Genomic DNA, 278,734 nt, shown 5'->3' with positions numbered 1-278,734 from the left:
AAGGAATAAACCATCAGAAAACTAGTGAAAACAAAAATACAGGAAAAAAAAAAGAACGTGCATAATTAATAATTTCTGAAGCTTATCAGTGTAAAAAGTTTAACAGTCTGATGGCATTGGCGCTACTAATTAGTCGAAGGACGAAAGGAACAATATTTTAAACAATAGACTTAGTCGTCGATACGGTATACTCATTTACTCAATCTGCTGGATTGCTACTAATAATTTTCTTCGTAATATGGAAGGTTTTCTCTTAACACTCTACTGTAGACTGTAGGCTGATTGTTTTTGTTGCTACGCTTTTTTCAAAACGGAGTACAACGTTCCATGGATAATCCTGTGAAAGTCCAATTCCAGTGCGTTTTAGATTCTTAACGTATGACCAAATGAACTCTTTATCTTAGTAACAGCTAAACGTGCCCATAACAGGCCTTGGTTTCGTAGATGTCTGGTTTTCCTTCCGTGCTGGTATGCGGTGAACTCGTTCAAATGTAATGTCTTCAACATCTTTCTTTGACATCTTCATCTTCTCCTAAAGCAAATAACTGGCTATTTCTTCAGTGTCCTGATACATCTCATTTTGATCTTCTTGCAGATAAAAGATTTTAACACTTTCTCCTCTTATCTGCGCCTCGAGCTTTAGTGGTTGTCTTCCTAAGATCGTCATAACCAAAATTGGTCACGAAGTAAATCAGATTCGCTTGAAATCTTGCACGTGAATTAAAATTTGTCCAGTTGCTTAATAAAAAACACCATATTTTGGTTAAAACTTTCTCGAAAATGTACAGAGCTGCGTTATAAATAACAGTGTTTCTCAGGTATGTGCGGCTGCAAAGGGATATGGTTTTTGATCCATTTTACTCTGATATAGGGTAGAGATTTTAACCATTTTGGTCCGAAAGTATGAAAATGGGTATGGCTTTTACAGAAACGGGTATGGATTCTAGAAACCAAGTCTGTAAATGGGTGCTGAAAAATTACATATTTTGGTCTTAAATAGAGTCAGGGTTTAGAGAACCTAGCCGCACACTTTGACCAAAATTTCTGAGCAGCATCCACAACCTCACCCCCCCCCCCCCCCACCCTACCAGAGAATACCATCTAGGGGAATTTAAGTAATACGGTGCATAAACTCCTCAAGCCTCTCGTTATCTCAACAGAAACCAGCTTCCATGAACTAATTGGTTGAAACTTTACAGTTTAAGACGACCTCTGACTTTGCGCCCAAGTTGGTGGTGATTAGAGCACAACTGCTTTTAATGTCAACCTCGTCAAACAGCACTGATGTTAAAACATCACTCGTGTTTACCTACAACATCTTCACCAATGATATTCCCATAGTAAGGCATACTATTGCATCTGTGAACGTGCCCGGTCCAGTGGAGTGTTTCAGCCATTGCGCCAAAGCTTGTGGCTGCGTTGCGTTTCAGTTGACTGGGACGAGTTGTGAACTGTTGGATACAGACAAGGATGACGCGGATAGGGATCTGGTGACTAAAAAAAGGCACCTTTCTGTATACAATGCAAGGGGCTGGTATTGAGGTGAGATCGTGAACAATTGTTTCATGAAATCTAGTCATAAACTAACATTTTAATGTAAAGACCAGTCCCGAGGGAAACGTATAGATTGCAGTGAGAGACTAGTGTAACGTCACTGTCACGTGTATCACACGTGACACGTCAAGTTTGGTCTTGCGCAGTATGTTAAGCTATACTTATCTTCCGGATGTGCTCGCATGTGCTCGCTGATCTTGTAATGGCTGAGATGTATTAAACCGGCGGTTCGTCTCCATAATCTCGTCTGTAGTCGGCTTCACTTAACGTTATATAGTGTCAGAAGTGGGATTTGAAAACAACAGTTCGACAGACTGTCAAACATTGGAATGATCCAGAAGGTTAATACAAAGTAAGACGGTGTATTGATTCCAAACAACTAAATGAGGCCCTATACAGGAATCACTACCCCTTGCCTACAATAGATGACGTGCTCCCGCTGCTATCCAAGGCCCGTGTGTTTACAGTTCTTGATTCGAAAAACGGGTTCTGGCACATACAACTAGATATGAGCCAAGCAGTTATGCGACCACCTTTGGAACACCATGGGGTAGATACCGGTGGCTTCAATGCCATTTGGACTTTCTCCTGCTCCAGAGGAGTTCCAGAGGAGAATTGATATCGATCTTGAAGGTCTATCCGGCCAGAGGGCCATTGCTGATGACATAATGGTGTTTGGATCGGGAGACAGACGAAGAAGCTTTCAGAGATCATGATCGTCACCCCCGAAGGGGGTGTTCAACCTGTACCAGCAGAAGGGCATCAAACTGAATGCTAAAAAGATGCAGTTCAGACAAAAGCAAGTGACCTACATGGGTCATGTGATATCATCTGAGGGTCTTGGAGTGGATCCAGACAAACTGAGGTCCATCATCGAAATGTCACCCCCCACTGAAAAGCATGGTGTCATGAGAATCCTACGGATGGTGAACTGTGTACAAACGAAACCTGGCAGATGCGGCTAAGCCACTTCGAGATCTTGTGAAGGAAGATAATGAGTTTCTTTGGGAGGAAGAAGTCCATGGAAAGTGCCCGGAGGATGTAAAACAGGTTCTAATGCAAGCGCCAGTACTCACGTTCTTTGATCCACAAAAAAAGACAGTACTACAATGTGACCCCTCCATGAGCTGTCTTGGAGCAAGTCATTTACAGGATGGACACCCTCTCGCGTACACATCCAGGGCCCTTAAACTCCAGGTGAGACTAACTATGCTCAGATAGAGAAAGAGTTGCTGTCTATTGTCTTTGGTGTTGAGCGGTTTGAGAGCTACGTCCATGATAGAAAGGTCTTCGTTGATACTGACCACAAACCTCTGGAATCTATTGTGAAAAAAGTTTACTGGGTGCACCAAAGCTTCTGCAGAGGATGTTGTTGCATCTTCAGAAAGTTGACCTCAAAGTCGCTCACAGAAAGGGCATTGAGATGCACATGGCAGATCCGCTTAGTCGGGCGTATCACCCACTGGTCAAGCAAGAGGAAGATACCAAGGAAGATTTGTGGGGTGTTGCTTATAAAAAATCACCAACAGAGATCGAGACTGAGTATGTGACCATTCGATAAACGACCCTATGTGACAACAAGTCTGAAACTGAAGTGGCTGCTGATCTGAGTGCATTAGCCACTATGATCAAACAAGGCTGGCTAGATAGCAAGACAAATGTGTCCCCAGGTTGTAGAACTATTTCCCTTTTAGAGAAGAGTTGTCACTACAGAACAGGGTTGTATTCAAGGGTGAACGAATTGTGGTTCCACTTACCTCACGGGATTACATTATAGTCACCTGGGCGTTCAGGGATGTCTTAGAAGAGCTCGAGACGCTTTTTTCTGGCTTAGCATGACCAAGCAAATCATCGATTTTATCTCAAAGTGCAGTATCTGTATCAGTTACAAACCAGACCAACAGTAGGAGCCCTTAGTATCCTATGAAATACCGTCGAGACCTTGGCAAAGCATCTCGACTGACCTGTTTGAGCTCCATGGCCTTGATTACCTGCTTACCACTGACCGTTATTCTAACTTCTTCGAAGTGGATGTGCCGACGTCTAAGACTTCTAAAGGAGTTATTGATAAACTTAAGCCCCATCTAGCTAGTGACGGGCTTCCAGACCGAATAACCACAGACAAGGACCACAGTTTGACTGCAGAGAGTTCCAGCAGTTTGCAGAGCAGTACCAGTTTGAACACATTAGGACCTCACCGCGGTATCCCCGGTCCAATGGCAAGACAGAGAACAGTGTTAAAACAGCAAAGCAAATCCTAAAGAAAGCTATTGACGCGGGACGTGACCCACAGTTGTCGCTACTGGACTTTAGGAACACACCATCGAAAGGAATGGACAGCTCCCCTGCACTGCTGAAAATCTAATGCCCGATTCACACCAAGTCTTAAACACGTTTAAAAGCTGTTAAGATAGCACAGTTTAAAATATTGTTTCCTTCATAAAAACTGATTTCGGATTTTTGTCACCTACAGGCGTACCACAAGGGAAAGCATAAAGATAAAATCCTATGTTAAAGCCATTTTTTAAAACCTGGTTTAATTAAACATGCTTTGTTGGTGTGAATGGGGCTTAAGTAATTCTATGAGGATTACACAACATCTCCATTTATCACATTTTGGAGACGGGATCTTTACACCTGAAAGGAACTTTTCAATTCTGGAGGTGGGCAGATACAAGTTGGCGCTTGTAAATACAGCAATATAAACAGTTAACAATTTTGTTGGCAAACCCGGTTGTTGGAAACAAATAAAACGTGATGATTAGCTTGAACAAGAAATAACAATTGAGGATTCAGGGAAATGTCTTAAAGTTCTCGGAGGTTTGCCATGTGAAATAACACTTTTCCCACCATTTTTTATTTGCTAGTATTGCGAAACACTGCTTGGGAGCAAAAAGTTTGTAATTCTTAGTATACCGTATTGATTTTACCTTTTTCAGATATATTTACCCATATTTTCCGATTGAATAGATATCTCAGCGACTTTATCTCTTTTGCGTGGACACATGCCCAGCGAAGAGATGCTAAGTGAAGCTGCATATCCGTGTAAGCTCTTGAAAAGATTCATGCTTTTGACGACTACAAATAATCACACCAGAGTGTAATAATTTCAAATCTAATTTTAAAGTTTGTTGGAAAACATGAAACAATATTTATGTGTCGAACAAAACAGAATTGATTATCGCCTTTTTTTTTCGCTTTTAAATTTCTCGGAAACGGCTATGTTTGCAAAACGCGTCTACAGAAGTGATTATGAAAAAAGTCTTTACAACAACGTGATACTGACATTTGCAAACAAATATATTTTTCTAAACTCTTTCCTACTTCCATTTTGTTTAATTGACTAAGAAAGAGTTCGTGTTTCTTGACAAGTTTAACGTGCTGTAATAAAGGTAAACGCTGAAAAGGTAAATTAAAATTCAGTTTTAAATTTTTTACTGTGACAACGCTGTATTTGCTGACTAATGTTTAGAAAGTAATATATTTTTTGTTCTTTTTTTGTTTCAATTTGGTAACGAAGGTATAAATTTATTTACGTTTTGTAATCCAAAAATAGATTACAAGGAAACATCACTTACTGAAGAAAGGATTTTGTTGAAAGATTTGTGGCAAAAATTCAATTGGCTTGGTCTATCAGTTTCTGGCTCTAGATATTAAAGCTAGGCTTGGATTTTTTTCTTCAATATCTGATTTCTTTACAGGTTCCCATTTTTTTGCATCCTGCAGAGATATTTACCTGAAAAACAAGTAAGTTAGATGGCTTTTAGACGGCTGCTAATAAGACTCTGCAAGAGGATGATACATTGTTTATTTGGACTTGTCCACTATGCCAACAACGCCTTCTTTGACTCCCCAAAAAGGAGAGAAAGAGATGTCCCCGTAATTCAAATGTTTGACCTCGTCACTCCCGTTTTCAGTGTCAAACTGGTTTTTATAGTGCATGCGTCAATTTCTTTTTACATTGAAACTCCCTCCTTTTTGACAATCCGCCACTTCCATCCCTATATATAGTGCTTGATCAATTCTGTTGACCTTGACACTCCCTACCCCTTGACTGCTTGACAACCCGCCACCCAACTCGACGTGACGAACCTTATTGGCTATCTATCATCTTCTATCCAAAGAGCGCTCATGTAATAATTGTTAATTGAACATAAATATGAAACATTGAATCAACTATGGAGTTGATAAAGGACGTTACGTCAGGCTCAACAGTTTTTAAAGATGCAAATTTTAAGAGAAAGTGGAGGGATCGAGTTAACTATATCAGTCATCATCAAAGGAATTAAAATACTTAATCATTACTTTATCACTGAAGAGTAATCAAAGTGAAAAATATTAATTTAAAAAAACAATAAAAATAATTACAATACCATAATTTAATATTTAAGAGGTAAATCTGTAACTAACTTTCATTTCAATCTTCGATTCAGAACTCAAGAGAATAAAGCTTACATGCTGCAAACTGACATTGGAAGAATCCCTGTTTACTGTCACATGACCGGAATTGATGGATGCGGAGATGGAGGATGGGCGCTGGTCATGAAAATTGATGGTAACAAGGTAAAATCAACAACAGGTTGTGGTTTTCACCAATCCACCCTTGGTCCGTCACTGATTTCGCAATCGGATTGCTTGTCCGTATGATACGGGCCATCGTGACGTCACTTCCTTTAAAACCCGGGAAGTTTAAATGATTGATAAACTACAACCTCGCCTAATTTTTTTATTGGACGATCAGTCAAATAATTCTACGCAAGGCCATTAAAGAATCATTGCTATGATTGAGCCTATTACCATAATACATGAAAACAGCATCATCGCTCATGAAGTTAATATTTCAAGTATGAAAATACGCAAAAGTTTGACACTGGTTGATAGCAAATGCGACAAAACAGTGACGGCCTGCGCATCTTTGAAGAAAAATAACTTGAGAATCCAAAATAATTTAACAAGGAAGGAAAAGTGAGATCTTACTGTGGTTAAGAGCTTTTGATTGGCCATTAAAAACAATTATCTAACAACTTAATAAAAATGATCAGTGGGTTTAAACGCATTTCTCCAGTATTGTCTGGTCGAGCGCTCGCGAAAAGAAAAACGAAAACATTTTTTTCTCAAGCTATCGGAAAAGCTACGTTGCAATTGACCCTTTAGTACTAAGTAATTTGCCAGTTGGTAATCGTTAATGGTCAATGGGGTTTGCATTTTTTTGTTTAATTATCTCACAAAAACAGGAAAATATGACAAGACTTTTCCTTGCGAGGCCGAGCGGCTGACGCCAGCTTCAAGGCAAAATAGTCCAAACATTCTGTATCTAAACATCAAAATTCTAGGGGCAATGCACAAGTTTTTCTCTCACAGGTTTGGAATACATAACGAGGATTCAATTACTCTCTGGACTAGTACTTAAGTTTAACGTCTCCTTGCTCATTTGTTTTGTGGATCATTTCAGGTGATAAGTTTATTTCTATGACAAGATGTTTCCTCATCAGGAGCTCTAGAGAAAGCTGAAGATATTGTGAGTATGTTCGGCCAGAAAACTGAGTCCGGAGTTCGCGATTTGGAGTGAAATTTCGAGAAATTTCTCGCAAAATGAAAACTAATGATCAGTTCAGAAGAAAGACGGTTTCCTCGGGCGTCCGTATATTTTTTCAAAATTCTAGGTTGCTCAGCAAAAGTCTTCTTTACAAAGGTAAAATAGCATGGGTAAATTAAAATAAACTCATTTGAATCATCAATTTGTATCTATCAATTATTTTAATAATGTTAGAGGCAAATTCTATAACTTCAGGTCAAGTTTTACCAATAAACACAAACTTATAACAAACAACGTTTTTTCACTCGGCGAAACAAACGTACTGATCACTTTTACATTTGAATATAACCTACTAATCTCAACTGGAACGATTACATTAAGATTTGACCTCGTCTCGAGCCAAATGTCAGTTTCACCAGTACTTTGTGTTATTAATAAGATCAGCGCAAGTACACGTAACTCTTCACTGCAATATTTTCAGCATAATTCATGGTTGAAAATAAATGAACACTTACCTATATCGAGAAAAGAAGATTAAAAGTCTACTCAGCGAGAAAACAAACCCCATCCGGAGCCTGGCTGGAAAAAAAGTCGTTTGATGCAACAAAATCACCAGCACCATTTTCGAAACTGGACAAAATCCCGCACTTCACAGGAAATGACGTCACGATGGCCCGTATCATCCGGACAGCCGAGCCCACGAGTTGACCTCTCCCTCCTGCTCGGAACTCATCAGCGTGGCATAGCCCCAGGCCCAAGGTATGGTGACCACTGCTTTAATAACCCCAACTCCACACTGTCAATAGAACTTCTTGAACTTGAGCTGACGTTCAGTTTAGCGCCATTGATGTAACAAGTAACTGGATTCAGCAAATAAATTAATAAGGTTTTCTGAAACATTTCTAAGCGGTGACTTTGTGTTTTCTTTTGTAGTCAATGTTTCACTACGATTCCCAATTCTGGAGCAACAAAACCGAGTTCAATCGTCCTGGAGGTGAAACGGGGTTTGACAACCAGGAAACCAAGTTACCGACTTACTGGAACATGAACTTCTCCAAGATCTGTCTTGGCATGAGGATTGGCAATCAATCTGTCAAGTTTTTGGTCATCAGCAAGAATGGCACTTCACTGTACTCTCTGATCGCTGACGGTCACTATCGAACAACCTATCTGGGTAGAAAAACGTGGAAGACATTGATTGGCCCTCGGCCTCAGGCATCTTTGCAGATCAACTGTAACAAAGAAGGGTTCAACGCAGTGGGTGACAGGTACGAGAATTCGAAAGCAAGAAACGGTATTATTGGCAACAATGAAAAAAATTGCGGTAGCTGCAACTCCAGAATTGGTTTTGGTGCTGGAGGATACCCTGATGACACCAACACGTGTGGTAATAAGGCTTCACACACTGCCGATAACGGAAACAAGGACATTAAAACCATGGAATACATATTAGTGAAATAAAACGGGATTTAGACTAAGCAGGATAAGGACTTTTGTTTGAATGCAGAGATAGGAATATAAACTGTTTATGTTTACAATAAGTTTGTGGGTCGATCAACAAAGAAGGCCCAGCCCCAGAACAAGAGAGCCAACACCTCCCACCCCTCCCCCAGGAAAAATCCTTTAGAATCATCGACGATGATCACCTTCAGCTCCGCCATTGGCCTTTGTTCAGGCTCGAACGGGATTCTAACTCATAACTCTACGGTTTGCTCTACCCACTGAGCTATCAAGCCAACCGGAACTGGCCATGGTCATTCCGCACCCGTAGATAGTGAATATATAAGTGGCTGTGCCAAAAGGTCAAAAGTTTGAATCCCATAGCAATTTTTTTTTTTTTTGCAATTGACTTGCGTATCTTACCGCGTGATGTTGAATGAAGGTGAGAGTGAGTAGCGAAGCCCCGAAACGAATGGGGAAAAGGCAAATTGCGGCTTACGTCCTTCTTTGTCACGGCGCACGCCGCTCATGGTGGTTCTCCCAGCAAAATTTTATTTTTGCGCGCGGACAATATCCCCAGCTACGCAAGCTAGTTTTCTGAGTTAAATCAGTTAAATGCGAGAACATTTCGCTCATAAGAAATTGCGTTACTCTAATTCGGAGGTGGTAAACAGAACGTACCTTAATTAGCTTTTGCAGCTGGAAATGTCTTAGAAAAGCATCATAAGATAATTAACTTAAAAGTTACAGTAAATCCATTTACCTTGAACCATCTCGACACACAGCAAGCGCTTAAATTACTACAACTACAGCGTCCTGGGATGGATTTATTTGCAGCAAACAATCTGGTCTTGGATCGTAGAAACGCACCCCAGATTTCCTTAACTCATCCTCTTACGGAAAATTTACATTGCTTTGTATTCTTCCTTTTCCTCTTGGGAACAAAGCACCTTTGTACTCTACCATAATTAAAAAAAGAACAGCTCTCGCATTATTATACTCTGGTGTGATTATTCGTAGCAGTTAAGAGCATGAATGTTTTCAAGAGCTTACACAGTCATACAACCTCACTTAGAATTTCATATCTGTGTTCATACAAAATAGATTAAGTTACTGAGATTTTTTTCATTAAATCAGAAAAATGTGGTCAGCTTTTGTTTGGGCATAATATATATATTAGAAAAAGGTAGAGTCAATGCGGTAACCTTAACAATTATTCCACGAGCGCGCGTTGGATATAGATAGTCAACTAGGCGCGAAGCACCGAGTTAGCTACAATCATTTCCAACAACCGCGAGTGGAATAATTGTTTTATTAAAGACAATCAAGAATTATTGCTTGTTCTTGCTGATTTCGCTTTGCAAGAAAAACCAGAAGACAATTTGATGGTCGCTATTTCTCGGGCATGGTATAATGGCTCATATACTATGGCCGCTAAGCCAATCAAGTCCCTTGGAATAGCATTATATAATAATCCGAGATTATAAACATTCTGCTGCCAGCAGGTATTCCGTAACGATAGTTCATATGGTTACTAAACGATGGCTTCAACCTGCAAATAATACTGTTGTTAGACACTCACTTCGTTTACCATTTCAACCTTTAGCAGCTTTTCTTTTCCTTTTCATTTCCTGCAAATCAGACGTACGAACAAGTGAAAGGAGACAGAGATATGACAGGAGCACCAACAAGAATATTTGAGCAAACTAATTGAAAAGTTGTCCTGTGTTGCCATGTATAAGCTAATATTGTTCTATCTATTCGGAAGTTTTAGCTGAAAATTTAATTTGCACAAAGTGGTAGGGAAGGGAATCTTATTACTGGTCAACAAACTACCCTACTAGCTCAGCTCACAGGTGCGGGGTAGCAAGCTACGCCATTCTTAGCAATTTAAATAATCTGCCACGGAAACCAGGAAGGGAAAACTTAAAAGAAAAAAGAAAAGAAAGAAAAAACAAAAGATCTTCCCGTACATACCTATCATCTAACGGAAGATACATTCATACATACATACATACATACATACATACATACATACATACATACATACATACATACATACATACATACATACATACATACATACATACATACATACATGCATGCATGCATGCATGCATACATACATACATACATACATGCATACATACATACATACATACATACATACATACATACATACATACATACATACATACATGCATGCATACATACATACATACATACACTTTATTTAGACACGGTAAAAACATCAGTTACAAGATAAAAATTTAGAATTAAAACTGATTTACATGTTTACCGTGTGGGAGTACGAGGAGGACAAATGGCGATCTATCTCATTTCTAAAATTAGTAAGAGATGTAATGGCTCTGACGTTAGATGGAAGGCTGTTCCACAAATGTGCCCCACTGTAGCAGAAACTACGTTTTTAAAAATCGGTACGAGGCTTAAGCAGATTTGCGGAGAGAATAATCATTTGTGATATCCGTCTTGGTAAGGGTAATTAATAATGGTAATTGAACTGAGTGGAGTGCAATTTGGTCTGAAATCATACGCGTGATTTCAAAATCGAATGAGCACGCAGCGCGAGTGCGATTTGAAGTCACATGCATGATTTCAGACCAAAATTGCATGACACAAAGTTCAATTACCACTTATTACACCTATTTTGAAATCACAGAGTTTTATTGGCAATGTTACATTCTACTATGATTTTTGTTACTTCATTTCCATTTTGATGGGCTAAAGAAAGGATGCGATTTAGATAAAAAAAATGGTGCAATGTGTTTTTTGTTTTTTCGTATTTTTCATAAAGAATACAATCACTTATCTCAAAAAATGATAACCGATAGAAATCCCTTGAAATTTCCAAAAACGCACAGACTTTCCTAATTTAAGCCTTTTTCTCTGATAAGTCTCGTCATATCATCGAGTACAAGTTTGCGAATCAATATGCACGTTAACAGTTTGTTTTGTAAACTGAACCACCTGTCTTGTTTAAGGCGATCGACTTCGGATTCGTGACCGTTTACACTTCTGCACACGGTCGGTCATCTTTCTCGTCGTGAAAAATAATTTGTTCTCACAACTTTATCAACGCGGTATAGGTGGCAATTATTTCCCATGAAAAACAAAACAATACGCAGAACAGCGCTAGATTGCTATAAAAAACTAATTAAACATAAAACTGAATATTTAACTATTAGATTACGAACTCAAGATTTCTATCGCGTGATAGCTGATGAGGGCGCAGCCCCTATCAGTTATCACGCATAGAAATCGAGAGCGAATAATCTAATTGTTTTAGTATGAATCTACTAGTCGTTCAAAACTAAGCAAGTAAATTATCTATATCCTCATCGCAGATACTTCGAAAACGGGACAAAGCGGCCGCTTTTTTGTTGAAAACCGCTACTCACTATCTATCACAGAATAGATAGCGAGTAGCGTAGCCAATCAGAGAACGGCATTCCTGATAGAACACTAGTAGATTTATACTAAAAATATATAGACGAAATCCCAGTGGAATTCCCTCATGGTAGACTCACGTTAACAGAAGTATCCACACAAACGTATGAAGAGATCTAACTGGAAGTTTCTCCCCGAAATTCTATGTTCAGAAGGCGTTAGTCGTGTCAAATATTCGGTTTTAAGTGTAATCAAAACCAGACTTAGAAATTAATATCTTTTTTTTTCGGAGATACAAAATTGATGTCCTGAACGCGAAAAAAAACTAACAAATATTATTATTTTCAAAACGCCAAAAGTAGCTTGGAATATGGGAATAAAATCTCGTTCCTAAATTTGTTTTGCCCGTTTATTTAAAAGCATCCGAGCTAATAACGTATGAGCTTGTGTAAACAATCCTTTACTTCGTTTGAATACAATTAAGTGAAAACTAGAAAAAGATATTCGTTTTTTCCTTAACTTTTTTGTTGATTGCCCCGAATGTAAGGTACGATACTGCCCAATCGCCCAATCGGCAATAAATGTCGATGGTAACACATGTTTGCATGGGTTTGTCGAATACATGGTGAATCCATCCAGTGGCTCTGATAAGATTGTTACCCGCCTCACACTGGTTATCATAGCCAGTAATTCAGCTCAGATTTTTTCAGGAGGAAAATAGTTGTAGGAAATGCACTCGTCATGTTTGTGGCACTCCTCAACACACTGAAGCCAGTCAATGGATTCAACAGTCTTAAACACATGGCCTGTGAGTAAGCTGTTGTGAACATTCGAAGACCAAATGATGGTCATCACGATGGATATTATGGTCAACGAGAAAAATAAGCGAATCATTGTGCAATGTAGTACAAATGAAGCGATGAAAGTTTTAGAAGATGCAAAAAACTGAGAACGAACACTTAACATGCGCTTCCAAAAAACTTTAATAATGTCTAGCGCTTTGTAAGTAGGTTGAAAGTTATTTAACAGCCCGGCTTCTTTTTCATTGGTTAACTATGAGTCAGCAAGCTGCTCATCTGAAAGACTGTCATTAGGTTTTGTACCGCACAAACTACGAACTGTCAAGGATCATCACTCCGCCCTTACAATCAACTGTGTACAAACACTTTGATAACTGTAAATGGAGACTGCGGACGAGTAATTGCTAAACTGAACACTCTTACTATTATTATTATTATTATTATTATTATTATTATTATTATTATTAATTATTATTATTATTATTATTATTATTATTATTATTATTATTATTATTATTTATATAATTCTTTCCATGAAAAGTCGGTAAGAAACATGGCCAACCGGTCAATTTTTCTTTTATGTACGGAATATTTCCTTAAACAATATTTGTCTTTCTTGTCACTCGTTAAGTGTGCAAAAGTGTAGACGGTCTCGAATCCGAAGTCGATTGTCTAATACAACGAACGAATTTAACAGGACAGGTGGTTCAGTTTACAAAACAAACTGTTAACGTGCATATTGATTTGCAAACTTGTACTTGATGATATGACGAGACTTATCAGAAAAAGGCTAAATTTGCGAAAGTTTGTGCGCTTTTGGAAATTTCAAGGGGATCTCTATCGGTTATCATTTTTTTAAGATTAGTGATTGTATTCTTCTATGACATATATAAACTGAAAAAACAAACTTTAGCGCGACACGAGCCGATTACCTTTTACTAAGAAGGATGTCACAAATGATTATTCTCTCAGCAAATCTCCCTGTAAATCTTCCGGTAGATAACGGGTGCGTGCGGAAGTTCTTTTGCTTTTTCTTTCTTTTCTTTTTTCTTTTCATTTTTCCCTTCCTGGTTTCCGTGGTAAATTATTAAAATTCCTAAAAATGGTGTAGTTTGCTACCCTGCACGTGCTAGCAGAGCTCTCAGTAGAGTAGTTTGCCGACTAGTAATATTCAGTGTTTTCATAATCAGTCTCGATTTTATTTTTGTCACGACAAGCAGGTAGTCTCTTCGACCCGTTTTCGCCAGTTTTCACACAAAAGAAAATCTTGCACTGCTGAATACATAGGTAATTCTATGAGGATTACACAACATCTCCATTTATCACATTTTGGAGACGGGGTCTTTACACGGGAAACGAACTTTTCAATTCGGGAGGTGGGCAAATACAAGTTGGCGCTTGTCATTGTCGCAATATAAACAGCCGGTTAGCAAATATTTTGGCAAAGTGTTGTTGGAAAAAAATAAAACGTGAGGGTTACTTTAAACAACAAATAACAATTGTGGATTTAGGAAAATGTCTAAAAGTTTTCGTAGGTTTGCCATGTGAAATTAAACGTTTTCGACCGCTTTTTGTTTGTCAAGACAAGTTTGCCAAATTCAATTTCTCGTTTGCTCCCTGAAGGCGCCTTAACAGTAGGTATTGCTGTAAAAGCAGAGGCACAGAACAGTTTATTTCGGTGGATATCTGTTCAGAAGGTCTTTATCGTCTCAGAATTTCGGATTTAGTTTTTTAAGAAAATCTAGTTTCTTTGGAGAAATGTCACTGGGAGGGTCTTTCCTCTATTTAAGCTGTCACCCGCAGTTCAAGTATATGCATATATTTATATTGAAAGTTAAGAGCATTAAGTCACTTCCACGTACGATCATACAGAGGAAAGAAATTTGAGAGGTAAGTAGAATCCTTGAACTCTTTTTTCTTTATTGTTTATTTCTCAAGTTGCATTCTAGTGATACACTTCCCAGTTTAGCGACTTAAAAGAAGTAATGTTCGCGCGACAATATCTTCTAGTGTAGATAAGTTTCAAAATATCGTTGAAGTGGGCTTTTCCGGTTGTGTCAATGTAGTCTGAATAATTCTTGGAGTAGGCCGGGAACAAAAATTCAGTTATGTCTTTATCAGAGTTTACTGGTTTGTCAGTGATTGTGATAAATTTTTCACTCCCAAATTTAAAGTAACATTTGCCAGCGAACTGTATAAAGAATAAAGTTTACGAAAGTCTGTTGGCAAAAACGTGTTGAAGTTTATGTGCAAATAGAGAGATTCGCCGTCATGCTTCGTGGCTAGCTAAACAAAGAAGTTAAACGTTGCAGGAACAACGTGTTGGCACAAACGGCAGAAATCACTAAATGGTCTTGATCTATCCGCCATTTTCCACACTTTCGAGTTGCCGTTTGCTTACAAAGAAAATTTGAGCAAATACACAACAGAACCACAAACGGAAGGTAAACGTGCTCCCGTTCGCGTTTAAAGTAGAACACCAGCTTATCTCTCAACAGTTGGCAGATGTTCTGGAGAAGCTCTCACATGTACCAACTTGTATTTGCTAAATAAACGAGTTTCCCACATCATGGAACTTGAAAGGGAAAGCTAACGCGAAATATGTCCAGAAATGCACGTAATACCGAAGTGGCAAATTTGGCGAAATTTTGCCAATTTCGATAACATCAGTGAGTAAGAGAATTCGGTAAAAATGGCAAATTTGAGCTCAAGAGAAGAGTACCAGTGAAGTGGCGAATTCGACGAATACTGCGAATTTGGCGAAGCTGGCAACTTTGACAATATTTTGCCAAAGGTTAACATTCAAGCGAATGAGCTGAAGAGAAGGGTACAAGCAAAGTGACGAATTCAACGAAGTTGGCGAAAATGGCGAAGTTGATAATATATTTCGCCAAAGGCCGAGATTCTGGCGTCATAGACTCTGCGGCTGAAAAGGTTTAATGTTTTTTAGTTTTTGTTTTATTTCTTTATTTAAAATAACAATTGGCGTACTTAAGTTCTAGAATGTTACTGTCGACTCACGTCTGGAGAACGAGGTACATATGCATTTGTTTTTTTTTTTGGGGGGGGGAAGTTTTTTCAACGTGATGAAACTTCCTTTAGGTTTTCAGAGTTGTCATATTCCCCAAAACTGCCATATCATTCCATCAACATGGCAGGCTCTTATGTAACACTTATATCAAAAGCCAATTTGAATAAGTTGACTGTTCGACTAATTTGCCCAAAATTTATTCAGGTAAGCAGTTTGGTGAGTTTGACGAGATGTTGCAAATTTGTCAACATAACTGCCGGCTTCTATGCTTTTTTAGCTAATTTACATAATTTTCACAATAGACCAATTCCGAGTTTCTTTGAACCTAGTAATGGAAGCGAGGATAAGTGCAAAGTTTTTATTATGAAAATACGGCGTCATAGACTCTGCGGCTGAAAAGGTTTAATGTTTTTTAGTTTTTGTTTTATTTCTTTATTTTAAAAGAACAATTGGCGTACTTAAGTTCTAGAATGTTACTGTCGACTCACGTCTGGAGAACGAGGTACACATGCATTTTTTTTTGGGGGGGGGGGGGGGAAAGTTTTTTCAACGTGATGAAACTTCCTTTAGGTTTTCAGAGTTGTCATATTCCCCAAAACTGTCATATCATTCCATCAACATGGCAGGCTCTTATGTAACACTTATATCAAAAGCCAATTTGAATAAGTTGACTGTTCGACTAATTTGCCCAAAATTTATTCAGGTAAGCAGTTTGGTGAGTTTGACGAGATGTTGCAAATTTGTCAACATGACTGCCGGCTTCTATGCTTTTTTAGCTAATTTACATAATTTTCACAATAGACCAATTCCGAGTTTCTTTGAACCTAGTAATGGAAGCGAGGATAAGTGCAAAGTTTTTATTATGAAAATACGGCGTCATAGACTCTGCGGCTGAAAAGGTTTAATGTTTTTTAGTTTTTGTTTTATTTCTTTATTTTAAAATAACAATTGGCGTACTTAAGTTCTAGAATGTTACTGTCGACTCACGTCTGGAGAACGAGGTACACATGCATTTTTTTTTCTGGGGGGGGGGGGGGGAAAGTTTTTTCAACGTGATGAAACTTCCTTTAGGTTTTCAGAGTTGTCATATTCCCCAAAACTGTCATATCATTCCATCAACATGGCAGGCTCTTATGTAACACTTATATCAAAAGCCAATTTGAATAAGTTGACTGTTCGACTTATTTGCCCAAAATGTATTCAGGTAAGCAGTTTGGTGAGTTTGACGAGATGTTGCAAATTTGTCAACATGACTGCCGGCTTCTATGCTTTTCTAGCTAATTTACATAATTTTCACAATAGACCAATTCCGAGTTTCTTTGAACCTAGTAATGAAAGCGAGGATAAGTGCAAAGTTTTTTATTATGAAAATACTTTTCATTCATATGAAAACAAAGCTAACTCTCGTATGAAAAACTTTGCACTTAGCCTTGCTTTCGTAATGAGGTTCGCAGCAATTCGAAAATGGTCTATTTGATGAAATTTGCGAAATTCATCGTATTCCCCAAATTCGCCAAAATTATCAAATTTGTCACCATGGCTGGCTTCTTGGTGCTTAGCTAATTTTCATAACTTTGCCAATTTGATCAAATTCGTCAACATGGCTGGCTTTTATGTGTTGAACTATTTTGTATAAGCTTGACGATTTGACAAAATTTTGCGAACATCGTTACATTCACCTACATAAGCTATATATAGGTATTCTGGTGCAAAAGGGTATGGTTTTTGAGTCGTTTAACTCTGAAATAGGGTATAGATTTTAACCATTTTGGTCCGAAAGTCTAATCAAAGTGACACTATCGTTAACTCGTGGATATGGCGATGGAAGTGGCCATTGATGCCATGGGCTTAACTAAAAGGTGGCTTTAATTTATAATAGTCTGGAATGGTCTTTGACATGTAATAGTGACGATGACTCTTAGGGCTCTTCACGCGTTTCCCCCCCCCCCCCCCCCCCATGGAGGGTGGGTGGGGGAAGGAATGCGTCTATTTTTCTCTGATTACCTACAAATTGTTAAAACGGATTGGCAAGTAAAAAATTTATATATTTTTCTCTTTTTCGTAAAATTAATTCATGTCATAAACAAGGTAAGAGAAGTGCAAATATTTTTGTCATAAAAAGGGTCACACAGCCTGGGCAGCAGATTTCCACTTAGACTTGAGTTAGCCTCACAAAAATTTGAGGTATTTGGGTAAAGGAGGAATCAAACAAGGAAGGCAAATTTTGGGTATGTCCTTGGGGGAGGCGTCACCATTTTTTTCTTTTTGGTTTTGAGGATTCAAATGTTATGCAGCTGTTTGTGGCTGCCTCCTATCTTCCAATTTTTTCCTTGGGGTGGATGTTCCCAGTCCCTCACCTAATAAAAGACTTTTAATACTGGTGGAATTATTTCCTTGCCCCATATGACCAGATATAAAGGTAAGCAATTTTAATTCTGGATTTTTTAAGGGCGGGATTACGGTAAACAGAATGTGTAGTTCCAAAAAATATCCATACCCCTCCTCCCACGGAAGAGATTTGATTTTCCAGGGGGAAGGTGGTCAGTTTGCCCAAACTAGTTTTCAGTGGGGAGGGGGGTGACCTAAGAGACATATTTCCAGAGGGGGTATAGTGGAAAAATTCGAGGCCCACCGAGACTCTCGTTTAAATTCCGAAGCCGAGACTTTAACTAGTTTTTCAAACGTGGCACTTCAAAACTCCGAGCCCGAGATGGCGTGATCTAGAAATCCGAGCCCGACACATCACTCTGTGCTTGGTGCTTATTATCCCTTGATATTCCTTCGTTCAACCTCCAAGGGCTGGTAATCGTCCTCGAAGGATGATTCTGTTCTTCCACGATGTCGATGGAGTTGTAAGTGCATTTTTACAGTTTTAAGAAACAGAACTTTCCATCAACTTTATTTTCACTTCTTTGTTTTCGACTTACCCGACGGCTGATCGATGGAAGGGGCAATGTTTTCTTCGTTATCAAAGCAAACACCTTGAGGAAAGAATTCTTAAGCATGTGGGGTGAAGTAAGGCGGAAACACATTTCATTTGTAAATAATGTTGATCACTGCTGGAGTAGCTAGAGCCGAGTGTCTGATCGAAATGAAATGCCAAAAGATTTCGTAACGAACTGACTTTTTTGAATATTGCCGTTCCATTTTGATTTTGTACCAGAATTTTCGGATATTTTTGGTCGAATGCATCGGTTTGAGTTTAAAGAGTTGGCGTTTCAGGCCTCGATCACACAAGGCACAAGGCCCTATTTGTCAAGGAGATTCAAATTATTATTCTTACATCTAAATGGCTTTCCGACAACCGTAGCATTAATTTTTCATATCTTGGTCATTTTAAAGCAGCAACAGAACACTTCCTGAATTATATCAGTTTATAAAAAGCTTGCCATGTTTTTGTAGAACACAATGAAAAGAAATAAATAAATTCATGACGGGAAAAGACTCATGAATTAAACGTTAAATTGTGACTTCACGTTTGCACATGATTTTTGGCCCTTAAGAGCAAATCACCGTTTTAAACTTAAGTTTGCATCTGCAACTTTGAATAGTTTTAAACATTCCTTTTTCATACGCATAATCGATAAGTGGAATAATCTGCCAAAGGAAATTTCTGAGGCGGAAGATTTGACAACCTTTAAGAACAGACTGTGATGTCATCTTGCAAATTTTTCTAGTGAACACTAAGTTCTTCTATTGTGTGATGTGCTATATATTTTATGTTAAGTACTTTAAATAGTACAAGTATTGCCCAACGGTGTTGAAAGGCAACTGTGATCCTCAAATCTCTTTGGCTTTTCTACGGGAAAATGAAGCAGAAAGTGAGGGATAATTACATCGCTGATTTAAATGGTCAACAATTATATTTCTGTAGCCCGACGCGACCCGCGTGCGGCAAAGAAAATTTTCAATTATTTCGTCTTAAGCGTAGCGGAATTATTCGTATGTGCCTTTAGTTAACGGAAATTCAACGGATAATTCAACAATACATGAAAGGTCACAAACTTCTGTCTTCTTACCTACCGTCGATTCGACTTTGATATCAAGATTTACGCCTCGGTGAGTGGAGGCGGTGCACAATCGCTATTAATTGTATCAATGTGCATTTGTTGAGAAACTTTTGCTTCACCTTAGAAGAACACCATTTTGTCACTTCTTCAGACACTTGCTTCTAATGTTGGAGAATGCAGCGAGAATGCGTTCAAAGCACTATTTCCGGCTGTCGCTTCTTTCCGACGTGGGATTGGCTATTATTCCACTTTTGGTTACACCGGAGTGAGTGATTCATTTGCATACGGAATGCCCCTAACACTCGAGAATGCTAAAGCATATCCACGAGTAAAAACGGGTAAGTGCTTCACAGAAACGGGTATGGATTCTAGAAACCAAGTCTGAAAATGGTTATGAATTTTAGAGGCCAGGTCTGAAAGAGTATACCGGAAAATTACATGTTTTGGTCTGAAAAACAGTCAGGTTTTGAAGAACCACACATCCAGGGGGAGCGTCTCCTTATCTCAACAGAAACCAACTCCCCTGAACTAATTCTTTGAATCTTTACAGTTTAACATGACTCCTCACTTTACCCCCAAGTTGGTGGTGATTGGTGTACTGCTGCTTTCAATGACAGCCTCATCAAACAGTACCGAAGTTAAAACATCACTCGTGTACACCTACAACATCTTCACCAAGGATATCGCCATAGTAAGGCATACTATTGCCTCTGTGAACGTGCCCAGCCCAGTGGAGTGTTTCCGCCATTGCGCCAAAGTTTGTGGCTGCGTAGCGTTTCAGTTGACTGGGACGAGTTGGGAACTGTTGGATACAGACAAGGATGACGCGGAAGGGGATCTGGTGACTAGAGGAGGCACTTTTCTGTATACAATGCAAGGGGCTGGTATTGAGGTGAAATCGTGAACAATTGTTTCATGAAATCAAGTCATAAACTGATATTTATATGTTAAGACCAGTCCCGAGGAAAACGTGTAGATTGCAGTGAGAGATAAGTGTTTATGAGTTAGCCTGAAGTCCTTGTTCGGAGAATAACACACACAAAAAGCGAGACTAATATTTTTGCAAACGGACCCAACAAGCTTTTTAGTATTGAATTCATGGTTTCCGGGCTGAATTATTAAAATTGTTAGAATCTCTAAAATAAAGTGAGTCAAGTCCAAGCAACAACCGTGGACGATAATCCTGCTGGTATACGTTGGATCAATTACTGATCTGATCGGCTTAAAAAATACAAATGATAAAAGAAGCAGAGACCGATTCAACGTAGAATTACGATTTAAAGGTTACTATATTTCGGCTGGCCAAACCAGCCTTCTTCAGGTATAATGAAAATTTACATTGGGACATACGCTTATATAGCTGACAAATATTTGCGCAATAGCGGAACTACGTTAAACTAAATTGATTGACAGTATAAAATATGAAGCAAATGAAATAATAACAACAAAAAATAAAAAATAATAAAAGGAAAAAAGCTAGTACATTTCTTTGCGAATATTAAGGCCATGTGGAAAAAGTGTTCTGCCTTTTGAGATTAAAAAGGCTTCCATGGCCTTACGGATTGAGTCTCGGTTAGAGTACACTTTTTCTATGGGGATTAATTGCATGTCGTTAGCGGTGTGGTTAGGAGCGGTGAGAAGTGTTCTGCGGCTGTTTTAGTGTTAGGGTTATCTATGGTGCGGCGGTGTTCATTAAAGCGGTCTTTTAAGCGTCGTTTAGTCTCTCCTATGTATTGGAAGTTGCAGCGGTTACATTGGATCATGTAGATTATATTTTTAGTTTCACAGGTCAGGTTAGATTTGATAGGGCGCGTTTCACCAGTGGAAAAGAAAGTGTAGTTAGTGAGACCATCGGAAATGTATGGGCAAGTGGCGCAATTTTTACCGCAACGATAGGAGCCGGAAGGGAGTTGTGGGTGGGGATTAGTCGAGTTAGAAGAAAGTTTAACCGCGACCAGTAAGTCGCGTAGGTTAGGAGATCGTCTGAAGGCTACAACAGGCAAATTTGGAAAAACCTTTTTGCAGCGGTCAGACGAGCGCAGTAAATGATAATGTTTTTTAATGATGTTGGAGATGTGAGGAAGCGATGGGTTAAAAGTCGTAATAAAAGGTACACGCGTAGGTTTGTTCATGTCTTTAGTTGTAAAGCGAGTCTGCGTGGGATGTTGGCGGCACGTTGTATTTGTTTAGTGACAAAGTTTCGTAACATAAAACTGACTGAACCTTTGAGCAGAGGTGCTCTTCATTATGTCGGAACGATGAAGGAAACTCTGCTCGGCTCTGAAGGCGACTTCTTAAAATTAGGCATTGTTTTTACATTCCCGTCTCCTTTCACTTTTCATTCGTCTGATTTACAGGAAATGAAAAGGAAAAGGAAGCCAGGTGAGTATAAATTTATCATAATTACTTTAGTAATAAATTAACTATTTAGATTTCTGTAAGCCATTTAAGGTAGTTAATCGTATATTTGTAAAGCGCAATAGGGCATTTTATTGGATACAACCCTACACGAGTCTGGTAAATAAACATCAGATCATCATCATCATCATCATCATCATCATCATTGTTATTATTATTATTATTATTATTATTATTATTATTATTATTATTATTATTATTATTATTATTAGGTGTTAAAACGTACAGGAAGTGAGTGTCTTATTTTAGTATTATTTGCAGGAAGAGCTATCCTGTTTTATGGGTTGAGTATCCCATTGCAGAACACCTGCTGCAAGCGGAAGGTTTATATCGTTAGTAATTAACAATTAAATTATGAGCTCGAGATTTCTATCGCGTGATAGCTGATGAGGGCGCAGCCCGAATCAGCTATCACGCATAGAAATCGAGAGCGAATAATCTAATTGTTTTAGTATAAATCTACTAGTCGTTCAAACCTTAACAAGTAAATTATGCAAATCCTCCTCACAGACACTTCGAAAACGTGAAGAAGCGGGCTGAATTTTGTTGACAACCGCTTCTCACTATCTATCACAGAATAGATAGCGGGTAGCGTAGCCAACCAGAGAACGGCATTCGTAATAGAACGCTAGTAGATTTATACTAATACTGAATAGAACAGAGACCTTCGCATTTACTAAATCTTTCATCCAAAGTTCAAACATATGTTTCATATATTCATATTGACTTAGTAATACTGCTTTTTGTGAGTTTTTTTTAGATATATTTATATATATTGGCCCGGTTTACGAGTCTCTGACTTAAGATATTCAAGCTAATCTTGGATTTAATCATTGAATGTGTGATGACTTCACAGGTGACGATTCGTTTGCATCGTGCAGAGATATTTATCGGAAGAATAAGTAAGTGACATGGCTTTTTATAGAGCTCTGTTCGTAGACGTTTGAAGGACAGTGGTCTTGGGCATATTTATCGTCAGTTGTGATTTGCCATATGTGAAAAGTGAAATGGCTGTTGTCCTCGTAAAGCGCGGTGATCAGGGTAATTAACGATTAGCCACGTAATGTTCCATCAATATTACCGGAGAAGCGAAAACTGATGTTTGAAACTTCGCATGAAAGACTTAGATCTCAAAATCTGCGTGAACTGTCTACGTTTCCGTGACACGTGACCTCTTCCTCCCTCCCCTCCCCTCACCAAACCGGCTTCCACACTAACACCATCACCTTTTTAAAGTATAAAGTATACAAATTTTCCAAAAAGACAGCTCTGAGGCTGGCAAATACTCTTGTCAAATGGTAAAAATTTCTGCCATAATCTGCTTAATACAATGGCTGCAATGTTTACCATGAACACCGATCGATAACCTCCTTTCTGAGCTTTCTCATTCTTATTTCTACTTCGTTCGTATATTTTTGTCGATTTGTTATCTTTTAAAACGGACACGAAAAAACAATAAATAGAAAACAAAAATTACAAAGGGAAAACTCTCCTAGGAGACTAACCAAGAATGAATTTTCAATCATTTCTTTATAGAAGAGTAATCAAGCTTTAAAGAAATTAAAATAAGATAAATGTAAATAAAAGAAAACTAATGCAATGTTTAATTACTAATTCGTAGTTATCTTTAATCTCAATCAATCTTCGATTCAGATTTAAGAGGGTAATCTGTAACTAACTTTCGATTCAGATCTCAAGAGAATAAAGCTTACATGCTGCAAACTGACATAGGAAGAATCCCTGTTTACTGTCACATGACCAGAATTGATGGATGCGGAGATGGAGGATGGACTCTGGTCATGAAAATTGATGGTCACAAGGTAAAATCAATAACAGGTTGTGGTTTCCATCAATCCATCCTTGGTCCGTAACTGATATTGTTTGTTGTAAGTCAACGGAACAAAAACAACAACAACAAAACGCTAGAGATGATAAGGAGCATGCTACAGCTCCACGGTAAGAACAATAACCTGGGACCATAGCCAGGCCCCAGGTATGGTGACCACTGCTTTAATAACCCCATCTCCACACTGTCAAAAGAACTCCTTAACAAACTGACGTTCAATTTAGTGGGTTTGATGCAGCAAGTAACGGGATTCAGTAAATTAATAAGGTTTTTGGAAATATTTCTAAGCGGCGACTTCATGTTTTCTTTTGTAGTCAACGTTTCACTACGATTCCAAATTATGGAGCAACAAAACCGAGTTCAGTCTTCCTGGAGGTGAGACGGGGTTTGACAACCAGGAAACCAAGCTACCAACTTACTGGAATACGAACTTCTCCAAGATCTGTCTCGGCATGAGGATCGGCAATCAACCTGTCAAGTTCCTGGTCATCAGCAAGAGTGGCGCTTCATTGTACTCTCTGATCGCTGATGGCCGCAATCGATCAACCTCTCTGGGTCGAGACAAGTGGAAGGCATTGATTGGCTCTGAAGCATCTTTGCAGACCAACTGTAGCAAAGAAGGGTTCAACGCAGTGAGTGACAATTACCATCATTCAAAAGCAAGGATCGGTATTATTGGCAACCAGCAAAATGACTGTGATACCTGCAACTCCAGAATTGGTTTTGGTACCGGAGGAAAACCTGATGACACCAACACGTGCGGTAATGAGGCGGCTAAATATGAGCCCGATAACGGAGAGAAGCACATTAAAACCATGGGATACATATTAGTGAAATAAAAAGGAAAACGGTGAAGGTTCCTCCTAAAAAAACTGAGAAGAGAAAAAGTAAACCATAAATCTAGCAACTGTTGTAGTTAGATTTAGACTGAACAGGATAAGGACTTTTGTTTGTTTGTTTGTTGTAGTACAAACATGACATAAAAATAAAATGCAGAGATATGAATATACACTGTTTATGTTAAATTTTTGCTGTAAGTTTGTGCTCGGCCTGAAAGAAAAAGCCAACTCCAAGAAGACAACCCCCTCCCCCCTCCCCAGGATATCGCCATTAACGTCGTGTTGACGATGCTCGCTTTCAGGTTTGCTATCAGCCTTTATTCAGGCTCGAATTTATCTGCTTGACTATGTTGTTCAAAACATCAAAACATCTCAACCCCTTTTTTTTTTAAGTTTTACTGACTGATCTTCATTCACCGGTCATTGTGTGAGTTCGTAACAATATACACTTGGATGGTGAATAATTCAGAAACGATTATCTCAACGCTTGATGCCAGGTCATAAGTTCAGCTTAAAAAAAACTCCGCCTGTAGATCTAATAACGTACATACAAATCAGGTCTGACTAACCTGCAATGAGGATTACTAATCGACAAAAAGCATTAAATAGTCCCATAAAATGCCCTGCTCTGATCTCGCCCTTAGCCAAGCAGTCCTGCGTTATATCGGCCTTAGCCTAGAGAGCAAAAGGTAAATGTTAAATACAGAACTAATTCCACTCGAGCTTTGCTTATATCCTTCCCATGAAAATAACATGCAGAGATAGGAATATACACTGGTTTTGTTTATTAAATGTTCCTGCAAGTAACCGTGGACGACAATTCTGTTGTAAATTGTATAAGTTATGTTTTAAAATGTTTACAGTAAGTTTGTGCTCATCCAGAAAAGGAGAACCAACTCTAGGGCAAGCAGCAACTCGGGAAATACCCATTGAAAGCGCGCTGACTATGACCACTTTCAGCTTTTCCAAATATGTACCAGTGCTGCGCTCTACCAACTGAGCTATCAAGCCAACTGGTAGCCAGTCATTGTGTGAGTTCGTAACAATATACACTTGGATGGGGAATAATTCAGAAACGATTATCTCAACGGTTGCCGCCAGGTCATAAGTTCAGCTTAAAAAAAACTCCGCCTGTAGATCTAATAACGTACATACAAATCAGGTCTGACTAGCCTGCAATGAGGATTACTAATCGACAAAAAGCATTAAATGGTCCCATAGAATGCCCTGCTCTGATCTCGCCCTTAGCCACATAATAATAATAATAATAATGATAATGATAATGATAATGATAATGATAATGATAATGATAATGATAATGATAATGATAATGATAATGATAATGATAATGATAATAAAAATAATAATAATAATAATAATAATAATAATTCCTTATTAAAATATTTCACACAAATTGCTATTTACAAGTTAAAGGTATAAAAAAAGAGCTATTAAAAACATATTTACAATTCATTTCGATTAAAAAAAAGATAATATTTTCAAGCAAAATTTCATAATAATTTTTTTTAAAATATTCGATTGCGAAAAAAGAACTGAGACTACTTTCAAGCATAATGTTTTTGTAAACAAAAAGAAAAACAATAATAATAATAATAATAATAATAATAATAATGATTATGATAATGATAATAATAATAATAATAATAATAATAATAATAATTATAAAATTGGTACAAAGTCTAGAGAGATTCGGTATTCCCTCAAGTAGTTTGGGCCACGTTTAACGCCCCAGTCTGTGTATAATCTTATGGCATACATAATTTTTTTTACAACTGTCATGATAATAATAATAATAATAATAATAATAATAATAATAATAATAATAATGATAATGATAATGATAATGATAATAATAATAATTGCACGAATTCAGTCGAAGTGGCGTCGTATACTGCCAAGTTTAACTTAATTTCATACCATGAAACCACTCGGAAAAGAAGTTGGAGTATTAAAATGACTAGTTCTTTACACAAGGATTCTAAAACGAATTGAAAAGACTCTAATAATAATAACAATAATAATAAGATAAGCTCTAAGATCTAGATCGATGCTGATGTCCATCCTGTCTACACAAGTCAGAAGATTAAGAGCAAAATCAAACCAAAGGAACATAAACCTCCCATTGTGAATCAACAAAACGTTGTTTATTATTTCAAATGTGGTCTGTGCGATGCAGACTATGTTGGCTTCACGAGTCGACACTTGCATCAACGTGTGGAGGAACACAAACGATCTGCAATTGGCAATCATGTAAAGGACGAGCATGGACAGGATCCAGAGACCATTAAAAGCAACTTCAGAATCCTGAGAAAGTGTCAGAGAGAACTCGACTGCTTGATCTTCGAGATGTTGTTTATTCGCGACCTAAAGCCTACACTGAACAAACAATGCGACTCGATCCGCGCGAAGTTATTTGTTTAATTATTTCACTTTTAAATACCTTTTATCGTTTTTAGCGTTCCTTTGTATTTATCTTTCACGCTATTATTTTTGATATTGTTTAGATGTGAATATCTTAGAGCTTTTTAAGTCAGCATTTCATTAGTTTTTTTCACAATTGTATATAAACAGATATTTTACTTCTCATTTTGAACTTGAAAATGACCGTCGGACGATCGAAACGTCGTTCTCTTTTAACGTTAACTTTTATAGTTAAAAATACCAAGCTTATAAAAATACAACGCCATATTCTTCTTCTCTCCTCTTCTGCTCTAATAATAATAACAATAATAAAAAAATAACAATAACTACTACTTTCGTAAAGAAAAAGAAAAAAATAATTATAATAATAATTATAAAATTGGTACAAAGTCTAGAGAGATTCGCTATTCCTACACGTAGTTTGGGCCACGTTTAACGCCCCAGTCTGTGTATAATCTTATGGCATACATAATTTTTTTTACAACTGTCATGATAATAATAATAATAATAATAATAATAATAATAATAATAATAATAATAATTGCACGAATTCAGTCGAAGTGGCGTAGTATACTGCCAAGTTTAACTTAATTTCATACCATGAAACCACTCGGAAAAGAAGTTGGAGTATTAAAATGACTAGTTCTTTACACAAGGATTCTAAAACGAATTGAAAAGACTCCCTCCGTTCCCTGTGTAAATAACTACTGAACTAACTAATCAAAAAATTTACATTTGGAGCCACTGAAGAGCCTTTTGTGCAGTCTTTTTTATAGGGTTGCGGTGGAATCGACATTTGCAGACCAGACCCTGGTCAGTAAAGGATTTTGTTTGGCTGGCACCAGTTGTGTAAAGAGCAGATAAATTTATCCAACGAATAAGTCGCTACTCAGTGGATACAATTATTAGTTGGAGCGTATCTTGACAGCTAGATAATGATTTACCCACTGGATGAAGGTTACTTATTTTTTTCGAAAATTTTATCATGGCTTGCTTTGTGTAAATTTTTGTTTCTTTTGTCCTGGCAACGAGTGACGTCACGAGCCACAAGTCCCCTGTAGCTCAGTGGTAGAGCATCCGAACTAGTAATCCGAAGGTCTTTAACAGGTTCGACTCTTGCTGGGAGAACTCGTATTATTTTTCGAATCTGTCTGTGCCGATCACTGACTAACGAAATACATGACATACATCCACAAGAACTTTTTAAAAGGAGCTAACAATGTCTGTTAATTAAACCTGTCAGACGAATGATCAAAGCTGGCAGACACAAATTAAGAGGCATTAATATTTTAAACTCAAGTCGTTGTTTGGTTGTTTGGTCTTTAATTTTGCTGTGTGACATGTAGAAGGTTAAAAGCGTCTATGTTTGTTATCAATATGCATAGAATAATAAACTGGGAACTTTTTCATAAGAAAATATTAAAGTTCATAATTACCAGTAAAATGATACTTTTGTCATTTTAATCGCGTTGACGATGCTCACGATGACGATGTTTGTCAATCAGTACTAGCCTTCCGAGTCATGTCTTGTATATCCAGTGGTAATTTTTGCTAAACTTTAGAACATCTGTCACAGACACATAAGATCATACAAAGAAAAGAAGTTCGAGAGGTAAGTAGAATCCTTGAACTATTTTTTTCTTCATTGCTTATTTCTCAGTCAAAACTTTGCAACTTCTCTTTCTCTAATGTAATTTATGCATGGCAGTGAAACACTTCCCGGCTCAGTGACCTAAAAAGAAGCCGAGTATTCGCGAGACAATTTCTGTTTGTGTGATAAACATCAAAATATCATGGGCTTTTTCTATCAAGTCTGGCCTGTTGCTTCAGTGTAATTTGGATGATTACTGGGGTAGGTTAGGCGCAAAAATTCAGTTACGTTTTGAGCAAAGTTGTCAGTTTGTCAGTGACTGTCAAAACCTTTGACTTCCAAATCAACTGTTACTCGCAACCTGTTCATTGTTCTTAAGGTAGAAAAACGTTTTCGGTCGTCTGTTGATAAGTACAAGGTGTAGTATGTACGCGACTAAAGAGATTTGCCTTCATGCTTAGGATCTAGCTAAACTAGGAAATAAAACGTTTCGGAAACATTTTTATTGCTACAAATGTAAATATTAAACTTCCTGTTTAACCGCACGAGAAACAGAATCAAGTAAAAACATCATTACGTCAAGGACGAAGATTTTGTTTCTGCGACATTCACTTTGTAGTGCTGCAACTTAAAAGAAACATTGTGTCGGCTTAGCCTGAAAATGGCAAGCACAAAAGGGTAGAAATAGCCAAGTGACTTCGATCTTTCCGCCATTTGCAACACTTGCGATTTGCCGTTTGCGATTTCACTTTAGGAAGAATTTTCTTTTTTTGAGCTTACCGTAAACTGGCCTAAGTAGAAAATTTAAGGGAATGCACAACAGACCCAAAAACAGAAAGTAAACGTGCTACTGTTCGTCTTTAAAGTCAAACTTCCGCTAATCTCTCAAAAACAATTTTGGCAGATGTTCTGGTGACACTCGCACACGCCTCAATTTTTATTCGCTAAATAAACGAGTTTTCCACATCATAAAGCTGACTCGCTTAAAATTTTCCTTTAACCTAAATATTGAAGCAGTTCAAGTAACAAACCATCGCAAAACTAGTGAAAAGAAAAATACAGGAAAAAAAAAGCGCATAATTAATAATTTCTGAAGCTCATCAGTGTAAAAAGGTTTAACAGTCTGATGACATTGGCGCTACTAATTAGTCGAAGGACAAAAGAAACAATATTTTAAACAATAGACTTAGTCATCGATATGTATACTCATTTACTCAATCTGCTGGGTTGCTACTAATAATTGTTTTCGTAATATGGAAGGTTTTCTCTTAACACTCCACTGTAGACTGGACCATTAGTTATTAGTTCATTTGCCTTAAAAAAGGCTAATTGTTTTTGTTGCTACCCTTTTATCAAAACGAGGTACAACTTTCCATGGATAATCCTGTAAAAGTCTAATTCCAGTCCGTTTTAGATTCTTAACGTATGACCAAATGAACTCTTTATCTTGGTAACAGCTAAACGTGACCATAACAGGCCTTGGTTTCGTAGATCTCTGATTTTTCTTCCGAGCTGGTATGCGGTGAACTCGTTCAAATCTAATGTCTTCAACATCTTCCTTTGACATCTTCATCTTCTCCTACAGCAAATAACTGGCTATTTCTTCAGGTTCCTGAGAGATCTCATTTTGATCTTCTTGCAGATAAAAGATTTTAACATTTTCTCCTCTTATCTACGCCTCGAGCTAAAGTGGTTGTCTTCCTAAGATCGTCATAACCAAAATTGGTCACAATGTAAATTCGCTTGAAATCTTGCACGTGAATTACAATTTGTCCAGTTGCTTAATAAAAAACACCTTATTTTGATTAAAACTTTCTCGAAAATGTACAGAGCTGCGTTATAAATAACAGTGTTTCTCAGGTATGGGCGGCTACAAAGAGATATGGTTTTTGATCCATTTTACTCTGATATGGGGTAGAGATTTTAACCATTTTGGTCCGAAAGTATGAAAATGGGTATGGCGTTTACAGAAACGGGTATGGATTCTAGAAACCAAGTCTGTAAATGGGTATGAATTTAAGAGGCAACATCTAAAAAAGGGTGTTGGAAAATTACATATTTTGGTACTAAATAGAGTCAGGGTTTAGAGACCAAGCCGAACACTCTGACCAAAATTTCTGAGCAGCAGTCACCACCCCACCCCCACCCGAGAATCCTATCTAAAAAATTTAAGTAATACGGTGCATAAACTCCCCAAGCCTCTCGTTATCTCAACAGAAAGCAGCTTCCATGAACTAATTAGTTGAAACTTTACAGTTTAAGATGACCTCTGACTTTGCGCCCAAGGTGGTAGTGATTGGAGCACTACTGCTTTTAATGACAACCTCGTCAAACAGCACTGAAGTTAAAACATCACTCGTGTACACCTACAACATCTTCACCAAGGATATTGCCATAGTAAGGCATACTATTGCATCTGTGAACGTGCCCGGCCCAGTGGAGTGTTTCCGCCAGTGCGCCAAAGCTTATGGCTGCGTTGCGTTTCAGTTGACCGGGTCGAGTTGTGAACTGTTGGATACGGACAAGGATGACGCGGATGGGGATCTGATGACTAGAAAAGGCACTTTTCTGTATACAATGCAAGGGGCTGGTATTGAGGTGAGATCGTGAACAATTGTTTCATGAAATCAAGTCATAAACTAATATTTCTATGTAAAGACAAGTCCCCAGGGAAACGTATAGATTGCAGTGAGAGACTAGTGTAACGACACTGTCACGTGTATCACACTTGACACGTCAAGTTTGGTCTTGCGCAGTATGTTAAGTTATACCTATCTCCCGGATGTGCTCGCATGTGCTCGCTGATCTTGTAATGGCTGAGATGTATTAAACCGGCGGTTCGTCTCCATAATCTCGTTTGTAGTTGACTTCACTTAACGTTTTATAGTGTCAGAAGTGGGATTTTAAAACAAGACTTGGACAGACTGTCAAACATTGGAATGATCCAGAAGGTTGATACAAAGTAAGACGGTGTATTGATCCCAAACCACTGAATGAGGCCCTACACAGGAATCACTACCCCTTGCCTACAATAGATGACGTGCTCCCGCTGCTATCTAAAAGACCGTGTGTTCACAGTACTTGATGCGAAAAACGGGTTCTGGCACATACAACTAGATATGAGCCAAGCAGTTATACGACCACCTTTGGAACACCATGGGGTAGATACCGGTGGCTTCAAATGCCATTTGGACTCTCTCCTACTCCAGAGGAGTTCCAGAGGAGAATTGATATCGCTTTTGAAGGTCTATCCGGCCAGAAGGCCATTGCTGATGACATAATGGTGTTTGGATCGGGAGACACAGACGAAGAAGCTTTCAGAGATCATGATCGTCACCCCTGAAGGGGGTTTTCAATTAGTGCCAGCAGAAGAGCGTCAAACTGAATGCTAAAAAGATGCAGTTCTGACAAAAGCAAGTGACCGACGCGGGACGTGACCCACAGTTGTCGCTACTGGAATTAAGGAACACAACGACGGAAGGAATGGACAGCTCCCCTGCACTGCTGAAAATCTAATGCCCGATTGACACCAAGTCTTAAACACGTTTAAAAGTTGTTTAGATAGCACAGTTTAAAATATTCTTTCCTTCATGAAAAACTGATTTCGGATTTTTGTCACCTACAGACTAACCACAAGGGAAAGCATAAGATAAAATCCTATGTTAAAGCCATTTTTTTAAAACCTGGGGTCAATTCAATAAAGAAATTACATTTGTAGTTTTTACACGTGTAATTTACACGTGTAAAGTCCGACTTGTAAATACAAGGATTCAATAAAAGAATTTTCCACACTGGAATTTACACGTGTATCCCTTAGCAGAGTACACGTGTAAATTACAATTGTAGCCTTACAATTGTAAACTCTGTTTGAATACATGTGTGTTTTTTTGAATGCAAAATTAAATATCTCTTCTGTCCTTTAATATATACGCGGTTCTCCTTCCTTCGTTCTCAGTTATATATTCTTGAGACCATTGTTGAGCATGTTATCCAAGCAACAAAAGTTACTCTTAGCCCAGCTTGTGAGGGACCACAAAATGATAGTTTTAGCGCCATTTTCGTCGACAGTGACGAAGAAGGCAAAACAAGACGTGTCAGTGAGGTGCAAGTTTCTACCGCGGAAACTGGCAATGGCAGGGGGCGGTTCACCAAAAATGCTACCCAAGCAGGCAGTCTTAAAAGCAAAAGGCCAAGAAAAATCAGACGTGAGGCTCTGCCATCAGTTAGAAAGGATAAGGGGATATCATCAACTGCACATAACAAGGCAGCAGATCTAGAAGACGACATACTGCACCTTAGAAAAAGAAAACTCCAACTGGAAAAGATCGAGCTGAGATTGGACATAAAAAAGCTCAGAAAAGATCTTGACAATTAAATAATTTTATTAAACAGCGGCATTTAACAAGACGATATCAGTAATTGTTTGGACAGTTGCTGAACTTATTACATTTATATCATAATACTTTGAATATTGAGTGGAAAAACTGTCAATTGCAACCTGTGAAAGGTTTTTGCACTTATCCTTAAAATAAGACCATGGTTACCAATTAAACTAGCATAATTGTGACATACAGTTTCTTTTTCTTTTCCAAGTAAGGTAGATGTGCACTTTTTGCAAAATACATGTAATGAATATCGTCATTGAGTAACAGATGACACATTAATTTGTCCCTTCCAAAACGTATGGCGTATTTCGTCGTGGACTGTTCTCTTTTCATGATATTGAAACAGTTTAGGTTTTGAAGTGTCATTGGTATTATTTTCCGCACTCATAGGAAGTGCTGGAGCAACTGCTGTTGCCTGTCCTCTTGTTCCTCTATTGTCGATATCTAGCTCATCGTCGTCAATGTCGAGATCTGCATCGTCAAGAGGATCATCACCGTTATCACTAAACAGAATGCAGAGATTGTGCAGTATAACAGCACACTTGATAAGCTCGGCAGCTCTTTTCATGTTTCTCACTCTCATTCTCCTTTGTAGAGCATAGAACCTTTTCTTAAGAATGCCATAGAACGCGATGAATGATATTCCATACTGTTGATATGGAGATACCATGACAAGAGTGCATTACGTGATAGAAGGAATTTGTACCAAAGATGTGGCAATGCTAAAGATTGCTGTCTTGCCGTTAGTGCTCGGTTACATCTCGTTTTGTTCCAAACGGGGGCCTATTAATTGCAAAAGATGGCCGAAGGCGTCGACAGGGAGACGAAACTTCTCTCGAAATTCCCTTGGCTTTTTGGACCTCAAACAGCCGTCTTTCCTCAAACTTCCTAGGTCGACGGATTATCTGACGTCTCAGGAGCTCGTCAAGTTCCTTTTCTCTCGAAGACGACATCTTTTTACATTACAATTTGTTTTTCTGAAGTCTTTCTCAGTGTGTTTACAAGTGACAAGCGACTTGTATTTTGCACTTGTGATTTACAAGTTGGACTCTTGTAAAAATACAAGCCGGACTCTTGTAAAAGTTTTATTAAATTGGATTCTTACCATATTTTACACGTGTAGCGCTACACCTGTAATTACAAGTCGGACTCCTGTAATCTGGACTTGTAACGATTTTTATTAAACTCGTCTCCGGCTGCGCTTGTAAATACAATGGTCCGACTTGTAGATTACAAGTGTAAAAGTTTTATTGAATTGACCCCTGGTTTAATTAAACACGATTTGTTGGTGTGAATGGGGCTTAAGTAATTCTATGAGGATTACCCAACATCTGCGTTTATCACATTTTGGAGACGGGATCTTTACACGGGAAAGGAACGTTTTAATTCTGGAGGTAGACAGATACAAGTTGGCGCTTGTAAATACGGCAATATAAACAGTTAACAAATTTATTTGCAAAGCCGGTTGTTGGAAACAAATAAAACGTGATAATTAGCTTGAGCAACAAATAACAATTGAGAATTCAGGGAAATGTCTTAAAGTTCTCAGAGGTTTGCCATGTGACATAACACTTTTCCTATCATTTTTTATTTGCCAAGACGAGTTTGCCAAATTCAATTTCTAGTGTGCTCCCTGAAGGTGCCTTAACAGTAGGTATTGCTGTAAAAGCAGAGGCACAGAACATCAGAAAAGATGAAATTATATTAGCTTACAAATGGGAACACATGAGACAACATTTTAAGTATTTTACTCTAATTTTCTTGTTGCTGCCCCTGTCAAATCCCTGTCTCCTCTCTTTTTTCCATTCGTCTGATTTGCAGGAAAAGGATAGGAAAAGAAAAGCTGGTGAAGGGTCAAATGGTAAAGAAAGTGAGTGCCTGACAACAGTATTGTCTGCAGAAACCTTTCCTGTTGTAATTGTATGACCTAGTATTGCGGAACATTGGTTGGGAGCAAAACGTTTATAATTCCTAGTATACCGTATTGATTTTACCTTTTTCTAATATATTTACCCATATTTTCCGATTGAATAGATATCTCAGCGACTTTATCTCTTTTGCATGGACACAGCGAAGAGATACTAGGTGAGACTGCATATCCGTGTAAGCTCTTGAAAAGATTCTTACTTTTGACGACTATAAATAGTCACACCGGAGTATAATAATTTCAAATCAACTTTTAAAGTTTGTTGAAAAACATGAAATAATATTTGTGTCATGTTTGCAAAACACGTATACAGAAATGATTAAGAAAACAGTCTTTACAATAACGTGATACTGAGATTTGCAAACAAAGATATTTTTCTAAACTCTTACCTACTTCCATTTTGTTTAATTGACTGAGAAAGAGTTCGTGTTTCTCGACAAGTTTAACGTGCTGTAATAAACATAAACGCTGAAAAAGTAAATTAAAATTCAGTTTTAAATTTTTTACTGTGACAAAGCTATAGTTGCAGACTAATGTTTATATTGGTAATTGAACTGAGTGGAGTGCAATTTGGTCTGAAATCATACGCGTGATTTAAAAATCAAACGAGCGCGCAGCGCGAGTTTGATTTGAAATCACAAGTATGATTTCAGACCAAAATTGCACGACACGAAGTTCAATTACCACTTAATTACATCCATTTTGAAATCACAGAGTATCATCGTCAATATTAATATTCTATTTGTGTTACTTCATTTCCATTTTGATGGGCTAAAGAAAGGATGCGATTTAGAGCAAAAAATGGTGCAATTTGGGAATAAATTGCACCATTTTGGACCAATCAGATTCCAAGGATCACCAGTGATTTCAAAATGGATGTAATTAAGAAAGTAATATATTTTTAGTTCTTTTCTTTCCAATTTGGTATCGAAGGTATATATTTATTTACGTTTTCTAATCCCACAATAGATTTCAAGGAAACACCACTTACTGAGGAAAGGATTTTGTTGAAATGATTTGTGGCAAAAATTCAATTGGCTCGGTCAATCAGTTTCCGGCTCTAGATGTCAAAGCTAGGCTTGCATTTTTTTCCTCAATATCTGATTTCTTTACAGGTTTCGATTCTTTTGCATCCTGCAGAGATATCTACCTGAAAAACAAGTAAGTTAGATGACTTTTGTAAGAGGATGATACAGTGTTTATTTGGACTTGTCCACTCTGCCAACAACGCCTCTTTTGACTTCCCAAAAAAGAAGAGAAAGAGATGTCCCCGTTATTCAAATGTTTGACCTCGTCACTCCTGTTTTCAGTGTCAAACTGGTTTTTATAGCGCATGCATCAATTTTTTTACCTTGACACTCCCTCCTTCTTGGCAATCCGCCACTTCCATCCCTATAGCGCTTGATCAATTCTGTTGACCTTGACACTCCCTACCCCTTGACTTCTTGACAACCCGCCACCCAACTCGACGTGACGAGCCTTGTTGGCTATCTATCATCTTATATCCAACGAGCCCTCGTGGAATAATTGTTAATTGAACATAAACATGACATGTTTCATTAACTATGGAGTTGATAAAGGACGTTACGGCAGGCTCAACAGTTTTTAAAAATGCAAATTTTAAGAGAAAGTGGAAAGATCGAGTTAACTATATCAGTCATCGTCAAAGGAATTAAAATACTTAATCATTACTTTATCGCTAAAGAGAAATCAAAGTGAAAAATTAATTGAATTTAATAATAATAATAATAATAATAATAATAATAATAAAAATAATGATAATGATATAATGATATACCATAATTTAATATTTAAGAGGTAAATCTGTTACTAACTTTCATTTCAATCTTCGATTCAGAACTCAAGAGAATAAAGCTTACATGCTGCAAACTGACATTGGAAGAATCCCTGTTTACTGTCACATGACCGTAATTGATGGATGCGGAGATGGAGGATGGACGCTGGTCATGAAAATTGATGGTAACAAGGTAAAATCAACAACAGTTTGTGGTTTTCACCAATCCACCCTTGGTCTGTAATTGATATTATTTCTTTCTCAGTGCACGACCGGACGAAATCTGTAAATCATGCTGTCTAATTGGTTCCGGGAGCGGGCGGAATTTTTCGATCTTGCCTTGTTACAAGACCTAAGCGTTGTTTTCTTACAGAAAAAATACAACTGTTATTCACAGCCCTAGCTAGGCCGCCCCGAATTGGGAAATAACTGTGCCCTCTTCCGGACTGCCGGAGGCCGCACTCAAGACCTCGGGCACAGTTTTTGTTTTCAGTGCGGACCTTCCGGCATGTAAATAACATATATTAAGTAACTGAAACAACTGCACGGCTGATCTGACTGCTTTTTCTAAGTCAAAGGAACAACAACAACAACAACAACAACAACAACAAAAAACATCACGTATGATAAGAAGCATGCTACAGCTTCACGGTAAGAATAATAACCTGGGGCCATGGGGCAGACAACATGTCGTTCCCACTACCCACGGTTTTCTTGGTCAGTGGTTTAATGAATAAACCGCCAGGGTTCTGGGAACTCATCAGTATGGCATAGCCCCAGGCCACAGATATGGTCACCACTACTTCAATAACCCCAACTCGACACTGTCAAAAGAACTCCTCAGCAAACTTAAACTGACGTTCAATTTAGCGCGATTGACGCAACATATAACGGGATTCAGCAAATTAATAACGTTTTTTGAAACATTTCTAAGCAGTGACTTCGTGTTTTCTTTTGTAGTCAACGTTTCACTACGATTCCCAATTCTGGAGCAACAAAACCGAGTTCAATCGTCCTGGAGGTGAGACTGGGTTTGACAACCAGGAAACCAAGTTACCGACTTACTGGAACATGAACTTCTCCAAGATCTGTCTTGGCATGAGAATTGGCAATCAACCTGCCAAGTTCCTGGTCATCAACAAGAATGGGGCTTCACTGTACTCTCTGATCGCTGACGGTCACTATCGAACAACCTCTCTAAGTAGGAAGACGTGGAAGACATTAATTGGACCTCGGCCTCAAGCATCTTTGCAGATCAACTGTAACAAAGAAGGGTTTAACGCAGTGGGTGACAGGTACCAGAATTCCAAAGCAAGAATCGGTATTATTGGCAACAATGAAATAGACTGCGGTAGCTGCGACTCCAGAATTGGTTTTGGTGCTGGGGGATACCCTGATGATAACAACACGTGTGGTAATGAGGCTTCATACGGAGGCGATCAAGGAGGGAAACACATTAAAACCATGGGATACATATTAGTGAAATAAAACGGAAAACGATGGAGGTTCCTCCTAAAAAAAACCTGAGGAGAGAAAAATAAGCCATAAATGTTGCAACTGTTGTAGTTAGGTTTAGAATGAACTGGATAAGGACTTTTGTTTGTTGTAGTATATTCATGACATAAAAATAAAACACAGAGATAATAATATAAACTGTTTATGTTTACAGTAAGTTCATGGAGTCAGTCAACAAAGAAGGCCGAGCCCCAGAATAAGAGAGCCAAGCACCTCCCACCCCTCACCCAGGAAATATCCTTTAGAATCATCCACGATGATCACCTTCAGCTCCGCCATTGGCCTTCGTTCGGGTTCGAACGGGATTCTTACTTATAACCCTGCAGTTTGCTCTACCCACTGAGCTATCAAGCCAACCGGAACTGGCCATGGTCGTTCCGCATCCGTATATAGTGAATATATGAATGGCTGTGTCAAAAGGTCAAAAGTTTGAATCCCATAGCATTTTTTTTCTTTTCTGTTTTTTTTTTTTTTTTGCAATTGACTTGCGTATCTTACCGCGTGATGTTGGATGAAGGCGAGAGTGAGTAGCGAAGCCCCGAAGGGAATTGGGAAAAGGCAAATTGCGGCTTACGTCCGTCGTTGTCACGGTGCACGCCACTCATGGTGGTTATCCCGCCAAAACTTTATATTCGCGCGCGGCCAAGATCGCCAGCTACGCAAGCCAATAGTTTCCTGAGTTGAATAAATTAAATGCGAGAACTTTGGTTTTACTTATGTAAATTTTCTTCATTTTCTTGATAATGATGACAGGATGTCATCGAAACGTCGAAATCTCTCCGCGTTAGTTTTTCTGCTAAATTTAATAACAAAAGTCAATCTTATACGAGAAAATTCGGGTTGAAAAATCAGTCATTTTGAAGCAACCCACTAGCCCTAATGATAGAACTAGACGACATCTATTTGTTATCAGCTTGTTCTTCAACCTTTCAGGTTTTATCTTTTTATTCCCATCAAGATCGATCAAGCTTGTAACACTGAGACTGACCAGAAAAAAAGGGACCCGTTAAGTTATAGAAATCGCTTGCTAAATTGAAAACATAATTTATCCTAGTATCTTTATCACAAATCAAATGAAACTGTAAGAGTGAAGTAAGGAGGAAATGGGCTTTCAACTAAAATCAAAATTTTGGGGGGAAACTTAATCGTGCTCTGTGGAAGAGCGCTCAAAATCTGACAAAATCGCAAAATCAAACCGAGATTGCGTGACGCACCGTGACAGATATTGCAAGCGTATTCCGAGAAACATTCAGACCTAACCGGATGAAAATACATTAATGGCCCTGTTATTGTGGCTCATTTTTATTATTCATTATTTTGTTTGATAAACAAAATGTTTAACAGCATATTTGTTTCATTCAAGCTTTCCCTCGCTCCCTCGCCAATTTTCAGGTAGCCAGTAGTGCACATACTTGCCTCTTTACTTGGATGATTACGAGTTTCTTCACGAGTTGAAAAAAACCGAATGCTGATGATCACAAATTATAGAAAGCTGGCAAAACAGAGACTTCAAAATTTAAGGTCTCTAGTTTTTGCTTAATATTAGACTTGGAAATAATTATTTTTCTGACTCTTGAAATGAACTATTTGAACGTGTTGCTATACCGATTGCCAATTATAAACGAGTTCCACGCAAAAGTCATGGAATTTTCCCACGGAACTTCCTTACTCAGAGTGACGCGCTTTGTAAAGCTACAATAGCTAGTTTTCTTGTATTGTGCAGCACTGCAATGGCGTTTTCGCAGTTTTCGTGCTCTTTCCTTTTATTTATCCAGCACTGAACTGATCAGTGACGATTTAAGCCAAATTGATTCAATATCCAAGGATATTGACACTGAAAATTAATCAAGGAACCAAATTGAAAACTCTTTAAAAGCCTATTTTCATTTTACTATTATGCGATTCAGGTTCCTGATCGGTTTAATAATAAAACAAAATATGTAGGGCACAAATTCTAGACAGCAATCTTTGAAATAATCGTCTCCCTCGAATAATCGCCTTCGCTCGAATAATTGCCCTCTTTTAATTTGGTGTGGAAAAAAATCGTCCCGGCTATTGTTCGAGGAAATGCAGCATTTATACACAATTAGCTGAAATTTTGTTACCAATAAACAATGTCACAAGGAGACAATAAAAGCATTCATTTTCATGATCAGATCTCATGCTTAATGAAACGAGTGAGTTAGTAGTTCAGTTCTCATAACCGAATAGAATAAAGAGAAATTATCTCACACGCAACAACGAAATATATAAACTTCGAAAGGAAACTACAGTTAAAGCATTGAGGGGTCTGAGACAAGAACACCTCCCGATGTCTCGCGTTGTCATAACATTTTTTTTTCTAGGGAGTCATGAATTTGTTTACACAAGGTACGAACGAAGTTTCATTTTATAGGGGAAAACCATTACATTCTCAAAAGAGAATGTTGTTTTATGAACAGCATTAAATATCCGTAAAACATATTTGTAACCTCTGTCACGATCTGTCACGCAATATCTTATTTGCCTGTATTTTAGCGGTTTTTAGCGCTCTCAGGTCATAGACAACGATTTAATTTTCCCAGAACAAAAGTTACAGCAATTAAGAGCCCATTTCTTCGTAATTTTACTGTTGAAATTTCTTTTCTTTCGTGATTAAGGTAGTATGGCAAACAATCTTTTAAATTTAGCTCGTAATTTCCATAGAGAAACAGTGTGATTTCGTTCACTGAGTCCCTCTCGATGTCATGGTTTTTTCAAACTTCATAGTTTAAATAAAATCAAATCGGGAAGAGATGTAGAGTAAACTGATAATAAGTGGATGTCTTCTTGCTCTAAAGTTAAGGCGAGCGGCTTGCTTAAAAACCGTTAATTTTCAAGTCGAAATTTCTGGTGACTAGCACCGAAATTTATTATGGTCATTTTCCGCCAAAAAAAAAGTTATTTGACAAATTAATTACACTGTGATAAATAACTCAGTGTGGTCTACTGATAGCCAAAGTTTGAGCTATTTTGAGTTTTTACACTTTTGCTGCTATTTTTTGATTTTGTTTGATTCCTGTGGGCTTTCGCTCTTAATACCTAAAACGTCTCGTGTCGCGATTAAATTTGTTTTTTCGTATTTTTCTTAAAGAATACCATCACTTATCTTAAAAAAGGTTAACCGATAGAAATCCCTTGACATTTCCAAAAACACACAGACTTTCGCAATTTTAGCCTTTTTTCTGATAAGTTTGAAAATCAATATGCACGTTAACAGTTTGTTTTGTAAACTGAACCACCTGTCCTGTTAAACCCCTTCCTTGTTTTAGGCGATCGACTTCGGATTCGAGACCGTTTACACTTTCAAATCCCTGTCTCCTCTCACTTTTTCATACGTCTAATTTACAAGAAAAGAAAAGCTACCGACAGCCTGCAGAACAGGCGTTATTCCTTTTTTTTTTTTTTTTTGCATTTTTCAGGGGAGCGAAGGGACGCACGACACCCGTTCAAGCTTAAAATCTTTTCAGGCTCACTGTTTTCTTAACAAGGGTCTTTACTCTATTTAATCTGTCACCCGCAGTTCAAATATATGCATATATTCATATTCAAAGTTAACAGCATTAAGTCACTTCCACGCACATTCATAGAGAGGAAAGAAATTTGAGAGGTAAGTAGAATCCTTGAGTTCTTTTTTCTTTATTGCTTATTTCTCACGTTGCATACCAGTGATACACTTCCCAGATTAGCGACTAAAAAGAAGTAATCTTCGCGCGACAATATCTTCTACTGTAGCTAAGTTTCAAAATAAAATGTCGTTGAAGTAGGCTTTTCCTACCAAGTCCACTTGCGTCAATGTAGTCTGAATAATTCTCGGAGTAGGCCGGGAACAAAAATTCAGTTATGTCTTTATCAGAGTTTACTGCGAACTGTATATAGAATAAAGTTTACGAATGTCTGTTGACAAAAACGTGTTGAAGTTTATGTGCAAATAGGGAGATTCGCCGTCATGCTTCGTGCCTAACTAAACAAAGAAGTTAAACGTTGCGGGAACAACGTGTTGGCTCAGCCGGCTTACCCTGAAAATGGCAAGCACAAACAGCAGAAACAACTTAATCAAATGGCCTTGATATTTCCGCCATTTTCCACACTTGCGAGTTGCCGTTTGCTTACAAAGAAAATTTGAGCAAATACACAACAGAACCACAAACAGAAGGTAAAGTAGGACGCCAGCTTATCTCTCAACAGTTGGCAGATGTTCTAAAGAAGCTCTCACACGCAGCAACTTGTATTTGCTAAATAAACGAGTTTCCCACATCATGGGAGTTGAAAGGGAAGGCTAACCCGAAATATATCCAGAAATGCAGGTAATAACGAAGTGACAAATTTGACGAAATTTCGCCATCAGTTTCGATTAAATCACAACATGGGGAATTAGGCAAAAATGGCAAATTTGATGCTATAAAAATTAAAAATAACATAAATAAATGGGGATTTCAGTGGATTCCACAGGGTGACCCTTCCTTTCCAGGTCGAATTGGTATTTGGAATTGTTTGTTTTTACGGAGGGAGTAAAACAGGAGTATCCGGAGAAAAACCCTCGGAGCAGGGACGAGAACCAACAACAAACTCAACCTACATATGACGCCGAGTCCGGGAATCGAACCCGAGCCACATTGGTGGGAGACGAGTGCTCTCACCACTGCGCTATCTCTGTTCCCCTATATTTTGCCAAAGGCCTAGAGTTGAACGAATGAGCTCAAGAGAAGGGTACCAGTGAAGTGGCGAATTCGACGAATACGGCGAATTGGCGAACAGGGCAAATTTGACAACATTTTGCCAAAGGTTAAGATTCAAGCGAATGAGCTCAAGAGATGAGAACAAGGGAAGAGGGGAATTCAACGAAGTTGGCGAAAATAGCGAATTTGACGATATTTCGCCAAAGGCCGAGATTCTAGCGTCATAGACTCTGCGGATGAAATGGTTATTTTTTTTTTTCGCTTTTAATAACTTTTCTATATTTTCTTTTTAAAGTTACAATTGGCGTACTTTAAAAGTACTAGAATGTTACTGTGGACTCACGTTTAGAAAATGAGGTATACATGCATTCTTTGTTTATTCGGGGGAAGTTTTCTCAACGTGATATTTCCCAATTTGAATAATTTGAACAAGTTAAATGTTTGACTAATTCGCCCAAACTTTATTCAGGCAAGCAGTTTGATTTATAGTATGACGAAATGTTGCCAAGTCTGTCAACATGGCTTGCTTCTATGCAAACTTAGTTTGCATTGGTAATTAACTCTCTTGGGATTATTTGAATATGCTATATAATAGATTGCATTGTGTCACACTTTGTCACTCAACTTGAGGCCGCGAGCTCAAATCATGTTTAGCGAGGGGTGTTCAAGGTTCTACCCAACTGACCTCATGGCTGATGCCGAACAAGTACCTCAAGCTGTCACGGTTGAAGTTGTTCAACAAGTTGTGAACCCTCCTCAAGCGGTTGCCCCGGCGGTTGCTCCAGCAGTTTTCCAGCTGTCGCCCCAGCAGTTGTCCCAGCGGTGGAGGCGCAACAACTTTTCGCTGGTCAAGAGCAGGATGAGTTACGTTAAGTTCTCACCTTCGTTTAGTCTTTTCGGAGCTTTAGCTCGTTTCGTGGCGCAGACTAGTTAAATTCCTCCTGTTTGTTCTTAGTTTGCATTTAGTGGCGAGATACCCTAAGTTGTGCTTGTTCATTTTTGCATGAATAGTAAGGTATCTAGAATTTGTTTGACTGTCTGGCGGAATAGTTTCTAGTCGGCTAGTCTTACCTGTGGGGTAAAATTTGGTTATTTGCCGTATTGCCTGGGGCGGCGTTGGAAATTACTTAAATTGCCTTAAGTGGTGGCAGTATTACCTGTGGGGTAAAATTTGCCTGTGTGGTGTTGCCTGAGGTAGCGTTGGAAATTGCGTGAATTGCCTGTGTGGTTTTTTGCCTGAAGTGGCGGCAGTATTTTCCGGTGTGATTTTTTATTTGCCTGTGGCGGCGTCGGGAATTGTGAGATTTTTGCCTGTGTGGTTTTGCCTGAAGTGGCTGAAGTATTTTTACGTGTTCACTAGCCTTGCCTGTGTGGTGTCGTTTGCACATGGCAGCGTGGCAATTGTTTTTTAAATAAGCAAAGGCTGATATTGACTATGATTGCGAATATTTTTGCATGTGGTTTTGTCGTATTGGCGAGATTTTTCCACGTGTTAAACTTACCTGTGATGTGTATTGCTGCCTGGCGCGTTATTGAAAAAAATAATTTTTTTATACCTTTTATTGAGAATTGTTCTGGCAAGTCTTTGCGTCTAGACTCCTTTTTCTTGTGTTATACTGTAATTTACCGAAACGCGGTGTCTTGGATTGTTTTGAATTTGTTCGTTGAAATGCCGAAAGCAGTGAGAGGTGTTTATGTATTTGCTTGTAAGGTTCTTGTTCGGTGATATTTGTTTAGTTCTAATTGCCTCTTGTACTTAGCTCCCAGTGGGGTTTGCCTCAGGTGGCTGTAACTCCGTAACTATTCATGCTTTGCCGTTGCCTAATGGGGCCGGTTTTTGTCTTATTGATTTTTTTTTTTTTTTTTTTTTTTTTTTTTTTTTTTTTTAATGAAGAAGAACTTTATTTCACTACATAAATACTTATTACACTTTTCAAATAGTTAAAGAAAAGAAAAAAAAAATAATAATACAACAACTACAATGCTACTATTATTACAAAGTTGTGATAATATATTACCGTATTACAATTCTTAGCCTGCGAGCAAGCTCTCTAGCTTGGGGGTGGGGGGCTTGCTCGCAGGCTATACTATTCTATATAACAGAAGTTTATTTTAAACGCAGATACTAAACACACGTACACACAAAATCAAAACTGCATAAGCCGTTGCATTAGCGCGGCAGCTATTACTTAAGAAATTAGCTGAAGCTAATGTAGGTAAAAGAAGGAGCATATTGTTTTTCGACAGCAAAAATTAACTTTGAAATTTTTCAACGCGGTATTTAAATTTAATTTTTTTTATAAAGTCGGAGAGAAGCAATGCTTCTTCGTTAAGTTTCCTGGTGTATATATGTCGCTTGATGAATAAGAGTGTGTAATTAAATTTCTTTAATAATGGCATGGAGTTATTAAAGATTCCAAATAAGAGTTCTTCTTTGTTTGGAGTAAAGTTTGTGTTATTGTTATCATTAAACCAAGACAAACAAGTTCTAGTGAAGCGCTGAGTGAAGTGGCATTCAAGGAAAGTATGGTCAATAGAGTCTTGATCCCCGCAGTAAATACATTCATTATCTGTTTTAATTCCGAATTTGTGAAGTTCTTTCTTCGTAACGATAATTCTGTGTATAAACTTGAAGTGAAATTCTTTCAGTTTATTTTCCTTGCTGATATCCCGAACGGAACTGAAAATGTCACTCCATTTTTCTTCATCTAAATTGAGAGTAGTGTCCCAACGTTGGGGACCAGAATGCTTGTCGTTATACGTTTTATTAATTATGAGCCAATAGAAATCTTTCGCCTTCGCTTCCATAAGGTTGATTCGTACCTCATTTCCAAGATGAAAAGAAGTTACATCGTTGATATGAGCCAAGGCGGAATATTGCATTGATATTGATTTTGAGACCAGGTGTTTTGGTATAGCGTGAACGACCTGATAGAATTGGAGAAAGTTAGTGTTAGTTAAGCCATATTTCCTTCGAAAGTCATTGAAAGATAAGAAACTACCATCGCTTCTCAGTAGGTCTTTGATTTCTCGTACTCCTTTCAAGAACCACTCTTTAATAAAAAAGGGTTCACCACCAATTAGGATATCCTTGTTGTTGAACAAAATTGTATCATGAAAGTCCCTGGTAGAATAAAGAGTTCTTAGCTCCCTAAAAAACTCGAGCATTTCTCTGTAGAACCTTGGTAGATCGAGTAAATACTTGACATTGTAATTGCAGTTAAGAAGGAATCTCAGACCTCCTCTCTTTCTAAAACAATAGTCTGGTAACGTCTTCCAATTCTGATTTTGACAGTTTAAAAGCCTAGGAATCCAAGCTAAACGTAACGATTTTATCATTGTCTCAACATCAACCATACGTAGTCCACCTTTGACATATTCCTGGTAAAGTCCAGCTCTTCTAATTTTGTCACGCTTATTTTTCCACAAGAACCAGAAAAGGCGTCTTTTAACATTATCTATGACATCGTTTGGAACGTCTATATTGGATATAGAGTAAACAAGAGACGAGATCCCTAGTGCTTTAATTATTAGAACCCTTCCAAACAGTGATAAGTCTCTGGATCTCCAAATATCAAGATTCGTTTGGAGTTTTTGGATTTTAATTTTAAAATTTAGTTCATCATTACCTTTAGAATCATACGATAAATATATTCCAAGGAATCTGGTCGGGCAATGAACCCACTTAAGACTTAATGGTTTATTACGATTATTAGCCCACTTGCCTAACCACATAGCCTTTGTTTTTTCAATGTTTAAACGTAAGCCAGATATTTTCCCAAATTCTCCTAAAATAATCAATGCCTCCTCAACCGAACCCACGTCTGCACAGAAAAGATTAGTGTCGTCTGCAAACTGGCTCAATTTAACTTCGTGATTACAAAGGTTGATGCCTTTCACATTGTCAGACTGTCTAATTTTGTTGGACATTAGTTCTGCCGTCAGAATAAAGAGAAAAGGAGATAAAGGGCAGCCTTGCCTCACACCCACGGAGGGTTTAATCCAGTTAGTAGCGAAACCATTGTTTAGGATTGCGCTTTCAATGTCTTTGTAGAAGACCTCTACCCACTTCCTTAAGTTTGTCCCAAAGTTATAAATCCTGAGAGCATGTTGTATCAGTGACCATTCTAAAGTATCAAAGGCTTTGCGAAAGTCTAATGAAAGGAGAATCCCTGTAGTTTGATCCCTTTTTGTTTGTTCCATTAAATCACTAATAAGTCTTATATTTTCTCCGATGTATCGACCTTTTACAAACCCTGTTTGGTCCGAGTGTATCAACTTAGGTAATAAAGGTTCAATTCTCTTAGCTATAGCCTTTGCTGCTACTTTATAATCCACATTTAAGAGGGTGATTGGTCTCCAATTTTTAAGATTTGCCAAGGATTCCTCCTCTTTTGGAATTAAAATTATCACACCTCTACGCTGGGAAATGGATAATTGACCTTTCTCATGAGCAGTGTTCAAAGAATCCACCAGATCGTTTCCTAAGATATCAAAAAAGCATCTGTAAAATTCGACTGTAAATCCATCTTCACCAGGCGATTTTCCGTTGCTAAAGGACTTTAATGTATCTTTACATTCTTCAAATGTTAGGATTCCTTCCAGTTCATCTCGTTCATCATTCAGTAATTGGGGTGTCGTTAAATTTTGAGTGAAGTGATCGAACTCAGACTGCGCTCCCGATATCTTTGATGTGTAAAGGTCTCTGTAGAAATCTTCTATTGCCGACAAAATCTCTTTCTCGTTGTATATAAATTCTCCGTTTTCCAATTCAAGTTCGGAGATTGTCTTCTTGTTATAATTTGTTTTCTCCAGATTGAAGAAATAAGAAGTCGGACGTTCTCCTTTTTCTAACCACCGGCATTTGGACCGAAACATTGCCGCTTTACCTTTGTTTTCGTATATCGTTTGGAGTTCCTTTTTTAAGTCCTCATATATTTTTAATTCACTATCTATGTTTTGTAGGTCATTGCTTTGGCAAATTTTCACGTCTAAATCATCTAATAGTTTCGTTACTTCAGATTCTCGCTTATTTATTAATTTACACTTTCCTTTTGTGAACGCAATGGTGACCGATCTGATCTCCATTTTTAACAGTTCCCAGAATAACCGTTTGTCTTCCACGTTTTTAAGTTTCTCTCGTAACTTCGGGTATATCTTCCGTATGTTTTCAACATATTCCTTGTCGTCCAGCAGTGTGTTATTAAATTTCCAAAACCCCGGCCCCCTCGAGGTGTTTTTTGGCAGATCTAGTGACAAGTAAACTGTTTTGTGATCTGGAGCGATTGAAGCCTGGATATCTACTGTTTTAACGTACTTTTTCAGCTCTTTCGATATTAAAAAGAAATCAATCCTTGATTTTACATTCAAAGCTTTTGATGTATAAGAAAATTTGTTTGTGTTGGGATATCGTTCCCTTTGAATATCAATGAGATCAAACATATCCATTGTTATTAAAATTGCATTTCTAAAGTTCGTAGCTTTCCATGCCAATCCACCTTTTTTGTCTTTTTTTGTCAAGGTACAGTTCCAGTCTCCCCCTATAATTAGCGTTGTAAGTTCTGATTTGTCGATCAAACAATTATTAAGCTCTTGTATAAATTGCAATTGCTCGTTTGGATTGTTTGGGGCATAAATGTTACACAATGACAGCCTAAAACATGTGAAGCTCACTGTAATTAAGGCTATTCTACCATGGGTGTCAGAAAAAGAAAACTCTATTTGTGTGTTCACTGATGGGTTAATCAAAATGCACACTCCTTTGCTATGACGGCTCCCATGAGAAAAAACAATTTGCCCTCCCCATTCATTTTTCCAAACAGATTCATCGTTAACCTCTGAATAGGTTTCTTGTAAAAAAAATTGAAAGAGGCTCCCTGATCTTTTAAATAAGAGAATATGCTCCTTCTCTTTGTTGGGTCCCTAAGACCACGAACATTGAGCGACAAACATTTGCATTTTTTCATGCTCAATCGGATTCATAAATACCAAAGCTGCAGCAATGAATAAAAAAAAAAAAAATAAATAAATAAAATTTCGATTTACGACCACTGACCTTAGGAAAACAAACAAATAGAAAAAAAAAAAAAAAAAAGATAATCAATTCTAATTAGGAGTGTCCCTCTGCGTCCTTATAGCAAGATCTTCCCTCCATAAAATCTAAAGATTATCCAAGTCCTCTACACAGTAAATTCTTACCGGTGCTCCTGAGGGTGACGTTTTTACAAATACCTTTCCGTCCATAGTCCACACACTAAGTAATAGTCCCTCCTTTCTCATGTCATTAGCTCTCTTCACGATACCTCGACGATATGCTGTAAGATTTTCATTTAGAAAAAGACGATTCCCTCCGCCGATTGAGGAGGCGTAACTCGTTGTTGGAAAGAGATCAGATACTTTCAGATTCTTTAACTTGACACGCTCCTTGTATAAATTAGATTTCACCTTGTGGCTGACGAATTTAGCGATTATTGGAGAGTTACGAGCCTTTAGCTTGTGCGAAATCTCGATGTCCTCCGCTTTAATCGGCACATGTAGGGCTTCACCTAGCTTTAAAAATACCTCTTCGGTGCTGCTATAAGCGTTCGCAGGAACTCCATGAATTTCAAGCGAGTTTTTTCTTGTATATTGTTCTAGGTCATCCAGTTCTTCGCTTAATCGTTTCGACTCTTCGATTTCATCTTTCAGCTTTTTCTTCGTGGCATCAAGTTCTTTTTTAAGCGCTAGATTTGCATTCATGGAAGCTTCAAGTGTAGATTTCATCTTCTCCAGATCCCGTTTCTGCGATTGAAAAGCCGCCTTAAATTGGGCGATTTCTTCCTTCAGGTTTAGGTTCTCGTGCTGTATTCCAGTTACTTTAACTTGTATATCGGCCAATATGTCCTTTAACTCGGCCAGACTAGGCTCAGGAGGTGCGTTGTTTGGTGATTTCGTTTCATTGTTTGCCACCATGTTGACTCGCTTCGCCTCGTTCAAGACGCCTTCGTCTTCGAGTGATCCTCGAGCACCACGTTTATTTTTGCGACCGTTTCTAGTCATCAGCTTGGAAAAACTACGGATACATACCAGTAGAGGACGAAAAACAGTTCATAATATCAACGATGTTGTTTTGAAGGGAGGATTTTTGCTCCGCCTCAAAATGTGCGTCCGACCAGGTCGGATCCACGCATGCTCTCAGGATTGATGTCTTTCAGGATCTTAAGCGTCCGCAGATACCTGTATAGGGGTCATCTTTTCGTGAGACTTATCGTGGTCTTCACGGTTTTTATTTTATTTTTAGCTGTGTTATTGCGGGTTATATGTGGTCCTTCGGTCCTTATGTTTTATATTTATTTACGCTTTAATGTTAATGGTCTATATTGTAATTTTCTAACGCCAATAGATTAAATTGACAATATAATAATTGTAATAATAATAATAATAATAATAATAATAATAATAATAATAATAATGATGATGATGATGATGATGATGATGATGATGATGATGATGATAATAATAATAATAATAATGATCGTTTATTCAACCTCCTCGTGTTTAAGGCCCCTTCGATGATAAACAATAATAGGCCATTTTACAGTTGTATGCTTTGTGACCTGGCCTTGCGTTGGAAGCGAGGCTGGGGGTGACCTTGTTTTGATACAAACCTCACTGCTTTTTATATGTAAATGAAAACTAGTTAGCATAAGAACAGCATGATCTACATATGAAAAGCAGTCAGGTTTGTATCAAAACAAGGTAACCCCCAGCCTCGCTTCCAATGCAAGGCCAGGTCACTTAGTACACAACTGTAAAATGGCCTTTTTTGTGAAATTTAGCTTTAGATTGTGAGTAGGAGGTATTGTTCTACCAATAGGAGATGGGCTGATTCAGCTAGTGTTCGCGTAGTTTTTTCTTGCTTCAGTTCTTCTTTCAGTTACCTTAGTTCAATTTTGTGTGATGAATTGTCTCGATTCTCAAGTAAATCTATTAATAAGTATTGCATTGGTTGCCAATCCCCGGTATGTCATTCGCGTTTTATTTAATTTCATTTAGCTATTTTCCCTTGCACCTTGTAGCTCTTTTCGGTTGGGTATAGGTTCCTTTTACCCTTTTCTTGGTCGGGGTGAGTGACTCCTGTTGGTTTACCGTACCTCTCGGTGACCACCAGATGTTCTGTTTTAGACGTGTTGAAGTTGCTCCCTCCTGATCGGGAACCCCAGGATTTGCTTTCTTGTAGTCACTGGTTTGGTGCTCTTCCATTTTTTTGTGTTGCGTGATCCCTGTTTAAACTCTATTTTTTCTTCACCTCTCGTTAGATGGTGGGACATAAGAGAAAGATAATCCTGCTTGATGAAAATGGAAATGTTTTACGTTCAGATCCGTGGATGGAGTTTCGAAATTGTGCACTTGAAATTGAACAGCGACGGTCGTTCAAGTGGGTGAATATTTCCGGGGTTCCCGATCTGGAGGGGCTAGCAGCACTGTCCGATTGGAAATATGTAATTTGGTCGGGTGTATCTCCAGTTCTTCAGAATTTACGTTTAAGAGACCCCGATAATTTGTTGGTTGGCGGCCTGCATCAGAATGTTGGTGCGTGGGAAAATATTCTAAAAGGCCATCCCCTGGAAGAACGGATTGGAGACTGGATACGGAATAAAGTTAACATCTTGGACTTCTCTATTCTAGGATTTTGTATAAGAAATATTCTTCTTTTGGTTATGTTAAGTAAGGATTGGGAAAAAGTAGTGTTTGTATGCGGGCCGAGTTTGTAGTTAATGGCAAGGACTGGAATAAACATTTGTTGGCCCTGATACCGTTTGTGTGTTACTTGGGGTTAAAGTATGGAGGTAGGCTAGGGGAAGGCCAGAGCGATTCCCCATACCTTATCTACACCTTATAAATAATAATACCTAGGGAGGAAATATTACACTATGCAAACTTAGTTTGCATTAGTAATTAACTACCTTAGGATTATTTGAATATGCTATATAATAGATTGCATTGTGTCACACTCTGTCACTCAACTTGAGGCCGCCAGCTGAAATCATGTTTAGCTGCCCACCCTTCCCTCCCTTCGAGTCAGTTGGGTTGAACCTTGCCTTGCCACATTTACCTTCGTCTGGTCTGGGCTAGTCCCAGGCCATACCTTATCTGCACCTTATGAATAATAATACCTAGGGAGGAAATATTAAACTATGCATTATTAGCTAATTTGCATACGTTTCACATTTTGACGAAATTTGCGAAATTCATTGTAATACCAAAATTCGCCAAAATTGTCAAATTTGTCACCATAGCTGGCTTCTTGGTATTTAGCTAATTTTTTCATAAGTTTGGCAATTTGACAAAATTTTGCCAAATTCGTCCCTTTCGCCAAATACGTCAACAAGGCTGGCTTTTCAGTGTTGAACTATTTTGTATAAGCTTGACTATTTGACAAAATTTTATGGAAATCGTTACATGCACTACAATCGTCAAATCTGACAACATGGTTGGCTTCTATGTGTTAAGCTCATTTGGACAATTTTGTCACTTTGAAGAAATATTGCCAAATCGTCAAGTCTGTCAACACGGCTAACTTCTATGAGTTTAGTTAATTTGCTTAAGTTTGTTAATTTGATAAAATTTAACCAAATTTGTCGCAGTTGCCAAATCTGCCACAATCGTCAGCTCTGTAGCAAGATTTCCTCAAAATTGCAAAAATTGCCATTAGGTGCATTTCTGAACATAAGTGGGTAACGAAATAATGGAGAATTATCCCATCCCTGGAGATATACATTCCTGTATAAGCTATATAGGTATGTCTGGCCAAAAGGGCATGGCTTTTGAGTCCTTTTACTCTGAAATAGGGTAAAGATTTTAACCATTTTGTTCCGAGCGTCTTAAAATGGGTATGGGCTTCACAGAAACGGGTATGGATTCTAGAAAACAAGTCTGAAAAGGTTATGCATTTTATAGGCCAGGTCTGAAAGAGAGTACCGAAAAATGGCATGTTTTGGTCTGAAAAACAGTCAGGTTTTAAACAACCAAGGTACACACCCACACCAAACATTCTGAGCAGTAACAACCCCATCCCCTCACCACCCTGAATCCCATCCAATGGAGAGCGTCTCGTTATCTCAACAGAAACCCACTCCCCTGAACTAATTCTTTGAATCTTTACAGTTTAACATGACTCCTCACTTTACACCCAAGCTGGTGATTGGTATACTGCTGCTTTCAATGACAACCTCATCAAACAGCACCGAAGTTAAAACATCACTCGTGTACACCTACAACATCTTTGCCAAGGATATTGCCATAGTAAGGCATACTATTACCTCTGTGAACGTGCCCAGCCCAGTGGAGTGTTTCCGCCATTGCGCCAAAGTTTGTGGCTGCATAGCGTTTCAGTTGACTGAGACGAGTTGTGAACTGTTGGATACAGACGCGGATGACGCGAATGGGGATCTGATGACTAGAAAAGGCACTTTTCTGTATACAATGCAAGGGGCTGGTATTGAGGTGAGATCGTGAACAATTGTTTCATGAAATCAAGTCATAAACTGATATTTATATGTTAAGACCAGTCCCGAGGGAAATTTCTAAATTGCAGTGACCGACTAGTCCTCAAGACTTAGTGTTTATGAGTAGCCTGGAGTCCTTGTTGGGAAAATAACACACATAAAAAACGAGACTAATACCAGTTTACCCCAACGGACCCATCAAGCTTGTAACTTTTGAATTCATGGTTTCCAGGCTAAATTAAATCTGTCGGAAGGTTGAGGGAAACTCTGCTCGGCTCTGAAGGCGACATCTTAAAATTAGACTTATTGTTCTTACATTTCTGTCTCTTTTCACTTTTTCATTCGTCTGATTTGCAGGAAATGAAAAGGAAAAGGAAGCCAGGTGAGTATATATTTGTCATAATTACTTAAGTAATAAATTAACTATTTAGATTTCTGTAAGCCATTAGTTGATCGTATATTTGTAAAGCACAATAGCGCATTTGTTTGGATACAAAATTAACCCTACACGAGTTTAGTAAATAAACATCAGATCATCATCGTTATCGTCATTATTTTAATTGTTATTATTATTATTATTATTATTATTATTATTATTATTATTATTATTATTATTATTATTATTATTATTATTATTATTATTATTAGTTGTCAAAACGTACAGGAAGTGAGTGCCTGGTATAAGTATTATTTGCAGAAGGAGCTATCTTGTTTTATGGGTTGAGTATCTCATTGCAGAACTGCTGCGAGCGGAAGGTTTATATTCTTAGTAAAACTGAATAGAACAAAGACCTTCGCATTTACTTCATCTTTCATCCAAAGTTAAAACATGTTTCATATACTCATATTCACTTAGTAATACTTCTTTATGTGAGTTTGTTTAGATATATTTATATATATTGGCTCGGTCTCTGACTCAGAGATTCAAGCTAGGCTTGGATTTAATGATTGAATGTGTGATGTCTCCACAGGTGCCGATTCTTTTGCATCGTGCAGAGATATCTATCTGAAGAATGAGTAAGTGACAAGGCTTTTTATAGACCTCTGTTCGTAGACGTTTGAGGGAGGGTGGTCTTGAGTATATTTATCGTCAGTTGTGATTTTCCATATTTTGATGTGAAACGTGAAATGATTGTTGTCCTCGTAAAACGCGATGATCAGGGTAATTAGCGATTAGCCACGCCGTAATGTTCCATTAATATTGCTGGAGAAACGAGAAATGATGTTTGTAACTTGTCATGAAAGAGGTTGATCTCAAATCTGCGTGAACTGTTTACGTTTCCGTGACACGTGACCTCTCCCTTCCCCCCGCCCCCACCCCAAACCGACTTCCACACTAACACCATCACCTTTTTAAGGTATAAAGTATAAAAATTTTCTCGAAAAAGACAGCTCTGAGGCAGGCCAATTCTCTTGTCAAATGGTAAAAATTTCTGCCATAATCTGTTTAATACAATGGATGTAATATTTTCCATTAACGCAGATCGATAAACTCCTTTCTGACCTTTCTCATTCTTATTTCTGCTTCGTTCGTATATTTTTGTCGATTTGTTATCTTTCAAAACGGACACGAAAAAACAATAAGTAGAAAACAAAAATTACAAAGAGAAAACTCTGCTAGGAGACTAACCAAGAATGAATTTTCAACAATTTCTTTATAGGAGAGTAATCAAGCTTTTAAGAAATTAAAATAAGATAAATTTAAATAAAAGAAAACTAATGCAATGTTTAATAACTAATTCGTAGTTATCTTTGATCTCAACGAATCATCGATTCAGATTTAAGAGGGTAATCTGTAGCTAGCTTTCATTTCAATCTTTGATTCAGAACTCAACAGAATAAAGCTTACATGCTGCAAACTGACATTGGAAGAATCCCTGTTTACTGTCACATGACCGGAATTGATGGATGCGGAGATGGAGGATGGACGCTGGTCATGAAAATTGATGGTCACAAGGTATAATCAACAACAGGTTGTGGTTTTCACCAACCCATCCTCGTCCGCAACTGATATTATTTTTTTCTCAGTGCGCGAGCTGGTGAAATTCTGTATATCATCGTTACATAAATCATTGGTTCCGGGAGTTGAAAAAAGTTAAAATCGTACTCACACCTAGATCGGACCGTATTGGGAAATAACTGTGCTCTTTATTTTGAGGACCGCCCAAGGCCGCACTCAAGACCTCAAAGTCCCACTATAGACCTCCCTGCCGGTGAATAACATTATTTTTTGTAAGTCAAAGGAAGTAACAACAATAAAACCACTGCAGATTATAAGTAACACGTACCACTGCCCTTTACTCCTACAGTGACCAATGCTTTAATTAACCCCAACTCCACACTGTCAAAAGAACTCCTTAACAAACATAAACTGACCTTCAAGTAACGGGACTCAGCAAATTAATAAGGTACGTCTTTTTAAAAAAATTTTTAAGCGGTGACCTCGTGTTTTCTTTTGTAGTCAACGTTTCACTACGATTCGGAATTCTGGAGCAACAAAACCGAGTTCAATCGTCCTGGAGGGGAGACGGGGTTTGACAACCAGGAAACTAAGTTACCGACTTATTGGAACACGAACTTCTCCAAGATCTGTCTCGGCATGAGGATCGACAATCAACCGGCCAAGTTCTTGGTCATCAGCAAGAATGGCACTTCACTGCACTCTCTGATCGCTGATAGCCGCTATCGACCAACCTCTCTGGGTCGAGACAAGTGGAAGGCATTGATTGGCTCTGAAGCATCTTTGCAGCCCAACTGTAACAAAGAAGGGTTCAACGCAGTGGGTGACCAGAACTATTATTCGAAAGCAAGAATAGGTATTATTAGCAACAATCAAAACGACTGCGCTACCTGCGACTCCAGAATTGGTTTTGGTACCGGTGGAGACCATGATGACAGCAACACGTGTGGTAATGAGGCTACGTATAAACCAGATAACGGAGACAAGCACATCAAAACCATGGGATACATATCAGTGAAATAAAAGGAAAACGATGGAGGTTTCTCACCTAAAAAACCGAGGACAGAAAAAATAAACCATAAATGTAGCGACTGTTTTAGTTAAATTAAGACTGAACAGGATAAGGATTTTTGTTTGTTTTTTATGGTATAATCATTACAAAAAAAAAATAAAATGTAGAGATAGGAATGTACACTGTTTTTGTTTAATGTTTGCAGTACGTTTGTGTTCAGCGAGTATCACGAGAAAAAGCCAACTCCAAGGAAAGCTACCTCTCAGGAAATACCTATTACAATCGTGTTGACGATGCTCACTTTCAGCTTTGCTATCGGCCTTTATTCAGGCTCGAATTATCTGCTTGATTATGATCTTCGAAACATCAAAACATCTCAACCCATTTATTTGTTAAGTTTTACTGACTGATGTACATGATCAGCAATTTAGTTAACCCATCTAGAAAATAAAAGGTAAATACTAAATACAAAAATAATTCCATGCAAGCTTTGCTTATATCCTTCCCGTGACTTCTACTTGGTAACAAGCCGCCATGACAATACAAGGTGTTCAAAGGGGTTGTTTCGAGTCACTGGAAAGGAGGAGAAACCAAGCGCCCCATGATGGTTTGCGCTTAAAATTTTAATCTTCTCATCGCTTCAGTCGCTCAAGAAGTTCTGCCAGTGAGCTTTTTCAATCGCCGAATTGACAGAGATCAAACTACTTAAAGGTTAATTTTTAGCTTTCTGTGGATCTTTATTGCATAATGCCCATACAACCTGTGTCTTTAGCTCTAATGATAGCCTTTTAGCGCACAGTCGGCCCAGTCGCTGCTGAGGCACTACCAAGATTTGAAATGCTTCTAAATATTTTATATTTTTTGCCTTAATTGTTGTAGTCAATTATTTTGTGTTCTGTAAGTAATGTTATCACCATTTTAACATAATTTCATATTGTATTTCTTTTCACACGACCCCACAAGTTCTGAGCTTTAAACCCCATCGTGTTTAAATAAAGGATACGCATGTATGTATGTATGTATGTATGTATGTAGCCTTTTTAACTCGTGAATGCGCGCATGCGCAATGAACGAGTTATAGCAATAGCTGACTGTGCGCTTGGTTGGTTGTTCGGTTCTGTCGTTAACTTTCGGGCGTGCGCAGTCAATGAGTTTTAAATTCAATTAGTGGAAAAAACACGCGAACATTTTTTGTTCACGACGCGTCAGAAAACTCTTATTCAATATGTAGAGAATAATTTGACGATCATTTACTGCAAGAATGGAGATTTTTTGTTCAATCTGAGCAAAATTACAAGTTTTTTCAGTTTTCCATAAAGTCCGGGGTCGTAAACTCAATTAGTGAAAAAAAAACGTGAAAATTTTTTTCACGACGCATCAGAATTCTCTGATTCATTCTGTAGAGAATAATTTGACAATCATTTTAGTGTAAGAATGGAAATTTTTCGTTGAATCTGAGCAAAGTTATAGGTTTTTTTCGTTTTTTTCCACAAAAATCGGTGTCTTTTATGAATTAAAAATAATATAATTTAGAAATAATTGAATTAAAAAAATAATTTAATTTAAAAGTAAATGTCGGCATGGACTTTGAATAAAAAAGACGCTTTTTAGAGCTTTTACTTTTAGCACTGATGGCTTTATTTATCGTAGGCCTCACCGATTGTTTAACCCATCCTCCTTTCGCGATTGAACTAACCGAATCGTTTTAGTCAGAAAGAATGCGTGAGAAAGCGGAAAGTGCCATGTCACGCATCAGTGACGTCCTAAACAAAATTATGCAAATTTCTGGTGAAATGAATACTTTAAGATCTTGTCAGCTTTCATAGAGGTTTCAAAGGGGAAAAATGTTTCATTTTCGCAATTTACAACTGGTAATTTATGGGAAAGCAAAAGGATGCAGTCGATAAATAATTATTATTTAGCAAGAGCTTGTCATATTTCATTATTTTTACTTGAGGATTGCGTGGACTGAACTCCAAAGGAAAAATTTCACGCATTTATGTCGGGCATGAAATGTAATGCGATACTATGTTGAACAGATTTCCTTTTGTGAGATCGGCTTGAAAAACACAAATCTACCTGGAAGTTAAAAAAGTATGCGCTACAGTAAATTTATTAATTTTAATTCCCAAAAAAACTTCACTTGCCCATCGGGCAAGTGATGGTCAGCATCCGCTAGTCCGATCGCAAAATCCAGTAGCCCCGGACTATCGGACACGAATTTCCATGACGTAGCTGCACATGGCGTGCCTCTATGAACTTTGAATAAAAAAACACGTGATTTTTTTTAATCGGCGCATCAGAATAATCGGCTTATTCAATCTGCAGAGAATAATTTCACAATCATTTTTATAGTACAAGAATGGTTATTTTTCGTTACATAATCGGGCAAAGATGTAATTTCTTTTAGCTTTCAAGGAAGTTTCCGTAGCCGTCTAAATGTCAATTACTGATGTGTCATCTGCATTCCCGAGTTGGCTCACAGGAGCCTTTGATTGTCCTTTTTTCAGTTAAATATTTCGGACCTCATTTTAATTGCAACCCGCAATTTTTATCTTAAATTTTGCTGTTTGCCATCTAGAAGGGGAAAAAAAAACGTTCATAGTTGTTGTCGGCTGTGCACAGAATAATATATTGGAGACGTTATTATCAGAAAAATATTCAAGGTCATAATTAAAATGATAATAAAGGTTTGGCCATCATTGTTAACCTGCTGAGTCATGTCTCGTATCCAGTGGTAATTTTTGCTAAAATTAATAAGAACTGCTTTAAACTGCAACAAGCACATACGATCATACAAAGGCGGAAAGAAGTTCGAGAGGTACCGAAGTAGAATCTTTAACTCTATCTCTTAATTGCTAATTTGTCAAGTTGATTTCTCATCATAATTAAGTTTATTGTAAGCACAGTTAAAGCGAGAGATTGAGCTTGTCTCCCACCTTCGCGCACCATTTTCTTATGTTTGTCTTTATAATGCTAATTGCTGTGTAGATATGAGATGATAGCCAATTTCAACTTTCATTGTTCTTTCTAATCAACACATCAATAATTAATAACAGCAATTGCTGTAATTTTTGTAGTCAATAGAATCATTTTAATTTTTAAATTTTAATTTTATCTTGTACATAAGTAACACAGGATCTCCCATATTCGTTCATTTTAATTACTTTCTTGTAAATATCTAACTTTTACTAGTGCGATATTTTATTAGTGTCCCCAATTAGTCTACCTAGGCTAAATACGTTGACACTTTAATAAAGGTTTTACTTACTTACTTACTTACTTACTTACTTACTTACTTACTTACTTACTTACTTACTTACTTACTTACTTACATGGCAAAGCAAAATTATATCAAACAATGTATAAAGAATATATCATGAAAGCAGTCGAAAGAGAAAGAAAAGAATAGGAGAAATTTGATAAAATTTTTTAGATAAAATCAAGTCGAGAATCAGTTCAAAATACTTAGCAAAGAAATTGTGAACTTTGTTCTGAAAAAACGATGCATTTCAAGTTTATATTCGTCTAAATATGCATCACAGACGTAAACCTTCGTGTTATTTACTACAAAAAGGTTTATCATGAACGACATATGAATCTTTATAAGTTTATCAACATTTCGTGGTCGCGGTTGTTTTCGCTTACAAACTGATCTCAAACTTTGTTTGGTAAACATGTGTTCAGTCTACAAACTACACAACAATCGGAAGAAAACGAGTGTTTGAAGCTGTACATAAAACAGTACATGTAAGTAATACAATAAGTTTGTTTACGTGATAACTTACCAAATTTAGCTCAGAAGCTTACACTTAATCCGTCTCTCTTTTTCGGCTGTTTTGAACCGAACCACAAATGTAGTCTTGTCTACTGTCGAATAAGCTGTTAACAACTTTTCACGAGAGAAAAATGAAGAAATTAGCAAGTAAAACCGCTTAAATTCTCCGAGAAACGAGGAAAGCGAGATGTCGCGAAAAAAAAATGCATGTACGCTAGCCGAATGGTCCCTCCTCGCTGCCTCCAGGCTCTCGTTATCAACCTTCCTCGCTTCACCGGTTAATGGACTTTTATAAATTGCCATCGAAGGTATAGATTAAGTGCTTTATTAGCTTCACTGAACAAGTCCACAGTTGTCCTAGCTGAGTATTTTTTGTTGTACGGCGGTGACTTCTGATGGTGATTGAGAGCCGCTCGAACCGACAACAAACCAGTTTTCTTATGATAAAAACTATCTCTTTTCTCCTCTCTTTCGATAAAACGTAATACAGTGAAACCTCGATTTAACGAAGTCGCTGGGGACCGGCCAAATTTGTTCGTTAAATCGAGGGTTCGTTATATCGAGAACCTCAATATAACGAACTTGAGGGTAAACGACCAAAATGTTCGTTATATCGAGGTCATAGTTAATGATTGATTTGTAACACAGGTGACTTCTGTCACGGGATTCAATGCTGATGTCGAAATACTATAGTGCCAATGTCTATGAGATATAATAAGCCGTCGACTGAAAGGTTGCTGTCTCTTTACCATAAGGATAAAAAGGATTTGTTGACTAATGATCTGTTCAGCGTTAATCTTCTGTCGCGTGTTGACATTGTAATTCGTTATATCGAGGTAGATTTTACGTTTGGGCTTCCGGATTATGTTCGTTATATCGAAGAATTCGTTATATCGAGGTTCTATTCCATACATTTTACTGTCACTTTGGCTGGGACATAGAATATCGTTTGTTATATCGAGAACTTCGTTAAATAGAGGTTCGTTAAATCGAGGTTCCACTGTACTTCAAGAGACACTACTTATTCATCTCGTTTACTCGCATGCTTTCAAATTCTATCTAAAATTCGTTTTGGTGTTGAAATCATTTTGTTAAAAAAAGAGAATCCTGCGCGAATTTAATTTGTTGTTTTCATTTTTTATAAGCTTATATTCCTATCTACATCAACAACAGTTCCGCCACAATTTACAAGGTTTTTTTATTACAATTAGCAAAGCTTTCATATCTTGCCTTCGAAAATTGTCACCCTGGACTTTGATGTATCTTAAGTGCCTTTCAGAATTCCATTTTCTTACATCGTATTTATTTCTTCCTCAGAAAGATCAACAAATCGCAAGGCGACAATTTTGAAAATTAGTCATTCGCGCTATAGTCACCTCGTGCCAGGTGATTCAAGCAGCATTCGACCAATGAGATCAATACAATCTTCTTAATGACCTGAGTAATTATGCTAACACAAGAAAACTTTAGGCTCTAATTAAAATTGACATGTTTAGGACGGTTCTTTCTTTTTGATAATCACCTGAGTAATTATACTAAAACAATTATTTGCCTCAGGCTCAGCAAATATTGGGGAATATTCCCCTCGACAATTCACCAATAATTATTTATTATTAAAACGTTAAAATAAACGAAGACAGAAAGAATGAAAGCCCACCCTTCCCAACTGTTCATGGATAATAATAACTACTTTATTCAAATATCACCTGTATAAAAAGCGTCACAAAAATATATTCATATTTTCCTCGAAACATGGATAATTCAATTTAATAATAATAATAATAATAATAATAATAGTAAGGGTGTTCACCTTTAGCATTTACTCGTCCGCAATCTCCATTTACAGTTATCAAAGTGTTTGTACACAGTTGATTGTAAGGGCGGAATGATGATATCCGTGACAGTTTGTAGTTTGTGCTGTACAAAACCTAATGACAGTTTTTCAGATGAGCAGCTTGCTTTCAGATGAACAGTTTGTTGGAAGCGCATGCTAAGTGTTCGTTTTCAGTTTTGCATCTTCTAAAACTTTCATTGATTCATTTGTACCACACTGCACAATGATTCGCTTATTTCTCTCGCTGACCATAATATCCATCGTGATCGTCAGCATTTGGTGTTCGGATGGTTATACCGCTCATAACAGCTTACTAAGAGGCCATGTGTTGAAGACTATTGAATCCATCAACTGGCTTAAGTGCGTTGAGGAGTGCCACAAACATCATATGTGCATTTCCTACAACTATTTTCCTCCTGAAAAAGTCTGTGAGCTGAATAACTTTGGCTATGATAACCAGTGTGAGGTTGGTAACAATCTTATCAGGGCCACTGGATGGATTCACCATGTACTCGACATATCAGAGGTAAATTACACATGCAAATATGTCGACATTTATTGCACGATTGGGCGAAAAGGACACTATTATGCCTTACATTTGGGGGAATCAACCAAAAAAAAAGTTCACCAAAAAACTAACTTCTTTTTCTAGTTGCCACTGAATTAAATTCAAGCGAAGTAAAGGATTGTTACCCAAGGTCGTACACCATTAGCTGGGATGCTTTTAAATAAAAGGGCAAAACAAATTTAGGAACGAGATTTCCTTCCCATATACCAAGCTACTCTTGGCTTTTTAAAAGTATTTATCGCGCTCAGGGCATCGATTTTGTACCTCGGAAAAAAACAAAAGATATCAATTTCTAACTCTGTCTTTAATCACAATTAAAACCGAATATTTGAGACGACTCAGGTCTTCTGAACACAGAATTACAGTAAGACACTTGCAGTTAGATCTCCGAGAAAGATGACCGACCGGTGAATTTTTTTCTTTATACTGAATATTTCCTGAAACAATATTTGTCATTCTCGTAACTCATAAAGTGTGCGAAAGTGTAAACGGTCTCGAGTCCGAAGTCGATCGCTAATACGACGAACGAGTTTGACAGGACAGGTGGTTCAGTTTACAAAACAAACTGTTAACGTGCATATTGAATTGCAAACTTGTACTTGATCGTATGACTAGACTTATCAGAAAAAGACTAACATTGCGAAAGTTTGTGGGCTTTTTGAAATTTCGAGGGACTTCTATCGTTATCATTTTTTTTAAGTTTGGTGATTGTATTCGTTATGAAATATAAGAAAGAAAATGAATACTTAATGGCAACATGACACGATCTAGGTATTGATTACTCAGGCTTTTTACCAAGAGCGGATGTCACAAATTTATATTCTCTCCGCAAATCTCCCTGTAAATCTTCCGGTAGATTACAGGTGTGTACGGAAGAACTTTTGTTTTTTCTTTCTTTTCTTTTTTCTTTTAACTTTTCCCTTCCTGGTTTCCGTGGTAAATTATTAAAATTGCTAAGAATGGTGTAGTTTTGTGACGGGAGGTTTTTCCACTCTAAGCGAATGGGAACGTTTCGGGCTAGTCTTAACTTCAACGGGAGAACTTCTGTGACAAATTCTTGGGGAAGATTAACTCCAGGAGAGATCGCTTGCGAAAAAGGGCCGTCACCCCCTTGAGGTACCAATATCTAGCCGCAACTGGATGTAGAATTAACAGCGAGAACTTCACTTTTGGTTCCAACAGCAGTTTATTCTCGAAGGACGAACTGACATAAGTTCATCCAACAGCAAAGGTTGTAAACATGTAATCACTGCTGTAATCACCGATGTAATCACTTAGCGCTACTTACAGAGTTGTATATATATGATTTGTACAAGTATCCATTGTTAACAGAATACAATACTTGTGAATGTGAAAAGTAATTACAGAGGACACGGCAGTATTTTGAATAACGCGTAGAAGATTAAAAAGCCAAGTTTTATCACCAAAACCTCACCAACGACTACACCTGTTAATCAAGGAGAACTTGCACTATTCAACTGTCCTAAGTTAAAAGTTCTTGAGGTGTGTAAACGTAGCTAATGAGTTTTCCGAAGTGTCAGTGAACGGCTCGTGCCGCGTAATTACCGTCATTATGATTCAATTACAGAACGGAGCTCATTTCAAGAGTATTCATTTCAACCGAAACCAATTTACTTCAAGTGACACTTCTAAAACTTCCAAGTTGATTAACTTTATTCAGGTCAACGAAGATAATTTGAAAATGTTTCCTTGCATAGCTACTGTTGGTTTTCTAATTATTTTCCCTTTAGTAACAAGCATGATAAGGTTTTCGAGAACATTTGTACAGCTCGGCAAATTACTGAAAAGCTAAAACGGAAACTAAAGTTACCATTACCCTTACTAATTGAACGATATACAATATAGAACCAATAATAACACTACCTTATATCACCAAAATATACTTGGATAAATTTGAGATATTCCCTATAAATTCGAATATGAGTACAATAAATATCAACCAAAGTTTCCCTAACAGTTTCCTACCCTGCGGCTGTGAGCCTTCTCTTAGCAGGGTAGTTTGTTGACCAGTGATCAGTATTCAGCGTTTTCGCAATCAGTCAAAAATTTATTGATACCACGACGAGGAGGTAGTCTCTTCGACTCGTTTCGAAATTCCCTCGAATTTTCATACAAAAATATCTTGCACTGTTGAAAATCTACTGCTCGATTCACACCAAACCTTGACACGTTTAAAAGCTGTTTAGTTGAACACAGTTTAAAATTGCTTTCGGATTTTTGTCCTTTACAGACTTAGCACAAATGGAAGCATAAAATTAAATCAGGGAACAAGATTCCCTTCCCTACAACTTTCTGCAACTTACATTTTCAGCTAAAACAATCGAACAAATCAAACTATGTTAGCTAACACAAAGGAACACAGGAGACAACATTTGAACTATTTTGCTTAAATGTTCTTGTTGGTGCCCCTGTCAAATCCCTGTCTCCTATCACTTTTTCATTCGTCTGATTTGCAGGAAAAGGAAAAGAAAACAAAAACTGGTGAAGGGTCAAATGGTAAAGAAAGTGAGTGTCTGACAACAGTATTATCTGCAGAAACCTTCCTGTTGTAATTCTATGACCTATTATTGCGGAACATTGGCTGGGAGGAAAACGTTTATAATCCTTAATATACCGTACTGATTTTACCTTTTTCAAATATATTTACTTATATTTTTTCCGATTGAATAGATATCTCAGCGACTTAATCTCTTTTGCATGGACACAGGGAAAAGATACTAAGCGAAGCTGCATATCCGTGTAAGCTCTTGAAAGATTCATGCTTTTGACAGCTACCAAAAATCACACCAGAGTTTAATAATTTCCAAGTAATATATCAAACACGAGGAAGAGTGTTTCATCAGATATCCAAACACTGAGAGGTAGGTTGAAAAAACGAGGCGCAGCCGAGTTTTTTTAAACGACTTTTTAAACACACTTTCGAGTGTTTGATATGGCTTCTCAAATGATCAATAATTCTTGGAGAAATTCAAGGCTAAAGTTGGCAAAATTTTATGGTAATTAGGATCACATATCCAAACCACGGTCACGATAGTGATTTTATGTTTTCCCTTGATGAAGTATTAATGAATTTGAGAAGTAAAAGATCAAACACGAGGAAGAGTGTTTCCTCCGATTTTCAAACACCGAGAAGCAGGTTGAAAAAACGAGGCGCAGCCGAGTTTTTTTTAACCAACTTCGAGGTGTTTGGAAATAGCAGGAAATACTCTTTCAAGTGTTTGATATAGCTTTTTAAACTATTGATAATTCTTGTAGAAATTCGTAGCAAAAGTTCACAAAATTTTATGATAATTAAGATCACACATGAAATATTATTTCTGTGTCGGACAAAACAGAATTTAATTATCGCGTTTTTTCGTTTTTTTTTTCCCGGGCACGGCCATTTTAGATTTCACGACGTAATACGGTCGCTCAATTGTTTCACGCAAAATTAAAAGAACTTCTGGTAACTGACAATAGCGGCAACAGTATGACCTCATAACATCCAAATGGCGGCGCAAGGAAAATTTTCAAGGGTAAATAGGCGATGTTCAATCTAATTTCTAGCACACTTGAATGTTATTTCTACTTTTTAAGCGAACCGTTTAATTTAGACATAGTTCGTGTTTCTCAACAAGATTAACGCTCTGTAATAAAGGTAGACGCTGAAAAGTAAATTAAAATTCAGTTTTAAATTATTTACTACGACAACGCTATTGTCGCACACTAATGTTTACAAAGTAATATATTTTTAGTTCTTTTTTTAGTTTCATTTTGGTAACGAAGGTATATATTAATTTACGTTTTCTAATCCCACAATAGATTTCAAAGAAACACGCCTTACTGAAGATTGAAAGGATTTTGTTGAAATGATTTGTGGCAAAAATTCAATTGGCTCGGGCTATTAGTTTCCGGCTCTTGATATTAAAGCTAGGCTTGGACGTTTTTCTTCAATATCTGATTTCTTTACAGGTCCTGATTCTTTTGCATCCTGCAGAGATATTTACCTGAGAAACAAGTAAGTTAGATGACTTTTAGACGGCTGCTAATAGGACTTTGTAAGAGGATGATACAGTGCTTATTTTCGTAAGCCGCGACTTGTTCACTCTGCCAGCAACGCCTTTTTTTGACTCCCCAAAGAAGGAGAGAAAGAGATGTCCCCGTAATTCAAATGCTTGGTCTCATCACTCCCGTCGTCTGTGTCAAACTGGTTTTTATAGCGCATGGATCAATTTCATTGACCTTGACACTCCCTACCCCTTGACAACCCACCACCCTTACCCCCCATGCCATCCTCTTAGTTTAGGAATAGAGACTAATAATTTCTTGAAAAGAAAAGCTCCAAGGCAAACTCATGGAAGAGCTTCAGTTTCCTTGGTCGTTTCTGTTTCTGTTTCAACGGAAAGCGACACAAAATATACGAAGGAGCCATAAATGACAAGGAGAATCCTCAGCTAGCAGGCGTCAGGGTAGGCCAAGCATGTCATCCTTTCCAAGGATGACTTTGCGTTAACTACGGAATTGATAAAGGATGTTACGTCAGGTTCAATAGTTTTTAAAGATGCAAATTTTAGAGAAGGTGGAGAGGTCCAGTTAAGGATATCAGTCATCGTCCGAGGAATTAAAATACATAATCATTACTTTATCAATGAAGAGCAATCACGGTGAAAAATTAATTGATAAAATAATAATAGTAATAATAATAATAATTTAATATTTAAGAGGTAAATAGCTTTGCGCATTGCTCATTAGCTTTGCGCATTGCACGCTGGGATCATGTGCTAGCACTGTTCGTCTTCCTGAACAAGGATGTTGTTTTTATTACTCTGCGAATTCTACACATTCCTTGGTTATTACTTTATCACTGATAATAATAATAATAATAATAATAATAATAATAATAGTAATAATAATAATAATAATACCATAATTTAATATGTAAGAGGTAAATCTGTAGCTAACTTTGATTTCAATCTCCTTTTAGATCTCGAGACAATAAAGCTTACATCCTGCAAACGGACATTGAAAGAATCCCTGTTTACTGTCACATGACCGGAATTGATGGGTGCGGAGATGGAGGATGGACGCTGGTCATGAAAATTGATGGTCACAAGGTAAAATCAACAACAGGTTGTGGTTTTCACTAATCTATCCTTGGATCGTAACTGATATTATTCTTTGTAAGTGAAAGTAACAAAAACAAAAACAACAACACTACGGAGGATAAGGAGCATGCTACAGGTCCCCGGTGAGGACAATAGGGAGTTTAAGAAACGAGGACGGCAACGGTAACGACAACGTCAATTAAAAATATAACTTCTCGTTTTTGTAACTATTTCGCAATCATTTAAATTTGTTTAACTTGGAAAATGCCGGCGAACTCTCCAGGAAGTAAATTAGTATGAACGACTTCAAAGAAAGGAAAAATAGAGACGATTTTGCGTCATGCGCTCCCGTTCTCGAGAAAACCTAAGATTTAGTTATTTCACGTTGTTGTTTTCCAGAGAACGACAAAGAAATGTACCAAAATATAAAACGCACGTGCAAAGCGATTGTTTTTGCTCATTACGCCCATTGTTTTGTGGCGTTCTCGTTACCGTTGCCGTCCTCGTTTCTTAAACTTCCTAATAACCTGGGGCCATGGGGCAGACAACATCTTGTTCCCAGTGCCCTCGGTTTTTTGGTCACTGGTTTAATGAATAAACCGCATCGGTTCTGGGAACTCATTAGCATGGCATAGCCCCAGGCTCAAGGTATGGTCACCAATGCTTTAATAACCCCATCTCCACACTGTCAAAAGAACTCCTTAACGAACTTAAACTGACGTTCAATTTAGCACGATTGATGCAACAAGTAACGGGATTCAGCAAACTAATAAGGTTTTTTGAAACATTTCGAAGCGATGACTTCGTGTTTTCTTTTGTAGTCAACGTTTCACTACGATTCCAAATTCTGGAGCAACAAAACTGAATTCAATCGTCCTGGAGGTGCGACAGGGTTTGACAACCAGGAAACCAAGTTACCGAGTTATTGGAACATGAATTTCTCCAAGATCTGTCTCGGCATGAGGATTGGCAATCACTCTGTTAAGTTCTTGGTCATCAGCAAGAAAAGCACTTCACTGTACTCTCTGATCGCTGATGGCCGCCGTCGACCAATCTTTCTGGGTCGAGATAGGTGGAAGGCATTGATTGGCCCTGAAGCATCTCTGCAGATCAACTGTAACAAAGAAGGATTCAACGTAGTTGGTGACAGCTACGATCATTCGAAAGCCCGAATCGGTATTATTGGAAACAATGAAAAGGGCTGCGCTACCTGCGACTCCAGAATTGGTTTTGGTACCGGAGGAAAACCTGATGACACCAACACGTGCGGTAATGAGGCGGCTAAATATGAACCCGATAACGGAGAGAAGCACATTAAACCATGGGATACATATTAGTGAAATAAAAACGAAAGCGGTGAAGGTTCCTCCTAAAAAAACTGAGAAGAGAAAAATTAAACCATAAATCTAGCAACTGTTGTAGTTAGATTTAGACTGAACAGGATAAGGACTTTTGTTTGTTTGTTTGTTGTAGTACAAACATGACATAAAAATAAAATGCAGAGATATGAATATACACTGTTTATGTTAAATTTCTGCAGTAAGTTTGTGCTCGGCCTGAAAGGAAGAGCCAACTCCAAGGAGAGGACCCCCTCCCCCCTCCCCCAGGATATCGCCATTAACATCGTGTTGACGATGCTCACTTTCAGGTTTGCTATCAGCCTTTATTCAGGCTCGAATTTATCTGCTTGACTATGTTGTTCAAAACATCAAAACATCTCAACCCATTTATTTTTTAAGTTTTACTGACTGATCCTCATTATGAGAAATTTAGTTATCCCATCTAGAGAACAAAAGGTAGATGTTAAATACAGAACTAATTCCACTCGAGTTTTGCTTATATCCTTCCCATAAAAATAACATGCAGAGATAGGAATATACACTAGTTTTGTTTATTAAATGTTCCTGCAAGTAACCGTGGACGACAATTCTGTTGTAAATTGTAAAAGTTATGTTAAATGTCTACAGTAAGTTTGTGCCCATCCAGAAAAGGAGAACCAACTCCAAGGCAAGCAACAACTCGGGAAATACCCATTGAAAGAGCGGTGACAATGATCACTTTCAGCTTTGCCAAATATGTACCAGTGCTGTGCTCTACCAACTGAGCTATCAAGCCAACTGGTAGCCGGTCATTGCGTGAGTTCGTAACAATATACACTTGGATGGTGAATAAATCAGAAACGATTATCTCAACGGTTGCTGCCAGGTCATAAGTTCAGCTTAAGTTTGAACTCCGCCTGTAGATCTAATAACGTACATACAAATTAGGTCTGACTCACCTGCAATGAGGATTAACCTGCAATGAGGAGTAACCTGCAATGAGGATTAACCTGCAATGAGGATCACTAATCCTGATTTCCTTCAATTGAATAGATGTAAAGTCGATTCAATTTCGACAAAAAGCATTAAATGGTCCCATAAATGATGACCGTACAATTCTTGTGAGCCGTAGCTAACGTTTCTTTTAGAAACTCCTGAGCCATCTTTTGCGGTCTTTGGAAATCTTTCGACATCTTTAGGTTAGGTGCATTTCTATTTTCTCTGTCTAATGTATTCCAATCGCCCAGGCAGTGATAGCATACTCTCAGCTTTCCCCATTAACACAGTTTTCCTCCATATGCCATTAATACCCATTTCTGCAAAAAGCTGTAGTCAGCGATTTGCTGTTTGTTCACAGGTTTCCCGTTCGGCAACCAACGGCAATCTAACGATCTTTACGTTGAAATCGATACCTATACATTTTGAAGGCCTCTATCGATTTCTCGATTCAATCGTAGGCATCGGGGATCGCGTTCAGCCTCAATTTAATTTTTTGTAGCTCTTCCGATGACCTTGCTCGTTGACAAGGTTTCGCCGCCATGATTATCTTCAGCTCGCTCACCATCTTCACCTCTCGTTTCCCAATTTCTCAGTTATCCTAATTGTTTCTTCAGTCAAGTAACCTCACTACGAAGTTTTTTATTCTTTTTCTCAGTTTTTGTTCTCAAGTTATCTTGTGAGAGAGTTGAGAAAATTTAGTAAACTACGAACTGAAAAATGCTCGCTCGAGACGAGCGGCTCACAGTACAAGGTGTGCCAAAGAAGTCGTTCTGAAGGCGGAGGGAAAGTCATCGGCTAAAGTAAGTAAAACGTTATTGACGATATCACTTCATTAAAAATGTTTTTCCAGTGAGCCCTTTACATAACAAATTACAAAACAACGAAGTTAAAAAGACACTAAAGCTATTATAACATGATCCTAGATAGACACTAAAGCTATAAATATAAACAATACTAAAAGAAACTATTCTACAATTGCACAAAAATTAACCTGAGCTATAGCTAAATGAGTACTATCGAAACTCCCTCAGTCCGCCCCAGTTCCAGACAAAGTTGACTTGAAAGAGTTGAGATTTGTCTCACCTTAACGTTTGTTTCGAAGGCCATTCCACATGTCAGCCCCCCTATAGCTAAGGATAGTTCAGCTCCTCTTCCAGACCTCTATTTCCATTGGTCCCCTAGTACTCTAACTCCCATTGTTTTCTGCGGGGGATCCATTGTTTCCAACCAATGACCTATTGTTTCGTTCTCCAATCACAGACCTCGTCTGGCTAGCTACTGTCTTTCTCATAGCTAAACGCCCCCTTTGCAGCTTCAGTACGGGGCCTGGGCACAAAAGCATTTGGAAACCATACCAAACCATAACTTATTTATACACGGTGAGTTTCAAAACAATAGGTTGTAGGGACGTGTGACAACCCAAAAATCACGAATCAAGTACTTAAACAATAATATTGATAAATACGATATACTAATATCACTTATACAATCTAGAAGACATTTAATATTTCATTAATAATTCATAAGCCCATTGACCTATCAAATGGTCGATAAAACATCACGTGGGGTGGTTTTAAAACCCGATATAACCTTCTCCTTATTAGTATGCGATGTTTAATGTTTTTTTCTCGTATGCTAATTTCCAACGTTCACAAAAGCATCATTGTTAAGAACTCTCTTGACACACGCTTTTCCAGGAATGTTTTTAAAGACGTTCAAAAAACTCGCAGTACCTGTACGTGTTTTAACGGGTCTAAAACCACTCGGCTGCGCCTCGTGGTTTTAAATCCCGATAAAACACTGCTGCTCACGTGTTTTTAACATTACATAAAACGGATAATATGGCGTTAAGGCGTTTGTTCATCGCACTTTGTAATAAAATAAGCTGTCGCACTTTGTAATAACCGCCATCGCACTTCGTAATAAACTTGGAAACAGCACTGTTTTGATTATTTTAGTTCATCTCGGTGCAAATGCAGAAGCGCGTTCTTTGTAGTCATGTGTCTGCCTTGTGAAATCGTTGTCCTCTGTCGGTAGAAAACAAATTGACAGGACAAGAATATTTTAAACTCAAGTCGTTGTTGTTTGTTTCAGCCAATAATTTTTATCTTTAATTTTGTTCTGTGTCATGTAAAAGGCAAGAAAACGTTTTTGGTTCATATCAATATTCATAGAATAAATATCTCGGAAACGTTTTTATTTTTACAATATACTGGGAACGTTTTTATTGGAAAAATATTCAAGTTCGTAATTAAAATGATAATAAAAGGTTTGCCAATCAGTTAAGTAGCCTGCTGTGCCATGTCTTGTATATCAAGTGGTAAGTTTTGCTAACGTTAAGATCATCTGTCACTGGCGCATGAGATCATACGAAGGAAAGAAGCTCGAGAGGTGAGTAGAATCCTTGAACTCTTTTTTTCTTTATTCCTTATTTCTCAAGTTGAAAGTTTGCAACTTCTCTATTGACGTAATGTATGCATGCCAGTGAAACACTTCCTAGTTTAGCGACTTAAAATGTAGTAATGTTTGCGCGACAATATTTCCTTGTGTAGCCAAGGTTTAAAACATCGTTAATTTGGGCCTTTTCTATCAAATCAGCTTTCCTAAATACCGTATGAATAAATCGCGGAGAAGGTTAGGTGCAAAACTTCAGTTAAGTTTGAGCAGAGTTGTCAGTTTATCAGTGACTGCCGTGATAAAAGTTTCACTCCCAAAGCCATCATTGTCAGCAAACTGCTCATTAAGGTCTTTTCTTAAGGTCGAATAAAGTTTGCGAACGCCTGTTGGCAAATACGAGTTGAAGTTTGTACGCGAAAAGAAAGATATGCCTTCATGTTTAGGGTCTAGCTAAACTTGGAAATAAAACGTTGCCGGACACATTGCAGCGGATTAAAATGACTTAATTCTAGTTTAGCCGCACGAAACAACAGAAGTTGCGCAGGCAACTCTGGCGTCTTGTAAGGAAGGAATCATCTTTGAATCAAGTAAAAACATCATTGCTTCAGGGACGAAGATTTTGCTTCTGCGACATAATTATGTTTCCCAGTTAATCCACATTGAAAAAAAATATTGTGTCGACACAGCCTGAAAATGGCAACCACAAACGGTAGAAATAACCAAAGGACTTTGATCTTTCCGCCATTTTCCACATTTGTAAGTTGTTGTTTACGATTTCAATTTATGAAGAATTTGCTTTTTTAAGCTTACCGTAAGCTAGCTTACGGGACTACACAACATAACAGATCCAGAAGAGGAAGGTAAACGCACTGCCGTTTTCCTTTAAAGTAAAACGTCCGCTAATCTCTTAAAACAGTTTTGGCAGATGTTCTGGTGACGCTTTCACACGCCTCAATTTTTATTTGCTAAATATACGAGTTTCCCATATTATAAAGCTGACTCGTGACCTAAATTTTGAGGCAGTTCTAGTAATAAACCATCGGAAAACTAATGTAAAGAAGAATGCAGGAAAATCAAAAGAGAGAACATGCATAATTAAGAATTTCTGAAGCTTATATATATGCGTTATTGACCAAGCGTGAGGTCAAGATGGCTGGATATTGGCCAAGTTCTTTTTTTGCGTTTTTATGGACCGAGACGAAGTCGAGGTTCATAAAAACGCAAAAAAAGAACGAGGCCAATATCCAGCCATCTTGACCGAACAAGCTTGGTCAATAAAGGATTTATTATATGGCTTTACCATCAAGTTAAAACTACAATAACAAAACACGACATAAAACTGCTCTACTCGGAAAGAAATTCTTCATAGCCGGCCGGTGCAAGATTTATTTTCAGTGCACCTTTGGATTAGCATGTAATGGTGGAAAACAAGGAATCCTAAATTATCTTAGGGCTCTAACTTTATAATGGCTTAAAGGAAGTGTACAATTATCGAGAACGAAAAATTTAGATTTTCGCAAGAGCGGGAAAATTTGAATAAAATCCGGCAAACTCGCTATTTTCAGGCGATCGCGCGGTGGCGTAAATAATAAAAAATTTTTTCACAGTTTTCGGCTTCCAATCATTAATTCTTGAATGAAACAATAGATTTTGAGATTATATGCAAACATAAGCCGAAAAAAAGAGCAGGTAAATCAGAAAACTGAGCGAAACTTTGACACGATTTTGTTGTTTACATCAAGCAAGAAGCGGCTGAATTAAAAACGTGAGCTTCTTCGGCGAACTTAACAAAAATACTTTTCTGAACTGCTCTAAACAGTAACCGCAACTTCCACTACGCTATGATTTAAATACAGTCATTGCAAACCTAGAGAACTTATCAATTTGGCACTCGACTTTAGACAATAAGTTTTTCAAAATCAATTCTATCTAAAATACTACACGCAGAGCAACTCACCAATTCAACTCACATTCATTGTAGCTGAAACGAAGTTTTCACTACACCAGGACGATTCCATTCTCCTTCCTTTCCTTTAGGTAAATGTTGAGAGTTTACCGAACTTTTTAGTGGGCGTTTTCCCCCAAAACAACGAGAAAATCGAAGAAAACCCGCATTGTTGTTTGGATTAAACTTTCGATGCCAAGCGGACGGAGCAACGGGTAATCCCGAGCGGGCAAGATAGCTCCATCTTGCCCGCTCGGGTAGCCAATCACAGCGCAGAATTTGACTCATCTTGCCCGCTCGCGGAGCCAGCCATATAATAAATGAAATTAAACAGTGGGGGTTGAATTAGCACTGCACTTGTTAGTGCAAAGGACAAAACAAACAATATTTTAAATAATAAACTAAGTCGTCATTCTGTATACTAATTTACTGATGTCCATCCTGCTGAGTTGCTGCTCATGATTTTCCCATAATAAGGAAGGTTTGTTTTCTTTTACCACTCCACTGTAGCCTTGACCATTAACTGTTTATTAACCCAAAAATAAGGCTGTTCGTTTTATTTCTTCGCTCTTCCGGTGCCTTTTAGATTCTTTACGTATGACCAAACGAACTCTTTATCTTAAAAGCTAAACTTTACCATAACTCAGTGGCCTAGTTTTCTAAGAACTCTGGTTTTACTTCCAAGAAGACATGCGGCGAACTCGTTCAAATATAATGTCTTCATCATCTTCCTTTGACATCTTCATCATTTCTTGCAACAAAGAACAGGCTTATTCTTCAGTGTCCTCATTTTAATCTTCTTGCAGGTTAAAGGTCTTAACATTTTCCCCTCTTGCGTACTGGCTCGAACTTAAGTGGCTGTCTCCCTAAGATCCTCAAAACTTTGCTTCAAATCTTGCACGTGAATTAAAATACACGTAAACCAAAAATGAGACTTCCTACAGTAATGATCTTGTAGTTGTTTTTGTGTCGTACTTATAATAAAAGACAATCGTGCGGCAAGACTTTTCTAAGACCCTGATAAGAACACCAGTATTTTTCAATTATGCAAATTAGGAGCTTCAAGTTTGAATGAAACTTACATGAAAATATGACTCGAAAATGCTCTCTAACATACGAAAAACACAGAAATAGTTTCAAAAATACAGTAGACTGTATATGGAGGTCGGTACTCGTACGAAATAGCTTTAATAAAACTGTACGCAGCCTACAAATGGTGATAATTAACTTTTCGAAATTCACAGAAAACATGTCATATAGATGCCTCTCGCCGATCGCCAATTTCGCTCCGCGAGGAAATTTATGACACCATCCCATCTAGGAATATTTAAGAAATACGGTGCATAAACTCTCCCGAGCCTCTCGTTATCTCAACAGAAACCAGCTACCATGAACTAATTAGTTGAATCTTTACAGTTTAACATGACTCCTCACTTTACACCCAAGTGGATGGTGATTGGTGCACTCCTACTTTCAATAACAACATCATCAAACAGCACCAAAGTTAAAACATCACTCGTGTACACCTACAACATCTTCACCAAGGATGTTGCCATAGTAAAGCATACTATTGTCTCTGTGAACGTGCCCAGCCAAGTGGAGTGTTTCCGCCATTGCGCCAAAGTTTGTGGCTGCGTAGCGTTTCAGTTGACTGGGACGAGTTGTGAACTGTTGGATACAGACAAGGATGACGCGGATGGGGATCTGGTGACTAGAGAAGGCACGTTTCTGTATTCAATGCAAGGGGCTGGTATTGAGGTGAGATTGTGAACAATTGTTACGTGAAATCAAGTCATAAACTGATATTTATAAGTTAAGACCAGTCCCGAGGGAAACGTGTAGATTGCAGTGGGAGATAAGTGTTTATGCGTTAGCGTGGTGTCCTTGCTCGGAGAATAACACACATAGAAAGCGAGACTCATATTTTTGTAAACGGACCCAACAAGCTTGTTAGTTTTGAATTCATGGTTTCCGGGCTGAATCATTAAAATTGTTAAATTCTCTAAAATAAAACTGACTGAGCCTGCGAGCAGAAGTGCTCTTCAATATGACGGAAGGGAACTCTGTTAGGCGCTGAAGGCGACATCTTAAAATTAGACATTGTTGTTACATTCCTGTCTCCTTTCACTTTTTCATTTGTCTGATTTGCAGGAAATGAAAAGGAAAAGGAAGCCAGGTGAGTATATATTTGTCATAATTACTTTAGTAATAAATTAACTATTTAGATTTGTGTAAGCCATTTAAGGTAGTTAATCGTATATTTGTAAAGCGCAATAGGGCATTTTATTGGATATGTTGTGGTTCAATTTTATCCTTGGTTTAATTTTTATTTCCCATTATTTTAAACTCATTATCATACATTACCATACCCCAAAACAAAGGGAAATAAAAATTAAACCAAGGATAAAATTGAACCACAACAGATACAACCCTACACGAGCCTGGTAAATAAACATCAGATCATCATCATTACCATCATCATCATCATCATCATCATTATTATTATTATTATTATTATTATTATTATTATTATTATTAGTTGTGAAAACGTACAGGAAGTGAGTGTCTGATATTAGTATTATTTGCAGGAAGAGCTATCCTGTTTTATGGGTTGAGTATCCCATTGCAGAACACTGCTGTGAGCGGAAGGTTGATATCCTTAGTAAGATTTCTATCGCTTGATAGCTGATTAGAGCACATCCCGAATTAGTTATCACGCTTAGTAATCGAGAGCGAATAATCTAATCATTGTTTTAGTATAAATCTAGTAGTCGTTCAAAACTTAACAAGTAAATTATGCAAATCCTCCTCACATGCAGACACTTCGAAAACGCGAAGAGGCGGACTGAATTTTGTTGACAACCGCTTCTCACTAACTATCACAGAATAGATAGCGGGTAGCGTGGCCAATAAGAGAACGGCATTCGTAATAGAACGCTAGTAGATTTATACTTATACTGAATAGAACAGAGACCTTCAATTCAATTCAATTCAATTCAATTTTATTCACACTTATTCGAATGAAATACAATATATTCGCGTTTACTTAATCTTTCACCCAAAGTTCAAACATATGTTTCATATATTCATATTCACTTAGTAATACTGCTTTTAGTGAGTTTCTTTAGATATATGTAAGAGATAAATACCGAGAACGAGGTAATAATCCATATACATCCCGAGGGCCGTAGGCCCGAGGGATGTATATGGATTAATACCGACGTTCGAGGTATTTATCTGACTTATTTCATGAAATTATTCCTTTGTTCAAGGGGACAAACGCCGGCTAATTAGTACCGTCACACTTAGGTGAGAAACGGAGAACAATAGAAGCAACCTGATGTGTGCGTTTCTCGCAGTACTGCTAATGTAAATGAGGGATTTATACAGTAAATGAGGGATTTATCTGTATAAATCCCTCGTTTCAGTTAGTTTAATATTCATGAAGTATGTAAGTTAAATAAAGGATGTTGAATAACAAAAGAAAATGTGTGATTCATGAAATAATTATATATATTGGCCCGGTTAACGAGTCTCTGACTTAAGATATTCAAGCTAGGCTTGGATTTAATCATTGAATGTGTGATGTCTTCACAGGTGTCGATTCTTTTGCATCGTGCAGAGATATTTATCTGAGGAATAAGTAAGTGACATGGCTTTTTATTGACCTCTGTTCGTAGACGTTTGAAGGACAGTGATCTTGGGCATATTTGTCGTCAGTTGTGATTTGCCATATTTTGATGTGAAACATGAAATGGCTGTTGTTCTCGTAAAGCGCGGTGATCAGGGTAATTAACGATTAGCCACGCAATGTTCCATTAATATCACCGGAGAAGCGAAAACTGATGTTTGTAACTTGTCATGAAAGCGGTTGATATCAAAATCTGCGTGAACTGTCTACGTTTCCGTGACACGTGACCTCTCCCTCCCAACCTCACCTCAAACCGGCTTCCACACTAACACCATCACCTTTTTAAAGTATAAAGTGTAAAAATTTTCTCGAAAAAGACAGCTCTGAGGCAGGCAAATACTCTTGTCAAATGGTAAAAATTTCTGCCATAATCTGCTTAATACAATGGATGTAAATTTTCCATTAACGCCGACCGATAATCTCCTTTCTGACCTTTCTCATTCTTATTTCTGCTTCGTTCGTATATTTTTCTCGATTTGTTATCCTTCAAAACGGATACCAAAAAACAATAAGTAGAAAACAAAAATTACAAAGACAAACCTCTGTTAGGAGACTAACCAAGAATGAATTTTCAACAATTTCTTTATAGAGGAGTTATCAAGCTTTAAAGAAATTAAAATAAGACAAATGTAAATAAAAGAAAACTAATGCAATGTTTAATAACTAATTCGTAGTTATCTTTGATCTCAATGCAACAAATCATCGATTCAGATTTAAGAGGTTAATCTGTAGTTAACTTTCATTTCAATCTTCAATTCAGATGTCGAGTGAATAAAGCTTACAAGCTGCAAACTGACATTGGAAGAATCCCTGTTTACTGTCACATGACCGGAATTGATGGATGCGGAGATGGAGGATGGACGCTGGTCATGAAAATTGATGGTCACAAGGTATAATCAACAACAGGTTGTAGTTTTCACCAATCCACTCTTGGTCCGTAACTGATGTTATTTTTTTCTCAGTGCGCGAGCGGGTGAAATTCTGTAAATCATACAATTGATTGGTTCCGGCAGTGGAAAAAGGTTGAAACTGTACTTACCCCTAGATCGGACTGTATTGGGGAATAACTGTGCTCTCTATTTTGAGGACTGCCCAAGGCCGCACTCAAGACCTCAAGGTCCCAATATGGACCTCCCGGCCAGTTAATAACATTTATTTTTTGTAAATCAAAGGAACAACAACAATAAAACCACTGCGGATTATAACAAACACGTACCACTGCCCTTTACTCCTACAGTGACCAATGCTTTAATTAACCCCAACTCCAGACAGTCACTGCAGAACTCCTTAACAAACTTAAACTCACTGACGTTCAATTTAGCGCGACTGATACAACAAGTACCAGCATTCAGCAAATTAATGAGGTGTATGAGAACTTTTTTAAGCGGTGAGTTCGTGTTTTCTTTTATAGTCAACGTTTCACTACGATTCCAAACTCTGGAGCAACAAAACCGAGTTTAATCGTCCCGGAGGTGAGACGGGGTTTGACAACCAGGAAACCAAGTTACCGATTTACTGGAACATGAACTTCTCCAAGATCTGTCTCGGCATGAGGATTGGCAATCAATCCGTCAAGTTCCTGGTCATCAGCAAGAATGGCACCTCACTGTACTCTCTGATCGCTGATGGCCGCTATCGATCAACCTCTCTGGGTAGAGACAAGTGGAAGACATTGATTGACTCTGAAGCATCTTTGCAGATCAACTGTAACAAAGAAGGGTTCAACGCAGTGAGTGACAGGTACGACTATTCCAAAGCAAGAATCGGTATTATAAGCAACAATCAAAACCGTTGCGGTACCTGCAACTCCAGAATTGGTGTTGGTACGGGGGGACGTTTTGATGATACCAACACGTGTGGTAATGAGGCTTCACACGGAGGCGATAACGGAGACAAGTACATTAAAACCATGGGATACATATTAGTAAAATAAAAGGAAAACGATGGAGGTTCCTCCTAAAAACAAGTGAGAAGAGAAAAATAATCCATAAATGTTGCATCTGTTGTAGTTAGGTTTAGATTAGATTTAGTAAGACTGGACAGGATCGGGACTTTTGTTTGCTTGTTGTGGTATAATAATGACATAAAAATAAAATGCAGAGATAGGAATATAAACTGTTCAGTAAGTCATGGGTCAGTCAACAAAGAAGGCCTAGCCCGAGAGCTAGAGAGCCAAGCACCTCCCACACATCCCCCAGGAAATATCCTTTAGAGTCATCGACGATGATCACCTTCAGCTCTACCATTGGCCTTTGTTCAGGCTCGAACGGGATTATAACTCATAACTCTGCGGTTTGCTCTACCCACTAAGCTATCAAGCCAACCGGAACTGGCCATGGTCGTTCTGCAGCCGTAGATAGTGAATATATAAATGGCTGTGTCAAAAGGTCAAAAAATTGAATCCCATAGTGTAACGGCCTCTCCACCGTTTAGGCATTGCGTTACGCAACGAGACACATCACGTGTCATGACGTCTTTTCATACGGGACTGTTAAAGCTCCACGTGGAGCTGAGACGTAGCTGAACGTCTTGACTAGGTTTTAGCTTCGCTCGAAGCGACAGTAATTTCTCACGCAACCCGTGCAGATTAGTAGCCTTACAGTCTTTGACGGTCTTGTATGCGGTTCAACAGTAGGACTACCTCAAGCTGTATGTATGTTTGTTGATTTTCTGCCTTTCGGTGATCGCCTGATCCCAGTTAGTGACTTAAAATAAACAGAGCCGATACGGATTATGTTAGACTTTTGGCCTTTGTAATCGTCGTTTCCGCGCGCCCTTCTTCGAAAGAAAAGCGGTCGCCACACATAGCAATTCTTTTTTCTTTTTTTTTTTGCAATTGACTTGCGTATCTAACCGCGTGATGTTGGACGAAGGCGAGAGTGAGTAGCAAAGCCCTAACGGCAATGGGGAAAAGGCAATCTGCGGCTTACGTCACTCGTTGTCGCAGCGCAAGCCGCTTATGGTGGTTCTCCTGCCAAAACTTTATATTCGCTCGCGGACTATAAATCAGTTAAATGCGAGAACCTTTCGCTCATAAGAAATTTCGTCACTCTAATTCGGTAGTGGTAAACAGAACGTACCTTAATTGGCCTTTGCAGCTGGAAATGTCTTTGAAAAGCATCATAAGATAATAAACTTAAAAGTAATAATAAATCCATTTACCTTGAACCATCTCGTCATAGAGCAAGCGCTTGAACTACTGCAACTACAGTGTCCCTGGATGGATTTATTTGCAGCAGACAATCTAGTCTTTCATTTAAAAGAAAAATGGAATTAAACTTTAAAAATGAAACGCACCCCAGATTTCCTTTACTCATCCTCTTACGGAAAATTCACATTGCTTTTTATTCTTCTTTTTCCTCTTGGGAACCAAGCACCTTTGTACTCTACCAGAATTTAAAAAAAAGAACAGCTCTCGTATTATTTTACTCCGGTGTGATTATTCGTAGCAGTCAAAAGCATGAATCTTTTCAAAAGCTTACACAGTCATACAGCCCCACTTCGAATCTCATATCTGTGTTCATGCAAAAGAGATTAAGTCGCTGAGATTTTTTTTATTAAATCAGAGAAATGTGGTCAGCATTTTTTTTGCCATAATATATATTAGAAAAAGGTAGAATCGATGTTTTATACTTAACGATTATTCCACGAGCGTGCGTTGGATATGACATGATAGATAGTCAGCTAGGCGCGTAGCCCCGAGTTAGCTACAATCATCTCATATCCAACAAACGCGAGTGGAATAATTGTTTTATTAAAAACAGTCAAAATTTATTGCTCGTTCTTGCTGATTTCGCTTTGCAAGAACAACCAGAAAACAATTTGATGGTCGCTATTTCTCGGGCATGATAAAATGGCTCATATACCATGGCCTCTAAGCCAATCAAATCCCTTGGAATTGCATTATACAATGATCCGAGATTATAAACATTCTGCTCCCAGCAGGTATTCCGTAACGATAGTTCATATAGTTACAAAACGATGGCTTCAACCTGCAAATAATACTGTTGTTAGACACTCACTTCGTTTACCATTTGAACCTTTAGCAGCTTTTCCTTTCCTTTTCATTTCCTGCAAATCAGACGTATGAACAAGCGAAAGGAGACAGAGAAATGACAGGGGCACCAACAAGAATATTTGAACAAACTACTTTCAAAGTTGTCTCCTGTGTTGCCATGTGTAAGCTACTGTTCGGAAGTTTTAGCTGAAAATTCAATTTGCAGAAAGTTGTAGGGAAAGGCATCTTATTACTGGTCAACAAACTACCCTGCTAGCTCTGCTCGCAGGTGTGGGGTAGCAAGCTACACCATTCTAAGCAATTTAAATAATCTGCCACGGAAACCAGAAAAAAAAAATTTTTTCCCGTACACACCTGTCATCTACCGGAAGTTTTACAGGGAGGTTTACGGAGAAAATAATCATTTGTGTATTTTCCGTAAAGAATACAATCAATTATCTAAAAGAAATGATAACCGATAGAGATCCCTTGAAATTTCCAAAAACGCACAGACTTTCGCAATTTTAGCTTTTTTCCTGATAAGTCTCGTCATATCATCAAGTACAAGTTTGCAAATTAACATGCACGTTAACAGTTTGTTTTGTAAACTGAACCACCTGTCCTGTTAAACTCCTTTGTTGTTTTAGGCGATCAACTTCGGATTTGAGACCGTTTACACTGTCAAATCCCTGTCTCCTCTCACTTTTTCACACGTCTGATTTACAAGAAAAGAAAAGCTACTGATAGCCTGCAGAACAGTCGTTATTGTTTTTTTTTTCTTTGCGTTTTTTAGGGGAGCAAAGGGACGCACGAGACCCGTTCAAGCTTAAAATCTTTTCAGGATTCAGTATTTTCTTAACAAGCGTCTTTCCTCTATTTAATCTGTCACCCGCAGTTTTAATATAAGGATATATTCATATTCAAAGTTAAGAGCATCAAGTCACTTCCACGCACGATCATACTGAGAAAAGAAATTTGAAAAGTAAGTAGAATCTTTGAGCTCTTTTTTTCTTTCTTGCCTATTTCTCAAGTTGCATGCCAGTGATACATCTCCCAGTTTAGCGACCTAAAAGAAGTAATTTTCGCATTTTCTTCTAGTGTAGCTAAGTTTCAAAAATATCGTTGAAGTGTGCTTTTCCTACCTAGTCCAGTTGCGCCAATGTAGTTTGAATAATTTTCGGAGTAGGCCGGGAACAAAAATTCAGTTACGTCTTTATCAGAGTTTACTGCGAACTGTATAAAGAATAAAGTTTACGAATGTCTGTTGGCAAAAACATGTTGAAGTTTATGTGCAAATAGGGAGATTCGCCGTCATGCTTCGTGCTTAACTAAACAAAGAAGTCAACGTTGCGGTAACAACGTGTTGGCTTAGCCGACTTAGCCTGAAAATGGCAATCACAAACGGCAGAAACAACTTAATGACCTTGATATTTCCGCCATTTTCTACACTTGCGAGTTGCCGTTTGCTTACAAAGAAAATTTGAGCAAATACACAACAGAACCACAAACGAAAGGTAAAGTAGGACGCCAGCTTATCTCTCAACAGTTGGCAGATGTTCTGGAGAAGCTCTCACACGTACCAACTTGTATTTGCTAAATAAACGAGTTTCCGACATCATGGAAGTTGAAAGGAAAGCTAACGCGAAATATGTCCAGAAGAACACGTAATAACGAAGTGACAAATTTGACGAGATTTCGCCATCACTTTCGATAAAATCATAACCAGGGGAATTAGGCAAAAATGGCAAATTTGACGATTTTAAAAATAAAAATAAAATAAATAAATGGGAATTTCAGTTGATTCCACAGGGTGATCCTTCCTTTCCAGGTCGAATTAGCATTTGGAATTGTTAGTTTTTGCGGATGGAGTTAACCAAGAGTATCCGGAGAAGAACCCTTGGAGCAGAGACGAGAACCAACAACAAACTCAACACACATATGACGCCGAGTCCTAGAATCGAACCCGAGCCACATTGGTGGGAGGCGAGTGCTCTCACCACTGCGCTATCCCTGCTCCCCTATATTTTGCCAAATGCCTAGAGTTGAGCGAATGAGCTCAAGAGAAGGGTACCAGTGAAGTGACGAATTCGACGAATACGGCGAATTTGGAAAAGACAGCAAATTTGACATTTTGCCAAAGGTTAAGATTCAAGCGAATGAGCTCAAGAGAAGGGTATCAGTGAAGTGGCGAATTCGACGAATACTGCGAATTTGGCAAAGATGGCAAATTTGACAACATTTTACCGAAGGTTAAGTTTTAAGCGAATGTGCCCAAGAGAAGGGTATCAGTGAAGTGGCGAATTCCACAAACAGGTAAACATTTGACAACCTTTTGCCAAAAAGGTTAAGATTCAAGCGAATGAGCTCAAGAAGAGGAAACAAGGGAAAAGGGGAATTCAACGAAGTTGGCGAAAATGGCAAATTTGACGTTATTTCGCCAAAGACCGAGATTCTAGCCGGTCATAAACTCTGCGGATGAAATGGTTAATTTTTTTTTTTTTTTTTTGGTTTTAATAACTTTTCTATATTTCCATTTTAAAGTAACAATTGGCGTACTTAAGTACTAGAATGTTACTGTGGACCCACGTTTAGAGAATGAGGTATACATGCATTCTTAGTTTATTCGGGAGAAGTTTGCCCAACGTGATATTCCCCAATTTGAAAAATTTCAAAAAGTTGAATGCTTGACTAATTTGCCCAAACTTTATTCAGGCAAGCAGTTTGATGAGTACGACGAAATGTTGCCAAGTTTGTCAACATGGCTGGCTTCTATGCATTATCAGCTAATTTGCATAAGTTTCACACTTTGACGAAATTTGCCAAATTCACAGTAATGCCAAAATTCGCCGAAATTGTCAAATTCGTCACCATGGCTGCCTTTTTGGGATTTAGCTGATTTTTTCATAAGTTTGGCAATTTGACAAAATTTTGCCAAATTCGTCCCTTTCGCCAAATACGTTAACAAGCCTGGCTTTTAAGTGTTGAACTATTTTGTATAAGCTTGACTATTTGATAAACGTTTGTGGAAATCGTTACATTCACTACCATCATTAACTCTGCCAACATGGTTGGCTTCTATGCGTTAAGCTAATTTGGACAAGTTTGGCACTTTGAAGAAATATTGCCAAATCGTCAACACGCCTAACTTCTATGTGTTTAGTTAATTTGCCTAAGTTTGTTAATTTGATAGAATTTAACCAAATTTGTGCAGTTGCCAAATCAGCCTCAATCGTCAGCCCTGTAGCAAGATTTTGTTAAAATGGCAAAATTTACCATTGTGCGCATTTCTGAACATTTCCAAATCCCATCCAGGGGGAGCGTCTTCTTATCTCAACAGAAACCCACTCCCCTGAACTAATTCTTTGAATCTTTACAGTTTAAGATGACTCCTCACTTTACACCCAAGCTGGTGGTGATTGGTGTACTACTGATGTCAATGACAACCTCATCAAACAGCACCAAAGTTAAAACATCACTCGTTTACACCTACAACATCTTCACCAAGGATATTGCCATAGTAAGGCATACTATTGCCTCTGTGAACGTGCCCAGCCCAGTGGATTGTTTCCGCCATTGCGCCAAAGTTTTTGGATGCGTAGCGTTTCAGTTGACTGGGACGAGTTGTGAACTGTTGGATACAGACAAGGATGACTCGGAAGGGGATCTGGTGACTAGAGAAGGCACTTTCCTGTATTCAATGCAAGGGGCTGGTATTGAGGTGAGATCATGAACAATTGTTTCATGAAATCAAGTCATAAACTAATATTTATATGTAAAGACCAGTCCCGAGGTAAATTTCTAGATTGCAGTGACAGACTAGTCTTAAAGTGTGTGGACAGGTTCTTTAGTTTACAAAACAAACTGAAAATGTGCATATTGAATTGCAAACTTGTACTTGATCAAATGACTAGCAATTGGCTCAAATTTTCATACATAAATATCTTACACTACCGAAAATCTAATGCCCGATTCACATCAAGTCTTAAACACGTTTAAAAGCTGTTTAGTTAAACACAGTTTAAAATATTGTTTCCTTCATAAAAGCTGTTTTTGGATTTTTTTTCACCGACTTAGCACAATTGAAAGCGTAAGTTAAAATCCTATGTGAAAGCCATTTTTTTAAAACCTGGTCTAATTAAACATGCTTTGTTAGTGTGAATGGGGCTTAAGTAATTCTATGAAGATCACACAACATCTGAATTTATCACATTTTGGAGACGGGGTCTTTACACGGGAAACAAACTTTCAATTCGGGAGGTGAGCAGATACAGGTTGGCACTTGTCAATGTCGCAATGTAAACAGTTAGCAAATTTGTTTGCAGAGCCGGTTGTTAGAAAGAAAATAAAACGTAATGATTACTTTGAACAACAAATAACAATTGTGGATTCAGGGAAATGTCTTAAAGTTCTGGGAGGTTTGCCATGTGAAATAACACTTTTCCTACAATTTTTTATTTGCCAAGACGAGTTTGCCAAATTTAATTTTTCATTTGCTCCCTCAAGGCGCCTTAACAGTAGGTATTGCTGTAAAAGTAGAGGTACAGAACATCCGAACAGATGAGACTACATCAGTTTACACATGGGAACACAGGAGCCAACATTTTAAGTATTTCGCTTGAATGTTCTCGTTGGCGCCCCTGTCAAATCCCTGTCTCCTTTTACTTTTTTATTCGTCTGATTTGCAGGAAATGAAAAGGAAAAGAAAAACTGGTGAAGGGTCAAATGGTAAAGAAAGTGAGTGTCTGTCAACAGTATTATCTGCAGAAACTTTCCCTGTTGTAATAGTATGACCTAGTATTCCGGAACATTGGTTGGGAGAAAAAATTTTATATTCCTTAGTTAACCGTATTGATTTTACCTTTTTCAAATATATTTACCCATATTTTCCGACTGAATAGAAATCTCAGCAAATAATATTCGTGTCGAACAAAACAGAATTTGATTATCGCCGTTTTTTTTCGCTTTTAAATTGCCCTGGCACGGCCATGTTCCCAAAACGCGTATACGGAAATAATTTAGAAAAACATCTTAACAAAAACCTGATACTGACATTTTAAAGACAAGACATTTTTGTAAACGCTTTCCTATTTTCGTTTTGTTTAATTGCTTAAAAAAGAGTTCGTGTTTCTCGACAAGTTTTATCGCTCTATAATAAAGGTAAACGCTGTTTAGCCACAGCACTTTAATTGCAGACTAATGTTTAGTAGCGAAGTTATATACCTATTCAAGTTTTCTAATCCCACAATAGATGTAAAGAAAGGATTTTCTTAAAATGGTTTGTGGCAAAAATTCAATTGGCTCGGTCTATCAGTTTTTTGTTTAGATATTAAAGCTAGCCTTAAATTTTATTGTTTAATATCTGATTTATTTTACAGGTCCCGATTCTTTTGCATCCTGCAGAGATATTTACCTGAAAAACAAGTAAGTTAGATGGCTTTTAGACGGCTGCTAATAAGACTTTGTAAGAAGATGATACAATGTTTATTTTCGGAAGCCTTTTTCACACTGCCAACAACGCCTCTTTTGACTCTTCAAAGAAGGAGAGAAAGAGATGTCCCCGTAATTCAAATGTTTGGTCTCCCGTTTTCTTTCTCAAACTGGTTTTTATTTGCACATGGATCAATTTTGTTGACCTTGACACCCCTCCCCCTTGACAACCCGCCACCTGATGGATGAACTTTTTTTTTACCTTGAAAACCCGCCACTCCCATCCCCAAGAACAGAGACTAATAATTTCTCGAAAAGAAAAGCTCTAAGGCAGACACATGGAAGAGTTTTTCTTGGTCGTTTCTGTTTGCCTCTGATATTTTTGTCAACGGAAAGGGACACAAAATAAACGAAGAAGACATAAATGACAAGGAGAATCCTCAGCTAACAGGCGTCAGGGTAGGCCAAGCTTTTCATCCTGTCTAAGGATAAAAAAAGTATAAATATATAGGAATTTAATTGGAATCCACGGAGTGGCTCTTCTCTCCATAGTTTCCAGGTCGAATGGAATTTGGAAATGTTGGTTTTTGTGGAGTGAGGAAAACCGGAGTACCCGGAGAAAAACCCTCGGAGCAGGGACGAGAACCAACAACAAACTCAACCCACATATGAAACCGAGACCAGGAATCGAACCCGGGCCACATTGGTGGGAGGCGAGTGCTCTCACCACTGCGCATTCCCTGCTCCCACAGGATGACTTTGCCACGCGCCTTGTTGGCTGTCTATCATCTCATATCCAACCTGCGGCCGTGGTGTAATTGATAATTGAAACATTAAATTATAAACATGCAATGTTGTATTAACTATGGAATTGATAAAGAACGTTATACTTCAGGCTCTATAGTTTTTAAAGATGCAATTGAGAAGGTGGAGAGACCGAGTTAAGGATATCAGTCATCATCTAAGGAATTGAAATACTTTTAAGTATCATAAATCATTACTTTATTACTGAAGAGTAATCAAAGTGAAAAATTATTCGACAAAATAATAATAATAACAATAATAATAATAATAATAATAATTATAATAATAACAAAACTACAATATTTAAGAGGTAATGCTGTTGCTAACTTTCATCTCAATCTTCAATTCAGAACTGGAGAGAATAAAGCGTACTTGTTGCAAACTGACATTGGAAGAATCCCTGTTTACTGTCACATGACCAGAATTGATGGATGCGGAGATGGAGGATGGACGCTGGTCATGAAAATAGATGGTAACAAGGTAAAATCAATAACAGGTTGCGGTTTCTATCAATGCATCCTTGGCCAGTAACTGATATTGGTTTTTGTAAGTCAAAGGAACAAAAACAACAACAACAACAACAACAACAAAACAAACACCACGGATGATAAGGAGCATGCTACAGCTCCAAGATAAGGACAAACACCTGGGGCCATGGGGATGAGAACATCTCGCTCCTAGTGCCCACGGTTTTCTTGGTTGTTCTGGGAACTCATCAGCATGACCCATTAATTTTCGCGCGATTCCATTGACTACTTTACGTCACGTGGAGCAAATTCACAGGACGGTTATCACGCAATAACCCCCGCCTGCGTCAATATTTGCCTTCCTATTATTTCCATTGAAAAGAAACAAAGCCAGCGGAAAAAAGCCAGCTCAAGAGTTTCACCTTTTCATCTTTATTATTTTTTCATGGAAGACAAATAAACTCGTTTTGTACATGGCCAGCCATGTTTACAGCAAAAAGCTGGTCGCAAATGCTGTTCCGGAAAGTACAAAAATGTCAACAAAACCTGGTGTCAACGCCTTTAAAGCTGTAGAATTTCAGATTTAGTCCTACCCAAACTGAACGTTCATCGCCATCCTTGAACAATGGCTTGAAGACCAGCAGAGAACTCTGCTTATTCTCATGACAGTTTTTTTTTTCTCTTTTTGTTTTGTACTTATTTCATTCTCACGTACCTATTGATGCTAATTTACCACCCTTTTAGTATTTAAACTTTAGCTACCGCATTGTCACCTAGTCTGACGATGGTATAGAATTATATCGAAATATTACTGAAACAAACCACCGTTTCCTTGCATTTATTGCCTAAATATCAGTCTAATTACTAATTATTAAATTCTCAGCCTCGGATATTGCATTTCTAGCGTTCTGATTGGTTTGCTAAATCTCGGTTATCAGCTCATATACCGTAGTTTGACCTTATATGGAAAACGAAAGCCCCAGGTGTCGCTAAGCTAAATTTTTTTTTCGGCGGGAAGCAAAAGTTTCTTCGGAAAAATGTAGAAAAAAAAAGGAAAAGATGCTATCTCAATATAACAACAATAAAAGCCACAAAGTTCGGTATGGCACTATTTAATGGTACGTATCCCTGAAGTTTCCTTTAAAATCTTCAAAATTGCAAGATTTTACGATTTTTTAGATCACATGACGACAACAATAACAACCGGTTACCTTCAAAAATTTCAGGATGGCTTGCAAATCCTGGCGGTAAGAGGTTAAAGCCAATCGAAGAAATTTCTCAGGAAGAGCTCCATGCCTGCCTTTATATGTTTTTACGAATTTACGAGGACTTCAGATGATTCATCTATGAAATCCGTACGAGCGGCGGTCATAATCTTCGTTTCCGTCGCTCAGCACCACTCAGCAACACATTTGCACTAATGTGCACAGCTCTTACATTTCTCAATTAAGCTTGTAGTTTAAAACCTTGCACTGAATGCTTGTCTCCGTGAGGTTGTACCTCGTACACTTGGACTTGCCTAAAGTGTTTTAAATCGTCCGCGAGGAATTCAGTTCAGCATGAAAAAAGACGTCCTTGCCCTGATCTCTTTCTTCGCTCGGCACCACACAGCAGAACGTGCACAACTATTACGCTTCTCGATGAGCTGGAACTTCAAAAGCACTTGAATGCTAGTCTCAGAAAGGTTATAATTTGTACATTTAAACGTTTCTTGAATTTTAGATGTCCGACTGTGTCCGATTTTCTTCGCTTTCGATTTTTCATTCAACTCCGTTTGCAAAGCGCTGCGCGTGTCATGTGATCATTAGGTTTCGCGCGCTTTGGTCGGAGGTTGTCCTAACATCCGGTCGTTTAAATTTGAAAGAAATTTTTTCTTTAATTCAGTAAACTTCAACAGCAATGTCCAAACGTGGAGAATTTAATAAAACAATTATTCCATTCGCGCTTGTTGGATATGAGATTAGTTATAGCCAACTCGGCGCTTCGCGCCTCGTTGGCTAGTTACATATATGTTATTTACCGGGCGGGAGGTCCGTATGGGAAAAAACTGTGCCCGAGGTCTTGAGTACGGCCCGAGGCCGAAGGCCGAGGGCCGTACTCAAGACCAAGGGCACAGTTTTTTCCCATACGGACCGACCTAGACCGGTAAATAACTTATTTATTTTTTTTCTGTTTGTTTGCTTTTTTTTCGCTGGGACGTTTGTAAGAGTGAAAGTTTAAGGCTGGAGGAGGAAAGTGGTAGCAAAATCCTATGAAACAAATGTAAATAGGGCATCAATTTAAGTGGCATGTTTACAGGAAGTTTAATTTTATTTTCACTCGCAAGTCACCATGTAAAAAAAGAAAAAAACATTTAAGAGTCATTGAAATGACAATCATCTGTCAAACGTCAAAAGTGGATGAATGTTGACAAGCTGCAAATGATGACACGCATGTCCAAAAGGTCTAAAAATATCGATCGAATGATAAAAATTATGAATGAAGACTCAAACACGGCGAAGTTTACTTTTCTTAACGGTTCGATACATGTTTAAAACGTCCCTGGATTTGTGAAAACTAATTTTCCAAAAGCAAGTTCAAGTTAATCTGAGTCTGAGTCATCTGAGATGATAATGTGGCGTTTTCGCGGCTTTGACCGGGCCGAGCTTTCACCACTGCTATTGAAAGAGAAATTGAACGTGCAGCCTTCAATTTTACTGATGTTCGAACCAGCAAAAAAAAACAGTGAAGGGATCCTCGCCTGAAGAAGCTTGCTTGTCTTCTCTCGGCTTGAATGGGTGCTGCGAGGCTTTGACTGCTTGATTAAGCGGTGCATCGTTTGAAGAGATGGGAGATTTTGTTTCGCTGCTCAGTAGCAAGGACATCTTGCGCTGTTGGTCGTCGGAAGCAGTTTTGTAGGAATCTAAGCTTTTTGAATCCTTATGTCCACTCCGCTGAGCTACATAATAAACAGGAATTTCTGCATCCATCAGTCTTGAAATGCAGGTTTTTCGCACAGAATGGTTGATTACATTTTCAGGCAGTCCTGCATTCTTCACAGCCTTCACGTCAAAAATTCTCCGGTCTTGTTTTTTCCGAGAGGAGCCCGACTGTACCACACCGGATCTGCAGGCTTTCTTTTGTCGTTTATTGCCAGGAAGAAAGGCGCCTCGGGTCTTTTCATTTCTTCAGGACGATGGCTGGCGAACTTTAGATACAAATGAACTAGCGCTAAATAGCGCTAAATACTTCTCTGGAGCGATGCAAGTGTACCTGGCTCGTACACTCCGCCATCTTTTTTACGGACGTCCATGAAACATCTGCACAGCAGAATGTTGAGCTCGTTAGGAGGAATGTTTTCCAAGGTTCTTGTCTCTCCAACTGAGGAACAGTATCTTGGCCAAATGTTCAGATCGTAAGTTGTCTTCTTTTTAGTGTTATCAGGGCGAAGTGAGTGAATAAAATCTTGAATTTTGCTTAATTGCCTGTCTTGTTCAACTTCTTCATATTCTAATGCCGTCGTTTCGTTGGGAGTTTCTTCTTCTGGGTAGTAAAATTCACTTTCGCTGTGTACACTCTCGTCTGAATCCATTTTCTTCAGAATTTATATTTTCCTTACATATTTCCACGGGAAGTTGTTTACGTGTACCTGTTGCCTTTGTAAACTTTCGGAACAATTTCAATTTGCCGCGAACAGCGCGGATAAAAATCCGGACCGTGGTCCGTATCGTAAAAAGCTGGACCGGTTACGAGCGCGCGATTAGCCAATCAGATTCGAGGATTTGAGATTCCGGCCCGCGGAGATGCATCAGAAAAAAATAACATCTCATATCCAACGCGCGCTCATCGAATAATCGTTAAATAGCCCCAGGCCCAAGGTATGGTGACCACAGCTTTAATAATAATAACCCCAACTCCAGACTGTCAAAAGAACTCCTTAACAAACTTAAACTGAAATTCAGTTTAGCGCGATTGACGCAACAAGTAACGGGATATCACCAAATTAATAAGGTTTTTTGAAACATTTCTAAGCGGTGACTTCGTGTTTTCTTTTGTAGTCAACGTTTCACTTCAACTCCCAATTCTGGAGCAACAAAATCGAGTTCAATCGTCCTGTAGGTGTGACGGGGTTTGACAACCAGGAAACCAAGTTACCAACTTACTGGAACATGAACTTCTCCAAGATCTGCCTCGGCATGAGGATCGGCAGTCAACCTGTCAAGTTCCTAGTCATCAACAAGAATGGCACTTCGCTGTACTCTCTGATCGCTGATGACCGCTATCGACCAACCTCTCTGGGTCGAGAAACGTGGAAGGCATTGATTGGCTCTGAAGCATCTTTGCAGTACAACTGTAACAAAGAAGGGTTTAACGCAGTGGGTAACAGACACAATCATTCGAAAGCAAGAATCGGTATTATTGGAAACAATGAAAGATACTGCGGTAAATGCGACTCCAGAATTGGTTTTGGTACCGGTGGAGAACATGATGACAACAACACGTGTGGTAATGAGGCTACATATAAACCAGATAACGGAGAGAAGCACATTAAAACCATGGGATACATATTAGTGAAATAAAAAGGAAAACGATGGAGGTTCCTCGCCTAAAATAAACTGAGGAGAGAAAAATGATCCATAAATGTAGCGACTGTTGTAGTTAAATTTAGACTGAACAGGATAAGGACTTTTGTTTGTTTATTATGTTATATTCATTACAAAAAAATAAAATGCAGAGATAGGAATGTACACTGTTTTTGTTTAATGTTTGCAGTACGTTTGTGTTCAGCGAGTATCAAGAGAAAAGCCAACTCCAAGGGAAGCTACCTCTCAGGAAATACCTATTACAATCGTGTTGACGATGCTCACTTTCAGCTTTGCTATCGGCCTTTATTCAGGCTCGAATTATCTGCTTGATTACGTTCTTCGAAACATCAAAACATCTCGACCCATTTATAAGTTTTACTGACTGATGTACATTATCAGAAATTTAGTTATCCCATCTAGAGAATAAAAGGTAAATACTAAATACAGAAATAATCCCATGCGAGCTCTGCTTATATCCTTCCCGTGACTTCTATTTGGTAACAAGCCGCCATGGCAGTACAAGGTGTTCAAAGGGGTTGTTCTGAGTCACTGGAAGAAAGGACAAAACCAAGCGCCCCATGATGCTTTGCACTTAAAATTTTTACCCTGATCATCGCTTCAGTCGCTCAAGAAGTTCTTTTAACGTGCTTTTTTAGCTCTAATGATAGCCTTTTTGTCCTTTTTACAGTTCAATATGTCGGACCTCATTTTAATTGCAAACACAATGTTTATCTTAAATTTTGCTGTTTGCTATCTAAATGGAAAAGAATCGTTTATAGTTGTTGTCCTGTACACAGAATAATATATTGGAGACGTTTTTATTGGAAAATAATAAAGGTTTGGTCGTCATTGTTAACCTGCTGAGTCATGTCTCGTATCCAGTGGTAAGTTTTTCTAAAGTTAATAAGAACAACTGCTCTAAACTGCAACAAGCACATACGATCATACAAATGTGGAAAGATGTTGAGAGGTACCGAAGTGGAATCCTTTAACTCTTTCTCTTGATTGCTAATTATTCAAGTTGCTTTCTTATCATAATTAAGTTTATTGTAAGCACAGTTAAAACGAGAGATTAAGCTTGTCTCCCACCTTTGCGCACCATTTTCATATGTTTGTCTTTATAATGCTAATTGCTGTGAAGATATCCGCAATTTCAACTTTAATTGTTCTTTCTAATCAACACATGGGAAAGAAAAATTAATTCAAACCATGTATAAAGAATATATCATGAAAGCAGTCGCGACTTGCTAACAAAGCTTTTAAACAACCGCGAGAAAGAAAGGAAAGGAGAAATTTAATAACATTTCGAGATATAATCAAGTCGAGAAACTTCAAAATGCTTAGCAAAGAAATTGTGAACTTTTTCTGAAAAAACGATACATTTCAAGTTTATATTAGTCTAAATATGCATCACAGACGTAAACCTTCGTGTTATTTACTACAAAGAGGTTTATCATGAACGACATATGAATCTTTATAAGTTTATCAACATTTTGTGGTCGTGGTTGTTTTCTCTTACAAACTGATCTCAAACTCTGTTTGGTAAACACGTGTTATCTACAAACTACACAACAATTGGAAGAAAACGAGTGTTTGAAGCGGTGTAAATAAAACAATACATGTAAGTAATACAATTAGTTTGTTTACGTGATAACAAGAGATTAACTCTTAGTGATAACTTACCAAATTTAGCTCAAAAGCTTACATTCAATCAGTCTCTCTTTTTCTGCTGTTTTGAACCGAACTTTTGTCTACTGTCGAATAAGCTGTTCACAACTTTTCTAATGTTCAAGAATGAACAACGTAGCAAGCAAAACAAAGTCGCAAACCGCTGAAATTCTCCGAGAAACAAGGAAAGCGAGATGTCGCGAACACCACTGCATGTACGCTTGCCGAATGATAGCCGCGAAAAAAGGCGCCGAAATATAAGCTCCCTCCAAGCTCTCGTTATCAACTTTCCTCGCTCGTTTCCAGGCTACCACAAATGGAAAAATTACATCTATTCTAGCCACGAAGGAGTCAGAATGACAGAATGGAAGGAAACTGTCGATGACATTAGCAAGAGCACACATCCAAACTTCATAAACGAGTTTTTTATTACAATTAGCAAAACTTTCATATCTTGCCTTCGCTGCATCTTAAGTGCCTTTCAGAATTGCATTTTCTTTCATCGTATTTATTTCTTCCTCAGAAAGATCAAGAAATCGCAAGGCGACCATTTTGAAAATTACTCATTCTCGCTATAGTCACCTCACACCAGGTGATTCAAGCAGGATATGACACAATCCTCGACCAATGAGGTCAATAGAATCTTTATAATCACCAGAGTATAATATTATGCTAACACAAGAAAACTTTAGGATCTAATTAAAATTGACATTTTTCGGACGGTTCTTGTTTTTCTCTGATAATAACCTGAGTAATTATACCAAAACAATTATCTGCCTGAGGCTCAGCAAATATTGAGGAATATTCCCCTCGACAATTCACCAATAATTATTTATATTAAAACGTTAAAATAAACGAAGAGAGAAAGAAAGAAAGCCCACCCTTCCCAACTTTTCATGGATAATAAAACAATAACTGAGGAGACCTAATTAATATAAGCTTCATAGTTTCCTTTATGTCTCCTTGCCATTGCTAAATCTATTTCTATTATTTCTTGTTTTCATTATATTTGTGGTGTGGCGAAATAAATAAACTTAATAATATAAAAAAAATAATAAAAATAAGTAATAAAACTTTATTCAAATATCACCTATATAAAAAGCATCACAAAAATACAATCATATTTTCCTCGAAACATGGATAGTTTAATGTAATAATAATAATAATAATAATAATAATAATAATAATAATAATAAGGGTGTTCACCTTTAGAATTACTTGTCCGCAGTCTCCATTTACAGTTATCGAAGTGTTTGTACACAGTTGATTGTAAGGGCGGAGTGATGATCCTTGACAGTTCGTAGTTTGTGCTGTAGAAAAACTAATGAAAGTCTTTCAGATGAGCAGCTTGCTGACTCATAGCTAACCAATGAAAAAGAAGCCTGTTAAATTACTTTCAAGCCACTTACAAAGCACTAGACATTATTAAAGTTTGTTGGAAGCGCATGTTAAGTGTTCGTTCTCAGTTTTGCATCTTCTAAAACTTTCATTGATTCATTTGTACTGCACTGCACAATGATTCGCTTATTTCTCTCGTTGACCATAATATCCATCGTGATCGTCAGCATTTGGTGTTCGAATGGTTATACTGTTCATAACAGCTTACTAACAGGCCATGTGTTTAAGACTGTTGAATCCATCGACTGGCTTCAGTGCGTTGAGGAGTGCCACATACATGACGAGTGCATTTCCTACAACTATTTTTCACCTGAAAAAGTCTGTGAGCTGAATAACTTTGGCTATGATAGCCAGTGCGATGCGGGTAACAATCTTATCAGAGCCACTGGATGCATTCACCATGTACTCGACATATCAGAGGTAAATTACAAATGCAAATATGGGTTGTTATCGATGTTTATTGCACGATTAGGTGATAAAGACAGTATTATGCCTTACATTCGGGGGAATCAACAAAAAAAGTTCAACAAAAAACGATTTTCTTTTTCTAGTTGCCACTGAATTAAATTCAAGCGAAGTAAAGGATTGTTACGTAAGGTCATACACCATTAGCTCAGATGCTTTTAAATAAAAGGGCAAAACAAATTTAGGAACCAGATTTCGTCCCCATATACCAAGCTACTGTTGGCTTTTTAAAAGTATTTATCGCGCTCAGGGCATCGATTTTGTACCTCGGAAAAAAACAAAAGATATTAAGTTCTAACTCTGTCTTTAATAACAATTAAAACCGAATATTTGAGACGAATCAGGCCTTCTGAACACAGAATTACAGTAAGACACTTGCAGTTACATCTCCGAGAAAGATGACCGACCGGTGAATTTTTTTACTACATACGAAATATTTCTTGAAACAATATTTGTCATTCTCGTAACTCATAAAGTGTGCGAAAGTGTAAACGGTCTCGAGTCCAAAGTCGATAGCTAATACAACGAACGAGTTTAACAGGACAGGTGGTTCAGTTTACAAAACAAAATGGAAACGTACATATTGAATTGCAAAGTTGATCCTATGACTAGGCTTATCAGAAAAAGGCTAAACTTTCGAAAGTTTGTGCGTTTTTTGAAATTTCAAGGGATTTCTATCGTCACCATTTTTTTGAGATAAGTGATTGTATCATCGAAATATACGAAAAATAAAAAGAAAACTTAATCGCGACAACAAACGGTCTAGGCATTAGTTACCTTTACCAAGAAGGATGTCACAAATGATTATTCACTCCGCAAATCTCCCTGTAGATGTTAAGGTAGATGACAGGTGTGTGCGGAAGTTCCTTTGCTTTTTCTTTCTTTCCTTTTTTCTTTTCATTTTTCCCTTCCTGGTTTCCGTGGTAGATTATTAAAATTGCTAAGAATGGTGTAGTTTGCTACCCTGCTCTCCGAGTAGAGCTCTATTAGCAGGGTAGTTTGTTGACCAGTGATCAGTACCGAGCGTTTTCGCAATCAGTCAACAATTTATTAATATCGCGACGAGGAGGTAGTCTCTTCGCCTCGTTTCGAAATTCGCTCGAATTTTCATACAAAAATATCTTGCACTGCTGAAAATCTAATGCTCGATTCACACCAAGTCTTAAACACATTTAAAAGCTGTTTAGTTAAACACAGTTTAAAATTGTTTCCTTCATAAAAGCTGCTTTCGGATTTTTGTCCTTTACAGACTTAGCACAAATGGAGGCATAAGTTAAAATCAGGGAACAAGATTCCGTTCTCTACAACTTTCTACAACTTACATTTTCAGCTAAAACGTCCGAACAAATCAAACTATATTAGCTTACACATGGGAACACAGGAGACAACATTTGAAGTATTTTGCTGAAATGTTCTTGTTGGTGCCCCTGTCAAATCCCTGTCTCCTTTCACTTTTTCATTCGTCTGATTTGCGGGAAAAGGAAAAGAAAGGAAAAGCTGGTGAAGGGTCAAATGATAAAGAAAGTGAGTGCCTGACAACAGTATTATCTGCAGAAACCTTCCTGTTGTAATTCTATGACCTAGTATTGCGGAACACTGGCTGGGAGCAAAAAGTTTATAATCCTTAGTATACCGTATTGATTTTACCTTTTTCAAATATATTTACTTATATTTTTCCGATTGAATAGATATCTCAGCGACCTAATCTCTTTTGCATGGACACAGGGAAAAGATACCAAGTGAGGCTGCATATCCGTGTAAGCTCTTGAACGGATTCATGCATTTGACAGCTACCAAAAATCACACCAGAGTATAATAATTTCCAACCTAATTTCAAATTTTTCTGGAAAACGTGAAATATTATTTCTGTGTCGGACAAAACAGAATTTGATTATCGCATTTTCTCGTTTTTAAAATTCCCGGGCACGGCCATTTTAGATTTCACGACGTAATACGGTCACTCAATTGTTTCACGCAAAATTAAAAGAACTTCTGGTAACTGACAATAGCGGCAACAGTATGACCTCATAACATCCAAATGGCGGCGCAAGGAAAATTTACAAGCGAAAATAGGCGATGATAAACCTAATTTTTAGCACACTTGAGTGTTATTTCTACTTTTTAAGCGAAGAGTTAAATTTGTACATTATTTTCAACAATTCAAAGGCAATTTATTCTCAACGTGGAGGCTTTCTTTAACAAAAGCGAACAACAAATCTATTTGAACCATATTATGCATACTACAACTACCAGTCCGTAAAGGATATACTTTGTTTGTAGTCAGTCAAAACAAATTTGTTTTCTTGTAAAACGGGTATACGGAAATGATTAAGGAAAACGTCTTAACAATAACGTGACAAACAAAGATATTTTTCTAAACTCTTTCCTACTTCCATTATGTTTAATTTCCAAATAAATAGTTCGTGTTTCTCGAAAAGATTAACGTTCTGCAATAAAGGCATACCCTGAAAAGTAAATTAAAATTCAGTTTTAAATTTTTTTACTACAACAACGCTATAATTGCAGACTAATGTTTACAAAGTAATATATTTTTAGTTCTTTTTTTCATTTACATTTTGGTAACGAAGGTATATATTTATTTACGTTTTCTAATCCCACAATAGATTTCAAAGAAACACGCCTTACTGAAGATAGGATTTTGTTGAAATGATTTGTGGCAAAAATTCAATTGGCTCGGTCTATCAGTTTCCGGCTTTTGATATTAAAGCTAGGCTTGGACGCTTTTCTTCAATATCTGATTTCTTTACAGGACCCGATTCTTTTGCATCCTGCAGAGATATTTACCTGAAAAACAAGTGAGTTAGATAACTTTTAGTCGGCTGCTAATAGGACTTTGTAAGAGGATGATACAGTGTTTATTTTCGTAACTAAGCCGCGACTTATTCACTGACTCTGCCAACAACGCCTTTTTTGACTCCCCAAAGAAGGAGAGAATTCAAATGATTTGGTCTTGTCACTCCCGTTGTCTGTGTCAAACTGGTTTTTATAGCGCATGGATCAATTTCGTTGACCTTGACACTCCCTCCCCCTTGACAACCCACCACCCTTACCCCCATGCCATCCTCTTAGTTTAGGAATAGAGACTAATAATTTCTTGAAAAGAAAAGCTCTAAGGCAGGCTCATGGAAGAGCTTCAGTTTCCTTGGTCGTTCTGTTTCTGTTTCAACGGAAAGCGACACAAAATATACGAAGGAGCCATATATGACAAGGAGAATCCTCAGCTAGCAGGCGTCAGGGTAGGCCAAGGATGACTTTGCGTTGGATATGAGATGATTATAGAAAACTCGGCGTCACACGCCTTGTTGGCTATCTATTTAACAAATAAAGAACCCTCGACTGTGCTCTGTTCTGTTGTAAAGCACGCAGGAAGCGGCTAGAGCACGAAAAAAAGGGTAGGGGGAAACACGAGACGTAGTCGAGTGTTTTTCCCTACTTCTTGAGTGCTCTAGCCGCTTCCTAAGTGCTTTACAACAGAACAGAGCACAGTCGAGGCTTCTTTATTTGTTTTATGATAAAGAATTCTTTTATTCCCCCCCCGCATTCTCACTCATTTTCAAAACCAACTTCATTTTCCGAACGAACAGATCTGGCGTAGTTGACATGTTTGCAAATCTCTGTTTGTTTACATTTCTTCTTGCCTCTGTGTTTTAGTCGCTAACTTCTTCGGAAACTTCACTTTCAATCACCGTGTTATTTGTACTGTTTTTTACCTTGTATGCGCACAGGATGGTCTATGTCCATTAAAGCTAAGACCTCGTTTACGTTTTCTAGGTTATAAAAGACGTCTGGATTGAAAAATTATAATAATAATAATAAATAAATAAAACCGAGAGAGAAGTCCAGGAATTTCACAAACGAGCTGATGGCGTAAAATCGTTGCTCCGTGCATCTGAACTCTGATAAAGCACGCTGTTTCAACCAATCAGCGCGCGCGTTATATCGAAATTTTATTATAACATCTCATATCCAACGCACGCTCGTGGAGTAATTGTTAATTGAAACTGACATTAAGTTATAAACATGCAATGTTGCATTAACTATGGAATTGATAAAGGACGTTACGTCAGGCTCGATAGTTTTTAAAGATGCAATTTTTAGAGAAGGGGAGAGATCGAGTTAAGTTAATAATAATAATAAGAAGAAGAAGAAGAAGAAGAAGAAGAAGAAGAAGAAGAAGAAGAAGAAGAAGAACAAGAACAAGAACAAGAACAAGAAGAACAACAACAACAACAACAACAATAATAACAATAATAAATATAATGATACCATAATTTAATATTTAAGAGGTAAATCTGTAGCTTACTTTCATTTCAATCTCCATTCAGATCTCGAGAGAATAAAGCTTACATGCTGCAAACTGACATTGGAAGAATCCCTGTGTACTGTCACATGACCGGAATTGATGGGTGCGGAGATGGAGGATGGACGCTGGTCATGAAAATTGATGGCAACAAGGTAAAATCAACAACAGGTTGTGGTTTTCACCAATCCATCCTTGGACCGTAACTGATGTTATTTTTTATAAGTGAAAGTAACAAAAACAACAACAACAACAACACTACAGAGGATAAGGAGCATGCTACATCTCCACGGTAAGAACAATAACCTGGGGTCATGGGGCAGACTGCATTCGTTCTCAGTGCCCACGGTTTTCTTGGTCATTGGTTTCATGAATAAACCGCGACGGTTCTGGGAATTCCTCACCATGTCACAGCCCCAGGCCCCAGGTATGGTGACCACTGCTTTAATAAACCCAAACTCCACACTACACACTGTCAAAAGACCTCCTTAACAAATTAAAACTGACGTTCCATTCAGTGCGATTGACGCAACAAGTAACGGGATTCAGCAAATAGGCCTTATCACGGTTTTCGACGCCATTTTGACGAGTAGGGAAACAGGCTTGAAATAACAGTGTTTGTATGGAAATCCGATGTCAAATAATTTTCATAAAACATCGCTGCTGAAAAATTGATGAATTGGAAACTTTTAACACTAGGAAAAGGATTTTAGGAAAAAAAAATGGAGGGATGTAACTGTGCCAGAGAGCGTCCAGACGTGTTTTGAACTTTCCCTTCCTTTGTCTGTAAAACGAACTAGCCGTGAACTGCCACTAAAAATAGTTCGCGGGAAAAAATACAGGAAAATGTATGGAAAGTTCAAAACATGACTAGACGCTTTCTGGCACAGTTACCTCCCTCCAATTTGTTTCTTAAAATACTTTTCCTAATGCCAAAAGTTTCCAATTCATGAATTTTTCAGCAGCGATGTTTTAAGAAAATTATTTGACTTAGGATTTCCATACAAACACTGTTATTTCAAGCCTGTTTCCCTACTCGTCAAAATGGCGTCGAAACGGTGATAAGGCCTATTAATAAGGCTTTTTGAAACATTTCTAAGCGGTGGCTTCGTGTTTTCTTTTGTAGTCAACGTTTCACTACGATTCCAAATTCTGGAGCAACAAAACCGAGTTCAATCGTCCTGGAGGTAAGACGGGGTTTGACAACCAGGAAACTAAGTTACCGACTTACTGGAACACAAACTTCTCCGGGATCTGTCTCGGCATGAGCATTGGGAATCAACCTGTCAAGTTCTTGGTCATCAGAAAGAATGGCGCTTCACTGTACTCTCTGATCGCTGATGGCCGCTATCGAGCAACCTCTCTGGGTCGAGATAAGTGGAAGGCATTGATTGGCTCTGAAGCATCTTTGCAGCCCAACTGTAACAAAGAAGGGTTCAACGCAGTTGGTTCGAATAAATTTTCGAAAGCACGAATCGGTATAATTAGCAACAATCAATACCACTGCGGTACCTGCGACTCCAGAATTGGTTTTGGTACCGGAGGAAGACATGATGACACCAACACGTGTGGTAATGAGGCTACCTATAAACCAGATAACGGAGACAAGCACATTAAAACCATGGGATACATATTAGTGAAATAAAAAAGGAAAATGATGGTGGTGGTTCGTTCTAAAAGAACTGATACGAGAAAAACTAAATAATAAATCTAGCAACTAACAAACAAACAGCAACAACAGGCTTTATTACCAAAGTTAAACTTAATTTACAGCATAAATATATTAATACAAAAAAAGGTAACATTTACTCAGAATAACTAATCGAGCTGAGTAAAATTAAATAATGTTTAAATATAGAAGGTAGCTGTTGTAGTTAAATTTAGACTGAACAGGATAAGGACTTGTTTGTTTGTTGTGGTATAATAAAGGCATAAAAAAAAGCGGAGATAGGAATATACACTCTTTATGTTTAATGTTTATACTAAGTTTGTGGACAGCGAGTATCATGAGTAAAGCCAACTCCAAGACAGGCAACCCCTCAGGAAATATTTATTACAATCGTGTTGACGATGCCCATTTTCAGCTTTGCTATCGGCCTTTATTCAGGCTCGAATTATCTGCTTGATAATGTTGCTCGAAACATCAAAACATCTCAACCTATGTACATGATATACATGATCAGAAATTTAGTTAACCTATCTAGAGAATAAAAGGTAAATACTAACTACAGAAATAATTCCATGCGAGCTTTGCTTATATCCTTCCCGTGACTTCTATTTGGTAACAAGCCGCCATGGCAGTACAAGGTGTTCAAAGGGGTTGTTCTGGGTCACTGGAAGGGAGGAGAAACCAAGCGCCCCATGATGGTTTGCGCTTAACATTTTACCCTGCTCATCGCTTCAGTCGCAAAAGAACTTCTTCCAACGAGCTTTTTCAATCACCGAATTGACAGAGATGAAACTACTTAAAGGTTAATTTTAAGGCTTTCTGTGGATCTTTATTGCATAATGCCCATACAACCTGTGTCTTTAGCTCTAATGATAGCCTTTTTGTCCTTCTTTCGGTTCAATATTTCGGACCTCGTTTTATTCAACCCACAATTTTTTTCTTTAATTTTGCTGTTTGATATCTCGAAGGAAAAAAATCGTTTATAGTTGTTGTCCTGTGCACAGAATAATATATTGGAGACGTTTTTATTAGAAAATAATTATACAGGTTTGGCCATCATTGTTAACCTGCTGAGTCATGTCTCGTATCCAGTGGTAAGTTTTGCTAAAATTAATAAGAGCAACTGCTTTAAACTGAAACAAGCACATACGATCATACAAATGTGGAAAGATGTTCGAGAGGTACTGAAGTGGAATCCTTTAACTCTTTCTCTTGATTGCTAATTATTCAAGTTGCTTTCTTATCATAATTAAGTTTATTGTAAGCACAGTTAAAACGATAGATTAAGCTTGTCTCCCACCTTTGCGCACCATTTTCTTATGTTTGTCTTTATAATGCTAATTGCTGTGAAGATATCCGCAATTTTGACTTTAATTGTTCTTTCTAATCAACACATGGCAAAGGAAAATTAATTCAAACGATGTATAAAGAATATATCATAAAAGCAGTCGCGACTTGCTAACAAAGCTTTTAAACAACCGCGAGAAAGAAAGGAAAGAAGAAATTTAATAACACTTCGAGATCTAATCAAGTCAAGAGACTTCAAAATCCTTAGCAAAGAAATTGTGAACTTTTTCTGAAAAAACGATGCATTTCACGTTTATATTCGTCTAAATATGCATCACAGACGTAAACCTTCGTGTTATTTACTACAAAAAGGTTTATCATGAACGACATATGAATCTTTATAAGTTTATCAACATTTTGTGGTCGCGGTTGTTTTCCCTTACAAACTGATCTCAAACTCTGTTTGGTAAACACGTGTTATCTACAAACTACACAACAATTGGAAGAAAACGAGTGTTTGAAGCGGTGTACATAAAACAAAACATGTAAGTAATACAATTAGTTTGATTACGTGATAACAAGAGATTAACTCTTGGTGATAACTCACCAAATTTAGCTCAAAGCTTACACTCATTCAGTCTCTCTTTTTCTGCTGTTTTGAACCGAACCACAAATGTAGTTTTGTCTACTGTCGAATAAGCTGTTCACAACTTTTCTACAGTTGAAGAATGAACAACGTAGCAAGCAAAACAATGTCGCAAACCGCTTAAATTCTCCGAGAAACAAGGAAAGCGAGATGTCGCGAACACCACTACATGTACGCTAGCCGAATGATAGCCGCGAAAAAAGGCGCCGAAATATAAGCTCCCTCCAAGCTCTCGTTATCAACTTTCCTCGCTCGTTTCCAGGCTACCACAAATGGAAAAATTACATCTATTTTAGCCATGAAGGAATCAGAATGACAGAATGGAAGGAAACTGTCGATGACATCAGCAAGAGCACACATTCAAACCTCATAAACGAGTTTTTTTTATTACAATTAGCAAACTTTCATATCTTGCCTTCGTTGCATCTTAAGTGCCTTTCAGAATTGCATTTTCTTTCATCGTATTTATTTCTTCCTCAGAAAGATCAACAAATCGCAAGGCGACCATTTTGAAAATTAGTCATTCGCGCTACAGTCACCTCACGCCAGGTGATTCAAGCAGGATATGACACAATCCTCGACCAACGAGGTCAATAGAATCTCTATAATCACCTGAGTATAATATGATGCTAACACAAGAAAACTTTAGGATCTAATTAAAATTGACATTTTTCGGACGGTTCTTGTTTTTCTCTGATAATAACCTGAGTAATTATACCAAAACAATTATTTGCCTGCGGCTCAGCAAATATTGGGGAATATTCCCCCCGACAATTCACCAATAATTATTGATATTAAAACGTTAAAATAAACGAAGAGAGAAAGAAAGAAAGCCCACCCTTCCCAACTTTTCATGGATAATAAATTAATAACTGAAGATACCTAATTAATATAAGCTTCATAGTTTCCTTTATGTCTCCTCGCCATTGTTATATCCATTTCTATTATTTCTTGTTTTCATTATATTTGTGGTGTGGCAAAATAAATAAACTTAATAATGTAAAGAAAATAATAATAAAAATGAGTAATAAAAACTTTGTTCAAATATCACCTATATAAAAAGCATCACAAAAATACAATCATATTTTCCTCGAAACATGGATAGTTTAATGTAATAATAATAATAATAATAACAATAATAATAATAATAATAATAATAATAATAATAATAATAATAATAATAAGTGTGTTCACCTTTAGAATTACTCGTCCGCAGTCTCCATTTACAGTTATCGAAGTGCTTTTACACAGTTGATTGTAAGGGCGGAGTGATGATCCTTGACAGTTTGTAGTTTGTGCTGTAGAAAAACTAATGAAAGTCTTTCAGATGAGCAGCTTGCTGACTTAAATAGCTGACCAATAAAAAAGAAGCCTGTTGAATTATTTTCAAGCCACTTACAAAGCGCTAGACATTATTAAAGTTTGTTGGAAGCGCATGTTAAGTGTTCGTTCTCAGTTTTGTATCTTCTAAAACTTTCATTGATTCATTTGTACCATATTGCACAATGATTCGCTTATTTCTCTCGTTGACCATAATATCCATCGTGATCGTCAGCATTTGGTGTTCGAATGGTTATACTGTTCATAACAGCTTACTCACAGGCCATGTGTTTAAGACTGTTGAAACCATCGACTGGCTTCAGTGCGTTGAGGAGTGCCACATACATGACGAGTGCATTTCCTACAACTATTTTCCACCTGAAAAAGTCTGTGAGCTGAATAACTTTGGCTATGATAACCAGTGCGATGCGGGTAGCAATCTTATCAGAGCCACTGGATGGATTCACCATGTACTCGACATATCAGAGGTAAATTACACAGGCAGATATGGGTTGTTATCGATATTTATTGCACGATTAGGCGAAAAAGACAGTATTATGCCTTACATTCTGGGGAATCACCAAAAAAAGTTTAACAAAAAACAAATTTCTTTTTCTAGTTGCCACTGAATTAAATTCAAGCGGAGTGAAGGATTGTTACGCAAGGTCATACACCATTAGCTCAGATGCTTTTAAATGAAAGGGCAAAACAAATTTAGGAACGAGATTTTGTTCCCATACACCGAGCTACTGTTGGCTTTTTGAAAGTATTTTTCGCGCTCAGGGCATCGATTTTGTACCTCGGAAAAAAACAAAAGATCTTAATTTCTAACTCTGTCTTTAATCACAATTAAAACCGAATATTTGAGACGACTCAGGCCTTCTGAACACAGAATTACAGTAAGACACTCCGAGAAAGATGATCGACCGGTGAATTGTTTTTCTATATACGAAATATTTCCTGAAACAATATTTGTCATTCTCGTAACTCATAAAGTGTGCGAAAGTGTAAACGGTCTCGAGTCCAAAGTCGATCGCTAATACAACGAACGAGTTTAACAGGACAGGTGGTTCAGTTTACAAAACAAACTGGAATCGTGCATATTGAATTGCAAAGTTGATCCTATGACTAGGCTTATCAGAAAAAGACTAAACTTTCGAAAGTTAGCGCGTTTTTTTGAAATTTCAAGGGATTTCTATCGTTATCATTTTTTTGAGATTAGTGATTGTATCATCAAAATATACGAAAAAGAAAAAGAAAACATAATCGCGACAACAAACGGTCTAGGAATTAATTACCTTTTACCAAGAAGGATGTCACAAATGATTATTTACCCGCAAATCTCCCTGTAGATGTTAAGGTAGATGACAGGTGCGTGCGGAAGTTCCTTTCGTTTTTCTTTCTTTTATTTTTTCTTTTCATTTTTCCCTTCTTGGTTTCCGTGGTAGATTATTAAAATTGCTAAGAATGGTGTAGCTTGCTACCCGCACCTGTGAGCAGAGCTCTATTAGCAGGGCAGTTTGTTGACCAGTGATCAGTACCAAGCGTTTTCACAATCAGTCAACAATTTATTAATATCACGACGAGAAGGTAGTCTCCTTGACTCGTTTCGAAATTCGCTCGAATTTTCATACAAAAATATTTTACACTGCTGAAAATCTAATGCCCGATTCACACCAAGTCTTAAACACATTTAAAAGCTGTTTAGTTAAATACAGTTTAAAATTGTTTCCTTCATAAAAGCTGCTTTCGGATTTTTGTCCTTTACAGACTTAGCACAAATGGAAGCATAAGTTAAAATCAGGGAACAAGATTCCCTTCCCTACAACTTTCTGCAACTTACATTTTCAGCTAAAACATCCGAACAAATCAAACTATATTAGCTTACACATGGGAACACAGGAGACAACATTTTAAGTATTTTGCTTCAGTGTTGTTGTTGGTGCCCCTGTCAAATCCCTGTCTCCTGTCACTTTTTCATTCGTCTTATTTGCAGGAAAAGGAAAGGAAAAGAAAAGCTGGTGAAGGGTCAAATGGTAAAGAAAGTGAGTGTCTAACAACAGTATTATCTGCAGAAACCTTCCCTGTTGGAATTGTATGACCTATTATTAAGAAACACTGGCTGGGAGCAAAACGTTTATAATCCTTAGTATACCGTATTGATACGGTATACTTTTTAAGCTAACAGTTAAATTTAGACATTATTTTCAACAATTCAAGGTCAATTTGTTGTCAACGTGGAGGCTTTCTTTAACAAAAGCGGACAACAAATCTATATGAACCATACTACTACTACCAGTCCGAAAAGGATATACTTAGTTTGTAGTCAGTCAAAACAAATTTGTTTTTCTTGCAAAACGCGAATACGGAAATGATTAAGAAAAACATCTTAACAATAACGTGATACTGATACAAAGATATTTTTCTAAACTCTTTCCTATCTCCATTTTGTTTAATTTCCAAAGAAAAAGTTCGTGTTTCTCGACAAAATTAACGCTCTGTAAAAACGCTGAAAAGGAAATTAAAATTCAGTTTTAAACTTTTTACTACGACAACGCTATAGTTCCAGACTAAAGTTGAGAAAGTACATGTAATCTATTTTTAGTTCTTTTTTTTTTTCATTCGGGTAACGAAGATATATATTTGTTCACGTTTTCTAATCCCACAATAGATTTCAAAGAAACACGCCTTAGTGAAGAAAGGATTTTCTTTAAGAAATGATTTGTGGCAAAAATTAAATTGGCTCGGTCTATCACTTTCCGGCTGTAGATATTAAATCTAGGCTCTGATTTTAGTCTTCAATATCTCATTTCTTTACAGGTCCCGATTTTTTTTCATCCTGCAGAGATATTTACCTGGAAAACAAGTAAGTTAAATGGCTTTTAGACGGCTGCTAATAGAACTTTGCACGAGGATAATACAATGTTTATTTTCGTAAGCCGTGACTTGTCCACCTATGAACAAAGCCTCTTTTGACTCCCCAAAGAAGGAGAGAAAGAGATGTCGCCGTAATTCAAATGTTTGGTCTCCCGTTTTCTGTGTCAAACTGGATTTTATAGCGCATGGATCAATTTTGTTGACCTTGACACCCCCTCCCCTTTGACAACCCGCCACCTCCACCCCTATAGCGCATGGATCAATTTACCTTGACAACCCCCACTCCCACCCCCGTGCCATCCTCTTAGTTTACGAATAGAGACTAATAATTTCTCGAAAAGAAAAGCTCTAACGCAAACTCATGGAAGAGCTTCAGTTTTCTTGGTCGTTTCTGTTTGCCTCTGATATTTTTATCAACGGAAAGGGACACAAAATATACGAAGGAGACATTAGTGACCAGGAGATTCCTCAGCTAGCAGGCGTCAGGGTAGGCCAAGGATGACTTTGCGTTGGATATGAGATGATTATAGAAAACTCGGCGTCACGCGCCTTGTTGGCTATCTACCATCTCATATCCAACGCGCGCTCGTGGAGTAATTGTCAATTGAAATTGACATAAAGTTATAAACATGCAATGTTGCATTAACTATGGAATTGATAAAGGACGTTACGTCAGGCTCAATAGTTTTTAAAGATGCAATTTTTAGAGAAGGGGAGAGATCCGGAGTTAAAAACATCAGTCATCATCGAAGGAATTAAAATACATAATCATTACTTTATCACTGATAAAATAATAATTATAATTATAATAATAATAATAATAATATTAATGATAATAATAATAATAATAATAATAATAATAATAATAACAATAATAATACCATAATTTAATATTTAAGAGGTAAATCTGTAGCTAACTTTCATTTCAATCTCCATTCAGATCTCGAGAGAATAAAGCTTACATGCTGCAAACTGACATTGGAAGAATCCCTGTTTACTGTCACATGACCGGAATTGATGGGTGCGGAGATGGAGGATGGACGCTGGTCATGAAAATTGATGGTAACAAGGTAAAATCAACAGCAGGTTGTGGTTTTCCATCAATCCATCCTTGGACCTTAAGTGATATTATTTTTTGTAAGTGAAAGTAACAAAAACAACAACAACAACAACAAAACACTACAGATGACAAGGAACATGCTACAGCTCCACGGTAAGAACGATAACCTGGGGCCATGGGGCAGACTGCATTCGTTCCCAGTGCCCACGGTTTTCTTGGTCATTGGTTTAATGAATAAACCGCGACGGTTCTAGGAATTCATTAGCATGTCACAGCCCAAGGCCCCAGGTATGGTGACCACTGCTTTAATAAACCCAAACTCCACACTACACACTGTCAAAAGAACTCCTTAACAAATTTAAACTGACGTTCAATTTAGTGCGATTGACGCAACAAGTAACGGGATTCAGCAAATAGGGAAACAGGCTTGAAATAACAGTGTTTGTATGGAAATCCGATGTCAAATAATTTTCATAAAACATCGCTGCTGAAAAATTCATCAATTGGAAACTTTTAGCACTAGGAAAAGGATTTTAGGAAAAAAAATTGGAGGGATGTAACTGTGCCAGAAAGCGTCCAGTCGTGTTTTGAACTTTCCATACATTTGTCTGTAAAGCGAACCAGCCGTGAACTGCTACTAAAAATAGTTCGCGGGAAAAAAATACAGGAAAATGTATGGAAAGTTCAAAACATGACTGGACGCTTTCTGGCACAGTTACCTCCCTCCATTTTTTTTCTTAAAATTCTTTTCGTAATGCCAAAAGTTTCCAATTCATGAATTTTTCAGCAGCGATGTTTTATAAAAATTATTTGACATAGGATTTCCATACAAACACTGTTATTTCAAGCCTGTTTGCCTACTCGTCAAAATGGCGTCGAAACCGTGATAAGACCTATTAATAAGGCTTTTTGAAACATTTCTAAGCGGTGACTTCGTGTTTTCTTTTGTAGTCAACGTTTCACTACGATTCCAAATTCTGGAGCAACAAAACCGAGTTCAATCGTCCTGGAGGTAAGACGGGGTTTGACAACCAGGAAACCAAGTTACCGACTTACTGGAACACGAACTTCTCCGGGATCTGTCTCGGCATGAGGACTGGGAATCAACCTGTCAAGTTCTTGGTCATCAGAAAGAATGGCGCTTCACTGTACTCTTTGATCGCTGATGACCGCTATCGAGCAACCTCTCTGGGTCGAGATAAGTGGAAGGCATTGATTGGCTCTGAAGCATCTTTGCAGCCCAACTGTAACAAAGAAAGGTTCAACGCAGTTGGTTCGAATAAATTTTCGAAAGCAAGAATCGGTATTATTAGCAACGGTCAATACAACTGCCGTAGCTGCAACTCCAGAATTGGTTTTGGTACCGGAGGAAAACATGATGACACCAACACGTGTGGTAATGAGGCTACCTATAAACCAGATAACGGAGAGAAGCACATTAAAACCATGGGATACATATTAGTGAAATAAAGAGGAAAACGATGGTGGTGGTTCCGTCTAAAAGAACTGAGAAGAGAAAAACTAAATAATAAATCTAGCCACTAACAAACAAACAGCAACAACAGGCTTTGTTACCAAAGTTAAACTTAATTTACAGCATAAATATATTAATACAAAAAAAGGTAACATTTGCTCAGAATAACTTATCGAGCTGAGTAAAATTAAATAATGTTTAAATATAGAAGGTAGCTGTGGTAGTTAAATTTAGACTGAACAGGATAAGGACTTTTGTTTGTTTGTTGTGTTTTAATAAAGACATAAAAAAATAAATGCGGAGATAGGAATATACACTCTTCATGTTTAATGTTTATACTAAGTTTGTGGACAGCGAGTATCATGAGTAAAGCCAACTCCAAGACAGGCAACCCCTCAGGAAATATTTATTACAATCGTGTTGACGATGCTCATTTTCATCTTTGCTATCGGCCTTTATTCAGGCTCGAATTATCTGCTTGATAATGTTGCTCGAAACATCAAAACATCTCAACCTATGTACATGATATACATGATCAGAAATTTAGTTAACCTATCTAGAGAATAAAAGGTAAATACTAACTACAGAAATAATTCCATGCGAGCTTTGCTTATATCCTTCCCGTGACTTCTATTTGGTAACAAGCCGCCATGGCAGTACAAGGTGTTCAAAGGGGTTGTTCTGGGTCACTGGAAGGGAGGAGAAACCAAGCGCCCCATGATGGTTTGCGCTTAACATTTTACCCTGCTCATCGCTTCAGTCGCAAAAGAACTTCTTCCAACGAGCTTTTTCAATCACCGAATTGACAGAGATGAAACTACTTAAAGGTTAATTTTAAGGCTTTCTGTGGATCTTTATTGCATAATGCCCATACAACCTGTGTCTTTAGCTCTAATGATAGCCTTTTTGTCCTTCTTTCGGTTCAATATTTCGGACCTCGTTTTATTCAACCCACAATTTTTTTCTTTAATTTTGCTGTTTGATATCTCGAAGGAAAAAAATCGTTTATAGTTGTTGTCCTGTGCACAGAATAATATATTGGAGACGTTTTTATTAGAAAATAATTATACAGGTTTGGCCATCATTGTTAACCTGCTGAGTCATGTCTCGTATCCAGTGGTAAGTTTTGCTAAAATTAATAAGAACAACTGCTTTAAACTGAAACAAGCACATACGATCATACAAATGTGGAAAGATGTTCGAGAGGTACTGAAGTGGAATCCTTTAACTATTTCTCTTGATTGCTAATTATTCAAGTTGCTTTCTTATCATAATTAAGTTTATTGTAAGCACAGTTAAAACGAGAGATTAAGCTTGTCTCCCACCTTTGCGCACCATTTTCTTATGTTTGTCTTTATAATGCTAATTGCTGTGAAGATATCCGCAATTTTGACTTTAATTGTTCTTTCTAATCAACACATGGCAAAGGAAAATTAATTCAAACGATGTATAAAGAATATATCATAAAAGCAGTCGCGACTTGCTAACAAAGCTTTTAAACAACCGCGAGAAAGAAAGGAAAGAAGAAATTTAATAACATTTCGAGATCTAATCGAGTCAAGAGACTTCAAAATCCTTAGCAAAGAAATTGTGAACTTTTTCTGAAAAAACGATGCATTTCAAGTTTATATTCGTCTAAATATGCATCACAGACGTAAACCTTCGTGTTATTTACTACAAAAAGGTTTATCATGAACGACATATGAATCTTTATAAGTTTATCAACATTTTGTGGTCGCGGTTGTTTTCCCTTACAAACTGATCTCAAACTCTGTTTGGTAAACACGTGTTATCTACAAACTACACAACAATTGGAAGAAAACGAGTGTTTGAAGCGGTGTACATAAAACAAAACATGTAAGTAATACAATTAGTTTGTTTACGTGATAACAAGAGATTAACTCTTGGTGATAACTCACCAAATTTAGCTCAAAGCTTACACTCAATCAGTCTCTCTTTTTCTGCTGTTTTGAACCGAACCACAAATGTAGTTTTGTCTACTGTCGAATAAGCTGTTCACAACTTTTCTACAGTTGAAGAATGAACAACGTAGCAAGCAAAACAATGTCGCAAACCGCTTAAATTCTCCAAGAAACAAGGAAAGCGAGATGTCGCGAACACCACTACATGTACGCTAGTCGAATGATAGCCGCGAAAAAAGGCGCCGAAATATAAGCTCCCTCCAAGCTCTCGTTATCAACTTTCCTCGCTCGTTTCCAGGCTACCACAAATGGAAAAATTACATCTATTTTAGCCATGAAGGAGTCAGAATGACAGAATGGAAGGAAACTGTCGATGACATCAGCAAGAGCACACATTCAAACCTCATAAACAAGTTTTTTTTATTACAATTAGCAAACTTTCATATCTTGCCTTCGTTGCATCTTAAGTGCCTTTCAGAATTGCATTTTCTTTCATCGTATTTATTTCTTCCTCAGAAAGATCAACAAATCGCAAGGCGACCATTTTGAAAATTAGTCATTCGCGCTACAGTCACCTCACGCCAGGTGATTCAAGCAGGATATGACACAATCCTCGACCAACGAGGTCAATAGAATCTCTATAATCACCTGAGTATAATATGATGCTAACACAAGAAAACTTTAGGATCTAATTAAAATTGACATTTTTCGGACGGTTCTTGTTTTTCTCTGATAATAACCTGAGTAATTATACCAAAACAATTATTTGCCTGCGGCTCAGCAAATATTGGGGAATATTCCCCCCGACAATTCACCAATAATTATTGATATTAAAACGTTAAAATAAACGAAGAGAGAAAGAAAGAAAGCCCACCCTTCCCACCTTTTCATGGATAATAAAACAATAACTGAGGAGACCTAATTAATATAAGCTTCATAGTTTCCTTTATGTCTCCTCGCCATTGTTATATCCATTTCTATTATTTCTTGTTTTCATTATATTTGTGGTGTGGCAAAATAAATAAACTTAATAATGTAAAGAAAATAATAATAAAAATGAGTAATAAAAACTTTGTTCAAATATCACCTATATAAAAAGCATCACAAAAATACAATCATATTTTCCTCGAAACATGGATAGTTTAATGTAATAATAATAATAATAATAATAATAATAATAACAATAATAATAATAATAATAATAATAATAATAAGTGTGTTCACCTTTAGAATTACTCGTCCGCAGTCTCCATTTACAGTTATCGAAGTGCTTTTACACAGTTGATTGTAAGGGCGGAGTGATGATCCTTGACAGTTTGTAGTTTGCGCTGTAGAAAAATTAATGAAAGTCTTTCAGATGAGCAGCTTGCTGACTTAAATAGCTGACCAATAAAAAAGAAGCCTGTTGAATTATTTTCAAGCCACTTACAAAGCGCTAGACATTATTAAAGTTTGTTGGAAGCGCATGTTAAGTGTTCGTTCTCAGTTTTGTATCTTCTAAAACTTTCATTGATTCATTTGTACCACATTGCACAATGATTCGCTTATTTCTCTCGTTGACCATAATATCCATCGTGATCGTCCGCATTTGGTGTTCGAATGGTTATACTGTTCATAACAGCTTACTCACAGGCCATGTGTTTAAGACTGTTGAATCCATCGACTGGCTTCAGTGCGTTGAGGAGTGCCACATACATGACGAGTGCATTTCCTACAACTATTTTCCACCTGAAAAAGTCTGTGAGCTGAATAACTTTGGCTATGATAACCAGTGCGATGCGGGTAGCAATCTTATCAGAGCCACTGGATGGATTCACCATGTACTCGACATATCAGAGGTAAATTACACAGGCAGATATGGGTTGTTATCGATATTTATTGCACGATTAGGCGAAAAAGACAGTATTATGCCTAACATTCTGGGGAATCACCAAAAAAAGTTTAACAAAAAACAAATTTCTTTTTCTAGTTGCCACTGAATTAAATTCAAGCGGAGTGAAGGATTGTTACGCAAGGTCATACACCATTAGCTCAGATGCTTTTAAATGAAAGGGCAAAACAAATTTAGGAACGAGATTTTGTTCCCATACACCGAGCTACTGTTGGCTTTTTGAAAGTATTTTTCGCGCTCAGGGCATCGATTTTGTACCTCGGAAAAAAACAAAAGATCTTAATTTCTAACTCTGTCTTTAATCACAATTAAAACCGAATATTTGAGACGACTCAGGCCTTCTGAACACAGAATTACAGTAAGACACTCCGAGAAAGATGATCGACCGGTGAATTGTTTTTCTATATACGAAATATTTCCTGAAACAATATTTGTCATTCTCGTAACTCATAAAGTGTGCGAAAGTGTAAACGGTCTCGAGTCCAAAGTCGATCGCTAATACAACGAACGAGTTTAACAGGACAGGTGGTTCAGTTTACAAAACAAACTGGAATCGTGCATATTGAATTGCAAAGTTGATCCTATGACTAGGCTTATCAGAAAAAGACTAAACTTTCGAAAGTTAGCGCGTTTTTTGAAATTTCAAGGGATTTCTATCGTTATCATGTTTTTGAGATTAGTGATTGTATCATCAAAATATACGAAAAAGAAAAAGAAAACATAATCGCGACAACAAACGGTCTAGGAATTAATTACCTTTTACCAAGAAGGATGTCACAAATGATTATTTACCCGCAAATCTCCCTGTAGATGTTAAGGTAGATGACAGGTGCGTGCGGAAGTTCCTTTCGTTTTTCTTTCTTTTATTTTTTCTTTTCATTTTTCCCTTCTTGGTTTCCGTGGTAGATTATTAAAATTGCTAAGAATGGTGTAGCTTGCTACCCGCACCTGTGAGCAGAGCTCTATTAGCAGGGCAGTTTGTTGACCAGTGATCAGTACCAAGCGTTTTCACAATCAGTCAACAATTTATTAATATCACGACGAGAAGGTAGTCTCCTTGACTCGTTTCGAAATTCGCTCGAATTTTCATACAAAAATATTTTACACTGCTGAAAGTCTAATGCCCGATTCACACCAAGTCTTAAACACATTTAAAAGCTGTTTAGTTAAATACAGTTTAAAATTGTTTCCTTCATAAAAGCTGCTTTCGGATTTTTGTCCTTTACAGACTTAGCACAAATGGAAGCATAAGTTAAAATCAGGGAACAAGATTCCCTTCCCTACAACTTTCTGCAACTTACATTTTCAGCTAAAACATCCGAACAAATCAAACTATATTAGCTTACACATGGGAACACAGGAGACAACATTTTAAGTATTTTGCTTCAGTGTTGTTGTTGGTGCCCCTGTCAAATCCCTGTCTCCTGTCACTTTTTCATTCGTCTTATTTGCAGGAAAAGGAAAGGAAAAGAAAAGCTGGTGAAGGGTCAAATGGTAAAGAAAGTGAGTGTCTAACAACAGTATTATCTGCAGAAACCTTCCCTGTTGGAATTGTATGACCTATTATTAAGAAACACTGGCTGGGAGCAAAACGTTTATAATCCTTAGTATACCGTATTGATACGGTATACTTTTTAAGCTAACAGTTAAATTTAGACATTATTTTCAACAATTCAAGGTCAATTTGTTGTCAACGTGGAGGCTTTCTTTAACAAAAGCGGACAACAAATCTATATGAACCATACTACTACTACCAGTCCGAAAAGGATATACTTAGTTTGTAGTCAGTCAAAACAAATTTGTTTTTCTTGCAAAACGCGAATACGGAAATGATTAAGAAAAACATCTTAACAATAACGTGATACTGATACAAAGATATTTTTCTAAACTCTTTCCTATCTACATTTTGTTTAATTTCCAAAGAAAAAGTTCGTGTTTCTCGACAAAATTAACGCTCTGTAAAAACGCTGAAAAGGAAATTAAAATTCAGTTTTAAACTTTTTACTACGACAATGCTATAGTTGCACACTAAAGTTGAGAAAGTACATGTAATCTATTTTTAGTTCTTTTTTTTTTTCATTCGGGTAACGAAGATATATATTTGTTCACGTTTTCTAATCCCACAATAGATTTCAAAGAAACACGCCTTAGTGAAGAAAGGATTTTCTTTAAGAAATGATTTGTGGCAAAAATTAAATTGGCTCGGTCTATCACTTTCCGGCTGTAGATATTAAATCTAGGCTCTGATTTTAGTCTTCAATATCTCATTTCTTTACAGGTCCCGATTTTTTTTCATCCTGCAGAGATATTTACCTGAAAAACAAGTAAGTTAAATGGCTTTTAGACGGCTGCTAATAGAACTTTGCACGAGGATAATACAATGTTTATTTTCGTAAGCCGTGACTTGTACACCTATGAACAAAGCCTCTTTTGACTCCCCAAAGAAGGAGAGAAAGAGATGTCGCCGTAATTCAAATGTTTGGTCTCCCGTTTTCTGTGTCAAACTGGATTTTATAGCGCATGGATCAATTTTGTTGACCTTGACACCCCCTCCCCTTTGACAACCCGCCACCTCCACCCCTATAGCGCATGGATCAATTTACCTTGACAACCCCCACTCCCACCCCCGTGCCATCCTCTTAGTTTACGAATAGAGACTAATAATTTCTCGAAAAGAAAAGCTCTAACGCAAACTCATGGAGGAGCTTCAGTTTTCTTGGTCGTTTCTGTTTGTCTCTGATATTTTTATCAACGGAAAGGGACACAAAATATACGAAGGAGACATTAGTGACCAGGAGATTCCTCAGCTAGCAGGCGTCAGGGCAGGCCAAGGATGACTTTGCGTTGGATATGAGATGATTATAGAAAACTCGGCGTCACGCGCCTTGTTGGCTATCTACCATCTCATATCCAACGCGCGCTCGTGGAGTAATTGTTAATTAAAATTGACATAAAGTTATAAACATGCAATGTTGCATTAACTATGGAATTGATAAAGGACGTTACGTCAGGCTCAATAGTTTTTAAAGATGCAATTTTTAGAGAAGGGGAGAGATCCGGAGTTAAAAACATCAGTCATCATCGAAGGAATTAAAATACATAATCATTACTTTATCACTGATAAAATAATAATTATAATTATAATAATAATAATAATAATATTAATGATAATAATAATAATAATAATAATAATAACAATAATAATACCATAATTTAATATTTAAGAGGTAAATCTGTAGCTAACTTTCATTTCAATCTCCATTCAGATCTCGAGAGAATAAAGCTTACATGCTGCAAACTGACATTGGAAGAATCCCTGTTTACTGTCACATGACCGGAATTGATGGGTGCGGAGATGGAGGATGGACGCTGGTCATGAAAATTGATGGTAACAAGGTAAAATCAACAGCAGGTTGTGGTTTTCCATCAATCCATCCTTGGACCTTAAGTGATATTATTTTTTGTAAGTGAAAGTAACAAAAACAACAACAACAACAACAAAACACTACAGATGACAAGGAACATGCTACAGCTCCACGGTAAGAACGATAACCTGGGGCCATGGGGCAGACTGCATTCGTTCCCAGTGCCCACGGTTTTCTTGGTCATTGGTTTAATGAATAAACCGCGACGGTTCTAGGAATTCATTAGCATGTCACAGCCCAAGGCCCCAGGTATGGTGACCACTGCTTTAATAAACCCAAACTCCACACTACACACTGTCAAAAGAACTCCTTAACAAATTTAAACTGACGTTCAATTTAGTGCGATTGACGCAACAAGTAACGGGATTCAGCAAATAGGGAAACAGGCTTGAAATAACAGTGTTTGTATGGAAATCCGATGTCAAATAATTTTCATAAAACATCGCTGCTGAAAAATTCATCAATTGGAAACTTTTAGCACTAGGAAAAGGATTTTAGGAAAAAAAATTGGAGGGATGTAACTGTGCCAGAAAGCGTCCAGTCGTGTTTTGAACTTTCCATACATTTGTCTGTAAAGCGAACCAGCCGTGAACTGCTACTAAAAATAGTTCGCGGGAAAAAAATACAGGAAAATGTATGGAAAGTTCAAAACATGACTGGACGCTTTCTGGCACAGTTACATCACTCCATTTTTTTTCTTAAAATTCTTTTCGTAATGCCAAAAGTTTCCAATTCATGAATTTTTCAGCAGCGATGTTTTATGAAAATTATTTGACATCGGATTTCCATACAAACACTGTTATTTCAAGCCTGTTTGCTTACTCGTCAAAATGGCGTCGAAAACCGTGATAAGGCCTATTAATAAGGCTTTTTGAAACATTTCTAAGCGGTGGCTTCGTGTTTTCTTTTGTAGTCAACGTTTCACTACGATTCCAAAGTCTGGAGCAACAAAACCGAGTTCAATCGTCCTGGAGGTGAGACGGGGTTTGACAACCAGGAAACCAAGTTACCGACTTACTGGAACACAAACTTCTCCGGGATCTGTCTCGGCATGAGCATTGGGAATCAACCTGTCAAGTTCTTGGTCATAAGAAAGAATGGCACTTCACTGTACTCTCTGATCGCTGATGGCCGCTATCGAGCAACCTCTCTGGGTCGAGACAAGTGGAAGGCATTGATTGGCTCTGAAGCATCTTTGCAGCCCAACTGTAACAAAGAAGGGTTCAACGCAGTGGGAGACAAGTACCATCATTCGAAAGCAAGAATCGGTATTATTGGCAACCAGCAAAACGACTGCGTTACCTGCAACTCCAGAATTGGTTTTGGTACCGGAGGACACCCTGATGACACCAACACGTGTGGTAATGAGGCTATCTATAAACCAGATAACGGAGAGAAGCACATTAAAACCATGGGATACATATTAGTGAAATAAAAAGGAAAATGATGGTGGTGGTTCGTTCTAAAAGAACTGAGAGGAGAAAAACTAAATAATAAATCTAACAACTAACAAACAAACAGCAACAACAGCCTTTATTACCAAAGTTAAACTTAATTTACAGCATAAATATATTAATACAAAAAAAGGTAACATTTACTCAGAATAACTAATCGAGCTGAGTAAAATTAAATAATGTTTAATATAGAAGGTAGCTGTTGTAGTTAAATTTAGACTGAACAGGATAAGGACTTTTGTTTGTTTGTTGTGGTATAATAAAGACATAAAAAAATAAATGCGGAGAAAGGAATATACACTCTTTATGTTTAATGTTTATATTAAGGTTGTGGACAGCGAGTATCATGAGTAAAGCCAACTCCAAGACAGGCAACCCCGCAGGAAATATTTATTACAATCGTTTTGACGATGCTCATTTTCAGCTTTGCTATCAGCCTTTATTCAGGCTCGAATTATCTGCTTGATAATGTTGCTCGAAACATCAAAACATCTCAACCCATTTATTTGCTAAGTTTTACTGACTGATGTACATGATCAGAAATTTAGTTAACCTATCTAGAGAATAAAAGGTAAATACTAAATACAGAAACAATTCCACGCGAGCTTTGCTTTTATCCTTTCCGTGACCTCTATTTAGTAACAAGCTCGCCATTGCAGTACAAGGTGTTCAAAGGGGTCGTTCTGAGTCAGTGGAAAGGAGGAAAGTCCAAGCGCCCCATGATGCTTTGAGCAAACAATTTTACCCTTCTCTCTTGACAGAGATCAAACTACTTAAAGGTTAATTTTTAGGCTTTCTGTGGATCTTTATTGCATAATGCCCATACAACCTGTGTCTTTAGCTCTAATGATAGCCTTTTTCTCCTTCTTTCGGTTCAATATTTCGCACCTCATTTCAATTACAACCCACAATTTTTATCTTAAATTTTGCTGTTTTCTATGAAGAAGAAAAAAAAAAACGTTTATTGTTGTCCTGTGCACAGAATAATATATTGGAGACGTTTTTATTAGAAAAATATTCAAGGTCGTAATTAAAATGATAATAAAGGTTTGGTCATCATTGTTAACCTGCTGAATCATGCCTCGTGTCCAGTGGTAATTTTTTTTTCTTAAGTTAATAAGAACAACTGCTTTAAACTACAACAAGCACATACGATCATACAAAGGTGGAAAGAAGTTCGAGAGATACTGAAGTGGAATCCTTTAACTCTTTCTCTTGATTGCTAATTTTTCAAGTCGCTTTCTTATCACAATTAAGTTTATTGTAAGCACAGTTAAGAGTCAATGTCTGAGAAAACCGGGCAAAATCTGAAAAAGCTGAAAGATGGGGGTCGGCCAAATTATTCCATACTAACATCATAGATAGGTTAGGTGGACTTATGGATAAATTTACCAAAGTTTACTCTTTAAGTGTTTTGGTATAGGAGATATGAGATCCACTCTCCATCACCCCCTCAGGTCCTAGTTTTTCTGGTAAATTTGACCCAAATTTGACAGCCAGCAAAAACTGTAAAATTTAGCGAACGGAGTTCATGTTTTGTACCTGATATATATGGTCATAGAACTTCTTGTAAAAAGCCAAAGATATGCGAAATAAGCAAAAGTCACTCTACAACATTTACTTTTGGAATACCTATATTTCGTATCTGCGAATGAGCAAGAAATTAGCCATTTTCGAACTCACGCAGAACACACAACTAAATCTTCAGCAACAATCGGATGCTAAAACCAAACACTCTTACCTTTCCTCTATGAGAATCACCAATAATCTTTTTGGGCCATTCAAACAGCAAGATGCTTCACCACCTCCATTACTCCTACCACTCGTTGTCATGTACAGCACGACAAGACGCAAGCAATGTGCCGATTAAGCCGCTCTTAGATTCCACATTAGGATTTCTCCACGGTTAAATATATGCAGTTGACTAAAGTGGTCCCCAAAGAATCAGAACCCCTCTCTGGCAAATTTAACTGAAGGAAAATTTAAAAAGAAATACGAACTAAACAGAACGACGCCATCTTGAGTTGGATTGCTCTCAAGGGACTGGGACCTACTTATTTTTACTTTGGGTAGGGAGGGAACAGGGAAGGACCTATCGCCGGCGCATTGTTGCTAGAAACGTCTGTTTGTCGCGATAAACAGCTCAAGATCTGAACAAATAATGACATGAACGAATCATGCTCAAAATAGAGCCAGCAGAAGCGTGCAACAGCGTGAAAAAATAACTTCATTGGATTTTTTTTGAGCGCGCGGCTTTTGATGTACATTTCCACCGTCAAGAAATCAGAGATATCCAACTCCCGCGTTCTTCACAACTCGATAAAGCACACTAAAGCATGAACAACTGGAATATTTGAATTTAATAACAAAAATTGCAATGCCTTTATAAGAAAGTTTCCGTTTAGTAACTTCGAAAGAAGTACCGTTATTTGACACTTGTACTACATAACACTAGTAAAACAAATCTCTGTACAATGTATAAGCAAACTGATCACAGTTATTACTCAATCAATGGACTCTCCTAGGTTAATCTCTCATAAAATACGATATTTCAACAGGGAGCCCACGTCACAAAATGTGGTTTTCAGCGAGGCCCTGCACAAATCTAATGTAAGAATACAAAAAAAATTACAAATATAGCTATCTAAAAATAAAAAGTAAAAAGGATAAGATCGATAAAAGAGTCTACATGTTTCTAATAAGACGTCTAAAAACTAAAAAATTGGAAATGTTCCTAACGCCGTCTGGGAGAGCTTTCCAGTCATCTACCGCATGACAAATAAAGCGATGCTGACCCCATGAGCGCTTTGATTGTGGTTTACATTGATTGTGATTGTGATTGTGCTCTACTCGACACGCTCCCCTCTGTATCACTGAGGAAAGCTGAAATATGATCTCTACCTTTACCGCAAAGCAATCAGATTGGATGTGTGAAATAAGTAGAAACAGTGTCATGGAATTGTTCTACCTTTAAAATAACCTGCGTAAAACTAAAGATAACTTACGGAAAATGTACGCTTGATATTTAGAAAAAAGAATTTTCCTTTCAGATCCCCTTTGGGTTGGAATTTCCTTTTTCCTATAGATAACTGCCTTTTCCAAGGTATGTTTGTTTTTGCTTCCGATCTTTTGTTTACTTATTTTGAACTTTGCTAGTTCCGTTGGTCTGTCAATGAACACATGTCGTGAAGCGAAATATTTACTTAGGAGCCCTCACTGAATACGTCATTTGCTTTTAATAAAAGCGTTGGACTTACCATTCCGGCTTGTCGTGTACACCAGAAGGCCCTTAAGAGTATGCGCTTTTTGGTTATAAAAGTCTGCTGTTGAAAACTTACACAACAAATTAACAAAAAATTAGTTTTGGCTGCATTATCTCCGCTTTGATACCTTGATAAATATGATAGGAGACGGGAAGGAGGAGCTGCCGGACCGTCAAGCACGCTAATCAGAGAATAAACAAATAACATCACGTTAACATAGAATCTGCAACGCCAACTCTTAAACTCTACTGGGATCATCACAAAATTGTCTCCGGGTCGAAAAAATAAAGAAGTTATATATCGGTCCCAGGGAACAGTAATCAAAGGTAGCAAGGAGGTAGCATCCTCCACTTTAAATCTGCTTGAATGGCCTTTTCGACAAGTGTTACACAGGGCTGAAACAATATTTGAAATGTTGATTTCAATTGAATGAGATGTTTGTTTAATATATTGTAACAAAACAACGCATCTGATTAATTAGCAGAGATTTCCGAACTGATAAGAAACTACACGTAAGGTGAAAATATCTTTAGGTAACATATAAAGAGTACATTAATTACCAAAAATAGGTGAATTGCGAGAAAATAATTTAAATATTGGCTCATTGTACATACCGGATCCTACTGGAACTGAAACTTGAAACTCCTGGTATATTTCTTCCGACATCTGTTTGTTTACCCGACGAGGATTTTTTAATTTTTTCGCTTCACCTCTGTGAGATGGGTGAGAACAACTGGATTTTAACTTCTGGTAATGTGTTGTTAATTTGTATTTGTGCTTTGGACATTTCCCTGTCTTCCTCTGATAGAGAATGCAATCCGGCGCGATTGAGAATAATATCAGCTTCGTTATCCGTGTCCCTAAGCCTCGACTTCGATCCACTGACACCCAGATTAGTTAGATAATCTGTTAAATCCTATCTGCATGATTTTAGAGGAGTAACATAAAACTCATTTGGCGCTGATGGTGTTGGACCGCATACACGGTCAACAGTTGAAAATGAGCAGCTCATTTTGCGTTGCACATTACACTTCTGACTGCAATGTAAATACTGTCGCAAAAGACTGGAGCGAAGACCATATGTCACGTAATAAATGTAAATATGGTAAGAACAAAATTGTCATAAAATACTTTCGTACGTGTATAGTCTCTTACGATATAAAATAATATGACGTTATTTTTTCGGATTTTTTTCCCTTTGTATTGAAACAAAATATAGTTTCTGCAAGTGAATCTGCAAGCAAGACTTCCAACTGGGCTACGGTATTGTTTCCCCAAATAACTCTTGTGTTTTTTGGCTCTTATTTGATTCGTTGTAATCACGTCTTTGACAATTCAAGACAGCTTGACCCAGAAACTTCGCCTAATCAAAACCCACAAAATGCAAATTAAATTTCAAACCGATTTTCCCTGCCCAGCAAGCATAACAACATGTAGGCCATTTAATAACCAAGGAAAATGGTGGTAACTCTCGTTGGTATCTTCATTTCCCAATAGTTTGTTATTCCTTGCCACTTACGGCATGAGCCTAAACCAGCCTTCCTTAAATCAAAAAGCTTACTTATGAAAAACAGCGTGGAACAATCATTCATGGCCAGCCTTGGCTAGCCCCTGGCTCCCTTACAACCAATCAACTAGTTCCCAGTCTATCCCGAGTGAACAAATTCAACATGGCGTCGTTTTGTTTATTTTCGGGTTTTCTTGATTTTCTTTCCGTTAAATTCGCAAGAGAGGAGATTTGAATTTTTTGTGGAACTAATTTGATCAACTGAATATTTTTAACTTAAGACAAACCCAATGCGAAATCCAGGAGCGGCTTAAACAGCACATTGATTGCGTCGTGTCGCGCTGTACATGACATCGAGTAGTAGGAGAAATGGAGGTGATGTAGCATCTTGCTGTTTGAATGGCCCAAAAAGATTATTGCTGATTTTAATAGATGGAAGGTAAGAGTGTTTGGTTTTGGCATCCAGTTTTTGCTGAAGTTTTAGTTGTGTGTTCTGCGTGAAGTCGAAAATGGCTAATTTCTTGCTCATTTGCAGATACGAAATATAGGTATTCCAAAACTAAATGTTGTAGAGTGACTTTTGCTTATTTCGCATATCTCTGGCCTTTTACAAGAAGTTCAATGTCCATTTATATCAGGTACAAAACATGTACTTCGTTCGCTAAATTGTACAATTTTTGCTGGCTGTCAAATTTGGCTCAAATTTACCAGAAAAACTAGGACCTGAGGGGGTGATCGAGAGTGGATCTCGTATCTCCTATACCAAAACACTTGAAGAGCAAACATTAGTATATTTATCCATAAGTCCACCTAACCTATCTATGACGTTAGTATGGAATGATTTGGCCGACCCCGATCTTTGACCACCTGCCTGGTTTTCTCAGACAATAACTCTTAAAAGGAGAGATGAGCTTGTCTCCCACCTTTGCGCACCATTTTCTTATGTTTGTCTTTATAATGCTAATTGCTGTGAAGATATCCGCAATTTCAACTTTAATTGTTCTTTCTAATCAACACATGGCAAAGAAAAATTAATTCAAACGATGGATAAAGAATATATCATGAAAGCAGTCGCGATTTGCTAACAAAGCTTTTAAACAACCGCGAGAAAGAAAGTAAAGGAGAAATTTAATAACATTTCGAGAGATAATCAAGTCGAGAAACTTCAAAATGCTTAGCAAAGAAATTGTGAACTTTTTCTGAAAAAACGATGCATTTCAAGTTTATGTTCGCCTAAATATGCATCACAGACGTAAACACTCATGATATTTACTACAAAAAGGTTTTCATGAACGACATATGAATCTTTATAACTTTATCAACATTTCGTGGTCGCGGTTGTTTTCCCTTACAAACTGATCTCAAACTCTGTTTGGTAAACATGTGTTATCTACAAACTACACAACAATTGGAAGAAAACGAGTGTTTGAAGCGGTGTACATAAAACAATACATGTAAGTAATACAATTAGTTTGTTTATAACGTGATAACTTACCAAATTTATATTGGTAATTGAGCTGAGTGGAGTGCAATTTGGTCTGAAATCATACGCGTGATTTCAAAATCAAACGAGCGGGCAGCGCGAGTTTGATTTGAAATCACAAGTATGATTTCAGACCAAAATTGCACAACACGAAGTTCGATTACCACTTAATTACATCCATTTTGAAATCACAGAGTATCATTGTCAATATTAATATTCTATTTGTGTTACTTCATTTCCATTTTGATGGGCTTAAGAAAGGATGCGATTTAGAGCAAAAAATGGTGCAATTTGGGAATAAATTGCACCATTTTGGACCAGATTTTGGACCAATCAGATTCCAAGGATCACCAGTGATTTCAAAATGGATGTAATTAATCTCAAAAGCTCACACTTAATCAGTCTCTCTTTTCCGGCTGTTTTGAACCGAACCTCAAATGTCTTGTCTACTGTCGAATAAGCTGTTCACAACTTTTCTACAGTTGAAGAATGAACAACGTAGCAAGCAAAAACAATGTCGCAAACCGCTTAACTTCTCCGAGAAACAAGGAGAGCGAAATGCCGCGAAACCACTGCATGTACGCTAATGGTAGCCGCGAAAAAAAGGCGCCGAAATATAAGCTCCCTCCAAGCTCTCGTTACCAACTTTCCTCGCTCGTTTCAAGGCTACCACAAATGGAAAAATTACATCTATTCTAGCCATGAAGGAGTCAGAATGACAGAATGGAAGGAAACTGTCGATGACATTAACAAGAGCACACATCCAAATCTCATAAACGAGTTTTTTATTACAATTAGCAAAACTTTCATATCTTGCCTTCGCTGCATCTTAAGTGCCTTTCAGAATTGCATTTTCTTTCATCGTATTTATTTCTTCCTCAGAAAGATCAACAAATCGCAAGGCGACCATTTTGAAAATTAGTCATTCGCGCTATAGTCACCTCACGCCAGGTGATTCAAGCAGGATATGACACAATCCTCAACCAATGAGGTCAATAGAATCTCTATAATCACCTGAGTATAATATTATGCTAACACAAGAAAACTTTAAAATCTAATTAAAATTGACATTTTTCGGACGGTTCTTGTTTTTCTCTGATAATAACCTGAGTAATTATACCAAAACAATTATTTGCCTGAGGCTCAGCAAATATTGGGGAATATTCCCCTCGACAATTCACCAATAATTATTTATATTAAAACGTTAAAATAAACGAAGAGAGAAAGAAAGAAAGCCCACCCTTCCCAACTTTTCATGAATAATAAAACAATAAGTGAGGAGACCTAATTAATACAAGCTCCATAGTTTCCTTTATGTCTCCTCGCCATTGTTAAATCTATTTCTATTATTTCTCGTTTTCATTATATTTGTGGTGTGGCAAAATAAATAAACTTAATAAAGTAAAAAAAAATAATAAAAATAAGTAATAAAAACTTTATTCAAATATCACCTATATAAAAGCATCACAAAAATACAATCATATTTTCCTCAAAACATGGATAGTTTAACGTAATAATAATAACAATAATAATAATAATACATATATCTTATTCGATGGTTTTACATATAATACGAGCAATGAGCAAAATGTTCGCGAGTATTATATGTAAAACCATCGAATAAGAGATTTATTATTCCACTACAAAAAGATTTTGTTATTTTGGGGTCTCTGTTTTGGTAACAGTTTTGAAATACACCCGGCATTAACTGTCCATCGGTTTATGGCGCGTAGGAATGACGTATACAACACAGAAAGCCAGTTAAATGTCTTTAATTTGATTGGATAAAATGAAAAGATAAATGACAAGTGATTGGCATGCTTAAAACTTGTTTTTGAGCTCGCATCGTTTAAAAAACTATTCTTCTTCCAGTCCGACCATTGTTGCTCCTTTTTTCTGCCTTTTCCGTCTGTATTCGCTCTGTTGTAAACCGGTCAAACCGGGACACTACAGTGTATTACGGTCTCATATTTTGCGCGTTCTCTTGACCTTATTTGGTGAAATGACATAATAGTGGAATAATAAATAATAATATTAAGGGTGTTCACCTTTAGAATTACTCGTCTGCAGTCTCCATTTACAGTTATCAAAGTGTTTGTACACAGTTGATTGCAAGGGCGGAGTGATGATCCTTGACAGTTCGTAGTTTGTGCTGTAGAAAAACTAATGAAAGTCTTTCAGATGAGCAGCTTGCTGACTTAAATAGCTGACCAATAAAGAAGAAGCCTGTTAAATTATTTTTAAGCTACCTATAAAGCACTAGACATTATTAAAGTTTGTTGGAAGCGCATGTTAAGTTTTCGTTCTCAGTTTTTTGCATCTTCTAAAACTTTCATTGATTCATTTGTACTGCACTGCACAATGATTCGCTTTTTTCTCTCGTTGACCATAATATCCATCGTGATCGTCAGCATTTGGTGTTTGGATGGTTATACTGTTCATAACAGCTTACTCACAGGCCATGTGTTTAAGACTGTTGAATCCATCGACTGGCTTCAGTGCGTTGAGGAGTGCCACAAACATGACGAGTGCATTTCCTACAACTATTTTCCACCTGAAAAAGTTTGTGAGCTGAATAACTTCGGCTATAATAACCACTGTGATGCAGGTAACAATCTTATCAGAGCCACTGGATGGATTCACCATGTACTCGACATATCAGAGGTAAATTACACATGCAAATATGGGTTGTTATCAATATTTATTGCACGATTAGGCGAAAAAGACAGTATTATGCCTTACATTCGGAGGAATCAACAAAAAAAAGTTCAACAAAAAACGATTTTCTTTTTCTAGTTGCCACTGAATTAAATTCAAGCGAAGTAAAGGATTGTTACGCAAGGTCATACACCATTAGCTCAGATGCTTTTAAATAAAAGGGCAAAACAAATTTAGGAACGAGATTTCGTTCCCATATACCGAGCTACTGTTGGCTTTTTAAAAGTATTTATCGCGCTCAGAGCATCGATTTTGTACCTCGGAAAAAAACAAAAGATATTAAGTTCTAACTCTGTCTTTAATAACAATTAAAACCGAATATTTGAGACGACTCAGGCCTTCTGAACACAGAATTACAGTAATACACTTGCAGTTAGATCTCCGAGAAAGATGACCGACCGGTGAATTTTTTTTCTTTATACGAAATATTTCCTGAAACAATATTTGTCATTCTCGTAAATCATAAAGTGTGCGAAAGTGTAAACGGTCTCGAGTCCAAAGTCGATAGCTAATACAACGAACGAGTTTGATAGGACAGGTGGTTCAGTTTACAAAACAAACTGGAAACGTGCATATTGAATTGCAAAGTTGATCCTATGACTAGGCTTATCAGAAAAAGACTAAACTTTCGAAAGTTTGTGCGTTTTTTGAAATTTCAAGGGATTTCTATCGTTATCATTTTTTTGAAATAAGTGATTAATTATTCCACGAGCGCGCGTTGGATATGAGATGATAGATAGCCCGAGTGGAATAATTGTTTTATTAAAAACAATCAAGAAATAATGCTACATTTTGCGGATTTCGCTTTGCAAGAACAATTAGGAGACAATTTAATGGTCTCTTTTTCTTGGGCATGGTATAATGGCTCATATACCATGGCCGTTAAGCCAATCAAATCGCTCGAATTGCATTATACAATAGTCCAGTTTTTAATAAGTATCATTGAAATATACGAAAAATAAAAAGAAAACTTAATCGCGACAACAAACGGTCTAGGCATTAATTACCTTTTACCAAGAAGGATGTCACAAATGATTATTCACTCCGCAGATCTCCCTGTAGATGTTAAGGTAGATGACAGGTGTGTGCGGAAGTTCCTTTGCTTTTTCTTTCTTTCCTTTTTTCTTTTCATTTTTCCTTTCCTGGTTTCCGTGGTAGATTATTAAAATTGCTAAGAATGGTGTAGTTTGCTACCCTGCTTTCCTAGTAGAAATCTATTAGCAGCGTAGTTTGTTGACCAGTGATCAGTATTCAGCGTTTTCGCAATCAGTCAACAATTTATTAATATCACGACGAGGAGGTAGTCTCTTCGACTCGTTCCGAAACTCGCTCGAATTTTCATACAAAAATATCTTGCACTGCTGAAAATCTAATGTTCGATTCACACCAAACCTCAAACACGTTTAAAAGCTGTTTAGTTAAACACAGTTTAAAGCTTGTATCGGATTTTTGTCCTTTACAGACTTAGCACAAATGGAAGCATAAGTTAAAATCAGGGAACAAGATTCCCTTCTCTACAACTTTCTGCAACTTACATTTTCAGCTAAAATATCCGAAAAGACCAAACTATATTAGCTTACACATGGGAACACATGCAGGAGACAACATTTTAAGTATTTTGCTTAAATGTTCTTGTTGGTGCCCCTGTTAAATCCCTGTCTCCCTTTCACTTTTTCATTCGTCCGATTTGCAGGAAAAGAAAAGGAAAAGAAAAACTGATGAAGGGTCAAATGATAAAGAAAGTGAGTGTCTGACAACAGTATTATCTGCAGAAACCTTCCTGTTGTACTTGTATGACCTATTATTACGAAACACTGGCTGGGAGCAAAACGTTTATAATCCTTAGTATACCGTATTGATACGGTATACTTTTTAAGCTAACAGTTAAATTTAGACATTATTTTCAACAATTCAAAGGCAATTTGTTGTCAACGTGGAGGCTTTCTTTAACAAAAGCGGACAACAAATCTATATGAACCATACTACTACTACCAGTCCGAAAAGGATATACTTAGTTTGTAGTCAGTCAAAACAAATTTGTTTTTCTTGCAAAACGCATATACGGAAATGATTAAGAAAAACATCTTAACAATAACGTGATACTGATACAAAACTCTTTCCTATCTCCATTTTGTTTAATTTCTCCTATCTCCATTTTGTTTAATTTCCAAAGAAATAGTTCGTGTTTCGCGACAAAATTAACGCTCTGTAAAAACGCTGAAAAGGAAATTAAAATTCAGTTTTAAATTTTTTACTACGACAACGCTATAGTTGCAGACTAAAGTTGAGAAAGTAATCTATTTTTAGTTCTTTTTTTTCATTCGGGTAACGAAGATATATGTTTGTTCACGTTTTCTAATCCCACAATAGATTTCAAAGAAACACACCTTACTGAAGAAAGGATTTTCTTTAAAAAATGATTTGTGGCAAAAATTAAATTGGCTCGGTCTATCACTGTTTGGCTCTAGATATTAAATCTAGGCTCTGATTTTATTCTTCAATATCTGATTTCTTTACAGGTCCCGATTCTTTTGCATCCTGCAGAGATATTTACTTGAAAAACAAGTAAGTTAGATGGCTTTTAGACGGCTGCTAATAGGACTTTGTACGAGGATGATACAGTGTTTATTTTCGTAATCCGTGACTTGTCCACCCTGTGAACAAAACCTCTTTTGACTCCCCAAAGAAGGAGAGAAAGAGATGTCCCCTTAATTCAAATGTTTGGTCTCTTGTTTTCTTTGTCAAACTGGTTTTTTATAGCGCATGGATCAATTTTGTTTACCTTGACACCCCCTCCCCCTTGACAACCCGCCAACTCCACCCCTATAGCACATAGATTAATTTTGTTGACCTTGACACCCCCTCCCCTTTGACAACCCACCACCCTTACCCCCCATGCCATCCTCTTAGTTTACGAATAGAGACTAATAATTTCTCGAAAAAGAAAAGCTCTAGGGCAGACTCATGGAAGAGCTTTTTCTTGGTTGTTTCTGTTTGCCTCTGATATTTTTGTCAACGGAAAGAGAAACAAAATAAACGAAGGAGACATAAGTGACAAGGAGAATCCTCAGCTAGCAGGCATCAGGATCGCGCCAAGTATGTGATCCTGTCTAAGGATGACTTTGCGTTGGATATGGGATAATTATAGGCAACTCGGTGTCATGCGCCTTGTTGGCTATCTATTTATCTTATATCCAACGCACAGTCGTGGAATAATTGTTAATTGAAACTTTAAATGCAATGTTGCATTAACTATGGAATTGATAAAGGACATTACGCCAGGCTCAATAGTTTTTAAAGATGCAAAGATTAGAGAAGGTGGAGAGATCAGTCATCATCTAAGGAATTTAAAATCTTAATCATTACTTTATCACTGACGAATAATCAAAGTGAAAAATATATTGATAAAATAATAATAGCAATAATAATAATAATAATACCATAATTTAATATTTAAGAGGTAAATATGTAGCTAACTTTCATTTCAATCTTCGATTCAGAACTCAAGAGAATAAAGCTTACATGCTGCAAACTGACATTGGAAGAATCCCTGTTTACTGTCACATGACCGGAATTGATGGATGCGGAGATGGAGGATGGACGCTGGTCATGAAAATTGATGGTCACAAGGTAAAATCAACAACAGGTTGTGGTTTTCATCAATCTATCCTTGGTCAGTAACTGATATTGTTTATTGTAAGTCAAAGGAACAAAAACAACAACAGCAACAACAGCAAAGAAACAAACAAACACCACGGATGATAAGGAACATGCTACAGCTCCTCGGTAAGGACAATAACCTGGGGCCATGGGGCAGATATCATCTCGTTCCTAGTTCCTACGGTTTTCTTGGTCAGTGGTTTAATGAATAAACCGCGATGGTCTCGGAACTCATCAGCATGGCATAGCCCCAGGCCCCAGGTATGGTGACCACTGCTATAAATAACCCCAACAAAAAGAACTCCTTAAACTTAAACTGACGTTCAGTTTAGCACGATTGATGTAACAAGTAAAGGGATTCAGCAAACAAATTAATAAGGTTTTTTGAAACATTTCTAAGCCTTGACTTCGTGTTTTCTTTTGTAGTCAACGTTTCACTACGATTCCAAATTCTGGAGCAACAAAACCGAGTTCAATCGTCCTGGAGGTGAGAAGGGGTTTGACAACCAGGAAACCAAGTTACCGACTTACTGGAACACAAACTTCTCCGGGATCTGTCTCGGCATGAGGATCGACAATCAACCTGTCAAGTTCTTGGTCATCAACAAGAATGGCGCTTCACTGTACTCTCTGATCGCTGACGGCCGAAATCGATCAACCTCTCTGGGTAGAAAAACGTGGAAGACATTGATTGGCTCTGAAGCATCTTTGCAGCGCAACTGTAACAAAGAAGGGTTCAACGCAGTGAGTGACAGGAACGATCATTCGAAAGCAAGAATCGGTATTATTGGAAACAATGAAAAAGACTGCGGTAGCTGCGACTCCAGAATTGGTTTTGGTGCTGGAGGAAATCATGATGATAACAACACGTGTGGTAATGAGGCTACATACGGAGGCGATAAAGGAGACAACCACATTAAAACCATGGGATACATATTAGTGAAATAAAACAAAAAACGATGAAGGTTCCTCTTAAAAAAACTGAGGAGTGAGAAACAAACCATAAATATTAATCTAGAGACTGCTGTAGTTAAATTTAGACTGAACAGGATAAGGACTTTTGTTTGTTTGTTGTAGTATAAAACGTGACAAAAATAAAATGCAGAGATATAAATATACACTGGTTTTGTTAAATGTTTACAGTAAGTTTGTGCTCAGCCTGAAAGGAAGAGCCAACTCCAAGGGGCGGACCCTCCTCACCCCCCCCCCCCCCTCCCCAGGATATCGCCATTAATATCGTGTTGACCATGCTCACTTTCAGCTTTGCTTATTCAGGCTCGAATTATCTCCTTGACTATGTTGTTCAAAACATCAAAACATCTCAACCCATTTATTTGTAAAGTTTTACTGACTGGTGCACATTATCACAAATTTAGTTATCCTATCTAGAGAACAAAGGCTAAATATTAAATACAGAACTAATTCCACGCGACCTTTGCTTATATCCTTCCCATAAAAAAAAATTACATGTAGAGATAGGCCTATACACTGTTTGTTTATTAAATGTTCCAGCAAGCAACCGTGGACAACAATTCTGTTTTAAAAATTATGTTAAGTGTTCATAGTAAGTATGTGCTCAGCCAGAAAAGGAGAACTAACTCCAAGGCAATCAACAACTCAACAAATACCCATTAAAAGCACGGTGACAATGATCTCTTTCAGCTTTGCCAAATATGTACCAGTGCTGTGCTCTACCAACTGAGCTATCAAGCCAACTGGTAGCCGATCATCGTGTGAATTCGTAATAATATACACTTGGGTGGTGAATAAATCACAAACGATTATCTCAACGGTTGTTGCCAGGTCATAAGTTCAGCTGTAAGTTTGAACTCCGCCTGTAGATCTAATAATGTACATACAAATTAAGTCTGACTAACTAGCAATGAGTATTACTAATCCTGATTTCTTTAAATTAAACAGATGTAAAGTCCATTCAATTTCGACAAAAAGCATTCACTGGTCCCATAAAATGCCCTGCTATGATCTCGCCCTTAGCCAATCAGTCCAATCAGTCGGCCGCTAGCCTTAGCCATATAATAATAATAATATCAATAATAATAATAATAATAACAATAACAATAATAATAATAATGGTAATAATAATAATAACAACAATAACAATAATAGTAATAATAATAATAATAATAACAACAATAACAACAACAACAATAATAATAATAAAAATAATAATAATAATAATAATAATGACAACAACAATAACAGTAATTAAAAAAATAATTAATGATTAAACTTTATTGAAATATTCCGAGCAAAATCGATATTTACAAGTTAAAAGTACAAAAAAGAACTATTAAAAACCTATTTACAATTCATGCATCATCACTAAAAATATATTTGGGAAGTTAAAATAAGGTCCAGCTAAAATTGCGAAAATTAAGAAAGATATATAACAATAATAATAATAATAGTAGTAGTAATAATAATAATAATAATAATAATAATAATAATAATAAATATTGCACGAATTCAGTCGAAGTGACGCCGTATGCTGCCGAGTTTAATTTAATTTCATACTTTTCATACTAAGAAGCGACTCGGAAAGAACTAGGAATATTAAAACGACTTGTTCTTTACACAAGGATTCTAAAACGAATTAAAAAGACTTCCTCTGTTCCCTGTGTAAATAACTACTGAAATAAATAATAAAAAAATTACACGTGGAGCCACTGAAGAGCTTCTTGTGCAGACCCTGGTCAGTAAAGGATTCTATTTGGCTGGCACCAGTTGTGTAAGGAGGGGATAAGTTTATCTAACGGATAAGTCGCTACTCAGTGGATAAAATGATTACTTGGAGCGTATCTTAACAGCTGGATAATGATCTACCCACTGGATGAAGGTTACTCATTTTTTTGGAAAATTTTATCATGGCTTGCTTTGTGTAAATTTTTGTTTCTTTTGTCCTGGGAACGAGTGACGTCACGAGCCACGAGTCCCCTGTAGCTCAGTGGTAGAGCATCCTAACTAGTAATCGGAAGGTCTTTAATAGATTCAGCTCTTGTTGGAAGAACTCAATATGCCTGTGCCGATCACTGACTGACAAAATACATCCACCAGAACTTTTCAAAAGGCGCTAACAATGTCTGTTTATTAAAACTGCCGGACGAATGATCAAAGATGGCAGACACAAATTGAGAGGGCATGAATATTTTAAACTCAAGTCGTTGTTTGGTTCCTTCAACCCATTATTTTTGTCTTTAATTTTGCTATGTGCCATTAAAAAAGTTAACTTTGAAACGTTTATGGCTGTTATCAATGTACACAGAGTGATAAACTGGGATGTTTTTCATTAGAAAAATATTAAAGTTCATAATTACCAGTAAAATAATAATAAAGGTTTGGCAATCAGTACAAGCCTGCTGAGTCATGTCTCGTATGATCCAGTGGTAATTTTTGCTAAATTTAAGAACATCTGTCCCAGACACATAAGATCATACAAAGCAACGAAGTTCGACAGGTAAGTAGAATCCTTGAACTCTTTTTTTCTTTATTGCTTATTTCTCAAGTTAAAACTTTGCAACTTCTCTTTCTCTAATGTAATTTATGCATGCCAGTGAAACACTTCCTGGCTAAGCGATCTAAAAAGAAGCAGTGTTCGCGAGACAATATTTGTTTGTGTAACCAAGATTTAAAAGAGCATGGGTTTTCTCTATCAAGTCTGGCCTGTTGCTTCAGTGTGATTTGGATAATTACCGGAGTAGGTTAGGCGCAAAAATTCAGTTACGTTTTGAGCAGAGTTATCAGATTGTCAGTATCACTTCGAAAGCAACTGTTACTCGCAACCTGTTCATTCTTCAAAACGTGGAAGAACGTTTGCCGGCGTCTGTTGACTAGTACAAGTTAAATATTTGCCTACATGCTTAGGATCTAGCTAAACTAGGAAATAAAACGTTTTTGAAACATTGCTGCAAATTTAAATATTAAACTTCCTGTTTAACCGCACGAGAAACAGAAGTTGCGCAGGTAACTATGGCGTCTTGAAAGCAATGAATCATCATCCAATCAAGTAAAAATATCATTGCTTCAAGGACGAAGATTTTGCTTCTGCGACTTTTACTTTCCAATTCAGCCACTTAAAAGAAACATTGTGTCGGCTTAGACCGGAAAATGGCAAGCACAAACGGTAGAAATAGCCAAGTGACTTTGATCTTTCCGCCATTTGCAACACTTGCGATTTGCCGTTTGCGATTTCACTTAATGAAGAATTCTCTTTCTTTTAAGCTTACCGTAAACTAGCATGAGTAGAAAATTTGAGGGAATACACAACAGACCCAAAAACGGAAGGTAAACGTGCTACTGTTCGCCTTTAAAGTAAAACGTCCGCTAATCTCTCAAAAACAGTTTTGGCAGATGTTCTGGTGACGCTCACACACGCCTCAATTTTTATTCGCTAAATAAACGAGTTTCCCACATTATAAAGCTGACTCGTATAAAATTTTCCTTCAACCTAAATTTTGAAGCAGTTCAAGTAATGAACCCGATCGGAGAACTAGTAAAAAGAAAAATATAGGAAAAAAAGAAAAAACGTGCATAATTTATAATTTCGGAAGCTTGTCAGTGTAAAAAAATTAGCAGTCTTAAATACATTGGCGCTACTAATTAGTCTGAGGACATAACAAACAATATTTTAAACAATAGACTTAGTCGTCGATCTGTATGATCATTTGCTGATCTGGCTACAGCTCTCCATCTGCTGGGTTGCTACTAATACTTTTCTTCGTAATATGGAAGGTTTTCTGTTAACACTCCACTGTAGACTTGATCATTAATTATTAGTTCATTTACCTTAACGAAGGCTGATTGTTTTTGTTGCTCTGCTTTTTTCAAAACGGGGTACAGCTTTCCATGGATAATCGTGTGAAAGTCCAATTCCAGTGCCTTTTAGATTATTTACCTATGACCAAATGAACTCTTTATTTTGGTAACAGCTAAACGTGACCATAATAGGCCTCGCTTTCGCAGATCTCTGGTTTTTCTTCCGAGCTGGTATGCGGTGAATTCGTTCAAATTTAATGTCTTCAGTATCTTTCTTAGACAGCTTCATCTTCTCTTGCAGCAAAAAACAGGCTAATTCTTCAGTGTCCTGAGAGATCTCATTTTGAAGTTCTTACAGAATAAAGCTTTTAAGATTTAAAACGTTTAAAACATTTTCTCCTCTTAATCTACGCCTAGAGGTTAAGTGGTTGTCTCCTTAAAATCGTCATAGCCAAAATTGGTCACAAAGTAAATTCGGTTGAAATCTTGCACGTGAATTACAATTTGTCCAGTTGCTTAATAGAAAACACCTTTCTTTGGGTCCTATACGTTTTCTTCCTCAGCTTCCAGGGAGGATGGTACACTAATGGACCAAATTGATTTTTTATGGTGAAAAATTCAAAATTATAACAACTTTGGTAACTTCTCGCAACATTTAAAATTTGATGCAAGGCTAAATACTACGATGGGTTGAGAAGCACAAGTCTTCCAATACTAAATATCATCGATGTCTCCACATATTCCCTTCAAATAGTAAAAACAGCAACTTTTACCAACCCACCTTCAAAGCTTAAAAAAAGAACAGTAAAAATGGGTGTAACAAAATACACTTAAACTAAAAATAAGACTCCCTACAGCCAATGTTCTTGTAATTGTGGAAAGATAAAGATTGTGTTAAATTGCTTTAAGACGTTCTTGTCTGTAATCAGCGACAGCCTTATTAAATATGTTTACGAATGCTTCGAGAAAAATGAGATGTCGTTCTCTCAAAGACAGTCTATCATTACACGTGTTGAGAAAAAAAGGAAAAGATCGTTCACTTCCAGAAAATTGGCGTCCAATCTCCCTTGTAAACGTAGACAAATACACATAAAATGTCTAAAGCAATTTCCGCAAGACCTGATATCATTCACCATAATCAGCCAGGATATGTTATAAGAAATTGTTCTATCGGAAAAACAGTTTGTTCTATTTTCGACAAAACGGATTTCACTATCAAAGAAAACATTCCAGGTTCGTTGATATATATTGTTGGGTTCACTAGACCATGTGGTCCTACGCTCGTCCCCAGTCCCTTCACAGACGACACCACATATATTAACTATCAAAAAGAGTTTAAAGTGTGGAATGTGGTTGACAATTGCCTAAAGGCGTTTAATTTCGGTTCAGATTTTATTTAATTTGGTAAAAACTTTCTACAAAATGTACAGAGCTGCGTAAAAAATAACATTGTTTCCCAGGTATGTCGGGGGGAGGGGGGGGGAAGTGTTATGGTTTTTGATCCATTTTACTCTAATATATTCTAACCATTTTGGTCCGAAAGTATGAAAACGGGAATGGATCTCACAGTGACGGGTATGGATTATAGAAACCAAGTCTGTAAATGGATATGAATTTTAGAGGCAACATCTGAGAAAGGGTAATGGAAAAATTAAATATTTTGGTCTTAAAAAGGATCAGGGTTTAGAGAACCGAGCCACACACTCCGATCAAAATTTCTGAGCAGCACCCACCCCCTTCCCCCCCCCCCCCCCCCCCACCCGGGAATCCAATCTAGAAAATTTAAGTAATACGGTGCAAAAACTCCCCAGGTCTCTCGTTATCTTAACAGAAACCAGCTATCATGAACTAATTGGTTGAAACTTTACAGTTTAAGATGTCTTCTGACTTTGCGCCCAAGTTGGTGATGATTGGTGCACTACTGCTTTCTATGACAACCTCATCAAACAGCACCGAAGTTAAAACATCACTCATTTACACCTACAACATCTTCACCAAGGATATTGCCATAGTAAGGCATACTATTGCCTCTGTGAACGTGCCCGGCCCAGTGGAGTGTTTCCGCCATTGCGCCAAAGTTGGTGGCTGCGTAGCGTTTCAGTTGACTGGGACGAGTTGTGACCTGTTGGATACAGACAAGGAAGACGCGGATGGGGATCTGGTGACTAGAGAGGGCACTTTTCTGTATACAATGCAAGGGGCTGGTATTGAGGTGAGATCGTGAACAAGTGTTTCATGAAATCAAGTCATAAACTGATATTTATATGTAAAGACCAGTCCCGAGGAAAACGTATAGATTGCAGTGAGAGATAAGTGTTTATGCGTTAGCCTGGTGTCCTTGTTCGGAGAATAACACACGTAGAAAGCAAGACAAATATTTTCGCAAACGAAACCAACAAGCTTGTTAGGTTTGAATTTATGGTTTCCGTGCTGAATCATTAAAATTGTTAAAATCTCTAAAATAAAACTGACTGAATCTGCGAGCAGAGGTCCCTTAAAATATGTCGGAAGGTTGAAGGGAACTCTGCTGGGCTCTGAAGGCGACATCTTAAAATTAGACATTGTTGTTACATTCCTGTCTCCTTTCACTTTTTCATTCGTCTGATTTGCGGGAAATGAAAAGGAAAAGGAAGCCAGGTGAGTATATATTTGTCATAATTACCTTAGTAATAAATTAACTATTTAGATTTTTGTAAGCCATATTAATTAATCGTATATTTGTAAAGCGCAATAGGGCATTTTTTTGGATACAACCCTACACGAGTCTAGTAAATAAACATCAGATCATCATCATCATCATTATTATTATTATCATTATTATTATTATTATTATTATTATTATTATTAGTTGTGAAAACGTACAGGAAGTGAGTGTCTGATATAAGTATTATTTGCAGAAGGAGCTATCTTGCTTTATGGATTGAGTATCCCATTGCAGAACTGCTGCGAGCGGAAGGTTTATATCCTTAGTAAAACTGAATGGAACAAAGACCTTCGCATCTACTTAATCTTTCAACCAAAGTTAAAACATGTTTCATATAATCATATTCACTTAGTAATACTTCTTTATGTGATTTTTTAGATATATTTATACATATTGGCTCGGTTTATGAGTCTCTGACTTAACACATTCAAGCTAGGCTTGGATTTAATCATTGAATGTGTGATGTCTTCACAGCTGACGATTCTTTTGCATCGTGCAGAGATATTTATCTGAAGAATAAGTAAGTGACATGGATTTTATAGACCGCTGTTCGTAGACGTTTGAAGGAGGGTGCTCTTGGGTATATTTGTCGTCAGTTGATTTGCCATACTTTGATGTGAAACGTGAAATGGCTGTTGTCCTCGTAAAACGCGATGATCAGGGTAATTAGCGCTGATTAGCCACGTCGTAGTGTTCCATTAATATTGCCGGAGAAGCGAAACTGATGTCTGCAACTTGTTGTGAAAGAGGTTGATCCTAAAATATGCGTGAACTATCTACGTTCCAGGGCAACGTGACCTCTATTCGAAAGCAAGAATCGGTATTATAAGCAACAATCAAAACCGTTGCGGTACCTGCAACTCCAGAATTGGTTTTGGTACGGGGGGACGTTTTGATGATACCAACACGTGTGGTAATGAGGCTTCACGCGAAGGCGATAACGGAGACAAGCACATTAAAACCATAGGATACATATTAGTGAAATAAAAGGAAAACGATGGAGGTTCCTCCTAAAAAAAAGTGAGAAGAGAAAAATAAACCATAAATGTTGCAACTGTTGTAGTTAGGTTTAGGTTAGATTTAGTAAGACTGGACAGGATCGGAACTTTTGTTTGCTTGTTGTAGTATAATAATGACATGAAAATAAAATGCAGAGATAGGAATATAAACTGTTCAGTAAGTCATGGGTCAGTCAACAAAGAAGGCTTAGCCCGAGAGCTAGAGAGGCGAGGACCTCCCACCCATCCCCCAGGAAATATCCTTTAGAATCATCGACGATGATCACCTTCAGCTCCGCCATTGGCCTTTGTTCAGGCTCTAACGGGATTCTTACTAATAACTCTGCGGTTTGCTCTACCCACTAAGCTATCAAGCCAACCGGAACTGGCAATAGTCGTTCTGCACCCGTAGATAGTGAATATATAAATGGCTGTGTCAAAAGGTCAAAAAATTGAATCCTATAGCAATTTTTTTTTTTTTGCAATTGACTTTCGTATCTAACCGCGTGATGTTGGATAAAGGCGAGAGTGAGTAGCGAAGCCCCGAGGGGAATGGGGAAAAGGCAATCTGCGGCTTACGTCACTCGTTGTCGCGGCGCACGCCGCTCATGGCGGTTCTCCCGCCAAAACTTTATATTCGCGCACGGACAACATCGCCAGCTATGCATGCTAATAGTTTTCTGAGTTAAATCAGTTAAATGCGAGAACCTTTCGCTCAGAAGAAATTTCGTCACTCTAATTCGATGGTGGTAAACAGAACGTACCTTAATTGGCCTTTGCAGCTGAAAATGTCTTAAAATAGCATCATAAGATAATTAACTTAAAAGTAATAATTAATCCATTTACCTTGAACCATCTCGACACACAGCAAGCGCTTGAACTACTGCAACTGTAGTGTCCTGGCATGGATTTATTTGCAGCAGAAAATCTGGTCTTGGATTGTAAAAAACGAAAATAGAATTATACTTTAAAAATGAAACGCACCCCAGATTTATTAACTCATCCTCTTACGGAAAAATTACACTGCTTTTTATTCTTCTTTTTCCTCTTGGGGACCAAGCACCTTTGTACTCTACCAGAATTTAAAAAAAGAACAGCTCTCGTATTATTATACTCTTGTGTGATTATTCGTAGCAGTCATAAGCATGAATCTTTTCAAAAGCTAACACAGTCATACATACATACAAACTACCTTCAAAATTGTCTTCTGTGTTGCCACGTTGAAGCTAATATTGTTCTATCTGTTCGGAAGTTTTAGCTGAAAATTCAATTTGCAGAAAGTTGTAGGGAAAGGCATCTTATCCCTGGTCAATAAACTACCCTACTAGCTCTGCTCACAGGTGCGGGGTAGCAAGCTACGCCATTCTTAGCACTTTAAATAATCTGCCACGGAACCCAGGAAGGGAAAACTTCAAACAAAAAAAGAAAAGAAAGAAAAATCAAAAGATCTTCCGCACGCACTTGTCATCTACCGGAAGATCTACGGGAAGATTTGCAGAGAGAATAATCATTTGTGACATCCGTCTTGGTAAGGGTAATTAATACCTAAATCGTTTCGTGTCGCGATAAAGTTTGTTTTTTTTTTTTTGTATATTTCATAAAGAATACAATCACTAATCTTAAAAATGATAACCGATAGAAAACCCCTTGAAATTTCAAAAAACGCACAGACTTTCGCAAATTTAGCTTTTTTCTGATAATGCTCGTCATATCATCAAGTACAAGTTTGCAATTTACTGATATACACGTTAACAGTTTGTTTTGTAAACTGAACCACCTGTCCTGTTAAACTCCTTCGTGGTATTAGACAATCGACTTCGGACTTGAGACCGTTTACACTTTCGCCGCTTTAAGAGTCACGAGAAGAGAGAAAAAATTAATATTGTTTGAGGAAATATTTGGTATAGAAAAAAATTGACCGGTTGGTCATCTTTCTCGTCGCGAAAAATTTTTTTTCTCACAACTTTATCAACGTGGAACAGCTGGCAATTTCCCATGAAAAAACAAAACAATACGCAGAACAGCACTAGATTGCTATAAATAAACTAACTAAACATAAAAACCTATAATATGCAGACGAAATCCCAGTGGAATTCCCTCATGGTAGACTCACGTTAACAGAAGTATCCACACAAATGTATGAAGAGATCTAACTGGAAATTTCTCCCTGAATTCTGAGTTCAGAGGCCTTAGTCGTCTCAAACATTCGGTTTTAATTGTGATCAAAAACAGACTAAGAAATTAATATAACAATAGAGTTGATGTTCGGGGGCGTAAATATGTTTTGGGCCCGACTCAGGCTCATTTTCGGCTCGGGCTAAAATGAGTTCTTAGAAGGGCCAAAAACATATTTACGCCTAAGAACATCAACTCTATTACTATTATAATAATTTCAGAGGGCATTTCGGAATGAGTTTTTTTCCTGCAATGGCGAAAACATCGTAGAATCACATATGATTATTAATTCATTATTTCCTTAGCATCTTATAGTAAATCGAATTGTAAATAGCTTTTTATATTGACTTCTTGTAATCCCAGTCCCTACGAACAATTGTAATATATTATCTTATTAATTGTAAACACATTGTATTTCATTTTATATGCTATTATGTGTAATTTAAATAAACCATCATTATTATTATTATTATTATTCACAAAAGGAATCAAAGACAGTACAGTAAGCGATCGCGATATCTTCTGTGAACGCTGCCGGAATGCCGGAATCGCGTCGGCGTTTATTTAATTGTACAAAAGCTTTCGATGTCACAAAAACTGAAAACTTTAGCAGAACACCACAAATTTTGTCAAAAGAATCTTTGCTTCTAAGTTTTCAAAAGGAAAATAACAGAATTTTGTAAACAGTGAAGAAATAATCTCTTACGACTGCCCACGAGTTCCTGTATTAAAGTCCTCTTCATCTAGCTCAGACGACTGAGAATGTGCTTCTTCGTTAGGTTTTCCATCGATTTTGTAGCTCAAAACAATCTTTTATAATAATAATAATAATAATAATAATAATAATAATAATAACAATCTTTATACAGGGAGCCCACATCACGAAAGTGATATTCAGTGGGGCCCTGTAGATTGAGAAATGATTTAAAAATTACAATTATTTTAAAAATTACAATTATTTAAAAGTAGAAAATACAAAGCCAGCGATAAGAAATAAAAATTAGAAATAAGAATTAAAAACTAGCTAAAAACACGCTCTTTGATACGTTGCTTAAAAATTAAAAAAGAATTTATGTCTTTGAGAGACTGTTCTAAAAGGTTCCATTCCTTAATACGCTGGTAAAGGAGTGTCTCCTTTCCGTAGTTTGTTCATACTCGTGGAAGACGGAAATCATTCTTTCTCCGGGTATTATAGGAATGGATGTCGCTGTTTTTGCAGATGGCAGCGCTTCCAGTCAAACAAACAAGAAAACGGCGCGAACAGTTGAATGGCTTCCAGTTCTGATTGGCTAGCTACGTTATTTTCTTCTTTCTTATTGGCTCAGAGCAGCGGGCTAAATATATTTTAACCCGCTGAATTCTTCGTTTTAGCCCGCAAAATACGCCGCAATGCCCGATGAAATTATTATGATATCTATTTTTTTTTTCGGAGAAACAAAATTGACGTCCTCAACGCGAAAAAAAAAGATAACAAACTTTCAAACCGCCACAGTAGCTTGGAACATGGGAATAAAATCTCGTTCCTAAAGCATCCGAGCTAATGATGTATAAGCTTGTGTAAACAATCCTTTACCTCGCTTGAACACAATTCAGTGGAAACTAGAAAAAGAAATTCGTGTTTTGCTGAACATTTTTTTCTCTTTGCTCCTAATGAAAGGTATGATACTGTCTTTTTCGCCCAATCTTGCAATAAATGTCGATAACAACCCATGTTAGCATGTGTAATTACCTCTGATATGTCGACTACATGGTGAATCCATCCAGTGGCTCTGATAACCCCACACTGGTTATCATAGCCAAAGTTATTCAGCTCACAGACTTTTTTAGGAGGAAAATAGTTGTAGGAAATGCACTCGTCGTGTTTGTGGCACTCCTCAACGCACTGAAGCCAGTCGATAGATTCAACAGTCTTAAACACATGGCCTGTGAGTAACCTGTTATGAACAGTGTAACCATCCGAAGACCAAATGAGGGTGATCACGATGGATATTATGGTCAACAAGAAAAATAAGCGAATCATTGTGCAGTGTGGTAAAAATGAATCAATGAAAGTTTTAGAAGATGCAAAACTGAGAACGAACACTTAACATGCGCTTCCAACAAACTTTAATAATGTCTAGCGCTTTGTACGTGGCTTGAAAATTATTTAATAGCCCGGCTTCTTTTTTATTGGTCAGCTTTAAGTCAGTAAGCTGCTCATCTTGATACCATTGTATCTATTTTTTAAAATGATATACGGATTGTGATTGTATTCCATTAACGGTGTATGCTGCAGTAAACAAAAATTGTATAAAATACTTATAGCGAATGTTGCGAACCTTGCTCGTTTCGTATTGTTGACATTTTGATTCAAAACATTATTTACGTTTTATTGTGTATTTTATCTATATATATTATTTAACACTGGATTACCATTATACGCTACAGTAAGCATGAACTTGGCACACTAAACATGTTGTACTTCCCGAAAAAAAAAGGTGTCGTATTACACCCCTGCCTCCCCATAACGGCCACCTCTCCACAACGGCCACTTTCTTATGTCCCAAAGGTGGCCGTTGTGGAGAGGTTCAACTGTATTCATATTCAGTTATTCATCGTTCACGGATATATTACGAACCCACGATATGACCAGCTCCCAGTTGGCTTGATAGCTCAGTTGGTGGAACATTGGACCGGCATCGCAGAGATCAGGGGTTCGAATCCCGTTCAAGCTTGAAATCTTTTAAGGCTTCAGTGTTTTCTTAACAACTGGGAGGGTCTTTCCGCTATTTCATCTGTCACCTGCAGTTCAAATATATGCATATATTCATATTCAAAGTGAAGAGCATTAAGTTACTTCCACCTACGATCATAAAGAGGAAAGAAATTTGAGAGGTAAGTAGAATCCTTTAGCTCTTTTTTCTTTATTGCTTATTTCTCATATCGCATGTCAGTGATACACTTGCCAGATCAGCGACCTAAACGAAGTAATGTTCGCGCCACAATATCTTCTAGTGTAGCTAAGTTTTAAAATATCGCAATTGAAGTGGGCTTTTCCTACTTGGTCCGGTTGCGTCAATGTAGTCTGAATAATTCTTGGAGTAGGCCGGGAACAAAAAATCAGTTATGTCTATCAGAGTTGCGGAAACAACGTGTCGGCTTAGCCGGAAAATGACAAACGCGCAAACGGCAAAATAACCAAATGGCCTTGATCTTTCCGCCATTTTCCTCACTTGCGAGTTACCGTTTGCTTACAAAGAAAATTTGAGCAAATACACAACAGAACCACAAACGGAAAGTAAACGTGCTCTCGTTCTTATTTAAAGTAGAACGCCAACTTATCCCTCAACAGATGGCAGATGTTTTGAAGAAGCTCTCACACGCACCAATTTGTATTTGCTAAATAAACGAGTTTTTCACATCATGGAAATTGAATGGGAAAGCTAACGCGAAATATGTCCAGAAATGCACGTAATAACGAAGTGGCAAGTTTGACGAAATTTCGCCAATTTCGATAACATCAGTGACTAAGGGAATTCGTCAAAAATGGCAAATTTGAGCTCAAGAGGAGAATACCAGTGAAATGGCGAATTCGACGAACACTGCGAATTTGGCGAAGCTAGCAACTTTGACAATATTTTGCCAAAAGTAGATTCAAGCGAATGAGCTAGAGAGAAAGGTACAAGGGAAGTGGCGAATTCAACGAAGTTGGCGAAAATGGCGAAGTTGATAATATATTTCGCCAAAGGCCGAGATTCTGGCGTCATAGACTCTGTTGCTGAAAGGGTTTAATGTTTTTTTGTTGTTGTTTTATTTCTTTATTTTAAAATAACAATTGGGGTACTTAAGTTCTAGAATCTTACTGTCGACTCACGCTTGGAGAACGAGGTATACATGCACTATTTTTTTTTTTGGGTGGGGGGGGGGGGGGGATTTTTTTCGACGTGATGAAACTTCCTCCAGGTTTTCAGAGTTGTCATATTCCCCAAAACTGTCATATCATTCCATCAACATGGCAGGCTCTTATGTGACACTTATATCATAAGCCAATTGAATAAGTTGACTGTTCGACTAATTGGCCCAAAATTTATTCAGGTAAGCAGTTTGGTGAGTTTGACGAAATGTTGCAAATTTGTCAACATGACTTCCGGCTTCTATGCTTTTCTAGCTAATTTACATAATTTTCACAATAGACCATTTCCGAGTTGCTTTGAACCTAGTAATGGAAGCGAGGAGAACTGCAAAGTATTTGTTATGAAAATAAGTTTTCATTCATATGCAAACAAAGTTAATTTTCGTATGAAAAGCTTGCACTTGGCCTCGTTTTCGTAATGAGGTCCACAGCAATTCGGAAATGGTCTATTTGACGAAATTTGCGAAATTCATCGTATTCCCAAATGCGCCAAAATTATCAAATTCGTCACCATGGCTGGCTTCTTGGTGCTTGGCTAATTTTCATAACTTTGGCCAAAGGACCAAATTTTGCCCAATTCGTCAACATGGCTGGCTTTTATGTGTTGAAATATTTTGTATAAGCTTGACAATCTGACAACGGTTTGCGCAAAATCGTTACACTCACCTATATAAGCAATATATAGGAATGTCGGGTGCAAAAGGGTATGGTTTTTGAGTCGTTTAACTCTGGAATAGGCCAGTCCCAAGGGAAACGTGTAGATTGCAGTGAGAGATAAGTGTTTATGAGTTAGCCTGGTGTCCTTGTTCGGAGATTAACACACACAAAAAGCGAGACCAATATTTTCGTAAACGGACCCAACAAGCTTTTTAGTTTTGGATTCATGGTTTCCGGGCTGTATTATTAAAATTGTTAGAATTTCTAAAATAAAAGTGACTGAACCTTCGAGCAGAGGTGCTCTTCAATATGTCGGAACGTTGAAGGGAAATCTGCTCGGCTCTGCAGGCGACATCTTAAAATTAGGCATTGTTGTTACATTCCTGTCTCCTTTCACTATTTCATTCGTCTGATTTGCAGGAAATGAAAAGGAAAAGGAAGCCAGGTGAGTATATATTTATGATAATTACTTTAGTAATAATCTAACTATTTAGATTTCAGTAAGCCATTTAAGGTCGTTAATCGTATATTTGTAAAGCGCAATAGGACATTTTATTGGATACAACCCTACACGAGGCTAGTAAATAAACTTCAGATCATCATCATCACCATCATCATCATTATTATTATTATTGTTATAATAATAATAATAATAATAATTATTATTATTATTATTATTATTATTATTATTATTATTAGTTGTGAAAACGTACAGGAAGTGAGTGTCTGATATTAGTATTATTTGCAGGAAGAGCTATCCTGTTTTATGGGTTGAGTATCCCATTGCAGAACACCTGCTGCGAGCGGAAGGTTGATATCCTTAGTAATTAACAATTAGATTATGAAGTCGAGATTTCTATCGCGTGATCGAATCAGCTATCATGCAGGTAGAAATCGAGAGCGAATAATCTAATTGTTTTAGAATAAATTTACTTGTCGTTTAAACGTAACAAGTAAATTATGCAAATCCTCCCCACAGACACTTCGAAAACGTGAAGAAGCGGGCTGAATTTTGTTGACAACCGCTTTTCACTATCTATCACAAAAAAGATAGCGGGTAGCGTAGCCAATCAGAGAACGGCATTCGTAATAGAACGCTAGTAGATTTATACTAATACTGAATAGAACAGAGACCTTCGCATTTACTTAATCTTTCACCCAAAGTTCAAACATATGTTTGATATATTCATATTCACTTAGTAATACTGCTTTTTGTGAGTTTCTATATTTATTTAGATATTTAGATATATTTATATATATTGGCCCGGTTTATCAGTCTCTGACTTAAGATATTCAAGCTAGGCTTGGATTTAATCATTGAATGTGTGATGTCTTCACAGGTGACGACTCTTTTGCATCGTGCAGAGATATTTATCGGAAGTATAAGTAAGTGATATGGCTTTTTATAGACCTCTGTTCGTAGACGTTTGAGGGACAGTGGTCTTGGGCATATTTGTCGTCAGTTGTGATTTGCCATATTTTGATGTGAAACGTGAAATGGCTGTTGTCCTCGTAAAGCGCGGTGATCAGGGTAATTAACGATTAGCCACGTAATGTTCCATTAATATTACCGGAGAAGCGAAAACTGATGTTTGTAACTTGTGAAAGAGGTTAATATCAAAATCTGCGTGAACTGTCTACGTTTCCGTGACACGTAACCTCTCCCTCCCCCCCCCCCCCCCTCAACCCCAAACCGGCTTCCACACTAACACCATCACCTTTTTCAGTAAAGTATAAAGTATAAACATTTTCTCGAAAAAGACAGCTCTGAGGCAGGCAAATACTCTTGCTAAATGGTAAAAATTTCTGCCATAATCTGCTTAATTCAATGGATGTAATGTTTACCATGAACGCCGATCGATAACCTCCTTTCTGAGCTTTCTCATTCTTACTTCTACTTCGTTCGTATATTTTTTCGATTTGTTATCCTTCAAAACGGACACGAAAAAGCAATAAGTAGAAAACAAAAATTACAAAGAGAAACCTCTGTTAGGAGACTAACCAAGAATGAATTTTCAACAATTTCTTTATAGAAGAGTAATCAAGCTTTAAAGAAATTAAAATAAGACAAATGTAAATAGAAGAAAACAAATGCAATGTTTAATAACTAATTCGTAGTGATCTTTGATCTCAATGCAACGAATCATCGATTCAGATTGAAGAGGTTAATCTGTAGTTAACTTTCACTTCAATCTTCAATTCAGATGTCGAGTGAATAAAGCTTACAAGTTGCAAACTGACATTGGAAGAATCCCTGTTTACTGTCACAGGACCGGAATTGATGGATGCGGAGATGGAGGATGGACGCTGGTCATGAAAATTGATGGCCTCACAAGGTATAATCAACAACAGGTTGTGGTTTTCACCAATCCACCCTTGGTCCGTAACTGATATTATTTTTTTCTCGGTGCGCGAGCGGGCGAAATTCTGTAAATCATACAATTGATTGGTTCCGGGAGTGGAAAAAAAGTTAAAATTGTACTTACCGCTAGGTCAGACTGTATTGGGGAATAACTGTGCTCTCTATTTTGAGGACTGCCCAAGGCCGCACTCAAGACCTCAAAGTCCCAATATGGACCTCCCTGCCGGTGCATAACATTATTTTTTGTAAGTTAAAGGAAGTAACAACAATAAAACCACTGTGGATTATAAGTAACACGTCCCACTGCCCTTTACTCCTACAGTGACCAATGCTTTAATTAACCCTAACTCCACACTGTCAAAAAAACTCCTAAACAAAGTTAAACTGACGTTTAGTTTTGCGCGATTGGTGCAACAAGTAACGGGATATCGGCAAATTAATAAGGTTTTTTGAAACATTTTTAAGCGGTGATTTCGTGTTTTCTTTTGTAGTCAACGGTTCACGACGGTTCCCAATTCTGGAGCAACAAAATCGAGTTCAATCGTCCTGGAGGTGAGACGGGGTTTGACAACCAGGAAACTAAGTTACCGACTTATTGGAACACGAACTTCTCCAAGATCTGTCTCGGCATGAGGATTGGCAATCAATCTGTCAAGTTCCTGGTCATCAGCAAGAATGGCGCTTCACTGTACTCTCTGATCGCTGACGGCCGCAATCGATCAACCTCTCTGGGTAGAGATAAGTGGAAGACATTGATTGGCTCTGAAGCATCTTTGCGGAGAAGTGTAACAAAGAAGGGTTCAACTGACACAGCAAGTTTTACTAGAAGCGCAGATATCGAAAGCAAGAATCGGTATTATTGGTGACCGTACAAACACATGTTTACCAACAAGTGCGGTGATGAGGGATATCAGAAGAACATTAAAGCCATAGGATACATATTAGTGAAATAAAAACAAAAGCTGGCCTGTGGTGTCTCTTCCTGAAAAAACTAAGAAGAGAGAAATAAACTACAAATCTAGCAACTGTTGTAGTTAAATTTAGAATGAACAGGATAAGGACTTTGTTTGTTTGTTGATGCAGAGATAAGAATATACACTGATTATGTTAAATGTTTACAGTAAGTTTGTGGTCGGCGAGTAGCATGAGAAGAGCCAATGCCAAGGCAAGATGTTCCCCAGGAAATACTCATTAAAACGTGTTGACAATGATCACTTTCAGTTTCGCGAGGGGCCCTATTTTAAGGCTCGAACGGGATTCGATCTGATCAGATCTGATCTGATCTGTGCTCTACCATCCGAGCTATCAAGCCAGAATGCGTGACGAACTCTTAAGGACGTCTGCGGGGGAGGCTATTCTTTGACGGGATTCTAACTTTTAACTCTCGGATACCGGTGCTTTGCTCTACCTACTGTGCAATGAAGCCAACTTTGTGATTGTGTAGGAAACCCAGGGGTGGGGTACCCCCTTTATTGGGCTTTAAGGGAAGTCTCCACCCGAAAGGGGTATTTTTTTCAGGATGCAGGTATATAAAAGGGTTGGGATTTTACAAGCCGACGTATAAAAAAGGGAAGGGGAAACTGTCATTTTGGTACTTAAAAGGGCCTTTCAAAATATCTTCCCCTCTCCCCTTAGGAAGGCCTGATACTCAGGTTATGGTTCTACAAATGAAACGAAAATGGCATCTTATTGCATGCTCTGGTGCCTCTATCTTTTTGAAAGAAAGTCGGTAATTGCTGCAAAAAAAATTTTCAAACCAGATGAGGAACATTTCCAGAATCGCTTCAAGGGTTCTCTCTCTTCTTCGAGGATACTAAAACAAAACAACACTTTATTAAAACAGAGAGTTACAAGATACTTCTCTTCCTGCATGGCTCTCTACCTTTTTTAAGGTTGTTGGTTGGGAAGGAAGGCCTGATACTCTGGTGTGATGGCGTAATGTCTAACGACCTTACCGACGAAATTGATAGTCTGAAATGTCAGCCGTCTCCTCCCCCTAACCTGCAGGGGGCGTGGGAGAGAGAGACTCTCTCTCTCTCTCCCGCGCCCCCTGCGGGTTAGGGGGAGGAGACGGCTGACATTACAGACTAACGAAATTGAATGTACTTGTGATAGCGGAAATTTTGGTTCCCTATTTGTCCCTGGGAACGAGTTTACGTCATCAGTATTAATGACCACGTGACTGTGTTTGATTCTTCGCGAACCTTCTCAGGAGTGCTTTGAACAACGACGTCTTTAGAACGAAAGGTACGAAAAATTCTTATTCTTTCTAGCTATTTCGAACCAGAGGTTGATAATATCTTTCTTGTTTTCAATACGCTCACGAGTTCGTAGGCAGAAAAATTGTTTGTTTCATGATTCAGGGTGATACGTACTATGTATCTATACGCTTCCTCTCGCCTGGATATGCCGCAGCTAGCGCTTTCGATATTAAATTTCCGTATTTTCTGTCACGAAGCAGAGCTTGGTAATCAGCGACCTTGTTCAATTAAGGTTTTCTTTAAATCGCTTCATTCATAACAAAGTTATATCTTTCGCCTTTCTACTAACAAATCATTCAAATCCATTGTAAAAGTACTGATCATTGTCAAGTTTTTTCTTGTCAGCCAGTGCGGTCAAACTAACACATTGCTGAGAAAAGGTGGCTTCGCACATGATAAATTTAGATACCAAGAACCATCCGTTTTAGGTTAATATGTCCCTTTTGCGTGTAATTTTATGCTTCAAGCTAAATGAAGTTTCCTGAACAACTAAAATCGTATAATATTTTCGTTTCCCACCAAGTTGGTCCTGTGTGTTGAAGCTGGTATCCACCGAAATCTTTCTTGCTTTTGTCACATGTATGAGCTGTAATTTTCACTTTCTTTTCACGTTCCCTTTGAACCTTGATTTCCTTGTTATAGGGTGCAATGCATGACATACTCATGACAATTCACCCAGAGTGTTAGTGTGTATGTAGTCTCTTACAGTACATATTTGGGAACAGTTGATCAATTAAGGCCACATGCAATAAGCGTGGCGTAATGAGCGTACTTAGGCCCCATAATTGTATGCAAATTAAAACAGGTGATGACGTTTTTTGTTTTCATGCCATGGTTGATTACTATGATAGGCACAGATACAAATAGCTGATTAAATTTGCAGTAAACGGAGCATGTTTGTAAATTTCTGTTCATTGAACACAAATCTGCTGGTTTGCTGCATGGAGTAGCTTGAAAAGGTCTGACTGTTGATCCTGATTACAAATACATGGGATAATAGATAAACAAAGTCACACAAGCTTACAACATGAGTCACGTTAGTCGTTGTTGTGGTTACTGAAACAATTTCATAGGACAGGTAATCAAAACTGCACTAATATTTGAGGAGTGTAGTTGCAATAGGTGGAACGTTTTGGTGAAAATGTGTAGATACTGTATGTGGAAAAAAACTGTTGAAGTATATTTTGTCCTATAATAAGAAACCAAACCATGCTGTTGTAAGCTACAAGGAAACTATTGAATTTGATGACCTTGAAAGCTTGACTACACAGTAGTTTCATAAATAACAACACATTATGGATGGTTTACTGAGAATATGCAGATAATGAGAGACACATTTCATTAAATATTTTACTGATCTGCCAGTAAAATCCAATTTTATTTAAAGCTTTTGAGCTGTAATTGAGGGACACTTAATTCTTATTTTTGTATTTTAAAAAAATTCAATTCAACTGAGTTTTTTGTTGTTGCTTTGTGATTGCCTTTTTTGGAAAAAAAAAGTTGTGTTCTTTTAAAACACTGTTGTTTTTAGTGCGTTTTTAGTAAGTTCCTCCTGAGAAAGAAACTTCCAAATATGTGCTATCTAAGAAAAGTGGAAAAGTTGACAAGCATCGCTATTATTTTTTTGGTAAACACAGGAATCATCTCAAGACTATAAGGTTAGGATAAGCAGTGAAAAGTTACTTGACAACTTTCTTACCCGAAGAAGGGGACTTATTAGAGAGGGGAGCTTAATGGAGAATTTAATTATGGTTATGCAACTTGTTTCAGTGCTGGACAAATGCAAAGGAAAAAATCGCTTTAACTCTCATTTTTTTAGGTTAGGGTTTTTATGTAAAAGGGCTGTAAAAAGCATCAAGACTTCGTTATGATGTAAAATACATTTTTTAAGAACCTGTTTATTATACAGCCCCAGAACAAATCCATACCCACCCCATGGAAGGTCATCGGAAATTCCTAGGGGAAGGGGAATCTTAAAAGCCAAAATTTTAGAAGCAATGTATGAAGCTAAATTGGAATTTCCTTGGGGGAGGGAGGGTACACAGCAAAAAACCTTGCGTGGGGGGAGTATGGATATTTTCTGGAACTGCACATTATTATTATTATTGCTAGTAATAATCAAAGATTAGTGGAGTGCGTTCGATGATCTCGATCCCAGGATCTTAAACCCTTTGTGATGTCATCCGACCCTGCAAAAAAATCTGTGGGGGATGCCAGATGTGCGTCCTAAGATCCATCGAACCATCCACAACAAGTCCCATAAAATCTTGACTCAAATCCGTATTAGAAAGCGTTCTTCCTACGTCGAACGCAATTATTATTATTATTATTATTTTACATCATGATTTTTGATTGAAGGCAAAGCTAAGGTTATTGATATTTATCGATGAATCTTGAAGGAACTGCTTTGTAAAGGAGGTTTGAAAAGGTTTTCAGCTGCACACGTGAGCATTAAACCCACCCATGCCATAGATAAGATGCACACATCAGCTAAATGAATCAAAATTTCTATCAGAAGTCATGCACGCAATCCCCCGAAAGTGGTAGTGAGGAATAAATCGAGCAACCGGTAACTTTGCACGGTGACCTATCTTGATATTTGGCATGCATGTAACATTCAGTATGCCACTTACAAGTAGAAAAATTTTGGACAAAGTTTACCAGACGAGTAGAATTTTCTGCAGGGGAGAAAATACCTTTCTGATATAAGGTTCCATTCTATAACCTTTTGTCATTTTGCCAGAGAAGGTTAAGAATTTAGGGGCCTTTCCACTATAACAATAAAATTGGAAGGTCACTGACTTAATTGTTTATTTTGCAAAAAAATTGTGAAGCTGACCTGTTGTCATGGTAACCACAATGACATCATAACAAACCTTAAAGTATTGCCTAACAACAGAGTTACAAAAACGCTTATTGTTTACCTACAATTTTTTATAACCTTTTATGATTTCATAAACTCTACAGCAATGAAGAACCTAGACTGTGTTGCAGGCATAAATAACAGGGAGGAGGAGGAGGGGGAGTGAGAAAACACCTGCCATAGAGACCTCCTCCCCCCTCTTTTTCCCTAATTTCTTCTTGCTCCCCACCCCCATCCCCATCCCGTTAACCCCTGCCCTGCAGGTTATGAAAATCCCAAGTTTCAATCCTCTTTAAAGGAACATTGTCACAGAGATTTTGCTGTTGTGTTTGCCAAAACTGCTGAAATATTTGAAAGAGAACTCCTTCTTTGACGTGAAATCGCTGTTAAAGAACCCGGGACGGAAATATGAAAAGATTTCATTGAGGAAGTAAAGAACTGAAATCTGTTTTTTAGCGAATGCACATGAGGAACTTGAAAAGATTATTAATGGCCATTTTTTTCAAGTTGCAATCCATTTCCATCCTACTGTAGCCATTGGCAGACAGAAATGATTGATACGTCTAGTTTCTGTGCACTAGAAGGGTTATTTTTAACAAAATTGTACCATTATGTTAACATTTCAAACAAAACATATATGTTTTTTGGCTATTCTAAGTGACACTAAAAATGGGTGACATTGCTCCTTTAAACCCCCTCCCCCTCTCGTGGTTCCCTCGAATTTCAATTGATGCTGACCTTGTTGTATTTCTACAGCTGTATATGAAAACATTCATGGCACAGTCATCTATGATGGACAGTTGTACTCACATAACTTTTGAAGACAGCAGTGAAGCCATAGTTAAACGGATGAAGAAGGAGCCTGGTGGAGTGACTGGAAAAAGTGTTGTGGTTTTGAAAGGCAGTGATGTGACAACACGGAATGAAATTGTATTCATGCCAAACACAATTGAAATGGCACAACTGAAGAAACCAGATAAGGGACAGTTTAAAACAAATGTGCAGATTTCTTCAAAGATGACAGAAATGGATATTAAAAAGATATTAGAAGAGACATTCCCCTTTCTTGGACACCAAAGGTACTTGTAATTTACTTGACAGTCTAATAACGCAATTTTGTTTCTTAGTTGAGTAAAATAAGGAGCTTCATTTTGCCAGCCAGTGTAAAGAAGAAAGCATTAATTATGGGTTTGAGAGTTTCCAAGATTGCAAGCACTATTTCCTTTCTACCAGTCTATTAGTAAAACAGTTTTTCCACTTGCAATTGTTAAATATGGATGATTACAGCCAACTCATTCTTATACATTGGCTATCTATCATCTCATAATTATCCAACATGTGCTCGTGGAACGAGCGTGCGTTGGATATATACTAGTTATGCAATGCTTTCTAGTGGTATACTGTGAAATATCCCATGAGTGACTTGATTTTTCTTAGTATCACAGTATACCACAAGAAAGCACTGCATAACTAATTTATTCCATGCCACTCATTGAATTAACTTTCCTGTTCAAGGTCTGGTTCCAGGAATTCAAAATTAAGGTCAAAACTGGGGTATTCTTTCATGTTTTAGTTGTTGACAGTAATTTTTTCTGAATGAAAATTTTGACCTGTTGCTGTATTTGTGGAATACTACCTGTTGCATACCGCAGAATATGCAACGGGTTTCTAGCTTTCCGATTGGCTGTATTCTCTATGGCATGGGATAAAAGATGATAGGTAGCCAACAAGACGCATATCGCTTCAGTTGCTAAGAATCATTTCATATCCTATAAACACGAGTGGAATAATTGTTTTATTAAAAACTACAACCAAGAATATTCCTAGATCTTGCTGATTTCACTCTGTAAGAAAAATGAGAAGACAATTTAATGGTCTCTATTTCTTGGGCATCGTGAGATCTTGTTACCTCACTCAAACATGACAATCTTAACTTAAGAAATCAAAGGCACCTTAGTTGACTTTTAAAACTTTTAGATTCAGCAAAAGATAGCTTGTCTTTCTGCTATTTATTAAAATAAGTTTAATAATGGTTTATTCTTTAACAAGAACTTTGAATTATGATCATTTCTTTACCTCAATTTCTTTTCTTAAATTAAATTTTAGATTCTACTGTGCTGCGGCAGTTGACAATCGAACAAGATTAGACTTCCATGGTGAGCCTCGTATCTGGGACGGACATTTCATTAAGAGGAAAATAAAGGGAAATTCAGCTCTGTATATTTTTACAGATGAGGTAAAAATGTCATTTGCGTGTAATGCTAGTAAGACATATGACAATTTAAGACATAAGACAAAACAATTTGATCATATGTTTCACTGAGAAGATGGAGAGTGCAATGATTAAGTGTTTATAGACCTTGATGATGCTACAGTCTGTATGTTTCTGATGTTGGTTTCTACTGTTGCATTCTAATATTTAATTGTTTCCTTAGACAAGAAACATATTCAACTGAATAGGTTATTTCCCTGCTCTAGAAACACAATGATAAAAAAAATTACTGACTCAGAGAAAATAGTTTTTTGGAACAAAATATTTCAATGTTATCTCAATGTCTTCTTCTGTCTTAAGACTCTCCACTGTCAGTTGAAGTCCAGTACCATTTGCGTATCTTGATTCAGTTTACCATCTCTGTTGTCCTCTTATCTTGCCCGATCTTTTCTCTCCACTAAAGTTCTAAATAAATATATCATTATAAATATTCTTATAAATTTACTTATTAGACAAGTGCATGTATGATTATTTGCTAGTAATTATAATTGTTATTGTTAGCTGTCATGTGAGTTTGTATATGTTACCTGTTATATTATTGTATAATTATACAGTATACCTCTTACTGACCGAGTTCAAGGTCCCTACTGTAAGTTACGGACCAAGTTTTTTCCTGTTGATTCATTGCGCAAGCGCAAAGCATGCAGGTCATAAATCAGTGGGAAAAAACAAGGATCCATAAGTTGCAGTATGGACCGAGAAAATGAGGTTAGTAAGATATTTATTATATCTCTGAGGTTTATCGAGCATACGGGAAAGGAAACTAGCTGAAGTTTAGCAGGCTGTACAGTGAAATACAGCCCACAAAATTGACCAATCACACCGGGCGTACTATCTGAGAGATATAATAAATTTGATTATTTTTCTCAGGAGATAAGTGGTGATTGTCAGGACTCCAAAGTGTCAGAGCAGTCGACCCTAAAACGTTCCCATGATCAGATTACGACCCAGGAAAATGAAAAGTCTGAACAGTCAGTTAAAAAGGAGATGGAATCTGCGGACATTGTGAAATTTTCAACTGGTTACAGTGCATACCTGGGCTCAGAAAAGCAGGCTAAGTTATATTCTGTGTCTAATGTTTCGTCCAAAAACATTGAAAGCCATGCAACTGAAGGATCAACGGTTTTGGAAAAGAGTGATAATGTGCTTTCAAGTGGAGTGCAATCATTGCGGCAAACACTTTTAGATACAATACCAGCACCAAAGGGTTTTGTTTATGTACCTGTTGCAACTGCTCAGCAGGGTATGATCTCACCAGTATGGCATTCAAGTATATCGGCAACTCATGAGACAAGGAATGCAAAAGATGTGTCGGTAGCTAACATGGGAGCAGCATCTTTGTCACCATCAATTCCAATGGGTAATGTATAATTATTTAAATTGAGCTTGTATCTCAGTTATTCTTTTAACAACTGTGTTGAAATTCACACACAGTTAAATTGTTTAAATTTAGGTCACTTATCTCATAAAAAAAACAACCTTCCTTTAAAGAAGTGACTTTCTTGAAAATTATTCTGTTTAAAGCTAGGGTAAAACAAGAGCAAATTATATCACTAAGGGTGGATGAGAACTCAAACTCTTGTACAACCCTCAAATCTGCAGGGTCAAAAAGGAAACAAACTCTTACTAGTGACTCACAAGTGAATAAAAATTTGAGTAGCTCAAACATGATTATTTAAGTCTTGAGCACATGAGACTTTTGGGACAAACAAGAGGGACAGTTTGAACTTGTTGTGGTGACCCTATGGCAACTCTGATTCTCGTTTGGCCTTGGCCTAATAGCTCATTTGATTCTCAGAACTTCTCAGTGAAGCAATTGTATTTTTAATTCTCAACCTCCTGATCATTTTGAATTACATTTTACACATGCAGACCAGTTAATATTTCCTACATTGTACAGTTCCAGAAAAACTCCATACCCACCCCATGGAAGGTCATCAGAAATTCCTAGGGGGAGGGGGTCTTACAAGTCAAAATTTTAGAAGCATTAAGTAATAGAAGCTAAACTGGAATTTCCTAGGAGGATGGGGGGTGCCAAACAAAAAACCTTCCATGGAGGGAGTATACATATTTTCTGGAACTGCACATTGTATATCCAAGCTTCCTTCTCCTCTGGTGTCAGGAGGAGAGGATGATAAGGGGATGTATCAGTTCTCTCGTAATAGGAAGACTTGACTTATTCCTCTTGACCCTGTTTGAAGGAAAGGGCTGACACTGTGTTTCTCAAACCTGATTAATCGTGTGCAAAATGGTTCACTTTAGTAATTATCTTTATTGAGATAACAAAGCATTTAATGTTTGACTCATGGGTGTGCTCCTTGAATTCTGACAGGGCATTGCCATATTTTTACCTGTTCTAATCGTCCTGTTTTGTATGGTGCTTGTACAGTGTATGTCCCATGTCCTCTTCTGTGTAACCTTCTTAGTTCTAAGAAGAATGTACACCAGATCAGCTTTGTTGTGGGTTTTGTTGGTTCCCTTTACATACTTGTTCTTCCTGTGGTCTCCATTTGCTTTGTTGGTGATAGGCTACGGAGGTGTATTTATTTACTGATCCCCAAACTCACAACCTGAAGACCAGGAGACACTTTTAAATTTATTATCTGGTCTTTCTGTCCTGATAGCCAAGCTCTCTGTGTCATAAGACTTCAGGCAATCTCCCCAACCACATTAACGTATTGCTTCATTAGTGACAGTCATATATACCTTCCAACTTTTTCTGAGTCAAAGGCGTGAGTTTTTTGTCGCATCATGACAGGGATTTCCGAAGACTTCCGAACGTTGCCTAAAATGTCCGAAGATATTCCAATGACCTTTGAACACTTACGATTCGAACAGATTGTAGGCGTTTGGAAGGGCCTTTGCGATTGTTATAAAGAGCAAAGAAACAATACATAACAAATCTAAAATAAAATGAAGTTTTGTTTAGAACAACTCATACAGATTTGTGAGTCAGGCATGAAAAATTGTCCTTGATGTATGAGATTGATGTCTTTAGTCCGCAGGCGTGAGACTCACGCATAATGCGTGAGAGTTGGCAGGTATAGTCATAGCACACTGTATGCAGGAAACATTGGTCACATAGGCTGATCCTGCCCTAAATTATTATCAACTAAATTAGGGCAGAGATAGTTGCAAGATAGCCACTGTATGCAGTAAATTTTTGGTCAATAGGATTAATGTTGTAAACAGATTGTTACAATATGAGTATTTCTTACTATAGTTGTCGAGTTATTTTACTTATAGGGATTTTTGTTTAGATATGTGTAGGGAAAGAGAAAAATCCATCTGTGTGTTGGACACGTGTCCAATATCTCATTCTATGCTATTCATGGTCAATGTGCTACATACAGACGAATGGTTTGGACTGCCTTTTTTGTGTCCTTAAGTAGTAGAGAAGTTTGACTGTAGTATGTATCATCATTAGGTGCAATAATGGTCCCTGCAGGAGATGCCGTTTGTCCTGGGGCAATACAAAGAGCCATAATTTCCACAACATCTGATCAACAAAGTTTAGGCCAAACAGTTTTTCACATTGCTGATGGCACTAGTGATGCAAGGCAAACTGGACCACGTTCAGCAACACACAGGATGCCACAAGTAATGGTATCTTCAATGCTAACACCTCAGATGACTAACTTGAAGATTTCCAATGCATTAGGATCTTCCGTGCAATTACAGAAACCTGTTTATGTGGAGAAATCTGCTGGGAAAAGAGATCAAAGTTCTCAGACAGTAGAGAGTAGCAGAGACTCGTTGGAACGTGTTCCTTCAATGATAGCAACGCCACAAAATGATAAAAATTTTCCAGTTGAGTTGGATAAGAACGCAGGAACAAGACCTCAGACTGTGGTTGAATTAGGATCTGATGATCAGTCAAAACAACCTGCTGACAAGAAGAATTACTCAGGTGCATCACATGCTTCAGAAAATAGAGCAATATGCATGAAAGATGCTACCGACAGACAATGTGAGGAGTTTGCAGGGGCATCAGTGTCCGATCATGTGGTAATAATACAGGTTTACTGTTCTGTTTTCTTTTCATAGCAACAGAAATTTGAATGTGATATACATATTGTGGTTTGATTTTGTTTTTTCAGTTTAAAAATAATTTTTAAACTAGTTCATTTCATTCAATCAGTTTTACAAAACAGTGCAGAGAGAAAAAGGAAGAACAAAATTTGTTTAAAAAATTTGTTTAAATTTAATTTAAATGCACGTAATTGACATGTGAATGATGCTTTTAGTACAATCATGGAGGGGGGGGGGGGTGGTGGGTATAAAAGTTTCATTGGCAATAATAGGAGGTCATGTTTTTCAACAAGACAGGAAGACAAGATGCTGACCCTCCCCTCCCCCACCAGTCCCTCTCTAAACCATAAATAATGAAAATGTGCTTAATTCTATGATCAGTGAAGATGATAATCCTATGATCAAAGAAGATGACTATATTGAAATCTCTAAGATAATTAAAATGTAGGACTAACTAAATAATTGTTCCATTTACTATTGTTACTTTTATTCTGTAAACTAATTAGTGTAAAATACTTTAAATCTGTTACTACTTAAAAGTTTTTGCATATCTGTATTTGTAAGTTCTTGTTAGTTTTCTAAAGTGTTCCTGTGTTCGTCTTGTCCAGCCTCAATTAGTTTTGTAACTATTTGCAGGACAAGCCATTCATTCTGTTGTTTTTCAAATAAATTATTGTTGTTGTTGTTGTTAAAAAGTGACCTGTTGCAAGGCTGTCTTGACTAATAATATTTATCTTTTTGTATAAATGTGAAAAACTAAAGGCTTATTGACTTAAATCTGTTTGATTTCACAGTCACAACTATCAGACCACACAGACTCAGGATTTGAGACAAGTGATAGTGCTGGAGGTATAGTACTTTGCTTTGACCTTTCTAGACATAAATAAATAAATAAATAAATAAATAAATAAATAAATAAATAAATAAATAAATAAATATTAACACCTACATATAGGTCGCAAATGGAGGTTGGGTGCCCAGGAGCCAGGGGGCTGGTACCCCTAACCATAGTTAATTAAAGGCCATGGTTATGAAACCTGCCAAACTTCTTTGTTATTTGTTTTTGTTTGCCTTTTTGGCCCTGACCCTGCACAAACAACAATAGAATTTGGATTGTGTTGGAGCAACTGACCAATTGAAACGTTTTTGTTAAGATATTCAACTGTGGTGTGAATGTTAAAACAAAGGATTGTGCAGGGTTGCGGCCCTTCCAACTTAAATTGCAGCACCATTGTTTTCATGGCAAGGTTTCCTAACCAGTCCCTCAATTAACTATGCGCCAACCCAAACCCAGGTAGGTAGAACACCCCATAAGCTGCCCTACCCGCAAGCCAGCCACTAGCCCCACCCACAAGCCAGCCCCAGCCCTAGCACCCGTCACACTGAGACTAGAAGCTCAGTGGAAAACATAATAAGTAAAGAAGACATAGAACTAACCCTAACCCTAACCCTTTCTAAATCCTCAATCCCTAACCCCAAACCCAACCCCAAACGATAACAAACTAACACTACCAGGAGGGAAGGGAGGGAAAGAAAAGCCCTACAAAATGCGATAAACCAACAACGCCATGAAAAACGTTGAGAAGAGTAAAATTCCGAGCACATGCAAAGGTGCATGCCTAAACAGCATAAGAATATCACTGGCCACGCAACGGCCTACAGACCTCAGCCAGGCCCAAACAGTAATGCAACAACAAACGCGCCATCAGTGCACCAAACTGCACGCCAATAGACGCTAATGCCACACTTTGCCACACCACCAGAGAGCAAACTTGCTCCAAGTCATTAATTTAGTTAAATTGCATTTAACCCTATAATCAATCAATCAATCAATCAATCAATCAATCAATCAATCAATCAACATTGTTTAATGAGGGTGACACTTAACAGTCTGTTACAACTAACAAACCTGAGGCCCTCAGATTCCAGATTGAATTGGAATTTGGAAATGTTTTTTTGAAAGAAGGGTTTAAACAATCAATACTGATTACTCAATTACATTTTCAAACAATGTTTCCTTTCTACCATAATTTACATGTATTTGTGTTTGAATGGTTTCATTTAATCATGTGATGATTTTTATATTCTTATCATAACTTTATTTTTATTGTCTGCATCAAGATGTTTCACTGTGTAAGAAAACTGAAGTTGCTCTTGCAATGGGAACAACAAGACTTAAACAGAAGTGAGTTTGTCGCTTTTCAGAATTAAAATACTTCATGGCTTTAATATTCTTACCATTAGGTAAAGATCTAAACATGTACATTCACACGAAACAAAATGGATCCCTTTCCAAACTTGCCTGTCCTTGCAAGTTTTAATTTAAGAAGGCAATCCTCTTGATCAACACTTCTACTCTATACCCTGAGTATATTTATACCCTTGAGTGAGATGAATGAGCTAATGGGGAAATCCCCCCTGACAATGCTAGGTGTACTGTTTGTATAATCCTGTTGAGCTAATGGGGAAATCCCCCCTGACAATACTAGGTGTACTGTTTATATAATCCTGTTGAGCTAATGGGGGAATCCCCCTTGACAATGCGAGGTGTACTGTTCGTATAATCCTGTTTGGTTAATGGGGGAATCCCCCTTGACAATGCTAGGTATACTGTTCGTATAATCCTGTTGAGCTAATGGGGGAATCCCCCTTGAAAATGCTAGGTGTACTGTTTGTATAATCCTGTTGAGCTAATGGAGGAATCCCCCTTGACAATGCTAGGTATACTGTTGGTATAATCCTGTTGAGCTAATGGGAATCCCCCTTGACAATGCTAGGTGTACTGTTCAAATAATCCTATTGAGCTAATGGGGAATCCCCCTTGAGAATGCTAGGTGTACTGTTTGTGTAATCCTGATGAGCTAATGGGGAATCCCCCTTCACAATGCTAGGTATACTGTTCATATAATCCTGTTGCACTAATGGGGAATCCCCCTTGACAATGCTAGGTGTACTGTTCGTATAATCCTGTTAAGCTGATAGGCGAATCCCCCTTGACAATGCTAGGTATACTGTTCATTTAATCCTGTTGAGCTAATGGGGGAATCCCCTTGACAATGCTAGGTGTACTGTTCGTATAATCCTGTTCAACTAATGGGGGAATCCCCCTTGACAATGCTAGGTGTACTGTTCGTATAGCCCTGTTGAGCTAACGAGGAATCTCCTGAAATAAAACTACAAATTACCTTAAATCTCTTTTTTTTAGGGTTGATAAGTTGGACGAAGCAGAGTGGAAAGAAAATGAAAGTGGGGAAGGTAATATTTACTGATTTACTAATCTGGGTATACTGGGTATAAGATGTTTTCTTTGAATTGTATTTCATTCAAACACAAATGACAAGCGAGTTTGGGAATAAAATTGGACCTTTATTGTTCTGACTAATTAGACCAGATATGCAATACGGCTAGAAACAATAAATCTTCTCTACCGTAGAGGTGGGAGGGAATTGGGATGAACTTACTGATCGATAGAACAGATCAACGCGAGATTTAATTTCAATTTAATGACAGAGAGTACAGCAGAGTATAAAAAAGCAAACATATCGCAGCCATATGGATAGTCAGCAAAAGAGTCTATGACACCATACAAGGCAGACCACCTTAAAAAACCTATCTGAAACTTAATAATACATAATATAAATTTAATCCATGCAAACTAATAAAAATATAAATCAAGAAAATGCAAACAAGTGAATTATACTGTAGATATAAATTATATGAAAGAAAAACAAGACAAATTAGTTATTTGTTTGTTAATAAGAGGTCCCTTACTCCTTTCTTAAAGCTGGAAAGGTTTGTAGCTTGACGTACTGATTTGACAACTGAAATATTATCGTATGGATCGCTTAGCTGGTACATCATTCAACAATCAACAATCCTTACTTAGGCAATGATTAATACAATTTATGGTACATTTCACCCAAATTGCTTTTACCATAGAATTCCGAAAGTAACAGCCCCCGTTACTTTGGGATTTAGCAGGCCCAAGGGGCCGCTACTATTGGGTAGCCGTTAATTTTGGGTAGCTGTTTACTTTTGAATAGTTAAATTTTTATGCATATTATTACCTCTCCACATAAACAAAGCAAACTGTAACAAAAAAATGCCTCAAATGTTCGTCCTTTATATCAAAAATAATGTTCGTATTACACTGCAAATAATTACTGTATATTTGACTCTGCTGACGCATACTGGTCAGGGTTGTTTTGTGTTTTAATTGCAATTCAGATGTTTTGGCTGAGATTCACAGGGGTTTTTGCATGTGGCCTTGAATTCCTTCAGGAAACTTTGCCTCAATGTTTTATCCGCTGTTTAGCGCTTCGTGTGCAATAAAAACCTAAACCTATGATTATAGGCAAGATTTTCGTTTCTATCATAAAACGAAGCGCAAAACAATGGATAAACATTGGAGCAACGTTTTCTGACGGAATACAAGTTCGCATGCAAAACCTCCGTGGAATCTGAGCCTGGCTCGTCTCCAGTCATCTCATGGTCGAGAGAGATCCGAGCGGGGGAAGATGGGAAGGAGGAAGAGGGGGAGGTGCCCCTTTGTTACGTTGCTGTCCCAGTCTCCTCTCAACGATATCATAAGACACGACTGGGGAGGAGTCTGACGAATCTGAGCTAAAACAACAAAACGTTATCTAAAATACGCTTTAAAAGGTCGGTTATGCCCCAGCCCTTCAATTACCCTTAAATCACTAATTGTTAAAATGCTTTTTCCCTTTGTTTTTGGCAATATCCACAGAGGGACTCTCGCTGCTGGGGAGTCTTGCTTTGAATGCTCTGAAGGTTGGTGTCAAAAAGAAACCAAGTTAACATAAAATAAAATTATGTTGCTCTAGTGAATTATTTAATTTTACAACAGAAGAACTATTCACAAAGCCAAGTGCTAAACCTTTTTTAGTTCAGAGTTTCCTTTTACTCCGTTTTATTCTCAATAAAGCACTTACAACAGGTGGCTTGCATTTTCTTGCTAAGAACCATTACAATAACATAATGACCATTTAAAACATTGATTAGTAACATTGGAGTGAAAATCCTCTTTACGTATTAACATGGGAATAAAGGAATAAAACTTATTACTAGTAATAATTAAAAATTAGGGAGTGCGTTCGATGTCACCAGGTTCTCTCTCCTTTGCCAAGTTGATGATGATGTTATCCGCCGCCGCAAAATCTGCGGGGGATACCAGATACACGTCCCAAGATCCATCCATCCATCCATCCATCCATCCATCCATCCATCCATCCATCCATCCATCCATCCATCCATCCATCCATCCATTCATTCATTCATTCATTCATTCATTCATTCATTCATTCACAGAATCAATGTCCCATACAATCTCGACTCCAATCTGTATTAGGAGTGCTTACAGCGATGTTAACCCCCTTTAGTGTAAGCTCACTTAAGTGTAGCCCCTCATAGAATCTAATAAATTTATTATAACTTCTTTTGTACCGGTGAAATTTGTAACAGTCTGATTGCATGTACGCCTCATAAAATGTCCACCTGTTTTTGTCTTTCTGTCCACAGATCAGATCAGCAGTTACTGAAACAGAATCAGGTAAGTGTCTATATGTATATCATGTATGTTTACTGGCTTAAATTTGATGGACATTGCATGGGGGACAGCAAGACGTGTCTAAAGGCAGCTTTAGGTGACTCTGTTTGCAAGGGCTCAAATACTATGTTATAAATTTTCCCAACTGTTTCAAAGTCAGTTAATTCTAACCTGGGATTGAAAAATGTGCTTCCACTATAGATAGTTTGAAGTTAGCTCGCGTCAAACTAAATGATCAAACTAATTTACTGGACTTCTTTATGCAAGAATAAGAATAAGAAAAGTTCTTCTGTTTTTTTACAGATGGCCTATGTCACATAATGTGGTTTGCAATAGGGCACTGCATAAAAAACAAAAAAACAAAAATTAAAAAATGACAAAATATTAAAAATATTAAAAATGGCAGAACTAAGAAATGTCACACTAAGAAAAAGCTTACTGGAAAAAGGACGTAAATGATAATTTCGCTCTTGAATCCAAATTTCTCCAAATACGCTGCAATTTGGCATACAGGCTAGGGGAGCAGCGATGGCTCAGTGGTGAGAGCACTTGCCTCCCACCAATGTGGCCCGGGTTCGAATCCCGGTGTTGACGTCAAATATGGGTTGAGTTTGCTGTTGGTTCTCGTCCCTGCTCCAAGGGTTTTTCTCCGGGTTCTCCGTTTCTCCTCCCTCCACGAAAACCCACATTCCTAAATTCAACCTGGAAACACATGATAAAAGAACCACTCTGTGGAAGCCACTGAAATTCCCATTTATTTATTTTATTTGTAGTTTATTTTAATATCTTTGTCAGAAACGTAGTTCCATATTTATGTTGTGATTTGAGGGCTCAAATTCAGTGACTTGATTAGCCAAAATACTGACTCAACCAAAGCACCACATGATTGATTTCTCTGTTTAACGTCAAACATAAGCAAATCACCCAAACCTCATGTCGTTCAGTGTTTTTCAAGCCTTAGAGTCACCAATATAAATAGGGAACAATATCTTTTACGTGGTAATGAGTCTGTAGAAAGTATAAGTAGAACGTATTTGTAGACATTTGGATTCTTAATTGAGGCCAAATGGTCACCCTTCAACTGATCACTTTTCATCTTTAAACGAACAAGAGAGAAAGAGAAGTAACGAAAACATCTCATTACACATTAAATCAAGTAGCTGGTCTGTAAATTGGGTCTAAAAAGTATTTTTCAGTTTGTTTTCAATCGATCAGAGGTAGTCTTTCATGCAACTAACCCAATTTGTTTTTTTTAATCTTGAAAAATGTCCAACTAATTTATTGTTAAAAATGATTAAAAATTGACTTTAAAAAAAAAAACAAAAACTGAGAAATCGACTAAAAATGATTAAAAATTACTCCGGTAATGAATGTGTAGTGTGAATATATATGTGTGAATATGAATGTGTAGTTTATCGTTTTCAATGCAACCTGTGCGATACAGGTAACTATGTTGGTTATACTCGTGGACATCTGCATGCGCGCGTTGTTGGCCACAACAGCACTTCATCCTCTGTGCGGAAACATGATAATGATCACGTGAGCGCAGTCCCTGAAGACCTCCTTAGCTGTTTCAAAGTACTGAAAAAATGCAGGAACAAATTTGATTGTTTAATTAACGAAATGCTGTACATCAAACAATTAAGACCACGCTTGAATGTATAAACAGATTCGATCCGCGCCAAAGTATTTATTTAAATTACATCATTAATGCAAATCTAAGATCTTACTCTGTTGAACTCGCTTGAATGGCGTTATGACGTCGCCAAAACGTCGGAACATTATATCGTTAGTTTTTACTTGCCTGTGTATTTCTAAAGCATTATTAATTAATGAACATTGCGCATGTAAAATAGTTTTTTTGGCCTGGATTGTTTACGGATGTTTTAAGAAAGCATACCAGTTCTGGTAAACGCCGTAATGCTGATTCCTAAAATTGGGTGTCTCCCGCTTCCCTGACCCAATCCCCCCCCCCAAAAAAAAAACACTTGGGGGTGGGGTGGGTTGAAACTGGGTGGAGTTGTAGTTATGTGGGCGGCTAAATGTAGATAACCTTAGCTTACCTCTCTGTTTTTATCTTTTCATCTTTCAAGCCGTTGAGGAGATCATGCCAAAATCATGTTCACTGAAGGTAAGGCACACATATTTGGGAACCTGTATTGAGTGTCACATTAAAGTGTGTTTGACAGAATTTTTTTTCTCGATCAAATCTTCATTTTTTCTCCTGTGAAAATCAAAGAAAAGAAAGGTTCGCAGTTTCTCTATTACTCAATTTATAAGCCATTTTCAAGTATTCTTTTGCACCTCATTATGAAAGCGAGGCTAAGTGCAAAGTTTTTGTTATGAAAATTAGTTTTCATTCATATGCAAACAAAACTAATTTTCATTTGAAGAAATTGGCTATTGGGAAAGTGGCGATCCTCTATTGATGTCACAACTGTACTATCCCCAGTCTCAAATCTTGTGTAAAGTCTAAGCAATAACCGCGGACGATAATCCTACTGGTATACGTTGGATCAATTGTTGATCTGATCGGCTTAACAAATATAAATGATAAAAGAAGCAGAGACCGATACAACGTAGAATTACGTTTTAAAGGTTACTATATTTCGGCTGGCCAAACCAGCCTTCTTCAGGTATAATAAGAATTTGCATTGGGACATACGCTTATAATAAAAGGAAAAAAGCTAGTAAATTTCTAAGAAATTTACTAGCTTTTTTCTTTTATTATTTTCTATTTATTATTATTATTATTATTATTATTATTATTATTATTATTATTATTATTATTTCATTTGCTTCATATTTTATACTGTCAATCACTTTAGTTTTACGTAGTTCCGCTATTGCGCAAATATTTGTTATATAAGCGTATGTCCCAATGCAAATTCTTATTTTACCTGAGGAAGGCTGGTTTGGCCAGCCGAAATAAAGTAACCTTTAAAACGTAATTCTACGTTGTATCGGTCTCTGCTTCTTTTATCAAATCTTGTGCAGTATTGTATGCCACCCGAAGTAAAATTTGACGCTTTTGTACGCCTTAAACATGGGGAAGAAAAATTGACTAGGAAAGTAGGCCATTTCCGAGTTGCTGTGAACCTCACAATGAAAGCGAGGCTAAGTGCAAAACTTTTCACATGAAAATTAGTTTTGTTGCATGATGAATGAAAACTAATTTTCATGACAAAAACTTTGCACTTAGCCTCGCTTTCATAATGAGGTTCAAAGCAACTCGGAAATGGTCTATTTTTTCGATATTTTTCACACGAGAACAGCATGAAAATTTGATCAAGAAAATAAAAAAATTCTGTCGTATACACTTTAATTATTGTTTAATACAGACAAGTACTTTTATTGATAATTCCCCCTCCCCCCCCCCCCCCCCAAAACAAAAGGAAAGTGTTCTTCAAAAGCCCTTCTATTATTTGAAAATTTTCTGGCCTGGAATATCCTTGTAGATCACGAGAGCTTTGGCCTGTCAATAACAATGTTATTAAAAATAACCATTAAATAGTAACACAGAAAATGTGTACTGTTTTTTAACGAAATTAGCTATCAAAATACAATAAAATGTCTGGGAACAGAAGTCCGCACTTCTTGTCCTCTCATCTGTTAAATCTTATTTGTTCAATTTTCAGGGTGGAGCGAAATTCTTGATGATTTTAAGAGAGCGTCTTCCGCATCATGTTGTATCCGGACTGGCTTACTTTGGCGGCATTGCTGCTGTTCCATTGACAAAAGTGAATGAGTTCAATATGGCCGGCTGTGTTCCTGGTAGGTGTATCTTAAATTGAACTGAAGTATCTCCTCGGGAGCATCTCATGGAAAATCGTAGCCTGCGAGCAGGCTCTCTTTCAAAAACTCATTAATAATTCATTGGCCCATTGACCTATCAAATGGTAGATAAAACATCACGTGCAGTGGTTTTGAAACCCGATAAAACCTCCTCCTTATTAGTATGCGGTGTTTAATGTTTTTGTCGTATGCTAATTTCCAACGTTCACAAAAGCATCATTGTTATGAACCCTCTTGACGCACGCTTTCCAGGAATGTTTTTGAAGCCGATCAAAAACTCGTGCGCCTCGTGGTTTTAAATCCCAATAAAACACTGCTGCTCGTGTTTTAAACATTACATTATAGGTCAGCCGAGAGAAGATTGCAGCTGACCAAATAGAGATCTTGCCCGCAGGCTAAAGTAACTCCTATAATTATTAATTCTGATTCACTCAGCATGTGTTTCCTATAAACCCACAAAATTATGAATATAATGTACATGTATCAGGCAATTCCAGCAGTACGCTTCAAACTGAAAAATTAGAACCATTTTGTACAACATAACAAACAGCACCACAGGAAAGTACTGCTCAGTAGCTTTCGTTTGAATGGTGACACTTTAGGATTTCGTCCTCAGACTCAAAAGTAAGAACATCCTTGTACAGCATAATAAACAGCACCACAGGAAAGTACTGCTCAGTAGCTTTCGTTTGAATGGTAACACTTTAGGATTTCGTCCACAGACTCAAAAGTAAGAACCACCTTGTACAGCCTAATGAACAGCACCACAGGAAAGTACTGCTCCGTAACTTTTATTTGAATGGTCACACTTTTAAGTTACATCCACAGACTCAAAAGTTAGAACCACCTTGTAAAGCATAGTAAACGGCTCCACAGGAAAGTACTGCTCAGTAGCTTCACGTCTCTTGCGCTCTAACTCCATTTGCCTTTTATATTGTAGCAGCCCCTGCGCCTGGTGTTGTGAGCGTAAAAGTTCGGACATCAAGTGGACATTATCTTGGTGAGACATCGTTTGAGTACATTGATGATATCCGCGACGTGCTACAGCTGATGTTGCATGATGCTAAATTGCAAGCGTCATTTTTTCGCCGTCTCGCTGAAAAACTGGAACGCAAAACAGATGAAACGGACAGGAAGCAGCCACCGGTATCTTCTAGTCTTAAAATCGCAGGTAAGGCTGCACCTTATGGCGCGTTTTCAGGGCCACAAGCAAAAACTAACTTTTCCCCATATTCTTAACGTGAATTGTAAGTTGGGCTTTTTCGTACGCAGTTGAAACGCCAACTCCATCTGACATTTCATATTTATTAAAGCGAACCTGTACTCCGAAAACAAATGGACGGCAAATTGTTGGAAATGGTGTCTAAATTCTAAATTTTAGTTTAAGAAGTAAAAATAACATTCAAGTGTGCTAAAAATTAGATATGATCGTCGCCTATTTTCGCATTGTGGAATTTATGACGTCATACGGTTGCCACTATTGTTAGTAAGTAGAAGTTCTTTTGTAAGAAACAATAGAGCAAACCGTATTACGTCATGAAATCCAAGATGACCGCGCCCAAGAAATTTAAAAGCCAAAATAGGCGACAATTATATCTAATTTAAGCACGCTTGAATGCGATTTTGTACTTTTTAAACTAAAATTTAGTAGTTAGACACTATTTCCAAAAATGTTTTTAAAAACCAAGGTCGCGTTTGATTGACTGTATTCCAGAATAAGAATAAGCGGACGAACTATCAAATTTCTCATCTAAGTAAATTTGGGAAGACTTATCTGCAAACTTTCGCTAATACACGATAATTTAAGAGCGATTTTTGTTCGAGAAACTCCAAAAAACCTATTACGAGGGATTTCTAGTAATCATTATATGTATTCCTATTCCGGAATACGGTCAATCTAACGATCCCTAAATTTTAAGCTTAATATACGGAAAAGTCTAATTCAAAACCCGAAGGACATCTTCATCTACATCTACATTTTATGTTTAGTTTGAAGTTTTTAAGACATTTTGTGGGCGTTTTTTACCCTGGTTACCAGACTGAGGTTTTTCTCAAAACAAAGACGACCGTAACTGAAAACCGCGCAGGAAAAGTCTCTGGCACCCAGGGTATGCGTTTTTATGAGCGTTTTAAGGGTTTTCGTAGGCTAAGAAGTATGGGTAAATGTACCAATCGTCATCTTTTTTTTTCTCTGTTCGCTGGATTATCTCCGATTTCAGATGCTGGAAAACCTGGTAGTACCAAGAGTACTGGTAGTGGACGTGGAATCTGTAAACCAGCCGAACGGTCTGATCGCCGAAACTCACGTAGGTTTTATTTTGTTCCCATTTACCAAACTTGCTTGCACTTTTTGCGGGATAACCAAAGCCCTCTTGTTTATGTAACTTTTCATTTTAAAGGGAAAGTATCACGGAGATTGTCATTTCCAAAACTTTGAAACGTTTCTGTATTAACAGAAACGTAAAATAATGCTTCATTTTTGCCACATATGCTATTACCTCCTCAGTGTACGATAAGTGTCTGATTGCCTCTGGCCATGGATGGGCTGTGTTGGAATGGATTGCAACTTGAACAAAGTGAAGCTAACTTTTTTCAAGTTCTCGTACTTTCGTCGTCCAAAATGTGCTTAAGAACAGATCATGAGTTGTTCCTTCTGAGAATTCAGTTAATTTCTTTCTGTTGGTGTTCTAGGATTATTTTGTAACTAAGTGAAGGGGGGGGGAGGGTACTGTTTCACCATTTTCACCAAAATAGGTCAAAATCCCCGTGATACGTCCCCTTAGCAAATGGTTCTAACTTGGGGGGTATCAGTAGTTTATTAATAGACCGTTCTCCAAAATGGCGGCAACAGATTTGAATGAGTTAAAATTGAACTGAATGAAAATGAAAACCTGATACCAGCACTGGAAAGAGCACCTTTACTTTAGTAACCTTGCAAAGTTTCAGCATATTAGGTGTTATATCAGCTTAGGAAATGTAAGATGAAATTTGACAAATTAACAGACGTTTGTATGACTGGGGGTATACGTAATACCCCCAGTCATACAAACGTCTGTAAATTTTTTTACTTTTCAACTTACATTTTCTCAGCTGATATTACACCTGATATGCTGAAACTTTGCAGGGTTACTAAAGTAAAAGTGCTCTTTCTAGTGCTGGTATACGTTTTTAATTTTAACTTATTTGAATTTTCGGCCGCCATTTTGGTGAAGGGTCTATTGTCATCTTCCAGATGAGACTACTCCCAGAAATGAACTGTATAAGACGACCCTGAGGCCCCACTTATGCCCGCCCACACTTATGCATTTTCGTTTGAAAATGCATACTTTTTGATGCGTTTTCGCCTATTGTCCACACTTAAACGCCCGAAAACGCCGATGAAAACGCTTCGTTTCTAGTGTGGACAGGTGAAAACGGAGACTTTTGAAAACGGTGACGTAAAAAGCGTCACATGCCATCGGTTCCAGTCCAAATCGGTGCATCTATCCAAGATGGCGGATGGTCTTGTGATGCTAACACATGCGCAATCCAAGGTCCCAGTCGTTTCATCTTTTTCGAGCGTTTTAGTGTGGATAGGCGAAAACGGTACGAAAACGCTAGTGTGGATGAAGATACTTTGCTTCGTTTTCGCCGAGATGAAAACGGACACTTTTGAAAACACATTAGTGTGGTTGGGGCCTTAGTTAAGTGTTGCTAACATGAGCTTTTCATTTCTAGATTTAGGCTTAGAAGGTAACCTTGAAATATTACCGCCAGACTTGCCGGAAATCGCGCCACTGTCGGATTGCTCAGGTAAAAATTGATATTCGTAGAAGTGCAATGTGTACAGAGTGCACAGCAATTGTAGAAAGTGAGTGCTTTGAGGGGTAAAACCCTTTTAAATACTCCTCAATATGAATTCCTGGAAACAAAGTTGGAATATTGAGGATAAAAGACATAAAGTATCTAGATTGGTCACATTTCAAATTACAACCTATACTCTCCATATTTAGAAGTCGGAATTCATATAAATAACCACACTTCCCTTCAACATGGTAAACGATTCTGCCCATGGTTATCAGTAGTTTATCAATTGTCATCATCTAGACGAGACTACTCCCAGAAATGAACTGTATTCGGACGACCCTGAGTAAGGTGTTGATAGCGTGAACTTATATATCGTCGTATAAATCAAAGTGAATACATTCTAAACTTTTTAGTTGTAGTCCACTTCTTTATTTCTAGGAAATTTTTCATAAGAACGTTGATAAAAGTCAAAATTTTCTAAGCATGTGTTAAGGGCCTACCAATTTAGCCTGAAGAACTGAACAGGCACAATTGGAGGATTGCATGTGACGTCATGGCGGCCATGTTGATGGAAAGGAACAATAAGATTTTTCTCCTCTGGGAGTTAACTTTAATTTTTATGCAAACTATGTGAGCAAATTTTCTTTTGCTTTGTCCACCAACATGGCGGCAAAGCAATCCACCTATAGGACATTTTCACTGTGGCGCCAGTTTTTTTTCTCGTGCTAATTAGAGCTATCGTTCTTTGCTCTCCACTGGAATCGCAAAATTGCAATTTGAAAACGAAGTGAATTCTAGTAGTTGTACTCAAATGATTCCATCATGAAAATGGCCTATTGAGATTCAATTGAATAGTTTACGTCCGTCTTGAAAAAGAACTGAAGAACAAGGAATAGTTTTGATGTCAGTAGCGAGGATGCGTTGTCGTTGTTTTCGAGGTAATGTTCTTTGAAACACCTTGTTTTCGCAAAACGTTTAAGAACATTTCGGCTTAAAATAACTCTTTCACTCCCAGGAGGTAATTTCTCCCTGCGTGATCAATACATTGTCAACCAGACAAGTGATGAGAATAAAGAAAATCATCAACTAGGCGATATTGTTCACTGATGTAACACCAAATTCTGTATGGAAGTCAGTCAGGAGAATTAACATCATCATCATCAACTTTATTTACAGGAATACATTAATTACATTAGCTAACGAAACCATTAAACAAGTGTACAGGAAAAAAACCTCTATTATAAAACTTTCTTCAATTCATAGTGCACTAAAAATAATCTTTCCCATTCAGTGAGATCTTAAACACTTTATTAACATTCAGATCATGGGATTGAAAGGATTAAGAGCGTGTTTTCACACCTCTAAAACACATCCTCTGAAAAAGAGTGTTTAAAATTCTCAACGCATTGTAAGGTTGTTAAAAGTTGCGCATGTGCCGTTTTGTTTTATTAACACAAAAGGAAACAGTGATTTAGGTTAATAGTTGTTTTGTTTTTGTCTTTAACGCAAAATCCAGAGACTGAGAGAGATTACGATTCAGATGATGAGGCGTCGTCCACTGATTCATCAGAAGATGGAGATTCTTGTCCTAAGAGAAGTATGTGAATAACTGAACTCTTTCAATTTCATCTGTTTATTTTCAGATTTCAAGAATCCATGTTACTTAGTTGGAGTTTTCAATCGACAAAAGCAAGGGCGCAAAATAATTAAGGATTACCAAAAAAAAAAAAAAAAAAAACCCAACCTGACCCTAGCCCTAACCAAAAAAGCCAATTGATTGTGGAGTGTGTACTCTGAATGAAGACTTGCTTTGTCTGAGAAGATCTTAGTTAGCTATACAATACAATACGATACGATACGATACGGTACGATACGGTACGATACGATGCGATACGATACGATTCGATATTTAAAGTGGGAGGCGTAATAACCTGTTACAGTTACCGATTCTCCCAACCCGTAACATGAACCGTTCAGACTCCACTAGGGTGGGGTCCCGTGATCTTAAGACAGATTTTTCCTTAGCTATGTAGTTGGTGCTGAGACAATTAAAATGACTTACCTCGCCACGAGGTTTCCTACATCTCGTCGGCCATAAGAACAGTATTAGAACGGTGTTGGGGAACGTCACGGCTTCTACATCCGTTGGGAACTCTTTAACTGTAGTTCCATGCTTGTGAATATTTTAATTGCATTCGACGTAGAAGAACGCACTCCTAATACAGTTTGTTTTCGAGATTGTATTGGAGAATCAACGAATGGATGGATCTTGGAACGCACATCTGGCATTCCCACAGATTTTGCAGGGACGGATGACATCATCACCAACTTGGCAAAGGAGAATGAGCCTGGGATCAAGATCATCGAACGCACTCCCTAATCTTTGATTATTACTATTAATGTGTTTATTTGTAACATGAATCTTTGGTAATTTGGCCACCGTAAACAGATTTGAAAACTCATATTTTGAGCGTTAGCCCTTCGTCAAAGTGAAGGACTAACGCCTTCTGTCGAAGTGCTAAAGCTCGAAACGTCAGCTCTTGAATTTCTTTGAGTTGAGGAGTTATGGTGGCCAAATTACCTCATAAGCTCAATTGATAAAACCAAATGTTTGTTCCACTCCTCCACCACCAACACAACACCATAGTTTCTTTAAAAAGTAACCGTCACATGTTCATCCTTTTTTAGGTGATTTTGCCGGTTCGAGCTCTGATATCATATCCTGTGATACTGTCCCTGTAGACCCTCTGGAAAGGAGCAAAATAGAAAATCTGACGAATATTGATGGTGCAGGAAAACTATGTCCCTTCGAGACAACGAGAACTTCAAACTTGATGGAAGGATCCACTTTGATGGGTCTTAAATCTCCGGCGTTTTCCTACGTCGACAATAGACGTGGTGAAGAACAATCTTGCGGAGAAACTATGTTCTTTAAGCTGCTTAAAACTGAAGATTTGGGCTTAAAAGATAACCTTGAAACATTGCCGTTGGGCTTGCCGGAAAGCGCTCCATTGCAGGCTTGCTCAGGTAACATGGGTATTCTTAGAAGCACGATGTATATTGTAGAAAATGAATGCTATGAGGGGTGAACCCAAATCGTAGGTAGTTATAACTGATATTCTAGTTAAACATTGTGACTGAAAAGCCCAGATTGGGAGTTAGAATAAATGTATGTATTTGTGTGTGTATCCTCCTGAACATCATTTCCTGGAAACAAAGTTGGGAAATTGAGAATCAAAGACAAAGAAGTATCTTGGTTGGTCACATTTCAAATTACAATCTATCCTAACCATATTTAGCGGTAGAAATAAAAATAATGAGGAAGAAATAGTGTTACAACCGACAGAAATGAGAATTCCCTGGGTTCCTAACCTAGAATGCTTGAGGTTGAGAATGAGAAACATAGTACTGCTATGAAGGTCTTCTTTAGTATTTTATTTTATTATTCATCAATATTTTACCAGGAAGCTCTTTGACAAAGTGGTTTTCAAGGGCGTTCTGGGATAAAGTCATCTTTGTAGGCCTTTGCCTACTATACCCTAGAAGACAGGGTTATACTTCTATAACCTAGAATGCTTGAACTTGAGAATGTGAAACATATTACTGCTATGAAGGTCTTGTTTATTGTTTTATTTTATTATTAATCAATATTTTACCAGGTAGCTCTCTCACAAAGTGGTTTTTAAGGACGTTTTGCGATAAATTCATCTTCATAGGCCTTTGTCTTCTGTTAATGGTGTTCACATTTTCAGCCAAAAAAAAAACCAAAAGAAGTGCTGCGCCGTCTGTCGTTTACATATCAACTCAAAGGGGCATTCTCACGGGGATTTTGCTGTTTGTTGACCAAAGCTACTCAAATATTTACAAAGAATCCCTTCTTTAACCTGAAATGGCTCTTAGAGCAACAGGAGGAAAATGAAAAAAAAAAAACTGATTTCTCCGAGGAAGAATAAACTATAATCTGTTTTTAGCAATTTCTCCAAAAACTCACAGGAGGAATTTTTCAAGTTGGAAGACGAAATTGATTTATAGTAGTTAATGTGCCCTAGTAGGGTTATTTTTGACAAAATCGAACCATTATTTTAACGTTCCCAGCAATACAAATATGTTTTTTCACCATTTAAAGTGACACTAAGAATAGATATGTCCAGAAATGCACGCTTATGAGATTCATGAACTGTATGATAGACATCATAAGGTTTTCCGCTAACCTTACTTAGCTTCTTACTAAAACACACATCATTCTGTCAAACATGAAGTCTTATGAAAACGACGAAAAGGTCTGTTTTATATGAAGTGCCCAAATTTAGGGTTAAGTGTATGGACCCTTAGTATTCCTAATCAGATTTTTTCTCTTCTTTGCAGGTTTGTCGTACAGTTACAAAAGAATAACTGGTAGTGAATGGAACAGCCAAATTATGAACGGACAGCTAAACCCCGTCGACAGTGATGAAAATTCAGAGTCTGATAAAACTCAGCGAGCACATTTCGCGAGAAGAAGGAATGAAATGGATAATTCTGCAGCTGCTAATTTATAAAAGAGCGAAAAATTGTGTCAACAAATTTGCCAAGTAATCCATTGCTTATGGGCAGGTACGTTTAGTCATAAATATTTATGTATTGAACACAGTCGATCCTTTCTCTAAGAAGGAGAAGGACTGAGTATGACTATCTCGTAGTTTTTAACTGCAGTAATAAGACACCCCGCCTTTTTTTTAAAATTGCACCTAACCCCAAACTTTTTTTCGGTAAAATAATTCTTTGCACTTGTTCGAAACGCGTTGAGCCTTTTTGCGCCGTTTGTTTCAACCAAATCTTGACTTTTATAGGCTGTAAAAGTTACGAAATCTAGCCATCATCTGTCCCATGACCGAGCTAGTAAGAGGCATGGGTCTATTCCTTACATGACGTCACAAACTGCTTTGCATGCATTTTCACAAAGACTTAATACAATGCAAATCAGTTTGTGACGTCAAGTGAGGAATGGACCCATGCCCCTTACTAGCTCGGTCATGGGACAAATGATGGCTAGATTTCGTAACTATTACAGGCTATAAAAAGTCAAGATTTGGCTGAAAAAGGCGCCAAATAGTGCAATATGTTTCGAACAGGCGCAAAGATTTATTTGAGGGAGAAAAAATTTGGGGGTTAGGTGCACTTTAAGAGAACATCGAGCTACCCTCTACGAAGAGTACACTTGTCCCTTTCTTCACAGGAACATAAGTTGTGAAGTCAGTTGTATAGGAAATACTCTTTTAGGTGAAAACTATCTAGCAAGAGCTATACGATCCCACAATCCTTTAACTCGTACCAGTCTTCTCACAGTTTCTTGAGTGGGAAAAGCGCATTGCATCTCCTCTCGTGTTTTGCTTGCTGTGCTGTCGGTGAGAAAAATAAGATACTGCTCGTAGTCTTAAGCCTGGTTTTCACTAGCGACGCAAGCACAAGGATGCTTTGTAATGACATCTGCAAATAGTTAGAGTTTCTAGTCTTCTCGGATAAGGACGATAAACTGTAGGTCCCGTCTCACAACACTTATTCCTAATAATAATCTGTGGGACGTTAAAGAACCCATGGCACTGTTCGAAAAGAGTAGGGCGTGGAGTTCCCGGTGTCATGGTCTATCTGATTAGAGCCGTTGTTCATTGACCCTGAAAAGCCCCAAGGGGGAGTGGTCAATTACATATACATTACATTACATACATGCTTATTTCACCGACGCAAACATAAGCATAAGGATCAAAATTTTCCTTTTCCTGTGCTTGTGCTTTCGTCGCGTTCGTTTTCACTTGACATAAACCTCTTATGCTTGTGCTTGCGCCTGTGTTTGCGTCGCTAGTGAAAACTAGGCTTTGAGCTAACTGGCTTATTTGACTGACAATAGCCCGAGTGACTGTAGACAATCTCGCTTTGGAGCCCCCCCCCCCCTCCCCCCACCCCGCGTGACTTCATTAACCAGACGACAGGTCCACGATAATCCAACACAATCCAGTTGACACTGGTGATAACTTTCGCTCGTCCTGTCGTCGGAACAGTCCTTCTCAGGTTTATACTCACCCGGACCATTAGATATGATAATGCCTCCTGTCCTCAAATACAGCTGTAAGTAAAAATCATTCGGACGTTAGCCTAAATTTTTTCAGACCGCTCTAAAAATCAAATTAGCGACACTGTGATTGTCTCCATACAGGTTGATACAGGAGTAGCAGCTGATGAGGCCGCTCGACTAAAAACCCGCTCTGCAGGCTGGAATAGAGCTGTCAGCCATCGTTTCAAGTTAATGATTGAAACATCTCCAATACGTGTAATTCGCCCTCAAGTCAGATCGCCCTTATCCGGCTTCTGAGACCTGTTCCTCACTGGTTTAAAGTTGTGTTAGAAGAGTAACGTCTATGCTTGTTGCTGTGGAGGATCTACTTGTTCAACTTGCTTGAGTACATGTTCTTTGGATTTTATTGAAAAGAAAAAGAAAATCAGGAAAATACTCTCCTTTTGGGCAAAGATGCCGCACAACTATAACGCTGAAGAGAAAAGTAAAATTCATCATGACAGTTCACAGCTGAAGACAATCAAACAAAGGAAACATTTACATTGAAGCTCATAAAAAATACAAAGTTTGAAATGACTGTGTGTACACGACTAACTGTTGTTGTTATTCTGCAAACGGTACTCAGATAAGAATTCACCATACCGAAAGCCGGGTGATGACGACTGGCACATTTACCCATAATTCCCAGCGTACAAAAACCCTATGAGCGCTCTTAAAAACGCGCAGAAAAGTTCTGAAACCTACAAACCAAGTATACACAATGTTGTTGGTACAGGGAGAAACTTCGCCAAAAAAAATATGCCTTTCTATTTATTACTAGTTTTCATATTTATACAAAGTAATTAAAACTGGATTACAGAGTGCATTTGATGACCTCGATCCTAGCCTAGGTTCTCTCATACAAAATATTAACGGCAGACTGATCCCAACGGCGGAGGTGACGAGCTTCCTCGGGGGCTGAACGAAAAAGGTTCTCTCCTTTGGCAATTTGGTGATGATGTTATCTGTCCCTGCAAAGTCTACAGGGGGTGCCAGATATATGTCCCAATATCCTTTCATTCATGGCAATCAACTTTGGTTCTCCCATACAATCACAACTCCAATCTGCCTATTGGCTGTGTTCATCCTCGGACCCAGGGGCAGTCAATCGGGTAGAAGGGATTTGCGTGGGCGAAAGTATTGTAAGAACGGGACAGCCCCTGGGCAATCATTCTTACCGACCCTTACCGAACCAGTTCCAGAAGCATTTAAATTCCCCGCTTTTAACTGGCCAGAAAAAGTTTTTGAAGTACAAATGAGATAGAATCAAAGATGAATTTTGTGGTCGGTTTAATTATGGGGAAGTCTTTGGCATGCTCCTTCTCTATGAAAGTTATCAGCATACCAGAACATCCTCGCCAATTAAAAAGTGCAGTCCTTAAAAAATTCCTAAAAGGAAAAGTGAATCCGAGTTTAACGAAAAAACAGGCAGATTAGATCACAGCTACAGTGTTTATTCTACGAGTTGGTTATCCACGATTCCGAATTCGTCATTTATGATCCAGGATTCCCTTAATTTCACACTTCCGGTTTGTACGTGTACAAAATCGTCTCCCTACCCCGGACCCCTCAGTATTTTGTGCACCGTTGCCGTGTAGTCCCCTAAAAGCTCTACTTTAGAATGAAATCTTTGTGTTATTTTTAATTGGCGACTTCAGGAGCTAATAAAGATTAAGGATATTGCAAGTTTCGATTGATAAAACTAAAACGGAAGGCTCTTCCCTGAATACTTGAGCGAACATTTGAAAGCAACTTCCGGTTTGTACGGATACAAGTTGACAACAACGGAAGAATTGAGTCCTTTAATTATCAAGCCAATTTTCTCAGCTGTGTAATCTGTTGATTACTTTTTACATTCCAAGTTTGCAAATGCTTTCGCCAAATGTAGTTTAAAGTACAACAACAAGCGTAAAAGCCCTGAAAAACCGAAAATCTATTATCTGCCGGTCAGTGATGTAATGTGTCTATTTTTAGTCTCTTTCTTCCAGCTTGGACCGTACAACTTGCTATCAGCCAATTACAGAGGAGTATTCCAAAAATCAACCAATCACAAGCCAAATGTTTACAGGTGCGGAAGAATAATCGGTATATGAAGTAGGGAATGAAGCACTTTTACAGGGTTAGAACTTTCGATCCATTTTGTTTTGGTGGTTTGTAGTTTTGCGCGGAGAATTTTTCATGATAATCGTTAAAGGTTTCTCCACTGGCAATCCAGATCAGGCATGCCAAAACGTGTCGCTGAAGGTGGAGAAGGTAAGCAGTTTTGTAAGTGATTTTGCCTGCAAACTCGGCAATTTTTGAGAGGATTTCAGAGAGAGGCTGACCTCAGCGGAAAAATTGAATTTCGCGAAGGGCAGAGATAGTGGTGCAATTTCATTCCTTATAAGCCTATCTTGTCAGAGAAATCTCGATAAATAGAAGGATTTACAGTTATTAGTAGACAATTTGTCTGTTTGGATCGACGAAACACTTTCTGTTACCCTCGTCCCTAAGGTCTGACGTTTTAATCTTATCTCCGCTGGAACTTTCAATGGAAAGAGGCTGGCAGGAACGTCCATGCTTGTGGCTTCTGGTTGCAGTCAACCGAGGATTGTTTTTTGTTTGGAACAGTGATACTGCGAAACAAGTGGCGTGGCTGTAGATTACTTGGAATAATTACAGTCCTTTTCGTTAGCCTCAAAGTTGTTGAATGACACGTGTATTAAAAGGGTCCTTTCCATTGTAATCAAGGAAACCATGAAAACTCCGAGTTGAACAACATAACAATTTATTTATTTATTTACCATATAAGTCCAAATTCAATACTGCATGCCACAGAGTTGCATTCTATTTACTAATCACAGCTTTTAATCTCTGTGATCTTCTAGGGAGTGAAGATGGCAATGGGGTGTATTGCTTCATCCGAGACCTAATTGTGGAGGGCAAGGATGCAAAATTGATCAACGGGAAAGGCCGCTTTGTCATCAACTGGTCCAGAGCCCTAGATCGGTATGCAGACTACAAGTCCAAGAAAAATCCACAGTTTAAGTGCAAGAAGTATAACAGAAGAACAGCCAGCAATGGCTTGAGATCAGCCCTTCTGAATTTCTACAAGAAAGAAGGAGCTAAAGAGTACAAAGAATCGAAGCAAGTGAATGCAAAAGATGAAGTTGTAGAGAGACAGTTTCAGATGCCCCCCAGGGTGTTTGCATCTTTGTTTGGAGAGGTACAACTTACAGAGAAGAGTGAACAAGACAGGCAGGAGACAAGCAGCACTGCATCAGAGGTACATCTATATTGACTGACAGGGTTCTTGTTAGGAGCTGGTATGTGGTAGGACCGGGTTACTCGTGAAAAAATATGTTTCCGAAATTATTGAAAGCACTTTCAAAATTCGTCTTTTGAAAAAACTCGTCCTTATTTTGGGAATTTCCATTCCACAAAATAATGTAAACATCCAGCAGATAATGTCACATTGAAAATCCATCACCTGTAAGAATATTGCTCTTTTCATTTTCTTTCGTAAAAGACAACGCTGACTTCGAACTCCACCATGTTTGGTTTCCATTCTTCCCCTGGCCAATGAGATGGCATTTACTAACTTAAAGTTTGAGAGCTGCATAGTGTCCATGAAATGTGATACAAATAGAATGAAATTATTATGTTATAATCTTCAGATCTTTACTAGTCCATTTGAAGAGTAGCAGGTGGATGAATAGGGCATTTTCACCAAGGGGATCACATGACTTACTTTTCACTTTAAAATTATGGGTTATTATCAGCAAGTAGCTTAAGTAATTGGTTGGGTTTTAAGGTTGGAAAAATATAAACAAAAGTTAGCTCATTTGACTGGATCTATTTCTAAGTTATTAAGTTGATCCTTTGGTTTTGTAAGGTTGGTATTGGTTAGTTTTTCTGAGGTTTACTGAGGTTTTTTGCTGTAAGTTACTAACTTAAGTTAAATTCATCACATCATAACTTGCTCCTATTTAACTTAAGGGTGAAATGGATGCTCAAGTTTCTCCTAACTCAAGTTCCAGCGATACCGGATTTGATGAATTTATGGATATGTCTTTCTATGGTAAGAATGATAATGTCAGCTGTGTTTACTTTCCATTGTTAATAACAAAATTCCAGCAGTATGCCTCTGTCACTGTTTATTCAAGAGATTGAATAATTTGATTTGAGATCTGATTTTGTTCCTAATCTGCACCCGAATTAAATGGTATTATTGTGGGGGTGGAGTGGTGCAAATCCCATTTATGGTATAATTATACTCTGGGATGCCTAATAGGCTGCCTTTTAAATCTAAAATGCTTCAACAGTGTGTGAGGCCTCTGCCTTGACACTGTCACAGACAAGCCTGTAGACTGGGTGGGTAGTTATATTACACAGCCATTATCAGGTGGTCGGCCAGAAAATTCTTTCGCTATTTTCCCAGATGTTTTTGTAGAGTCTGGCTCTGCATCAGATATTGTTTGCCTATCCATCTTTCCATTCAAATAAAACAATGTAGGGGAGGTACGAAATTTCTGTTACAAACAGGACCAGTGTTTGGCAGTCTGCGCAGCACGCCCCTTTGCCCCACCTCTCTTCCCCTTTTTGACCCTGTAACAGTGAGCATTAAAAGTGAATCATGATCTTGATGTCTTTTCTTTGTCCTAATTTCATCAAATGTATCTTTGTCGAGATAGGGTTTTATTAAGTTTATCATTTTAACATACTTTTTTTTTCACCATGTACATGTAGATTTTGAAGCTCCAGAAGCAGGCTGCTGTAATGTTCCTGGTGACATTCCAACTGGTCCATGTTTGAATGTCATCAAAACTGAAGAAGATGGTGAAGGTGGTGATGTCTTTCTCACAGACACCTCTCTTCCCTCTCAGGTACTCATGTTTTACAATTATTGAACTCTTAACATCATCATCATCATCATCATCGTTTTTGTTGTTGTTGTTTTTGTTGGAAATAGATATAGTAAATTATTATAGGTAGATATATCCCACCCTCTTGAAGGTGGAGTGTAAAAAATTTCCCTACTTATAACTTAACATTTTATAGTGGAGCTCTGTGCACCGAAGGCGAGCAGGTGGAGAACCATGGGTAGCAAAATATGATTCGAGAAATTATGGTTTCGGTTATGACATCACAGTTGGTCGGTCTGTACATCCATACGCTGCACCACGGAACAGCCAGTGTGAATGGCACAGCATTGTGAGAAATAAGAAGACAGAGCATGGGAAAATTACTCTGTAACCCAATAACGGCCACGTGTTTTCCACAAATAACATTACTTCACAAATTAGCATATTGTTAATTATTAACTTAATGTGCAGTAAAAATAGACAACTTACTGGGTCAAAGAAACAGCCCCCCTTTGGTCTAGAATAGCTAGAATTTCTAATTGTCGAATAAAATACCCTAGCTGCGAATTAAAGATTACTCGAAAAACAAACCTGAAGGTAAAAATTTCGAAAATTTCAATGAAATTTGATCCTCGCGCCACATGGCAGTAATTTGATCCGCTCTCGAGAAGACGTGTTTGCTTACACAAGATTAGGCAGTCGTCACGTTTCATCAATGAAAATAGAAAGAAAAACAGGCAATAAAGCTTCTCTAAATGAAAAATTTATTCAAATAAGTCTTTGTATTGGTCGTAGAAGGAAATGGGTATAATATTTGCCGCAATATTTGACCGACTCGCAAGTGATATGAAGCAATTGCGAGTCAATTTTGAAGCGAATTTATCGACTCGTGTGGAGCACGTTTTACAAAACTTTTGCAAAAACTGTTCGGAATACGAAGAATCGATCAATTAGAATAGTATTTCAGTACAAATTCACAAACAAACCTGTAATTCTCTGTGAGTTGTATTGCGAGAAACACTCGAACATCACCAAGAAAGTCCATGGTGAAAACAATGATTTGAGATGTCCGCCAGCTCGTCGCCTCGGTAAAACTACAAATTTTCCTCGAAGCATAATTTCTCCGCCGTTAATGCTTGGATTTCCGCTGTTGAAACTGTCGAGTATTCCTTAAAAGTTCCTCTTTTGATTTACCGTTTTGAAAAGTTGTGTTTTCCTTCCGAAAACGCGAAATTGGCATCTTGAATATTTAAGCCTGAAGCGCGCGGCCCACCATGATGGCTGAAATCCGATATTTTTCGGACAACAAAAACCTTTTTGTGTCTAGACTCCCTTAAGACCTAAAAATATATGGATTCTGATTGGTCAGTCTTTTCCAAAGACAATTAGAACAATAGAGGACAAAATTATCCCTTCTAGGGGAGGTAGAAACCCTTGCGTGAGCCCGTGAGGATGCGCGGCCGGTTTTGGCCGGTTGGCCGTTATTGGGTTAATAGACAGTACATTGTAAACAACTTTATAGGGAATACCAGCTGTACATGTTGATGGCAACTAATGGCACACGTGTTGATGTTAACAGATTTGGGTTCGTGTCCGTGTCAAAGTAATTTTGTGTCGTCAATTTATTTTGCGTTATTTTTAATTTTTTATCAGATGTTTGATGATGCATCTGCACTGGATTCAGCTCTGGAAGAAATCTGTTCTGATGGGCCATCTGATGAAATATCAGATGATATGGATCTGCTTGGAGGCATGTCTCTGCTTTTTAATAAATGCATGTATTGCAGCTGTTCTTGTTATTTTTTCCAAAAAAAAAAAAACAAACACCTGTTGTAGGATGCTTACTTTTAAAATATGCAACCATGTAACATTGTACCATTGTTATGTTGTAGTGGTTGAAGACATCTGCCCCACCTCAGGATCAGTGAAGGTATAGATTTTCTCTTGTCACCTTAAATGTTAAATTTTTTTGAAACTAAACACTAAGCCATTAATGTTGAAATTGCTCCGTTGTATTTCTTGTATACACACCCAAAATTTAAGACTCTTTTTTGAAAAGTTTTGTTGTTTTGTGTAGTTTTTCTAACACTACAATTAAAACTTTGAAACTGAAGATGATAGAATAACTGCTGAAATATGTTTCAACAATCAAAACTGTTGTCATATTTCTTAAACTTATAACAGCAGCAGAATACAGCAGGGGAATTTTACGTGTTGAGCCAATGACGTCACTTCCTGTAATTTGCAGCAAGCGGCCTTGTTAACTTCTGGCACAAGGTCAAGTAATGGCGGCCGTGAAATCTCGAATAAAAGGCTAAAAAAAATACTTCCAATCGCCGTAAAGGATTGAAATTTGGCAACATGAGTAAGAAGGTCATATTCTACACGAAAATGCAAAAAGATGGAAAATGAAATTTTCGTCCCAGGGGCACTTTAACCTGCCTACTGCTATCCAGATCTTTTCTAAAGGCTGATTTCGATGGTACAACTTTTGCTTATGACTCACGCATGCGGTTTCTAAAGTGCGCACTGCTCATGTCATGCAAAAAATTGCACACAACTCTTGTCACTCAACATTGCCTATACCTACAATTGTTGTAGGTAATCCTACAACATTTTTTTGTGATGTTAACACGACAGTCGTAAGAAGTTGAAGGGTTGATTTACATGAAACAATTTGTGTTGTAGGGCTGTCGTAAGCTTGTCGCATGCGACAAAGTCTTACCATGTAAATTGCCCTTTACACTACTTTTATTCTGAACAGGGTGGATATCAGTTCAACATATCATTAACGGAACAGTTACCAGATGATGTCGCGTCAGGAATAGCGAATTTTGAGGGAGTAGCAAGTGTCAAAGTGCACAAATTAAACCCTTTCACCTTATCTGGGACTGTTCCTGGTAAGTGAAGTGTAACTAACTTGGAAATAAAATTCACTAGTCAAGAGCAGTTAAACTGGTGATAGAAGTTTGAACTGCAGCCGTATTCTTCAATGACAGTTTAGCAGTGACAAAGAGAGAGTGTTTATCAGATTTTTAAGGACAATTAATGCTAGAAGTGCCTGACTTGGTTTTGTTTTTGTGGTTGCCTCCTTTAGTGTCTTCTTTTTTTGCATAAGCCCCTTCCTGCCTAAGCGACATGCCCTTTTTTAAACTCATAAATACACATAAAATGTCCATGAATAATACACCATTTGAAAGGTTTTGATGAGTAAAAGTCATATTTTACATCAATATAAATGAGAAAAAAACACATGTAAAGATTGATAAAAATTGGTTAAAATCATTAAAATAAGAAAAGTTGGAAAACTTAATTCTTACTGAATACTCTGTATCTGTAACTAAAAATTACATACTGTATATCCACCTAAAACAGCTTGTTTCACAGTCCTTATTGCATGGGTAACATTAGATATATGTCTTGGACCACACAGATGTTCGATTAAAACAATTCAAAACTAATTTATTGTTGTTTGGGTGGTCAACCATATCATATGTGAAATAATTATTAATAATCAATATCACATGTGTAATATCATGTATTTTAGCTTCCCTTCAGCCTGGTGATGTGCCAGTTACAGTTATGACGCAGACAGGTCAACGTCTTGGAATGACATGTTTCCGATATGTGGATGAGATGAGAGAGATGGTGCGGCAGCTTGTTAAGGATCCTGCGCTTCAGTCTTTGTGGTTTGCCATTTGGTCTCAAGAGCATGGATTCTTGGGAAATGACAGCAATATTGCACAGGTTCTAGGGCCATTGAATGTGCAGGACCAAGGTAAGAGGAAGGATCCCCGTGGCCACCCAACAAAATTGTTTTTACAAGTTAGCCATAAAATACAAAACAACATGCTTTCAAAACATGTCGTTTTGTATTTTTGGCGTTGCACTGTAAACCTTATCTTTGCAATCTCATCCATCACAAATGAATGGTTTCTGTCATCCCTTCGACAGTTTTATTGATCAATAGTGTTTGATATCAAACAAAGGTTGTCCAACCTACATACCTAAAGTAGCTGCTGGGGTGTAAATTTGGTTTTACTGACAGATAAAAGTGTTTTTTTAATCCAGGTTGGAATGTGTTGACCTTATCTAGGTTGTGTCAATCTTGTACCCCGAGTCCTCAGGGTCTTTGACCAGCAGTTGGTCACCAGGAGAGACTCCAGACTTTCTTATGGCAAACCAACCACTGGCCAAAGGACCTGAGGACTCTGGGTGCAAGATTAAAGGGGGAGTATCATGGAGTTTTTGACCTTTTTTGTTAAAAATGGTGAAATAAGACCTTAACTTTGCTACAAAATAATTGTAGAACAACGAGAGGAGAGAAAACAACTCAGTTCTTGAAAGGAACTACCCGTGATCTATTCTAGCGTATTTTGGAAACAAAAATGAGAGAACTTAAAAAACATTAGCCTAATATTTTTCAAGTTTCAATCCATTCTGACCTACTCTATCTCTGGCTAAAGGCACTAATTGACAGTTTTATTGTACTGGGGTGATAATTTATAACAAACCTAAACAATTATTTTTTGTTATTGTTCTCAGACAAACATTTTTGGGTTTTGAAATGACATCAGGTTTTCGTGATACTTCCCTTGGTTGTGCTAAAGCATCTGAGAAAAAATGGTTTGCAAATTTCAAAAAAAATGTAAGTTAAATCCATGAGTAACCAAAGTAATACTGTTCGTTCTCTTCCTCCTCTTCTCTAAGATTCCTCAAGCCAAACAAAGCAGCAACAGTCACTTAAAGTTCTTCAGCTACTGGTTTATACAGCAGCACAAACAGATGCTCAACAGTTCATTGAAATGATCTTCAGCACTTCAGCAGGACAAGTTGTATTCAACTCTTACAAAGACAGAACACCATTACCTGAAGATGTCGCCAGAGCAAATGGTCATGAAGACCTGGCACAGTATCTACAAGATGTAAACATAAGGTACATGAGTGTATTTTGTCGAGTTTCATTGATTAATTGGTTTGTTTATCCGTTATGTTCATTGTATGATATTCCATGCATGGGCAAAAAGGCATTTCTGCGATTGGTGTCTAGTTTTTGCATTAAATGTATGGTAGGGACCTTGAAAAAAATGTTATTTAGTTGAATGTATGGGAAGTCATCAGTACTTGTATTAACGTCCTTAGTAAAATTATTAAATTGTAAGTTAAAGAGGAAGCTTTTGAAGGGAACCTCATCCCCTGATAGCCATCTTGCTGATTAGAAAATTGGAAAAGTCAACAGTCTTCACCTTGTTGAGCCTTTTAGCCACTTTCAACTTTTACTGCTTGCAATCACTTTGTGCTCTTGAAATTCTTTGAAATTTTTTTTTCAACTAAACAGGGAAAACTATGCAGTTTATTCCACAAAATAATTGCCATCTGATTTTTACTAGAAAATAAATGTAAGCTTTTTGACCAATAGTCAGAATTGGCCCAGAGTATACCGGTTAAAGAAATTCTTTAATTTAACTTGCAGATTGTCCAAACTAACTACCAATGATGTTCAAGCCAATGCAATTGACTGGTTAGAACTTGTGAAAGCGGTGCAGAATCAAGCTTGTAAGTTTGAAAAGTTTTTGTCCAATCTTCTAAATTGGTTGGCTGTTTTTTCAATGGGAACTGTCCATCTCTTTCAGAGTTGGTTCAAAGTAGGTTTGCTCACATGCTGTGATTGTGTTCTATTAAATTTGAAACATTGCCATGTGCATTCAAGGGAATGTTCTCCTTTTGTTGCCTCTGTTCATGTCCAAAGAATAGGTTTATGATCCCTGGAAAATCCTTCTTTTTGATTAGTGATTACCTTATTATAGGAAATTAACAATGCACCTTGACAACGCGAAGAAAATTTATGTTACACTAAATTAATGCGAATTTTTTCAAAAGTTAGGTTTACATGCATTAAATTAACACAAATTTTTCGATAGGCATTTTTGCTTATTTATTGCGATTTTCATAATTCTGCAAACTTGCACTTTACATTTCTGAATGTTAAACTGCATTTTGGCTTTTGTCAATAAAACCTTCCAAGAGAAGTGCAGGGATGTTTCTAGTAAGTTTTTTTTTAAACTGAAAATTTTGGTTTTGAAGCCTAACTAGACCTTATCATTTCAAAAGATAGTGACTCTGAAGAGCCAATAGAGGAGTCGTGAACTAATAAGGTTTTGTAATGTAAGAAAGGTGCTTTAAAATAACAATGTTGTAAAATAGCTTGCATTAAATTTACATTGACATTAATTAAGATACATTAAATTAACGCGGATTTTGTAAAATCGCATTAATAAAGTGCATTGTTAATTTCCTATAATAAGGTAACTGTTTTCAATGGTCTAAGTGTATCTCCAATGGAGATGAACATAGGTAATCCTTGTGATGGGGCTATTTCATCTGGGGTGTACTAGCTGGGTCATACTCAAGTCCAAACTTTTTTTTCTAACATTCCATTTTAAAACCAACTGAATTTTACGAAATACAATTCACAAAACAATAAAACTTTACATTAACTGTATTTATACATGTATTAGGAATTCATTTTCTCTCTAGAATACACACCACAAGTGCAGAGTCACCAACTACATGTAACTCAGAAAGCTTTTCCAGGGAGTCTTAGCTCTAAACTTTTGGGTGCAATGCAGCCCACAAGAGGAATCTCTTCCCTTGTATGTTCACAGTAGTCTCAAATTATACATAGCGAACAATCTCATTACATGATCAAAGCAAGCAAACTTTAAACTACTCTGAAAAGAAGAGACAGTTTCCATATAAAATACACTCAATTTATTTGCAACATTGGATATATTTAAACTTTTCAAGAAATGGTGGTGTCAACTTATTACAAAACTAGCTGGAGCTTGTAAGTAAACATCATCTTTGCATCTAACTTTTATTCCCTAACAGTGGAAAAAGCAGTAGACTGAAAATGAATTGTAAACAGAATGGCATGTTTTAGTTCTCAAAACATGTTTTGGTATGGTTAAGTATCATAATTTGTCATTTACGTGTACGATGAGTACAGTAATATGTTTATTCATATGAATCCAGTGATGAGTTATCATGTGATTATAAGTATTTTTAGTGTTGTTGTTGTTGTTAATTAATAATGCTTTAGAAATACCCAAGGAAGTAAAAACAAGCGAAACGTCGGAACATAATATATGGCTAGTTTTTAGTTGTCTGTGTTGTTTTTGTTATCGTTATTATTATTGTTATAATCATTGTTTTTATTTATACCATTTTAATAAAAACACAACACTTTAATTTTTCTAGATGTAGCAACAGCCATTGTCAGTTATCAAATAAGTTCCAGAATTGAATTTGAAATAAAAATAATCTGTAAATATGTAACTTAGTTTGTGCCTGATGATGACTGTTGTAATGACTAAAACTTGTTTTCAAAATTCAAAAAGTGGTATGTTTCTTCAAAATTATAATTTGTGTCTAGCTTTCAAGACCTTTTGACAATAATAATTAAAAGCAGTAGCTTGCTAATAATTGGGTCACCTTGTCTAAATAGAGGTGTCTTCTTTTTCTTCTTCTTCTTCTTCTTCTTCTTCTTCTTCTTCTTCTTCTAACCCATGTTGAATGAAGTGAATGAATGAATATGCCATCATTAAACATAAATACTTGAAACCTCATTATTCTGTAGCTGTTGCTCAAGACGAGTCAAGCAAGCCACTTAAGCAGTCTCGAGATAATGACGACAACTCAAGTGAATATTTCGCTGATGCCGAAACATCTTCTTGTGGATCTTTTGATCTTGATGATGAATATGACTTTGATTCAGACGACAAACCAACTGACAAAGGTTTGTAAAGACCCTGATTTTAGACCTCGGAGGGCAATCACTCATCCCATATACAAGTTTCTATAGATATGCAGGGTTCCCATCATTAGCTGGCAGCTGTCTCTTTTGCTTGGCAACTATGTTAAATAAAGCTGGATTAGAAAGTTCTTGTTCAGTTAAAAATGTCTAAAAGCTTCATCAAATTTTTGTTGGTCCTGAATACATGCTAGAAAAGGTGTGGTTTCTGAACTGCTTTAACTAGGCCTTAAAAGATATGCCAGTAATTCCTACCCACCCTTACACCCAACCCTCCAGTTCCCCTTTGATCTTAAAAAGAACCCACATAAAAAGGTTGATAAAGAGGTCAGAGCTATTCTCACACTTGTGCTTTTTTTATTTTGTTTTTTTCTACCCCCACACAAATTGTGGCCATCATTTAGTGCCAATAGATGTTTGATCGATTTGATAAAATCAGCGCTAGTTTCTAACCCTAAAATTAAGACTAACCCTTCTAACCCTAAAAATTTAACCTTGAAAAAGTTAACACTTGAATCTCTTTATGCTGGCCAAATTCCCTATTGTTATCAACTCCGTTGATTATGACCTGGAAAAATTTGTTTCTACTCCCCACCAACGCAGCACCACATTTTCTTTAGAAACAAGTCCCTCTTATCCATTAATTTTGTCATTTAATTTTGTCTGTCAGCTGACATAATTGTCTGGTCCATTTACTTAAACAGTGTTTTCTATGAAATGTATGTGTAACATGTGTAACATGTATGTGCACTGTGGATGAGAGATTGAAATATTAATAGGAAAGTTCTCGCAGTTATATACGCAACCAGCTCAGACTGTTGTGAAAAAATCTGGTAAAAATTCAGGCTTGAACGGGATTTGAACCCATGACCTCTGCGATGCCGGTGCAGTGCTCTAACTACACATGACCAGCTCCCAGTTGGCTTGATAGCTCAGTTGGTAGAGCACTGCACTGGCATTGTAGAGGTCATGGGCTCAAATCCCATTCAGGCCTGAATTTTTTTTCAGGTTTTTTTGCAACAGTCTGGTTGCGTATATAACTGCGAGAAACTTTCTGTTTAATTAGTGTTTTCTATGTATTCAACAACTTGCATGGTTTATCATTCAGTGGGTACTGCTTACCCATTCCAACTTCTGTCATTTGTCTGAATTAAAAGCCCTTTTCAACAAGGAAACAGATTCCTTTGTTTGCTTGTGGGTTATTGATACATTTTTACAGAAGCTGGTAATTAAAAGAAGTTGTAATTAAGTTATTGTTACACACAGAACCTTGCACAAGTGATGGGATATGCAAACCAGAACCACACGACAGACTAATCATTTGCGAGGAAGGGCCCTCCAGCAAGATTCCTGCTGAGAAGATAGAACCAGCAGACAGCAAGGAAGATGAGCCAGTATCCAAATGGGGATTTTCCTACAGCCTTTCTGAATGGCTGAACAAATGGCAAAAGGAAGAAGATAACTCTTCTATGCCACAAGCTGCACCTTCGGATAAGAAGGTTAAAACTGAGTTGTCCACCACCAAAAGCTTTCTATTAGAAAGTATATTTGGCAAAGGTGATGCCAGTTGTGAAGCAACTGTACATCAGGCTGGTAAAACAAGGACAGCAAAGCCCAAAGGTATTGTTTTATTTATTGCTGTTTTTCAGCCTTTCAGTGCTCCCCAGTCCCAAGCTTAGAAATATATTAGTTTGGGACCAACAGTGGCTAACTGTTCAAGTAAAGCTATTGTTTGTGCTAAATTTTAGGGGCAACTATTAGAAAATCGTTGCTCTTGAGTATGGGCCGCAGCTATTTTAGTTCATTAGTCATCCCATCTGGAGCTCGGATTTTTTCCGAGTTTTCCATGATGCAAAAACTTATCATGTTTGGATGGCTGCATCTCTGATGTAACTTAACGTGACTGATGTGTCTTAATGTGACTGCGTGATGCAGTTACATGTATGTGCCCGTTTGACGTGCCTTAATGTGATTGTGATGCAGTTATGTGCCTGGTTGACGTGTCTTAATGTGACTGTGTGATGCAGTTACATGTATGTACCTGCTTGATGGCCTTAATGTGACTGCGCGATGCAGTTATGTGCCTGTTTGACGTGCCTTAATGTGACTGCGTGATGCAGTTATGTGCCTGTTTGACGGGCCTTAATGTGACTGCGTGATGCAGTTATGTGCCTGTTTGACGTGCCTTAATGTGACTGCGTGATGCAGTTATGCCTGTTAGGAGTGCCTTAACGTGACTGCGTGATGCAGTTATGTGCCTGTTTGACGTGCCTTAACGTGACTGCGTGATGCATTTATGTGCCTGTTTGACATGCCTTAACGGGACTGCTTGATGCAGTTATGTGCCTGTTTGATGTGTCTTAATGTGACTGCGTGATGCAGTTACATGTATGTGCCTGTTTGACATGCGTAAATGTGACTGTGATGCAGTTATGTGCCTGTTTGGCATGTCTTAATGTGACTGCGTGATGCAGTTACATGTATGTACCTGCTTGATGGCCTTAACGTGACTGTGCGTTTCAGTTATGTGCCTGTTTGACGTGCCTTAATGTGACTGCGTGATGCAGTTACATGTGTGTGCCCACTTTATGACCTTAATGTGACTGTGTGATGCAGTTATGTGCCTGTTTGACGTGCCTTAATGTGTGACTGCCTGATGCAGTTCTGTGCCTGTTTGACGTGCCCTAATGTGACTGCGTGATGCAGTTATGTGCCTGTTTGATGTGCCTCAATGTGACTGCGTGATGCAGTTATGTGCCTGTTTGATGTGCCTTAATGTGACTGCGTGATGCAGTTATGTGCCTGTTTGATGTGCCTTAATGTGACTGCGTGATGTAGGTATCTGCCTGTTTGATGTGCCTTAATGTGACTGCCTGATGCAGTTATGTGCCTGCCAGGAGCTCGGATTTTTTCCAAGTTTCCCATCATGGAAAAACTGATCATGATGTCATTTCTAATGAAGACTCGCTTTGGTGGTTGGATTGCTGCATCTCTGATATGCCTTAATGTAACTGCAATGCAGTTATGAGCCATATGGGCCTACATTGATTTGACTGTGCCTGCGTGATGCAGTTCTAGTCAAAGACTGACATTTTACCCTAGTTCACCATGGAGTCTCCAGTAGCTCAGTGGTTAGAGCAGCTGACTAGATCACGTGGGTTCAAATCCCATCTGGAGCTCAGATTTTTTCGGAGTTTCCCACGATGATACTTTCTACTAGGGAGTGATACTTTCTACTAGAAAGTTTATTTGGCAAAGGTGATGCCAGTTGTGAAGCAACTGTACATCGGGCTAGTAAAACAAGAACAGCAAATTAAAGCCCAAAGGTATTGTTTTATTTATTGCTGTTTTTTCCAGTCGTTCAGTGCTCCCCAGTCCCAAGCTTAGAATATTAGTTTGGACCAACAGTGGCTAACTGTTCAAGGAAAGCTATTATTTGTGCTAAATTTTAGAGGCAACTATTAGAAAATTGTTGCTTTTGGGAATGAGCCGCAGCTATTTTAGTTCATTAGTTATCCCATCTGGAGCTCAGATTTTTTCCGAGTTTTCCATGATGCAAAAACTTATCACGATATTATTTCTAATAAAGACTCGCGTTGGTGGTTGGATGGTTGTATCTCGGATATGCCTTAATGTGACTGCGCAATGCAGTTATGAGTTATATGATCCTATATTGATTTGACTGTGGGTGATGCAGTTCTAGTCAAAGACCCACATTTCACCCTTGCTCACAATGGAGTCTCCAGTAGCTCAGTGGTTAGAGCAGCCGACTAGATCACGGAGGGTTATGGGTTCAAATCCCATCTGGAGCTCGGATTTTTTCTGAGTTTCTCATGATGCAAACACTGATCATGTTATTAGTCAGAAGATTGCTATTATTTAACATTAACATTTAGCCACAAACATCTTTTTATTCTCTTTGCTAATCAGTCCTGGTATTCTTATTTTGTGCATTTTTTTTAACAGAACACGGCCAACACAATCATGCGAGGCCACCGAGAAAGTGTGATCCAGGCTTAAAATACAGAGGCGTTTTCTTAGCGTGTGTTTTGGTAACAGTACTGGTAGGACTCAAACTTGGAGGTAAGACTAGTGTTATGCAATGAATAATTTAGCTGCACTACTTGATATACGTGGTGTGCAGTCAAACTGCCCGGCTATCTTCACACAGCCTGTAGCTTCCTTTTTATGAGAAGGTATGTAACTGATCACAGTTCTGTGATTCCAAAAGATCAGTGGTGAAACATTTATTCATAACAGTCTTGTGAAATTTGAAAATTCCCATAGTTGATTATAAACTACATGTGCATAATAATAATAATTATTGTATTGATGAAAGATAGGAAATGAGAAACCTGCCCAATTGCATACACAACTTAAGCAGCTGCAAAAAGTTGAGCTGTTGCATGTTGCTGAATTGAAGCAAGGTTTTATTCTTGGTGTGAAATGTGATTGAATGTTTTATTTGTCTTAACAGAGGGCCAAATTCTTCACTGGGCAGTTGGCAGTGGATACACTCGTATTTCTAAACTTCTTCTCCATTGCGGTCTCTACGTGGATGCTCCAGGTTTTCTTAAAGAAACTCCTCTTCACCTAGCGTCAAAGAACGGTTTCAAAGATCTTGTAGACATCTTAGTGCAAAGCGGTGGTAATGTCAATGCTCGAAACTTCCCGAAGCAAGAAACTCCTCTTCATTTGGCGGCACAAAATGGCCACCCGTACATTGCAGAATATTTGATACAACATGGAAGTAAAGTCAACATTCGAAATGTCCCGCTGCAGGACACTCCTCTTCATTTGGCGTCGCGAAATGGGCATGGACAGGTGGTTGACATTCTTTTGCAACATGGTAGTGATGTTGATGCTAGAAATGCCCCTTCACAAAACACACCACTTCATCTTGCAGCACAAAATGGGCACAGACAGGTGGCAGACATTTTATTGCAAGGAGGAAGTGATGTCAATGCTCGAAACTTCCCAAGGCAAGAAAGCCCCCTTCATTTGGCAGCACGAAATGGCCACCAGCACATTGTAGAGTTTCTAATACAACATGGTGGTAAACTGAACTCTCGAAATGTCCCATGGCGAGAAACTCCTCTTCATGCTGCTGCTCAAAACGTGCACAAACAGGTGGCTGACATTCTGGTGGAACAAGGAAGTGATGTTAATGCCCGAAACTTCTTAAGTCAAGAAACTCCTCTTCATTTGGCATCAAAAAGTGGTCACCAGAACATTGCAGAATTTTTATTACAACGTGGAAGTAAAGTCAACGTTCAAAATGTTCCAGGGAAAGAAATCCCTCTTCATCTGGCCTTTCGAAATGGGCACAGACAGGTGATGGACGTTATATATCAATACGAAAGTGATGCCAGGGCTAGAAGTACCCCTTGGCAAAACATGCCGCAGCATCATGTGGCACAAAATGGGCACAAACAGGTGGCTGACATTCTGGTGCAAAATGGAAGTGATGTAAATGCTCGAAACTCACCAAGGCAAGAAATCCTTCTTCATTTGACAGCACAAAATGGCCAACAGCACACTGCCGTGTTTCTTCTAGAACTTGGTGGTAAAGCAAACTCTCGAAATGTTCCATGGCCAGAAACTCCTCTTCATGTGGCAGCACAGAAAGTATCCATACATACATATCCAGAAGTATCCATACAACAATGCAGTCTTCTCATTGCTCAAAATGTCCCATGGCAAGAAACCCATCTTCATTTGGCGGCACAAAATGAGCACAGAGAGGTGGCTGATGCTTTTTTGCATCACAGCAGTGATGTCAGTGCTAGAAGTTCCATAAGACAAAATGCATCTCTTTATTTGGCATCAAAGCATGGCCACACACAAGTCGCAGATGTTTTAACTCAGCATGGAAGTAATGTTAGCAGCAGACACGAGCAGAACAAGCACAAACACATTGCAGAAGTTCTCAATGGAAATGAAAGCCATTTGAATGTTGAATTTATGCCACCTATTCATCTGGCAGCTCAGTGTAGACACCAAGAAATGCTGTGCCATTTCAAGGGACATCCATTCTCTGCAAATAATGGTAACAAGCAACCTGTGGAAGTTTTGACTCGTCATGGTAGTTATGCAAATGCCAAGAACATGCTTGAGCTGTCTTCCATTTCGCTGACACGCCATAACGGACACAATAAAGGAGAAGGAACAACAAAAATTCAACTTAAAAGAAAAGTGATTGCTAATGGCACTGAGGATCAACATCACCACTTGCTAAAAGAACTTGAAGAAAGTAGCAACAGTAATTTTGTACCTACAAAGAACCGCCAGGCTAGATGCAGACACTTCAAGGCAAAGATGAAACATCTTATGATTCAGCCATTACAAGACAACTTTGAAGTGATCTACTCTTGTGTATTTGAGATAATCGGTAAAAAACGGATAGTTTGGTCTCCTTGTAGTTATGTGAGGATAAGATTGAAGAAGAACTCTACGCAAATTTTCAACTCTAGGAAAATTTGCCAAAAGGGATTCTGCCGAGCATCCTCAAAATGGTGTTTTATGCCATTTTCCACCAAGAGAAGAAGTACAAGAGTCGAAACATGTTTGAATTGTTCAGAATTGTTGACTCTGCCATTCATGCGAAACATTGGTGAAAACTGGTCTTTTTATGGGCTCATTTGTGGCAACACTGAGAGGACTATGAATGTTGGGCTACTGATAGACAATGTTCTACATGTACCACCTCATGTGAACTCCTACAACCACTGTCAACCATGTTTGACACCTACAATGCAACTTTTTACAAACACTATTATAAAACTTGTTGTGGTGATTGGAGCTCTTTTACCATTGTGCTTCGTGGTGATGTTATTGTTGTGGAAACGAAGCTTTTGTAGAAACAAAACTTCTGGTATGAATAGTTTCAACGAAAGGGTTCATGTCGCACCCATGAGATCTACATTTAAACAATGTCAACAATGTGATGATCCGCAGACACAACTCTGTGAACCACTCAATGAACATCTGTGCTTGAATGATCTGCCTATGGGGCATGCTTGCCCAGAAGAGCTACGAATAGAACGCGTGCGTTCCTGGTTAACTTCAAATCTTGAAGAAGAGCTACACATTAAAGGTACATGAGCATCTAGTAGAAAGACATGTATGTCAACTGACCTGAACCAAACGACATCATCAGGTCTACTTGAGAGAAAGGTTTCCTTCTTAATTGACTTAATTGATCCAAAGATGAGTTTGGTTCAGGTTGTTGATACATCAGTCACTACTCCTGGCCTGGCCAACTCATTACACAGTACAAACTTCTAAATAGTCCTGCTGGGCTTAAACCGTGTACAATGAGTTACTTAACCCATTACGCACGGTGCCAGCCAAAACCAGCCGTGATTTTGGGTCCTACCCCTCCCTAGAAGATATTGTTTGTCCCCTATTCTCATTGTATTCAGAAAGGAATGACCAATCAGAATCCACTTACTGCGCATATACTTTTAGGTCTTTGGGGGACCTAGACAAAAGAGCTTTTTGTCTATAGGAAGGGGAGTCAAATTTCAATTTTTGTTGCCTCGTGGGCTGTGCAGCTAAATTTTAAGTCGCTGATTTTCGCGTTTTCCGAAGAAAAACACACCTTTTCGAAATGGTAAATTGAAAGAGGAACTACTACGGAATACTCACCAGTTTTGATAGCGGAAATCGGAGAAATAATGGGGAAGAAATTGTGCTTCGAGGACATATTTTTGTTTTATCCAAGCGAGGAACGAGTGGACATCTCAAAACATTATTCTGGCCACAATCTTTCTACGAAATTTTTTGAGTACTTCTGGGAATTCAACAGCCAAAAAATTACAGGTTTGATTGTGAATTTGTACTGAAATACTATTCTAATTGACCGATTCTTTGTATTCTGAACAGTTTTTGGGAAATTTTTGAAGAATGTGCCCCATACAGGCCGAAAAATTCGCTTGGAAATGGACTTGTAGTTCCTTCAAATCGCTTGCGCTTCTCGTCTCGCATTTAGAATTATACAAGTTTCTTTCTAAGGCGTAAACAAAGACTTTTCTGAATAAATTTTCTATTTATTAAAGCTTTCTGTGTGTTTTTCTTATTATTTTCATTGAGAAAGCGTGACAACTGTGTAATCTTATGTAAACAAACACATGCTCTCGAGACGGATCAAATTTTGCCCATGTGACGCACGGATCAAATTTCATAAAAATTTCGAAAATTTTTACCTTCAAGTTTGTTTTTTGGAAAATTTTTAATGGGCAACTAGTGCATTTTATTCCATAATAAGTAATTTTAACTATCTTAGACCAAGGGGGTGTTTTTTTTTTTTTTGCCCCGTAAGTTATGTATTTTTACTGCAAAAGGGGTAGGAAATAACCACTTTGCCAATTTTGCTGAATTTTGAAAAACCTCTGGAGACGGCTGGTGCACAATGGGAAGTACACAGTATGGTCTGGGCTAACTTAAACTTTTTACATGTACCTGCATGTTTATGTAGTCTCCTCGTGTGTTGACTTGAGTCTCGTCAGCATATTACTGTAACTCATCCCTGCTAATTCATGTGGCTAAATGTAATTAAGGCAAGGTTAAAGTCAAGACAATGCCGGTCAGTGGTCGCCTCTCATCATGACTTACTGGCCTGTGAGAAGGGTCATTTTGCTTGCTTTATTTTCAAGCCTATTAACTTGGATTTGCTTCAACTTGGATGCAATTTCATTTGGACAAATCATTACATAATGTTTAAAAAATGAGCAGGAGTGTTTTATCCAGTTTAAAACCACAAGGCACAGCCGAGTGGTTTTAGACGGTTGGAAATTAGCACAGGAGAAAAACACTGCCTACTAATGAGGAGTGTTTTGAAGGTGTTTCTAGTAAGGTCTTATAAACCATTAATTAAAAGCTTCTTATGTTTGTTTTGCAGATTCTCTTGATGAGTCAGATGTTAGAGAAGTGCCAGAGCACGAACAGGGAAATAAAATAAAATTAAAGGTACACACCTAGCATCTGTGAAACAAGCTAAATGTTACCTAAAAAGACTTGTAGAGTTTACAAAAGTGAGTTAGCTTTTCTACTTTCAATACTACTAGCCTGACTTTCAATTTATTTGGTTTGAGAAATATTGAACTGAGCTGCAAAACTTTGTCCCATCTATAAAATTTTACCTAGGGGATCAAAATATGTTGGAAGAAAGAATTTTACCTGCTGCTAACAATACCAAAGTAATCAGGGCACCAATCTGAATTTTGCTTTTGTGGCAGCATTGGTGTAAACAATTTGCATGTTTGCTTTGACAATTGCTTTGATTTTTTACAGAGTAAACTTGTTGTTGACGCCCGTAATGTGGTTAAGCTCTGAAATGTGCGTCTGCAGATCCCTTTGAAAAGAGCTAAATACATAAGCTTGAAACCATAATAATAGTTACAGTCTACACTAGCTCTAGATAGTGATGCTTTTTGAAAACACACTGTATGGTAGCATCTGTGGCTGCCATGCTTGATCATGTCTTCGTCATCTGTAAATTTATAATCCTGGTAAAACTGCATTGAAGACCTTAAGTTTAGCAAGAAGTAGATGGTGAAAATCAACAGAATGAAACCTAGAATTATACGTGCTTAATCAATGGATATAGACCGTTGATAACCTGATTATTTTTCCCCACAGTGTATGTGTAGAAAGCCAAGCAGTTCAAGCATAAGTCCAGCATCCCCCATCAACCAGTTATTGGCTATTGGTGAGTCCCTGATGCAAGCTTCCTCTGTAAAGATCTCTGACATCTGTAAGAAGCTGGAAGTCAGTCTGAGTAGTAGCTGTCCAATCAGTTTCCCACTTCAACCAGAAACAATCAATTATCATGCTTTTATTGTGTGCAATCATGATGACTCCAAATGGATTGACGATCTGATGAGGTGCCTTAAAAACCATGTGGAGGATTCAAATGAAGGTAGGGGCATGAACTTACACGTTATTGTAACCACTGATTTATCACATACTTACATCTCGCCCTATAATCTTCATATCCTGCTTATACGCTGTACAAAAAATACAATCCTTGCAAAATACATTATCAAAATGAATGAAGTAATTATTACTTTTTGATAGAATATGATGTGAAAACTTTGACTTCGATATGTAAGAGTTAAGGAAGGCTTTTAATAATTTGTACTAGGTAAACCCCTAAACTAAAAGCTTATTTTACAGCTTTCATTGCATGAAATAACACCCTTGATATAAGTCTTGATTAACAGCAAATAGATGTGGCAAACAAAACAAATTTAGCAGGGTTGGTTAACTTAAATACGTACATCAGTTGAGTACTTATTAAACTTTATCCCTTAAATAAAATGAACTTTTGGTGATCATTATGGTAGAAACAAGTTCATTGAAACTTTGGTATTTGGTAGTGAACAAGTTAGTATAATGGATGGCCGTGGCCAGAACAGATAAAATATGTTTAGTTCTAGAGCTCAGGAGCACATAATCAAAGTACATACGTTATTTTGTTTTCTCCCCTTACCTGCATGCATGTTTCTCTGAAAATTGATAGTCGGTGGTTGCCATAACTTTATGTCGACCAGCTGGCTCTGATAATACTCTTTTATGCCATCATTAATTTTGGTCTTGATTGTTAGTTGCCATGTGCATCTATGCTTGGCCAAACAAATATCCAGTTGAGCTATTGAGCTGTTGTTTTAAAATTAAATTACTATTAAATGTTACTCTCCGAAGGTAGTCTGTAAAACAAATTAATGCTGTTGGAACTTACTAGAGCTGGATTCAGTAACTGTTTGACCTAGCCTTACCCTACAGTAGCTCGTGGTTACAGTAGTTCGTGCTTGTTTTACTGGGGACCATATTCACACCCCTGGAAGTTTTGTTTAAAATCGATGTGCACTCGGGCAGTCAAGCAAGACACCGTAAGAACATCTAGTTCAAAACCTGTGTAGTCAATCCTGTACATTGAAATCTTTGAGCACTTGCAAAACCTCTGTATTATGTAACTTAAATATAATAATATGAAGCATGTATTTGTACTGCACATGAAAGATTATATAGAAGGATTCTCGCAGTTATCTACGCAACCAGATTGTTGCAAAAAAAAACAACAGCAAAAATGCAGTTGGCCTGCTAGCTCAGTTGAGCGCTAGACTGGCATCGCACTGCGACTAGATAACTGTAAGTATCTTTCTTCTATATAATGTAACTTAAATGTTTGTGTCTTTGTTTCTTTTTGATCGAGGATGGCACTCAATAATAGGTAGGAGACTAGTTGCGTGGTAAGCATTGACCACTGTGCGTCTTTAAACAGGTTAAAAACCGCGAGTGAGCACTTTGTCAGTTCTCTGGGCTTTGATCATTTAGAACACTGATTCGCATAATCCACTTAACGAAAAAAGGTGGCAGCTGTATATTTTACCACATAACACAGCCTATATTCACATAGAAATTACTATTTTTTTGGCGAAATTCGTCCCTGTGCTAACAACATTGTGTATGCTAGGTATGAACTTTTTAGAACTTTTCTGTGCATCTTTATAAGCGTCCTTAGGGCTTTCTTATGCTAGGTATTGTGGGTTAAAGTAACAGTTGTCACCTTGTTTGGTATGGTGGATTGGACATGGATAGCTGTTCATAAAATATGTTTTTTTTTTTTTCAGATCCTGGAAATTTTCAATTAAATTTTGATCCAACCTATGAAGTACTGACAGTTGCAAATGGCTCAGGAGCAATTATCGCAGTCATCAGCAAGGATTTCCAAGACAATGGTTGGTTGTCTTATAGATGTCTCATGGATGTTTTAGCTGCCACCGAAGGAAACATCAGTGGACCTCTCTGTTTTCAGTATGCAAAAGTCACAAACTCCAGGGGTTGGGTCATCTACCCAGACCCCCCTTCTAAAAACAGGTGTTGCAGGAATGTGAAATGTGTTGGATTCAGTGGCATCTTAAAGGATGTGACTACTCAAGAGACTGCAAGAAGAACGGAGAGGCAGATGGAGTCATGCAACACGCACAATAGAAGTAAATAAATTATTACTATTATTATTATATTATCATTATTATTAATAGTTATAAGCATATAAAGTAAGTGAAAAGTTTGACTTTATCCTACCATTATTCCCATGTTAGAGCACACCACAAGAAGTTATATTTGAAATAGAAACCCATTGATGTACGTATTCGTCTTCTGAATTTGCAAAAAAAAAACAAAAAACAAACACATTTTGAAATATTTAGAAGCTGCATGCACACAAAAATACTGTCATCTCGGTGCCTTAATCACAATTACTGATATGTGTTAGTTATGTTGTAAATCGAGTATAAGGCCAGCCATCAGTTTGATTCTAGTGTATATAGAATGAGCGACTATGGGCAAGTCTACATACAGTACAAATGAATTTTTGGTGATTTAACTCAAGTGTATGTTAGTGCTAAAGCGAACTCATGAAATTGTTACTGAGCGTTAGTCCCAGTAAGTAAATGGGAGACCACACGAGACAAAGAAAAGAATATTTGACCTCGGCAGGAATCCTCCAGATTTGATCATTCAATGCTGTACTGGCTAAGCTATGAGGCCAGATGGGATAGAGTTAACACTCACTAGGAATTTCATGGGTTCACTTTATAACACCTAAACATACACTACAGAGTAGTAGATTATGACTGGTACAGAATAGTGTGTGAACGACGGTATAGGTGAGTGAATGTGGATGGAAATGACTTAAAGTGAGTCAAAGTGATTGTAAATAGATGAAGGTGAATGAAGGTTAATTTCGTAGCTGGTGAAGTTGGTTGGTAGTTGAAGGTGAGTAATAGTAGATGGATGGATGGATGGATGGATGGATGGATGGATGGATGGATGGATGGATGGATGGATGGATGGATGGATGGATGGATGGATGGATGGATGGATGGATGGATGAAGGTGACTGATGGTGGAGGAAGGTTGATGAAGTGAATGAAGCAAAGTGAACGAAGTGGTAACATTGACAAACTGCCTGAGCTGAAGGCACTTGTAGGTACCGATGTTGTTTGCCTTGTGATTTTCACTTTATAATTATGATAAAGTTTTGTTTGATTGTGTTCAGGTCATCGTGTGCTCCAAGCCATGCAATGGAAATCTGGAGTACCATCAGAAGGAGAACTCCTAATTATTGGACACCAATTGAAGAGTATTGGGGATCAATTCGAAACATCTGAAGACAACAGAAGACAACAATCTAAGAAGGAGACTAAAAAAGAAAGCAGGAACTCAGTCAAAGTGCCTAGGAATGCCATGAAATGCTTTTGTGGAAATAGAGACAAGGATCCTTTGCTTTAGAAGCAGGTGTACGCCATGGTGTTGTTCTGCAAAGATACCTGGCTGAACTCAATCTTTTCAGTTTACCGTTGCAAGATAAGCGAATTTCAATGTCGGTATACCTCATAATTTGATGCAGTTTGTCGACATGTAGACTTATCAGCTAACTGTTTACCGTTGGAACCATGGTTGTTTCATGCACGGCTTCTTTTATTCTCCATTTACCCGTGACATTTAATCCTTCATAGCCCCATGATCAACATGCATGCTTTTTTTTTTTTACCAGTTTTCTACTAATTTCTGGAGGAACTATGTAGAGGAATGTTTTATGTTTGGCGATTCTTTCCTTTATTTCTTTCGATTATTTCCTTTGGGAGCAGGGATGGCGCAGTGCTGAGAGCACTCTCCTCACATCAAAGTGGCCCGGATTCGATTCCCAGACTTGGCGTCATGTGGGTTGAGTGTGTTGTTAGTTCTCGTCCTTGCTCCAAGAGGTTTTCCTCCAAATACTCCGGTTTCCTCTCTCCTCAAAAACCAACATTTCCAAATTTCAATTCGATCTGAAGAGTGTCTCCCCTAAGTTTTCTTCGCTAAATACAGTGGCACGTAAATAAGGTGAGCTACCTTTTTTTTTTTCTCATGGCCTGTTTGTTTGATAAAGCCATGATATGGTAAAGAGAAAATGGATCTTGATCACTATCTAATTGGGGCTTGAAGGCTTAAAGTGGGGATGAAGCAGTTATTTCCAATTTAGGACGAATCACTGTTGTAAAATCTAGAACAGCGTTGACGAACTACACTAAATGAACTCTATGCATTGCCCTCAGTTTGGAGGAAAATTCGGTCGATTTTGCTTTGACTTCAAACATTAGGAATCATAATGAAACTTAAAAAAAAAGCCTTGTCACAAATAAGACTGGAAATGTAAATGGTCGTATCCTAACGTATAGCCAGTAGTGTAGTAGCAGTATTAGTAGTAACATTTTTTTCCACTTGAGGTTTTGTTTTTGATCTAATTTGAAAAAAACTGTAAATTTAACAAATCTTATATCGGTTCAAGTTTTCTCGAGAGAGGGAGAAAAGATTCTGGGAACTAAATCGTCCAAGGTAGTTGTAATTGGTTTCTTTGTACCTGTCAATTTAGAAAAAGTAATGAAGAAAGAAGCTCTTTAACCCCCCCCCCCCCCACCCCCCATCTACCTTACCAGGGTTTTTTGTCTGTATTATATTGTACATTTTGTTAAAAGTGGTAACAGGAAAGTGAAGGCCTTGCGAAAGTGAACTATAAATATATTTTAGAACGTGTACTTCATAGTGTTGTTTGCTTAGTTGCATTGCACAGTGGCATGCATCACTGCAAAGAAGCTTAAAATGAAGCTTTCAACGTGTGTGACTATTGGCTATTACTACGAAGGCTACTATGCACTACTTTCATGTGGTGCTGTTTATTATAATAATAATAATAATAATAATAATAATAATAATAATAATAATATATAATTAAGCATTACACTAAGTCTCAATGCTTTACAACTCTATAAAAATGCCAATTACAAATGTGAGAAAAATACATATATATATAAAAGAAACTTCATAGTCACATTAAAAAACCTACTCTAATTGATAAAATTTACGAAATAAATATGTCTTAACTGAAGATTTAAAAGAGTATGCTGTGCAACGTGTTTCTAACTTTTGAGTCTGTGGATGAAATCCTAAATTTTGACCATCCAAATGAAAGCTACAGAGCAGTACTTTCCTGTGGTGCTGTTTATTATACTGTACAAGGTGGTGCTAACTTTAAGACGGTTCATGAAGGGAGAGACTCTTGGACTTCCAAGTTCAAATGGCACCTTCCAGAGAGAGGGTACCCAGAAGATTTTTATCCGAAGGGCCCTTTTAGAAGTGACATTAGAGGACTGGAACCTAGCACTCCAACAAAAACAAAGGGAACAAAACAGAATCTTGCCTTTTGTAACGAAGTATCATCCAGCAGTGCCTGACCTAAAGTCAGTACTCATGAACAACTGGCTTTTCATTAGACAGTAACCTCTCAGAACTTAGCGAAATACAGAGATCCACCCCTGATTTCGTACAAAAGTGGACGTTATGTAAAGGGTGCACTCGTGCCAGCGATATTATGGAAAAGGCTAAAACACGCGAGGGATCGGAGTCACGCAGGCTTGACAATCTTTATTTACTCAGCAACAAAGTTGTAGAGACAACTTGGAAACGGGGGCTGGGGTTGGACAAAAAATCCTACAGAACTGCGACAATTCTCCCTTGAAGTTACGCGCAGCTCAAATGGACAGTCCGACAAAAGAGTCCCTTTTGTAGTTATGAGCGACAACGCTAATTACGATTACACGCATCAAAACGAATTACCACAAGCGCGTGACAGAAACGGATCGCTTAAGTAACACAATACGCGTTTTATGATGTAGAAATGCAGCTTGAAATAATTGCACACAGGAGTCGTTACAGAGTCCACTGTGGGAATAGTTTTCTGTGCTGAGTGTGCGATATATTCGGTAACCTAGGGGCAGTTATTCGGGGCGTGACCAAGTAAAAGCCCCTCCGTTTCCGTTACCACTCAGGCAGTACAGATCAGCAACACTTTTCACAAACACGTGACCAGCTGCATACATATCTGGCGCTTAAAAATATTTGGTTTCTGGCAAACCTTTGTTTGTAGCCAGGCATTGTTAAAAATCAAAAGGGTTAAAAGTTGACACTGGGTTTCAAAACTATGTCGAGACGTTTTAGTTGCTGCCGCAACCTTCTTCAGCCAAGAACGGAAATGACAAACGGCATCCCTGTTGTTATATGAATAAATAAATGACATTATCGACCGATCAGCTATGGAAACAATTTCTTGAAGCGGGGCATTCCGTCCGAGATACAAACGCAATGTAAACATATCGTTCCGAAACAATTATACTGAAAAACCTCAAGAATTTTACATACTCTCCAGTCAAGAATTTTAACCCCCCGCCATGTAGCTCAGGGCTGAGTTGCTCGAAGCAAGGTTAGCGCTAACCATTGGTTAAGAGGTATTAAAACGTATAGGTTGTCATGGCATTTAACCTGGGTTAGCGTTAACCATGCTTCGAGCAACTGGGCCCAGAACGTCAATTTCACATTCATTGTATATTTTTAATTTTATTCATATAACACCAAGGGCGCCGTTGGTTATTTACATTCTTCAAAATTCAGTGCAACTTGACCCACTTCAAACGTTAAACTTGCGTTAAACGATCTTAAACGTCGGAATAAAAGGCTTCAGTTTACAAACGAAGCGCAGAATGTGTTTAAGTACATTCGGGTTGCTGTGTTATAGCATACTTCCTCACAGAAGTTTGTTTATTTAGTGGGGCTGGATCAATAAATCACTTTCTCACGTGTAGAGTGCGAATAAACGAGGTTCGACTCAACAAGATTTCGAAGTCGAATTGTTTATTTCTAAATTCAAGATAAAAACCAGCTGCGTTTGTTATTAATAAAAAAAAAGCTTTGAAAGTTTCACTTTCGTTTTCACTTTCCAAGCCGTTCTTAAGTCCACTTCCGCCTGGCGGGAAAACTTGCCACCAGTGACTCGAATCACCCGTTGCTATGCTACAGAAAAATAATGAACTATTGAAATAACCAAGATGAGTGAATAACGTCCTAAGTTATATTCTATTGTTTCCCCTTATGTCTCCACGCGGCTGGCGAGTTTCGTGTGCATAAGCTAAAGTTTTATTCCTGAGAAAAATGGGCATTAGAAAGAATATAGTAATTCACGGAGCTTCTGGAAGTTAGCCTCTTCGCAGACATATCCTGTTTCCCGTCAAAGGACCTCAAAGGAAATAGGAGGCTTTGAAGTTTTGTCATGCACGCATACATTTAGGGCACGTGCACAGAGCATGATGACACTGTGTGTACACTCGATTGCAAAAACGTTGACACCTAAAAAAGCATAAACCGTGAACGATCAGACCCAACGGATTTGTGGGTAGTGTTTAATTTACCATTCTCATTCTTTGCAATAAATAACACAGTGCTGACTTAATTCTTCCGAATAATTTTCTACCAAACATTGCTTAAGTTCATTGCCTGTTTTGAACTTACGCAAATCGCGAATTGTATATCACTCAAATTGGCCCTTGTTGGCCAACTAAGACACTTTAAGGAAAGCTTGGACAGTTTCCATCTTTCACCACATGCAACTAATTTTGGTCATCAACCGTCGCACGAGAATAGAACATGATAGAATATAATGCAAATAAATTAAGTACACTTATACCCATAAAGCCACTGGGTCTCATCGTTCACGGTTTATGCTTTTTAGGTGTCAACGTGTTTGCAATCGAGTGTATGGCTTGCTGTGTCACGATACACCTCAGTTTTAACGATCACGTGACTTTCATCAAGACAAGACCCTAATTTAGAGGAATTTGACAATTTTTTCTCCATTACCTGTGCCGCCGAGCTTCGTTGGTCGCCTTCTTAGTTAACAGGATCAATTACTAGCCACCGTTCGGAGAGCTAATGCTAATTTTCAATCAAAGCGGGAGCGAATGCCTTATTGCTCCAGATCAAAGGTAAGATGAGTGGTAACGCTTCAGGACGTTTTGAGCAAAACAGTGTATAAATTTCCAATTGAGCTTACGTTTCATCTGTACATTTTCAGAGCTTGAGGTTTGTCTCGATCCGAGTGATCACTGAGAGCGACGCAGTTTCTTTCCTCGTTAATTACTGAGGTAAGGCGACAGCTTTAAGGGAGCTAATTTCTCCAAGTGAATTCCATTGGGGGTTGTATTTCATTTATTCGTGGCTTACCCGATCGATCCTGGACGAAGCTTCTGTTTACTGCTTTTAATACAATACAGATACAATTTGAAACTCCGACGTTAGCACCGGTTCGACTACATGTGCAATTTGATCTAAATACTTTTGTTGATCAGAGAGTTACGATAGCGTGAGAGACTTGATCCACTTCCGCTTTCAGTTTTGATACATTTTACTTCCATGCATGCGGAAAGCTAACTACTACATACACACTTGACTACGATGAGGAGTGAAGTTCTGGCGAGGGACAATTCCTTGAAATAACTCATTCTGTCAGGTCTCCGCTCTAATCGTTGTTTCTCGCGTGCTGTTTTCGCGTTTGCTTGCATGCTTCCTTGATAACTGGGCGGTCAAGAACGGATCATACAAGAAGCCTGTACTGCACTATTCCTTTTTAGACTAGCCAAAGTTATCTAGTCGAACACATTTACAGTGTACACGCCGTGCGAAATTCGCAGCATAAGGGCCCGGCATAGGACGAGACAGGTAGCAAGTTTGCTACACTCACAAGTGCTATCGCTAATCCTGCTAATATGTCCTCTTGTTTACTCGGCTCTTCATGCAGCATTATATTTATTTTAACCTCTATCTGTCAAGACTGCTAAGAGACCAATTAATTGAACAGCGACTGACAGTGACTTCCGGCTAGTTTGAGTGGCCAAATTTTAGGGATTTTCCCATTTGACTGAGGACCAATCGAATAAAAGAACAAAGTAATAATATATGAATGAGATTATACACGGACATGTGACTTTATGATAATAGTTTAAGAGGCCAAATTCTCTGAATTTTCCCATTTACCTTGTGTGATAGCCGTCGTATCATGAACTTCGCTAACCGCCTTCTGTACTTTTTACGGACAAGCTTCGATTATTGAGAAAAGAACCATTTTAAGGCAAGGTATGTTTACATTTTAGAATGTTTTATGAGTTTCTAAACTGGCGAAATCTATACACATTTCACTGACATTTTCAACGGCTTTCGCTCTGTTTCGAGCAATGACAGCTGAAGAACGGCCAAATCACTTTCCTTCTTTTTTCAAAAGGATAGATCTGATACATTGTTCCTTAGGATTTCCGAACATATTTTGAATTGTTAAATGTTCCAGTGGAACGGGGAAATAAGCGCCTAAGTTATATTCGATATTCTCCGTTGTTGCGTTTGTTCGGGGCAGACGAGTTTCCTGCAGGTTGCCGTGTATTTTCTTAGTCAATCGGTTCCAGCCAGCCGAAAAAACACCGGCATTATTATAGAGGTCGTATGTGTCGTCAAAAATACTCATAAAAATTGTTGTAAGTGTATCCCCGGCTTTCAGTTCTAAGGATGAGGGGGAGGGTAAGTGTGCGTGAATCCGTATGTGAGGCGCATCGAAGAGTGAAGTTCTGACGAGGGACAATCCCTTAAAATAACTGTCAGGTCTCCGTTCTATTAGGAGTATCAAATCGTTGTTATTCGCGTGCCGTTTTCGTCCCGTTTGCTCGCGTGCTATCTTGATATCTGGGCGGTTAAGAACGGATCGTAAAAGAAGTCGTTTTAATACGCTATTCTTTGAAGCCTGTTCTGCACTATTCCTTTTTAAACTAGCCAAAGTTATCTAGTCGAACACATTTACAGTGTATACGCCGTGCGAAATTGGCAGCATAAGGCAAAGAACGACCTGAGACAAGTACCAATTATGCTAATGAACGGAGAAAGGAAAGTTCCTTGGAGATGCGTGACACTTGAAAATGTTTTCGGATTGGATTGATATAAAAATAATTATCAAAAAGTGTCAAAAATGGTTTGAAAGAAACACAGACGTTTCGGGTATATATCCTTCTTCAGTGTGGAGAAAACCGTTGAAATACGCTCAATTATGCTACACACACAAACGTTTTAAAATACAGGCGCTAATCTGCCCCCTTGTTTACTCGGCTCTCCACGCTTCCCTGGCAATGAATAAGTTCAATTATGCACGAACATGTGACTTCCGATTAGTTTGAAAGGCCAAATTCTGGGAATTTTCCCATTTGACTGAGGACCAATCGAATAAAAGAACAGAGTAATAATATATGAATGAGGTTATGCACGGACATGTGACTTTATGATAATAGTTTAAGAGGCCAAATTCTGTGAATTTTCCCATTTACCTTGTGTGATAGCCGTCGTATCATGAACTTCGCTTACCGCCTTCTGTACTTTTTACGGACAAGCTTCGATTATTGAGAAAAGAACCATTTCAAGGCAAGGTATGTTTACAGTTTAGAATGTGTGTACTTTAGAATGTTTTATGAGTTCGTAAACTGATGAAATCTACGCGCTTATTTTTTGACTTTCGCTAGTCACTTGCTAGGCGTACACATTTCACTGACATTTTCAATGGCTTTCGCTGTTTCGAGCAATGACAGCTGAAGAACGGATAAATCACTTTCCTTCCCGCTTTTTTCCAAAGAATAGACATGATAGTGTTCCTTAGGATTTCCGAACATATTTTGAATCGTCCAATGTTCCAGTGGAACGGGGAAATAAGCACATATTCGATACCCTCAGTTGTCGATGTCGCGTTTGATAGAGGCAGACGAGTTTCCTGCACGTTGGCGTGTATTTTCTTAGGTTTCTTAGTCGGTTCCAGCCAGCCGAAAAAACACCGGCATTATTCGAGAGGTCAAACGTGTCGCCTAAAATCTTCATAAAAAATTGTTGTATCCCCAGCTTTCAGTTCTAAGGATGAGGGGGAGGGTAAGTAGGGTGTGTGAATCCGCGTATGTGTCGCATCGACTCGAACTGAATTATGAGCAAAATCCGAAATCCTGTTAAAAAAAGGAAAAAAACGGCAAAAAAAAAATCCACAATCCACTGCATTTGTGGGATTCACGAATTGGTGGCAATTATTCATTGAATCCGTAATCCTATAGATTTTTTTAGCTAAACGGGTCACTCACTGGGCCCTCTCAAGAATTGTACAAGCATCCACGCGATCACGCGCGAGATACCAGACGCAGAAGTCATGAAAACGAGTCTGCGATACGACTTGTTCAAACGTTTCAGAGCGCTACGTTTGGGCTTCGTTTGATATGGCGAAAATTCTTCCTCAAAACTTGATTTCTTCAATGAAAAAATCTTCGAAAATGCATCGTAAATACAAAAGAATGAAAAGGTGGCTCCACAGCGGAAAGGTGAGGAAGGTTTTTGCAAAATAGGAGCAAATGAGTAGACAGTGAAGTGAACTTGAATCATTTGACGGATGAACTGGAGTTTAAAAGCTTAAGAATGTTTTTCTTGAAGTTTTTTTTTTATTCAAAACAAAACTTTATATATGATCGTTTATACAGATCGTTACACAATTTGTATACCTGCCAACTAATATTCTGAGTCAAATGTGTGAGATTTTTGTCTTGTCATGACCGCGATTTCCGAAAACGTCCGAGCCACTTCCGAAGATTTCCAACGATTTTCCGAAGACTCACGAATGCTGCCGAAAATGTCCGAAGATATTCCGACGACCTTCAAACATGTTAATACCATTCAAACGGATTGTAGACATTTGAAAGCTTTTGTGATTGTTATAAAGAGCAAAGAAACAATACATAACAAATCTGAAATGAAATGGAAGTATTTCCTCGCGAAGCGAGGTTAATAAATTTGTCGGGCCGAGCCGGCCCGAGCGGAGCTAAGCCGCGCGAATTCGAGCGAAAAATATATTTATATATATATATATGTTGATATATGTTTATATCTTTGAAGGTGTCCGCACAATGACGTCAGACTGTCTGGTGTTGTCTGGAGCAAAATTTGCATACATCGAAAAAAATATGCGTGCATGATCAAATTTCAACTGCAATGTTCATCAATATTCACTGGATACAGAACTATCTCTCCAGAATCTTTTCCCTTTCTTTTAGAAATCTTTTTTTGTGAAATAGTGCATTAAAGAAATTACACGCTTTGTGGCCGCGGTAAATAATTTTCCGTGGGAAATAAATTCATCGAACACGACAGCGCTGCACGCCCGTTGTACATTACGTCGCGACAGAAATAGATTTTCAACCGCAAACTAGCCCGTGGAACTACGAAAACACTATGCTCATAAAAAAAAATCTTATGTGCCTTTTAATCTCCTCGTTTGATGCTACAATACGTGTAAAGAGGGCTTTCCACCCGGCCCCAGCTTCGCGAGGTTTTGCGAGTCACGTATTTCTAGTTTTAGAATAGCTTGTCCCTATTTGTGAGTCAGGCGTGAGAAATTATGCTCGATCTGTGAGATCGATGTGTGAGAGTTGGCACTGGTATACATTTGTGAGGGTTTTTCGTTGGTATAGTGGGCAATCAAAGATTACAAAAAATTGCATGTCATTTGACAAACTATAAACATCTTTGTAACTTGGTTGTTGGTCAACACTTTGAAGAAAGTTCTGATGTCATTGTGGTTACCATGGCAACAGGTCAGCTCTACAAAAAAAACCTCTCTTTCAGTTTTTGTAAAATACCTCAAAGACTAAAGCAGCATTTACACGAATGCAGGTTAAAATCGTCACGGGTTCATGCCCTTGAAACCGCATCAAAAACAATACGGTTTCAAAGCATTTACACGGTGCCAATCTCACCGTTTTCAAGTGCTGACGTTATGCCGATCTCATTCCCAGGCACTCATTGAGAAAATTATTGTGAAATTTTGCACCAAAATAGTAACCATATTCAAATCGATGCGGTTTTGCCGTTTACCGGACAGATGAAACGGTATCAAATTTTGAAAATGCTTCACTTTTGTCAGTGTTTTCGAATCAACTCGGTTTCGGTAATGGTCACGACCGGCGTTGTGTAAACGGAAGGTGTAACCGCATCGCAAATGAAACTGTGTGTGGGTTACACGCCAGAAAGCCTTTCGAGCCTTGTTAAGCTTTACCCGGTAGCAGATTCACTGCTGAGCTGATGGGTGTGAGGAACAGAGACCTCTGCCCTGGGTCGAAACGGACTGTGTTGAGCATGCACTTTGGTTGCCTAGTGACCAAACTGTCACGTGATGCCATGTTACTATCCAGGCACAAGGAAAATAGACCTCTGCCCTGGGCCGAAACGAACTTTGATTCCACTGCTGTCCATAGTCGTGGACAATGCTTACAAAACGCATACTCTCTGTATTGTTTGCTGACTGTAACTTGAGCCCACTGCCTCAAGCATTTGTTCACAGTTACTCCGCTGTCATGATAGTTAGCCCACATAGCGCTAAAAGCATCATGTGATGGTTCGGTCTGTTGCGCATGCTCAACACAATCCATTTCGACCCAGGGCAGAGGTCTCTTTTCCTCACGCCTGTCAGTTAAGCGAATGCAACGGAAAAGAAAGAAAAAGAAAGAAAACTCTGCTACCAGGGAATTGAAATCAAAGAATGGGGCAGGAAATCTCAGAGTTCATTTGCGTAGTCTTGTAGGAATTCAGTATAGGTATGTTGAGTATAACTTCAGATGCTGTCAAAATAAATGCAAATAAGTATATTTGTACTAGAACTGCAGAAACCTCATCAAAAATTCTTAGACAAGGTTGTTTTTCAAAAAGCAATCACAGGGAATTTGAATCCTTGTCTTGTATAACTGTCCATGACCCTCAATCTGTAGAATCATATAAGAAAGATGATCATTTAGTTATAGGTACGTAGATTACACTGTTTAATCTAACCCTAGCCTGAAACTCAGATGTATTGTTTGTAGCCAACATTTAATAAGTGTCTAGTTCCACATGCATTCTTTATTGTATAGCTGTCGGAAGTGGTATTAATAATTACATTTGAGTGATTTTGACTAATCTTGAAGTTCCATTTGATTGATTTTAATGAGAGTTCAGTTTCCAAAGTCCAGGTTATGGGTTAAATTTCTATTTAAAGAAAATGCTATTGACAAAATAATAACCTGAATATTTAAGCGATAATGATGATATTGAAGCCATTCATTTATTTTATGCTGTCTGAGTGTTTTAAAGTTGTTAATCATGATGCTACATACATTAGTTGATGGCCACTAATGATGATTTACTTTCTTACATGTTAATGAATCCTTAAATGGATATACATTATTAGTTCAATCATCACATTTTACCTTCCCTTCTGCAAAGCAATGCAGAACATCTCCAAGGAAATGATTTAACACCCACGGTTTCCCTCCCTTGATTAACTCATCACACTATTGAATGTTTAATAATCGTCTTTTATTTCTGCAATTATCTACTACTGACAGCATTCGTGGAACAGTTTATGATGGACAACTTTAGTCAGCCAACTTTTGTGGACAACTGCAAGAAAGCAAAAGCCCCCACTGGAAAAAGTGTTGTGGTTTTAAAAAGCAGTGATGTCTCAATTGGTAGGAGTAGTGGAGCTGTATTCATGCCAAATACAATTGAAATGGCACAACTGAAGAAACCAGAAAAGGGACAATTTAAAACAGGTGTACAGTTTTCTAAGAGCATGACAGAAATGGATGTTAGAAGGATGTTAGTGGAGATATTTCCCTTTCTTGAACATCAAAGGTGAATTGTTTTTAATTAATTAGTGTCAGTCAGCACAGGTCACCAAAGCGTAATATAAGTGTTTGTAAGGCATTAAAATTTGAGCCAAAATTAAACAATATTCCGTAAAAAAAACCCACAAAAAATTAATTACAAGAAAATCAACAAAAGCTTACCTGGTGTGTTTTGCTTTGTTTTCATGGCTTCTTAGAGCTTCCAAACACCATTTTGAGCCATTTACCTCTCAGCAGCTGGTGCTCGTACAGCACTGTATATGTTAACGAAAAGGTTGGAAAACTTGACGTCCATTTTGAAATTTTACCCATCATTTGAGGAGAGCACTTCAAAAACCTCGCTAAAATTCACTTGAAACTCAAGGACATGATTACACGTACAGCTGTACCTTCCTCACCATATCCCTAATGCACTGTAAATGGATAGTGGTGATCCATAAAATTAAATAAAAAATGCATTATTGACAGTGCAGTGATAATGCAGGGCATGAAATGTTTTCCCAGGTGGAAATCTTATTAAGATCTTAGTAAGATCTTATTAAGTTTCTTATCAAGATTCTTATTAAGAATCTTATTTAAGAATCTTACAAGAATCTTACAAGATCTTGTCACAAGATTCTTACAAGATCTTACAAGATTCTTACAAGATCTTGTAAGATCTTATAAGATTCTAACAAGATCTTAAAACATTCTTACTTAGATCTTACAAGATTTTATAAGATTCTTACCAAGATCTTATAAGATTTCATAAGATTCTTACCAAGATCTTATAAGATGTCATAAGATTCTTACCAAGATCTTACAAGATTTCATAAGATTCTTACAAGACTTTATAAGATTCTTACCAAGATCTTACAATAGGAGATAGCAAGGGGTAACAGGCCTTCACGACTTCTAACAATGGAAACATTTTTGATGTGTAACCTCTTTATATTTTTGCTCTGACAAGCATGTCATTTAGAGATTTTCCTTCTTTAAAGGAAATTAGTGGTGGCTCTTTGAAGATTTCTCGTAGGAAAGGCTGGTTTTGTATTAAGTGCCATTTTTCCATTAAAACATGTTTGAGGCTGGGCACGTTGTATATCGTGTTTACCAGTGTCCCACAGAGAAAAACAATTATCGTCAATGTAACGTTTCCAAACTGTAGGTTTTACGACGCTGTAGCAAGCAATGTGAGTTTGCAAGCAAACTTACAAGATCTTAATAAGATTTCCACCTGGGTTCTGTATAAAGATGCTGGTTGTGATGTCCAGTTAAGTAATTTTAGCTTGGTCGTGCCTCTTTTGTAGCCAGTACAAAATGCCACAACACTTAATTGAAAAGTACCAGGACCAAACAAGATTCCTTTACTTCAATTTATTTTCTTTTAAATTAAATTTTAGGTTCTATTGTGCTGCTGCAGTTGATAATCGAACAAGATTAGGCTTCTGTGGTGAGCGTCGCATCTGGGACGGACAATTCATTAAGAGGAAAATAAAGGGAAATTCAGCTCTATATATTTTTACAGAGGAGGTAAATAAATATTGTATATAATTTATTATTGTTAATATCCATTTGTAGAAGAAAGTTTCATGTATGCATCACTTATTTCAAGTGGTGTCCACTCCCGCACCCCATTCCCCTTGACATTGGTGGGATATTTTTTTGGGAGGGTGACCTGCAGTGTTTGCAATGTCTTACATGCATGTTTGGTCAAAAGAATGAAGGACAAATCAATGATCCCAACCATAAAAAACAATGCATCTGCAGGTAATCAGGGTCTGTTGAAAGTAGATGCAGGTCTGTTGCATTTTTCTACATAATTTTTATTTTGTGATATTGTCTGTTTTGGTGGTCAGGCATTTAAGTCACTCAGTCCTCATGATTTTAAACTCACTACACTGTCACATCCTTTCAATGATAATTTCATGGGCAAAAACCAGAAATTATGTTGAAAGAGGACAAGAATAAGGTAGTAGATCCACAGAAAAGAAGGGTCACAGGAACAGTATAAAGGAATAAGGCTTACTGAGACTAAGTCTGGCCTGAATTAGCTCTGATTAGAAAAAAAGAAATCATATTGTTTCTTTAGCTGTATCATATTGGCATTTGAACAGCTTGTTTACCATGGAAGTGGGGCATTTGTTGGTTTGTTCTTAAACAAGAAAGCCATAAAGGCTTAATAAGTGGTTTCATCTACTCCTATAGTATACCTCATAGATTTTTTAAAACATTTTCTCCCACTACAATTGAGCTAATTGGGGAGTTCAAATCAGAAAGATAGTGTATTGTTTTGCTAGCCCTCTGTTTTGCTATTTCCTGTCCTACTGGAAGTTGCTTATGATAAATTGAAAATACGACTGATTTTGCCACAGAGATCTGACTTCTGGCAAGTCTAATCTCTCCAAGTTTACTATCTAATCATTGCTTTAGTTAAAGTTAAATGACTTTGTGTCACTCCAAAATTTGAGAGAATGAGCTCTGAACACCCTTATTCATTTCTGCATTGTATTTTCTCCTTCCATTTTGCCAGAAAGCCTTAATGACTTGAACCACAATCTCAATCTATTGGAGCCGTTAATTTATTTTAACACAGCTCTTTTCTCACCAAAATAAAAATGTATAGGGACTATTCATCCATTCTATTTTTATGTTATCGGATAGTTAGCTTACGCTGCTAGTGTATTACTTAGTAATGGATAGAAAGTATAAATTTTTCTCTCTGCCAAGGCCAGGACTCCAATTCCCAAATGTTGTGGACTGACCAAAAATCGGTTGTCCATGGTGGGTGACCATACAATGGAAGAGAAAAAAGGCATTACTTGAATGGGTAGTCTGATGTAATACTTTGCGATAGCCAGTTTAAAAAGTCCTGGAAATGACTGATGCATTACAACATCCTTCAAGTCCTCTGACATTGTGTTTTTTTTTGTAGACAAGACACTTGTAATACTCCCAGGTTCATAAATTAAATCATAGATGCCTTTCATTCTCCCAGTTTAACTTGGGTTCTCTTGAGTGTGGATTTTATCTCCTAGTCCCTTGGGTGGGTCTTATTGAATGTCCTGTATGACATTATTTCTTGGGTTTCAATGAGGCAGTCATGCACTGACCCCATACTAACCCCCTAATTGACCCCCTCAAAACTTCACATGGAAACTCAGAAATTTTGTAAAGATTGAAAGTATAATATTTCTCACAACGTACCTGAAGTTTCCAAGTTAATGTTGCGGAAGCATGACAAATCAAAACAAATGACCACTGTCTGAGTTTCAAAACAACTTAACGTTCAATATGTCCTCAGCTTTTTATAGCTCAGATGCAAAATAGGTCGGCCTAGTACCAGTATTGAATTAAATGTGCTATTTATATTAAAGAAAGCTAATAGAAAAATACCATAAGATAATTAACAAATTTTTGTCACCATAGTTAAATAAAATTGAACAGAAATAGATTCCAGGTCCCCCTCTGGCTCCCTGTTCCAGTTTTGTGGAAAACCAGGGTTGAGATCAAGGATTGAGTTTGTACTGCATGGCGATCTGGTCTGTAATTAAAATTATAATTTTTTTATTGTGAAGGACTATTTTACCCATGGAAACTGACCTCTAATCTTTTTTTTTATTTTGATCCATTTCACAATTTTTTTTGTTCAGTTGGTAGTCTTGGTTTTAATTTATTCTTCCAAGAACTGAGAATGGAATGGAAGATCAAGACTCTACTCACCTGGAAGTGAATTAGTTTCTTATGGTCTTCATGGTCTCTTGGTAGATTCTCAGAAGAAATTATCACCGAAAGGAAACACCCTTAAAATTCAATTCAAGTTTTAAGAAAGTAATTATACCTCCCTGAATTCCTCAATTGTCATATAATTGTTGTGAACTTTTCTTAGGAGAAAAGTGGTGATACTCAGGACTCCACATTGCTAGTACAGTCAACACCAAAACGCACCCATGATCAGATCACATCCCAAGAAAATGAGAAGTCTGAACAGCCATCCAAAAAGAAACCAGGATGTAAAGGTTATTTCTAAAGTTTTATTCTATCCCATTGCATATATATGATTGTATAAATTATCCAGGAAAAGCAAGCCACATTTTCGCTGCCTGGTGTTCCTTCCAAAAAGGACCTGCACCTTTATCACAGTTGATTGATCTAAAGGGCAATGTGCACCTGTAATGGATTTTGATTTAGCAAAACAGTATATATGTATACACAGCTTAACAAAAAGAAGAAGATTGCTATTGGGATGCTTTTATGGCTATTCTAACGAATAAAATTGAATTTGAGAAACATAAAGACAAGCTACAAATAATTATTGAAAATTATTGAACTGCAATCGTTCTTTTTTACACATAGCATTATTACCAGTATTATTATTGTACTACCAGTAATTCGTAAATGCTTTACGTCAACTGCTATGTAAGTATTGTAAGTAGTGAATTGTTCTTGTACTGTTATGGTTTGTGGCGATTTACCAGTTATTAACAAACCCTACTTACGCTGCTTTCTTTTAAGAATAAGTTCTTTGTTGCGTTGATTTTACATCCTCGCTTATTGTCCTATAAAGACAGCTGATGGTGAATAAAGACTAGTTTATTACAGATTGAGCTAGTGACATTTACCCCACATTACTATAACTCGTTCATTGTGCGTGCATGCATTCGCAAGTTAAAAATGGGCTTTTCCATAGACCTTAAATGCAAAAATGGCTGACATTTTAATATTCTTTTGTCTGCATTCAAGTTAGCCTCACTAGCCTTAATGTTCAAGGTAAAATATTCTTTTGATATTTGAACTCAAGAACGATCAGAGGCTAGTGAGGCTTTTAAATTTGAATGCAACAAAAGAATTTTAAAATGTCACCCATTTTTTCATAGGGTGTATTATTTACCAAAACTTGGTTGCCATGGTAACATTAAAGTCAAATATGAATACTATGATAAGTAACTGATGACACTATTATTGTTGCCAGATAAATTTCTGAAAAAGTCACCGAGTCTCATGGTATTAATGCACAAATATTAAAACAAGATTTGTTTTCAATGTTGCTGTGGACAGAATCCTTCTCCCCCCTGCCCCCAGGCTGTGCCATCAGGGAGGTAACAGCAAGGCTGTTTTAGAATCCATTAAGGAGTTATGCTGCTGTAATTGATGCCTCCATAAAAAATAATCCTTTGTTGTCTTATTAGCTGGGTTTGATTATTGATTATGGTAATAAATGTATGTTTTACGTTAGTATTTTCTCACTATCACAAGGCACAATGGCCGTTCCTGTAGGAGATGCTATTTGTCCAGGGGCAATATCAACAATCACTTCAGGTCAACAAAAGTTTCATAGTCCTGATGTCAGCGCTGATGCATGGAAAAGTGGAGTGCCATCAGTAACAAACATGGTGTTGCAAGAAAAAGTATCCTCAATGCTAACACCTCAGATGGATAAGTTGAAGATTTCCTGTGCATCTTCTACAACTGCTGAACAAAGTGACCAGCATTTTCAGCAAACAACAGCAGGATTGCAGCATCACTCAAAACAATCTCCTGATAAGAAAAATCATTCAGATGTAGCTCAGGATGCAGAGAAAAGATGCATGAATAATGCTACAGTGAGACATCAAGAGGTTCGAAAGGCACCAGTATCTGATCATGAGGTAATAAATCTGATATTTATAGGTCTGCAATTTTGCTAGTCTTAGGCTGTGTTTCAAGTTTCAAGTTTATTCAAAAATTCAAAACTTTAGCAAAAAAGAGAGACTGGCCCGCAGGTAGCGAGAGCTTATCTAAGTGGGCCAGACTTACATGTACAACTGTTTAAGGATAAAAATAATATTATTACAGTTATTACAATCAAAGACAGAACAAATAGAATTTAGGGGAGGTAGAGAAATCATGAGTAACACACACACAAAAAAGAGAAAAAAGTTGAAAAACTAATGAAGACAAAAATTAACGAGTTGTAACTAATTGGCGAGACCTATTTTCTGTACTGTGATAGGTGTTTCAATGTAGTCATTTTCATTTGCCAAAATATTGAGGAGGAGCAGGCAAATTTCTCCTTTGAATTCTCATAGGTGAATCTCTTATAGGATGTGGTATCTCATTCACAGTCTTACGCCAAATTGCAAAAAAGAACGTTTAATGTATTTCTAGTCCAGAATTTTGGACGTAAAAGTTTCCAGAGGTGGATGATCGAGTGTTATATATGAATGGACATTTTAAGTTTTTCGAAACAGTTTTAGGATGTTTATAGGCATGTTACTATTATTAATCAATCGTGCATTAAGTTGGAAACAGACTTGTATTATCATCATCATCGTCATCATCATCATCATCATCATCATCATCATCAAAAGGACAAGAACAAAGTGTATTCTGTCTGCTAATAGGGGAAACCGGTTGTTAAAACAGCAAGTCATGAGTCTGCTTAACATTAAAGCTGGAATTCAGATGTCTAAAGTTAAGAGATAATGTTCTTATTGCTCATGCAGAGTGAGAGTGAAGGTCAAGTAGCATCTAACTCAAGTACTAGTGACAGTGGTTATGATGGAGAAACAGCTATGTCTTTTAACGGTAAGAAGGGTGTTGTTTAAGAGCAATGTTAATGTGTATAGATAGAATCACAGAAAATATTCATTATAATAATAATCCCATTATTATACTAACCACATGGGAGGTCATTTCCCGACCCATATCTACCCCTTAGGGATAAGGAATTAAACTAAGCTTAAAGCATGGGAGGTTACTGAAAATTCCATGTTTGGGGAAGGGGGGTGGGGGTGGGTGCTATTAATACCCAATTTTTAAGAGGGGTGTGGGAAGAAGGGTTTCAAGTTCCGACTGTGAAAATGTCCATTGGAGGTATATGCAGTATCTTTTTGGAAAACACAGTAACGTTCTGTAGATGATCCATGAGAGTTATGATAAATTATATTTCATTGACAGTGAATAGAATACTTTGAGGTTTAAGACATAATGAATTGTGATTTTTGGCTGCCATGTTAAATTCCATGTCCTAAGAAAGAAGGACGAGGCAAAACTTGAATTAAATCTAAGTTGCAGTTGTTGTTGTTTTAACTATATGACCTCCTAATATAATTTACCATCCTTTTTATTGTCATGGCTGTTACCTTCTGAATTTTGTCTTTAGGTGAGATTCTTTATAGATTATGAGAACTTAATTGGGCATTTCCTCATTTTATCTTAATTGTCTGGTACTAATAGTTATCATAATTGAGTTGCATGGTTCTTGCTAAAAGTCACTTCAGATTTTAACTGTTTTTTGGTCATTAGTAGGTTCATTTGAAACTGCTAAACCAGAGGGCTCTTCTACACTTGCCAGTGTTTTTCCAGAAATACCTCAGTGTGAAGATACATGTCTGCAAAATTGATTATAACATTATCTATTTTGATAAACTGGTGTTGTAGCAGAGTCTTCATTTAAAATGTAATTTGTTGTTTTGTCTTAGATATGCAAGATGTCATCACACCAGAACTAGAACAGGTAATAAATATAAAATTATAATTGTCTTTAACCACCTTTCATAGGTGTAACAATATAATTTATCTTTGTCAAATGCAATAATACAAGCTGAATGAACTCTGAAAACAAAACAAACAAACAAAACAAATTCAACCTGGTCATATATCAGAAGATGTTTAGGTCAGGCTGGACAGGAAAGATATTTGGCTCTTGATTTTAGTACACAGATCTCACTGCATGCTCAGTCTGCCATGACCTAGAGCAAAATAATTCCCATCTAGCCTTCCCACACAGCTAATAAGTACAATAATTGTGCTTGACAAGGAAGGCATTCATAATCCAGTCGAAATTGACATTTTTGGACTATGTATTCATGGACACCAGTTTGCCTCCCCCCGCCTCCCCGAAAAAATATTTGGGGCGATTTGTTTCTTGCGGGAGCTAATTTTCACATTTTGCCTCATGTGTTGGTGTGCTTGATTATCGAGTTTGACCTTCTCTTTGTGTTTGGTGTGCTTGCTTGTTGAATTCTGGACTGTGCTTCCTTGCTGTGTGGACTGCTATCAAGTAAATTGCATTGTTTACGTTTGAAGTTAGAGTTACTGGCATTTCGAATCTTTCGAAAGGATCATTGTAAAATCTTATCAAGGTTCATTTCCTTCCTAGCAGAAGTCGAGTTTCACATTCTTACATTGCGTTTGGTACATGCTTGCTGGACAGCTGTGCTTGCTTTGGTATAAAGCTGCATTGTTTAAGTTAGAAAGAAACCTTGTGGGTGAGATTTATCAATGCCTTCACAAAGTGTGTATGACTGCAAAGACACATGAATAAGTTCGGCCTAGTGTTGTTTACCCGTTTCACTACAAGAAACCAACACTGCCTCGCACTGAATAAATCAAGAGACAAGTTGCATAGTTTCAGCAAAATATTATAATTACTTTTAGAGATGTGTAGCTTGGCAAATAATTTACTTACCCAGTTGTGTAGATTGGCAAATGGCCGTGATTTGTTGCAACCAAAGCAAAAAGTTACCGAGTTGTGTAGCTCGGCAAATGGCCGTGAGTTCTGGAAAGAAAAGCAACATTCCTAATGCGAGTGAAACGAACTGGTGCAGTTGCAATGGTGGACACTTTATCCAGTCACTTGATTATAAGGGATTGCAACCATTTGGTGATACCCAGTTTTTATTAGTGCAAGGCAGCATTGATTTCTTGTAGTAAAAAGGGAAAACAAGTCACTAGGCCAAACTTATTCATGTGTCTTTGTAGTCGTATACACTTTGTAAAGGCATTGAAAAATCTCACCAGCAAGGTCTCTTTCTAACTTAAACAATGCAACTTACCTAAGCAAGCTCAACTCCCGCTAGAAACGTAGAAAATGAACATTGATAAGCTTTCAAAGTTTTTTCAATTCTTTCACAAGATTCCAAATGCCAGTAACTCTAACTTCAAATGTAAACAACGCAACTTACCTGATAACAGTCCACACAGCAAGTAATTAAGCACAGTCCAGTATTTGGCAGGCAAGCACACCAAATGGAAAGAGAAGGTCAAACTCGACAGGCAAGCACACCAATATCCACACTTGAACATCTAAATTGGGTTATACATTATTGACAACATATTTTTGTGATTTAATAAACATGTAGGTGAAAAATATCTGGCAGTAATTAAATGTTATTTCCTTTTCCCCAAATGGTCGAACACATCTTGCTAATCTCTGACTATTACAAGTTTTTACTATTTAAGTAGTTATAGCCAGCTAGCCTGTATTATAAATGCACACCAGAGCATTCACCAAGGTCAACTGTTTAAATTTAATAAAGCCAAGTTTGACTGTAAGTACATGCTCACAAATCTCAGTGCACTATGTCTCATTGTCTCACATTGTTGTGAAAATGAACAATAATCATTATTATTAACACCTATGTCGCAAATGGAGGTTGGGTGCCCAGGAGCCAGGGGCTGGTACCGCCAACCCAAACCCAGGTAGGTAGAACACCCCATAAGCCTGCCCTACCCACAACCCAGCCACGAGCCCCGCCCGCAACCCAGCCCCAACCCTAGCACCCATCACACTGAGACAAAAAGCTCAGTGGAAAAATAATAAGTACATAAGACAATGAACGAACCCTAACCCTAACCAACCCCCAACACCAATCCCCAACAATAACAAGGTAACACTACTGGGAGGGAAGGGAGGGAAAGAAAAGCCCAACAAAACGCGATAAACTAGCCACGCCACGAAAAACGCTGAGTAGAGTAAATTTTTGAGCACGTGCAAAGGAGCACGCCTAAACTGCAAGAGAATACCGCTGGCCACGCAACTGCCTGCAGACCTGAACCAGGCCCCAAACAATAATGTAACAACAAATGCCCAAACGCTAATGTGCTACCCGTGCTCAAACTATACGCCAATAAATGCTAACGCCTCGCTACGCCACGCCACCATGGAGCAAACTTGCTCCAAGTCGTTAACTAAGTTAAATTACATTTAACCCTATTTAACGCCTATGTCGCAAATGGAGGTTGGGTGCCCAGGTAGGTAGAACACCCCATAAGCCTGCCCTACCCACAACCCAGCCACGAGCCCCGCCCGCCATGCCGAAGGACCTCCGGGTTGGGACAGCCCGGAGCAATTGGGGGCTCGTGGCCAAGGAGACACAGCCCCCCAAGGGACCAGACCTGAGGCACCCAACCCCAAGTGAAGAGACACACAAGCCCCACCTGCTATGCCAACTCACTGGAGACCTGGGTAAGAGAGCCAACTGGTGTGCGGATATAGAGTTGATAGGCATCACTAGACCATCGGCCTAAAGTCTTAATAAGGTGATCAGGGATTCCCCGTGCAGCAGCTGTGGTAGCTGCACCAATCCGGAAGCTGTGGCCTGAGTAAGAGCCTGAACAGCAGAGTGTAAAATAGCCTGCACCGTGGATGATAGCTGCTGCCGAGTTAACGCACGGCCATCCGCATAGCAGAACAGGGGCCCTGGAGATGGGCCACGCAGAGCCAAAAAATTACCAAGGGCCAGCACTGGGCAGACAAGGCTGTTGCCCCGACCCACATAAATGTCACAGCCTACGCGAAAGGGGTCTGTCTTCGAGCACTTGATATGAACTTTAAAACATGTTGGGTCCACCAAGGAATCCGCTTGCACATCGCCAACTGTCAAATGGATACTAGGGTCAAATGAAGAATTTGTGGTAAACTCACCAGCTCGTAGGAAACCGAAAAAACCGAGGCAACACGCCGCCCAGAGCATGACATGGTCCCGGGAATTCAGGTCCAAGGATCGCTGGATGACCTTTAAGAGGTCAATAGTGATGGGAAGGCGCTTAGTGGTAGATGAACCTTGCACACGCTTAATGCCCCTTAACAGCCGCTGTAGCTGCAGACAGTTAATCAGGGGATCAGGTAAGCCATTGTCAATGTGAAGGGACCACACTGCACTGAGGTACACTTTAATGGACGAGTGGTGTAGGCTGTCAGCTAAAAAAGAAGCAAAACGCATGAGCGATTGTTCATCAGCTGGCAAAAGAGCACCATCTGGACTCAGCTGGCCATCCTGACGGCAGAAATCGAAGTAGCGACGCTGGGCGGACAAGTATACCCGACGTGTAGACGGGGCCAGACCCTGGTAAAGGAAAAATTGGCATCTCTCCGTCACATGACGTGCAACGCCTCCAGTAGAGCAGGGGGGACTGTCATCGGAGACTGCTCGGCTTGTGGGGCCAGGTGCCTGAATCGCTGAAACCGGAAACGGGAAAGAGCATGCGCAACTGGGTTAGATTTACCACGAATTGAAGATGCAGTAAAGGAAAATGAATGGCGCACTGCCAACAATGCTAAGTAACGCAACAAAACCATCAAGTCAGGGTCTCTGGAGGTACCAGAAGACAGAACAGCCACCACAGACTCGTTGTCGCATAAAAACTCGACCCGCCGTGACGCCCACCCAGGTCCCCACAAGTACGCCGCCACAACAATGGGGAACAGTTCCTTGTATGCAATTGAGAGGGGCTGCTGTGAAGCTGACCACGCACTAAAGAACCACTGGTTGTTAAAGATAGCTCCATAGCCCAGAGAGCCTGCAGCATCTGATGACACTTGGAAATCTGGAAGGGGGGGCCCACGAAGGCATAAGGAAGAAACTGAGACCCTCCCAGCTTTGGAACAGTTCCTGCCACCATCTCAAGTCCCGATGAAACTCCTGGTTCAGTCTAATGGGATGGTCATCGCGCCTGAAAGTACACAGTAAGTTAATCATGCGTCGGAGAAATGTCCTTCCCTGAGGAGCTATCTTACATGCATGGTGGAGGTGGCCAATAAGGGACTCCAGCTCCCGCCGCTTACAGAACCGCTTACCCGACCAAGTACCCAGCAGGGCAATGATCCTCTCTCTTTTCTCCGCTGGGAGACGGGCCTGCATTGTGGTGGAGTCGAGCTCAATACCAAGGATGGAGAGGCAAGTAGAGGGACCCTCCAGCTTCTCAGGGTGAAGGGGGAGGCCTAACTTAGAGCACAACTGGATACACGCCTGTAAGTTGTTGTAACAGACTAGGGAAGCCGGAGGACCTAAGGTCAAAAAATCATCCAAGTAATGGTGAAGGAAGTCAACTCCATAGTTTTGAGTCAGCATCCACTGAACCAGGTCTGCAATAGCAGTGAAGATGTAGGGTGCTGAACGCAGACCAAATGGGAGAGCCATGTCAATGTAGTATTTGCCACGCCAAACCATTCCTAAGAGCGGACGATCCTGGGGATGAATAGCCACATTGCGATAGGCGCTCGCCACATCGAAGTTGGCCATAAGAGTTCCTCGACCCCTAGCCATAATGCCTTCTATAAAGGAGTCAACCGTGACATACTGAACTGAAAAGGGGGCTTTTGGAATGCCGTCATTAACGCTGTGGCCCTCTGGTGAAGAGAGATCCAAGATGAGACGCCATTTACCCGGCATGTTGCTTTTCGGGATGACTCCAAAACGACTGATGTGCAAGTCAGGAAAAGGAGGCGATGTAAATGGGCCTGCAACTCTTCCATGTGAAACCTCTGTCTCAAGGTAAGCATCTATGAGGGATGGGTGGACAAGGGCAGATCGCATGTTAGAAGAGGCTGACTGCAGGGTGACTGATGAGGTCTCAAAGCCAATGTGGAAGCCCTCACTGAGACCGGTAAGAACATAGTCTGCTGCCGTCTGATCTGGATAGTCACACAACTCTGCCTGAAACTGGGATAACTGCAACGGGGACACCAAATGTACTGGAACTAATGGAGAAAACGAATGAACAGGAACCAAACTTCCGGATAAACCAGTTGAATCTGAAGAAGGCACAGCCACTGAGCCACAAAAGCCACGGTGCTGGTCTGGAGCAACAGGAACAAGATTATTTACACTATGTACACCAGAAGCAGGAGGACTTGTAATCCTCTTAGTACCGCCCCCCCTTGGCAGGGGAAGGGGAACGTGAGCGACCGACCCCTGGGGGGTGAAAGGGGCAGCTAACCCTGGGGTGGTCGCTGTTACATGAACTGCAAATGTGGCGATAACCGCATTCCCCGAAAGGCCAGCGGCATTTCCCGTTATTCCACGAGATGCAGTAAGGGGGTTGGGAGTTGTAGCCCCGGCTTGCTGACACGGTAACGGGTGGGGAAGTAGAAGACTGGGGGTTGGCGATGGGTGCTGGCGACCGCAAGTGAAAATTATCATCTTCGACCAGTCAGATGCCCCAGTTGCTGCAGCATCCTTGCGAAAAGCAAGATCATACTCCATCTAAGCTCTACTCGTTGATTGCTGAGCCGTTTGTATGATGAGCAATTTATATTTAGTGAGGTCTGGCCAACGATGGGGGTGGGTCGCACACATCACCATCTGAAAAATAGTGAAGGCCTCGGTCCAGGTCAATATGTCCTGTATTTCAACCGCCCGGCGCTTTTTAGAGACCACCAACTTGCCGTCCAAAAAGGTTTGTGGCTCGTGCTCTGCCGTCCGCAGATTTGCTGACAACAAGTCCGCTAAATCTACGAACTGACCGCTCGTAATCTTCGCCACAAGTTTAGCGGGAATTGGGGCGTGTCCTGGTCCAACCACAAATGCTTTGTCCACAGACGGTGGGAAAAGCAAACTGCCGAGACTGGAAGATGAGCTGGCAACATGAGTGGCCGTCAACGGTGAAGCAAAAGACAGCACAGGCCGAGCCGAGTTAGAGCCGGTGGTGGCTGACACGGACGGGAAGGTAGATACAAATGCCGGCAACGTCCACGTACCCGAAGCGGCAGCCATCGAGCCTGCAACGACCGTAGCAGGAGTTGAACAAACGTTGGACGTGACAACTGAAGGAACGCTCGATACAGGAGCTGCGTTATCCCGGATCGCCGCGATGATGGTTGGAAGGGAGTTACTGAACGCTTGGGCGATAGCGGACGCGATGTCATTGGAGAACGACGAGGACGTTCCCGCCGAAGCCGCCGAAACTACCACGCTAGCAGCAGAAGAAGAAGGTGGAGAAGTGCATGTAGACGGGATTACACCCGCCGACAAACTGTTGTAAGTTGAGCGCGGATGAGCCATGCAAGCCGAGCAATGAATGAACAACAACACACGCCAACATGATGCGAGCGACAGAACGCGTCCGAACACTCACCAAAAAACGAGCACTGACAGTCAAACCGCCCTTGTAGAGAATAAATCGAAGGCTGACCGCTAAGGCAACGCTTTTAGAGAAAAAACCTCGAAGAAAAACGAAAGAAAAGCCCAACAAAACGCGATAAACTAGCCACGCCACGAAAAACGCTGAGTAGAGTAAATTTTTGAGCACGTGCAAAGGAGCACGCCTAAACTGCAAGAGAATACCGCTGGCCACGCAACTGCCTGCAGACCTGAACCAGGCCCCAAACAATAATGTAACAACAAATGCCCAAATGCTAATGTGCTACCCGTGCTCAAACTATACGCCAATAAACGCTAACGCCTCGCTACGCCACGCCACCACGGAGCAAACTTGCTCCAAGTCGTTAACTAAGTTAAATTACATTTAACCCTATTTATCACAAATTGTAACAAACATTCATGTACAGAGATTTTTGTTGTGCTTGTTAAAGCTCACAAATTAAAACCACTTTATTTCAAAGGTTGTGCTCAAAGTACTTCATAACCCAAGTTCTAGTGACAGTGCTTTTGAGAGAGAGAAAGATACATTTTGCAGTGGTAAGTTGAGTGGTGTTATGCAGTAACTTGTAGAAATATCCACTATCCCCATGGAAAGTCACTGGAAATTCCGTGGTTGGAGGGGAGGGGGTCTTAGAACCCAATTTTTGGAGGGCAATTATAATCTGAGGGCAAAATAGAAGTTTCAAAGCGATGAAAATGAGAGGCTGGATCTTGTTGAAACCATAAAGCCAGCTCCTTTGTGGGTAGTATGGATTTATTTCTCATGACCAACACGATCACAATGTTACATCTGGTTAATCAAGTAATGATCATAATAACAATAAAACAATATATTACTAACAATAATAATATAACACTGTGAGTGGTTTGAATGTATAATTTTTGTTGTAAGTGGGTATTAATCATGATCATCGAGGTGAGTGAAGTCATGCAAACAGTCCTTCTCAGGACTACACGCACCTGGATGATCATAATTTACCTACTTAATTATGCAAGATTATTATCAGAAACGGATCTCTCATTTTCTGGTACCTTAGACCTTTTGGGCTGGTTGTTTGAACAAAGTATTCTAATTTAGACCGTGTCTGTGACTTTGCAGAAAGTTGTATTTGACCATGCTCATCACAATTCCATCAGCAACTCCTTTCTCAACTTTCAAAATACCTTGCAAAATAATTGGAGCCATTCCTATACCCTAACTCAATGGAGAAAAGGCGATTTGAAATCCTTATGCTTCTCATTGCGGCTTTTAATAATTTTTTATTGTCACAGCATGAACTAGTTAGGAGACCAGTCCTGCTTAGAATGTTTAGCCAGGTTTCATTGGTCTTTTTGGCCCTCTTCTCTTGTTAAGGGAAAATACTAAATCTAAATATTGTTTTTATTTCTATAACAGCTGAGCATATTTTCTACAGTCTTCAAAACCTGCAAGATCCTATAAGTAAGATCACCAGCAAGACTAACTTTTCAGAGGCATTAAGTAAGATTGCTTCAAGTCAAGGCCTCATTATTTCTGACAATCAAGGTTCAGGAAATTGCATGTTTTACGCACTGTCAGAACAGCTGGCCGCAATGAAAGGAATCCACATCTCCCATGAAGACTTGAGGCAACGCATAGTCCAGTACCTCGAGATCAACCCAAGATTGGTTAGTTGCTGCTAGTAAAGTAATGTCTAACAAGTGTTCAGATGTCTGTTGTAGTTATTAGAAAATAAAATTCCACTATGAAACAATCCTGCATGTATAATTTTCACATAATTATTGCTTTTTCAAATATATCTTATAAATCATCTTCTAAAAGTTTCCTGAGTGAAATAGTTTAACTTTTGTGTATATATTTTTTTCATTTCTTGTTTTTATGATTAGGTTTTTATTTGTTCTTGGCAATTTTCTAGAGGACCCTTCTGTAAACCACTTTTGTGACATTGGCATCCTCATTAAAGATTACCCTCAGAACTTCTTTAACTTACATTTTACCCTCAGTGTCATTCAAATTACTTGTTTAGACATGGTTTGATGAATGTTGCCAGTAAGGATCCTCAGATACATTGATACATGTATGGTTCACAACTTAACATACTTGCCAAATTATCAGACTCCAGGGAGGAAAATGTTTCACCTGCAGGTGGCCACGTAAGGTTAAATGGTTACTATACCATGCCCAAAATAGGATTGATTTTTCCAGAAGCTTTCTTAATATGCTGTAACAACATTGTAGTGAGGATTTGAAGTCTCGTATCATAATTAAAAAACATAAGAGAATTCTGTCTTGTTTATTTTAGTCAAGACTTCAGTTCCGTTTTAAGCAAATGCAATCTATCAGGACTGCACTTCACTATTACATGGCCCTGTGTTTGCACTTAATAGTATTTTTATTACCTTGACATGTTCATACAACTCAGTATTTGCAGTCAAAAATATTCTTAGCAGTCTTAGTACACTGTTTGCTCCCAAAAAGTTGCTTAGAACATAATTGGAAAGTAAGAGTAATACATGGATGTTTGTACAAATAGTCTTATTTGATCAACAGTCCTGCATTTAGTTGTGCAGACTGAAAAAATAAGTGAAAAAACAAATGGAGACCTAAAACAGGCAGTATATACATGATATTAATTAGCTGGCATTATTTTGTTCTTCTCCAGCCTGATGGGACAGAACTGTTCAAGTTTGTCGATGGATATCCATCATGGGCTGATTACCTGAGAAACATGTCAGCAGATGGGACATGGGGTGACCACCTTACTCTCTTTGCTGCAGCAAACTGCTTTAAAACATCCATTCGCGTGGTTAGTAGTCTTTCGCGTGATCACGATGTAACCATCAGCCTAGAATGTGGTGATGACAGTGGCAATGTGCTTACGCTGGGGCATGTGAACCAGAATCACTATGTTAGCCTTCTACCCATACCAGGTAAAAGTCCTTTCATCCTGTAAACTAAAGCTTGCAAATATGTTATGTTGGCAAATATGGGTAGGTGTACAGCTGTATGTGCCATGATTGTGTAGCAATGGCTTGTGAACTGTTGGTGAGAGATTGTGCTAGTCTATGTTCCTACCAGCTAAGGACTGTGCCTCCTAACACAAACTTAAGGTATTTTCACTGCCTATGACCATGCAGGGTAAGCAAACCTTAGCAAGTGTTATTGAAATCCAAAGAGAAAACTAGGGGTTACCTTGCATTGCTTAGCATTTTTACAACATATATCACATTTCTTTTGAAATTGAAGCTTATTGAAGTCTGAAAAATGCAAGGTTAGATGTATTTTTTTGTTTGTTTTAACCCTTTAAGCCCCGAGGGAAATGCCAAATTTTTCTAAATTGGTAACTATGAACCAGGAGACCACATGTGATATACCATTTGAAAGGTCTTTTCTGGGGTATGCCATAAATCACACCAAAAGAAATGGAGGAGGCCACAGATTGAATTGACAAGTGCCCAAGATGAAAAAATAAAAACATTTAAAATTTTTCTGTTCCTTGTACAGATTGGGTATGTACCTAAACTATAGCTTAATTTGCAGCTCTCAGTGCATTGGTTGTTGTCAGACATTAACTTGGCCTAAAAAGTACAAAGATAAAAAGTTCCAAAAGTTGCAGGGGTGGTAAATCAAGTCTTGTATAGGAAGGGGGCATGATATTATGCCCTCCATGTGCAGATCTTTCCAAGAGCTTTTAGTTGTGCAAATTTCATGCAAAGTGACTGAATATTGAGCATGTAATTGCATCTTGTGCCATATAGCACTATCGGGTTAATAACCCTTATTGTACATGCTTTTTCTGTATAGTCATATATACAACCATGGAAAATTGTCTTTGTTTTGGTCTGAACGAACCTGAAATTCTTCGACACATACTGGAAGATGTGTAGAGGGTATAAGCAGTAGCAAAAGGTGGAACCATGCTCAAACTCCTTTCATGAAGTTTAATTGCAATTACTAAAAAATTTTTTGGACTGAAAAAGAAAGGTGTGCGATTCATTGCTAAAACATGACAATCGTTGTTTGTTTTTTTCAGAGGTGGAAAGTATTGCCCCCAAGAGGGGCCCATTAGAGGTAATTGGTGATTTCTTTTACCTTGCATAATTATGAGAAAAACTTCAATAATAATATTATTACAGTGGGAACTGCATATCAGCTACTTAATATTAGTACAGACAAGACAAATGACATTAAAAAGTAAACTATCAACCCAATTCGCTGTGTGATATATAAGGGCTGTTTTGCTGTACTCAGTATATAACTGACAATGGCATTTGAATATACCGAAACATATGTTTTGTAAACTGAAAAACTTTGATTCTCTTTTTGCATGTTTTTGGTCAGACTGCTGCTTTCTCAACCATTTGGAGGAATTATATACTTTTTTTTAACAACAACAACAACAACAATTTCTTATGAGAAAAGACAAATTACAATATTACATACCCACAATTAGCAAGGGCTATTCGAGGTGGGTAGCATTTACAGTTGTTTGCACGCTCAAAAGGAACCAATTGGGAGAGCCATGTCAATGTAGTATTTGCCACGCCAAACCATTCCTAAGAGCGGACGATCCTGGGGATGAATAGCCACATTGCGATAGGCGCTCGCCACATCGAAGTTGGCCATAAGAGTTCCTCGACCCCTAGCCATAATGCCTTCTATAAAGGAGTCAACCGTGACATACTGAACTGAAAAGGGGGGTTTTGGAATGCCGTCATTAACGCTGTCGCCCTCTGGTGAAGAGAGATCCAAGATGAGACGCCATTTACCCGGCTGGTTGCTTTTCGGGATGACTCCAAAACGACTGATGTGCAAGTCAGGAAAAGGAAGCGATGTAAATGGGCCTGCAACTCTTCCATGTGAAACCTCTGTCTCAAGGTAAGCATCTATGAGGGATGGGTGGACAAGGGCAGATCGCATGTTAGAAGAGGCTGACTGCAGGGTGACTGATGAGGTCTCAAAGCCAATGTGGAAGCCCTCACTGAGACCGGTAAGAACATAGTCTGCTGCCGTCTGATCTGGATAGTCACACAACTCTGCCTGAAACTGGGATAACTGCAACGGGGACACCAAATGTACTGGAACTAATGGAGAAAACGAATGAACAGGAACCAAACTTCCGGATAAACCAGTTGAATCCGAAGAAGGCACAGCCACTGAGCCACAAAAGCCACGGTGCTGGTCTGGAGCAACAGGAACAAGATTATTTACACTATGTACACCAGAAGCAGGAGGACTTGTAATCCTCTTAGTACCGCCCCCCCTTGGCAGGGGAAGGGGAACGTGAGCGACCGACCCCTGGGGGGTGAAAGGGGCAGCTAACCCTGGGGTGGTCGCTGTTACATGAACTGCAAATGTGGCGATAACTGCATTCCCCGAAAGGCCAGCGGCATTGCCCGTTGTTCCACGAGATGCAGTAAGGGGGTTGGGAGTTGTAGCCCCGGCTTGCTGACACGGTAACGGGTGGGGAAGTAGAAGACTGGGGGTTGGCAATGGGTGCTGGCGACCGCAAGTGAAAATTATCATCTTCGACCAGTCAGATGCCCCAGTTGCTGCAGCATCCTTGCGAAAAGCAAGATCATACTCCATCCAAGCTCTACTCGTTGATTGGTGAGCCGTTTGTATGATGAGCAATTTATATTTAGTGAGGTCTGGCCAACGATGGGGGTGGGTCGCACACATCACCATCTGAAAAATAGTGAAGGCCTCGGTCCAGGTCAATATGTCCTGTATTTCAACCGCCCGGCGCTTTTTAGAGACCACCAACTTGCCGTCCAAAAAGGTTTGCGGCTCGTGCTCTGCCGTCCGCAGATTTGCTGACAACAAGTCCGCTAAATCTACGAACTGACCGCTCGTAATCTTCGCCACAAGTTTAGCGGGAATTGGGGCGTGTCCTGGTCCAACCACAAATGCTTTGTCCACAGACGGTGCGAAAAGCAAACTGCCGAGACTGGAAGATGAGCTGGCAACATGAGTGGCCGTCAACGGTGAAGCAAAAGACAGCACAGGCCGAGCCGAGTTAGAGCCGGTGGTGGCTGACACGGACGGGAAGGTAGATACAAATGCCGGCAACGTCCACGTACCTGAAGCGGCAGCCATCGAGCCTGCAACGACCGTAGCAGGAGTTGAACAAACGTTGGACGTGACAACTGAAGGAACGCTCGATACAGGAGCTGCGTTATCCCGGATCGCCGCGATGATGGTTGGAAGGGAGTTACTGAACGCTTGGGCGATAGCGGACGCGATGTCATTGGAGAACGACGAGGACGTTCCCGCCGAAGCCGCCGAAACTACCACGCTAGCAGCAGAAGAAGGTGGAGAAGTGCATGTAGACGGGATTACACCCGCCGACAAACTGTTGTAAGTTGAGCGCGGATGAGCCATGCGAGCCGAGCAATGAATGAACAACAACACACGCCAACACGATGCGAGAGACAAAACGCGTCCGAACACTCACCAAAAAACGAGCACTGACAGTCAAACCGCCCTTGTAGAGAATAAATCGAAGGCTGACCGCTAAGGCAACGCTTTTAGAGAAAAAACCTCGAAGAAAAACGAAAGAAAAGCCCAACAAAACGCGATAAACTAGCCACGCCACGAAAAACGCTGAGTAGAGTAAATTTTTGAGCACATGCAAAGGAGCACGCCTAAACTGCAAGAGAATACCGCTGGCCACGCAACTGCCTGCAGACCTGAACCAGGCCCCAAACAATAATGTAACAACAAATGCCCAAACGCTAATGTGCTACCCGTGCTCAGACTATACGCCAATAAACGCTAACGCCTCGCTACGCCACGCCACCACGGAGCAAACTTGCTCCAAGTCGTTAACTAAGTTAAATTACATTTAACCCTATTTATCACAAATTGTAACAAACATTCATGTACAGAGATTTTTGTTGTGCTTGTTAAAGCTCACAAATTAAAACCACTTTATTTCAAAGGTTGTGCTCAAAGTACTTCATAACCCAAGTTCTAGTGACAGTGCTTTTGAGAGAGAGAAAGATACATTTTGCAGTGGTAAGTTGAGTGGTGTTATGCAGTAACTTGTAGAAATATCCACTATCCTCATGGAAAGTCACTGGAAATTCCGTGGTTGGAGGGGAGGGGGTCTTAGAACCCAATTTTTGGAGGGCAATTATAATCTGAGGGCAAAATAGAAGTTTCAAAGCGATGAAAATGAGAGGCTGGATCTTGTTGAAACCATAAAGCCAGCTCCTTTGTGGGTAGTATGGATTTATTTCTCATGACCAACACGATCACAATGTTACATCTGGTTAATCAAGTAATGATCATAATAACAATAAAACAATATATTACTAACAATAATAATATAACACTGTGAGTGGTTTGAATGTATAATTTTTGTTGTAAGTGGGTATTAATCATGATCATCGAGGTGAGTGAAGTCATGCAAACAGTCCTTCTCAGGACTACACGCACCTGGATGATCATAATTTACCTACTTAATTATGCAAGATTATTATCAGAAACGGATCTCTCATTTTCTGGTACCTTAGACCTTTTGGGCTGGTTGTTTGAACAAAGTATTCTAATTTAGACCGTGTCTGTGACTTTGCAGAAAGTTGTATTTGACCATGCTCATCACAATTCCATCAGCAACTCCTTTCTCAACTTTCAAAATACCTTGCAAAATAATTGGAGCCATTCCTATACCCTAACTCAATGGAGAAAAGGCGATTTGAAATCCTTATGCTTCTCATTGCGGCTTTTAATAATTTTTTATTGTCACAGCATGAACTAGTTAGGAGACCAGTCCTGCTTAGAATGTTTAGCCAGGTTTCATTGGTCTTTTTGGCCCTCTTCTCTTGTTAAGGGAAAATACTAAATCTAAATATTGTTTTTATTTCTATAACAGCTGAGCATATTTTCTACAGTCTTCAAAACCTGCAAGATCCTATAAGTAAGATCACCAGCAAGACTAACTTTTCAGAGGCATTAAGTAAGATTGCTTCAAGTCAAGGCCTCATTATTTCTGACAATCAAGGTTCAGGAAATTGCATGTTTTACGCACTGTCAGAACAGCTGGCCACAATGAAAGGAATCCACATCTCCCATGAAGACTTGAGGCAACGCATAGTCCAGTACCTCGAGATCAACCCAAGATTGGTTAGTTGCTGCTAGTAAAGTAATGTCTAACAAGTGTTCAGATGTCTGTTGTAGTTATTAGAAAATAAAATTCCACTATGAAACAATCCTGCATGTATAATTTTCACATAATTATTGCTTTTTCAAATATATCTTATAAATCATCTTCTAAAAGTTTCCTGAGTGAAATAGTTTAACTTTTGTGTATATATTTTTTTCATTTCTTGTTTTTATGATTAGGTTTTTATTTGTTCTTGGCAATTTTCTAGAGGACCCTTCTGTAAACCACTTTTGTGACATTGGCATCCTCATTAAAGATTACCCTCAGAACTTCTTTAACTTACATTTTACCCTCAGTGTCATTCAAATTACTTGTTTAGACATGGTTTGATGAATGTTGCCAGTAATGATCCTCAGATACATTGATACATGTATGGTTCACAACTTAACATACTTGCCAAATTATCAGACTCCAGGGAGGAAAATGTTTCACCTGCAGGTGGCCACGTAAGGTTAAATGGTTACTATACCATGCCCAAAATAGGATTGATTTTTCCAGAAGCTTTCTTAATATGCTGTAACAACATTGTAGTGAGGATTTGAAGTCTCGTATCATAATTAAAAAACATAAGAGAATTCTGTCTTGTTTATTTTAGTCAAGACTTCAGTTCCGTTTTAAGCAAATGCAATCTATCAGGACTGTACTTCACTATTACATGGCCCTGTGTTTGCACTTAATAGTATTTTTATTACCTTGACATGTTCATACAACTCAGTATTTGCAGTCAAAAATATTCTTAGCAGTCTTAGTACACTGTTTGCTCCCAAAAAGTTGCTTAGAACATAATTGGAAAGTAAGAGTAATACATGGATGTTTGTACAAATAGTCTTATTTGATCAACAGTCCTGCATTTAGTTGTGCAGACTGAAAAAATAAGTGAAAAAACAAATGGAGACCTAAAACAGGCAGTATATACATGCATATGATAATAATTAGCTGGCATTATTTTGTTCTTCTCCAGCCTGATGGGACAGAACTGTTCAAGTTTGTCGATGGATATCCATCATGGGCTGATTACCTTAGAAACATGTCAGCAGATGGGACATGGGGTGACCACCTTACTCTCTTTGCTGCAGCAAACTGCTTTAAAACATCCATTCGCGTGGTTAGTAGTCTTTCGCGTGATCACGATGTAACCATCAGCCTAGAATGTGGTGATGACAGTGGCAATGTGCTTACGCTGGGGCATGTGAACCAGAATCACTATGTTAGCCTTCTACCCATACCAGGTAAAAGTCCTTTCATCCTGTAAACTAAAGCTTGCAAATATGTTATGTTGGCAAATATGGGTAGGTGTACAGCTGTATGTGCCATGATTGTGTAGCAATGGCTTGTGAACTGTTGGTGAGAGATTGTGCTAGTCTATGTTCCTACCAGCTAAGGACTGTGCCTCCTAACACAAACTTAAGGTATTTTCACTGCCTATGACCATGCAGGGTAAGCAAACCTTAGCAAGTGTTATTGAAATCCAAAGAGAAAACTAGGGGTTACCTTGCATTGCTTAGCATTTTTACAACATATATCACATTTCTTTTGAAATTGAAGCTTATTGAAGTCTGAAAAATGCAAGGTTAGATGTATTTTTTTGTTTGTTTTAACCCTTTAAGCCCCGAGGGAAATGCCAAATTTTTCTAAATTGGTAACTATGAACCAGGAGACCACATGTGATATACCATTTGAAAGGTCTTTTCTGGGGTATGCCATAAATCACACCAAAAGAAATGGAGGAGGCCACAGATTGAATTGACAAGTGCCCAAGATGAAAAAATAAAAACATTTAAAATTTTTCTGTTCCTTGTACAGATTGGGTATGTACCTAAACTATAGCTTAATTTGCAGCTCTCAGTGCATTGGTTGTTGTCAGACATTAACTTGGCCTAAAAAGTACAAAGATAAAAAGTTCCAAAAGTTGCAGGGGTGGTAAATCAAGTCTTGTATAGGAAGGGGGCATGATATTATGCCCTCCATGTGCAGATCTTTCCAAGAGCTTTTAGTTGTGCAAATTTCATGCAAAGTGACTGAATATTGAGCATGTAATTGCATCTTGTGCCATATAGCACTATCGGGTTAATAACCCTTATTGTACATGCTTTTCCTGTATAGTCATATATACAACCATGGAAAATTGTCTTTGTTTTGGTCTGAACGAACCTGAAATTCTTCGACACATACTGGAAGATGTGTAGAGGGTATAAGCAGTAGCAAAAGGTGGAACCATGCTCAAACTCCTTTCATGAAGTTTAATTGCAATTACTAAAAAATTTTTTGGACTGAAAAAGAAAGGTGTGCGATTCATTGCTAAAACATGACAATCGTTGTTTGTTTTTTTCAGAGGTGGAAAGTATTGCCCCCAAGAGGGGCCCATTAGAGGTAATTGGTGATTTCTTTTACCTTGCATAATTATGAGAAAAACTTCAATAATAATATTATTACAGTGGGAACCGCATATCAGCTACTTAATATTAGTACAGACAAGACAAATGACATTAAAAAGTAAACTATCAACCCAATTCGCTGTGTGATATATAAGGGCTGTTTTGCTGTACTCAGTATATAACTGACAATGGCATTTGAATATACCGAAACATATGTTTTGTAAACTGAAAAACTTTGATTCTCTTTTTGCATGTTTTTGGTCAGACTGCTGCTTTCTCAACCATTTGGAGGAATTATATACTTTTTTTTAACAACAACAACAACAACAATTTCTTATGAGAAAAGACAAATTACAATATTACATACCCACAATTAGCAAGGGCTATTCGAGGTGGGTAGCATTTACAGTTGTTTGCACGCTTAAAAGGAACAGAAAATTAACAGCACGAAAATAGAAATGATTCATTAAACAAAGAGAAAGAGAATTAAATACGAAAATAAATTATGAATAAATAAACACCTAAATGACTAATTGTTATTTGGACATTTAAATGCAAGCTAAACTAAGTAGTGACATAAGATTGATACGAGTTACAGCGTTTATATTAACATACACCTCCTCAGTCTCCAGAACCTTTAAAAGCAATTCATGCAGTTTACGCTTGAAAAGTGTTTTACGTAACTTTCGTAGTTGAGGAGGAATTTTATTCCAAATTCTCGTGCCAATCCTAGAAAAGGACAGCAGCTGTTGGTTGAGTCTTGAAAGTCGAGTCTTGAAAGCTGTTGGTTGAATCTTTTTATCTAGAGATAAAAAGCATTCATAAAAAGCATTCTTCGTTTATCTAGAGAAAAAAATCATTCATAATATCCCTTGGCTTGGATACTGGTCTGTCACAGATTACCCTTAACCGTCAATCCCCTGTATTTCGTTAGATTTTAGTTACATCCTCCCCATGAACTACCACCTCCTAAAGAACTGCTTTTCCAAAATGTCTAAATTTTAAGCAACTATGACAATCCACCATACAGAAAAAGAAGATGGCTGTACATTTTTAACCACAATACCTTGCTAAACTAGAAATGCAAGAAGTGAAGACCAGATTTCAGGTAATACCATGACTGTACAATGAGCTTGATAAAGGCTGACAGGTTGTCATATGTAAGATTTATAGAGACAAAATACTGTAACAGTTGCATTAGAAACGCCTGCATGCATGGTTAATATTTTTTTGTTGTGACATTTTGGTATTTCTGCAAAAAAGGGGTATTTTGGTATTTTGTAACACTGGTTTTAATTTAAAACAGGGTGGATATAATTTCACTGCAGTGTTGTATAAAGAACTGCCAGAGGTCTTCTCATCCGGAATAGCAGAGTTTGAGGGAGTAGCCATAGTCGGAGTACAGAAGTCAAGCCCCTTCTCGCTTTCCGGGACTGTTCCTTGTAAGTGAAGTTAACTTTTAGATTACCCAATTAGATTCCAAACAAAAACAGAAAAACAGCTTTTTGAACTAACATCTGGACAATTTCAGTGTGATCAATCTGAATGATAATTTATTCAGTTAACTGCTCACACTGTTGTTGTTTGTATAGTGCGGACTATAAATAATCTGTTTTAATTAGTGTAAAATACTCCAAATGTGTGGTAAAAGGAATTCTGAGTTCACATCAATGTTGCAGCTCTTGAGGTTTGCCTTCAGAGTGTCCTTGTACCTTTTGAAGGGTCTTCCCAGGTCCCAATGCCCCTCCTTCAGCTGTCCATACAGTAGCATCTTCGGGATCCTGTCGTCCGCCATTCAGACGATGTGTCCTGTCCATCTCAGCTGGTGCTTGACGATCAAGCACGCAGTGCTCAGGAGGCCGCACTTCTCCAGGATCTGGAGGTTGGACACTCTGTCCTGCCATGTGATGTTGCAGATCTTGCACAGACATCGTTGGTGAACCTGCTCCAGCTGCTGGATGTACAGGCGGTAGGTGGTCCACATCTCGCAGCAATACAGAAGCGTGCACAGGACCACAGCTCTGTATACGGCAATCTTGGAGGAGAGGCGGATGCCGTGGTCTTGCCAAAGTCTCTTTGTCGGTTTAAGGCTGCACTTACCTTTCCAAAGCGCTGGATCACTTCAGCGTCCAGGGATCCACTGCTCGTAACAGTGCTACCCAGATAGCAGAACTTGTCCACAGTCTTGATCTCAATGTTGTTGATGACGGTAGGAGGAGGTGGTGGTGCATTGGCAGTCTGTGATGGTGAGGGCTGAAACATGGCTTCAGACTTTCCAAGGCTGATTGTCAGCCTCAATCATCTACAGGCAGCTGCAAAGCTATCCGTGATGTACTGCATGTCTTCATGAGAGTGTGCACCCAGTGCACAGCCGTCTGCAAAGAGGAACTCCCGTAGGGTGGCCTCAAACACTTTGGTCTAATTGGCTTGGAGTCTTCGCAGATTGATATAATTTATAGATATCGAAATTGGTGTCTAATTTACATGTGCAGGATGTAATGCAACACACTTCTTGGTACGCGTGTGCAAGCATTTCAAAAGGGGTAGGACCTCCCATGAGTTCTAGCAGTTGTTCCAATCTGAGGAAAATTGTTTCGAGACTTGCTTTTCTGTGCTGGATATGGCGGGAATTCTCAGCCTCGGATATTTCATTTCTAGCGTTCTGATTGGTTCTCTAAATCCCGGTTATCAGCTCATATACAGTAGTTTGACCTTATATGGAAAACGATTGCCCCAGGTGTCGCTAAGCTAAAAACCTTTTTCGGCAGGAAAGCGAAAGTTTCTTCAAAAAAATCGAGAAAAAAAAAGAAAAGAAAAGAAACACCAGACAATGACAACAATAAAAGCCACAAAGTTCGGCATGACACTATTTAATGGTACGTATCTCCGAAGTTTCCTTTAAAATCAGAAAAATTGCACAATTTTACAATTTAGATCACTTAACAACAAAAACAATAAAAACCGGTTGCCTTGAAAAATTTCAGGATGGCTTGCAAATCCTGGCGGTAAGAGGATAAAACCAATCAAAGAAATTTCTCAAGAAGAGCTTAATGCCTGCCTTTCTGTTTGTATGTATTTACGAGGATCCCAGTTACAAAAGGTTAACCATGAAATCTGTACGAACGGCGGCCATAATGTTTGTTTCCGTTGTTCGGCACCACTCATTAAAACATTTGCACAAATGTGCACAGCTCTTACGCTTTTCGATAAGCTTAAAGTTTAAAAACTTGCACTGAATGCTTGTCTCAGTGAGGTTGTACCTCGACACTTGGATGCGGCTTGCCCTAAGTGTTTTAAAACGTCTGCGAGGAATTCAGTTCAGCATAAAAAAGCCGTGCTTGATTCCCTCCTTTGCTCGACACCACACAGCAAAACATTTGCTCAAATGTGCACAACTATCACGCTTCTCGATTGGCTGGAACTTCAAAAGCACTTGAATGCTTGTCTCAGGAAGGTTGTTACTCGTACACTTGAACGTTTCTTGAATTTGAGATGTCCGACTGTGTCCGATCTTCTTCGCTGTGGATTTTTCATTCAACTCAAGCTGATTTTTAGCTAAAGGTAAAGAAAAGTCTAAGTCAAAACTGAAGGGCAAAAATCTTTTGGAAAAATACTTATTGATTAGTAATTAAACTCGAATCAATCTTCACGTTAACCCAGGATTAGCTTAATCCGGCTTTGAACAACTGGACCCAGGTTCAGTTCTATTCCCTGAAAGACACCTACATTAATAGGCAGCCACTGAGTTAAAGTGTTTCCTATCTTCACTTGTTGTGTACTAGTAATGAGGAAACTGAAAATCCAAGAGATGACTGCATGTTCACCTGATGCCCAGGGCTGAGTTGCTAGAAGCATGGTTAGCGCTAACCATTGGTTAAGAGGTATTAAAACCTATAGGTTGTCATGGTATTTAAAACCATGCTTCGAGCAACTGGGCCCAGGATGATAAGCTTATCAATCAGCATGTTGGGATTAATACGATTAAAGAAGATCCCTTAAAGCTTTCAAATTGATTCAATCAAATTTATTGTGGACGTCATCAATCAACTGCTCAATGCAAACTGGGATATACAGGCTGTCAGCAATATTGGCCTTTTGTTGCACCTTCTCTACTGTCCAGATTGAGCTGCTTGGCTATACAATCTTCTATAAATGATTCGCCCAAGCCATCAAAGCCATTTTTTGGTCACATGAGTTAGAGGAACCTGATAGCCAGGATTTGAACCAACAAAAAGCTTGCTAAGTAATCCAGCCCATGTGGCATCCTTTAGATTTTCTGTACGTTAATGATTTCAGGTTCCCTACTGCCAGGAGTTGTTAATGTCACATTCAAGGATCAGACAGGTACACAGTGTTTTGCCAAGGGAGTTTTCTGCTACGAGGACATGATGTGGAAGATCATTGAAGATCCTCAAAAGCTGGCTGTACTTTTTGCCAAGTTGTCACAAGGGTGTGGACTCTGGGCATGCAACAGCAATACCACACAAGTCAATGGTCTATTGAACTTACAACACCAAGGTATAGTTAAGGAAATGCTATATTTTGTGGTAATACTAATTAAAGAATGTAAAATAAGCACTATGATGTTCATGATGTTCATGTAATTCCCCTTGTGGACTAATTGTTATAATTATTGCCTTTTGTGAATAGCTGAAAAATATTGACAATGTTTCAGTTACCATAAGTCTCCCAGTTTGGATATATCTGGCTTCAGTGGCATCAACATCAAAATGGGTGAAAAGGGAGACATTTGACGTCTGCTTGTTTTAAGTAGCATTAGGTTAAATTAACTGTTTATTTATTTATTTATTTATTTATTTATTTGTACAGGAGTATCTGATTTAGCTAATAATAAGCTAGTTTCAGACCAAGTCGTGATTCAATTAAATAAAAAGACTCTCAACATTACTATCAAATAGGTCAAAAGGTAGGTAAAAGACACTGAATTGAGTCCACTGGGGCTTGAAAAATTGCTTCACATTAAGTGACTTAAACTTGTTGAAGTCAGACACTACTCTTATGTCAGAGGGCAGCGAATTTTAAGCACACACACCATTGATCCTAAAACTGCCCTGGTATTTGGTAGTTCTGGCTAAGGGCAGTCAAAGTAGAACTTGTAATCCCACTTCAATTAACTCATGGTGTTGTGTTGCGTAAGTCATATTTTTCTACCATTCCTACATCTTTTATTGCTCTGGGGCCTCTGGTGATAGCTGATTTGAATTTCAGACAAAGTACAAGAGTTTTTTTTTTTCCATTGGTTTGCATCGTTAGAATGTAGGTATCATGTTTAAGGTGGATTTCTTTGATTCAGTGATTATTCAGCTGTATGCTGTCAATACTGAGATCAGAAAGATTAACAAACATGAATTACTGAAATTAGACCGCTTGATTGTGATTTCTCCGCCGTCTTTTTTGTGTGTGTGTGTGTCTACTGACTGCCATTTTACTATTTCTACTATATCTCAGTTTTACACTCATCAAAAATGTGAAAAATTATGATGAGTTTTTGGATCTCTCTACCACGATTACCAGTCTATATATTCAAGCCATAGACTGTTTTTGGTTTGTTGTGAAATAAATGGTTACTGGTCGGCTTCTGCACAAATCAAAAGATAAAAAATAATAAAAAAAGTAAACTGTTATGTAGCTTTTACCTTCACAAAGGCTTTCTTTTATGGTGCCTTGGGTGCAGTCAAAACATCTCAAGGGAATTTGAGGGATAATTGTTTTTCTAGTTTGCAAGTTAATCTTTCAAACTGAGGATACATTTTGACTGTATGGTAAACTCACTCACAACTCAACTGTTGAATATCCTACCTGTGAATCTGAAAAAGAAAGCTGGTGTTTCTACTTTCGTGAAAATGTTACATTTTTACTCTATACAAAATGAAGGGCTATTAGATTATAGCAACGGGTTTCTATATTGTAATGTAACTTTGTAGTAGTGGTAGCAGCAGTAGCAATAGCCGTAGTAGTAGTAGTAGTAGTAGTAGTAGTAGTAGTAGTAGTAGTAGCGGTGGTGGTGGTGGTGGAAGTGGAAGTGCTTTTGTTAATTCACCGTGCTCTCAATACATTCTAATCTTAGCAATAAAAGATTAACTTTTTGGGAAATTTCTATCGGTCTGAATTAATTTTTACTTTAACCAGAAATGATGAAAAATCTGATTTTCGACCTTGAAAATGGGTGGTCGACTTATACACGAGTTCGACTTATACACGAGTAAATACGTTACTTAGTACCAATTTCTTCTTCATCTTTTACATTTCTCAGGCCAAACGAAACAGCAACAGTCACTAAACGTTCTTCTGCAAGTGTTTTATATAGCAGCAGAAAGGGGTGCTCAACAGTTTATTGAAATCATCTTCAGCTCCTCAGCAGGACAAGTTGTGTTCAAGTCTTACAAGGACAGAACGCCATTACCTGAGGATGTCGCCAGAGCAAATGGCCATGAAGACTTGGCACAGTATCTACAAGACGTAAACACGAGGTACATGGATTCTTTATTGTGCTGTGAGAGAGAACCAGTCACAAACAAGATGAATAAACCACAGACTAAAAATAATTCTCTCTGTGGTTTGGGATTTCCTCTTGAAGTTTGGTCTAATGTTTTCATGTACTCGGTCGCAAATCAATTATTAGCATTTCAGAAACTTTTATGGTCTACACAGTCACACAGTAATACATTATGTTGTGCCAATGTGCCATTGCACGGCTGCCAATATTATGGTTTGTAATTTCTATAGATTCTACTATAATTTCTATATAGCTTTTACAATTTCATGCATTGGGATAAGCTGTCTACTACGTGATATATATTAGTTGTGGTTACACACACCTTGGGTTTGGTTCCGGAGGGTAAATGGCTTGGGTTCGGTTTAGCTCAGGTTTCATGTTACCCTTGGGGATGCGGTTACACTGTAAAAGAACTCCCCTCAGGGTAAAATATAATTAGATATGATTTCACACTGACCATGCATGCAGTTTGGTTGGAAACGTACAGATCGACATGCATAACATGCATTCGGTGATTTTCCTGCTAATTATTCGACAGTCCTCCATAAATATAGCAATCCAACAGTTTTTTTTGCGAGAAGACAGCGAAGAAGGCGCAAAGAAATACCCGTTGTACATGGTAGGACTCTTCGGTTTGACTAGCGTTCCTATAAACAGATAAACAAAAAGATTACAACTTGATCAACTTCGAAACTGATAGTCTGAAGAGGGAACTCATGAAAATAAAGAAAGAAATACTCACAGTTATGCACGAAACCCTGCCATGTCACCTTGTGCTATCAGTACCAGTAAGCGCGAATTAGCCAAGCGTATCAGAGGTCAACTCAGAGCAGAGCAGGCGATTTCCTGTGTTAGCTACGTTCTGCATGATGATTGGCCAAGCCACCTCAGGGAGCAGATAAACCGTACTTTTCAGTTCAGGAACTGTCATGGGAAGTTCTTTTGTTCTCTTTGATGTATCCATGGAAATAACCCAAAGGCAGTTTCGGTCTGGGAAAAGCGGTTACACACAAAAACATCGTTACCCGTGGGAAAATGCTAGTTACCCATGGGTAAAAGGGCTAAGTGTAACCACAACTGGTGCCAAATGTTCTTGCAATTCAGTTAATCTGTGGTTAAGGACGTACTGTCTAGTGGATGGTTTTAGTAGCATTACCTCTGAAAATTGCTTGTATGTACACGTGTAAGAGGAATTTCACATGTAAACGTATATCAATTTCTTTCTTGTTTGAGGGCTTATTTAAGGCTTGTTAAGTCCTTGTATAAGTTTGTGAACATTCTTGTAAGAGTAAAAATGTAAACAAATTGTCGATTCATCCATCATCATGTCAATCAGGAGCCAAAACGGCTTGTAGATTTTGAAACAATCCTCAGGTTAATAGAGCAGCTATTTGATGGACAGATTATCTCCGCATAAAACTTTTATGTCTTCAACTTTACTTGCAGATTGTCTAAAGAAATCAGCAGTGATGTTACATCCTGTGCAATTGACTGGTTAGAACTTGTTGAAGCAGCCCAAAATCAAGCTTGTAAGTTCTTAACATCTTTATATTTGATTTAAATTTATATCCACAACGTCTAGAGTAGTCAGGGGCATTGATTGATTGATATCAGACAAAAACAAGCAATAACAAGGATGGTGAACTATAGTTGTGCAAATTATTTGCAATCTGGTGAGTTTAGAAGAATAAGCAGCCAATCGGTTTTGACAATTGTACTCCAAGATACGGCCATCTGGAAGACACTTGGGGCTTGTTAAAACTGTACAAGAGAGACAGATGTTCAAGAAAGTGTTCTCAGATCCACCCGAAGTGCCACTAAATGGGCCTCTATTGCATTATGTTTATTGATATCTTTTTTGGCTCTCTTAGAATTGCTAATTAGGATGAATATTTTATATAACATTTCATACCAGTGATTATAGTATTCTTTATATAAAATGTTCATCCTAATTTGCATTCCATTGTTTCAGTCATCTAACCCTGTATTCCCCCTTAGACTGAATGTAGCCCTCCCCAGACTTTTCAGTTTGACGAATTTTACTGGGTATAAGGTCAATGTATGTGATTTAATTCATGTATGCAATTGGACAATTTGGCTACACAATATTTTTGAGTTACCGTTTTTGACACTTTTTGGGGTCTTTACGTCATTGAGGAGGCAGCAAAAGAACGTGTTGTACATGCTTGAAGTACTTTGCATGAGCCTTAATAAGGTGGCTAGCAAGTATTTATTTTTTGTTTTTCCTCCTTTCTACATTGTAAAGCGCCATGAGCTCATGATATGAGCACTGTAAAAAATAAAGCTATTATTGTTGTTATTATTATTAGGATAGCTTTTATGGCAGAATATTTCATGCCGTAGTTTCCCGTGGATTTTATTATTCTTTAGTTATTTTTTTTTAATTCTTATTTTTGCCAGTTGTGTGACAGTAAATAATTATGCTATAACTTCTGAATTCTGAGTCATTGCATTTTATAGCAACACTGAATATCAGCTGATCAAAGGCAACCTCTGGCTTCCATTAAGATCATTTTTTTTTTTCAGTATGTTGCTCCTCACCCGACAGAGGTTGCATTGTTAGTGTTAATGAACTGGTCAGTAAGCCAGGATTAATTGCTTGTTACAAGTTTATTATTGCCCTGCTTTTATTCTTTAGCTGTTGCTCAAGACCAGCAGTCAAAACATCTTTCTGAAAGTGATGACAACTCGAGTGAATATTTCGCTGATGCTGAAACATCTTCTTGTGGATCCTTTGATCTTGATGACGTTTATGACACTGATTCAGATAGTGAAGAATCCACTGAAAAAGGTTTGTAGCAGCACCCAAGCTGGCATCTTCCTAATAGGCATCATAGAAATGTCCCCGAGAAGTGCCATTTCTGAGCAGCTTTCATGTGGGGCAAGGTTACAAAGATATAAATCAGCATTACCCCTATGGAGGATGTATGGTGGAACACATCCACACTGACTCAAGCTTATTCCTTTGTCTTCTCGGCCAGCTGTTTGAGAACCAATTGCGGCTAAACCCAGATTACAATTTGAAATAATTCTTATGACATTTCGGGTATCTGCATGCAGATTTTAAGTTAGCCAGGGTCATTGTATTTTTTTTGTTTGTTTGTTTGTTTGTTTTTTCTTCATTGAAGGCACTCAGGTTGTTGTGTTACATTAAAAGCAACCATAGTCTGAGTAAAGGACAAAAAGAATTCACAGAAATTAAAAAAAAAAATAGTAACTGCATGTGTATCTATTGAACAGAATTAATAGGTTTAGAAAATATCCGTAGCCTCCCCCCACCCCCTATAATTTTATATTTTTTGTTGGTAACTTGTTAACCCCCCCCCCCCCCCCCACCTGGCCCATAACAAAAGGTGTTTCAATTTTTCATACCATATTTCCTCGAATAATAGCCGGGTGTGATTGTTTCTTTTTTCACACCAAAAGGGGGCGATTGTTCGAGGGAAGGCGATTATTCAAGGGAGGCGATTATTTCAAATATTTCTCACAGGAGGTCATGCCCTTAATAATTTGTTTTATTATACTATTAAATCAAAAAACTAATCACATCAAAAATAAACCGAACATGTTTTTTTTAAGTGTTTAAAATTTGTTTTGTTGATTAATCAATGTTTAATGTCAATATCTTCGGTGTCAAAGCCTGAAAAAGTGAAATACATAAACATTACCATAGAAAAAATGTAAAAAAACCGGTGCTTTTGTAACCATTCAGTTTTGATGATCAAATCAAAGCTTGTTTGTTACCCAATATTTGAGGCATTTACTTTGCCATTTTTTTTTTTTTTCTTTTTCCACTTTGAAGCAAATTGAATCTGTTGCCAGTGTACAATTTATTTGAATACAAGAAAGTCTCTCATACAATAAAGTTTTGGAATAATTTTTTTGAGTCTTTTTGATAAACAGATTTCTTGTCTCAGTTCGGGCTACTTTACTTCCAAAGCCTAAATGGAGAAGGGAAACGTGTTTTTGATGTAACAAGAGTTTCTGTAAATAGTTAATAAACTAAAGTAACGTCTTAAGGATGACGTACGAGTTGGTGCAATTTTGAACAACTGAAGTTGACCCGCTAGAAAATATTGTAACCATTCACCTATCCTCTCTTCTGGAGTTTCCCTCCCCCCTCTCCCCCTCCTCCCTACCCCAACCACACACACACACACCACACCCATCGGAAATTTCCAGTTCTCTCCATGGTGGGGGCATGGATATTTTCTGGAACCACTCAATTCACAACTGGTACTGAATCCTAGGCTGTAAAACTGAAAGAGCGAGTTAGTTAAACAGAGTCTTACTTTAGCCGTGGTTTAAGACAAACAGTGGGCATCCAAATTTGTGTATGAGTGGTTTATTTTAAGTAGATAAATAGTTTTCTAGTCTGGGATGTAAGCCTTCTTGTTACCGTTAGCAGCAGACAGTGTCTAGATGTGACTGTTAGCAAAATAAAAAATAGCTTAAAATGTGGTTTTGTTAAACACCGTTTAAGCTGTCTTTTAATAACTGATCCAAAGTTTCTGATCCATGTTAACTTTTCATCGCTGTTTTTGGAAAAGGAAACCGAACATGAGAATCTCATTCCTTTGTTTACTTCATGTATAGGATATTGAAAGGTAATTTTGAGAATTCTTTGGCACACAGAACCTTGCACGATAGATGGAGTGTCTGAACATGGACGAAGCAAAAGACCAGGCACTGGTGAGGAAGGTTGTTCAAATGAGGTCACCGTTGAGCAAGAGCAACCACTAAACAACACCTCAGACAGGTTCAGGAGGGAAGACATATCTGCTGTACATGCAGCGCATGACAGTAGTGGTGAGAGGACAACTGAGCCCAAAGGTAATGAATTTTATATGATACAATTCTTGTTTTCTTCCCTTTGACTGTGAGAAAAAGTGAGTGAGTTTGGGTATGAAATCGTAAAGGGTGTAGACAAATCAAATGAAAGCTGCTGAGTAGTATGGATGTCGTTTGTTGGGCTGTACAAGGTGCTGGTAATGGTATTTACATACTGCATTTCTATATACATAATCAAATGCGGTTTACATGACTTCAGTGCAGACTATCACGAATCTTGTGGGTGGGTGCACGCCGTCAGTAAGATGGATGTAGAGGCCTTTAAAATGTTTAACAGAAATATTAACAGTGGTGGCACAAATTTGCATGATACTAGTGAAAAGGGGACAACTGAGCCCAAAGGTAATGAATTTTATATAATGTAGTTCTTTTTTCTTCGCTTTCACTGTGAGATGAAGCTCATAGTGACTGTCATGCATTTTTAAACATATCATAAGGATTTAACTTTGCCTGCACTGTTTATTAATTGCCAAGCAAGAGGTTGATTTTCAGTTCACCCTATTATTACCACAGTCAAACGTTGGTCTACTCTTGGTTCTTTAGTATTTGAGTCTGTGTATGAAATTGTGAAGTGTGCCAACAATTCAAATGAAAGCTGCTGAGCAGTGAGTATTTCCCGGGGATGCTGTTTGTTGGGCTGTGAGAATGTGGTTAGGACTCTTGAAGTTGTGGATGTAATTCTGAAGTGTAACGATTCAAATGAAAGCCACTGATTAGTACTTTCCTGTTCAACCATTTTCTTCACTGTACAAGGCGGTTCTTACTTTTGAGTCTGTGAATGAAGTAATATATCAAACACGAGGAAGAGTGTTTCATCAGATATCCAAATACTGAGAAGTAGGTTGAAAAAACGAGGCGCAGCCGAGTTTTTTTTAAACGACTTCGAGGTGTTTGGATATCTAATGAAACACACTTTCGAGTGTTTGATATGGCTTCTCAAATGATCAATAATTCTTGGAGAAATTCAAGGCTAAAGTTGGCAAAATTTTATGGTAATTAGGATCACATATTCAAACCACGGTCACGGTAGTGATTTTCTTTGTTTTCTCTTGATGAATTATTAATGAGTTTGAGAAAATCATATGAAGGCTAAATGAACATTACGTTCCTTTACTGATATTTATTATGTTGTATATGGTGGTTCTAGCTCTTCCGCTTGATGATGAAGTTTTAAAGTATGGCCATGCAAATAAAAATTCTTCAGCCTTAATTCACGGCAGTGCTATTTATTTTACAGTAAGGAAAATCTGACTTGATGCCATTGCAATCTTGGGCACATTTGGGACAAATGAGCAAAGCCTGGTTTGCTCTGAAGTTACTCTCGATCCTCTCAATTTTTTCTTCACAACAGAATTTTTTTTTTTTCAGATTTATCATTCAAACTCCACAGCTAGTACAACCCAGAAAGGAGTGTACTAGAATGATTTTTGTAGCAGGTTTATGTTCAAGGGGGAAACCAGTAAATACCAGGATTAACAACCTAATGCCGTGGTTATTTTTATCCCCGTGGCTTGTTTGACTTTGATATTTATTTTTGTATATATATATATATATATTTTAATTCTACACAGAACACAGAAGGCGCAGCAATGTGAATTCACATACTGAATGGCCCTCTCGATCCTCTCAATTTTTTCTTCACAACAATTTTTTTTTTTCAGATTTATCATTCAAACTCCACAGCTAGTACAACCCAGAAAGGAGTGTACTAGAATGATTTTTGTAGCAGTTTTGTGCTCAAAAGGAAAACCAGAAAATACCAGGATTAATGACCAAATACCATGATTAGTATTATCCCCGTGGCGTGTGTTATTTTGTTATTTTGCTGAAAGGTAATCTTGAGAATTCTTTGGCACACAGAACCTTGCACGACCACTGGAGTGTCAAAACAAGAACCAATCAAAAGGCGAGCCACTGGCGAGGAGGGTTGTTCAAACAAGATCAAGATTGAGCAAGAGGACCCACCAAACAACGCGTCAGACAATCACGAATCTTGTGATTGGTTCAGCTTCTCTTTAAGATCACGGATAACCAGTTGGTTCAGGAGGGAAGATACATCTGCTGAACATGCAGCGCATTACACTAGTGGCAAGAGGATAACTGAGCCCAAAGGTAATGAATTTTATATGATGCAATTCTTGTTTTCTTCCCTTTGACTGTGAGAAAAAGTGAGTGAGTTTGGGTATGAAATCGTAAAGGGTGTAGACAAATCAAATGAAAGCTGCTGAGTAGTATGGATGTCGTTTGTTGGTCTGTACAAGGTGCTGGTAATGGTATTTACATACTGCATTTTCTATATACATAATCAAATGCGGTTTACATAACTTCAGTGTAGACAATCACGAATCTTGTGGGTGGGCGCACGCCGTCAGTAAGGCCTTTAAAATGTTTAACAGAAATATTAACTGTGGTGGCACAAATTTGCATGATACTAGTGAAAAGGGGACAACTGAGCCCAAAGGTAATGAATTTTATATGATGCAGTTCTTTTTTCTTCGCTTTCACTGTGAGATGAAGCTCATAGTGACTGTCATGCATTTTTAAACATATCATAAGGATTTAACTTTGCCTGCACTGTTTATTTGCCAAGCAAGAGGTTGATTTTCAGTTCACCCTTTAATTACCACAGTCAAACGTTGGTCTACTCTTGGTTCTTTAGTATTGGAGTCTGTGTATTAAATCCTGAAGTGTGCCAACAATTCAAATGAAAGCTGCTGAGCAGTATTTCCCGGGGATGCTGTTTGTTGGTCTGTGAGAAGGTGGTTAGGACTCTTGAAGTTGTGGATGTAATTCTGAAGTGTAACGATTCAAATGAGAGCCACTGATTAGTACTTTCCTGTACAACCATTTTCTTCACTGTACAAGGCGGTTCTTACTTTTGAGTCTGTGGATGAAGTAATATATCAAACACGAGGAAGAGTGTTTCATCAGATATCCAAACACCGAGAAGTAGGTTGAAATCAAAGGCTCGTGTGAGCCAACTCGTGAATGCAGATGACACATCAGTAATTGAAATTAAGACGGCTACGGACACTTCCTTAAAAGCTAAAAGAAATTATATCTTTGCCCGATTATGTAACGAGAAATAACCATTCTTGTACTAAAAAAATCGTTTTGGCCCTCGTGCCCGGCTTTCCGGTGAGCCCACCCATAAAAACCGCCAGCTACGCAGGCTACTTTGCTCGAGTTGAGCTCACGGAGGGAAATCTGTTGAACTTGTAAAAGTGTCGCATTACATTTCATGCCCGGTATAAATGCGTGAAATTTTTCCTTTGGAGTTCAGTCCACGCAATCTTCAAGTAAAAATAATTTGAAAATTATATGACTAACTCTTGCTAAATAAGAATTATTTCAATGAAAGCTAGTTGTCTGTATTTTGCTTCATTATTCAATGAGCGTACCAAAAAGGTTTTGATCCTGTACACATGCATTTTACTAAATTCTGCACGGTATGTATCAAACAGTTGATGAAAATTCATCGACCGCGTCCTTTTGCTTTCCCATAAATTACCAGATGTAAACTGCGAAAATGAAACATTTTTTTTCCTCTGAAACCTCTATGAAAGCTGAAGAAATCTAAAATTGTTCATTTCACCAGAAATTTGCGTAATTTTGTTTATGACGTCACTGATACGTGACATGGCACTTTCCGCTTTCGCGTGAAAACTGACAGCTAATCTACTTGATATAATACTTTTGTATGAGAAGCAAAAATATGATGAAAGATGTCGAGTTTTCATGTATGCAAATAGTTATGATTAGCAGTGAACTTATCAGTTAGAAGTGCTTCTTTCAGCCAGATTTTCTGGCGGGAAATATTTTTTGGCGGCAAACTTTCAAGTAGCGCAACGCAATATCACGCAATATTTCTGAGTAAAACTATTCAGTTAGTTCAATCGCGAAGGGAGGATAGATTAAAAAATCGGTGAGGCCTACAACAAATAAGGCCACTAGTGCTAAACATACATCAACGCAAATCACGTAAATGCCCGTCTTGTTTATTCAAAGATCTTGCCGACACTTCACTAATTGAATTTTTAAATTTAATTATTTTTAAATTCAATTATTGTTAAATTCAATTATTTTAAATTCTTAAAAGACGCCGCACTTTGTGGAAAAAACGAAAAAACCTATAACTTTGCTCAGATTCAACGAAAAATCTCCATTCTCACACTAAAATGATTGTCAAATTATTCTCTACAGGTTGAGTAAGAATATCCTGATGCGCCGTGAAAAGAAAATTTTCGCGTGTTTTTTCCCACTAATTGAATTTAAAACTCATTCACTGCGCATGCCCGAAAGTTAACGACAGAACCGACCAACCAACCAACCAACCAAGTCAAAAAGTCCACCATCGCTATAACTCGTTCATGCGCGCATTCACGAGTTAAAAACGAGGCGCAGCCGAGTTTTTTAAACGACTTCGAGGTGTTTGGATATCTGATGAAACACACTTTCAAGTGTTTGATATGGCTTCTCAAATGATCAATAATTCTTGAAGAAATTCAAGGCTAAAGTTGGCAAAATTTTATGGTAATTAGGATCACATATCCAAACCACGGTGACAGTAGTGATTTTCTTTGTTTTCTCTTGATGAATTATTAATGAGTTTGAGAAAATCATATGAAGGCTAAATGAACATTACGTTCCTTCATTATTATTTATTATGTTGTATATGGTGGTTGTAGCTCTTCAGCTTGTGGATGAAGTTTTAAGTATGGCCATGCAAATAAAAATTCTTCAGCCTTAATTCACTGCAGTGCTATTTATTTTACAGTAAGGAAAATCTGACTTGATGCTGACTTGATGACTTAATCTCGATCCTCTCAATTTTTTCTTCACGACAGAATTTTTTTTAATATTTATCATTCAAACTCCACAGCTAGTACAACCCAGAAAGGAGTGTACTAGAATGATTTTTGGAGCAGTTTTGTGTTCAAATTGAAAACCAGTAATTACCAGGATTAATAACCAAATGCCATGATTAGTATTATCCCCGTGGCGTGTGTTATTTTGTTATTTTGCTGAAAGGTAATCTTGAGAATTCTTTGTCACACAGAACCTTGCACGACCACTGGAGTGTCTCAACAAGAACCAATCAAAAAGCGAGCCACTGGCGAGGAGGGTTGTTCAAACAAGATCAAGATTGAGCAAGAGGAACCACCAAACAACGCGTCAGACAATCACGAATCTTGGGATTGGTTCAGCTTCTCTTTGAGATCATGGATAACCAGTTTTTCCAGGAGGGAAGATACATCTGCTGTACATGCAGTGCATAACACTAGTGGCAAGAGGATAACTGAGCCCAAAGGTAATGAATTTTATATGATGCAATTCTTTTTTCTTCCCTTTCACTGTGAGATGAAGTTCATAGTGACTGTCATGCATTTCTAACATTTGAGTTTGGGTATGAAATCGTGAAGTGTGCCGACAATTCAAATGAAAGCTGCTGAGCAGTATCTCGCCATGGATGTCGTTTGTTGGGCTGTACAAGGTGATGGTAATGGTATTTACGTACTGCATTTTCTATAAACATAATCAAATGCGGTTTACATAACTTAAGTGCAAGTGTGAGATATAGCCGTCCATTAGCAACCTCATCCAACCGACCCAACCCATGAATGATGAAATAGCACAAAGACCAGACCAGCACTCTGGGAACTCCATGCCCTACTCTTTGCAATAAGTGTGTGGGTTTTTAATTAAACGTGGTCCCTACGGTTTATCGTCCTTATCCGAGAAGACTAGAAAGTCTAATCAAATGTCATTACAAAGGCGGCACTTTCTCAGTGTTGGTCAGTGTTGGTCCGGCCGAGGTTTAAACCAGTATGGTATTCCGATGCTCAACCAACTGAGGCGGTGGTTAGACCTTAAGATGTTGTAGATGCAAATGCAACCATACAAAGGTCTTTAAATAAAAGCTACTGATTGGTACTTCCTGTGCAACTATTTTCTTCACTGTACAAAGGTGGTTCTTACTTTTGAGTCTGTAGATGAAAATCGCATGAAGGCTAAATGAGCATTACGTTCCTTTATTATTGTTATTATGTTGTATATGGTGGTTCTAGGTCTTCAGCTTGTGGATGAAGTGTTAAAGTGTAGCCATGCAAATGAAAATTCCTCAACCTGAATTTATGGCAGTGCTGTTTATTTTACAGTTAGGAAAATCTGACTTGATTCTATTGCAATCTTAGGCACATTTGGGCCAAAAGAGCAAAGCCAGGTTGGCCCTGAAACTAATCTGGATCCTGTTAATTTTTTCATCACAACTTAAAAAAACTCATTAATAATTCATAAGCCCATTGACCTATCAACTGTCGATAATACACTCATTTTGCTGAAAGGTAATCTTGATAATTCTTTGTAACACAGAACCTTGCACGACCACTGAAGTGTCTATACAAGGACCAATCAAAAGGCGAGCCACTGGCGAGTTGGGTTGTTCAAACAAGATCAAGATTGAGCAAGAGGAACCACCAAACAAGACGTCAGACAGGTTCAGGAGGGAAGATATATCTGCTGTACATGCAGCGCATGACAGTAGTGGTTGGAGGACAACTGAGCCCAAAGGTAATGAATTTTATATGATGCAATTCTTGTTTTCTTCCCTTTGACTGTGAGAAAAAGTGAGTGAGTTTGGGTAGATCGTAAAGGGTGTAGACAAATCAAATGAAAGCTGCTGAGCAGTATCTCGCCATGGATGTCGTTTGTTGGGCTGTACAAGGTAATGGTAATGGTATTTACATACTGCATTTTCTATATTCATATTTAAATGCGGTTTACATAACTTCAGTGCAAGTGTAAGATATAGCAGTCCATTAGCGACCTCATCCAACCCACCCATGAATCATGAATCATTAAATAGCACACAAAGACCAGACCAGACCAGACCATGCCCCAATCTTTGCGATAAGTGTGCACAGGGTCCCTACGGTTTATCGTCCTTATCCGAGATTCAAAGGTGGCACTTCCTTCTTAGTTATTTAAGGACCGTGAGTGATGGTCCGGTCCGGCCGGGGTTTGAACCCACGACCTCCGGCACGGCACGGTAGTCCAATCCTCAACAAACTGAGCCAACCGGTCGGCGGTGGTTAGAACTTATGACGTTGGGGATGTAATTCTGAAGTGCAACCATTCAAAGGTCTTCAAATAAAAGCTACTGATAAGTACTTTCCTATGCAACCATTTTCTTCACTGTACAAAGGTGGTTCTTACTTTTGAGCCTGTGAATGAAAATCATATGAAGGCTAAATGAACATTACGTTCCTTTATTATTATTTATTATGTTGTTTATGGTGGTTCTAGCTTTTCAGCTTGTGGATGAAGTTTTAAAGTGTGGCCATGCAAATGAAAATTCTTCAGCCTAAATTTATGACAGTGCTGTTTATTTTACAGTTAGGAAAATCTGACTTGATTCTATTGCAATGTAAAAAAAATGTTAGGGACATTTTTGGACAAAAGAGCAAAGCCACTGGTTGGCCCTGAAATTAATCTGGATCCTCTTAATTTTTTATCCACGATATAATTTTTTTTAGATTTTTTATTCCAACTCCACGTCTAATATAACCCAGAAAGGAGTGTACTAGCAAGATTTTTGTAGCAGGTTTATGTTCAAGGGGGAAACCAGTAAATACCAGGATTAACAACCTAATGCCGTGGTTATTTTTATCCCCGTGGCTTGTTTGACTTTGATATTTATTTTTGTATATATATATATATATATATATATATATATATATATATATATATATTTTTTTTTTTTTTTTTTTTTTTTTTTTTTTTTTTTTTAATTCTACACAGAACACAGAAGGCGCAGCAATGTGAATTCACGTACTGAATGGCCTTTCTCTTGCTTTACCTTGTTGTTGGTCATTGTGTGGGTTCTGGTATTGGTAGGAGTGTCGGTAGTGTTTGTAGGTAAGTGCATGGACAATGTAGTTTAAAAAAAATTTACTCAAGTGGGTGCGAAATGACACCAGTAGTGCCTGCTTCCCTTACTGATAATTTTACGTTGGGAAGCATTCAACTTATATACTGTCTCTCTGTGATTTAAAAACATCTGTTTGTTCATGGTAATGTGCGCAGTGTAGTGAAGTGGAGTATTTTCAATTTGCTTACAAGTAGAAACAACAAGTGACAATCAGAGTTAACTGTATTGGTTGACTGTATTTGTAACTGTATTTGCTTAATTCAGTTGCTCATACTAGAGAGGCATGAAATGGAGGAAATACTAAAGATATTACTGTTCGCCCCTTTACAAACTGAAGCTCAACACCTGACGGTTACAAAAGCTCCGATATTTCCTAAACTAAATGAGACCTATTTTTACTGAAAAATGTGCCGTAACAACAAAGTTACGACATTGTTTTCCAATTCTACTCTTGGGGCTTGAAGTAGCTGAATAATTTGATGGACTATTACTATCACTCTTTATCAGGGGATATACAGTAATGGTATCTAAACGTCGGTAAACAGGTTGTGGTCATTTTGTTACTTAGTAGGTTACCATAAAAACATCGTAACCTGTTAAAAGCAGCTCTTATTTATAACTCAAAAACAAGCTTGTTGACCTCGTTTTTAACCAGTGAATGCGCGCATGCGCAATGAACGAGTTATCGCGATGTGGGGTTTTTGTCACTTGGTTGTTACCTTTCAGGCATGCGCAGTGAATGAGTTATCGCAATGTAGGGGAATTTCACTTGGACCCTGGTCGTAAACTTAAAAATTCTCCAATTCGCGTTTTTGGAAGGAAAACACATCTTTTCAAAACGGTAAATCGAAAGGCAAACTTTTGATAATTTTCCTGTGGGGGGAGCAGGTGGGAGTCTGTGAAAGATCGTTTAAAATAATTTCACATCAGCATGTAACCCAGACGGTTCAACTGAATAGACCAATTTCGATATATTAAAATTTGTATTTGGCTACGAGGCTTACTGGAATAGAACAACAGAAATTACATTGGCACTCAGAGATGAATTGATTAATTTCTTTTGTTTTGTTTCCCTAAGCCTCATAGCCAAGATAGAATTTTAATAAATCGAAATTGCTCTATTGTTTTGCGTCTTTGATAGTCTGTTTCGAAGGGGCATTTACGTGCAAAACCCTTGTTTGGAATATCACTGCCGAATGTCTGCTGTTTTTGACTGAAAAAGCGCTTTCGATCACGAGACCTGACCAAAACAAACTTCTCGCCAGTTAGGCCAAATAATTTTGTCTATGAGTTGTTTTTACACTTTAGTAATTTTGTAATAGAAGTAAGGAATTTGCCAACAAAGCATCCTCCACTCTATCCTTTTTGTTTAATTTACGTTGCCGAGTCTTAGTTCCGTTATCATTTTATCTTTTGCAAACTATTTCACGCTTCATAACCGATTTTTATCGACTATCAAGAAACTTCCACAAAAAAAATTAATCTAGGAACTAGTTTCAATTGTCTTTTTCATTCGGGTATCTTGAACAAACATTTAATATATGGTTTTCCAGAATAACTGCGGCTTAACTTGATCGGCTTTCAAAAAGTTTTAAAATAAAGCATAGTGAAGCGTAGTTTGAACAAGACATTAGTTTGAAGGATTTTTTACCGATGAGTCGCATGTTAAACCTCTTCTCTCCTCTATCTGTCATCAGGTGTTCGAGCTGAAAGCTGGAGTGACATACGTCCTGGAGATGAAAATAAATGGCCATGCCCCCCATGTAGTGACGCCATGTATGTAACTGATCGAAACTATCCGGAATTGAAACCACAGAAGATGAGCTACTGCGACCAAGCTAGATGCACCACATATCAACTGACGAAGGGCTTTGTACAGAGGATTAAAATCATAAATACTGCCCCAGGAAAAACTTCTGTGACACAATGGAAGTGTAAGTTGTTAACCTACATCTTCAAAGTAGAACTCGAAGGAAACCGAAATGCAGACGAAGACGAAATAAACGTCTCCTCTGTCAAATGTAAGTGGATCGATTGAGGGTTTAACTGCTCCACTTAGGGCCTGTTTACAAGGAGGGTGGGTAACCCAACTGCTAGGGTTACCCTAGTAAGAAGGTTAATGATAGCCAGGCCACTACAAACAAACTTATTTCACTGGTAGGGTTACCCTATCACTCGGGTCAATTTCGAGATCAATTTCAAGGCCACGGACTTATACTAGGAGCTGGTTCAAAGCGGTGTCCGTACGTTCCAAGTTGAATTGGAATTTGAAAGTGTTTGTTTGTTTCTTTGCTTGTTTTGTGAAGGCAGAAAAACCATAGAACCCTGGAGAAAACCCCTCGGAGCAAGGACGAGAATCGAATCTGGACAGCTTAGGTGTGGAGGCGAGTTCTCCCTCCACTGCGCCATCCCTGCTACCCATATTACTATCTGAGTACACTATTTTAGGTGGGCAACCCCTACTTCCTTTGCGGCCATTTTTGCTTGCCACCACTCTCAAATTTAACCAGCTCACCCTACACCATGAAAAATGAATTCACGATTATTTTTTTGTTTCGATGCGGACAATTTCTTTTTGTGGAGTATAATTATGGAGCTTGCCTTTCCTTGGATAATCCACACTGACGCAGCTGGGTTTATGACAACACGTAGTAGTTGTTTTTTTTTCTGCCAACTATCTTTTCATTAAAAAACAATTTGTACGTAATGTATGTGTGGACGAAGCCTTAATCTGAAGACCTTTCTATTTTCTTAGGTGTGACCGTGCCTGCTGGTCAAGACATCAACCTCTGTCAAGCATTAGGAGAGACCGCCATTTCACCACAAACAGTCCAGCAAATTTGGTGGTCCATAATCCTACCCGATGGAACAGGGCTGAATATTGTGTACTGCAATTCTACATTTTGCTCGTTTTTGCAGCGCTCTAATAAATCGTACCCAGCATGCTTGCAAAGGCTGAAGATCAATGGAATGGCATCAATCATGAGAAACGTGGGAAAGGATGACCAAGAATTGCAGTTCAAATGTCGGACTGAGCCTGATATGCGAGCAAAGTCGGCTAGTCCTGGGCCGCGAGTCTACAAATTAAAGATAAAAAATGTCACGGAATCCGTGGCAGGTTAGTACGAGTCATGCTTTGTGAACTCTTGTTTACGCTTTCCAGATGACTTCCATTAGCCTTTTCCAGGCCTTCTGTTAGTGGGGAGCAACGCGATGCGAGCGAATAATAAAGCGTGGAGACTGGGGAGAGAAGAGTCCTCTTCCCAGGCTCTTCTCGTTCTTTCCTTGCTCGCGATATGTTTTGTTCCCTGCTCCCCGCAATCGTAACACCTGGCCAGATCACCCTAGACTTCCAGGAATAAGTGATGTTGGTAGTCGTTGAACCTAAGTTTTATGGGTTCATAGTCATGGTTTGGTTTCGCTTGAAATGTTTTTAGCTGATACAACAATTAAAACTTGTGCGTGAACTAATCCTGTTTGGCTGAAAAAATAGGAGTGGGCATCGTTTTTAAACCAAAATGTAATTATTCAGTCATACCTCTTAGTCAGTGTTGTGGTAATGGTTTGTACTGTTAGTTTAATTTATTGAATTATACGTGTTTTCGCGACTGTCTTTCTTTTACAACAAACCCACAATATGGCCGTGGAGTTAATCTCTAACCTCTCACTTCCTTTTGAGACAAATAAAGTCTTTCAAAGCATTACGGTATTTTGACAATTGAATGAAATATTAAATTCAAAAATAATAAATTATATTCAATAAAACGGAAAAGACAAGAATAATTAGACCATAGGTCTTTTTTTTTTGTGAATCTGTCGACTTAGTACTGTGTTGCCATGAAGGAGTTTGATTAGGGCGAAAGAAGCGTCAGTGTTGCTGGAGAAGATTATAGCTGATACAACAATTAGAACTTGTGCATGAACTAATTTTGTTTGACTGAAAAATAAGAGTGGGCATCGTTTTTATACCAAAATGTAATTATTCAGTCATGCCTCTTAGTCAGTGTTGTGGTAATGGTTTGTACTTTAAGTTTAATTTATTGAATTAAACATGTAACAGTTGTGTAAATTTCTTTTCACAGCTTCTGGTTTTGATACATCACGGATCACTTGTTATGCGGGAGAAACAATAACGCTCTTGTTTGAACGAATATCGCGTGAGTCCCTGAATGACTTCAGTGGATATTGGGTTTGCAAAAATGACTTGATGTTTGGTTCCCTTGAAAAGGATCCTGGTTCGTTATATAACTGTTCCGATTATTACGCAGACTTGGAGCAGTTCTGCTTACTTAAGACAGAATTTGTGAAATTCAACACATCACATATGATGCTGAAGATAAAAAACATTACAGCAGGAGATAGTGGGATTTACTGCGTGTACTTTGTCCTCAATAACTTTGTAAAGAAAGGTCAACACAGAACCCAGTTGGACGTGATTGAAGGTAAGTAAGCATTGCATACGTCAAAACAAAAACATTTCGAGTCTGCTCATTTGCTTAATTTCGTGTCCCTCTAGGCATTTGAACTGCACTTCAACAAGGTAGTGCAGTACGTATGCTGTACTGTGGAGTTTTCTGCATTAAAAACCCGATTTCCGTATTTTCAGGATGCGCGTGAAATGCTACAATTTACGCGCGGTCAAACAACGAAAAACGTACTTGTTAACGGAAACGATTGTTGCGCAAGCTATACTGTGCTGTGCTATGCTATGCTATGCTATGCTATGCTATGCTATGCTATGCTATGCTATGCTATGCTATGCTATGCTATGCTATGCTATGCTATGCTATGCTATGCTATGCTATGCTATGCTATGCTATGCTATGCTATGCTATGCTATGCTATGCTATGCTGTAGTTGGACGACGTTCAACGGCACGGCACTGTGCTGTGTTCTATTAAAGCGCGCTACACTCTACTTAGGCTCGATTTCCGTCGCTCCCTCGGGTCCGGCTTTCCTCCCCGAGAGGAGGGTTAGCGTGGGTTTATTTCCCAAACAGCGGCTGGTAATCGAGCTGACACTTTACTACACGGCACGGCACTGAATTGCACTGCCGTCATGTGTACTACACTCCACTGCACTGTACTGTAGTCAGTGCTTTGGTGTGATGGTCTGTACCTTACCTTACTGGGCTTCTTTAATCTATCGTAATACATACTGTACAAGAAAGGATTAGTGTGTGGTGTTTGGCACATGCTGTAGTGTGATTTAGTTTATAATGTTAAGTTAGCTTGTTCTTTGCTTTAAAGGAAAACAGTACACCATGACGATCACAAAACAGGACAATGAAAAACCACAGCACAATGATTCAGTCAAGACTTCTTCTCCGACCAAAGATGTCTCCAGTACCGGTACGAAAAATATTGATAGTTTTAAGTGTGCGTAGATCTGATATATTATATACCAGTGTAGCATAAAAAATACGATAAATAAAAGTACGTAGCAAGATGCATGTTAATTATAGAAAGATTAAAATACTTTTACCAGATTACCGTTACGGTTTTTATTCGATTACCCTCCCACCCCTAATAAGCGCCCACCCTGAAAGACCAAAAACTTAATAACCCCCCTCCTAACAATAAAACATTTCTGTACGAGCGCAACGTAAAGTAGGAGGAGCGTCAGTTGTGTTCCAGAATTTGTTTTTGATGTTAGTCAATGAACTTTTGTATTAGGATATGTTTTGTTCCTTGCTCCCCGCAATCGTAACACTTGGCCAGATCGCCCTAGACTTCCAGGAATAAGTGATGTTGGTAGTCGTTGAAACTAAGTTTTATGGGGTCATAGTCATGGTTTGGTTTCGCCAGAAATGTTTTATCAAAAGTGTTCACCGGACAAAAAAGTTGACACGGAAAAAAATTGGGGATCGCTTTTCAGTGAAAGTTATTTCAAACCACGGGCAATACTCGAAATTCTCTTACCATAAAGCGATTATTTCCACATTACCGAGGATGTCCCGTTCCGTTTATACGGCAGTCAGTCTCCTGTACCCAGGGGTACAACCACGCCCACGAACTCCTGTGTGAAAAACGTGGCTTCCCCTAACCTTTTCCCCAGGGTCTCTTCTCTCCGCTCCCTGCGATGTGAAGTAGGGAGACCCTGGGAACGAGATTGGCTCCCTCCTAGCCGAGATTTACAGCAAGTCAGTTGTCGTAAATGAACAAACATGACCCATTATAAGTTTCTGAACTATGTTTTTCGTTATCAGTATTATTCGGCACGGCACCGTGCTGTGTTGTATTAAACCGCGCTACACTTTACTTAGGCTCGATTTCCGTCGCTCCCTCGTGTCCGGCTTTCCTCCCCGAGAGGGAGTTGAGCGTGGGCTTATTTCCCGAACAGCGGCTGGTAATCGAGCCGACACTTTACTTCACGGCACGGCACTGAATTGCACTGCCGTCATGTGTACTACACTCCACTGCACTGTAGTCAGTGCTTTGGTGTGATGGTCTGTACCTTACCCAACTGGGCTTCTTTAATGTATTGTAATACATACTGTACAAGAAAGGGTTAGTGTGTGGTGTTTGACACCTGCTGTAGTGTGATAAAGTTTATAATGTTAAGTTAACTCTGTCTTTTCTTTAAAGGAAAACAATACACCATGGCCAACCAAAATGAGGAACGTAAAACTGGAGACACTTCCTCTCATACCAGATTACCGTCATCGTTTTTATTCGATTACCCTCCCACCTCGAATAAGCGCCCACCCTGAAAGACCAAAAACTTAATAACCCTCCTCCTAACACTAAAACATTTCTGTACTAGCGCAACGTAAAGAAAGAGGAGCGTCATTTGTGTTTCAGAATTGATTTTTGATGTTAGTCAATGATTTTTTGTGTTGGGATATGTTTTGTTCCCTTGTCCCCACAATCGTAACACTTGGCCAGATCACCCGAGACTTCCAAGGATAAGTGATCTTGGTAGTCGTTTAAACTAAGTTTTATGGGTTCATAGTCATGGTTTGGTTTTGCTAGAAATGTTTTTAGCTGATACAACAATTAAAACTTGTGCATGAACTAATCCTGTTTGGCTGAAAAAAATAAGAGTGGCTTCGTTTTTATACCAAAATGTAATTATTCAGTCAGTGTTGTGGTAATGGTTTGTACTTTAAGTTTAATTTATTGAATTATACCTGTTTCAGTTGTGTAAATTTCTTTTCACAGCTTCTCGTTGTGTTACAGCACGGATCACTGGTTTTTCTTTGGAAATAACGATTTGCCCTGAACAAATATCGCGTGCGTCGCTGAATTACTTCAGTGGATATCTGGTTTACAAAAATGACTTGATGTTTGGTTCCCTTGAAAAAGATCATGGTTCGGTATATAAATATTCCGATTATTACGCACACTGGGAGCAGTTCTGCTTACTTAAGACAGAATTTGTGAATTTCAACACATCACATCTGATGCTCAAGATAAAAAACATTACAGCAAGAGATAGTGGGAATTACTCCGTGTACTTTGAAGAAAATGGTGAAAGTCTTTTTGAGGTGATTGAAGGTAAGTAAGCATTGCATACGTCAAAAAAAAAAACACATATCAGTCTACTTATTCGCTTAGTCTCCTGTCCCTCTAGGCATTTGAACTGCACTTCAACAAGGTAGTGCAGTACGTATGCTGTACTGTGGAGTTTTCTGCATTAAAAACCCGATTTCCGTATTTTCAGGATGCGCGTGAAATGGTGCAATTTCCGCGCGGTCAAACAACGAAAAAAGTACTTGTAAACGGAAACGATTGTTGCGCAAGCTATACTGTGGTGTGCTATGCTATGCTATGCTGTAGTTGCTGTAGTTGGGCGACGTTCAACGTCACGGCACTGTGCTGTGTTGTATTAAACCGCGCTACACTTTACTTAGGCTCGATTTCCGTCGCTCCCTCGTGTCCGGCTTTCCTCCCCGAGACGGGGGTGAGCGTGGGCTCATTTCCCGAACAGCGGCTGGTAATCGAGCCCACACTTTACTACACGGCACGGCACTGAATTGCACTGCCGTCATGTGTACTACACTCCACTGCACTGTACTGTAGTCAGTGCTTTGGTGTGATGGCCTGTACCTTACCTTACTGGGCTTCTTTAATGTATCGTAATACATACTGTACAAGAAAGGGTTAGTGTGTGGTGTTTGACACCTGCTGTAGTGTGATAAAGTTTATAATGTTAACTCTGTCTTTTCTTTAAAGGAAAACAATACACCATGGCCAACCAAAACGAGGAACGTAAAACTGCAGACACTTCCTCTCATACCAGATTACGGTCATTGTTTTTATTCGATTGCCCTCCCACCTCGAATAAGCGCCCACCCTGAAAGACCAAAAACTTAATAACCCTCCTCCTAACACTAAAACATTTCTGTACTAGCGCAACGTAAAGTAAGAGGAGCGTCATTTGTGTTCCAGAATTGATCTTTGATGTTAGTCAATGATTTTTTGTGTTGGGATATGTTTTGTTCCCTTGTCCCCACAATCGTAACACTTGGCCAGATCACCCGAGACTTCCAGGAATAAGTGATGTTGGTAGTCGTTGAAACTAAGTTTTATGGGTTCATAGTCATGGTTTGGTTTTGCTAGAAATGTTTTTAAGCTGATACAACAATTAAAACTTGTGCATGAACTAATCCTGTTTGGCTGAAAAAATAAGAGTGGTTTTGTTTTTATACCAAAATGTAATTATTCCGTCATGCCTTTTATTCACTGTTGTGGTAATGGTTTGTACTTTAAGTTTAATTTATTGAATTAAACATGTTTCAGTTGTGTAAAATTCTTTTCACAGCTTCTGGTTTTTCATATACATCAGGGAGCATTTGTTATGCAGGAGAAACAAGAACGTTTTGGGTTGAAGGAATACCGCGTCGGTCGCTGAATGACTTCAGTGGATATCGGGTTTGCAAAAATGACTTGATGTTTGTTTCCCTTGAGAAGGATCCTGGTTCGGTATATAACTGTTCCGATTATTACGCACACTGGGAGCAGTTCTGCTTACTCAAGACAGAATTTGAGAAATTCAACGCATCATATGTGATGCTGAAGATAGAAAGCAATGCAGCAGGAGATAGTGGGATTTACTGCGTGTATTTTGTCTTCAATAACTTTGTAAAGAAAGGTCAACGCAGAACTCAGTTGGAGGTGATTGAAGGTAAGTAAGAATGGCATACGTCAAAAAAAAAAGCATATGAGTCTACTTATTCGCTTAGTCTCCTGTCCCTTTAGGCATTTGAACTGCACTTCAACAAGGTAGTGCAGCACATATGCTGTACTGTGGAGTTTTCTGCATTAAAAACCCGATTTCTCTATTTTCAGGATGCGCGTGAAATGGTGCAATTTCCGCGCGGTCAAACAACGAAAAACGTACTTGTAAACGGAAACGATTGTTGCGCAAGCTATACTGTGGTGTGCTATGCTATGCTATGCTATGCTATGCTGTAGTTTGACTGCGTTGAACGGCACGGCACTGTGCTGTGTTCTATTAAAGCGCGGTACACTTTACTTAGGCTCGATTTCCGTCGCTCCCTCGTGTCCGGCTTTCCTCCCCGAGAGGGAGTTGAGCGTGGGCTCATTTCCCGAACAGCGGCTGGTAATCGAGCCGACACTTTACTGCACGGCACGGCACTGAATTGCACTGCCGTCATGTGTACTACACTCCACTGCACTGTACTGTAGTCAGTGCTTTGGTGTGATGGTCTGTACCTTACCTTACTGGGCTTCTTTAATGTATTGTAATACATACTGTACAAGAAAGGGTTAGTGTGTGGTGTTTGACACCTGCTGTAGTGTGATAAAGTTTATAATGTTAAGTTAACTCTGTCTTTTCTTTAAAGGAAAACAGTACACCATGGCCAACCAAAATGAGGAACGTAAAACTGCAGACACTTCTTCTCATACCAGATTACCGTTATCGTTTTTATTCGATTACCCTCCCACCTCGAATAAGCGCCCACCCTGAAAGACCAAAAGCTTAATAAAACCCCCTCGTAACTCTAAAACATTTCTGTACTAGCCCAACGTAAAGTAAGAGGAGCGTCATTTGTGTTCCACAATTGATTTTTGATGCTAATCAATGAACTTTTGTATTGGGATATGTTTTTTTCCTTGGTCCCCACAATCGTAACACTTGGCCAGATTACCCTAGACTTCTAGGGATAAGTGATGTTGGTAGTCGTTGAACCTAAGTTTTATGGGTTCGTGGTTATGGTTTGGTTTCGCTAGAAATGTTTTTAGCTGATACAACAATTAAAACTTGTGCATGATCTAATCCTGTTTGGCTGAAAAAATAAGAGTTGTTTCGTTTTTATACCAAAATGTAATTATTCCGTCATGCCTTTTAGTCAGTGTTGTGGTAATGGTTCGTACTTTAAGTTTAATTTATTGAATTATGCATGTTTCAGTTGTGTAAATTTCTTTTCACAGCTTCTGGTTTTGATACATCACGGATCACTTGTTATGCGGGAGAAACAATAACGATTTTGTTTGAACGAATATCGCGCGACTCGCTGAATGACTTCACTGGCTATCGGGTTTGCAAAAATGACTCGATGTTTGGATCCCTTGAAAAGGATTCTGGTTCGGTGTATAACTGTTCCGATAATTACGCAGACTTGGAGCCGTTCTGCCTAAAGAAGACAGAATTTGAGGAATTCTTCGCATCACATATACTGAAGATAAAAAACATTAGACCTGAAGAGCTGTGTGAACGAAGAGCTGGAGAGTCCCTGAATGACTTCAGTGGATATCGGGTTTGCAAAAATGACTCGATGTTTGGTTCCCTTGAAAAGAATCCTGGTTTTGTTTCATCACGAATCACTTGTTTTTGTTGGAAAAGAAAAACGATCCCGCTTGAACGAATACTGCGTGGGTCGCTGAATGACTTCAGTGGATATCTGGTTTGCAAAAATGACTTGATGTTTGGTTCCCTTGAGAAGGATCCTGGTTCGGTATATAACTGTTCCTATTATTACGCAGACTGGGAGCAGTTCTGCTTACTTAAGACAGAATTTGAGAAATGTAACGCATCATATATGATGTCGAAGATAAAAAACATTACAGCAGGAGATAGTGGGAATTACTCCGTGTATTTTGTCTTCAATAACTTTGAAAGCCATGACATTAAAGAAACTCAGTTGGAGGTGATTGAAGGTAAGTAAGCATTGCATACGTCAAAAGAAAAAAACATTTCGAGTCTGCTCTTTTGCTTAGGGCGCGTTTTTTTATTCACAATTCTGGAATGAGAATGGACAGAATGTAAAATGCGCGCGTTTTTCTATTCCGCATTCCTATTCCGGAATGGACAGAATGCCATTCCATCCATTCTGCTCCCATCCGGAATGGACAGAATGCCATTCCATCCATTCTGCTCCCAGGAGCAGAATGAACAGAATGTTGCGAATGCAAATCCAAGATGGCGGGCGGTGAGATGAGCGCTGCGGATTCAAATACGTCTCTACAAGGGAAAAAATCAGGTTATACTTTTGGACAAAATGAAACGTTGCTTCTAATTTCATTGTACCAAAAGTACAAGGAAAATTGCTGCAATAACGGCTGCAATGGCAGCCTCTTCGTCGGCCGCCATATTTGTTACACAATGTTTACTTGGCCAGGACCGACGGGCGTTTTTTTATGCAGACAATCCGAATTATTCCTAGCATTCCGTACCAACCATTCTTATTCCAGAATTGTGGATAAAAAAACGCGCCCTTAGTCTCCTGACCCTCTAGGCATTTGAACTGCACGTAAACAAGGTAGTGCAGTACGTATGCTGTACTGTGGAGTTTTCTGCATTAAAAACCCGATTTCCGTATTTTCAGGATGCGCTTCAAATGGTGGAATTTCCGCGCGGTCAAACAACGAAAAACGTACTTGTAAACAGAAACTATTCTTGCGCAAGCTACACTGTGGTGTGTTATGCTATGCTATGCTGTAGTTGCTGTAGTTGGACTGCGTTGAACGGCACGGCACTGTGCTGTGTTGTGTTAAACCGCGCTACACTTTACTTAGGCTCGATTTCCGTCGCTCCCTCGGGTCCGGCTTTTCTCCTCGAGAGGGGGGTGAGCGTGGGCTCATTTCCCGAACAGCGGCTGGTAATCGAGCCTACACTTTACTTCACGACACGGCACTGAATTGCACTGCCGTCATGTGTACTACACTCCACTGCACTGTACTGTAGTCAGTGCTTTGGTGTGATAGTCTGTACCTTACCTTACTGGGCTTCTTTAATGTATCCTAATACATACTGTACAAGAAAGGGTTAGTGTGTGGCGTTTGGCACATGCTGTAGTGTGATTTAGTTTATGTTAAGTAAACTCTGTTTTTTCTTTTAAGGAAAACAGTACACCATGGCCAACCAAAATCAGGAACATAAAAAAGCAGACGCTTCATCTCCCACCAAGGAAAATAAAAGTACGTAGCAAATTGCATGTTAATTATAGAAAGATTAAAATACTTATACCAGATTACCGTTGCCGTTTTTATTCGATTACCCTCCCACCCCGAAGAAGCGCCCACCCTGAAAGACCAAAACCTTAATAACTTCCCACCTAACAATAAAATATTTCTGTACTAGCGCAACGTAAAGTAAGAGGAGCGTCAGTTGTGTTCCAGAATTGATTTTTTATGTTAGTCGATGAGCTTTTGTATTGGGATATGTTTTGTTACTTGCTCCCCGCAATCGTAACATTTGGCCAGATCATCCTAGACTTCCAGGGATAAGTGATGTTGGTAGTCGTTGAACCTAAGTTTTATGGGTTCATAGTCATGGTTTGGTTTCGTAGAAATGTTTCATCAAAAATGATCACCGGACAAAAGAGTTGACACGGAAAGAACTGGGATCGCTTTTCAGTGAAAGTTATTTTAAACCACGAGCAAAACTCGAAATTCTTTTACCATAAAGCGATTATTTTCCACATTACCGAGGATGTCCCGTTCCGTTTATACGGCAGTCAGTCTCCTGTACCCAGGGGTACAACCACGCCCACGAACTCCTGTGTGAAAAACTTGGCTTCCCCCAACCTTGTCCCCAGGGTCTCTACTCTCCGCTCCCTGCGATGTGAAGTAGGGAGACCCTGGGAACGAGATTGGTGCCCTCCTAGCCGAGATTCAGAGCAAGTCAGTTGTCGTAAATGAACAAACATGACCCATTATAAGTTTCTGAACTATGTTTTCTGTTATCAGTATTATTCGTAAAATGAAAATTGTCTTGAGCTGTCGATTTTCTCCACCACTCACTGTCACAATTACTTAAAGGAGCTCACTGATCATGACCACCGCCACCACCACCATCACCACCACCAAAGCTTTAGTCTCTGATCTGAAAGCCAGAAACATATCCCAATTTACGGTATGATTGGCTTGAGTGGTTCCTAAAACATCTGCGAAGCCTTTGTAACTCGCTTTCAACCTATATTTTTACCAACTGCGAGAAAATCAGGTCAATTATATTAGTGCCTATAACTAAAGTAAATAACGGGTGATTATGTGGGTGCGCATGTATCATACCATTCTAGACAAGTTTGTGCCAGCCTTTCAGATCTATGGTTTCCTTCAATGATGTCACTATTTTGGCTCTACTAACCTATTCATAGCTATGACATCACCTTGATCGTTGATCGTTGATCCACGCTGATCCACCCGACGTAGAACCCTCATTCCGTATACTACTAAAACGGCAGTCTTATTGCTGTGTGATCTCGATTTCCATCCACCAGTTTTTCCACATTCCTGCCGACTCTTGTTTTTCAGTCACGCTTGGGCCCTTTCTTCCCCCTAAAATGGACTTTTTACACCATTTTGTTTATTTTACGTATAAGATTGACTTTTGTTTACTTACTTATGTAAATTTTCTTCATTTTCTTGATAATGATGACAGGATGTCATCGAAACATTGAAATCTTTCTGCGTTAGTTTTTTGTGCTAAATTTGTTTATTTTTTCCATTTATTCTAGGATAACCGCTATGACAACCCTCACCACACCAACAGAGGGATCTACATAAAGTAGAATTAATGACAGTGATATTTACTGTTTTTGTTAGTTTGGTTAATATATATTTTTTTATTAAAAACTGCATCATTGTATAATGCAATTCGAGGGATTTGATTGGCTTAGCGGCCATGGTATATGAGCAATTATACCATGGCCGAGAAATGGCGACCATTAAGTTGCCTTCTGGTTGTTCTTGCATAGCGAAATCAGTAAGATCTAGCAATATTTCTCGGTTGTTTTTAATAAAACAATTATTCCACTTGCGCTTGTTGGATATGAGATGATTATAGCCAACTCGGCGCTACGCGCCTCGTTGGCTATCTATCATCTCATATCCAACGCGCGCTCGTGGAATAATTGTTAAATATTTATATATTTTACATACATAATTTTTTTATATATTTATCTTTTATTTTCTATGAAAATATACCTTTCTCAAATAAGTTATGCTAAATAAATAGCTGAATCTTAATATAATTTAATGTCTTTTTAAAATTACCTGATATGAAAATTCTAATGCAGCCCTTTTATTGCTGAATTCGAAGTCTGTATAACTGACTGAGATTGCAATGTTGTCTAAAGTGGTTTTCTAACCGAGTGTCGTAAAAGGAATTACTCTGGCCAATCAGAACAGACGCACACAGCGCAACAAACCAATCTAAACTTAAAGCAAATACGCGTAACCGGTGCCAAGCGCGGGAAAATAGGTGTGAGCAAGTCACGATTGGTTTAATTTTGAGAACGTTGTGCGAGTTTTGCTGACCAATCACAGAGAGTGGTATAGCCAAACCAAAGCAAACGCGAATTGCATTCGACACTCCGTTAAAACCCGGTCTTATTGCATTAAGACCTAAAGCAATTATAATTCTTGACAGAAGTTCAGGCTTCAGGAGTTTTCATCGTTTATTGCGACAAAAAGCAATTAAATCAATTAAATATTTTTTTCAAGCTTCAAAGTCAAGAATTTTGTGTACAGTATGTAAATATTACAAAGCTGGATGTATGATTCAATTCAATTCAATTTAATTCACACTTATTCGAAATACAATATATTATTATGGTAAGAAAATAAACATGCAGAGCATTATATTTAGTGATTTTACCCTCTACGGAAGAAGTACGTAGTGGCCAAAGTAGTAAGGCTTTCGTGTTGGCCACTACCTCTGTGCAGTTACAAAAATTGGGGGAAGTAGAATTTATAAAACTGATTGTAGAGCTCTGCTAATTAAATTAGGCTTGGGAGAAGAAAATACATCAATAAGGGAAAAAAGTGTTTACAGCAAATAATAAGTATATAGTATACGTTAAATTAATATATATTATTCATGTTTGGCTGTCAAGAAGCAAAAGTTTGTATATTTCTTCTTAAAAACATTGTAAGGTAGACACGTAACTACCATTGGAATTGTTTCCCAGGTTTGCGATGCCGCTACTCTAAACCGTGCTAAGCCATAATTAGTTCTAGAAAATGGTCTGTACAGGTTTTGACTAGTGGCAAATCTGGTGTTATATTTATGGATATCAGAAGCTAGGGAAACAAGATCATGGAGGGCCGGGGTTGTTTTCTTTTTTGTTGTATTGTAATTTATGCACAAGGGAACCTATCTTCAACTTAAAAAATGTTCTCTAGCTTAAGGATTTCTTATTCTAATGAATGTAAAAGGTTTTTTGTGCACAATAAAGAGTGAGTTTAAACAAAGAAAATCGTATCCTCTTAATACTGTTTCTGGTGAATAGCAAAAAGATATTCAGTTAGGACGGACAAGGATCATGCAAAACTTGCATTTTGAAAAAAAAACGTTGAAATAATGCTGTATGTGTATAAGATTTACGACGTGACTTTTATTCTGGGATAATTACGGCAGGCAGCCACTCTCAATAGCTAACTCCTTCGTGAATGTAAATATTTGTCAGCACCTATGGATCTCTCTGTCTCAACTGAAATACGCCATTCTTGTGCAGAGCCGAAAAAGAGAAGCTAAAATTACAAAGCTATTTCGCATACAAGCAAGCTTATTTCTGCTGCGAACATAGCAAGATTGAACATTTCTTACCAATTTGATTGTAATAAAAACGCTGGAAGAGTTTCATCAAAGCTGTCATGTAACGAGATATATAAGTCCATCACATTGAAGCGAATTTACTGTCTTTTCTGCCGCTGACCAGTTTGTTTATTGGCTCAAAAAAATTAAAACATAATAGACAATAAATTCGCTTCAATGTC

At 38.2% G+C, this 278,734-nt stretch overlaps 14 protein-coding genes across 19 annotated transcripts; 11 read left to right on the top strand and 3 right to left on the bottom strand.

Moving 5' to 3' along the window:
- Positions 1-20,036: 20,036 nt before the first annotated feature.
- Positions 20,037-25,052, top strand: LOC146463695 (uncharacterized). Its single transcript, XM_085084259.1, has 5 exons — positions 20,037-20,671; positions 22,137-22,161; positions 23,054-23,099; positions 23,888-24,017; positions 24,358-25,052. Exons 1-5 carry the CDS (start codon positions 20,336-20,338, stop codon positions 24,880-24,882), a joined length of 1,062 nt encoding a protein of 353 aa, XP_084940385.1. The 5' UTR covers positions 20,037-20,335; the 3' UTR covers positions 24,883-25,052.
- Positions 25,053-33,968: 8,916 nt separating this feature from the next.
- Positions 33,969-38,610, top strand: LOC146463694 (putative skeletal organic matrix protein 5). The gene is made up of 5 exons (XM_085084360.1): positions 33,969-34,046; positions 35,122-35,170; positions 36,343-36,388; positions 37,086-37,215; positions 37,983-38,610. The coding sequence occupies exons 1-5, from the start codon at positions 33,969-33,971 to the stop codon at positions 38,508-38,510; spliced, it is 831 nt and encodes a 276-aa protein (XP_084940486.1). The 3' UTR covers positions 38,511-38,610.
- Positions 38,611-49,114: 10,504 nt separating this feature from the next.
- Positions 49,115-50,185, bottom strand: LOC146463693 (uncharacterized). Its single transcript, XM_085084359.1, has one exon. It carries the CDS (start codon positions 50,183-50,185, stop codon positions 49,394-49,396), a length of 792 nt encoding a protein of 263 aa, XP_084940485.1. The 3' UTR covers positions 49,115-49,393.
- A 3,812-nt stretch (positions 50,186-53,997) lies between these two features.
- On the top strand, positions 53,998-57,104 carry LOC146463692 (putative skeletal organic matrix protein 5). Its single transcript, XM_085084358.1, has 4 exons — positions 53,998-54,103; positions 54,693-54,738; positions 55,549-55,678; positions 56,183-57,104. Exons 1-4 carry the CDS (start codon positions 54,082-54,084, stop codon positions 56,702-56,704), a joined length of 720 nt encoding a protein of 239 aa, XP_084940484.1. The 5' UTR covers positions 53,998-54,081; the 3' UTR covers positions 56,705-57,104.
- Positions 57,105-76,060: 18,956 nt separating this feature from the next.
- On the top strand, positions 76,061-134,299 carry LOC146463687 (uncharacterized). Its single transcript, XM_085084355.1, has 5 exons — positions 76,061-76,396; positions 76,790-76,814; positions 78,236-78,281; positions 132,938-133,067; positions 133,524-134,299. Exons 1-5 carry the CDS (start codon positions 76,061-76,063, stop codon positions 134,043-134,045), a joined length of 1,059 nt encoding a protein of 352 aa, XP_084940481.1. The 3' UTR covers positions 134,046-134,299.
- LOC146463685 (uncharacterized) lies at positions 79,914-153,683 on the bottom strand. Of its 3 annotated transcripts, XM_085084274.1 has the most exons (8): positions 153,439-153,683; positions 150,783-150,878; positions 148,582-148,705; positions 146,369-146,528; positions 82,352-82,400; positions 81,492-81,578; positions 80,130-80,285; positions 79,914-80,033 (listed from the first exon to the last, which is right to left on the bottom strand). In XM_085084274.1, exons 5-8 carry the CDS (start codon positions 82,361-82,363, stop codon positions 79,962-79,964), a joined length of 327 nt encoding a protein of 108 aa, XP_084940400.1. In that variant the 5' UTR covers positions 82,364-82,400; positions 146,369-146,528; positions 148,582-148,705; positions 150,783-150,878; positions 153,439-153,683; the 3' UTR covers positions 79,914-79,961. The 3 variants fall into 3 exon arrangements, with proteins under 3 accessions (XP_084940400.1, XP_084940399.1, XP_084940401.1); XM_085084273.1 differs by lacking the exons at positions 148,582-148,705; positions 153,439-153,683 and adding an exon at positions 151,251-152,082 and having other exon boundaries at positions 150,783-150,874; XM_085084275.1 differs by lacking the exons at positions 146,369-146,528; positions 148,582-148,705; positions 150,783-150,878; positions 153,439-153,683 and adding an exon at positions 145,477-145,488.
- LOC146463691 (uncharacterized) lies at positions 82,985-94,064 on the top strand. Its single transcript, XM_085084257.1, has 6 exons — positions 82,985-83,308; positions 85,703-86,044; positions 87,012-87,060; positions 87,702-87,747; positions 88,908-89,037; positions 93,062-94,064. Exons 2-6 carry the CDS (start codon positions 85,709-85,711, stop codon positions 93,581-93,583), a joined length of 1,083 nt encoding a protein of 360 aa, XP_084940383.1. The 5' UTR covers positions 82,985-83,308; positions 85,703-85,708; the 3' UTR covers positions 93,584-94,064.
- On the top strand, positions 96,773-103,293 carry LOC146463690 (putative skeletal organic matrix protein 5). Its single transcript, XM_085084357.1, has 4 exons — positions 96,773-97,019; positions 99,891-99,936; positions 101,467-101,596; positions 102,568-103,293. Exons 1-4 carry the CDS (start codon positions 96,773-96,775, stop codon positions 103,084-103,086), a joined length of 942 nt encoding a protein of 313 aa, XP_084940483.1. The 3' UTR covers positions 103,087-103,293.
- LOC146463689 (uncharacterized) lies at positions 106,549-111,770 on the top strand. The gene is made up of 5 exons (XM_085084356.1): positions 106,549-106,851; positions 108,360-108,408; positions 109,184-109,229; positions 110,181-110,310; positions 111,252-111,770. The coding sequence occupies exons 1-5, from the start codon at positions 106,549-106,551 to the stop codon at positions 111,768-111,770; spliced, it is 1,047 nt and encodes a 348-aa protein (XP_084940482.1).
- Positions 119,395-120,681, top strand: LOC146463688 (uncharacterized). The gene has a single exon (XM_085084182.1). The coding sequence runs from the start codon at positions 120,064-120,066 to the stop codon at positions 120,445-120,447; it is 384 nt and encodes a 127-aa protein (XP_084940308.1). The 5' UTR covers positions 119,395-120,063; the 3' UTR covers positions 120,448-120,681.
- On the top strand, positions 139,688-150,864 carry LOC146463686 (putative skeletal organic matrix protein 5). The gene is made up of 3 exons (XM_085084276.1): positions 139,688-140,507; positions 141,049-141,094; positions 150,501-150,864. The coding sequence occupies exons 1-3, from the start codon at positions 140,486-140,488 to the stop codon at positions 150,685-150,687; spliced, it is 255 nt and encodes an 84-aa protein (XP_084940402.1). The 5' UTR covers positions 139,688-140,485; the 3' UTR covers positions 150,688-150,864.
- Positions 152,855-278,329, top strand: LOC146463682 (uncharacterized). Of its 4 annotated transcripts, XM_085084235.1 has the most exons (34): positions 152,913-153,347; positions 156,539-156,861; positions 157,889-158,018; positions 222,443-222,572; positions 223,810-224,201; positions 225,039-225,120; positions 225,841-225,921; positions 226,020-226,051; positions 233,162-233,237; positions 234,097-234,347; positions 235,343-235,610; positions 240,560-240,810; positions 241,812-242,079; positions 243,183-243,220; positions 244,532-244,667; positions 247,522-247,743; positions 249,500-249,716; positions 251,189-251,271; positions 252,402-252,554; positions 254,399-254,596; positions 256,475-256,589; positions 256,945-257,075; positions 259,674-259,925; positions 260,987-261,184; positions 262,415-262,531; positions 264,242-264,565; positions 265,300-265,662; positions 266,627-266,986; positions 267,794-267,895; positions 269,708-270,043; positions 271,311-271,673; positions 272,945-273,670; positions 274,853-274,930; positions 276,472-278,329. In XM_085084235.1, exons 2-34 carry the CDS (start codon positions 156,545-156,547, stop codon positions 276,474-276,476), a joined length of 6,795 nt encoding a protein of 2,264 aa, XP_084940361.1. In that variant the 5' UTR covers positions 152,913-153,347; positions 156,539-156,544; the 3' UTR covers positions 276,477-278,329. The 4 variants fall into 4 exon arrangements, with proteins under 4 accessions (XP_084940359.1, XP_084940361.1, XP_084940363.1 ...); XM_085084233.1 differs by lacking the exons at positions 152,913-153,347; positions 256,945-257,075 and adding an exon at positions 152,855-152,905 and having other exon boundaries at positions 256,475-256,726; XM_085084237.1 differs by lacking the exons at positions 152,913-153,347; positions 156,539-156,861; positions 157,889-158,018; positions 256,945-257,075 and adding exons at positions 214,024-214,314; positions 218,293-218,581; positions 219,957-220,086 and having other exon boundaries at positions 256,475-256,726.
- Positions 183,218-208,925, top strand: LOC146463684 (uncharacterized). The gene is made up of 18 exons (XM_085084238.1): positions 183,218-183,574; positions 184,189-184,586; positions 185,300-185,381; positions 186,050-186,186; positions 187,819-187,915; positions 188,058-188,095; positions 188,930-189,065; positions 189,713-189,943; positions 190,876-191,101; positions 191,639-191,721; positions 193,805-193,963; positions 195,245-195,598; positions 197,945-198,061; positions 198,456-201,074; positions 202,881-202,948; positions 203,621-203,900; positions 205,615-205,977; positions 207,045-208,925. Exons 1-18 carry the CDS (start codon positions 183,544-183,546, stop codon positions 207,275-207,277), a joined length of 5,652 nt encoding a protein of 1,883 aa, XP_084940364.1. The 5' UTR covers positions 183,218-183,543; the 3' UTR covers positions 207,278-208,925.
- Positions 231,804-239,543, bottom strand: LOC146463683 (uncharacterized). Its single transcript, XM_085084354.1, has 2 exons — positions 239,224-239,543; positions 231,804-232,823 (listed from the first exon to the last, which is right to left on the bottom strand). Exon 2 carries the CDS (start codon positions 232,599-232,601, stop codon positions 231,804-231,806), a length of 798 nt encoding a protein of 265 aa, XP_084940480.1. The 5' UTR covers positions 232,602-232,823; positions 239,224-239,543.
- Positions 278,330-278,734: the final 405 nt, after the last annotated feature.

Source organism: Pavona decussata, unplaced genomic scaffold (genome assembly GCF_977016875.1).
Source record: "Pavona decussata unplaced genomic scaffold, jaPavDecu1.1 SCAFFOLD_175, whole genome shotgun sequence".
In the NCBI taxonomy this organism is placed as follows: Eukaryota; Metazoa; Cnidaria; class Anthozoa; order Scleractinia; family Agariciidae; genus Pavona; species Pavona decussata.
This window is presented reverse-complemented; position numbering and strand designations above follow the sequence as displayed.

Excerpts from the sequence above, each read along its gene's own strand:
- LOC146463691 (XM_085084257.1), top strand. The coding sequence starts at position 85,709 with ATGACTCCTCACTTTACACCCAAGCTGGTGGTGATTGGTGTACTACTG. Across the intron at positions 86,045-87,011 it reads TGCAAGGGGCTGGTATTGAG|GAAATGAAAAGGAAAAGAAA; the intron begins GTGAGATCATGA and ends TCTGATTTGCAG. Across the intron at positions 87,061-87,701 it reads AGGGTCAAATGGTAAAGAAA|GTCCCGATTCTTTTGCATCC; the intron begins GTGAGTGTCTGT and ends TTTATTTTACAG.
- LOC146463684 (XM_085084238.1), top strand. The coding sequence starts at position 183,544 with ATGCCAAAACGTGTCGCTGAAGGTGGAGAAG. Across the intron at positions 189,944-190,875 it reads ATTGAATGTGCAGGACCAAG|ATTCCTCAAGCCAAACAAAG; the intron begins GTAAGAGGAAGG and ends CTCTTCTCTAAG. Across the intron at positions 202,949-203,620 it reads GAAATAAAATAAAATTAAAG|TGTATGTGTAGAAAGCCAAG; the intron begins GTACACACCTAG and ends TTTTCCCCACAG.
- LOC146463694 (XM_085084360.1), top strand. The coding sequence starts at position 33,969 with ATGACAAGAGTGCATTACGTGATAGAAGGAATTTGTACCAAAGATGTG. Across the intron at positions 34,047-35,121 it reads AGATTGCTGTCTTGCCGTTA|GAAAAGGATAGGAAAAGAAA; the intron begins GTGCTCGGTTAC and ends TCTGATTTGCAG. Across the intron at positions 35,171-36,342 it reads AGGGTCAAATGGTAAAGAAA|GTTTCGATTCTTTTGCATCC; the intron begins GTGAGTGCCTGA and ends ATTTCTTTACAG.
- LOC146463692 (XM_085084358.1), top strand. The coding sequence starts at position 54,082 with ATGAAAAGGAAAAGGAAGCCAG. Across the intron at positions 54,104-54,692 it reads GAAAAGGAAAAGGAAGCCAG|GTGCCGATTCTTTTGCATCG; the intron begins GTGAGTATATAT and ends ATGTCTCCACAG. Across the intron at positions 55,679-56,182 it reads TGAAAATTGATGGTCACAAG|TCAACGTTTCACTACGATTC; the intron begins GTATAATCAACA and ends TTTCTTTTGTAG.
- LOC146463690 (XM_085084357.1), top strand. The coding sequence starts at position 96,773 with ATGATTCGCTTATTTCTCTCGTTGACCATAATATCCATCGTGATCGTC. Across the intron at positions 97,020-99,890 it reads TGATAGCCAGTGCGATGCGG|GACCCGATTCTTTTGCATCC; the intron begins GTAACAATCTTA and ends ATTTCTTTACAG. Across the intron at positions 99,937-101,466 it reads GATATTTACCTGAAAAACAA|ATCTCGAGAGAATAAAGCTT; the intron begins GTGAGTTAGATA and ends ATCTCCATTCAG.
- LOC146463693 (XM_085084359.1), bottom strand. The coding sequence starts at position 50,185 with ATGGTGGCAAACAATGAAACGAAATCACCAAACAACGCACCTCCTGAG.
- LOC146463695 (XM_085084259.1), top strand. The coding sequence starts at position 20,336 with ATGACTCCTCACTTTACCCCCAAGTTGGTGGTGATTGGTGTACTGCTG. Across the intron at positions 23,100-23,887 it reads GATATTTATCGGAAGAATAA|ATCTCAAGAGAATAAAGCTT; the intron begins GTAAGTGACATG and ends CTTTCGATTCAG. Across the intron at positions 24,018-24,357 it reads TGAAAATTGATGGTCACAAG|TCAACGTTTCACTACGATTC; the intron begins GTAAAATCAATA and ends TTTCTTTTGTAG.
- LOC146463683 (XM_085084354.1), bottom strand. The coding sequence starts at position 232,601 with ATGGCTCATCCGCGCTCAACTTACAACAGTTTGTCGGCGGGTGTAATC.
- LOC146463682 (XM_085084233.1), top strand. The coding sequence starts at position 156,545 with ATGAAAACATTCATGGCACAGTCATCTATGATGGACAGTTGTACTCAC. Across the intron at positions 243,221-244,531 it reads CCAAGAGGGGCCCATTAGAG|GGTGGATATAATTTCACTGC; the intron begins GTAATTGGTGAT and ends AATTTAAAACAG. Across the intron at positions 254,597-256,474 it reads GAGGACAACTGAGCCCAAAG|AACCTTGCACGACCACTGGA; the intron begins GTAATGAATTTT and ends TTTGGCACACAG.
- LOC146463686 (XM_085084276.1), top strand. The coding sequence starts at position 140,486 with ATGAAAAGGAAAAGGAAGCCAG. Across the intron at positions 140,508-141,048 it reads GAAAAGGAAAAGGAAGCCAG|CTGACGATTCTTTTGCATCG; the intron begins GTGAGTATATAT and ends ATGTCTTCACAG. Across the intron at positions 141,095-150,500 it reads GATATTTATCTGAAGAATAA|ATGTCGAGTGAATAAAGCTT; the intron begins GTAAGTGACATG and ends TCTTCAATTCAG.
- LOC146463685 (XM_085084274.1), bottom strand. Across the intron at positions 80,286-81,491 it reads CTATGACGAGATGGTTCAAG|GAGGAACCTCCATCGTTTTC; the intron begins GTAAATGGATTT and ends ACTTGTTTTTAG. Across the intron at positions 80,034-80,129 it reads CACCAATTCTGGAGTTGCAG|TTGATCTGCAAAGATGCTTC; the intron begins GTACCGCAACGG and ends TCTTTGTTACAG.
- LOC146463689 (XM_085084356.1), top strand. The coding sequence starts at position 106,549 with ATGATTCGCTTATTTCTCTCGTTGACCATAATATCCATCGTGATCGTC. Across the intron at positions 108,409-109,183 it reads AGGGTCAAATGGTAAAGAAA|GTCCCGATTTTTTTTCATCC; the intron begins GTGAGTGTCTAA and ends ATTTCTTTACAG. Across the intron at positions 109,230-110,180 it reads GATATTTACCTGGAAAACAA|ATCTCGAGAGAATAAAGCTT; the intron begins GTAAGTTAAATG and ends ATCTCCATTCAG.
- LOC146463687 (XM_085084355.1), top strand. The coding sequence starts at position 76,061 with ATGACTCCTCACTTTACACCCAAGTGGATGGTGATTGGTGCACTCCTA. Across the intron at positions 76,815-78,235 it reads GAAAAGGAAAAGGAAGCCAG|GTGTCGATTCTTTTGCATCG; the intron begins GTGAGTATATAT and ends ATGTCTTCACAG. Across the intron at positions 133,068-133,523 it reads TGAAAATTGATGGTCACAAG|TCAACGTTTCACTACGATTC; the intron begins GTAAAATCAACA and ends TTTCTTTTGTAG.
- LOC146463688 (XM_085084182.1), top strand. The coding sequence starts at position 120,064 with ATGAGCATTGGGAATCAACCTGTCAAGTTCTTGGTCATAAGAAAGAAT.